General features: G+C 38.3%; 1 protein-coding gene across 1 annotated transcript; it reads left to right on the forward strand.

Annotated features, from left to right (window-relative positions):
- Positions 1-5,869: 5,869 nt before the first annotated feature.
- Positions 5,870-207,881, forward strand: TRHDE (thyrotropin releasing hormone degrading enzyme; the record flags this gene model as incomplete). The annotated part of the gene is made up of 19 exons (XM_084206037.1): positions 5,870-6,684; positions 12,127-12,400; positions 44,576-44,702; positions 85,078-85,232; positions 91,113-91,226; positions 102,291-102,428; positions 118,444-118,509; positions 135,656-135,721; positions 138,062-138,249; positions 158,056-158,144; positions 167,386-167,519; positions 167,618-167,673; positions 184,299-184,446; positions 186,561-186,658; positions 187,151-187,258; positions 198,459-198,626; positions 199,134-199,274; positions 205,666-205,747; positions 207,562-207,881. The coding sequence occupies 19 exons, from the start codon at positions 5,870-5,872 to the stop codon at positions 207,703-207,705; spliced, it is 3,111 nt and encodes a 1,036-aa protein (XP_084062163.1). The 3' UTR covers positions 207,706-207,881.
- Between the last annotated feature and the right edge of the window lie 80,477 nt (positions 207,882-288,358).

Below are 288,358 nucleotides of genomic sequence, written 5' to 3' on the forward strand. Positions count from 1 at the left end.
ACAAACACTATTATATCTATGCTCTACATTCCACTACTAAAACCATGGCATTATTGAATTTGTGGAGTTGCAATGGTTCATGCATGGAAAAAAGGTATCTTCAAGAAACTGTGTTTAAAAACACTGAGGAAAAAAACCCTTGTAAATAAGTTGGAATATACTTTAACTAAAACCTGCTTGTGGAGAATGAGGACACTTGTTTTCCTTCCTAAATTACTACTGTAATGAAGAAAAAGAAATGTAAGGAAGAAAAAGAAAAATCAGTTGCTGATTAGATGTGGATAAATATGAAAACAGAACATCGGGGGAAAAGAATACATTTCAGACACCCAAATTGAAAATTTAAAATATTTAGGTCTCCTATGAAAGTAGATACTCTAATCCTAAAACTTGAGAAAGAAAACTTTGAGAAAGACTTTTGAAAAATTAAAAAGTATTACGACTTTGTAGGACAGTACTGAGTAGTTTAAAAGGACTGGAATATAAAGGAAGAAGATTCCCCAACAAAGGATGGTGATGGTGTGATTTCAAGGCACAAGGCAAATGGAAAGCAGCAGGTGGTCACTGGGGCCTGGTGGTGCCCAGACAATGCTCTACTGATGCCTCCTCTGATGCTCCTTCCAACTCCAGAGGTGACAGGAAAGCAAGAGGTGATGATAAGAGAAAAAAGAAGGAGGGGAAGAGAAGGATCAAGGTTACTACTGAGCCTCTCTGTCCTGCGGCAAACTTCTATCTTCTCATTCTATAGGACTTTACCCACAGCACCAAGCCCCTTCCTCATGTATTTGTTCCTTTAAAAAAGGAAACGCAAAACTTGTCTAAGATAAAGCTGTACCTAGACATCTGGACATCTCTAGTTAAAAACTAAACATAAATAGTGCTTACTGCCAATGAACTCAAATAAGAAAGGTCATTTATACAGATGACATGAGGGTGAAGGAGCAGAAAACAATGGAAAGCATGTTCCTTTTCTTGGGATGTTTAAGCCAGCACAAATCACCATGTGTCAGCTTGTTTTACAATCCAATGTTTTCACTTTTAATTAGAAAGTCTTTCCCTTAGCATTTTTCTTAGCAGCAATTTTTAAACTAAACAGAAGGTGTATTCCCCAGTGCCATATGTTAAACCTGACATGTTACTGAAAATGTCTTTTGGAAAAAACAAAGCAAAAGAAAACCAACTAAAAAACCACTAAATATAAGACCACTGTCCCACTCCACTGTCTTTGGCCTCCTTGTAAGCTTCAAGAGCACACAGCTGTCCCATCAGGCAGTATCAATTCTTTGAGGAATTAGTCATAACTGAAAAGCCAATGGATGAGAGACTGATAGATTCCTCTTTTGCTTCACTGGCAACCTGTGTGGCTGGAAACAGTCATCCCCCACTTGGTCTCGTAAGTAACAGCTAGATGGAAGCTGTGTCTGTGGGGAGTGAGTAGTTAATAATACTCAGAGAGGTCACCTTGTTGATGTTTTTTAACCAATATATTAGTAGGCTATGAAATGTAGTCCATTTTAGGACTTAAACAGGAGGGATTAAGACCTATGGGTATCCTTGACTTTAAAGTACGCAAGGAGAATCCAGCTATGACCAGAAAAATGCCTGACTGAGGCTGAAAGGGTCAGTGGAGCACTGACTGATGGCGGCTGATGCAGTCTTTTTTCCCCTGTAATTTTTCCCAATATAAATTGTTGGTTTTGGGCTTTGCATAGAAGTACACTTTCTGATTTTTTTTTTTTTTAAATAGTGTCAGTTTGATAAAGTCTGTCTGTAAACCTCTATTATATACAGATGAATGAAGGATGGATCACTTGGATTAAAAAACAGCCATAGTTAGGCAGACTCAGAAAAATATAATGTGCCAATCTCTGGGCTGGATGAACTGTACCCAGCTGCATGATATACAATGAAGTTACTCATTTATAGTGCTTCTCTTCCAAGACTGCAAAGCACCAGGGTGAATACTGAGAGGTGTTGTGTGCAATCTTAACATAACATAAACTACAGCTTTATGTGGGTCCCTCATCAGCTCTCTGGGAGCCATGCTATAAGCTGGTATAGAATTGGAAACTGTGCTTTCTGAAGTTTATCCATGTTTCTTCTGATACTTGTCAAGGTAGGGCCATCTCCATAGAAATTCAGTTAAGGTGAGACACAGTCTTTTATTTTGTATGAGTACCTCAAATCCTAGGCTATAAGCTCATAAAATGAGATTGCATACAAGATGTTGATGGCCTAGGGGAAGTTTTGAACAACAAGAAGTCAATATCAGGATTTTGCTGAAAAAATGATCCATGATCTGGTATATTTTCAAACAGTCTTTGCACAAAGACCAAAGGAGTTGCAAGCTTCAGAGGCAAAACCCATGAAATCCACGTCTATGTTTATAACTGTGGATAAATGAAAAAACAAGAATTTTTCCCAGAACTTGTACACACAAAAAACTTGTACACACAAGTTTTTTGGGAGCTGCAGGCCTTTGTATTTTCTTCAGCAAAATATATATAACAGTCTGTATATATATATACAGTCTATATATAACAGTCTGTACACTAAACTACTTGCAGAGAATAGCATTTGAGAACAAATTGCCAAGTTAATACCTTCTTTGACCTGTATCTGGTCAAGCTATATTTTAGAAACCTGTCATTACTAATATGAAGAAGAGGTTAATCTGGTAATGTGAAGTTTCAGAATGATGGATGAATCAAGGCTCACGAGCTATTTAACACAATACCTAGCTGCACCTTCTTATTGTAAGTCTCCAGACTGACAAGCCCAAAGAGGAGGGGTCGCAAACCTCTCAATACTTTGTTTCTGCAACGATGAAATTTGGAGGTGAATTTAGACAGCCTTAATTCCCACCACTCATGCCTTGTGCCAGTTTTTGGAGTGCTATTCCAACTTGGCTTAAAAGGAATCAGCCTCATGGCCCCTCATAAGCATGCAACTCAAACCTTTTACATACCCTCTCTCATACTGACCCTTCAATTTATAGACTATTATTGTTGAAGCTTAATTGTGTGACCAACTCCCTTGGCAGGGCTTGGAAGATTTCAGCCTGTAGAGTTATGTATTTGTTATCTGTACTCAAGATGGCCAGAATGATGCTCCTGTGCTCTCTCACACACACTTGTATCTCCCTCTTAAAAGTGGCAGAGCTGGTTAGCCCAACTGCCTGCTACTTCTCACTTTTCTAAGAAGGCTTCACAAAAACCTTAACCTGTGAAAGTTATCCAAGTGCATTTAATTAAAATTATTAAAAGTTAGAAATGTTTATAAATGGGGACATAATATACCACTTTATTCCAGGTTACTTCTACTCTTGAATTACATCTTTACCTGAACATCTCCCTGCATTGCTGACAGGAACAAGCATAACTGAAAGTGCAGCTCAGAGAGCGACAGAGGAAAACACTGCCTATTTTACTAATGCCTGATACTGACAGCCTGTACACAAAATCTTAAAAGCACTCAGGCACTTCCTTTTGTGCCCACTTTTAAAGGGTTTAATGAAACATATAGAAACTGACATTTTAAACCTGTAGCTTTGGATGTTATTTTGCAATGTCAGTTTCTTTTTTTTTTTTTTCCAAATCACATAGCAATAGTTTTCTACCTTTCTGCATCAAACTTCAGTCAACAAATAATGAAGGCTGTTTTCGGATAATAAAATGTTTCTGTTCTTTGACCTGTTCTAAACACGTGGGCAGCCAAATATCACCACAGGAAATATGTGGCAATGCTAATTATTAAGCAAAATCTTAGTCCTCCTAGGACATACAAACACAATTAGCAACACACCTCTAATTAAAAATTGTTAAGATTAAAAACCTTTTTTAGATTGTGCTGCAAGATAAAAGTAAAGGCTCATTTCTTTCCAGAGACAGTAGATCTGAATACAATCCTTCTATAGGAATATATAAGGAAGCTAGCAAACTCCTTATGCTGAAACTGGTAATCCTTAATCTGGTTAAAGTGTCAATAAATGATCATTTGTATTCTGCAACAGTATGCAAAGTGATGTAACACTTCTTGAAGATGTCGAAGATTCAGGACAAAGAAAGATTAGGCATTTCCTCTTGAAATAAAATGGCTAATACATCACATTTAATGAAACTCTTTAGATTTGCTTTGCTTATGAAAGAAGTGCAAGACTTGATTTTTATTTTTTGTTCTTTTCTCTTCACTATGGAAAGCAAGGCCTTTATCCTGTGAATTGTTATGTATGCATTTAACTTGATGTACAGCATATATTCCCATAGATTCCACAGGACTGAGTGCCAAAGATAGACACATCTGTGACTGCTTACAAGATTGGAGCTGAAGAGCTTCAAAAGAGAAAATGAACAGAGATAGTTTTTGAAGTATGCAAGCAAAATAAAGGGAACAGAGATGCTTTCAGACATTGATCTAGATCCTTGCTGTATATATTCTGTGTGTTTGCAGATCCTACGTAGAAAAGTTTGGGTGCAGGTGGAAAAAGTAGGCTGATTTGGTTTTCCAGACAGGGGTTCATTCCTAGGCGTACTCAAGCCAAGTTGCTGTATTATCGGAGGCAGCATTTAACACATCTTTAAATCCCTCCAGCCGAGGGGTGGGGGTTCAGGAAGGAGAGTAAGAGAGAAAGTCATGGGGCCGCGGAGTAACGGCAGGGGGATTTCTGAAAGTACCAGCCAACGCTTTTTTTCTGGGCATATTAATCCTATCGATTTAAGTAGGAGTATTTATCCTTTTCTGAGCTCCATCTTCACGTTAGTATGACAGCACTATTGTCGTTCAAACACGTAGTCGGCGGCTCTTTATTAAGTCTCTATAAATATGACACAGTAAGGGCATTCAATATTTATGTGGAGAGCACACGCATTTGTGTGTAATCCCGGGCAGTCCTGCGGCTCGGAGGCTTTGCAGCCTCCCCACTCCCGGCGCAGCCTGGCCCTCGCCCTCCGCCCGCCCCGGCCGGGGCTCCCTCCGCCGCCTCAGCGACCTCCCCCGGAGCCGCCGCGTGTGACACACCGGAGAAAAGCCTCCCTCGTCCCCGCGTCGCCCCCGCCTCCCGCCCCCGCCCGCTCCCCCGGGGCGCCGCCGTCACCGCCGGCAGCCGGAGCAGCCGCTGAAGCCGAGGGGCGGCGGGGCTTGCCCGCCTCTTCCCCCCTTCCCATCCTTTCCCTTCCCTTCCCTCGCCTCTCCCCGGTGCCTATATATAGCCGCCTCTGCTCGAGCCAGCCGGGAGATTGCTCTGTACCTGCAGGAGACAGGAAAGAGAAAATAAGAGGAGCGACTCTCAGGAGCCTGACCCGCTATCAGGAAGAGGAGGACGGGCCCGGCCCGCGCCGCTGTCCGGTGCCACCGCCCCCGGTGCCGGGCGAGCCCCGCGGGGACGGGCCGACCTGCGCGGCGGCGCCCCGGGGGCGCGCATGGCTCGGGCGCTGCCGGGGCCGGGCGAGGAGCCCGACCCCGGCCTCGGCGGCTCGGGACGCGGGGGAAAGAGAGCTCCCTGCGGACGGCGGCGCTAGCGGGGGGGCCGGGGCGGCAGAGCCCTCCCCCCTGGCGCCGAGGTGCGCTCGGCGGCATGTGCTGAAGTGCCCCGCAGAAGCCGCACAAGTTGCCTGCGCGCCGTGGCCCGGCGGCCGGACGGCGGGGAGCGCCCGCCACCTCTTGCCTGACCCGACCCGACCTCGTCCCGTTCCCCTCCCCGAGGGCTGCTCCCCCGCGGGGCTCCCGGCGGCCAGGGTGATGCGGCTCGTTAGGAAGTGAGAGACCGTGCGTCCCACGCGGGCCGAGGGCCCCCTGCCTCGGAGTCTCCCATGCTTTCGAGGCCCCCTCGGGTGGCGGCGGCCCCGCGGGAGGCGGGGGCGGCGCTGCCGTGATGGCCCTGGAGGAGAAGCGGGAGAAGCGGCCGCCCGTCACCCCCATGATGATCGAGGAGGAGGCCGCCTTGCGGAACGGCAGCCGGGGGCTGCCGCCGGGACCCTGGGCCGAGGCGGCGGGGCCAAGACCCCGCACCACGGAGCGGCACATCGCCGTACACAAGCGCCTGGTGCTGGGCTTCGCTGTTTCCATCCTAGCGCTGCTGGCGGTGACCATGATCGCCGTGCTGCTCAGCGTCCGCTTCGAGGAGTGCGGCGCCGCCGCCGACGGTCCGCCGCGGGCCGGCGGCAACGGGAGCCTCTCGGGGGCAGCCCGGCAGCCGCCCGGTGCGGGGCAACCTCCCGGCCGGCCGGAGGAGGAGGCGCGGGGCGGGGAAGCGGCGGAGGAAGAGGAGGAGGAGGAGGAGGAGGAGTGGCAGCGGCGGCGGGAGCTGCCGCCCTGGGCCCGGCCGCGGCTGCCGCGGCACCTGCGGCCGCTGCACTACAACCTGATGCTGAGCGCCTTCATGGAGAACTTCACCTTCAGCGGGGAGGTGAACGTGCAGCTGGAGGTGCGTAACGCCAGCCGCTACATCGTGCTGCACGCCCACCGCATGCACATCGAGGCGGTCCGCGTGGCCGAGGACAAGCTGGCCGGCGGTGTGCAGGTGGCCCGCACCTTCTTCTACCCCCAGACTCAGGTGTTCGTCGTGGTCCTCAACCGCAGCCTGGAGGTGCAGAAAAGTTACAACCTTAAGATCATCTACAACGCCCTCATCGAGAACGAGCTGCTGGGCTTCTTCCGCAGCTCCTACGTCCTCCACGGCGAGCGAAGGTAGCGGACGGGCCGCGTCGCCTCAAACCCAACTAGGTCCGAAGTTGGCGGCCCCCGCGCCAACTTCGGGTAGGGCGGCGCTAGGACCCGGCAGCTGCGGCGCCTCCAGGCGGGTGATGCCGCTGGCTCCGCGCTGCTCGGCCCCGGCGGTCCCGCCGAAGGGTGCGGGGCTCGGCCGGCTGCCCGGGGAGGGGGCTACGGCGAGGGGAACGGCCGCCAAGGCCGGCCGGCTGGTGAGCGCAGGACAGGCCTCGCGGGTCCCCGCCACCTCTCTCTGGTCATCTCCGTAGGGCTCGGCTGTCAGAGCAGAGATGCGGAGGTTCTCGGGGACCGCGAGCGTTTGCCCGCTCCAAGCCACCGGCCGGTGTCGTGAGGCAGCCGTGAGAGCGGCTGGAGCGCGGCCGAGGCTGCGGGACTGCGCGGGAGCGAGCGGGGGCGGGCGGAGCTGTCTCGGGCTGCGGGGCGGTGCGGGCCGGGGCCGTGCGGAGGCCGGGCCGGGGTTAGCCGGGGCCGCCGGCAGGTGAGCGGAGCGCTCCGCCTGCACGCCCCGCCTGCGCGGGGAGGGCTGCGGGGAGCGGCCGCCGGGTCAGGAGATGCTCCGGCGCAGCTTGGGGACGGACGGTGGCAAGGAGCAAACTTGCAAGGATGCTACCAGTGAAGCAGACCGTCCGCTAGGTGCTTGTCGGGGCAGAGGCTCTGGGTCTGTTTCACACAAAGACTCTGTGTTCGGCTGCCGTGTGCCCTCGTATGACGGAGCCTTGCCAGGTTACAAATAGCAGCGTGGAGGGCAGCGAGACTTCTGTTTTGCCTTTATTCTGTTCGGTAAAGCAAAAAGTGTGGTGGGATGCGTTTTCACATAAGGTGAATACGTTTACAGTGCAGCTGGATCGCGGCAGATTTACACCCTGTGACCCGAGAAACCTGATTCATTTGCGGGCAGAGCAAGATTCAGTCTTGATCTGTATTTACTCATGTAGTTAAAGCCCCCTGGGTCCTTGTCTAGGCCCTTGTTGCAGTAGGCAGGGTTACTGTGGAGGGCCCCGTTTAGCCAGTTACAGAGGCTTTCTTTAAAGAAGGTGTTTTCTAACCACATTGAGGCTTTATAATAGAAAAGAAAGGCAAGGGTGGACTTCTTGATAGTTCTGGCATGGTTTATAATTTTAGAATTGGATTCTTTTTAAGCTGTCCTTTCTTGAAATATCTATGCAGTGACAGAATCTTACTGTTTTAGATTGAGGAAACAATTGAAGTGAAACAAAGATTTTATAGTTGGAAGAACTGGGCAAAAATATTAAGACATGAAAAGCATCCTCACCAATTCAATTAAGTCAAAAGCCCTTTTATTAAAACATATTTCCATTGCTATGATTACTGACAATTTTCAAAAGCCTGATATTAGAACCGCAAGCAGGATCGAAATTAAGTTTTTGCAGTTTATCATCAGAGTGAAATAAAAAGGAAATTTGAAAAAGCACAGTTGTAAGAAAAGATGCGGATAAAATGCCTTTTGTCACGGTTGACTGAATGGTTGGGGTAATAGGGAGTTCTTACAGACCTGTATTGAAATGGGCAAATGAGAAAACAAAATACTGTTAACAGCAGGGGGTATAATTCACTTTACAAATCTGAGAAGTTATTTAAGCAGTTATTATTCTCATGTACTTTGACTTTGTGTAGGAATAATTGAACTGTCAAATAGGTGTGGCAGTGACATTTCTCCAGAGCTGCTGTACTACATTTCAATACTGATCCCCTAGTTGAGATTTAGAAACCATCACCAACAAAAAAAGATCTATTCACTGTTTCAGTCATCAGGATAGTTTAGAACAGAGGGTGGAAGGCAATGGTAAAATGTTTTTCACAGTGCTCTGTGTGTAACTTTTCAGATATAAATTACTTTGTTTTTAATACACTTTAGTTGTGGGCAAAATACTTTCCTTACATAAGGTAGAATTGCTATATTGAAATCAGTGGCATATTTTTTCCTTTACACCAGCTCACTTATATTTCTTTCAGTAAAACATTTTTACAACTGTAGTCATTGCATGGTTGTAGTTTCAGGTGTTCAATAGAGAAAGTGTTTTTCCTTTTCAACTGTCACAGGCTTAATGACTCACTATAGTATAAAGTGAATAATACCTCTTCTAAACCAGGGAACCTTTTTGATCAGAGAGTGCTCTTACAGTAACAATTTACATTCTGATTAATAACTCATTTTTTAATGTGATACATATAACCATTTTTAGTCCTCAAATACGGACAGCTTCTGTTATGATAGACAGACAGACTTGCATGCTCTGGGAGACCTTGCTGTTCTAGCAGGGCTTTGATTTTTTGACATCTTTATATTCAATTAAAGTACATCAGCCTCATTGGAGTAGTACTTGCTGTAAAAGGGTCCAAACCATCATTTTTCATTTTATTGTGCATGAGGAGCAAATAACTCTGCTGTGAGGCATCACAAACACACTAATGCCTTCACTTTATGATTTTTTCCCCTAAAGTTAGTTTCTCTGGCCTTCACAGGTGAACTTTTTAAACCAGCCTGAAATGTAAAAACTACATTAAAATATTTATTTTCTGACTGAAATCTTTCCTACTGTACTTGAAATGTAAAATGCAAGTGATATGCTACAAATTTACTTTGCATTATGTGCTAGAATTTACTGGCAGTAATCAACAGAAATATAATCCAGAGCTACTGTAGGAATATGCAGGCATAATATAAATGAACATCAAAGTTTGGTATAAGTGAAAAGGAAAAAAAAATTCTTACATCACACAGAGAAAACAAAGACATATTCTTTAATCTTGTGGCAACTAAGATGTTAAAATAGGTTATTGAGGAAACACATCTTCCTTTAGACAAGATGGAATTAAAACACCTGCAAGTTACTGCCATGGGTGTTGTGAGAAGATAGACTGTGAGCCCGTCATTCCCTCAAGTACACCCTTTTGTGGTGATATTTTTGGGAAAAGGAGGTAAAAGTGTTGGTACCGAAAGAGGTGTGTAAAGGGAAGGATGAAATAGTCAAACTGCCCTTCACTTTTGGCATGCTGTAGAAGTCTGCTTGTTAACTTGAACACAGAGCAAAATAGATAAACAATGCTTTGGGTTTAGCTTGTTTGTTTTCTTTAAATGGTTAGGGTTTTTTTAAGCAGTTTTAAGGTTTTGTTTGTTTTGCTTTATGGCACCACAAGCAAATCAATATTTGATAGTAATGCACATGTTATAGATATCACTATTAATGGTAGTTGGTGTATTTTTAGTATGAAATATTGACTGCCCTGTGTTTCCCCAGTTATGTCTATGTGGATATATCTGTCTATCTGTGAAAACACAGAAGATGAAGAGTTTACCAGGGTTTATTAGCCTGGTGAAGGGATTGTTTCAGTGGCCTAATATGTATTAAAAGATGACTGATAAGATCTCTGAGAAGTGGGGTGAAGACGTGGAGAGGGGACAAGGGAAAACTTCCTTATTTAGAGGGTATCACAGTATGACCAGTATTCCTAAGTATGCATTTACGTGTGTGTTGGAGCTCAATAAAATTGTTAATTGCAGACGAAAGTTTATCATTCTTGCTTTAGTAATAACAGGCCAGTACAGTTTTCCATGCTCACTTGAGGCTTCTGTTGGATGTCTGTAGCTGTTTAGAGTGTGCCTAGAATGCAGAATCAGGTCCACTTGAAATACTTTGCATATAAATTAAGTTGCTTTGCTTCATTTAATTGGCTGATTTGGCTTTGTTGCAGTAGTGCAAATCCACTGATATGAGAGTTTTTTGGATTAACACGGGATATTGGGTACCAACTTTTTACCTTTGATTTAGCAATCTTACCCAAAATGCTGGTTTTAGTAATCCGTGTTTTGTAATGAGGCAAGAAAAATATGAATTCCTTCAATAATTATTAGCCAAAAAAGGCTTTTTATTTTAGAAAGAAGACCAATGATAACTGCTTCAGTGGTGGAAAATTTTTTCAAGTTTTAAAAATACTATCCTTATTGAAAACATATATCTAGTTCTGTCAGATGCTATAGCAAGAATAAGGTGTAATGTTTCAATAAAATTATTTCTTCATTGCCTCCAAAATATGTGTAAAATCCAAAAAGTTTTAGAAAAAGTTAATTAGATACTTTTATTTCCCTATGGGATACCTATGTTTTTGCTCTGCCAGTGTTAGAGTATCATATTGCAGATTAATGGTTAATACTGATTAATAATAGGTGCCACCATATTCATTACATCAATGCTATCCACCCATCCTTTTCCCTCAGAGGAATAACAGATGATTAGTCAGCCTCTAAAATGTTGATAAATGTTTACCTGGTATCTAAAATTGCACAGTTATTTCCACAGATGAAACCTTGGAAGGTGAGACATGAATCAAAAAGCCTACGTACATGCTACCTTCACATTTACATGGCTAGCCCATGGTAATTTTCTTATTCTACATGCCTCCAGAAAATACTGTTACCAGACTCCATAATTCAGCCTTTTAAGTTTAGCTTCTTGTTTCTGCAAAGAGATTGTGAGTTTTTTCCAATGTGTAAATACATGTCTCCATCCAGAAAGTTTCCTATTCTGTATCTGGATCAAAATTTATTCAGTTGCAAAGAAAACAGTTACAGGTTTTATTATCAAGCTGAAGCCTTCTCATTCTTCCCAGGCATGCTTAATAAATACCTTTACCTCTTTCAGAGATCTTTCCAAAATTTGACCCATTAACTGAGAACATGGATTTGCTTTTTATAAAATACACCAGAAATGAAAAGCACGTGTAGAAGAATGGTGTAGAAATACTTTGTGCTGGTTTAATAATTTGCTTGCATTTGTGATTCTGCAAAGCTCACAGAATGGTTTTTTTGGGGCTGCACAGACACAGCAGTGCTATATAGTACTGTGTCTCAGACCTGCATGCAGCTGGTTGAGAAGTAATCAGCTGTGGAAAGCAATGACCCTCCTGAGTGCGCTGAGTGACCGTAAGTTCTCATGCCCAAAGAAAGGTAAAGCGCCCTGTCAGTGTCTCAGGGCACAGTGAATTCCCTGAAGGCTCCTAAATCCTGGTTTGAGCTGAATGTGCTTGTTTTGCATTTGTGTAACTAACAGTGGCCCGCTTTTCTTCCCCACATATTGATGAACAATACTGTGAGAAACTGAAGTTTGATGCAAGGCAAGGGTTGATTTCTTTAGTGTCAGTGTGGTGTCTACAAATTTGTAGGAAATTTGTAGACCATTAATTTGTATCTATTGCATTGCAGTAGAGATAGTAAGAAAATGATCAAGCAGTGTTCAAACACCATATATTTTGTGTATTACAGTTTTAATTACTTCTTGCTTTAAACCACAATGGTCAAGCAGTGTCTGATTTGGAATATCTGTGAATCAAGTGCTAGGCACAGTTAGTAATCAAATTTTGGGTTTTTTTCTGTTTTTCTAGGTTTCTTGGTGTTACGCAGTTTTCTCCTACTCATGCCAGAAAAGCCTTTCCTTGCTTTGACGAGCCTATCTACAAGGCCACCTTCAAAATCAGCATCAGACATCAAGCGACTTACTTATCTTTGTCCAACATGCCAGTTGAAACTTCTGTTTTTGAAGAAGATGGATGGGTTACAGATCACTTTTCACAGACCCCTCTCATGTCCACCTACTACCTGGCTTGGGCAGTGTGCAATTTTACATACCGGGAAACTGTCACCAAGAGTGGAGTAGTTGTAAGTATTTCTAATGTACCAAAACCATTTCATTACTTTGAAAACCCTCAGTTTTTGTAAAGGGATTGTACCAGCAAATATTGAAAATATTTTCTTGATTTATATTTTTAAAATTTGCTGGTCTATTTAATGATTGTGTGTATTGTTTGGGACCTTTCCTGGAGGTTTGTCTAACATTTTTAGTTTGTCTTGTGCCTTTTGTAAATGGTTAGCTTAGCAGGTGTGGTTATCTGATGAAATTTTAAACTTTTAAATATGCTGTTAAACTACACTTTGTTTTTCTTGGGAAGTCTTTTCTTGTTTTTCCTGTAGCATTTTCATTACCAGTGTTCATGAGATTATTAAAGTGGTAATACTGGTAAGGTTTCCAGTCGCCTTCCTTCAGTACTGACATGTCCCTTGGTGTGCTCTATGCTAGCTCAGGAGGCTGATATAGTAATTTCTCTCTTAGATCTTTTGCCCAGGAGCAGGACTTTGCAACCTATCCACTTCCTGAGGTTGATGGAAGCCCTAAGTTTCTGAAGGTGTTTTTTGCAAATATGGCATGATTCCAGGAGTTACGCCTTGGAAAAAAAAACAAGAGAGAAAATCCTTTATTTATTTATGTCAGTTTTGGTTTTGTGTACAAATATCAAACTCAGAATTGTATAACAAGCCAAAACATACATGAGAAATGCTGTCAGCTTAATAGAATATTTTACAGCGCTGTCATCTTGATTTTTCAGGTGAATATACAGAGAAAGCCTTCCTACTTAGTTGCTGTGAGCAACAAAACAGAGCCAGTTCTGGAAGTAGAGGACCAGACAACAGTTTGAGCTGTGAGCCTGAGCAAAGGAATGTTCACCTTATACTTTGGCAAATGCTGTATGACTTTGTGCTGTAGCCTGGGGGCTTTAGGAAGGGCTGCAGACTGTTCATATCAGGAAATATCATCTTAAATACTTTGAGCCAGCCTGAGCATTGTGCTGCAATGGAGGGAGCTGATCCACCTTCTCTGAGCCAAAGGTGTTCTTGGCCTTCCTTGTGCCAGCCAACAGCTCTGTACAGCCATATGATCTGGCTGAAAGCTGACCTGAAAAAAACTAAAAATGTGGCGAGTTTTTGGCCAAAACAGTTCACTGATCAAGCTTTTTGTGCTGCTACCAGAGTCCTAGCATGGATTCGAGGCTGTGCTGATGGAAGGTAGACCCAGGAAGCACTGGCATGTCTCATTTAGGCTGGCCTGAAGGGATCAACAAATAAGTCTTGTTTTTGTTATTGGAACAATTGGGTAGGATACTAGGGGCCTTTCTTCAGCCCTTTTCTGCCATGACCAGCAGACTGTGACAGTACTCTCTGGCACCACACAAGGAGGAATTATGACTAGGAAGTGGTTCTTTTGAGGTACTTCAACCTATAATGATGTGGGAACTGCTGAGACTTATATAATAGTCATAGGATCATAGAACAGTTTGGGTTGGAAGGGACCATAAAGACCATCTAGTTCTGAGCCCTCCTGCTACCGGCAAGCACACCTTCCACTAGACCAGGTTGCTCAAAAAACACATCCAACTTAGTCTTGAGAACTTCCAGGGATAGGTCATTCACAGCTTTTCTGAGCAACCTGTTCCAGTATTTTACCACCCTCAGAGTAAAGAATTTCTTCATAATCTAAACCTAATCTAAACCTGCTCCTTTTGTTTTGAAACTGTTACTCCTTGTCCTATCATTGCTATTGGCATAACCATATATTTGAAAGGTTGGGGATGGAACTTAGGACCATCAATTTGAAACATGCAACCTACTTCCTCTGTAACTCATTTTATTGTAGTATTGTTTAGAGCTCATATCCTGTAGGCTTTTGCAGCTTGAATATATTTGATGCCTTGAAAACAGAGGCCCACTTATGTCTTGTAGACAACAGTTGATAGCTTTCTGCTGTTCTTGTGTTTTTTTTCAAAACTGTTCTCAAGACTTTCGATTTACCTGGAATCTGAACAGAAAATCCAAGTATTCTTTTGTTAGGAATTTTTGATTACTAGAGCCTTATAGTTATGCTTGAGTCTATTGGTTCAGCACATGTAGGAGATATGCATGTGTATCCAACCAGCTTGTACCACTGGACAGAACTTTGCCAACAATTACGAAAATTAGTAGGTTAATCTTTGTGAAAATTTGGAGACCAAAATCCTACATAAATTGAGATAGTCTGTTATCCTATAAAATCATTTGGTTAAGACTACACTTTTAGTTCTTGTTTTTTTATAAAGCCCTTATCACAGAGGTGTATTAATGCCCGGGACTACTGAAGTAGTTTGGGCTGGGTTATTGGTTAAATATATCTTGCTATTTTTCAGTTCCATTTGAGATCTGATCATCTTTTATCATGGTTCAGTTTTGTTGAAAGAGCATGTTTTAAGGTATGAACTCACGGCAAGTACTTCAGTTCAGAGCTGCATTCTTTCAGATGAATTGCTGAGGTAATCCATCTTTTTGAGTCTTTAATATTGCAATGCCAGGAGTTCGTGGAGGCTACTGAGTGAATTTGAAATCATTGGAATCCTTGCACATGGAACTTCAAATTTCTTGGTTTCCTTCAAAGCCACTTTTTTACTAAAATACAGTTACTCCCATACCTATGGCAGTTAAGTTAAATGTATAATAAAAGTAAATTTGCTTCTAAAAATGAATGGATTTTCATGAAAATTACCAAAACCTTTGGCTGAAGCATCTTGATAAGCTATTTCTTATATTGGTGAATCTTCATTTTAATTAATGCAGTGTGTATTATATTTGTTAGTAGACACCTGAAAGACTCCAGACTGCTTTTCTTTTGGAAGTTCTATGAACCTCATTTTGGTTTACAAAATATTTTGGGGGGAGTGAGCTGTCCTTTCAAATTTTGACAGCATGCTAATGATTATAATCTCACTTCCAGCTGACCAGTATTAATAAAGAATTGTGGTCAAAGGAAGATAAACTCTGAGGAATAGAACTAGCTGTGAGATGAAAAGCAGATTTTTTTGTCAAAATTGCTTAAATGTCAACTTTTCATTTTTTCTCGAAGAATGTGACTGACCTCCAAATTAGTTTAAAGCATGACATTCAATACAAGTCCAGTTTTAAATAAAAACTGCCTTATGGAAAGCTTAGGTAGCCAATCAAAATACTTATGTGGCTATAGCATATATAATTCTTGCATGAAGATGTTTTGTATTTCATACACTAAAATTAATTGGAGAAAGGCAATTAACACAAGCAGGGTTTTTTAGGAGCATCCTTTCCTATAGTGGATGTAAATCATTATCACAAGCATAACTCTTTAGTCCATATGGGTCTGGTGCAAATCCCTTCCAGATTAGGTAATTTAAAAGCAGACCTGACTTTTTATATGTATTACAGGTATATAATATGTTGCTCAGATTCCTCTGGGATTACAGGAAACCTCTGCAACTGCCTTTGTCTTTAGGCAGGGACTTCATTCCTGTTTAAAGGACAGTGGTGCAGTCATCTGTGCTGCTATGTACTAGGGAGCAGTGTAGTTCTACCAGGGTGATGCCTGAGGTAATGTTGTTTTGAGGGAGGAGGGGTGCCCTTGCAAGCAGGCTTAGCTGATCAGTGTATCGCTCTAGCAGTTGTACTAGCTGCAGCTGGGGAAAATCATGGGGTCTGTATACTGTCATCTTTGCACAGTACAATAATCCAAAAAACTCTACTTACCTCCACATGCTTGCTGTCTTATTTTGCATTTCCTAATCATGCCTCGTATGTTCTTTGTTAAAGAACTTATTCTTAAAAGCAAAATATTGCTGGTTGGATTGTATTGTCTGTCACATTATCTCTGTGTCTCTTTCCCTCATTGGTGTCTTTATTTGTGCTTTCAATCCACCAGGCCTTTTCCAACTATTGTTGCTTTATTTTTTCCTCTTGGATTAGTGCTTCTATTCTCCAAACCCTCTGTTTCTCATTTCTTTGTCAGGTGAACATGGAAAATTCATTATTTCCTGCATGGCTTTTCAGTGTCTCATAAGTTAATTCATTTTTCCCCCCTGTAAATTCTTTCTCTTTTTGAATTAGTGGAAGGAGGGAGCACATAATGTATCAGTGGAGATGGATGTATGGCTGGCAAAGATGTTTCCGGGAGATTAATCTTCTTCTATTCTTCTTTTTTGCTGTGGATGGGGTGTGGAGATAGGTATAGAAATAAAATGCCAACTGGCAGCACTAACGTGTTTCTCTTGTCAGGGGGAGTATCTGCTAAAAACAGAAAAAGAAAGTGTATGGAAAGAAGTGAAGTCAGGAGCAATTGTGGGTGCAGGGGCTAAAGAGACAAGTGCAGACAGTACCAGAGCAGATGGGAATGAGCAGCTGTGAAAGAAAGTGGCTATCTAGCTGGGTGGTGGTGAGTGGGAGGAGAAATGCTGAAGGAAGACAGTACCCGAAGAAGAATTTTGCATGGTTTCACTTTTCCTACCCCTGCTTCTATTCCAAAGTGGTGGCAGCACATTTTGCAGGACTGGTAGTGTGTGCCTGACCACAGCTGGGTCAGCTGCTCAGGGTAGGACCTCCACTGTCTGAACCCATGCACGTTCCTTTTTAGAGACCTTTGTGACCAGGTGCATCTTGGTTTCAGCTGTATTGTGTTATTGTAGTGCCATCAATGCTGAGTACTTTGTCATGATACAAAGATCTTTAGGCTAAGAAAGTTCTTACGATTAGAATTACACCAGAATAAAGTCAACCTTTATTGCATTGCTTTTGTTTTGATATTGCTTTATCTAAGATGTAATTAATGTTCACAAGCTGTACAGTACATTTACCCTGGCCAATGAGGAGGAGCTCTAATAATCTGGCTGAAGGAAAGTAAGATAATTAGTGTTTCTGTAGTGCTTTCTGCCTTGCAGAGAGCCTGTATAGAGGTACTGGCATTGAATTCTCTCAGGCATGTACCTGGGAGGCTCACTCAGTTTGTCTCAATATAACTAAAAAAGATCTAGTGGTCTCAAGAATGGGATCTGTGGAGTAATAATTGCTTGATTCTGCAAAAGTGAAAAATTATTTTTTCTAGGAAGAGCCAGTGAACAGAGTCACATAAGCAGATTTCGGTCAGGATGAGTACATGTCCCGCAGCTCATGTTCATTTAGTTCCAGCATGGGACCATGGCTTTATTCATGCCCTTAAGACAAGATGACTGGATATAGTGCAGTGCTTCCAGCTGGACAGCTGTGTTGGGCATTCCCTTACCTGAAGTGTGGTGATCAGTCTGAGGAGATTAAGAGCTGACTTTCAGGAATAGTCTAAGAAAAAGAAAAAAAACCCCATGTTGATCAGCAGAATAAATTTTTTCCCAGTGAGTTTTGTCATTTACTAGTCGCTAGAAAAAACTGAAAATATCAGTCTTCTCTAAGATAACTATGCACTTACTATGCAATTTGGTCAGCAGTGTTTATAAAATTATTTTGTATTTGAAAAATGTAGCAATACTTTTGTCTAATAGCAAGAATGACCTCAAGACCAGACAATTTCTGTCAGCTAATGACTACCTGGGTTAAAGGCCTGAGGCTCTTCCTTAGGCCCTCTCTCCAGCTGATGATAGTAATTGCCAGCAAAGTCTCTTCATCAGTTATTATTTATTCATCGGTATTGAAACAATTATTTGTGAGATAATTGTTTGTGGGTGAGCATATTGGTTACAGCAGAATGGTTATGCTATCAAAAGTAGAACTTGTCTTCAATTAAAATTTTCTTCCTCTGCAGCCTGAATTTAAGTCCAGCTCCAGAGTTATGCTCTACTTTTGAAGCTCTGCAAAGTAACTTTTGTTAGCCCATCACTTACCACTGGGAGGCCACACGTTTATCTGATAAACAGGTAACAGCTAACACAGGAAACACCAGACATATTTCTGAAGTCTGGTACAATGCAGATTTATAATATTTAATCTTTATATGTCTGTGAATCCTACAGTGATGCACATTCATTTTTTCTTCCTACTAATGTCCCACACTTGCTGTTTTCAGAACAGCTTTCATCAAACAGTTAAAAATAAAATGCATGTTGGAGTGTATTGGGAAGTATGCAATTACATTGAGCTAGAGAAGCACACATGGATACAGATAGGTGTGTTTGTGCTTTCTTTTGTGAGTGTGAAATTTTCTCTGTAGTAACAACAGGCTGATTCTGCAAGTACCTTTTACTCAGTTCAGTGCTTACTAGTGTGAATTACTTTAAGTGGGAAGCTGTATTATAGTACAACAGGAATCCAAAGAAATTTTAGTTTTTTCACATTCACTGCATCAATATTTATTTACCCATTCTGTTTCAGATTTGTATATTGAAAATAACTTCCAGTTTATTAATTTTTAAATAGTTTAGCTACAAAACATGCTACAAACAAACAAAAGCATGATCAGCATCCATTCTAAACTGAATATGCCAGGGAATTTGTTAAAAACTTAAATTGCAAACTTGCAATCCATTGTTATTGATTTCTGGTTGAATTTGCAAGTCGAATGCACTAGGAAAACACTGTACATTTATTGTGCTTACTCCTTTAAAAATTGCTCTCTGTCAGCACTTGTAGTACATGCTGTATTTAAATGTGATATTTGTTTTACTAATGTCAGTGCCCAGGTGCACTCTGCAAAAAAATGCTATTAAATTGAAGGACTCGAGTTTGGAAGCATTGTTTTGTTTTGTTTTAGTCTAGGAAGATCACCTGTCAGTATCTGGGGGCAGTGGTGTACTTTGTATATAGTAGCAAGAAGACTGTCAAAAAGCACAAATCAGTTTCTTAATTTGTGGCTATTTTGTAGGTGTATGGCTTGCTTGCAATTACAGTGAGGAGGGAGAGACAGCACATGATTCCTGGCCTGATGGTTGTCAGAACAGCTTCCTAATTGTAATTCTGTGCATTCAAGAGCAGTTCAGCCTGTACTGCTTCATCTGGGGTCTCTGTTGGCTAATGAAAGAAAAGAAAGGTCTGAGACTTAGTATTTCCACTCCTTCCTTGCCATTTGCCTAGAGGAGAGTAAAGTGAAGTGCCTGCAGCTCCTCCTACTTCCCACATTACAAGCAAGGAAAGGAGGGAGATGTAAGAGAAGACTTCCCTTTCATGTGGTAATGAACATATGCTTAGTAGTATGTGCTATGACAATGCAACTCATAGTCAAGACTGAACGCTCAAGCTGCACTCTGCTTTCTGTACTGTGTTGTTTCATGTCTTCTTATGCTTCTTATGTTGTGCTGTCATATTTATTTCATTAACTTACTCGTCTGTCCTTGGCATCAGCATGAATACTGCTCTCTGACATCCAAGGAAGTAGCAAGAGTCTATTAGCATCTTTCTGTAAGAGTCATGCTCTTGCTATAAAAGCAAAAGTGATGTGCCAAATAATCTGTAGGAGGTATCTCACTCCAGAACAATGTAAAGGTGAACGCCTTGCTGCACCAGTCTGAACATCTGTCAGTCAAGCCAGTGCTTTCCTGTGTACCTGCTGTAGTAACTGGGCTCTATGCAGTGAAAATGGATTACAGACTTAGCTGACATCTAGTTGAGTGACAGTATTTGTTGATGGAGGAGAGTGATGTGTGCTTTTATTTATTTATAGATCAGTGTCTCCTCCAGTGTTTAGGTAAATTCTAATTGTATTTTTCTTACAGGAACGAGAAACTTATCCTGTTTGTTCCTAGTTTTTATAGCCAGTGGTGAGACAGTAACCTCTTATTTTGGAGACTCATGCCTGTTGCTGGTCCAAGCCTCCTTTTTGAGGACAGACAGTCAGGTGTCTGTAATGTTCACCTTTTAGGCTTGCCTTGACCTGTTGTTTTTGTGTTGGAAAACCTGCACAAATGCCATCTTATATTTTGCCTTTGTTTCTTTTGCTACCTGAAGGTTTATGGTGTTTACCCCCATTTTTACTAGTAGAATACCTAGTCAATTTGATTTTCTTCTAAGGTATTGTAGGGTTGACAGAACTTTGCTCTTATGGTGGGGTGCCTTCACGCTTTGGGTACCTTTTGTGCAAGCTTTTTTTAAATCAGGTGCTGGAATGGAATGAGGTGCTGGAGAGCAGTGCTACAGAAAGTGACTTCGGGATCCTGGTTGATGGCAAGTTGAACATAAGTCAGCAGTGCCCTGGCAGCCAGGAGAGGCCAACCTTGTCCTGGGGGCCATCAGGCCCAGCATTACCAGCAGGACAGGGAGGGGATTGCCCCGCTGTGCTCTGCACTGGGCCAGCCTCACCTCAAGTGCTGGGGGCAGGTTTGGGTGCCACAATATAAAAAAGATATTAAAGTATTAGAGAGTGTCCAAAGAGAGCCATGAGTTTGGTGAAGAGCCTTGAGGAGAAGCCTGGTGAGGAGCGGCTGAGGTCACTTGGTCTGTTCAGCCTGAAGAGGAGACTGAGGAGGTACCTCATTGTGTCTTCAACATTCTCATGAGGGGAAGCAGAAGAGCAGGTGTTGATCTCTTCACTCTTGTGACCAGTGACAGGACTTGAGCATGAAGCTGAGTCTGGGAGATTTTGGCTGGATATCAGGAAAAGGTTTGTTTTCCAGAGTGTGCTTGAACACTGGAACAGGCTCCCCAGGGAAGTGCTCATAGCACCAAACCTGTCAAGAGTTCAAGAAGCATTTGGACAGTGCTTTCAGGTACATGGAGTGATTCTTTGAGATGGTGCTGCACAGGACCAGGAGTTGGACTTGATCCTGATGGATCCCTTCCAACTCAGCATATTCTGTGAATCTGTAAATGTGCTTTTCCAGGGTCTAGCCTCCATCACTTCACATGTCCTTTCCTGCTATTCTCCAGGGGTGCTGTTTGCACAGGGCAAACTGCTGCAGTGGAAATAGTGAGGCTGATTGACTGCCTTGTAGGCAATGCTCTCATTCTCAAGTTATTCCAGCTCATAGTGGTTGCTGTGGCTGTCCAACTGCTCGGGCTCGGCACGTGGCCCCATCCCCTGGTACGCCTCTCATGCACTTGGGTGGGGACAGGTGCCAGAGAACCTGCTCTGTTGGCCTGTTTCCACTGAATGGTACCCCTAGGAGATCCTCTGCTGCTCCTGCCTGGCAGCTTTCTGGCAGCTGCACGCTGTTGGGACCTAGCAAGAGCAGTTAGAAATGAGAACTGAGCATGTTACCTTTGTATTTGGAACAGCATAATTTGAAAGCAGATTATGTTTCTCTTTGAAGGATAAATGACCTAAAGTTTATTAAAAAGTTATCCCACAGTGGATTATCATGAAAAATGTTTAGCAATGCATTTTGTTTCACAGCATGCAGTGGTGCTGTGTGGCAATGTGGGATAGAACAGGAAGTCTAATATTTTTATTTATTTGAAATGACTGGGTGGGGGAGAGGATAAGAAGCAAAAAGTGGTTATTAGCATTTACCTCTGGGGGTATCCACACTTTTTTCCCCTCTCACCTCCCTTTTCACAAGTGTGGTGATAGTTTGGTAGTCACAGCAGCTTGGAACCTCAATTAAGAGTTCATATCCTCAGGATGGCAAGTTGTACCTCAGTTAATAAAGGTAAAAGGAAATAAAAGGTGGAGGAAATAAAAGGTGGAGGAGGAAGAGGGGAAATGGATTCCTATAGAATAATTTCAAAGAAAGTACACCTACTGAATCATTTGCATACCACATGCGTTTCTTGTAGCTCTTCAATCCCCTGGCTAAATAAATCACAGACCATTGTTGAACAATAAATAACATCATGCTGTGTTTTGTTTTACTGAAAAGTGTTCCTATATGTTTGAAATTTGATAATGTTGTTGTAAGTTCATTGCTGCACTTTAAATACCATGAGGAAAAAGGAAACTGATTAATACTTGATGAGAAAGTTTGATAGTTTTAGTTTTTTTGTCTGGTAGTTGGATGTCTGTTTTTCAGGTAGAAGCCCAAATCTGCATGTGGGAATGTCAGTGAGCAGTAAGATGTACTGCTTCATTCAAAGTCAATACATGAATGTGTATGCATTCATAAATAGATTTTTGGCTACTGCTGCATCAGAGATGACATACATTGGGGTTTTTTTACCTCTCACAAGACTAAATGAATAATTCTTCTCATTCTTCTCTCAATTTCTTGCTGAAATTCTACTAACAGGATTTGGGGGGGTGAAAAGTCAGGTGGGGGTCCGTCTCTTTCTCCAGGCAACAACTGTCAGAACGAGAGGACACTGTCTCAGGCTGCATCAGGGGAAATACAGGTTGGATATTAGGAAGAAGTTTTTCACAGAAAGAGTGATAAAATATTGGAATGGCCTCTTGGGGAGGTGGTGGAGCCACTAGCCCTGGATGTGTTCAAAAAAAAGACTGGATATAGCACTTGGTGCCATGGTTTAGTTAAGGTATTTAGGGCATGGGTTGGACTTGATGATCTTGAAGGCCTCTCCAGCCTAGTCATTCTGTGTGATTCTTTGTGATTCTGTGTGTGAAAGGGAATGATGCCCAAACTTGCTTTTCTTCTCATAATAAACCTTTGCTTTTTATTCCTTAGCAGATCTGTATGTTTAAAATGTTAAATATGCAGCTCTTAAGTAAAAGAACAGAGTGATCATAGGGAATATCTGATTTATTTCAGTCCACAATACTTTTACTGCACAATTTTTCTGCAGTAAGCACCAGCAGAGGTAGTAGTAGCATTCTGCCTGTCTTTGGAAGTCTCCTATCATGCCATGCTCAGGTTGTATTCGATCTTTATTGTGATCTCTTGTTATAACTGTAGAATGTGGAGTGGTGGTTTGTACTTGTGTTCTATTTAACTTCCTCTGGGGCTGTTGAATGTTTATTCTTGAGCCAAGACCATTAGGTCTCAAGTGGAAATTTAGACAGTTAGTATGAGCCATTCTAAAATAGCTTTGCAGTCACCTGTTGGCCCTGATGATCACTTTAAAAAAAAAAGCTTTAACAGGAGGAGAATTAGGAAATAGACTGTATTAACTTTCCTGCTTAAAAATATTACATCTCTTGTGGATAGAGATGAGTATACAATGAGTATATTAAAGTTAATAGGCCCCAAGAGAGCAGAAGGATGAATCCCTTGGGAATATGTATCTTTATGTAGAAAAAGGAGGGTTGAAACTTTTCCTCGTGTCTCTGTGTTGCTTGGCTTGCGATGATCCACAGAAGACCTGTCATTCACAGTTGCTGAGGGAAGTACTGTGTCGTTTGTCTGCCAAGTGAGCTTACATAGCTTCTGTCCAGAGGAAATGTGTGAGGCATACAGAGGAGGTTGGGAGATAGCTTAGAGTTAAGATCCTTGTGCAAACCTCTTCAAAACAGTGATGTGTAAAGCATAAAGAGGCTTGAGAAGGTGAAAGGGGATGAAGAAGGCCACCTCTCAGAGAACTTGGGACTTCTTGCTATGAAACAACTTTGAAATGCTGAATTAGCTTGGAACATGAGAGCTGCTTGAGCAGCAGAAAAAGTTCAGTGAAAGCATAATTTCGGTATGGAAATGAGCATCAGTAATTTGCATGGTTACAATAGGGCGTATTATAACATTTGTCTTTACTACAAAATACTTTGATGAATCACACATGACTAGGAATGATTATACTACCATGAAGTATTGTGAGGATAAAAAGGGTCTCTGAATCATAGTGCAGCTGGTAGTGTAGAGTTGCCTGGCTTCACAGTTCTGTTATTCAGGGTTGATGGCTAAGAAGAAATATCCTGAGTGCTGTTTTGTATGTACATTTGTGCTTTAGCAGCATTTGAAGTATTTAAATACATTTAATTATACATTCTGTTCCGTAACTGATCTCACCAGTACAGTTACACCTTGCAGTACCTACATGAGGAAGTCCGGAAAAGAACAAAACCGATTTCCCAGCAGAATCTATCTCCTCTGAAAGATACTTCCTCTCAAATGCAGACATGATTTTCTGATCCTGGGATGTTTTCATTAAGTGGAGCTGTTGTTGCAATTACAATTACAAGTTGAAGTGCTTTTCCATATTTTTAGAGTTCTGTCACCTGAACTTGGACAAGCTCTGCTTTATCTAACATCTTCTAACCACAGATTTTAATGTCCTTTCCTTGATTTTTTGATGACTGCTTTGTGGCTTCTAGTCACTTCAGGCTCACCATCTTTCAGGTCCAAGGAATTGTGTGCTTCCCATTCAGCAGACTAAGTTCAAATAGTGCTGCTGAACTACAGTGCTGCTTTTTGGTTTCTTTTCTCTACCTCTGTTGAGGTTGGGATAGAACCTCTTTCACGTTCAGGCTTAGATGTTTATTTTTTCTTATATATGTTACAGTCTCGCGGGCAGTGAATTCTGCAGTTTTTCATTAACAAAGTACAAAATGGCTACCTGTCTTTCATTACAAGGTCTTTTAAGGCTAAAATATCCAGTTAAGAAATGACACCTAAATTATTTTCACTTTTAACCCAATAACTAATCACCCGAAGTCTGTGATGTGGACTTTTCTGTCCAATTACAAAACACCACCCAAACCCACGAAGAAGGAAGAAGAAGGTAAAAAAGAAGGACCAGCTCCGCCCTAAAACATCCATCTTGCTCAAATGTATTACTATATACAAACCTTAAACTCTTAAGTTTTCCACCCTGTGATATTACACGCTTCTAATCAAACTATGCACTGGTAGTCCCAGTGCTATCAATCAATTTTGGAAGCCTTCTCCACACCCTCAGGTCAAATGCAGTTCCCTCCTGGGAGTCAGAGTCTGTCAGCACAGTGAGTCTCAAATTCTCAGCATCCAGGACTGCAACACCAGAGACTGCATTTCACCATTGTGAGTGAAGCAGCGTAGCTGGAAGTTACTACTGAACACACTTCTGTTGTTCCTTCCTGTCCATTGCCTGTACACTTTGCTGTATCATTTCTATCAAATCTGGTGATCTGTGGTTGGACAGTGAGCCTGCAATTGTCTAATGGGAAACTAAAAGAAAAAAATTAATGATCTTTTGACTGAGCCATCTCATCCAATATGTAGATAGTCTGTGAATATAACTTGAGAGGAGAAGGAAATGCACAACTGTCCTTTTTAGTGATATGCTGTCATAAATGTGGAGAAAGAACAATATAAAACTCTATGAAGATATTTTGACACTCTTGATGACTCGTGGTGGTGTCATTGAGAAATATGACTAACCCTAACTCTCTAACTTTGTGAAGCATCCCTCTAACCATGAGGGATGACAACCAAGCTGTTGTCATTATTGCTCAGGTGGAGAAGTTAATGCCAGTGTTTGGCATTAGAAGCAAGCTCATTCTGAAGAGTGAGATATTGCCTCACCTTCCTGATTATTAAGAACCCGTTATCATTTATTTTCTGGAATTTAGCTGTGTTGGTCACTATATTGAAGGAAAAAGTCCTGTTGTCCACAAGAAAGTGGCCTGTTTAAAAGGACCCACAGCCAGAGCTGGTGTTTGAGTCATGTTAGTTTACACTGAGACATTTTTTTCCCCAGTATTTATTAAAAAACACAACACAACTAATGTAAAAACAGACACAGAGGAAAATATTTTCCTATGCTGTCTATGGAGACCAGTTTAGAGAAGACTAATACTCAGTGGAGTATTACTCCTAAACTCTAATTTGTCAGTGACCCTGACCTGGAGTTGTACATGGGCCACTGGCTTAATAGCTGCCAAAGGACTTGCTCTCTGTGAATGTGCATTATCTGGATTGGGAGCTGTTGCATTTCACACTCTGACAATCGGTGGCAACAAGATCTGTATTTTACTTACATGTCTCATTTACTTAAATGCATTTATTCCACATTTTCATTGACTTCTCTCTCTTTTTTCTGTGATGATCAGTGACTGATTGTTTTCCATTTGCTGTGTACCAGTTCTGAGTCTATAGATAGTTTAGCTGTCCTTTTTCACAACTCAGAAGTACTTAATCTCTCTTTGCATGGGATCCACTTCCCATCTCTTTCTATTCTTTTCACCTTTCTCTGTGCATTTTAAGTTCTATCGTGTCTGTTTGAAACACTGAACAAGAGAGAGGGGTGGTATCACAACTGCCTATAATGCTCAAAGTTGATATGCTTGTGTTTGTTCTGTGGCATAATAATTTTTTTGGGGTTTTTTTCTGTCCTTAATCAGTTGTAACTTTGTGTTTGCCTGCTGAATATCTGTTGAGCACTGAGCTGACATTTTCAGAGAGCTGGCCACAGAGATTCCCAAGAATTCTTCCCTGAGCTATAGCTAATGTAGACTACTAATGTGTGTGCATAGTCAAGGTTATGTTTTTCTGTTTACATTTCTTTGTGCTTACTGATGTTAAATTTCTTCCACTGTTTTTCCAACCAGCCACTTGCTGTCATGAGATTCACCTGCAGCATTTTGTACATATGACTGTTCTGAATAATTCTGTATAGACTGAACGCTTTTCTTATTTGTTCACATCGGTTCTGAACACATTCCTTATTGCTTATCTTTGCTGGTGTGGCAGGGTTCATGACACTCAGAAGGGTTCATGACTGACAAGAAGATGGCAGTTGCGTGTTCTGTTTTGTGGCAGGGAACTTGTATGGAAGGTGACTAAAAAGTCTTGCTGAAAAAGATGCAGATAGTGTGATAATAGATATGCCTGATCAGGTGAATAGAGAATATAAAGGTGGTTGTTAGAAGTCTTGGGTAGTTATGGTTCAGGTCACTGCTATGTGAGAAGTCTGATAACATTAGCAGTGGCAGTTGTGCTGAGATTGACCAAAATCTTCAACTCTTCTGAGTGCATTTTAGCCTGTGTATCTGTTCAGGAGTATTCTGAATCCTTCTTTAGGTTCTATTAACTCTGTTGAACAGACTGCCACTGCCTGACAGCAGAGGTACAGATACCATCTTGTGTACAGACATGAACAGCATAGAGACCTTTGGGATCTGAAATGCAACTGAAGTGTCTGCTTTGTCAAGCATCAGCTATAGAGTTTCAACTGTAATTCTGTTTGAACAAATTTTCATTCCACTTTATTTCAAGAGGGATGTATTGTCTCTCATGACATTAAACACTTAGGTTTTGTTTTGGTGAGAAACAGGATTACAGCAGTCCTGATTCAGTACTAACAAATCAATAATGACAAGTTCACCTGGTGAGTTGATAGTTGTCAGTTGTATGCACATCGCCAGTGAGATGCTAACACATGAAGGATAAGTACCATAAGGCTAGGAAGATACTTTTCTTTATATTGCCATTTTTCCTGATTTTTATGGAATGCTAGTAATCTGAAAATATAACAAGTTGAATGGAAAAAAAAAGTTAAAAAATCATTGCTCTGGTATGTGGAAAACTCTTTTTATTTTCTTTCTTTTTTTTTTAAATTATTTGTTTCATTATTTGTTTAAATATCCAAGGCTACAGTGACAGGAATAAAATTTCTGTTTTTAATGGGGAAGATATTAGAACTATGAGTGAAACATCATTCATTGTTTGAAAGTCTGTCTGTTCTAGAGAATGACCGCCAGTGAAGTATTTAACTGATCTTTATATATCCGGACAATGCCAGATATACAGCTTCTTTGGAAATCCCAAAATGGAAAAAGTTGGACCTTCCATACCTGAACTTTTAATCTGAAAGAAGCTGTCTGTGGCTTTGTACCATTTTCTGCTCATCAGCATTCAGCAACCCTGCAGGATAGAGGAAAAGTACAGAAGCATACGGGAAAGATAAAAGGAGACTGGGAGCAGAAAAGATAAATGACTTTGCCGTCAGTGCAGTATAATGAAAATCAAATCAGTGCTTGGCAATGCACAATTGCCTGGTATGGCTAACCCCAGACCGTGTTTTAAAGTACATGCCTTTTGTATTTTATTCTTGTATTTATGTAAAGAAAAATTACTTCATTATTAGTTGATTGCAGGGGAAATAGATGTCCTGATTCTGTGAAATCCTGAGAATGAGTATGACTTACATGTTTAGTGCCTCTTTAGTTACTGGCTTTACCTTGGCAACAACAAAATTCCATTACTGGCAAAGCCTGTTTTCAGCCACTCTTACATTGTTTTGGCAGACTAAAAAAGGATTCTGCATGTAGGATACATTCATCTTAAAAGTGTAAAGGAATTATTTGTTTGATAATGCATAAAAAAGATATCTAGGAGTTAATGAGCTGCTAGGTTCTGTTTTACTATGCTCCCCACTGCTCACAATCCTTGCTGGCCTGGAAGGCACTGGCTAGATAGGATTGTCCAATGTGGCTCCTTTCCATAGACTCAGTGTTGCTGAGCTGCTGCCTTCCACCATCTCTGTCAACACTGTTGGTTGTGATGACTGAAGTTCATGATTCCCAGAGGGACCAGCTAACCATGCTATGATTTTATACCTTTCTGTGGGTACTTCCTTCTTGAATCCTTGACCTAATGGTGGTGTCTCAATAATCTTGAAGTCTGTAACTTTTTGTACTGACAGCAGTCTGTAACTGTTATCTTCTCCCAGACATTCAACTCTCTTTCAGTAGATATACAGCTAGGCAATACCAGAAATGGACCTGAGTGTGAAGGCAGCTGAACCTCTGGGTGGTGAGCTACCACTTAGGGTTATAGACTGTAGTGGTGACATCTACATGACCAAGTTACATTGCAATTGAATGTAGTAGTAGTGGTAAAATAATTGATTTTTGAAAACTTACCAATTTAATTTTTCAAAAGAAATAATAAAAGTGCATTTTCTGTTTTATTTCCAAATAAAATGTTTCAAGTTCTTATGCATTAGCACAGTGCAGTACTGTTTGTGGTAAACTCACAATGGAAACAGAATTCATTTGGGAATATGCCTACACTGGAATCAAAACACAAAAAGGAATCCACAACAACTCTGAAAGACTTCTGCAAACTTGCATTTTGTTCCCGATTGGGTCTGACAATGTATTTTTAATGAAGTCTTGAACATCTGCAAACTGTTTGCAAGCTAGAATTTTCTTCTTGAATTCCACAGCTGACTGTGGAATCACAGGCTCTGTAATCATGGATGCTGTGTCTCCACAGTACCTATTTGCAGCACAGTAATATAATAATCATAATAATAGCAACAATGAAATCTCTTTCCTCCCAGTTAAAATTCAACATTGTGGATAGCATTTCATAGTAGTGTAATGTGCTATTGGCTGTTTTTGATGACTCAAAATTACTGCAAGTGCCCTCTAAACATTTTGTACAGCTGAAAATACATTTGTTTTCTGGGTTGTTCTTTTCCAACTTCTTAATTTCAGTAAATGAATTTTGGAATCCACAAGTGTACAGGATACTTCTGAACCAGAGTTCTCTTTCTTTTCAGATTAGATTGCAATATACAAACCTATTGGGAACTCTAGTTTTATGGCCACAGAATGATCTTAATTTTTTGCTAACGCTTATCACAGGAGTTAAATGAGTCAGAAATGTTCACAGGGTATTATTGTTTCATCCATTCCTTAACTTTCTAAATATTTGTGTTGATATTGATTGCTGTGAGTTTTAAATCCTGAATATGTTCATATGAGTGCAGAGCAATGTACTGCTAGGAAAGCTGCTGTTATATAAACTAGCAGGGCTAGGTAACATACTGACTAAGGTCATGTCTAGGAATTTAATTGGAGAGACTGGATAATTGTGACGATGCTGTGTAATGTGGGACTAAATGCACTGCAGATCAGTTCCTAAAACATTGCCGTGTTCCATGTAGACAAACCCTTACATTTGTATTTGCTCTCTTATCTCAGTTTTCTTCTGAAGCTGCAGGACCAAAATGGCAGGAAGTGTTATCATATTTTTTCCTTACTGTGCTTATTGGCTTTCTTATGTGAGCAACCTTGTAAATTGATCTTTTTCCATAATTCCTGAGCCTTGGGTGACCTAGGAGTTTGTTCCAAAATATCTGCACTTCTGTGAGTGTGATGAAGATGCTTTGGTTTTTATGAGCTCAGAGGCCACCACCTATTAAACTGGGTTTTTTTTAGTATTCATAGAGCTTTCAGGATGCCTATTGCTCAAGAGTCTGAAAGGCCTTTAGCCATCTCAGCACAAATGGCAGTAAAAATCAACATTCGAAAAAGAATAATTTCTCAGTCTTGAGTGTGCTTTGCAGAATGTGCATCAATGAAACTTGGGTCAGAGAAGATCATTGGAGTAGCCTTGGCTGCTGCTTAAGGGTCTGTGTTACAGTGTCCAGATACAGAAAATAATGGAGGAGAGTGTGGAGAATGATGGCTGTTCAGTTGACTTACAGCTATTTCACAGCCCATACATGACCCCATTCCTGTGTTGGCGTAAAATGAATGAAGCTCATCTGCTCTTTTTAGGGAGAGATGAGTAATTCTCAGTGGAGTGCAGTGCAAGTATACTGTGCAAGTACAAGCATGAGGATCTCTTAATGGGATCTAGAATGGAAAGTGGGACAGCATTGTCAGCAGAGCAGCGTGTCCCAGGTCATTTGCTGTGTTGCAAGTCAAGATTTATTAGCTCAGACACGGCTCTGCCTCTGCCATGCGTGTCTTTGAGTGGTGCTGGATTGTAATGCATGGCAATGCTGGTGTGCCTGCCAGCTCCTTTGTGCCATGCTCTGCTCTTGAGAGGGCCTCTCCTCACGAACAAGGTCAGTTGAAGTTGCTGAAGTTGCTCTCATCTCTGTGCGTCTTCTCCTTCAGAAATGTACCATTTCATGAGCTCACCATTTAGAGGCCTGCAGTGATCTTGTGGTTAGTTTAGGTTTCTTTTTTTTGTGAGTGAATCAGACCCTTTCATTTTATTAGGGAAAAAACAGAGGTGAAGTTTTCTAATAACTGTTTAACATAATCTGTGACTACTGACCTTTCTTATTTTTTTTTTCATGAACAAGCTGGGCAATGGTAAAATGCAGTAAAAGTCAGGAGACGTGTATGGGTTTGTAGATGTAATGCGTGGAGGTGAATGGGCTGGGTAGCATTTGGGAGGCACAGAAGTACAGCAGCTAAAGTTGGCTGTCTCATAGCCTTAATCCCTTGGGTTGGGTTAATGAGATTGACTGGTCCTTGAACCAGGGAACATTTTAAGCTTTGGCCTTCCATTTAAGAATGAGTCAGTCAGCACTGTGAGCAGGCAATCCAGCAGCAATACTTCTCCCTGGGATTTCTTTCTTATTCCCTCATCTTTTTTTTCCCCCTTGCTCTGCCTAATAGAAAATGGCAGCTTTGAATACTCTCATGGGACAAGTATAGTAGATATTTTAGAGGCAGTAGCCTCTGCTTGAGAGCTTTAGGCAAAACTGGCAGCAGAATATTAGTCAATGATATTTATACAAATGTTTTTCATAGAAGCTTCTGGTAGCAGTTTCCTTCACTTTGTAGACTGATCTGAAGACTCTCAAATTTTTATTAGTTTAATTTTCTCAGCCTAGGTCCTTTGGTCTGCTTTTTTTCTTAATAGTACTTTACATTTGGTGTTAGTGACAGTTTGTTTCTTGTGGAAATCAAATTTTCAAGCTCAGGGATTCCAGTCCTCACCGATACTTTGTTGCATATATTAAGAGTACATGAACTGCAGAACAGGTTTTGTCTTTCATTGTCCTGCCAACAACACTCAAGCACTAGAAACTTTGGGGAAAAGGGCTATTTGACGTGCTGTTCTGATGTATAAAACTTAGAGGAGCCTTCCTTGCAAGGTCCCATTTTATTCTTTCTGGTGCTTTTATCCTATGGAAGCTTCCAAAAAAGTTTGCATTTTTTGGTGTCTACTTGCTTAAGTGCACAAATGCTGTTTTTGCCTATGCACTGTTGATATTGCTGCAGTAATTGTTTGTAATGATTGCTAATCTGCAGATCCTCCAGTTGTAGACGCAGTTTATGCTGTCAGTAGAGATACGAGAGGAGCAAATAAAGGCTGCCATTTTAAAGGTTTACCTTGCACTGTGCAGTCAGGGTATGTCTCATGAGAGGAGATGCTATCTTGGGCTCTAAGAAAGTGTTAAAAAGAGAGAGTCTAATGAAGCTGTTATATTGATGTGAATGTCAGATGGAAGCTAAGCAAGGGAATAGCATTCTTCATCAGCTGGAAAAAAGAGAAGGAAGGACTGTTCAAACAACAGCGATCTGCTCCACTGTCAGCAAAGAAACATATTTGTGCTGTCCATTTTATTATGCTAGGAACTGAAGTAATGATGATGGTAAATAATGTTTTTGTATTCCTATTTCCCTAATTGACATGCTATTTAAAACTTAAGCCTTTAGTGCAAATTCAATTTTGCCTGAGATATGATCACTGTGCTTGATACCAGGTGGCAGAAAATTTTCTCTTCTTTCCATCTTCTCATAATCCGTTAGGCCATGTTGTTGCTTTGTGCTAGTTACCTTCCTGGGAAAGGAGTTGCCTTGACTTTTTTGTAAGGAAGGGCTTCTTCTTATAATTGATCCTATCTTAAGCACTTCATTTTAATCTAATGCTAACCAGCACATTGATAGGAATAAAGAGGTCAGCTCTCAGCAAATTGTTTTGTTTTAGGAAACTTCTGTAATAGTCACCCAGACCTAGTTTAACCTCAGCTGCTTAGCTGACTGGCTGGCTGTTTGGATGTAAACCAGATGTGGTGTTTGAGCTGTGACTGATGAGAAAGCATTAGCAAATTGACCTTTTCCATAGGCATGCAGAGGACATTGCTGATTAACTCACATCTTCCTGATAGGAAATATGTCCTGAGTTGTGCAATTTCTAAGGTGAGGAAAGTAATTTTAATGATAAAGCGTGCAAAAATATTTTTCATAATCATCTGAGCATTTCATATATTGGAAGGGATTTGATTAATAACCCTGTGGTTAAACATTTTATAGTAATTTAATTTAAACAATTCATGTTACATTAATGTGTATTTTGTAGACTAAAACCAGCATACTTCAGACTCATATTTACTTGCTTAAGTTTGTATGTGTCAGAGTACCTAAATATTTCATCTTCTTTTGCCTTTAGGTGAAAAAACTTCAGTCAGTTTGGTACTTATCTGTGTGTCCTGGCCAGTGGTCAGATGGTGAACCACTTTCTTTCCTGTCTGTGGCCTTCTTTCTCAGATGGGAGTCCTGACACAGGAATAATGTTCTAATTGATTCAGCCCTCTATTTATAATTGTAATTTGCCTTTGAAGTTTTTTTCCTCTGTTGGTTTTTGTGTTTTACACTGAGATTAGTGTTCTCAGAAGGGGGCTGAAATCCTTCCAGTTGGAGATGTTAATGACAGATAACTATCTCTCTCCTAATTTGCCCCTAGTTTTGTCAGAGGCTAGTTGAGCAAAAGTGTTGGAATATTATTAGTGCATTTAGCTTTTATTTTATTTTTATATTGTTCTGTCTGTTTGGAGATTTAAAAAAATATTTGAAACATTAATTGAGAGTGAGAACCAGAGCTCTTATTGAAGCTTTTTAGTGGATTTTAGTGTGTCTTTATACAAAAAGTTTGATTTCTTGATTCCCTATTTCATGGTTTATGGTTTTTGTTTTCATTGGCCTAATTGCTTGTCTCTTTGCTCCTTTTAGCCTGAAGGAGCTTTCACTGTTAATATGGTTGCTGCTCTTATTGGTGCTGCTCTTATGGTTGTGTTGTGGCTTCTGTACCAGTCAAAGTACAAAATTTCCCATGTGCATATTTTTCTCCCTCCTAAGGGCTAGGTACAATTTTTCACAAAATCTCCAGCTCAATCCAGCACAGTGCAGACTTGTCTACAAAGTACTGTGTTTCCTAAATGCCAACAAATTCTAAAGGATACTTTAAAATTTAGCACCTTGCAGCTCTGATCTGTTTACCTTGCAAACAGTTTTTCTATTAAGTTTACATGTAGCTTACAAGATACTTTGCTGTGTTCCTCTATCTTATTGCTGCTGTTACAAAGCAATGCATTGAGTAAATGCTCTTGAGGCCACAGGTGAGCTGCGCTTCTGCTTTGCTTTTCTCACAGTTGTATTTTGTCAGTGCTTCCCTTTATTTTCCACACCTTATTTTTTTTTTCCTAATATGTTTGCAGTAATCCTAATCAGGATTACTGCAAACATATGATGAGTAGGGTGAAATATATATATACACCAGACCTGGATTTCCACTGTGGTTGTATGGAATTTATGTGGAACAGGAGAGTATTGACATGTCCTTGCATTCATCTTTGGTTTGTCATGGACAGTCTGTCTCTATCTCCTCCCATCTTTTTTTGTTATGCTCTGGACAAGTATATGACTTCACTCAGTGGCCATTTTGTAGGGGACCCCTCTTGAAGTAATTACTTTTAAGTGAATAATAAAATAACCTTTGCCTATAAACAAACCTGAATAAGTCTCAGCATGGTAGCCACTTGACAAAAGGTGTTATGGGATTGGGATGGTTACACTTAGACATCAGTTAATGTGGGAAACTTCAGAATGCTTCTAAGTTAAGCAATTTCAGGGATACAGGTCTACAGTTTGGAATGAAGTTTAGGTTTGGGCTTTGAAAAACATGTTGTGATTGAGGAACCTAAAAACAGGGTTTAATTTTTTTTTAATTTGTGATGGAAAAGGTGATGTTTTTCAGAAAATGTATTTTGGGAATAGTAATTTATTGATTTATGGTGAAAAGATGATTCATCAGTTTGGGGAAGTGATGTTCAAATTCTATTTCTGGCTCTTTTTTAGACTTTCTTCTTGATATTAAGCTCATCTTTCTGTAACTTTCATTTATAAAGTGAAAATGATAACAGTTCATTTTCCCCATGTTTTGCTTTTTACTCTTTAGGCAGAAAGACTGACAATAACAAACATCTCTTACTTCTATTTATGTAGTTGACTAAGCACTAAGTTGACTAAGGGATTGTGCTGTCATGTTGACAGTCTCTAGGCAATGCCAAAATATAAATAAGCAGTTATGGTTTTCATATTATCGTTTCAAATGGAATTACTCTAAGGTAACATCTGTGTGCTTGTGACAGAGCAGTCTCTAGCCAGGTGAAATTGGGCATGCTGTAGGGCTGCTGAACATTGTAGGCCCCTTGTTAGCACTTTCTTTAAACTTGTGTACTTCTTAAACCCTTCTTATTTTACCAAGAGTAGGTGAAATATTATTTATGAATGATGTGTGGTATGAATGCTTTGACTATGAAATAGGGAATAAATAATAGTTGAAATAAGACAATTCTGTCCAATCCCTGGCCAACCAAAGGAAATCAAAATAGGTGTTAACTGTTGGGATACATCTACCGCAAATATTTTTTTCTGAAGGAAAAAGCGATTCTCAAATCATCTTAGCACTGGGGTTGTGATACAGAACTTTGTGTAATAGGTAAAAAATGTAAATCTTGGTGCTTTGTTAACTTGAAGCTATGTCGATTTTTCACCAGCTACAAAGGACTGGAAGGAGCTTTAACCAACAGTTTAGACACTGAATTCCCTACAGTAGCACTTCGGAACAACTTGAACCTTGTTTGTAGGTTGAAGTTTTGTAATAACTTAAATTTATCTGTAAGCAATCTGTCATGGTCCTCTCTTCTCTCCACAAATGCTTTCTCCTGCTTTTTCTAGCACTGAACTCGTGGTGGCCAGGTGAGTAAGCTGGGCTACCTGGACACTACCCACCTGGCATAGTTGCTGTGAGAGAGATGGAGTCCAGTGCTGATGTAGTAGAAGAGCTGAGCCCAAATGACTGAGTATGTGGTGGTGAGATTGTGGCAGTCTTAGTTGGCTGAAATGGCTATGAAATGGTGTCTGTAATTACATTTGTTCTTCATTAGTTGTTAACATGTTCACTTTCTGTCCCTGAGCCATTTCAGCGAGATGATAGAGATTCTAAGTGCTCTAAATTAATCTTAATGGCACTGTGGTCAGTGACATAGCCAGTGTTTTATTGTATGCCAGGTGAGCGCTGGTTGGATTTATATGTGAGTGCAGCTCATTAACTTTCCAAAGTATTTTATGATCTCAAGTTAGAAATTGCAGCATGTCTGCATGACAGTTTTGCCTCCTGGTGGAATATATTGTTCCACCTGTGGCTGGAGCAGTTGCATTTGTTTTGGTTCAGATGAGGAATTGATGAGGCAACTAGATGCTTGTCTGTGCAATCATGTTTACATAGAAAGGGGCTGCATGAAACTATTCCCCCTCTTTCACAACTCTGAAAATACCTGGCAGTCTTTTTGCTTAATATTCCTCATTTGCCCACTCTCAGCTGGAACTCCTGAAGTTTCTCTCACTTCTTTCTCCTTCAGGGTCATGCTACAAGTTTTTGTCCAGGAATATAAGCTATTTCTGTTCAAAGCCTCTTTCCCTTGCCCTCCAACAATGTTCTGGCCCCCCTAATGCTTGCCTGTAGTTCCCTGAGACATCTCTCTACCACTGTAATTCCCTCCGTGACCATTTCTTTAATTTACACTTTGTCTTTAGTAATGGCTTCTCTTATTTTAATTGGTCTCTTAACTGAGTCTTGAATGAGGATTCCCAGACAATGTTTGCTTACTATAAAAAGGAGTTCCATCCAATCTCTAGCAAAGGTGTTTCCTAAGAAGGTATGAGATCATTGAATGCTTATTGATTTCAGCTAACTCGAAGACAATTCTTCAAATACTTAAGCATGCTTTGTTTTATTTGTATTCAAAAAGGCTCGGTGCAGTGCTCTGTGTGACTGCTCAGTTTGGAGTAAAATCATCTTCTAAAGGTGAGCTGTTCCTTGGTGTTCAGTAAGCACATTTCATTATAATGCAGTTCTTTTGAGTGCTGCCCATGATGAATAATGAATAGGAGATTGAAACGGCATTCTTCTGTAATTTCTTCCCATTATCACATCTAACTATGTTCACTACAGCAGAATTGATATTTCAATACAGCTACCTCTATCTCTCTTCTTTACTTATCAGTGTTGTAAAATTTATTGCATTTGCACCACGCAAAACTTGTGGAGGTATGTGCACGCACATGTGAAACAATTCATACACATTCTTAGTGGAACCTGGCCTGTAGCTTGTTTGTGTGTCGTGAACTGTTATTTATTTTGAATTTATCACATTTGAAATGCCATTTGAGATGCAATGCTTTGGTTGCAGAAGTGATCCATGGAGTTCACAGCTGAGGCTGTTGGATCCAGACATATGTCTGCTGTATTATATGTGTGATGTGACCATATCTTTATCTCTGTAACAGTAGTAAAAACAATACCTGTGCCTAAAATAGTCAGTGAGGAAAATAACTATAAAAGATTTCAGATTATCAAGTAAATTGAAGCATTTAAGTACAGGGGCAATGCATGCGTTTTTTAGCTGAGAGTGTCACTGCTGAAGTTGCTGCAGATGAAAGAAAGAGTAAAACACTATTAATCTACCTTTATAAAATCTGTAAATGCTGCTCTGTTGAAATGTTAGGGCCTTCTGTATCTATAACATGTAAAGCTATGTTTAAGGTTAAACACATATTAAAATTAAACTGATGCATAAGCCCTTTCTGAACTGAGATTTTTAAGTCATTTTAAGATCCCAAATGTACCAGTGCTAGACTAAGCCTGGGGGTATAGTCCCACAGAGAACTGGAGCTTGTCTGGAGGGGCCTCCCAAGAGCAGTGCTTTATGTGGAGTCTGCTGGCTTTGAGGAAGGGATTAAAGAAGAGACATTATTCCCAGGGTGGCTTTGCTGACACCACTTGATAAGCAGAAACATCTGTTTCATAATGGGAAAGCACTCCAAGCTCCTTTAAAACACCTGACAAAGTTACTTTTAATTCTGTGGGAAGTAGGTGGGAGGGATAACTATCCTTAATTGTGAAGTGGATTCCTGTGTTGATACATGGTTACCTAATCTCTGCTTGCCTGAGAAAACAAGATTTGTGGTTGTCACCAGACTTAGGCTCAGTTTCCATACTCTCATTTGCTCTGTCTGTTCAGACTTAAGTACATGTAGCAAAATGGATCAAAGACAGGAGAAAGGAGAAGGGGACACCTAGACATTAGCAAAACAGGTATATGCCAGCCATGGAACATTAGAAGATGTGTTTGCTTGGAGAGATGCTGTAATAGCAGGAAGCTAAATGAGAGCAAGGCTCAAGTCTCTTTTGCTTCCACATGCCTATGTGATGTGACAGCAATCAGGGACGGGAAAAGGCTCTCCATGTGGGTACCTTTGGGAGTGGTTTTGTGTGGTGAGATGGTTGGCAATATCTGTGGTATCAGATGGTGTCATCCAAGGGATAGGATTATACATGGCTTTTCTCCCCTTGTCAGCCTCAAAGCTGACTTGATTCTGTGACAGAGATATAGCAGTAGTTACCCCTGTGTAAATCCTGCATCAGGCTGTTTTAGAGATTCAGAGAGCTATTTTCTTTATAGCACATGGTATAGAAGTGTGAGATCCAGTCCTGCTTCTCATGATCTGAACTGTAAGTGGCCATCACCAAAGCACAGCCCTTTATTTAAAGAACTATTTTTTTTCTTTTTTTTTTCTTGCTGTGTGACTGACTAATAAGGACTGTTTGGGTGGTAATCTAAAAACAGGGACTGTACACATGGCAGATGCTGTTGGTGAAGATTGCCTTGGTAGCAGTGTCCCTAGCCCAGAGGCTGGACCATTCATGCCTCCAGAATGTCTGAAAACCCCTTTAGTAAACAGGAGTCATTCAGTTGAAATCAGCAGATGTTGTTTTAGGCCTTCAGAACCGATGATCCATCTGCTTTCACAAGCCTCTTCTTACTAAAATAGAGGTCCACTTTATTTCCTTGGAGCAGGATTTTTCATCCAGTGAGCTGTGATTCCCCCCAAGGCATAGGGGAAGACAGTGATGGCAATTGGAAAGGTCTTAAGGCATGGAAAAGATGGCTAAGCATTTAAATAAAAGACGCCTTGCAGAATGAATGCAAACTATTACAGAGGATTTTTGTGATCAGTAAACTTTACTATAACAATAAATAAAAGAATACAAATATCTTGATATGAAGCAAGGTGATGCTCCCCTAAAAACATAGCACCACTGCAAGAACAAAGGTGTCAAAGGTGCTGCACATGTGAAATAAAAGGTAATGTAGAAAACAATGTCTTCAAAAGCAGGCTTCAAATGTAGATGTGCATATTTAATTCTACAGGAAGAGGTGGGCTCTGGTGTATGGTGTGCTTCAGGCCTGCAAACTTCTTACTGTAACATCCTGATTTCTGCCTGGTTGTCAAGTTCCTTAATTCCCTGGGAAAGCAGGTTGGCAGGCTTGTGGCAAAGGTTTTTAGTATCTTCTAGTGCCAGGGGAAGAACATTGTGTAGTTCTCACTGTTCTCACTCCTTTATCTTCAGTTAATTCATGTAGAGGAGAAAGTTGGAACACAGTCTTTTTGCAATTAGACACATGTAAATAATGGATTTTTCCTTTTTGTTGCTGTGGTCAAAATGCTGAATGTATTCCATATTCTTCCTACCTACAGAACTGTACAAACCCTTTGGTTTGACTCAAAGTATTTCACATAGTGTGAAAAAAATTACTGCAGGTTTTTCCTTACCATTTGCCATCCGTTTAATCCGCTGCTCCTTTTCGCTTAACTTTTAATGCAAAAAAAAGAGAAAAGTAGTGATTTTAAAATTTCAAAATAGAACAGTTCTACTTCTTTTTATTCTGTTCCTCTGGGTTTTTTTTTTTACGTGGTAAAATTATCACTAGTCTTTGGTACAATGGAAACAATTTTGGTGAACATAGTATTCTCTAGAAATTAAGTTGTGAGTTGCTGTCTAGAGTTGTACTTGTCAGATTTTTACCCAGTGTAGATAGTTACTAGTTCACATTTTTTGGAAGCACTCTGCAGTAATAGGACAAGAAAAGCTCTCTCTTCTTTTCAAGTGTTAGCTTTCTTTTTGATGGATAATTTTTACCCGCTGTAGATAGGAAGATTTTCTCATGCTCTGTAGTTAATAACCTGACTTCAGTTAGATGAGATTTGTTTTAAGTATGTTGCACATTTCTTAGCATATATCAAGACTCTCAGTGGGAAACAGTTCTTATTTTACAACCACATTTATCTGTTCTGGCAACCTGGTATTACAAATATTTTAAAAATTTCTTTCACTTATTTTATGTAACAGATGCTGAAATAGTAAGACAGACTAGAGAAAATGTTGCAATATTTACAAATTGTTTGTAAAAGTATGCTGTTTTATAGCAAATACTTTTGACTAACTATAGAGGAGTAGGCTGTTGATCACTTACAACAAATACATGGAATTTACCATACAAGTTTCAGGAATATTTTAGTATTTTTTCTGATAATGCTGCCAAAATAATTCTAAAAACCTGAGTAAGGTTATTAATATTTTAAAAATAATACTTCACAATGATTTTTTTTGGGAAATATTATCTGAGTGTGGCTGAGTTTATTTATTTATTTTGAGTTTATTTAAAGTTCTTATGAAACTACTCCGAGCCTCTAGAAGGCAAACAAGGAGAAACAACTCACATTTTTGCCCCCTTTAGAAAAGAATGAGAAAATATATGTTGCAGAGATTTCATTTAAAATGTCTAATAACTTTCAGAGTTACTAACAAGTATCTTATAAAGAAGAGGTCTGGGTTGTAGGGCTGCAGGCACAAACCCAGTTGCTCAAACTTGTGATAGGAAGGAGACAGTTTGGTTCCATTTGAGGGAGAAATGAGAGGGCTGGATTTTTCTTCTTTGTAGTCAAAACTCCTGTTGAAAAATTGGTAGTGGTTGCAAATGTAGATGTAAGGGAGCTAAGAAAAACCCTCAGAATTTAGGTTAACTGTGTAAACTTTGTTATATTTGTAGGTATTATTTCAGTGTCATTATGAATATGATTCCTCATAACATTTTTCTGATATTTTTCAATGGACTGTTCTGCATCAGAACACCAGCAGTGTTCTGTTGTCCAAACAGAACCTACCCTATTAATTCCCAGATCTGGAAGGTGCTTGTGCAGGTTGTTAAGTGGTCACAAGGATGAATGCCTGCTTTGAATTCCCTCCCTGCCTCTGCCACCAGAGTTGCTGTGGGATGCCAAGTAAATCACATAAACTGACAGAGTCTCATTTAGTCATTAATCATGTATTACTGATTTCATGAATGCCCAAACTAAGGCACCTGTGGCCAAAACTTTGATAAAATGTTCACCTCTGCAGTAAGATATCATGGGAGCAGTGCTTTAAGTATGTGCAGTAAAAGTGTTGAATAGACTTGACATTGAGAGGTGTCAAGATAGGCCCCCAGAACTACTCTTAGTCTCTCTTTGGTCTCCACTTTCTTACCTGAAAATAATAGTCTAACCTAATCTTGCAAAGATTATGAAGAAGAGCATTTATAATATTTGCAGGGCAGTAGGGGCCATTGCAGTGACTGATTAATTATGCACTTACACTGTTTGTCTTCTGTAGGAGAACATGTACTGCTTTTCGTTATATATTTAGGCTGACCTTGCAGAAAACTTTTGTTTTTTTCTCTTATTTAAATTACTGTAAAATCAAATTCTTAGGACAGTGGTCAAACAGCCTGTGGGAAAGTATATAATAATTGGGCATTGTTGTTCAGTCTAATGCAGTTTTAAAGTAACACTACCTGCCTGCCTTTTGAAATGAAAGTATGAAGCAAACAAATGATTCTAAACAAATCGCATGTCTTAATTGTCATTCTGTTTTACTTAAGTTCCTCTTTGGAGCAGAATATAAAAACTTTATTACTTTTCACTGAGAATCTTCTTATAAACTAAGGAAATAATATAGTCCCCATTTGATGGCTTTGGAAGTAAGATATGGTCAAAATATGCCCAAACCATGATTAAAGAACCATCAGTGTGTGGAAGTTAGGGGCTTCAGTTTCAAACTTATAGGTGCCAGCCTTTAGACTGAGCTCTGGGCCAAGCTCCTCACGTTGTGAGTGGCACCTAATGTGACCAGAATGTGTTACCCAAAGCAGCTAGTCAGGTAGGCAGAGTGTCACAGACTGTCACCTGCAGCAGCCCTCTGCTAACCAGGAGGGAATTTCTGAGGCCGGGGTAGGTCTGTAGTGGTGTGTCCAAGGTTCTCCATACATTTCATGCTCAGTGGTTGCTGGGTGAAAGGCAGAAGCAAGACCCAGTGTTTGGAGATGATTGACTGCTTTGACACCTCAAAGCCCCTGAGAGACCTGGGCAAAGGTGTGGGTAGTTTCTGAACTCTGTTCCAGCTTACGAGTGACCTTGGTGTGAGCCATGGAGGTCTGGCAGTCCAGAGCTGTTCTGGGCAGGCAGAGGGGCACACAGGGAGACTTTATGGGCAAAATAAAACTACATTCAGGAGACAACAGGCAGGAGACAAATGAGAGTTTGCAGCATTGCAGCTTTTGTACCTTGGCTTCATCTCAGACGCCATTAAATGCCTTTTCTATATTTTCCAGGAGACATTCATTGTAATGCAGTAAGTTGAACCTTGATTTTTCTTCTTTTTGCTTATCATTTTCTTTCTCTTCTGTTGTCCTCTTCCTTATTATGGACAGATTTGGCCACTGTCAAATTGAATGATTTTTTGCATACTTCGTTGACTCTTTTTTCCCCTAATTTGCTGATACAGTCAACTGTGCCAGTAAAGCAATTATGCAAAATTGTGTATAAAGGTTTAATGATACAAAACAGTGTTCATCACAAATCTAATTGTGATTCTTAGCATCCTTCCATAAACTCTGTGGTTAATACGTGTTTTGTTTTAAAACCTGTATTTAATTTAGTAGATAAGGGAACGTTTTAACGTACACATTACTGTTAACTTCGAAAGGAAGCAATAAATAAAAATAGTGATTTGGAGGAGTTCAGATGATGATCTGTGTGCTTTCAGGTACTGATTATAAGTCTGCTTTATTACATATCTCATGAGGTTACACCATTATCTGTTTTACATTATGAATGATAATTATGTATGGTTGATTGTACATTGAGTCTAATACAACACAAAAATTAAATATGAAGATGGACATTGTAATGAAGCCAATAATGTGTCTCCATACTGAAACTCAAGAGACAGTGGGTTAAAAGAGAATTGACAGGTACACTGTGCTTAGGCTTGATATCTGGTTTCCACTTGGATAGCTGAACTGCTTCAGGAAAAGAGCAGTAAAGCAATACTTGGTAATACTTTCACTGAAGCCAAAAATCCCATTGGCTTTTCTTAATCCAGAATAGAGCATTTAGAAACATTCCAAAGCTGATATTTCTCCTTCAAGTTTGCATTGATACTTTCTGATTTCTGCGTTACTGCTTTCCTTGGAACCCTGGCTGGGATTTAATCCTGCCACAGAAAGTACTGGCGAGTCAGATATTGTTTTATTAGGGTTGACATTTAGGAGAGTCTCATTTACATCAGATCATTATGAACTGCAGGGAGAGACCTTCTGCCACAGTCACCAGGGACAAAGCACACACTGCTTCCATCAGGCAGGGTATGAGGAGAGAGAATGAAAAGCGGTTCTCCTTTCTATCCCCTTCTTGATTAGCAATTGTAGGCTCTGTGTCATCTTTGCATGAAGGAATTGCTACAGACTGTTAGGACAGGGAAGAGGTAATAACCTGGCAGTAATTTCTGCTACCTCCCTGATCAGGGTCACACTTGAATGCTGAATTATGGAGGTGAGTTCTGTTCACTCGGTTCACTCCAGGTATTGAAATGTGTGAGCTGTGTTATACTGAACAGAGCAGTCTGTGGCTTATACAAACAGCTTTAATTTACTGCTTTCTGGAAACAGAGGCCTGAAGCAGTCATGGAAGTTTCAGGAATGTTAATTGTTTGTGTACATGAATAAGCTTAGAAATGGTTGTTTTGCAGTCTTCCCATAGCTCATCCAGGGTAATGGTGTCACTGCTGGAGAAGAGAAAAGAGAACGATTGTTTTTTTTTCTTCACAGTCTACTGATATTTTCAGGGCTTGATATAATGTGTCTTTAACAAACCATGAACATCTCTCCTACTGAGTCATTGCATCCTGCCTACATTCAGTGTAGGCAGAGAACCATTATACTAATCCACTCTTCCATCATATCTCTAACAAACACATGTATTTTCTTCAAATACTTATTTTGATATAAGGAGTGCAAGTTTTTTACTTGGCAATACAAATAAGTAGGAGATTGTGACTTCTGAACTTTTTAACTTTAAGTAGTTCTGATTTTCAACTATGATATGACTTGACAAATGTATGACAATCATATTTGGCTTTAAGGGAACAATCCTGCCACCTCATAGCAACCTTAGAGTAATTCATTCACTTCTTCTGGTAGGATAGGTTTAAAAGGCAGATGCTGAAATTGGACTTTTGCTTTGTTTTTTAACAGGTACGGTTATATGCAAGGCCTGATGCAATCCGAAGAGGATCAGGGGACTATGCTCTAAATATTACAAGGAGACTCATTGAGTTTTATGAAGATTATTTTAAAGTGCCCTATTCCCTGCCAAAATTGGGTAAGATTTCCCAGAGAATGTGAAGTTAACCCAGAAATGAGGGATTAAGTCAGCTAAAGGAATGTAATGTATTGGCTTTCAAGTTACATGTTTGGGTTAATTTAAGAGGATCAGTAAGTAAGAAATTTTTCCCTGTGGAGGAAGGGAAACCAAACTATGATTTCTCTAGCCTGGAAATGAAAGGAGCAGGAAGCAGTCAGTAGTTACATTTGTTAGACAATGGGTAGAGAACCTGAGACCTTTCACTGATAAGTGGGCTGGGTTTTTATTTGTTTTTTTGTTGTTGTCAGTTTTGGTCCTTACTCCTATGAGATAGCCACTGGAAGATGTTTGTTCTGTAATACTTGTACTTTGGTGCCTCAGCCTTATGGGGAACAGAAGCGAAAATATTTATGGAAACTGGCAACCTGTAGCAGTGCAAGACTGTGTGCTTGTTTTTTTATTTTTTGATTTTATGGCTCATATGGCTTATTAATGATGATTAGTAGAGAAGCTTATTGTCTTGTTGTTGGTTGAAAAAATTGCAGTGATTTTGTTTTACTGTGACCTTTTAAATGCAAACCCCATAAATGTCTGTAATTTAAAAAAAATAACTTCTTCTCATCCTCCCTTTCACCACAATCAGTTGGTCTCCTACTCATTTAAATACTTTCCACAGTATTACGCCCTCCCTCCTTTGGAGCATGTTTGATAAAGATTCAGAAAAGCCTATTGCTCAGCAGCAGGAAGGGAGCATGTATTTGATCAGAGGTATTAGAGTTGGAACCACAGGTGATCCTCCCAGGAAGTCAGGGTTTATTTCATTAAATCCCTTGCCTGCTGAGTATGTTTATTGGACTTACAGCTAATGGTGTAGGAGATAGATAATGTAATTGATGCTTCTAGATGAGGTTATTGCATGAATATTTTTATAGGTATGTTGTGGCATTTATTTCTTGGTGTCCTTTAATAACAGGTTACAGGCAGTGTTCTCCTAGAGAAATATGCAGATGTGTTAAACAAGCATATGGGCTATTTAAGTGTAGACAAACTTTCTACGTATACTTTCATTTATGTCTTCAAGCATGTTACTAATGCTTTGTAAAGGAAGTACTAGGCTTACAGGGGCCAAAAATTTAGAGGGAGAAAATATAATCAAGAACTTGTTGAATAGAAAAGATGAACATCGAATGGTTTCAGTTGAAAGGGATCTTAAAGATCATCTAAACATCCCTTGTTACTTCAGGTAGTTTATTGAGAATGCCAGCTGGCAGCAGTGCTAGTAACTGTATCTGCTTCAGAGTTTCTTTCGGAACTTGAACATATGGTCTTTAAAACCAACATGCTATATCCATTGTCACTGTGCTGTGGCATATCTTTAAAAAAATATCTCATTGTAAGTTAATATATTCCAGTTTGGATCTTTTTGGAACAGAACGGGAAGAATAGTCACAAGTAAAGTTGTATTTTTTCATCAAATATTTGCAGTAAAATTGTTAATAGGAAATACTATGTGCAGACTTTAGCCATTCAGTAGTGGTACAAGAAAATAATTACTATAGAGAATAATTTTTTATAATATAGTAAGGTTGAATTTATTTAATGCAAATATAGGACGAAAAATTTTTAAACTCAGTTATGTAAATATTTTTAAGAATTTTATTTGCATATTAATACAGGTGTATTTGTTACAGTTCAACCAAGCACTGATTGCTAAGTTTAAGCATGTGCTCGTGTCTTTAACCTGAAAAAATGCTGAATTTTTATTTTTGCTTTAAACTTGTAAAAAAATTCAAAGTTTAGAAGGTTAGGGACAGTAATCTGATGGGTGAATAGAGAAGGACTAAAAATGGTAATAATGTAATCTGTCTATGATAGGGATATTGCAGTAGTATTGAAGAATTTCCCAACTGAAAAGACAAAAGAGCATTAACAACAGCAGTGGAAAAAGCATGTAGATGTGTTGATACTAAAAATGCACCTGGGCTCTCCAAAAGCTTAAGACGCATCTGATTTACTGCTGTCAGCACTGCAAAGGATTGAGTACTTTATTATGGTTTTAAGAAAAATGAGCATGTTTTCTTCAGCAGGGCATTTCAGAAGTCTTTAATTTCACTTCTAAATGTGAAAGTGGGAGTGAAAAATGAAGAATGTACTTTGGAAAGCTTTTTAATGTCAACAGTTTTATGGAAAATGTTCTGTTTCAAACAGATTTTTTTTTTCAAATTGTTTCACATACTTTTCAGTTCTAACAAGAAGAAACAAGAAGAAACCCAGTGTAATTATTTTTTTGAAAGCAAGTTTATGTTTACAAAATAATTTTGTTGAAATACTGACCAGTTGACTATGGAGGTGCTGTACCGGCTATTGAGTGAGACATTTTTAGTGTCAGTGGTGTCTGTGGGGCTGTCTGTGTGTGTTAGGTTTGGAACTACAGGTGATCTCCCTGGACAAAGGGCCTGCCACCCTTGGCAAAGCACTTTGTCATCTATGTGGTTATCCATTTGAGCTCTCTATGTGGTAGGAGTATCTGAGGACATTTAGCCCTTTAGATGTATCAGAAAGATCTTTGTTCATTTTTTCACTTCTGAGTCATTGAGGTCCATTTCCAAGGTATTTGTAACCAGCTCTCCTTACTTGAGTTTATAATGCATCAGCCAGTGTTCTCTACAGGAACCAGTTCCTCCTGTTGCTCCTGACTACCTGACTGGTGGTGGCCAGGCTTTCTTGCTGTGCTTGCATGCAATCATATGGCTGTGGCTAAGGTTTTTTACATCTTATATGGTTTGTACTGCCTTCTGAATGCACTGGAGAAGTAAATTTGTTTTCCAATTGATGTGAATTCTGATAATGAATGTTAATTGGGAATTTCTCTAACTGGAATTAACAATTTCCACAGTTAAAATTTCTACTTAGCATGTAGCTTTTTTTTCCTACTGTCCAGTTCATATTCTGAAATGGAAAGTGCTTGTGTAATGTTTCAAAACAATAATTTTTATATGAATTTATGAAAAATAAATCATGTCTTTTAAACAAAACCTAGATTTTTCCAAGACTATAATACTATCATTGTAAACATTGATTAAAGTGGTGCGTAGATAAACTATGGAATTTTATGAAATCTAAAAAGATATGCAGAAGGCTTTTTAATTATATTCTTATGGCTACTGAATACAAAATATTAATGTATTTATATCATATAGTTATTTTTAATCCTGTTGTTGCATTGCACAAAAAACTGCTTTGTATGCATACAGCTTTTTCTTATGAGGGTCTTTGAGAATCGAAAGGTCTTGAATTTTTCCCCCTGAAGCCCTGACCAGTTGCTGTTTTGATGTGCACAGAGCTTAGAAATTTAAAAAGAAAAAAACAAAACTGAAAAACCACCTTAAAAGAGAGGCTTCAAAGGTGAGAGTCACACTATGGGGAATGAAAATGTAATCAAGCCCTCTTGCCATGTGGACAGCTGTGATTCTTTAGTTGTAAATGGTTTGAGGTGGAGGGGCTGACTGGCTTTTCCAACCAAGACTCCACTTCATGTGGGGTCACATGAGAGTGGAGTAGAGTGACAGAATCCTGTCCCTCACCCTGCTGGTCGCACCGCTTTTGATACAGCCCAGATAGGCTCATGTCCAGCCTCTCCTCCACCAGCACCCCTAAGGGAAATATATTTTCCGACTTCAGAAAGTCCTTTTCTCTAGATTTGCTGTATAGTAAACTTTGGAGTTCCATCTGATATATTTTATGTGGTTATTGTTTGGTGGGATTTTTTTCCTTTACAGTTGTAGTTGGGGTACTAATTACCTGCTTCATACAAAAATTTTATGGTTTTGTTTTCATTATGCTGCATAAAACACTTTGAAATTGTGAATGCAAGGTCTCAGAAAATGATTTTCCGAGGGATTTAGTGAACATGCTGCACAATGGAAGACAAGACTTGACCATTAACATTTGCTCATGCAGTATTTTTGGATGATTCGCTTTTTAAAGTATGTCAGTGAAGAATTTAAACTCTTTCTTATGAGGTAGATAATAACTCGCGCATTAGAATGAAGAAGTTTAGCAGGGAATGTTTCCATTCTGATTTTTAAGAGAAACTCATGTAACCTTGTTCCATTCCCTCATGGTTGACAGTGAACATTTTGGTGAGAGAGAACTGCTGCTGCTGCCTCATGCAGTGTGAGTCATTGCAGACCCAGAGAAAAAGTGCAGAGATGTTGTTGTTGTGTTAGCCAGCTGGCTTGCTGTGAGCGCTAGTGATTGACTGTTCCTTTTGATTTAAGTGCTTTACTATTAGCTTGACTCTTGGACATGCTCCTAACCTATTCATTGCAATGAATGTTGCCTTCTGCCCTGCTTGTCATCTCCATCAGCATTTTTGTTCTACTACTTTCTTCCCCTTTGTTCCTTCCTCCTGTTTCTGCTGCTCCTTGTAGGGTGAGCCTCCACGTTGTTGCCTGCATTCTCTGCTGAAGTTATGCTGCAAGTTTCACAGTTCTACCCTTTGCTTTCTCTCTAGCAGGGTGAGGCTTCCTGCCACCTGACCAGCTCTGAACTGAAATTACTGTACACCAAGCAAGATAGCTTGTTTTTTCTTCTCTGTCTATAAAATTAAAGCATTAATTAGTACTTCTGGAATGGAGAAGGGTGGGAGAGCAGGCACTAAAAACGTGATTCATGTGCCTAAACAGAATTAACTGATACTATTAAATGCCATGGTGTATCGTGAGAACTCTTAGCTACTGTCCTGCTAGCTTTCAGATGAGATTCTGCTGGGACATGGCTGGCCCATGCCTGACTGTTTCACATGGATTTCTTGCTTTCTGATAGCTTTGAGCATCTCAGTTGGGGCTATCACCCATTTTAGGCAGCACAGTTGAAGCCTGCTATTTTTTTTGACCAACTACTTGAAGAAAACATAATGCTTCTGGACATAATGGAGGACTATTTGTTGATACAGATCATTCCTACGCAGAGAAACTGTGTCACTTCTTCCCTTTGGGTGTGCTTTTGGCATGCGAGGGCTTTTTTTTTTTTTTCTTTTTTTTTTAATTTCTAAGCTGTGAGCACTTCAAAACAGAAACTGGTCAGGACACCAGAAGAAAAAATTGCAGCTCCAACCATAGGGAAAAGCAATGTATTTTCTCAGAACAATGCTTTGATATAGAAAAGGAACTGTGAATTACTAAACTGAAACAAACCACATAGGAAATCAATCCATAGTATAATGTTAACAAAGAAGGGAAAAAACAGTCATCACTTAGGACTTGCTATATTGCTCTAAACGATTTCAAATGATAAACCAATTATTTCCATTATTAAGTTTAATATGGCTCACAGTGGGCATTCTAACAGGTTCTGGAAGTTTGTTCAAGGGTACCTGATCTCTCTCTGTTGCATTAGCATAGCAAGTCTGATATTGTTTGCAGAAGATGGGAAAAGTTATGCATGGGAATAAAGTAGCCTTATATAGAATAAAGATGAATGGGCCCTGGTGGAAATAATCCTGTTCTGAATGGAATGTTTTCATTATGTTGTGATTTCCCTTCCCTCTTAACTGTGACACGAATAGAAGCCATACCTCTCAGATAAAGAAAGTGTCCAGGAGTATTATTGCCAGTAGCAATTCAGTCAGTCCATAGTAAAAAGAAGGTGACCAAGTCTGACAGTGTCCCCCCTGGCTACTTGGGTAAATCAGCTTGGCTTTTAAATGAGTAATTAAAAACAAAAAAGAAAAGAAGAAAAAAGTAAAAAAGAAACCAGCTGAGAGTGATACTATGATGAGAGGGTAATAGGATCTGGGATTGTGGGAGATTCCCTGGAAATGTCAGGGCTGCTTTTGAGCCAGGAGAATCCTTTATCTGAATGTAAATAGATTCTTCCCAAGCTGCTCTTCAGTATATGTAATTTGAACAGTTAGTACCAGTGTAGAAGTGGGTGCACTGAATTTCAGCAATGTCTATTCTTAGTTCTCTACCTTGTGAGAAACACAGATGCCTTCAGAAAATGATTCATTTTATCGTGAGTTAGGAGAAATCTTGGCTGAGAAGGTACCAGTAAAGGTATCTCTTTTGGCTATGCCGAGAGGAAACTAATCTGGATAGTTTAAATTTGATCTCTGATTTTTAGATTAATAAAAGATGAAGTGAATACTTCTGTAGGATTTATGAAATGGGATAAGATCTTTGACACACAGAAACCCCATAGAAATTATGGGAATCATCAGAAAACTGTGAACTTCTACCTGGTATGAGATGGTTAAATGCCTAAAAGCAAATGAATCAAAAATACTTTTCACATAGCTGTGACAGAAGTAGTTTTCATTATAGTTCCTTTCACTTGCCTGAGCAGAGCTCTCATACCTGGTTGACCATGTCCAGCTTTTGAACTAATTTTATTTTTAATAGAGACTACAGAACAGTTTTAATAACCTGTTAGAGAGTCAAGAGGGTTCATCAGAGACTGACCAGAAGCTGAGATCTTTTATACCAGTAACTGTAGCTTTAGTTTAAAGGAGCATGTCTAGGAAAAGCTTTGGTCTTTGGTCCACAATGAACTTCATGTTTGTATAGGCAGCATGGATGGTAGTTTTTATTATAGGACAGGGTCTATATGTCATTAGGATACTGTGAGGGTTACTTTCTGTGCATGATGTGAGACTATGAAAGTTACCATGCAAAGCTCAGAGCTGCATGGCAGGAAAACAAATACAAAAGGGTTTGGATAAAAGATAAATGATATCACTGAGGATACTGTGGTAGATTTAGATGCTGCTCAAGAAGAGGGATGTGTAAATCCTTGGGCAATGTTCAGGAAGATTGTATTGCAGTAGAATCTGCTAAACCATGAATTTTTTTCTTTTGAAAATTGTACCTATAGCATTTAGTTTGAATGAAGTAGGTAATGCTGTTCATCTACATCAATTAAGTACCAAGGAGAAAGTAATGGCCTTTTCTCTGAGAATTGAGGTAGAAACCTGATACCATGTATATCTAAAATAGGACAGAAGTGTTGCACAATCTACTCAAGTATGTTGTCCTGTGGTAGAAAAGGAAATGGCTGTTGTTGACTTAGTGGGATGGTAGTCCCCCTATGTAGTCTTATACACTGGGCATTATTTAAACAGCACCTTCAAAAGAACTGTATATTTACAAACAGAGCTAATGGAATAATATGTAATGGACTAATGTGTTCATAATGACAGTATTTGAGTAAATAGGAAAGTTTACTGCTGACTTGCCTATGTGTAATTTTGATTCATAGTCTTATGAAAAACTTGAAATAACTTCAAGTTCAATTCATAAAGGTTCCAGTTTTCATTTGACCTTACAGTTTCAAATGGAAGGAGGGTAAACAAGGATACTATGGTGACTTCTGTTTTTTCTATCTTAACGTGTGAAGTAGAGGATGTCCTGAAGAGCGAAACTCAGAAAAATCAAAGTGATTTGGTGAGAAAAAAAAAAGAAAAGACAGATTATAGGACTGTTCACATCAAACACTGACACAGTTCACTCAGACTTTTTGTTTAACATGTGCAGTTTGAGTACAGGTCAATTCTATTATTTTTTTAAGAATTTTTAGTGTGAATTGATTGAGAAGTTTTACATACTTCACTAGCAGCAGCAGCAGCAATAACTTCCACTAGTATTTTCTTCTCATTCAGGATTGTGTTTTTTGGCTTCCCACATTTGATTTGAAAAGTGAAGACAGCTCAGTTTCTGGCCAGACTCAGAAACAAGTTCAAATGAGTCTAAGAGGAAATAAAAATCAATGCAATGGAATCTGTTTTTCCATTCCTGTCTGAAAATGTGTTCTGTACCAGTTTTTGCCCTGCCTGGTGTTTTGCTTGCTGACCCCTATAGTTGCTGTATTGGATCTCCAGCCCTGGAAGAGGTAATGTTATGACAATGTTCATAGTCTTATTTCAGAAGTCTGTTCAGAGTCATGTTTCAGAAGCACAATTTTATTCAGCCTGAAAGTCATACTGTAGCCTATTTCCTTGGTCAAGACAGGCAAGAAAGCCTTAAAAGGCTATATTTCTCCTGCATCTCTCCCTCACTGGAGGCACTTAGAGCTGTTAGGGTTTGCATAACTCCTTGCCTTCCTCCTCTTAGGGGGTAAGCCTGCTGTTTGAAGAGTTAGCAGACTGATTTAGGATGTTTAGTTTCAGAGCTAATCTGTACCTTATGTCACTTATTCAAAGTCTCTGAATGGCTGGCATGAAAACTTCCATGCAGAAAGACTAAAAAGAGATTTTAACAAAAAATACTTGCATTGTGTTGTTCCTTTTGCATAGGTAGCAACTGTTTTCATAGCAATTTCAAAAATCCTACCATCAGTTTCATGCTCATTATTGGGACCTTTAGGAGTGTGTGAATTTATTATTTATTTTTCATATCAATATCATTGCTAAAAGTGAGTGAGAAGAAGAACAATTGGGTTTTGGTTTTTTGTTTTCTTTTCTTCCCCTCCTGCAGCACTGAAGAAGTGTTCCTGTTAACTCTCCATGTTTTCAGTTTTAGAAGCATTATGCTCCTTTGGGGTAGTTCGTTACGCTCTCCAGATGGTATTGTGACTAAGTTCATTTTCCATTAGATGCTGATTTGAGGGCAGCAAATATATTACATTGAGAAACAGAAGTTTCACTAGGCAAAACTGATGATAAAGCACTTTGCCCACTGCCTCACTGAAACCGATTTGTATTTGGCTTTGCTTATTTTCTTTTGCTTGTTTTGAAATAAGAATATATGTACTCTAAAATGTTACCTATTCACACATAATGTAATGCCAACATCATGAAAACTCCATAATTGTCCCTACTAAGAGCATTCTTCTTCACTATGAACCTTGTGCCATAAAGAAAATAGATGAGGGAAGTACACACACACACACATTCACTCAAAATAATCTAATTAATGTTCTTCCTAGTAAATCTAAAAGGTGTGCATTACTGGTGCAGTCAGAGTTAGAAAAAAGTTACTGCTTACTGAAAATATCCTGAGTATTAGAAGCAGCTAAAAATCTTTATGTAGATGTTTAAAAATGAGCTTTCACATCTTATTTATGAACTGTAAAAAAACCCCTATAGATACAGATGTAAAGAAGATACATTTTCATGTATCAGCACAGAGCACACAAAGTTTCTTTCAAGAGATTATTACAGTGCCTTGAAAAGATTGTAACACATTAAAGTGGGACTTAAGTAGGCCAGAGATTTCTGTTCATACAAAAGATGTGAGAAGATGTATAGCTACTGAGCTGAATAAACCTATTGCTGCTGGCTAGATTCTGCTGGCTTAGTTATAAACCTTCCACCTGTACTAGCTAGTTTCTGTAAGCTACTGAAATTCAAAGGGATGTATGTGCTCACCTTTTATTGCTTTTGCTAAGGATATTGTAACTGAAAAATATCCTAACACAATGAATTATGCTACGTTTGCAGTTTCATGCCTGAAGCAACTTCATTTTTACATTATGGAAACCCATGATTTTCAGTGTAACGATGAAAATATTAAGATGGCTGAGCAACTTTAATTTAAACAAGTGAATTACCATTGTGCATTTCCCCCTTGCCCCACCTTGCTTTCTGGGTGCTAGCAAGCTTCTTAAAATGGTATATGGACATTGAAAGAATCGCTTAATTAAAATTTGGTGGAGATCTTTGGTAGGTACTGCTAAACTTGCTTTCTCTGTTCTCTCTTGTTGTATGTGAATTCTCCTTTTCTTCTAATTTATTTAATTGCCATCTGCTTATGTATTTAAACCATAACATTTCCAGATTCAGGATCAGCTCTGTGAAGACTGCAATTTCTGTCACTCTGTCTGATTCTTATCAGTAACACTTCTAACAAAGCTGTCCTCGTGAAGATGCATATTTGTCATAGTGATAGCACACTTCAGGAAGTGTATTAAGCTAAAACAACTCCCACTGTTCGACTAAAAAATATGTTCCTTGTCATATGCTACTGCTTACTGAAATTAAACTTGGGCAACCTTTTAGTTTAGAAAAATCCAGTTGCTTTTTCTTCTTGGAGTGTTTGGCGCTGCTGCACGTTGTTCTGCTTTTGTGAGTAATGGCCAGTTCAGTCCTGAAGTGGGAGCAGGAGGGATGGGACAAGTGCACAAAAGAACTTAGAAGTGCACTCTGGAGACCCTTGTCTAAAGTTTCTGCAGCTATTGCTGTCTCTCTGGGGAGCTTAGATAAATCTTGAGAAACTGTTTCCAAATAGTGTGTGAGTTTGGGCCTTTGTAATTGATCCTGAGTTCTGCAACAAGAGGGAACTTAACAGTGGAAGGGATCATGCCAAAAGAGGTCCTGATATGTTTTTTATTCAGTAGGGGCTATGGTCTGTCACCACCACTATGACACTAGGTTTCTTTTTGAAGTCATGTTGTAACAGGTAATGCTGCACCGGTAATTTGACAGATCTTTAATTACACGTGGCTCTTTATGATGTGACTCTCAAACAGTAACAGAGGTCAGTGGTTGAATTGCTCATAAGAAATTATGTGAGATGTTTCCATGGTTGTTACAGTACCTAAGCACTTGGTAATCCCTGTTTACATGTACTGTATTGGTAAATGGAGAAACACCACAGTTCTGTTGTCCTATTTAGATGCTTAGCTGAAAGCCAAAGAGTGAGGGCAGGTAGATGTTTTGCTGGTCAGATGTGTATAAAAGGTTCAGTTGCGAGATAGAATTTGAGTATGCATTGAGACAAGCAGCTGGAGCTTGCATCCTTTCATGGTTAAGTATTGATGATTTATGTGAGGGACATACAAGTGACTGCAATATTTCCTGCTTTAAAGTTGGTCTGAGAGGTGCTCTTCCTAGGGTGCTAATTCTCAGGAAATTTATAAAGCTTCACAAAACTGTCAACCCTATCTTAGATACATAGAAAAATGCATTATATGACTTTTCAGTGGTAATGTAAAAATTAATTCCTAGGCATCTTTTCTCCATCTTCTTGAAATGTTTTAAGCTTTGCTTATAAGATAATCACAGAGAACTGAATTTTACTGTTTATTTGGCTGTTACTCAGTAACAAACAGATGCATTAGAAATGCAGTTTTATGCTTCATGCCATATCTCCAGGATTTTCTGTAGAAACCATACAACAGTTTCCAACTGATTAAAAGGGTCTCTGAATTGTACAAGTTACGATTGATAACACAGTGATCTTATGTAGCTCTTAATAAAACCTGCCAAAGAAAGAATGTTGACAAGTGATACTGAAGGGTATTTGTAATTGCTCTAAGTCATTCAGAGTAATAGTGAACAGACAGCTTTCTGTAATGCTTATATTGTATTTGGGGACAGCTGGATGGAAGTCCGGCCCAGAAAAATTCACTGTTTTATCTTTGTCAGTCTGTTTCTTGGGAAAAAAAAAAAGAGCTTGCTCTTTGCAATCAAAATACAATTGCTGTGTGACAGCTTTGATGTGGAGTATAAAATGGTCAAATCTAAGTAGACAGCTGAAGGATAATTTAATGTTTCAATAGTGAAGTGCAGAAAAATAACATTACAAGTGAGTAAAATGTAATTTTAAATGTTAAAAACAAATCTTCCCACTAGTACTTCTAACCTCTTGAAATTTTACATATACTTGTCTGTGAATATTCCTTTAATATTACTCTGTCTGTCCAACCATATATCCTGGCTGTACTTTACAATGGTAGGCCTATAAAGATTGTAAGAACACATATATGTAGACAAAATTTCAGTCAGCAGATGCCAGACTTTTATAGAGGCTCTCCCAAACTATAGTTCCCACCTTTCTGCTGCCATATGTAACAGGAGTAAGTCTGATCATGGAACAAAGTGTGCACATGGGATAAGGAATCTGGGAACAGGCAGTCTTACAAGCATGTAATAACTTTGGAGATGTGGATAATGAGGAGATTGGGTGTGCTGGTTTTTGTTGGTGTAGAGGCTTTTGGTGGCTGGTGTGGGGCTGTGTTTTGGATTTGTGCTGAACACAGTGTTCAGAACAGAGAGATGTTTGTGTTGTTGATGGGCAGGGCTCACACAGAGCCAAGGCCTTTGCTGCTTTTCATGCTCCACACTGGTGAGGGTGCCTGGGGGGCTGGGAGGAGACACAGCCAGAACATGTCACCCAAACTGGCCAAAGGGGTGCTCCAGACCATCTGACATCATGCTCAGCGCATCAAGAGGGGGAAAGAAGGAGGAAGGGGGTGACATTTGGAGTGGTGGTGTTTGTCATTCCAAGTCCTGATGGGGCTCTCCTGGAGATGGCTGAACACCTGCCTGCCCATGGAATGTGATGAGTTCATTCCTTGTTGTGCTTTGTTTGTGTGCACAGCTCCTGCTTTACCTATTAAAGTGCTTTTATCTCAACACACAAGTTTTCCAGCTTTTATTTTTCTAATTCTCTCCCTGGTACCACTGGTGAGGGAGTGAGCTACTCTGTGGTGCTTGGCTGCTGCTTGGGCATGACATTGTGGCAGTTTTCAGGCTTTTATCTTGTGGGTTCCATGGAGAAGATGGGTCCTGTTTAATGGTTTTGAACTAGTTGTCCCTCATTTCAGAAGTCTCCTGACCTTTTTTCCAGTTGCCTCCTCCACTTACAAATCATCACTGCAGTTCTTTTTCATCAGACCCAAGAAGGATCAGGCAAGCAGACTGTCCTACATGCAGTTTTATAAGACATCAACTTCAGTGGTGTGAAGTAGTTTTCTTCTCTTTGATTTTTTGGAGGTTAATTTTTCACCAGCTCTTTCCAGAGAACTGTTTTTCAGGCTGGTCCCACAGTTCAGTTGCAGTGCTGAGAATCTGCTGCTGGCTGGGCTATCCAGAACTTCTTAAGTCAGGTCTGCTGCCAGTATGCATGAATCTATAACCCTGGAAGATTATAGTCACAGATGGTACAGCAGCGTAAAGCTAAGTGTAATTCCAAAGTAGCTTGTAACATTCTAGTGTATGTTGTGTGTGTTATCAAAATCAGGGACCTCAGCATCAGAAAGCCCCCGATTTCTGTCAGCAAAGTGAAGGTGGCAGAGTCAACCCACATAGAGAGAAAGAACTGTTTTATACTCTACCACTAGCAGCCTATTTCCATTATTCAAGTGGTCTATAAGTAAAAGTTGGCAGACAGAGAAGCTGTAAATTGCTTACCTTCAATATTCATATTTAGGAGTGGTGCTCCTATAGAGAGGTAATAAGACTAGAGATAATATAGATGTCTTTCTTCATATCAAAACTTTTGACTTGACAAGCAAGCTGTTTAATATTTTGGAAGGTAATTCCATGCAAAACTAGTCTTTTGACAGCATATTCTTTGATCTCTTAGACTGGTAAGCTTCACTGAAACTCATTTTAAAACTCCCAGCTGAGATTTTGCCTTCCCTGCACATCTCGGATCCAGGCATTTTGACCTAGGGATTATGAACAAATCGAGGCGGCACAGTGTTATTCTATGTTTGTGTGAAGATGGAAAATTCCTGATAATGTTGCTATTGGTTCATGGTATTAAAATGCAGAACCACTCAGGTATCTTTAAAAGCTTTTTTGAATGTCTTTATCCATCTATCATCACCTGCAAGGGATAATGCCTTTCTTCAAATTGCAAAAACCTCATTTGTGATGCAGATCTGTATAGAACGGGATTTAGATAAACACCCACATGTGGATGGGGTCTCTTCAGTAAGACGTCTTTCCTTTATCCTAATAGTCTAGCATGTTGTTCTTCCTTAAATTAAACATGTTAGTGAAAGATGTGTTGTAAAAAGGTAGTAAATTTTCATTTGTTGTTGTTATTCCCTCAATACATGTTTATGATTTTTTTGTCAGTAGCTCTGTGTCTCATGCTCTGATGGAGAAATTGCATGAGTGCATTCATCTCATATACAGTTCCTTCTTTTCCAATGACCGACACTTTTCTAGAGGTGTGTGTCAAGTACCCCAGGAAAGGAAAGGCATCTTCATCCTCTCACAAACCTGTTATAGGGGGCACATTCTCAAAACCATAGACCATGTTGCATTTCTTTCAGCATGAATAAGTTGCATTTTTGGTATAATCCATATTAAAAAGTTGCACCAATAAAGATTCTTTCTTTCTTGTCTCAGCAGATGTAGTGAAAAATGGATGAGCAGATGCACACATTGGATTTTATAATAAAGAAATATTAGGACCTTTGGCTTACACTTTTCTTTATGCTGATCACTGACTTTTACTTCAAAATCTAATAATAATATTTTCTCATTTTTGCTGTCTTGGGGAGGATTGACTGTATAGACTGAGTGCTGAGTGTCATTATTATAGTGCTAATTGCCTTTGTTATCCTTTTCTGGTCTTTCTGTGTGTGCCATTTTCAATGGCAGTGGCCTCTGAGTGGTCAAACTGTTTTCTTATTTGTATGCCATACTTCTCTGTGGCGTATTGTGTTTTCCAGACTCAGTCAGCAAGAAGGTGAAGCTGAATCCTGTAGCTGATTGTTTAAAACTACCATCTGAGATTTACTTCAGGTTTAAAAATTAAATGCGCTCAAAATTTAATGAAACTGTGATGGGTTTTAGCAGCATAGTAAGGTCTGTATTCTTTAAAAAGAATTCTTTCTGTATCAGTTAAAATAGAGATGAAAAAGAATTTTTTCCCCTTCTTTATTTCTCTCGCCTGAAGTCACATGTTATGACATTTGAGATTATGGATTTACTTGGACTTTATCTGGAAAGTTTGGTTTGTGAGGTGGACTGGGCAGTTGAATCTGTGCATACTAGCTTCTCTACACTACTGTGTTAACTTCTGCATCCCTGCCAGCATGATTGTGAAGGCAGTGTAGTTGTAGTACTTAACAGCATATAAATAACCTTTTGTTTACCTTCTCTGCTCTTGACATTATTTTTATGTCCACTGGAGCTGTTCTAACATTGAACCCATCTCTCCATCTTTAAACTCTATTACAGCAATCTTTGCTTGACATCTTCCTTTCATGTTTTTATACATTGTGATGAGCACTGAGATGGGGAATCCCAGGTGCAGTTAGACTAGAAATTCAGTATACGGTTGGAGAGCTGCCAGGAGCTGGGATGAGTTGCAGATTTAAGAATCAATATGAACTGCCTGACTTTACATGTGGGCTACCAACTGGTTGTCCTTGCTACTCGGTATGCGTACTTAAGTTATGTTCTAAATGGGATGGCACCAAAACATATACTTTAAGAAGATTATTTCAGACATAAAGATAATGTTCTGTATGCTTATTCTTAAAAGGTGATGACTCATTTAGGCCTTGAGTTTATCATAAATCTGATTTAGAATGTTTTTTAGTCAAGACGTTTTATTCGATTGGATCAGCCTTTATCGTCTTCCTTTATACTTCTTTTAGATGTTGATGTAATTAACAAAAGTTGATTTCTTTTCCTTTCTTGTTTCTGTCCAAAGCGAAAATATAGTACAATTTTTGAAGATAAGATTGGGGAGCTTTTGTAGGCTGTATTTATGTAGTCAAAAAACCTTTTAAAACAGGAGTTTTGAACCTGCAATTAAGGTATAGTGTATGATCAGTGCATATGGGTTTGTGCTTAAGTTTCCCATTACTGCATATAAAGACTAAGTAAAACATATTGAGATCAGAGGACTTCAAATTTTTTTTGTATTCATCACTATTGATTAATGTACAGTACTACTAATAGCACATTTGTGTATTGTGGGCTGCCTCAGCTAGAATGTAATCCCATCAGCTATCATCAATCAAACATGGCTAGGCACAACCAGAGTTTGTATAGAGGCTGTCTCGTTGGGAATACAGTCTTTTAATTCAGTTGATGTTCTGCTTCTGACCAAGTCAATTCTTCTTTTGCAATAGGATGAAATAAACCCAAAGAAATCCTTCACCGTGTCAATGCCTTAAAATAGTTTCCCATTTGGTGTGGTATACATATGGATAGTTACATCTGGTAAAATTTCTCCAGAGTGTAAATTGTGTTTTTGTGTCCATGATTCTCTCACAACTAAAACCCCATTAAACCAAAACCACTTTGGAATAATAAGTGAAGTGATTAAGTCAACATTGAAGTGCTATAAAATCTGTCATCACTCATTATCCAAACTAAATTCTACAGTTCAGATAAGATAGAATTTGTAGTCTTACTTTTTCTTCAATGAAATATTATTGTCAGATGCCTGGAATTCCTGTATGTTGTCTCTTGAATATATATAGCATAGAGTATGAAATGAAAGTCTTGTGTTGTACTATAAATGTCAGAATAAATTACATGCTGTATATATTTTCATATGGTGATGGGTAAGGATGGAAGAATATTTTTGTGACCAGAAATATTTGACATTATAAAGTACAATGGCTGTGAGATTGCAGATTTTATAAGGGCTTGAAAATTAGATTTATAAAAAGATTAACAGTGTTGCTAAAGGGATTTTTTGGAATAGGCAACATTTGAGTGTAGAGTGATATCCAAACACATTAAAAACATTCCCACCGAATAATAATTGGAAAAAAATGATTGTATTTTGTGGTTAAAAATAATGCTAGTGATTTTTGTTTTTCAAATAGCAATAGACGTTTTTGGAAGAAAGGTGGTTTTAAAAGGTATCTGGCTTTTAGGCCTGTTAACTGGCATGCCCTCAATGGACATAGAAAATAGCTATTTTTTTCAGTAAGAACATAATAGAAGAGGAAGAGTTGTGCAGCCCTATAGATTCAAATGAATAATTTGTCGATGGAGATTTCAGTCCAGGAGCTATTTTAACAAGTCATTTTTGAATTTAAGTACATGATTTTTTTTTTTGCCGACTCAAACCTAACACGTTTAAGTACCTCACTGCCCTGAACTTTTCAATACATAACAGGGGGATGCTAACAGGTGATTTGTATCTGTAGTGGTATTAAATGTACAGAATGTTTGGTAGTTAACAGATGTCAATATCAATGTGCTAACAGAATAAATGTTTAAGATTCATATAATAAAATATAAATAAAGAAAAAGCTGAACTAGATGCAATGCATATTTTTTACTTGGAAGAGATTTTACTTTTGAACGAACATGTAAACTGACCTTTTCAGCATTGAGTGTGCTGAGGTTTATAATTCATAGGTATGGGAAAAACCTCAGATGGTAAGTAATGGTTTGCAATTGGCCACAGTAAGCTTTCATGGCAAAAACATGACCTGTGCTTAGAACAAATTTTCAAACACCATTTTCCTGATACCTGGTTGCAGGAGAAACCATTTTTCAAATTCCTCCAATAGGAAAGAAGAATTTTGTAGAATATTTCAGTTAATGGAAGGTGCTTCAGACAAAGTTTGCTTTCATTTGGGTTTGATTGAAGTTTTGCTATGGATTTTCAGTCCTCAATTTTCAGTTGTAAGTAATCCTTTCCTCTCAAATTTGTAGCTGATTTCCTGCATTGCCTGCATGACAAGTAAACTGCAAATTATATTAAAGTGGATGTACAGTTCATAAAAAGGTGTTCTTCTTATTGATATATTATATTGTTAGATTTCCAGGAGTACAAACGTTCGTGCTGGCACATGGTGCAACTGTTTGGGGTCACCTTCTCACCCATCATCTGCCTGAGGAATCTCTGGCTCATTTGGGCAGCACTTCAATGTAGTTTGGCTCCCTACAACACTCTGCATCAGGATTTTCCCATCCTGGAAATACAAATATCAGTAGCAAGAGTAACAGAGCAGTAAGCCTTTTCATTGCTACTTGGATTTCCTTGAAATTATTGCCTTAAGGACCAAATCTTAGGTTACTCAAATGTAAATTCAAATTAAAGAAGAATCAGTTTGCTTTCCAGAAGTACTCTTCACTTGTGCTTTTGAATCCATGGTCTCTTTTTGTGTCCACAAAACTGGGAAGTTTTCCTTGTTGGGTCTTCTCAGGTTTTATTTTGGGGTGTAATTATATCATACATTGACAGCTGTCAGAAAAGTCTGGATTATGAAGCAGCTCTGCCTGTTAGGGCTTGTTCACACTTTATCCACTCATGGGCCATTAAAATGGTTATTAAATATTGCTATCAATTAGCCTGTTGAAATGAATCAAGTGAAAATAAGCTGCTAGGAAGGATTCTTCTGGTCCCTGGGATCTTTTAAAAAGATAAACATTCAGTTTTTAAAAGACACATGAAAGGACACTTTACATCTAATAATTAATACCTACCCTTCCCAGTATCTTGTATATTAATATGAGGGAATATCTCATGAAAGAGTGCCCAGAATCACTTATTCAAAATGCAAAAACAATGGGCAGAAGTCAGCATTTCTCTAAACCAGATTTATAATCGTTGTGTGGTTCTTTTTCAGACCCAATTCTAAGAGTCATATTTTTCCTGTGATTGATTTGTTTAGTTTTGGTTTCTGCCAACAAGCTGATATTTTATTAGCTTTCAAATGTTTTTCTGTGGTTTTCATAAGTCGTTTGAGCAGCTAAAAATTTCTTTTTGCCTTTGCAAATGAGGCTGAATAGAGTCACCGGTTGTCAGTGTCTCTGGGATCATGTTAAAAGTAGCTGGAGAGGTTTCTGGCCAATTGTTCCTGTTGCTAAAAAGTTGTTAATCGGGTAAGAATTGCTCTCCCTCTGTTTTTGTTTCCCTTTCTTTCTCTGAGATCTTTTGTCAAGCTCGTGTTGACAAGACAGCAGTGAAAAAGGTTGTTGAGAAGAACAGGGCTGTAGTCCCTTGAAGAGCTAGTATAGGGGGCCCTGTACGCTGACATTTTAAGATGCTATAAGCCAAGTAAATTATGTAAAAAGAGACAGAATCATTTGCATTGACTTGTTACTGGCTGACAAAGCAAATTGTCTTTACTGTCATGTTGTGGACAATTTACATTATTTGTTAAATTATTTCTATAATAGAATAAAAGCATCTGGAGGAAATAGTCACAGAGAAAAGCCCAAGGGATAATCTTCAGATACAGCAAAATAATTGGAGCCTTAGCTATACAGGTTGTTTGAAGCATAATTCCATGCCCAGAGGAGCCAAGGGGAGAAGCCTGGAATGGTTTCCACAGATATTGATTCAAAGCTTTGAGCTGGCAGAAACAGCAAGCCAATTTCTTGCCCCTCATTTCTTGTCCCTCTTCTCTATGTAAAGAGCTATATTGTGCTTTTATCAAGCAATTTTATAAACTCAGGATTTCTTCACAAGCTCTAATCCATCTCTTAATTCTAGGCATTGGACCAAAGAATGTTGCCTGACCTTTCTTGCTTTCTTTTATGGCTAGAAAGAATCTTTATTGCAAGGAAACACTACATAAATCCCTAGAAAGAAGCTGTCTCTTTATATAGATTGTTTCCTCCTGTGTCAAAACCATGAGGCAAGATTCTCAAGACAGCAGAGTCTCTGTGCAGTAGCAGACTGAATATATGTCTTTTTCTGAGAGTAGATAGACACTGGTGGGATGCTCTGGTGGATAGGCTTCCTAAGCCAGTGATGTTGTTGATATGAAAGAGGTTTGTTGCACCTTTTTGTTTTAGACAGGCTTGCAGCATTGCAAAAGTGAGGTGCCTAGTGGGCTACTGAGAGAGGGACTGATATTTTGCTTTCGATGTTAAAGACAGAATTTGAAATGTGGGAAGAGCATGTGGCACATGGCAGAAAGCTTCTTCAAATTTCACTGAATCCCTGTTCACTAAAAATCTACTCCAGATTAAAGGAGTAGGTTGGTAGCTGTGAATTTGTATTCCCTTCTGGACTGGAAAAGAAGCTTGCAGATTTCTGCACGGCCTAAAGTGAATACATAGAAATCTGTCTGCAGCATAGATCTTTTGCTGATCATATGCCCCAGTCAAGTTGTTGTGTTGCAAACAGGTAAGACTCTACTCACTGCTTCAAGGCAAGGGGCTGAATTTACACCTGATTTCTGTAGGTGACTGGCAGCAAGGCTTCCCTTGGTTTCAGATAGATAGGCATCGCTGCTTTTTCTTTCATGGCATCATCTGCATGTTCTGGCTACAGGCTGATCTGAGGAAATGGGAACAAGAATGACACTACAGCATGATTCTTGGTAGCCTTTTGTTTCTTGAACGGTGGGAGACAAAGCCCATGACATGTGTGCATCACTGCTGTTGTTGCTCAGTTATCCCACTCATTAGTGAATCAGCGTTTCTAGAAGGAGATTCTTTGGTCAAATGTTGTGTTATCTGGGGAAGTGGTGAGTGAGTGAGTAAGTTCTTCCTCCTAGCTAACACTTCATTCTGAACACCAAGGAGTGTATTTCCTCCAGTGTAGTGTCCTTTTGGAAGACAGCAAAGAAAAGAATTGAAAAAAAGGCAAAAGTAGAGTTTACTTTGGCTATTGATATTTCACTTCGGAGGTGCTTGCATAAGCATCCCAAGCTCTCTCTCAGGGATGAGGGGACTTATTTTTTCTTCATCTTCATTGTGGAAAACGTCAAGTGATAGAAACATGTTTTAGTCATATTTCTGTCTGCTTTCCACATGTTCTTCCATAGCATACATGTGCTATAGGTATGCTGGTTGTTTTGTGGATCCGACTCTTCAGAATCAAAGCTGTTACTGTTTGTACTGTACCTTAAAAGAAACATACAGAACTGTTCTTTTGGTGTCAGGTTTCTGAAAGGGCTAAAAATGTCTTCAAATTACTCTTGCTTGGCACTCAAGTGGTAATGGCATCCTTCAAGTAAGTGGCCAAGGAACAAGCACAGGCAAACTGAAATAGTTACATATCTCTGAGTGCCACTAGTCGCTATTTTTCTTTGCCCACTCTGAGATTTCTTCTGAAATGCTGTTGGACAACAGCCCCAGAAAGATAACTTGTAGACTCACTATAAATATTTTCACAGTAGTAAAAATGTCTTGTGATGGGACTACCCTGAAGAGGAGAAAATGCAGGGTTTGTTAGAGCCAAGTTAAGGGAATGCATTGTGTAGTTGGGGACACAGCCTGGAAAGGGACCTCCTGAGTTGCTGCACCCAGTCCTGCTTCTGTGTTTGACAACCAGCTATATCAGCAACTCATCAAACTCCAGTTTAAATATGTTTAGAGGCTTCTGATTCCAATATTCCTACCAGAAAATGTTCTAGATTCAGAATTTCTTGAAAGAAATGCATATAGTTATGTCTGAATTCTGGTTGTGGTGGCCAAATGCTTCATTTTACACTACTTTTTGGAAGAAAATGAAAACATTGATTTTAAAGCCTGCCATATAGAACATTAAATATTTAGTTTCTTGTTTCTTCCACAGTAAATGTATTCTGACTTGGTAAAGGAAGGAGTGAGCTGTCTTTTAACAAATAGATGTGTCCTTGGACTTGTTGGATTTCATTGGTCTATAAAGAGTATGCAGTAAGGAAAATGTGCAAGTAGGAAAGACTGAATCTAGATCTTATGTGTAGTTCACTGCTTTGAAAGAAAACATTTTGACTTTTTTGTCATACCTTAGGCCTGGAGCAGAAAGGAGAAACAAGTCTGAGAAAAAGGGCTCATTGTAATTAAGGGAAGGTCTGACAATTTAGGCATGACATGGTACCCTGTTTCTCCTCTTAGGACCCCTAGCTACCTCACAAAACATGAAGGATGGAAAATCTGGGTGCCCTGGGTTTAGCCCTGATGTTATATGCCACTACTGAGGTCCAGAGTTAACAGTAGCTGGATCATTTATGTTGTTTCTATTTTGTGGGATACTATCATATGGCTATTATTTCTCTTTTTCAAGCTGTCACTTCTACATCTTTCCTAAATCCATTCAGTTTCTTTCTGTTTCATGTATTGATAAAGGGCCATGCCTAGCTTTACTACAGACAGTTCTTTCCCGGAGCTGGAAAATCCACACTGTTTCTGGGGAGGCAGATTAATTTGTAAAACCTGATGTTTCCAGTTCTCATCAAGGCCAGAACCTTGCGGGTCTTGTGAAAAGGAAGAGTCAGATGAATAAAAGCATTAATTTACAGTAGATTATCTGAGACTTTTTGAGACACCTAAACCCTCTTGCTCTAGCACATAATACACCTGCTGATTGACAGAGATGGAAGGGCAGAAGGGAGAGAGAGGCTAACAAATGAGAAAAAGGATCAGGTTGTGCTGTAGGCTTTTTACAGCTCTTCATTCTCAGTGGCGCTACTTACTAAAGCATTTGGGTTAATTAAGATGCAAAAGTTACGTGGTTACTGGAGAGGATGAGGGACTGTATTTTCTAATTCTGGGTACAAAGTCAGTTTAAGATATTTTTTAGGCTATCAATGTACTCTTCCAGATGGGATTAAGATCAGCTCATCTCAAAATTATTATCATCCCAAAGAGACTTGTTGCCACCATAGTAGCTCTCAGTAAAAAGACTATGTTGCCTTTTGTGTGGGTCACACATGTGCTCTGTGTGCCTCTCTATAAAATAAGAGACTAATGTGTTTCAATCAGTGTCAGGCTATTAATATGGAATTGTTTAGTCTTCAGTGGAATGAATCTCATGCCTTGTAGAAAATAACTTGTTGAAAGTTCACTTGTTGTCAGTCCAGGCACTGTTGTCACCTCTCACATTAGCAGTACCAAAGCAGAATATGCCAGTAAGATAGGTGAAGATACTAAATCTCTTCCTGCCTGGATTGAGGCATACAAATAAGAGTTTTTCTAGCAGAAGATGTGAAAGTGAAAGAGACTGAAAAGTGAAGAATTGCGATTACAGATCTGGGTCATAGGAGAAAAAATTTCTTGTTTTTTGGACTCATTTATGGTCGGGGTAGGTGAAGGAGATAGGGTAAAAATAACAGTTCTTAGTTGCCAAAACTACTGGTTTACTAATTAAATAATACAGTGTGGTAGAAACTTCTAAGCTGGTTGAAGTTCAAAGCTCTTCCTTCTCTTCAAATTACCATACTTTTTTTTTAACTACAGGCTGCTGTTTGTGTTTAGGACATGAGTATGTTTGCTTCCCTTGAACTCAATTTAGGGCTGATTTAAAAATAACTAGTTCATTTTACTGTGCTTCCCATTGCTTGTAATGCTCCTTAAAAATGGACTATTGGAGTACTGTATTAACTAAATATCCTGCTTCTAAATTCCAGGGCATGAAAAGAAGCTATTTCTCCCCTTCAATGGCATTGAATAGTTTCTAATTTGTTTATTTGGAGTAGTGTCCTCCAGTGATAATGTAGGAAAGTCTTTGCCATGTGGTTGGTAATGTGTGTTAAGGGAATGTCTGCACACCGGAGCATACAGAGTCATTGTCTGTGATTTCTGTGAGATAAATACAAGAATAAGTATAATATAATAGATTGTGGATGTGTAGGAGAGTGAGACAGAGAAAGACAGATCTGCAGTGCTGGAAGAGAGCCGGAACTCATATTGTGGAATGCCCTAGGGACCCAGTTGTATCAGTTTGCATTTCCTAGGCCTGTTTTGCAGAGAAAACAACTATTTTCTATTTTTTTAAAGTGTAAATGGAAGCCTTTTTTCTTTGGCTTATGGATTAGTATTGTTGACAAAGTACTCATGAGTTGCCTCCAGGTTGTTGCTGTAAGTTGAAAGCCACTGGCAATTTTGTTTGTTAGAGGATGAAACTGTTTAGGAGAAAAAAAAGAAGAAAGGAAGGGATAGAGGGAAAAAGATAGGGTTTCCTAGGGGGTTGTGTTAAAACTCTATCTCCTTGCTTTGCACCTGCTGAGAAATTAGAATTTAAGCTCGCCTGGGTTCCCTATGGCTACTTGCTGTCAGTGCCTGTTTTGGCATCCTCTGAGCAAAAAGCATGAAACAGCTTTGATTCTCTTTCTTCTCCCCTCCTTCCCATCTGTTGCTTCACTCTGGATCATGAGGTGTGCCAGCCTCCTTGTGCTGGCAGTGAGATCAAGCAGAGGCTGTACTATAAATGCTGACAGTGTCCGAGACCCCTATAATTGGCATTATCTGCAGTGTTCCAGATATCAGCCAAGGATCAATGCAAACAGAGCATGGAGCAGCACCTGTAGTCTTTGCACTGGTATCAGTGAGTTTCTGAAAAAAGAAGCCTAGTCTTGCAAGCAAGGCAGTAAGAGCATTAGTGTTCTTTGAGGCTGGTACCTCTCTGAAATCAGTTTTAGGGTTAAAGTTATGCAACCAGTGCTATGTAATGTTTTCCAGTATATACCACTCTTGGACTAATGTCAACTAAAGGCAAAAATGTCTAGAAAAGGCTGGTACATGTACACTTCAAACTGAAGGCAGAGGAAGTATTTGATCTTTTATATTTTATTAACTAACCCTTTTTTCACCAAAGCCGAGGTGGAACAGGTGTGGTCAATTCAAGGATTCTGCCTTTCCTGGATGCAGTGCCAAGTATGAGTGACTTGAGAGTATGGGAGATATGACACTTCCTTTGTAGCTGCATCCTCATTATTTTGAAGTGTGATTATGAAATTCTTCCTGGAACACATGAATTTAAAGGTTTTATTTCATTCTAACTGCCATTGTTGCAGAAGTGAAGGTTCCTGTCCTGGTTATAGGGGTATCGAAAGCTAGCTGATAGGCTACCTTTTAAAAGTTTATAAAGCTATGTTACGTGAAGACAGCTCTCCAAATTTGGCTGTATGTTTCAGTAATGAAGGCTGATTTTTTTCCCCTGTTGTAACATTTCATCCTGATTTTTCTTTCTAAAGTGGGCAAAAACAGTAACGTAGTTTTTTATTTCCTTGTTTTCAGGCAAAAAGGAGGTTAACAGCAAATAAAAGTATATTTCACAATATTGAAATTATTTTGATGAGAATTATTTTGAGAGGTGGAATTTAAAATTAAAAATTTCTCTCTTTCTTCCTTCTTTCTAGTCTCTCCTATTTTTATCCAAAACAGTTTGACTTTGAGAGTAAAAAATACATTATTAAGAGGGTTTTTCACAGAGTGTTTATTAAAGAGAAGGATAAAACTGTAAATGAATTCATGCAGAACTGCAGTTCATCAGGTTCTGCAAGGGACACTACTACCTCTGATGCTCATCAAAAGTGGTAGGAGATTGGTTTGAAATAGGTAGAAGAAAATGCTTTTTAAGAGTCTTTAGTGAAGCGCAGATGGGAATTTTTGATTAATTTGCTCTGGTAAGGGATTGGATGGAAGTTGCTGCCTTTTTATCAGTTTCTGAAACTGATACTGTGGTTACTAAAAGTTCAATTTTTAGTATTTTCAGGGTACACTAGCATCTTCTGTCACTGCCTTTGCTGCTTCCTGGATGTTGAAATGTCACTTTTTACATATTTGTTTATCTCTGACTGTAACTGCTGGATATACTTGTGAAATAAAAAGGAAATGAACAGCTCTTGCGGTTTCCAAAACTGTCATGCTAAAATAAATCATAAGCATAATTTGGGAAACTTGTCAGACTGTAATTAGGATTAGTTTTATTGAGGACTGTGTTGTGGTGGTTACTAAGCAAAAGATAGAACATAATTAATGACAGCCACTTCAAGTCACCTTGTATTATATGCCTTTTAACTGTTGATTTATTGGTGCAAAATTACAGTGAGGTGGCAGTGTGTGCCACTTCAGCATATTTGGGTGAGCCGTTCAATCACCTCGAGCATATTTCCTATTTGGGCTGGCCGACACAGCTTTGCATCAAGTGGCAAGGGAAGATAGATGTAGTCTGGAACTGTGCAGAAGAATGCTGCTTCAGGTATGTTCTAAGTTGGGTCTTCCTCTTGCATTCTGTTGCAGGCAAGAGGATCAGTGGTCCTGCTTCAACCAAAGTAATAGACTCCTGCAAATTCAGTCAGTAGCGTGCTGAAAACAACGTGGACCTGAACAGAGTATAAAGTCTAGGAAGTACCAGGTTACTACAATTTTATGTCGACATTATGTTACCTTCAACCTCATGTTACCTTCAACCTCATATATGATCACAGAGATGTACAGGTGTGGTTTTCTGATGTACTGTGCTGGTGGGAGAGGGAGGGATAGAAAATTACCAGACCTGCAAGAAAACAATTGAGAAAAAATATCTGGTCACCTTCAATTGCAGGTGCCTACTTAATAGTCATTTAGTTCAGAAGAAGACACAAAATACTTCCCAACTGCTTGCAGCATCCTTAAAACCTTTAGTACAAAAGTTAAAAGCCTCAAATTTGGAAAGAAAGCAGGGGAGACCAAGAGGTCTAAATTTTCATTGTACTTGGAAATACCTTAAACAGAATTTCCTATATGAGCTTGGTAAGCTGATGAAGTATCACTGCACAGACTAGACCAGCATAAGTATGGACCTGTACCACTGTGATGCGTGGGAAATTTTCTGGCATGTCAGTGTGAGGCACTAACAGGCTGTCAAAAAGATAGAATTGCTGATTCTGCATAAGAAAGGCTGGTGAAGAGATTCTTTCTGGTCTTTGATTACATGTACTCAAAGAATTTCAAGGATTCATGACACAACTACTTTTCTTTCTTGGGGGTCACACGAGACTCAGGTCTCTCTTCAGTTTTTCTTGCTCCTTTCCAGAATCCAAACTCAGAAAATTGCAAATGTACCTTAAGATGTGAAAGGCAGTAATCTAATATAGTCAGAAAGTAGATAAAGAGTTTTGATCAAGGGGAAGGGAGACATCATTTCAGTACTAGGAGACAAGTTAACAAATATAATGAGACAGAAGAGGTATGCTGAATTGAGTGTGAGAATTATGTGGAGGCCAAAATGCCTGGAGTTTCATCAGGCCAAGTCATTACTGGAATTCATGTGCCTGGAGACGTGCTCTCTTTAGATGTGATTCAACAGTACTTTTGTAAATCAGATGGCATGCTGATGCAAGTCAATTCTCTGACTATGGAAAAACACTTCAAAAGCTGAAATCTCTAGGAATGACACTTTGCTAATGCCAGAAGGACTAATACTCTATAGACTAAGTAGCAGAATTCTGTGATAACTTTTGTCATCAGGGTTCCTTGTCTTTCTTTGTTAGTTGCTAAAATATATTTCTATAATTATGCATTTCTCTGTATTGCATACAATTGCATATAATTAATTGATTGTGTTTGGGCATTTGTTTTCAACTGAAGCTGTTTTATTACAAAAAAATTTTTTTATTACAAAAATAAATAAAATAGCTTAGTATTTTATAAAAAATATTTATTATGAAATGATGAGACAGTGTCTGTGGAAAAAGCTGAGGATCTAGAATGTTAATACCTAATGGAAGGATGTGCTCCTCTAGATCCTAAAGTGATGGTTGGGATTTTTTAGCTTTTTATCTGATGCTTCTAAAGTTTTCCATTGCTTACTTCAAGTACTGAAGTTTGAAAGGACAGGTAATAATCTTGTATCTCATCACTTTGTCAAGCATAGCACTACATTCACTGAAATTTTCATTGTCACTGCAACACTGAATCTTCACTTGTAAATGAAATAGCAGTTCCTTGTGCAGCATATATCTGTGACAAGAGACAAAAGTGGTTTTTAATAAATATGTGTTTCATTTTTTCTTGCTGGCAGGATAGCTGGTATTCTTGAAGCCCCTAGTAATTTGTCTCTGTAGATGACTGTCTTTGGCCATCACTGCCATACCTTCAAGCTGACATCAAGCTGAACTTCCAGTCAGCACAGACAGCAAGGAATGTACTGAGATTATGTATGGTAATACAAAATGCAGTACCATTCCTGTTACCTTTGAAGAAGAATGCACTGGACTTACGACTTACTTTAAACAGTTTTTGATGCTTTAAAGAAGAAATTTGGATTGGAATATCCATAAAGAACTAGTTACAGATTTGGAGTTTTATTCCACCTAGCCAGAGGAGGTTCAGCACCTTTGAAGGTGTTTAACAAAACCACCCTTGCTTGTTTTAGCTCTACTTGAAATGCAGACGGGGGAAAAAAATCAGTGTTTACTAAAAGAGAGAGAACAAAACTGGCCTAAGGAGTAAAAGATCTTGAGAAGTATCAAAATACTGATGTGAAAAAGCAAACCAAATTGGCATCTTATTGAAATACCTGTAATGTGCCTTCCATGAAGTAAAGTCATGAGATAAGGAGAGGATTCCTCCACTGATATAATTGTTACTGTTTAATTTAAACTGGTAGATTTTTAATGCTTGCACCAAGAAAGAATTCCTCCGTTCTCCTTTGTTTGTCTTCAGCCTCGTCTGCATCTCTCATTTGCATTCTCAGATGCCAGTAGAGCGCTAGACTTTGATCTTTCACATACTTAATAATTTGCTTTAAGCAAGTCCTTAGTCCTTTAGCATCTGTTTTACATTTGAACTAGCATCTGATTTATATTGTTCCAGCCTTGAAAAGGGACCAGGATCCACTTAAAAGCAGCGTTTCATTCAGGCTGCTTTATAGCCTGTCTTTTAGGAGGAAAAGATCATGTCTTCAGTGTGAAGGAGAACTTGGTTCAAAGTCTTCTGTGTGAATTTCGCATACTTCCAGCGCAGATAATTTGATGACTTGGTGTCCTGGCTTGCTAGGTTCACTACAGAACTGCAATGGTCCTCTGCATAGTATTACAAAGATCTTTAAGAATGCTTCTATGATGCACATTGAATTAGCTGTGTACTCTGTGTGGATAGGAGTCAGAACAAAAAGACTTCCTAAATTTAGGGACTATTAAATTCTCATTCCATACTAGACATTCTTTTGTGCCTTTCATTATATTGAAGATCTAGCAATCTGTTTATTCTCTTTCTTCTAGTAGACATTACAATACTTGTTTTGTGCAAGTTATTCTTACATTTTCTGAAAAGAAAAGCTGGTATGCTCAGTCAAACATCAAACATCACTGATGCAGCAAAATCTTTAATTGGATTTTTGCTTTTAAGAGGAATGATCAGAAATTGCTTTTTCTGTAAATAATAATGAAGCAGGATGGTTTGGGAAAATTATGATTCTAACAGAGAAAAGTCATAATAGAAACATTTTAAAATGAGACCTGTATTATCTTAATGTAAATTATTCATCAGTTATCAAGTTGTGATGAGGTTTGTGAACCTAACTTTGTTATGATTCTTTAATATAACTTTAATATAACTTTAATGTTTAAATCTGTGATGCAGAGAATGGAATTCTACTCAGGGAAACCATTCTGATTTCTGTATAATTGAAAAAGTTTATGTATTCATTGGGCTAGTAGTACTGGGAGCAGACATCTATCTCCATGACTTCGTAATGTCATGGTATAACATGGGGCATGAACAAGGACAAATTGTACTTGGACAAATAGTGCTATTTCAGGAGAAGAACATGCTACATCTGTTTGGGTATCTTTCTTGTTCCCAGGGGCTGATCAGGAAGGTTCTTGGCATCTGTACCTAACAGACGCAACTGATTGAACTGAAGTTTTGTCTGCTTTATGTTCCCTTTATTCAAACTTCTTTTTATGGCTTCTTTTACTTGTTCAGTTTAACTGCTATTTTTCCTTCAACATCTTTGATACTCATGTGGTCATTCAATTCTCCATGTCACTGCATTTTGTGTATATAGTTTGCTCTCAAATACAACTGCACCATGTAAAGCTGTTTCATAGCTGTTTCATAGAATTCTTAAGGTCATTACCCTGCAATTCGTGAAATGCAAAATATGTGGAGAAAAAGTAGATATGCTTCTTTGTCTGCAGTTCTTCTGGCTCTTGAGTACTGAAAACAGTTATTTCATTTGGCCATGACAAGAGTTCTCTGTTTACACAGAGTAGTATTCTAAGTAAAACATGGACACTAACAGAAAAATATTTTATGGGAAATAAATTAGTAAAAGTGTGCAAAATGCTGTTATTTAAAACATATTTTTAATCAGACTTTAGTATAAAATATTCTCTTTCGAACTAAGATTGTAAATTGTAGTAGATTTGTGGAGGCCTGATTGATATTTGTTCTATTCTGCTAATTTAAATTTGAGGTAATATTTGAACTGTTTGATGAAGTCTTAAAGAATGACGACTACTAAACTTGGAAAGGTAATCTGCTAAACCCCAGAGAGCACAGAGATTGGGGTGTCTCAATCCTCAGAAATACTCAAAAGCCATCTGGATATAGTCTTAGGTACCCTGGGTCTTGATGGCCATCCTTGAGCAGCAGAATTGGACAAGATAGCCTCTGGAGGTTCCTTCCAGTCCCAACCATTGTGTAAATCTGTTAGAGGACTGCCCTGATGATGTGTTAAAGGTACTTCAAAAATTTAGCTTTATGTTTTCTGTCATCTCTGAACTGGCTGTGGGATTGATGACAGAGAGATCTCTTTATCTCAGTTCTTGTTGCCTTTTCAGACTTCTATGATGTCTGTAAGCAGGATTTCTCAGTAATGTTTACAGTGATTGCTGATTAAAACCCCCCCTACATCTGGCACAAATTTGGTCATATAATCCAGTATTCCAATGAATCTCAGTATCTCTTCTGTTGACTGGACATGATGATAATGCTTTTGTACTCTGCCTGCATATCTCTTGCACTAACAGCTGTCTGTACTTCCAATACAATACTTCCAATGTACGTCCATTGTGCTTTTTTTTTATTTTGTGTGTTTGGTTTTAGCTTGGCCTTTTCCTAATCTTTCCAAAGTTGTTGAATGCCTCTTGCTGCTCTCTCTTCCTGTTTTTCCCATAGGAAATGTTACTCTGTAAAACTTGATACCCTGTCTGTGCCATCATAAGATGAATGCATAACCTTTTCAAATGGCATCTGCCTGAATTTTGCACATTCATCTAACACAGGAATACCTGATATCAGTGGCCTCTCAAATTACTTCCTTTTGTCGGCAGTAAAAAAAGTTCCAATTTTAAACAGATTCTTCCTTGTGCAAAAGCAAGGGAAGACGTAGCTACGTTATGGTTTCTTATTTGTTATATTCTGCAGTTGTCTTACTCTGCTGTAACTTTGAGAACAGTGAGGCTGCAGTGGGATTCAGTTGCTGCAAGCCCACTGTTATCCCATAGTGGTTTGTTACTAGTGGGTTGGGTCTCAGTCAGCAATGAGCTGTGTACGTTGTATTTCTTTAGATCTTTGGATAATGCAAATAAAGATTGGTACAGAATGTAAACTCCGGTGGAGGTCACATTAGACACTGAAAAAATGCAAATGAATTACTAAAGTGAGAGGAAAATGTTGTTATCCTCCACTGAAGTAAGAAGCTGCTTACCAGCCAGTTTAGCAGGGAAGATGTTTTTTAGTCTAATAAACAGATATTTGCATATCTAAGGAAGTGAACAAGCACTATTAAGAAAAATGGACAGACTGTCTCAAAAATGGAGGAAACAGAAGGAGTCAGGATGAAAGATGTAAATCCGTTTAGATCCCAGGAACATTTCAAAGCCTGTTGTGATTTAACTGATGGAGTATGAAGATCTCAGAGGGAATGGAGGAGTGCACCTGAAGGTACTCAGTGAGGCATTCATCTATTGCAGATGAATTCTCAGACCGGAACTTGTGAATAATTTTTTGATGGTAGGGAAAATGTGAAACATAAGGTGTGCACAAGGACTTGAGCTGTGATTACCTCCTTGTCAGTGCCAGCTCAATATGGATGTAGGTACAGATCAGTGTAACTACATTAAACATAGATTTTGTCTGTTTGGTGGTAACTTTAGTAAGCATTCAGCAGTGTTGTCAGTTTTGAAAGTTATTGATAAAATGTATGACTGATTTTTTACCTGAATTTGGCTTAAATGTGATTTAAGGGAATGAACAAGGCATACTTAATATAAAAAACATAGCAATGCCATACCCTAGGGCATTTGTGTATCATAAAAGTAAAAAGGAAATACTAATAGGAGTAAGTGTTGCTGTCATCATCCCCCTTGTCAGTATAGTCACTCTGTTGGTGGAATGGAGGGCTGTAATCCATCACCTTTTCACAATTTCTTCCCCCACTCTGATGAGGACTGTTGCTTGTCCAAACTGTCAGTGTGTGTGCAGCTCCACATGTTCTCTGAGCTCTGGATGATTTTCTATCTTGCATTTATTTTCTGGTGGGATATTGGATTATCAATCTTACTCTCTGTGTCAGAGATCTGACTGATCTCTGTAAACTTTGTTCTGGACTAGATGGCTCCTGTTGTTTGCCAGGCTCTGCTTTTCCTTTTTTTCTCAGGAAATCAGGAGTCTGTTCCTGAAATACTTGTCCCAGGTCTGTCCCTATCTCTTTTGTTGTCAACTCTGGTTAGCTCCTTGCCAAACTTAAGGAGCACAATTCATTTGGTATTGGTCACCAGCCTCTCTTTAGCGTGTCACTATTCTTTTGTAATTTCAGATAACAAATATGTCTTTCTAGGGCATTTTATTTTTGCAGTTTGCAGTATTCCTTTTTTGTGACAGATTTTCATGTTTGTGTTCTACTCTCTGAGTTAATTGAAACTATTAAACATTTGCAGTATGTCTGGAACCACAACTGTTAGAAATAAGGCTACTTTCTAATTGCTGTCTTTATTGTCACTAGTATCAGTTACTTCCAGGTGCAGAATGAAGCACCATTTTCATCTCTTTCCATCGTTTTTCATACTCAGAGAGCTTTTCAGCTGCGGTGAAGGTTTCAGCTATTCTGCTTTTCCATCTTGCTAATTTCTTTGATTTCTTTTAATTATTTTCCCCCTGCCCCCTCAGATAACCATATGGGGTTAAGTCTGGGCCCAGATGTGTAAGAAAAGACCCTCTTTATTTGGAGACATGTTTCTGCCTGCCTCTGCATAACAGGGTGAGTACAGGGTGGAGCCCACCCCTCAGATCTCCAGCAGCAAGAAAGTGAAGCTTCTTGATGGTTCAGATCTTGGTGCTGCATTTTGTTGGGGGAAATACAGGGTATCTGTGCAGAGGCATGATTTTTCTTCTGTCACAGTCTTGCATATGTGCTTTTTAACTGTGATTTTTTTTACCTGTCATGAGTAGCTGCACAGCACATGGTTGGCAGGCTCTGCCAATGCTGATAGGTAACAGAGTGAAGTACTAAATTCACTTAGCTAAACCTCTCTAGGAAATCTAAATGCATCAAGAAGTTCACCTTGGACTTCTGTATTCTGATCCATCAGGGTGTAATTTGAGCCTCTTGTGAATAGGGATTCTGTGACAAGACTTTATATGGTTGCATCCTTAGGTATGAGTGGGAAGGAGAGAGTTTGGACTTGGATGAGGACAAAGTGAGTCCTCTGTTACTTGTGTTCCTTTAAAATTAAAGATGATGAGGTTTTATTGTGATATGTCGTAGAAAGATACTAATTCTTTTATTAAAATAATTTAATTAACAAAGTGATGAATGGATTACTACTTTTAGTGTTGAGATAATAAAGTTTTATCCTGATCTATTATATCGAAAGGATTTGCATAAGAATGTAAGATAAACTCTATTCTAGGACTTAGGGTACACAGCAAGATCTAAAAACAGTATCTCAGGAGCTATCCAGCGCAGTCCATTTGCATTTCTTCATCTTACTCTGGAACAGAAAATAAATAGATACAGTCCTCACAAAAACATTGCCTTCAGATGTACTGAACATTGTAATTTTATCTCCAGGTGAAATGTAAGATATTGTTAATGCTAAATAACTGCCTGTCTTTGCCAAATTCCTATTTCCACTTTCCGTGTTAAACTGTGCCCATCACCTGTGAATGTGATCTCACTCAAAAGCAAACATAAAAGAGGCAAATCTTGGTATATGGAGTGTTGTACATATGCAGACAGTCATCTCTTTATTACTGTGGTGCAAATCAGTTGAATGTATACCAGACAAAAAAAAAAAATCTCATTACTACTCTTAAGTAGAATGGAGTTCTGGAGTTTTCTGTGTACCTGCACCTTGATTTTGCAGCAAAGAGAAGGAATATGGCAGTGTCACTTGATCATTTTCTTTGCAGCAGCATTCATACTGATAGTGCTCAGTAATCAGTGTCGTGTTGTTTTCAACCATAGAATCCTCATGCTCTATTAACTCTGGCGGTAGGAAAATGGCTTTTGGCAATTTTCCATCATGTCAGTGCTCTTAGTATTTATGTTAGAAACAGTATTTATGAAGGCAACAAAAGTATTTCTTGTTTTTTCCTCTCTCTGGATATTTTGGTGTTGAGAGTGGGAATGTATTTTCTCTGTTTGTCTGTTGTTTATATCCTGTAGAGGATGCATATACAGTACTACTACCCCTGTTACCTGGAGTAACTGAAACCTGAGCTCATTTCAGCCTGTGTCCTGGTTTGAGCCATACAACTCCCTGTTTGAATTCCCACATAAGGCTGAAACTAAGAAAAAGAGTTTATATTTATAAAGAAACTTTGTGAAAGGATTTTTTTACTTGTTTAATACTGAGCAGAAATTCATAATGATCTGTCCAGGTATTATTTTAAAAGAAAGGCATTGCTCCTGTGCAGATCGATACAAACTAGATGATGCACAATTCATCCTCAGTGGGTGATTGCATTCATTTTTCATTTTAACATTGAATCATTTGATATACTTTGAACAAAGCAATGATCTATGGACTAGGGGTATCAAAATGGAAAGAAATTTAATGATATGCATGTCAAATAAAATCAACAGATTTCTATTTTATTTTCTTAAACTATAAGCTAGCTATCACCCAGTGTCAAGGCTCAGTTGCTTGAAAACATATCAGTTCTTCTTTCTGTGTTTCTTCATATTCTCTCTCTTTACCCTCCCCAGCTTTCTCTCCCACATTTTTTTTCCCTCTTGGATCCTTTAATATTCACATTGCATTAAGCATCTGCTATACAGATCAAATACTCTGAGAATCCATCCATCGTTTATGTCAGTTAATGTTAAGTAATACTTTGTACAGCAATAAGAAGCAATAAAAACCCCAGCAATAAAAAGCTGTGTGGTAGTGATTTCTCCTCAGGGTCTGCAGCAAGCCATTTGATTTGACCAGAATAACAGCAAACAGTTTTAGACCTTTGCATTAACTCTGCAGGCCAGTGTCCGTGTGGGTTGTTAAGTGTCAAGCTTACAGAAGGGTGGTGATGGTATAGTCCTGGAGATAAAAACTGATGGGTGCCAGAATAAGCATTTGGCCGAACAGAAACATTCATTGAAGCTTTCCTGTGGGGGTGTCATCCAGGTTATTTGTGGCTTCTGTGCGTTTGAATATTTAGTGTGTGCTGGGATAAGACAGAACAGTGCTATTAAGTTTAAAGACAGATAATATAAGGTATTTAGGTCCTAGCTGCCAAAAGTGAAATACTGAATTGATTTAGTTTTCAGGAAACATACACTTCGTATTTTCTGAAAATAGGGTGTTTCAAAGTGTCTCAAGGTAAACATGGGCTTGAGAGAGATTTTACCAACCCTAGGATGTTTGGGTTTTTTGATTTGTCATCCCATTGTATCATTCCCTGGCCTGCCTCCTCCCTCCCCCACATATTTTAAGGGGATGAAAGTATATAATGAAGTCACTTGGTTTTCCAGAACAAACTTCTTTGACATATGCTAATCAAACAGTGCAGAAAAAAAAAATCAGCAGCTAATTTAGATATTTCTTATAAGTACCATTATCAGTAGAAAATTTGAATATTTTGTACAATAACTACTGTTTGACTTCATGTTTTTTAATGAGATCTGTCACTTTTTATATTTGGCTTGTTCCTTAAAATCTGTATAAATCATGAAATGGTATTGTGCTACAGAAAAGCATCTTCTACTAAGTAAAACAAATTACTTTGATTAAGGAATCTGAGTGGCAGAAATATACACCCTTCTGGTAAACAGTTCTTTTTTTTTTTTTCCTATTGGTACAGTAGCATTCATTTAGGAAATTGCACAAGGCCTTTAGAGAGATTTAATAAAGCTATTGATTACATTATGCAGTACTAGGAAAGGGCAAAAAACATACTTATGGCATGACTTAAATAAACTGATACTAGTCCATGCTTCCTCTTAACTTGTTAAATTTGCTGTCAAAAAAGTGGAAATCCTGGGAGCAAGATACCTGCACCAATATCCTGAAGAAAGTTTCTGAAGAAATGAATGAAAATAACCTTGTGAGAGGCACATAGATAAATTCAAATTATTTTTGTAGTGTCATTTTTTGTAATAAAAGTAGGGATTATAAGGAAAACCCATGGAGTTCATGGAGTGAACAGTTTATCCCTTCATGCCTCCTGGGTTTATTAAGGAAAATGTATGTGTAAAGATGCTTGACAGAAAATTCTTGTCTCTCACTCTGTTCTCATTTACAATTTGCAGTGTTTCAAGGATCTCAGATATTTATATGGGAGACTTTTCCTGTATGCTAAAAGAAAATGTGCAGAAACAATTCATACATCTAGTTTTTTCTCCCCCCGTAGTGCTTTTAAGTTTCATCGTGAGTATTAGAAATTTAATGCTGTCATATGTTCTGGAGTATCTAGCCCTTGGTTACATTACAACCACCAGCTAAAACAAGTAAGATTGCAGTGCATACTGTTAGTAAATGTGAATGTCTCTTGGTGTTTATTCATGTGCTCATATTTATATGTATAGTGAGGATGTGTGCATGTGTGCAATATCCTTGTCCAGCTTCAAATGGAGGTGGTTAAATGTAGTAGAATCACCGTGATGAAGAAGATGCTTTGATGTTTGCGAGAGAGTAGGATGGTAAAGGGTGGGGGGGAAAGGCCCCAAAGATCCATGGCACTCTGCATGAGAGAGCTGGATCTTTTTGCATTTAATCCTTTTCTGTTCTAACCTTGCTGACATTTAATGTTAGAGTGATGTTCCCAGCTTGTGCTTTGGGGAATATAATGGTTTTTAACAGAACCTAGAAGATAACATGACTGAGTGGCAAAGATTGAAACAGTATCATTTGAGAAAATTGCGCAGATACTAAGTTCGCAGATAAAAAAAACCTATCAAATGTGTATTTTCTTTGTGGCCAACTTAGGTGTGAAATTGCTAATTTCTATTTTGCACTATGATGCTAATTTGCTGATAATGTCAGAGGATTATATTTTGATGTAAGCTCATATAGTTATGATGCCTTAATTAAATGTTTGGAAATAAGCTGTTGAGCTATGTACAGTTTTTGTAACTTAATTTCTTATTCCTGAAAGTCACACAGAAATAGATTTAAAAAATCTATTAAATCTTTTAATCTAATCCAAATGCTGTCCTTCTATTGAAATAATTGTACCAGTATAGCATGTTAGTGTGAAGCTCCGACACATTTTTGTCTTGTGATTTTATTTTAGATGTATAATTTTTACTTGTTGGTCATGAATTTAATTTCTGTGAAGGCCAGGAGGTAGAAACCCTTTATTATTCCAGCACTACATGGGACTCTGCACTGCTGTATCAGGAAATCTCAAGTAACAGTTTTATGACGCATGAGGATATTATTCTCTGCAAGCAATAGCACACATTTCTATTTCCCCAGCAATATCCACATAATCAAACATTCACAAGTGCTTTACAAAGAATTTAATTAAATAGTGTGCAGAGTGACTGGATGCAGCATGTACACAAACTGTTAGGTATTCAGTAGTTCCCATTTTGCAGTTAGTGCAGAACACTTCGTGCAGTAATATGTGTGAATGATATTTCCATCAAAATGTGCATTATCACTCCTCCCTTTGTACCTCACTCCTTAAAAATGACACTAAAACCTTAACAGATGTCACCTCCAGAATCACAGGATACCTTGCTCAGGGCTCTAATGGTGTGATAAACAGGGAAATACAAATTCTCATGTTAAGACTTGAACATCACACATTGTTCCTCTGAAACCAAGTGTTTATTACTCCTCAGAGAAAGATATAGATTATTGTGTCTTTTACCACAAACCTAGACGTGTTTGGAATTTTATTTAAAGGTAGTAGAAATTTTTGAAGCTATTCAAAGACCAGCCACTGAAAAATTAACATTGAGACTTGGGTATTCAGAATTTAGATGTGGACAATAAGAAAGAAAAAATTGGTGACAGTGAGTATTTTCAGAGACCATTCTGTCAGTCAGTGAAGATTAAGAAAGTCTCTTTGGCATTAAAGTGTATTGTATCAGTCCCTGTACTAGGAAATGGTAGTGTGCTCATATTCACTCAACATTATTGGTATGCTCATGTCACCTGCAGGGATTACCATTCTGGAAACTGACAGGGTTATCTAATATGTTTTGTTTTCTCTCTTCAGAAGAGCCCTTTCAGCAGTAGCCGGTGCGTGAAAGGACTTTTCAGGCTTGCAGAGAAATGAGGCTGTGTTGGATGAAAGTGATTTAAAATATCCCTCTGTGGCTGCCTTCCTGCAAGGCACTTATCTGTCCATCAGATTGGAAGGTTTTGTTGGTGTGTCAGTGCTGTAAAGTATCAGTCCAAACCAGAAAAGCAATAACAATGACACAAATAGTGAAAGACAGTCTGTAATTAGCCTATAAATGTGTTTAGTATGAGACCTCACCCTTGTTTCCCAGTTCCGCAAGAGTTATTCCAGTTTATTACTGGATGACACTGACAAAATCTCTGCATTTCGGCTGGAAAGAAAGACCAAAAACTACAAATCAACCCAAAGGAGAGTAAAGAGATGAAAGGACCAGTGAAAAATAGGGACCTGGTTTCACTTTTGTGCTTGTTCTGTTCTGTGTTTGAAAGGAAGCGCTGGAGACTTAATTGGGGTAGATAAGAACAGTATTCATCTTCCAAAGACGCCTTTTGGTGGAAAGTTTAATTGGTGTAAGAGAAGTTATGGCTTTCTTTACAGAGTTGAGAATGGGAGAGATCCCTGTTTAATGTTAATGAAAACTTGCCATTAACTTCACTGATTCTACCTGGTAATTTTTGTGTCTTTTCTTTTTTCCCCATCTCTATTCCTTCTTTGTATAGCAGACAGGAGCTTTTCATTTTGCATGTCATTTATAAAAAATGCAGTTATTCTAAAAAAATTGTATAGTACAAGCTTCAACTGAAGGAGAAAAGGAAAGCATGTAGTTTTGGATTTACTCACATGCCTGATTTTGAACGCCATGTTTTGGATTTTTCCTTATTTTCTTTAATTAGGCTTGTGTTCTTGTGTTTGCTTTTCTATAAAATATTTATTCTTTAGCATTTGAAGTGTGTCTCTGTGATTCGGATATTTTCTGGATGTATTTGAAAGTAGCTGCTAGACTTGCCTTGAATTCACTAGAAGGCTGGTATTTTATGCTTCTTAAAGCAGGTCCTTTTTAGGAATGCCAGAATATACCCAAATTCTCATTTCTCAGTATTTCAGTGGCAACTTCCTTTGAATCTTGGAGCAGGGCTTCTGCAGTCTGTTTGTTCTCCAAGCCAATTCCAGCACACACATCGGCAAGCCAAAACAGACAAACCTAGGAGGTGTCAGTGCTGTAATACAATTTATAGTATTATTTAGAATAATTAGATCAGAATTTCTCTTGTTCATGTTGGGAAGTCACCCAGTGAAGGACCACCTAGATAGACTTGTGATAACTGCCAATGAACTAGCTTTGGAAGCTGAAGTAGTAGAGGCAAATGAGAGAGAAGTGTGGCAGCCAGGCTAATTAATTGAGAAGTCAGGCTAATTAGTTTGACTGGAGGGAGCACCATGCTGATGTCACATTGCAGCTTCCAAAATGCTGTCTGATTTGCACACAGGTTGTACTGGGCTTCAAATAGACAAGCAAGTTGTTTCTGGGCTCTTTCAGAATTTGTTTGCCATGAAGCAGAATCGTGTATTGGTTCGTTTATGAACCTATATTGAAATAATGGAAATTTACTGTAATTTTAGATTTCTTTCCAGACTGGTAGTCAATTTAGTTCCTTTTCAATCTTCTGCAGTAAGATTTTTCTAAGACATGTATTGTAGTATTGAGTTGTTCAACCTCATGGCACTGGGACAGATTCCTTGGTGCTTTTTTTTTACTCAATGAAAGACTGTCCCATCTTGTTCCTAATATTTCTCAGTTAGTAAATACAAAACTAGTAAAGTTCCTTAAGTTGCATATGGTTCCATTGTTCCAGCTGGCAGGACTGAGAGGTGGCTGCCAGCAGTCTTGCTCACAGAGGATGCATGCTGGCAACAGGGCACGCTGGAAAATGCCTTATTCCGTAAGAACTGGGGATTCTGAACAGTTTGCCATTTTTCTTGATGTTATGAAACAAAATTTATTTTCTGCACCCCTAAATGTCAGTCATTAAATACATTTTCATGTGTAAGATGTTCATAAAGGAGTTGCTTTAATGAAAAGATAAAAAATACTTGTAGTAAGAGTCTGTGTTACTGTGCTGATATGGTATAGTAAACATTTGAAGCAGTATCAAACCCAGAAGTAAATCAACAAGGTGTTGTAAATAAGCTGGATTCTGTATAAAAAGCTTCATTAGAAATACTATGTACTGTATTACGTCAATAACATGGTTATCATTTGTGAACAGATAGTGGCATAAGATAAAAATGAATATTTTATTAATGTTTCCTAAGAAATATTACTACAAGCTCTTTTTTTTTCCATGTATGTTATTTAAAATGCTTTTAGTGATGATTTATGGTCCTTCTTACAATAGTTCTTCAGCATAGTAGCTCTCACAAGGAGTTAACATACATCTTTTCTATTTCTAGATCTGTTGGCTGTGCCTAAGCATCCATATGCTGCTATGGAAAACTGGGGACTGAGTGTTTTTGTGGAGCAAAGGATACTGCTGGATCCAAGCATTTCTTCTATTTTATACCTACTGGATGTCACCATGGTCATTGTACATGAGCTATGTCATCAGGTATTAAAGGTGTTCACGTATTTGATCTTCATGTCAGAAAACATGTGCTCCTTTTTAGAACTGAATATGAATTTGTATGGTACATATGGATGGTTATGATTTCTATTGTAGCTGGAATCCATGTAGCATGGAGGTCTGTAAGACACATCCCTCTAATACAGAAACTGTGAAGACTCAAAATGGGGATAAAAGAGTAAATTGGTAGCAATGAACAGTTCCCCTGTCTTCTGTAGCAGTATATTCTGCGTATTTGTATGTCAGTGTGTTTGTTACTGGTATGTAGAATAAAATTGTTGATAGCAGATTTATGCTAAGTTTCATATTCATGTCAAAAAAGATTTTGGCTAAAGTCAATTTGGTAGTAGTCTTGGTCTTCTATTTTATATACATATATCCATTTTCTTTTTCTTCTCAGTTTTTTCTCCAGTTTGGTATTGACCCTCCATGTTCACCAATGGTGGATAAGCAAGTCTTTATGTATACAGAAACTATTGTGTCAATAAGAAAACTTAAAATAATAAACCCATATTACAATTTATTTTACGTTTTTCCCATCTTCTTATCTCAAACTAAACACATTACAAGTGTTAGTAATATAGAATTGAATGCAAATGTTATTGAAGAAATTTGCTACAGGGGCAGGAAATGCTTTCTTACACTCATAAGAGGCATAATCATAGCCTTCAGGTTAAAATGAATGAAATCCTACTGTGTAATCACCATGGCTTACATCTGTGAATTTACACAGTATTCTTGAAAGGCAATGCAAATTCTTAACACTTTCTGCAAATAAAAAGTACCATGTAAAAGGAAGCCATTGAAATGGCGTTTTGGGAGATGAACCTGAAAGTAATGTTTGGTTCATGTTTGTATTTCACATTAAATTGGTCCATGAATATGAAGTCCTCAACTAAAACATGAAATTTTTGTTGAAAGTTACTGCTGGTTTGATCTTGATACTATCATCTGATTTTGCTATAAGCTCTTCACTGTGCAGTGCAATAGAGTACACAGTTCAGCTAGAAAAATTACAGTGCCTTAGGAACCATGTGTGGAAAACATACATTAGGTCATCAAGTCCCAGCCCCTGTGTGTATTAGATTTTTCCACGTGATGTGTTTGTAGTGCTGGGTTCTGTGCTCCTGATTACAGGGTTATATGGCTTCCCTTAAAACCTTTTGATTAAATCTGATAGTAACTTTTTCCAAGTGTTCAGCTTAAGTCTTGGTTTTTCTGAAGTAGTTTCATGACTTCCATTTATTCTTTGCACTGCTTTGATAATTTCCTCTGCTTCCAGAGCAATCTGTACTTCAGATACAGGCAATTATCACATCAGTAACTGGCCAAGTTTGTTTATTTTATTCTTATAGACACTGAAGCCTTTTTACATTGTTCTGGGAGTTTTAGAGGATCATGAAGTGGGTAAAAACTATAGTTGAATTTATTTTAAGGTAGAAATATGATCATAAAGTGCATTTAAGTGACCTTAAAATTGCAGAGGAAGAGGTTTACTTGATGTCCATGTTGATATTACTTCCAGTGCTACTTTGCTTAATTAAAAGTAACTTCCTCTATTCCTGTTGCTGCTGTTTCTGTTTCAGTACCATGCAGATTAGGTATTTGCTCAGCTACTTCACTGGATAGCTAGACAAGATAGAAAAAATTGAAGTTAAAGGAGCATTGTTTTCTACTTTTTGGATGCAGAATTGAGTCACACAGAATAGGGATTATTCACCTGCAAGTAAAGTTTAAAGGGAGAAACACTCAAAAAATATAACACAAAAACTACTGTCTGGCATCTCCACCACATTGTCTTTATTTAGCCCTTTTTTCTGTCTTTATCTTACTATACTCAGAAGCCCCTCAGGAACTCTAAACAATAGTATCTTAGCTGAAAATGTACTGAGCCGAGACCAGGTTGGGTCCAGGAACTCTTGCCTCTGCTGTTTAATTGTTATTTATTCACTGCATTTTTCATTGTCTTTGGCTGTGCATCATATCACCTGTTAGCTTGTGGTGACACATGAATATTCTTCTCCTTCACTCATTTTTACACATAGAATAACAAAAGTTAACCAAATTCTCTCTGGTGCCAGCAAAACTGGAATCCACATCATCAGTTTTGGTTTTTATTTATTGTTTTTTTTTTTTTTTTAGATTTCAGGGAAGGGGAAATGAAACTCTTCTAAAATATATGTGGGGTTTTGGGGTTTTGGTTTTCTTTTTGGTTTTGTTTGTTTGTTTGTTTTGTTGTTGTTTTGTTTTGTTTTTTAAGAATTGTGTCATTGTCCAGTTTCCCTGACTTTACACCCATGACTTCAAGATTTATGGAACATATCTGAGCATGTAGTAAACTGATCTGTATGAGAGCCCTGTTACTTAGAGTAACACAGCAATTTCTTTGCTAATGTTTCCAAGATTAGAGAAATCAGATTAATATTAAAAATTCAGATTATTGCCTTTAGATTTGACTTTTTAAAAATTGTAATTACCAAATCTGCTCTGTATTAATGCTTCAGCACAGTGCTCAGGACAGATAGAAAATGAGACAGTGCTGCAAAAGGAAAAATTCAGTGGTTGCTAAAATACAAGTAAAAAGTGTGTAAGAAAGGATTTCATGTCCAGTTTCTTCATAGCTGACTTTTCATGTTTGACCAGGTATTTTAGGTACATGTTTTGGGAGAGATGCATTAAAGTTATTTCAGTAGTTTTGGTTCAATAATTTGGTAGGGTGCTATTTTTTGCTGTTTCAGCTTGAGTATTCTTTCAGAATATTTGTTTGTTTAATTAAAAAGAAAATTGGTCATATCAGTGTTTTGGCATAAAATCTTGTCCTCTGAGCTCCAAAACATGAATTGGTCAAAACACATGTATTTCTACCAGCTTAATTTGATAGCTTTAAATAATTACCATAATTTATTAAAATAATTCTTTTAAGGTACTAATCAGTGTTATTTGCATATCATAGATCAGTTCCACCTATAGCCTTTGAAGAAATAGTAATTTGAATTTATGCATCATGATTTTTTGGTGATAGTTTTCCCACCTGAGCATAAAACTTGGTGTGACAGATTGAGTTACAGAAGCATGAAAGCAGAAAGAAAATTAAAAACTTTTAAATCAACATTTTTTTGATAATCTGTAAAAAAAAAAAATATAGTAAAGAGTCTCCTTTCAGTGTATCTGCAAATTAAGTACTTTCTGCATATCAGGTTGAACATAATACCTGAGGGAGAAGAGAAATTTATGTGATCAGTCCATTTCAAAATGAAGTGATGGTCTTCACTCCAGGCAGATGGAGCCTATAGTCAAATACACAAATAAATAAATAATTACTTAAAGAAATTAAATGCTTTAATTACAGTGTTCCTTTGAGACATGTAACAGCTAGGAAGATAATAGCACCTTTCTGCTGGAAAATTTGGCTTTCTTGCTTACAGCCTCTGGGTACTGCTCTGTCTCTGACATCCATAACTCTCTCTGATACTGTTCAAAAGTAGTTAAGCAAATTCCCTACATTGTCATATTGATATCACATACTGGTTTAATGCCTTTAAAACAATTCTTCCTTTAGGTGGATAATTAATGAATAATTTTAATTGTATCATTAACAAATGAACCCAGAAAACTCACAAAGGAGTAGAAGAAATTCTCTTTTGTAGCACCATAAATTCATGTTATTAATTCAAATTACAGGATGAGGTATTATGAAGGTCATAGTTCAAAATGACAGTTGTACCACTAGTTTCATATTTGTTCAGTAGTACTCCTGTAATTCATGAAATAAACTCTATGCTGTTATGTTTAGTCATTAGAAATCATTTAAGCAACCTACTCTAGTATGAATTTAGCTTCCATACTTCTTAGTGTATGAAAGTTATATTCATTTTATTGTTTAAAATTCTGAAATGCATAAGCTATATAAATATATTTCCAGCATTTCTTTGTCTTTTCAGTTAAATGTTCTTAAGATCAGGATCTAGGTTTAGTGGCCTTGTAGGGAGTTAATTTACTGATAGCCTTCAACTACATTATGCATACTGAGTGTGCATTAAGTTTAGCTTCACATAGTGTATGAATATGACTTCTAGCAACCTCATCTTTTCTCTCTAAATTCTTAAGGTGATCTTCAGTGACATTCATTGCCATGTTTTTCTTCATTGTTTTCATCTGAATTCTGTTTGCTGAGCCTTATGTGGCTGTCTGGTAATCTTCCAGCTGGTCTGGTCTTTACTGCTCGTCTGTTCTTTGAAGCTCTAGTGTTCACATCACTACGGATCCTCATTGCAGCATTGATCCTTCTCTGGTGTCATTCTCACTCCACAAAGACATGCACAGAAGTGACATCTTTCATTCAGGTCCCAGACAAAGCCTTCAAACAAGGCAGCTGTCATGAAATCAGTTTGCTTAGGGGCCATCTCTGCTTTCACTCTTTCCTCACTCTCATTACAGTTCAGCATCAGTTCCTCTGCTCTGACCTGAGTCTTTCCCTCTAGAATACTTGCTGCTCCCTCTCTGTATTTTTAGAGCTTTCTTACACATGAAAACTCAAAATTATCTCTGTTGATTATAACTAATTTTTATAAATATTAAGAGAAAACTGGAAGATAATGTTACTTAAACAAGGTTTTGGTATTTTTTTGGCTGAAGAGACGCTACAGAGAGTATGAAATAGGTTTTCATAATACTGTCGACATTTCTGTTCTTACCACTGGTGTGACATTATTCAGGTTACACATTACAAGCATTTAAATCATTTAAATAATCGTTTAAACAGGGTCATCCATCAGCAGATGAATATATGACATCTGGTTTCCTATGAATTCCTGTCCTCATCTGTCTTCCAATGATCATTCCAGCTCTGTGTAAAATCCCTCTGACACCTACATGTCCTGTTCTATGAGATTTGTGTCTGTTGAGGTATACTCTGTGAACAAAGTGTGTAGTGGTTGTGTTCTTGCCTTGCCCTCAGCTCACACCCTTCTCCTCTTTTCAGCTGATGATCTTTATTTACTTGTGGAGTTTATGGAGTTTAGTTATCCTTGAGATTTCTGTCCTTGATAAATTAGATTGAAGCCAGTGGGGATGTTGAAGGATCGTCTGGAGGAAATGGGAAAGGCAGGCAGCTCAAGTAGGGTTCCTTTGAATATACACAGGTGGGCTGTGCTGTTTCAGATACCTCTGCTTCTGGTTGCTGTTTGTGAAGGCTGCACATGGCCTTTAAGTCATGTATGAAATTTCCTGGGCCTTTGTGGGTATCTCACATACCCTAGTATCTTCTCTAAATCGCATCTACTTCTTGCTTTTAGGCTTCTGAGTCCTACCCACAGAGAGCTGGCATTGTTGTGTAAAGCTGCTTTCTCTAAGAAACCTGCGAAGGAGAGGAGCATCAGTAGTGTTGTAGATCTTAGTAGTCAGAGGGTGGGGAGAAAGAAATGCTAAAATTTAGGTCTGGGGTGGAGAATGTGTTCCCATTCTCATATATATGTTTTTCATTATTCACACTATGCATCATGAAATTTCCATGTAATGGATCAGATTACTTGAGTTAGAAGCCTTTTTCTGTCCAGTGTGTATGTTAGTCTGTTAAGCCTAGGTGAGCATCTACTTCAGAGAACTAAAGCTGACACGGTGAATGCTATCCCCAATGCTTCTTTCGCCTTGCTTGTTCTTTTCTAATGTTTTACTTCATTAACTTGTGCATCCTGTAATGTTGAATTAATTAGCAGAGGAAAAATACAGTTAGTGAATTTCAGTGTATGGTAAATAGTACTGTTTTATTAATACAAGTGGAGAATGTGTTTGTCTAGGTGAAATACATGCAAGCATGGTTTCCTAAAGGTCGTTAAAGTTGTTCATGTGAACTTTTTGTTTTTCCAGTGGTTTGGTGACCTTGTGACTCCAGTTTGGTGGGAGGATGTGTGGTTGAAAGAAGGTTTTGCTCACTATTTTGAGTTTGTTGGGACAGACTACCTCTACCCAGGGTGGAACATGGTAAGTCAGTTCTATTTTGTTAATGTGGAGACTCCACAGAAAAATTGCTCTGCTGTTAGACTTCTGCTTCTGTTATAGACAGGGACTGCTGAAAAATACCAAATGATGCATGCGAGTATCAGATGTCGAATGGAACAAAATCGCTAGGTGTGAAATAATTTTACAGTATTGCAAAAGTGTAATCTGCAATTTATTGCAAAGGAAATAATGTCATGTCTATTATAACCCAGCATTAAAATAGCTACTGTCTCTCTGCTTAGAAATATTTTTGATTAAAGAAGTTATGATTTAACGTGGACTATTTTTTAAAACATTGAGAACATTGAATTTTATCCACAAGATAAGTTGGAAACAAACGTTTGGCAAAAACATTCTATAAAACTGAGCATATTTTTTCTTACAGTATTCTATTCTCCTCTCCCTAAGTATATTCTTTTTATTTTCCTGGTATTGTTAGGATATGTGGAGTAAATGCTAAATTAACATGGGTTACATAATTTGAGAATATATGTTTTGGTATGGTTTCTAGCCGTACACAGTGGGACATGTTTTTTCAACCAGTGTGCAAATACAGGAGCTCTCTGAGGGAACTGGGAATTCCATGCTGGGACATTATTTTGGAGTCCTTCTGTAATGTCATATTGTACCTAGACAGATCCCAATTTATAGGAATTGCTGTAATCTAGCTATATTATATGTATAAGAAAAATAAGAGATATGAGACCTCAATACAAGGAAATCATAGATGAGACCATCTTGAAGATTCCTGTAGAAATTTTATTGTCCTTTGGAGGCATGCTTATGTTTGCTAACCTTTTGTGCTTATGTATGTTTGATTATGTGGCAAAATATTTATTATAGGTCCTGATTGTCTGAAAAAGATTTATTGGAGCTTGAATGTTTTACTTAAGCTCTTAAAAACTAATGTCTGAATATTTTTTGCCATTTCTATGTGCTTTCATGAGTATACTTATCCCATTAACTTATGGCACCATAAAATGAAGATGCTATAATTATGAGTTAAAGCTAATTTTTTAAAAAATAGTTGTATACAGGTTACCCTTGAGTTCGTTATGCTTCTTGTGAAATTTGAATTCTTTGTAGTATTTTAATTTTTTCTTTCAGGTGTCAATTTTGGTTTATAATTGAATTATGAAAAGGAAAACAAACCTTTTTTTGAACTGACAGCTGTCTTGCATAGGTAGGATTGTTGGGTTTCCCTGGGTTTGGCTATATTAAAACTCATTCTATTCATCTTTATAAAGAACACAACCTGAATTACAATGTAATGATTCTAATTATGAATGCAATGAAATCTGGCAGGCCTTTGTGATTTTAGCATAGTGAACTGTCATAGATGACAACATTTATACACTGAATTTTATCTTCAAATCATCAGTCATTTGTTCTTCACATAATCAGTCTAACAAATTCAGAATAACTATGCTTAAGAAGTCATTTGAAATATAGTATATTTGCTTGAAATTTCTGTGGAATGAATATTATGTTCACTGTTATGCAAATAACATGCCCATCATGTGAAATCTTGGCATTTTAGCAGATACAAGCAAGAAGAGGGGATTGAACAGGGGATGGCAGTTAAACTGGGAAATCAGAAATGTGCTGCATAAATTAGAATTAACTACAGTAATATTGCTTGCCTGAAAAAGTATTAATCTGCCAAATTTTTCCTTAAATTAAAAAAAAAGACATATATTATTCATAAGGCTTTGAATATCTTTGGCCTTTAATATAAAAATGAATGTATTGACATATTTAAATGGTGACAAAATGAGATGAAACTCATAATGGCTTAAACATACTTCATTCTTTTGCAGACTACTGGACTAGGAATCAATACTGTCATGTTTCAGCATGTTGATTACATAGATTGTAGGAAGAAGAAGCAAAAGTTACAGTTACTGAAATTTGGCTTGCTGAAAATTTTGTTATTGCTATAAAGTGCAGTTGCTGTTTAAACATATTGGCTGACATTTGTAAACTTGAAAAAATTAAAGCGATCATGTATAAAAAGAAAAACTGTTCCAAGCAACTTACTGTTTTTCAGAGGAGAAGGATGAAGTGCAAGTTGCAAAAACGTGAACTACAAGCCTTATTTTCTGTCACAATGGCCAAACAGTGCAATATTCCAGCATTCTGTTTGGTGTTTTGTCAGTAGTAATTCATACCTATGAATTATAAATAAAAAAAAGTATGATGTTACCATAGCTCTTTGTGACAGGAAAATAGTGATAAACTAAAATCCTCTTTATTTCTACGGAATTGGGAAAGTTAGATAGCTAACTTCTTTCTCTTCTAGTTTTGAAATGTTAACCCTGAAGGTTTGTTCAAGACACCCATGGATTAAAATGTCAAAATCAGCTTATTTTTAGCTTACTAAAGACTTTTTGTCACATTATTTTTTGGATAAATGTAGAAGCAGAAGACTGGTAGTCCATTCCAGAAAAAGGACTTTTGTCTGGAAATGCAGCTTGGGCAATTGATACACCTGAAAAAACAGGACCTATCCGCAGCTTCCTCTCTAAGTTGTTGATATTTATAGGCTACAGGCATGTAAGCTTTCACCATTAAGGCTTATAAACCACTAAAGTTTTGATATGACTTGTCTGAAAATGCTTCTTTCTTCGCAGAGCTGAGCATTTTTCAGTGTCCATCTTACCGGCATTCACAGCCTTGGTGTGGCTGAACCTGAGACTCTTGAGAAGAGCTGTCTTTTAGGCATGTTCATACCAATACTACTTAAACCAAAAGCACCAAGTTCTGTCCAAAACAGGGATCCATGATTTTTGTCTGAAACTCATGTCTTGGCTTTTCCTTCTTCTCTAGGCTTTTCTTTCTCTTCTTTAGCTTTCTTAAATATTTCTTCCCCCTGCCATTTTTCATTTTATCAGTTTTTCTTTAATTGTCTCATAGACTATTTTACAATAGGAAAGATGAATGGATAACAGTGCCAACTAACATGGAGCTGCAACACTTTATTGAGCATTCCAACATGTCAGGAATTTCTTGTGTTGTCCAGAAGGCGTTTACTGCCATAGTTCATCATGCTTGCATAATCTTAATGAGAAAGGAAATCCAGTCTTTATTAAACCCTTGCTATCCTTATGTCCTGGATCCTCTAGCTGAGGTCACTTGGTCTGTTCTGCCCAGAGGAGAGCAGACTGAGGGGGGACCTCATGGCAATCTACCACTTCCTCGTGAGGGGAAGAGGAGGAGCAGGCACTGATCTGTGATGCCCAGTGACCTGAGGGAATGGCCTGAAGTTGTCAGGGGAGGTTGAGGTTAGCCATTAGGAAAAGGTTCTTCACCCAGAGGGTGGCTGGGCACTGGAACAGGCTCCCCAGGGCAGTGGTCACAGCACCAAGCCCGTCTGAGTTGAAGTAGTGTTTGGACAGAGCTCTTGGACAGATGGTGTGACTCTTAGTGATGGTCCTGTCCAGAGCCAGGACTTGAACTCAATGGTCCTTGTGGGTCCCTTCCAACTCAGATTATTCTGTGATTAAAATTTTGGGTGAATAAGAGAATGAAGAGGCATTCTGATGGAGGTATCTGTAATCCATTGCAATTAATGTAAAATACATCAGAACTTTCCGAAGGAAGGGAATGAAATTTTCTTGGTTTTAAAACAGGAGGATGAGTTTTCTGTGCTGAGATCCTTAATGATTATCCCAGTGTCTTAATATCCTTTTCCAAAGCTAAGTCGCTTCAGATTAAAGCTAGAATTTCTCATTTCCTTCCTTTAGCTAAAAAAAGAAGTCCCTGCTTGTTACTTTTTACCTTGTGAAGGTGAAGCTATGTTTAATTTTGCAGCAAAGCTCTCTCTGCTATACAGTGATTAGACATTTGCCATGGGAAGGAATTCACCATTCTTCCCATTTTAGCCTCTTGCCTTGCCTGTCCCCCAAATTAAGAGTTTTTTGAAATTCTTATTCTGAAATGCCTCAAATTCTTACTGCTAGATCTCATTTTTAAAGGTCTGGGAAGTTTAAGCAGTTGTTTCTGTGTTGTCAGGATGATTTTAAAAAGAAAGCTGTCTTTGCAAAGTGCTCCTCTGAGATCTGAGAATTTTGCTTGATCATGTGTGCTCAGAATAGTCATCTGCATGTGAATTCCCTGGCTGTTGCTATTTCATGACTTAGAAAAAGGTGAGATTTCTGTATTAGAGGCTTCCCATACGGTTGTCTCTCCATGCCATCAAAATACAACCGTAGCTGGATGTGAGTTCTTGGGCTGTAAGATCTTATATCCAATATGAGGTAATCTCACCTCTGTGGAAGGGGCCTTTGCTGGTTTTAGAATCAGAGAAAATTACAGCGGAAAACTCCATGCTGGTAATTTCACTTCAGAGCTCTGTCTTTTCTCATCTACCGTGCTCACCTTTCTCCTTTCAGGGGCCTGTTTGCAGCTGTATATTCCACCTTCCTCTTGGCTTGTTTCTCTCATATCCTGAAGTCCTTTGCATGTGGCTTTGTAAAGGAAGGAATTCAGCTGAGGCTTGCAGATCCAGGAATTTATTGGCTGATCTTTTCCCTCCATATTTTCTGGTAGAAGGAACCATCATGTTTGTCCTTGAATGTCTCTGGTACTGGGGTAGATTTTGAGGACTATGACAGCAGGAATTACTGGCATGTAATTTGCCCTTACATCCATCAAATGAGCATCAAATACTTTAGCAGTCAGTACCTGGCTTGGTGCTGAGAAAGCATTTCACAGAGCTCAGCTGCCTTCTCCCTTTTCTTTATTATATCAAAGTTAGCTTTGCTGACAGCTTCAATGGCTGAGTCAAGGTGTAGCACACCAGCAATAGCTTTGAATCCTATGTCTTCTTGATCCATTAGTGCCTTGGGATAGAATTTCCTACTTTCTTATTTGCTTACTACTTTTATAATTACAGATGGTCATATCTGCTAGAATTTTCCTTAAAAAATGAATTTTTAAATTAATTTTTCTTATTAAATTGAAAACTTTGTACCTGTATAGATGGGTATCTTTCCTCCTTCCTTAAGTGAGCCGTGCTTCCTTTACACTATTAGGCTCCACAGTCTGGACAATCCTGCTATTACTACAGACAGTTGAAAGTAATAATGAGGATGTGCATCAACATTTCTGTATCATAATAAGTAAGAAATAGATAAATTATCTTAGTTGCCCATCTTTCTCATTGACTTGGTTGGAATTATGAGTGAACTCAGCCACTAGACACATGCATATCTTTAATGTGCCTTGTCTCACATGCCTCCTAATGCGTTTGCCCCCATCAGTAAAAATTTCTAAGGCATTGTTTGACTCATAGAAAACCCAGAAAATCTTTACAAGTTTTGAAGTAGACTTAAGATATGGACCTTTTTGATTTATTTCATTATTATTTTGGCATTTCAGACCTGAGCTATAACCTGCTTGATCCTTCTAAACCAACATAAATATCATGCTGGCTCAGCATTAAGGGAGAGAGATTCAGCCTCTCGTTTTTTAAAACTACTTTCATCTTTTCTTTTTTTTTGGTTAAAGGCTCCCCATGCTGGTGTAAAGTAAGCCTTTAATTAATACCACATGGAGTGTTTTTCCTCCAGTAACTGCTCAGTGAAGTCAATCCTTGTATGATTTTTTGTTTTTACTTGACTATGGGGGAAGGTTTCAGTGTAAAATTAACTAGAATCTCATGTATAATTGACTTTGGCAAGAAAAAAAGAGATTGTAAAGGTAAGGTGCAAGATCTTCTGATTCCTAATTACTAGCCCTTTTTAAGTATACCAGGTAAAAAATCCTTATACTTATAACTGGGTTTTTTGCTTATAACTGAGAAAAGAATTTCCATTCCATGTTTTCTTCCTAAAGACAGGTTTGCATTTTTTTATTGCTCTGGCAAAGTAGATTAATATGGGGAATTCTTTACTTTAAGTAGTTAACGCTTAACAGTTAGAGATCAGACTTAAGTGAATATCAACATTTAGGTGAAACATTTATTCAAGAGATTAAGTAGGGGTTTAGAGAATGCCAGTCTCTCTTTTAGCTTCGTGTCGTTTTCTGCTCATCTTGAGACAGCAGTTTAAATGACATTATGATGGGAACTTTGGAGTAATGTGAGTTCAAACCTTCTGAGTTCAGGGTTTAGATGAAGCTTTAGTTTCAGAAAAAAGCTTCACTCAGCTGTCTGAATTTCCCATAATTTTGAATCAGTAGACACTTCATCTTCAGTAATGATGAGACAGAAACTTTGCAGCAACTTTTTGCCTCAAAGCAAGGACTCATTACAGGGTTTCCCTGCTGAAACAAGAATATGCATTTCATCAGGAATATGGTTGATATGGGAAATTCAGTAGAAAAGTTTAGTTGTATTTTTGAGGGCATTCTTAACTGAAAGACCGCTTCCCAAATTTTCAGCAATCCTGAATGTGCTACCACTTTATTTTAAAGTTGTGGCACTGTGCGGTTACTTGGAGCACAAACTGGTAATTAATTTTTGGTGTGTCTGCAAAACATCTTTGCTTCCTTCAGGACTTAACTTGCTGAATCTCATCACTTTCAGATTGAAGCACAGTCTAGGTGTGCAATACCTGAAAAGTATTTTCATGAATGGTAGCCTCTGACAGTAGTTGCTGGAAGTTGACTCAGTATGTCAACCACATCATAAGGACACTTTTCATCTAAGTATTATTTACTGTTTCTTCAGTGGAGGTGATTTTCCCTTACAGATTTCCTCTATGGTGTTTGAATTAGAGGATAAGCTTCATACTTTGTTGCCTAGTATTTTAAAATGCTCTGAAGACAAATGCATGAGGAAAACTCTCTGTTCATCTGTTTGCTTAATGACTCTATTTCAGTGAAGGCTACTACATGTGTGGTGGCAAAACATGATCTTGGAGAATGAAATCGGCCTTGTTGTCAGGCAGTGTGAAAATATCTCAATAAATTTTGCAAGATCTTTGAGAGAAAATGCAGAAAAGAGGGTTATGAAGGTAGATATGGAACTGTGACATGTTTACAGCTGATCAATGTAGAATGTGTTGCAGGCCTCCTTCAGCAAATTATACACATAATTGAGGCACACATCAGAGATATAAACTAAAAAAAAAAAAAAAAGCAATTTTTAAATTGCTCAAGGTATTTACAAAAGGTTACTATTGGAAAGCAGGAAAGAAACATTGCTGTCGTTTGCAAGTACTCAGGAGACTTCCTGTGCTGTGACAACTTAGGATTTGTAAGCTTCTAGACAGAAAGAACTTGATTTTGGCTCTCAGTGGATCTTATCTGTCCCTAATGTATTTTACCAAACCTTAGATTTCCTCATAGATTATATTCCTCTGTTTTTTTAAGCTTCATCCTGTAATATATTTTGTTAGAACTCAACTGCTGGTATGTATATGCTGGTGTTCTTTGGTTGCTTTAAATATTTGCCTCTATTTCTTTTTCCCTAGGGTGTACTTTCCCTGTAAACCCAAATATTTGTGTCTTGCAAATGCTTGTTCTTTTAGGCATGAAAGATCACTTATCTTCTTTGTATTCTTGATGCTACTAAAGCTCTTGTGGAGATGATATTTTCAGAAAATTTGTCAGGAAAGTAATTTTCAGATTTGCACACCAATGTTAAGCTTTATTCATGTAGATTTCGCAGTCCATAAAGTGTTCAAATGGCTGTCCCAGAACAAAGGCAATGCCTTTAATACTGAGGCCTTTGATCTCTTTTGCGTACTAATTATCAGTTTGGGCTTTCATCATGGTGCTTCTTTAATTCCTTTTTTTTTTCTTTCGTTTTAGTTCTTTTCCCTGGTATTTCATATTAATTTTTAGAAATTATTTTTATATGACTGTCCTTAAGTATTACATTATTGTCATGCTTTTACATTATACCTCAATATGATATTGGAAAATCACCAGCAGCAATCTCTCTCCATTACATCATTGTAATCCTGTTATACACGATACATTTTTCTTGAAGGTACAGGAGATTTATACATGAAGAGTGGCCACTATCTCTCTTTATCCCAAGAATGAGGTGAATTTGAGTGCTGGCTAGGGAGGAGACAGTGCAGAAAAAGGACAAGTCTTTCAGAAAAATCTTGTGCAAAGCAGAGAAGGTCTTACTGTTGAAGATTGAAAGAAATCATTCCTATGAAGAGACGAATACTTGAATCTAGTGACCACAGATGTTTGGGAATAATAAGAAAATGTAGATCTTTTAAAGACATGTTCATCTGATAACAGCACTGTCCTTATTTCAGGCTCGCTTGTGCTGCTGCGATAGCCTTCCTGCTCAGAGCCCTGGCCCTGTGTTAGCGTTGCACTTGCGTGTGGCTACTGACACTTTCCAAGCAAGGCTGCAAGACTCACCTGAAGCTCTCTTTTCTCACAGGTGGATCTCAGTCTTCGCCTTTTTTCTTGCAGTTGAACTCCCTCAGGAAAGGTCATCTTTAACAGCATTTTGTCATTGTTTCAATGTGTAGCTGCAAACCTGACACCTATCATGTTGCTGGCTTGCTGGTCTCATTAAACACATTCCAAGATTGATTTCCTTTACAATGTCTGTCGTGAGTGTTTCTTTACTCCTGTAGGTGTCAGTTAAAACAGATCAATTCCACTGTATGCACAGGGTAAAATAACAAGGGAATAGAAAGCCCTTCTTCCATCCGTATAAGCAGTTTGGTCGCACATATTGACCTTTTCCCCTTAATGTGATATTAGGACTTCAAGAGCTGAGGTAGTGTTTTGTCAACATAATTAAAGCAGTTTCAGTTTCTTTCTGCAGGTCTGCTTCTTGTGGCCTCTTCAAGGTGTAGGCCTCTTGTCCATCAGCAGACTATCTGTGCCTCCCATGAGTTATATTTGAGTCTGCTTCTCCAATCTGCTCTCAGGGGCTTTATACTAAAGGGAAAGGCTGGGAATGTTATGGAAATTATTTTAGTTCAAGAAATTTAGCTTTATAGATCAAAAGCCTTCTTAATTCTGACCAGACTGTAGGTTTGCATTCTTGGAGGCACACTAACTATTCCATTTGTATCCCAGTGTGACAGTCCACTGTAAATTTCAAGGAAGTTTTTTCAGCTATGGTAACTTGAATGAATGATCTTGAATCTGAAGTTCTCCTTTTCAGTCCTTCAAGACATAACCAAAGAAACAAACAGAAAACCAAAATATAGCCTGTTCTTTTCATATGTTTCTTAGTTTTCTTCTTGCATCTTCACTTTGCCATGTGCTGATTTTCTTGATTCTGGTGCTGTATTTAAGGTATTAATTTGTGATTATCCAAGGTCCTTTTAATAAGTTAATTCCAAACAGTAACAATCCACTCACACAACTGTTTGTCTTCTGGGATCCAAACCTGAATTTGGAGACAGGTCTGTGTGTTCGCACCTGTATGTGTTACATATCATACATTTGATGAAACTGGGGCTTTGTTACTGACTGATAAAGAATGTGAGTGAAGTGTAACAAAAATATCTACAATTTTTACACCCCAGCAGTTTGCTCCTGAGTAGGACTGTCATTATAATTGTTTCTCTACACATTTTTTCCCCATTAAAAAAGGACAGTTACTAACTGCTTATGCCTAAGAAAATTAACAATGATACGAAAAAGACATTATTTTTTGTTTTACAAACCTTACCTCATGCAGCCAGATGAGAATACTAAGAGTGTGTAGGTAATTGGCTTTCCTGCACCCTGTGTTTTTAATTGCCTGGATATGCAGTCAGCTCAAAGTACATTTCTTGTGCTCTAATGAATTTTAACATAAAGGTTTATTTCTAGGTAGATCAGCGTTGGGAGAACTTTTCAGCTGTCTTATAAAAATAATTTAAAGTAACACATTGATACGGAAACCTTGCCACCCAAGAAATTAAGCAGAGAATTTATTTTGTAATTGTGTGTGTATTTTACCTAATGAAATCAAGGTGGCTTTTGAAAAAAATGCAGATTCCCCAGAAATTCTTTATATCATGGCAGTAGGTTGACATTGATTCAGGAATTGTTATAATTTAGATAAAGTTTGAGATATGTCATTGCAGGTGAAAAAGCTTATTTAATCCTTATGTATTTTTTAATTCACTCTTTGCATTTATTTGTAATTTGAAAAAGCAAGTAAATAAAGCTCTTCTTTCCTGAAAAAGTGTTTTGGATAAAAGACATCTACATGAATGCAATATGAGGAAGGCATGTCATTTTTCAGCTGAAAAAGCCCCATCTAGTTGTACTGTACAAATGACTGCAGCACAATGCATAGAGTACACATGAACATTTCATTAGTGTTGCTGCCAGAGTAAATAGGCAGCCGTTTTGAAATACCTCTGCTATCCATATTTACAGAAGGTATTCAAACAAATGCTTATGTTGGACGTTGTTTGGTTTTGTACCTGCCTCTGATGTAGCTGTGACTTTGACTATGTCATTTAACTCCATGCAGCTCTTTTCCCACTTGTGAAGAGAGATGATAATGGTTTTCTTCAGATGGAAGTTGCGAAGTCTGTAGGTGGCTCAAGCTCTTGAGGAGGAAAGATTACTAGCGTTATGAAAGACAGTGCAAGCATCTGCTGTGACACTGCTGTGAGCTCTCTTAATTGTCCTGTCCCACACTGATCTGCAAAGTGAACTTGTCACTAAGAGCCAAGTAACTTAAACTTCACTAAATAAAAATTAGTAATTGTATTTACCCATCTGTGTCAAAAATTTTTGTACCTGCATAGGCAATGAGCTTGAGGACACCTATTTTTGTGATTGGAGATTTTGCTAGTTTGCCTCTCTCCCCACCCCGTGTAGGTGTGTATGAATACTCATAATCAGAATTCCAGTCTGCACATATGGATGCATTTTGATTCATTTAATGCTCTTTAATATCAGTCAAGTTTCATTGCAGCAAAGGATCTCAAGCCTGAGTCTATTCCAAATACCTGCTCAAGATTGTAGGGGGTCACTGTGGCTTACATTCAAAGCAAAAGGTCTGATTTTAGTCAACTGTAATAGTAGCCAGCTGCCTCTGGTAACTGTGCATCATTTCTGTATTTCTGTAAATATGTATTTGTCTGTGATACTACTGCATATGCTGTATTTCAGGAAAAGCAGAGATTTCTGACAGATGTCCTACATGAAGTGATGTTGCTGGATGGGTTGGCCAGTTCACATCCAGTGTCCCAGGAAGTGCAGCAAGCCTCAGACATCGACAGGGTGTTTGACTGGATTGCCTATAAAAAGGTGAGACTAACTAGGCTTGTCCATATGATACAGATATGTCAGCAGCTATAAGAAGATCATGTTCCATCTGCAAAAAACCCCTACATTGTTAAACCATGTATGAGAAACTAATCTGTGTGGAATGCATTTGGAATATTCTACAGTGATTATAGCCAATTACTTCAACGTATCAAGTGTTAGTAAATGTTACAAATAAACTTGGGAGGCTGTCAAATTTCACTAAGAAGATTTAGGGCTTTTTATTACTTTTTATTTTGTGACAGGGTCTGAATTGTGTTAGATGCTTTAGCAAAAGGATATGTAGTTTATTTCCTATTGAAACTCTCTAGAAGACTTACTAAGGGCTAAGAGTAAATGTAAAGTTTTTTCTATGCATGAGAGTTTTACTGTCAGTTAGTGAAAACTCTGAAGTCATTGCTGAACACTGGGAGTGGAGAAACTGCCTTCTGGTCTGGTGAAGGAATATGTAATAAATGCAATAAATTTTAAATTTCATTTCAATGATTTGAAAGTCTTTTGGCCAGTTTTTGGATTCAGCAGCTTCTGTGCAGGGGTGAGACGGTTTCCCCTCATCCATAAAATGGCTGGGCTTGCTGTTAGCACATGGCCTGAAAGCTGGTGTTTCCCACCATACCATATTGCTTATTCTCTGCTACAGGCTATGACATATAAAACTGTGTATCATGGCCAGATATGTTTGCTGCGTGACACAGTGGCTGCTGCCTGCAGCCTTGGTGTACAGGAGCTCTCTGGTGATGATTCAGTTGCAAGAGTCTTTTGACTGTGGCCTTTGTGTCTAATAATCTTCTCTTCTGCATCATTTTCTGCCTAACATCAGCAAAGCAGCATAGAACTGACTTGGTGACTGAACCTGCTCATTCTGGGCTGAAAAGGAGGTGTTATCCTCTCTTGTAGTCATAAGCTATTCCTAGACTGCAATAACTTCACCTTGATCTTCTTCCATAGAGGGATCATATGCCTGTATGGATGGGCAAATGAGAATGTGTGGGTATATGTGTGGGTATATGTGACTGTGTAATAGGTACCTATGATGGAATATAAAACCACAAAATACTTATGGCAAGATTTTAAAATGCTGTTGCTCAAGAGCCCAAGTAACATTTTCGAAAATCCCTGGCTGTCTTGGAAAATACTGCTCTAGGTCAATTAAGCTGTAACAGCCAGCAGCTTTTAGCATACTGAATATTCCCATTGTTTAAATCTTTGAATCATATGCTTTCTGGTGATAGCTAGACCTTGGCAGGTTCAGAGGCTTATCTCACATGAGTATCTTCATATTTCAATCTAATTATTTTTCTAATTTCTACAGTAATTGTACTGTCTTATAGTTAGCTGCAGTACATGACAGTTTTATGAACACTGCAACCATCGAGTAATTTTCATTTACATTGAAATGGCAAATAGGACAATAGGACGCATCTGTATGCTGATAGCTATTTTATGCAGGCTATTTGGATCAGTCTGTTTTTTGTGGAGGTTACAGTACAAAATTTTTCTTGTATCTATCTGTGTAAATGTTCCTTTTTCAGTGTAACAGTGGCCATGCCCAGTGGATACAGTAGCATCTCTCCACTTAGCTGCTCTGTTGGCCAGCTCTCCTGGGTGTTAGGTGACATTGGGTGTGTTCGTATCAGGGCATGATCCTGTAAATTTTGAGCCCAGTTATCAGATCTAGCAAACTGCCTTAGGGAATGGCAATAGCAGAATTTACTTACACGCTTTCATAGGTGAGGAGATTAAAAGAACCACTCTTCCCCCTATGAAGCCTTTTTTTTCCTGTCTGGTAATTTGTCTGTCTGCCATTCTCTGTAGCTGTTTATCCTTCTGGTTTAAGATACAAGCTTTATTATATAATAGGAAGCATAAAAGTTTAATTAACAGCATGCAAGCCTATTGTTTAATAGAAAGAAACTTTCCTGACTTTGTAGCTGCTCTTTTCAGCACCTTCCTTGAAACCCCTGACACTGTTCCTTCTGAGGATAAATTAGAGCAAATTTAACATATCTTACATTGTTTCTTTTCTAGAAAATCTTGTATATATGCATGTATTGCTTACACTGAAAATCAGCTATGGAAATAAGTTTATTTATTAGATATTCAGAATAGAGCCTATTCCTATAGCTCTCCAGTGTCTGCTAGTATAAATACTGTGGTGAATAGTATGTTGGTAAAATCCAAACTGTAAAATTACACTGAAGCCTTTCACCTGGTCAGGTGTGGGCTCAAATATTTTTGGGTGCCACAAAGCCCTTGACACACAATGAGCCCTGCTGGAGGTGTTTCTGGGATGACTTTTTGGTTGCCTTTGGTTGAGTGACTTTTTAAATTGCTGTAAAACATTAGCGGTCAGGAATTTTTTTCTCTTGACTGTACTAAACTTTGGGACAGGACCATCAGTGAGGACTTTCCTACTGTCTTAAATAAAATATTTTTAAGCAGTTTACTGCTATGTGCAGTATCTGTTCCCTACACTTTCATTGTCTTTTAACTTTTTTTAAAATGTCTGTCTTGTGCTCCCTGAGTGCTTGGATTGCCCGTGTGATCTCTTTTCTCTCTTCACAATTTTCTACACCATATTGAAATGATGAAACATTCTCTGATATAAGTGTTGTTCAGTAAAATGACAGTCACAGAATGTCCTTTTTATTTCATTGTCTTTACTGTCATCAATACGGTATAAATCAGATACCATTAAAGTACCCATCTCTGCTAGACACTCAGTATCATTCTAAAGTCATGCCTTTTTCTACACACTTCAGAAATGACCATTGAAAATGTGCTATTTAGTTGCCTCAGAGTTGAATATATTTTTCATTTCTACTTCTCATCCTTGGTGATTGCATGTGTGAAGAAATCCATGACATAAACCCCATGGCATTCAGGTAATCCCACAAGCAGAGTGAAACAGACACTACAGCCTGGCAGCACACAATGTTTTTCCACTTAAATGGTTGAGGGTAAAGCTTGCCTCTTTGAAAAGCATCATGCTAGTCATTCTTCAGATAGAAGCATGTCATCCTCCACTAGGGCCACAAATAAGTAGAGAAAAATGAGAAGTCGTGATAGTTCATTAATAAACAGTACTGGTAGATGATTCAAGGCTCTCAAGTTGCATCAGAGAGTGCATATGTCTTCCTAGTGCAGCTGGAAGTGAGATAGTGTCCTCCCACGATGACGGGAAAAGTGGTTATATCCCAAGTGCAGTAGAAAATATAGCCTGTTGAACACAAGAGAAGAACTGAGAATTGTTAAATCAAAGCAAAAAGCGTGACAGCCTTTCCACACCAGAAATAACTGACAGCAGGAATCATAGCCCTGGAGAGCTGCAGCATCAGAGGAGGAGAGAGTACAGCAAGCAAGAATAACATGAGGAGCAACAATCAGCATGGAACAACCGACTCTAATAAATGGAGAAACAAGGCAGCTGCATCTCAAAGGCAACAGCCAGACCCAGAGCAACCTGAGGGAGAGCCATCTCAGACAGAACTAAAGGAGTCCTAGCCCTAGATGAGCAGCCACAGGCAGATAAGATATGAAGGGACATCTAGGGAGCCAGATATCTAAAGTCAGTTCAGTCAGCCTGCTGCATGCTTTGAAGTATGGTGGTTGGAGATTGTGGCAGCAATCAGTGCAGGCAAGACCATTATGATGGACTGTAGCTATAAAAATATCCCCAAAAGAATATGCCTTGGTAAGTGGCAAACAATAATGAAAACAAGGAAGAGGGTGACTGGAATAGGGAAGAATATCCATTTTTTCCTTCCATGTAAGCTAAATTAACCTCAGCACTGAGCTCAGTTACTGACCCTGACTTGGTAATGCAAACAATTATTTCCCAAACCCTTCTATGCATAACTTCCATTTCCTTTTTAACTCTATGCCACATCTTTAAAATTTCCTTTTTCTTCTTTCAGTGTCAAGTGATGGAAGGAAGATTTATTTCTGATAGTAATAAAGGGAAACCATGCTTCCTGCTTCCCCTCAAAAGCAACATTCTGCATTAGGAGATCTGTTCAACTAAAACTTTCCACAAAGAATAATGCACAGTTTCCCTGCATTCTGGCAAAGAAGAATTTAAGAAATTGAAAGCAGTGGCTCGCTCACCCTTTTGGGTGTAATTCTCTTTGAAAATTTGCAATGTAGCATGTTCTGTAAGAATGTGGAAGAACAGGAGGGCTAATGCAGTCGCTGTAAAGGCTCTCTAAAAATTTCATTTTTTTACTTCTGTTCCTCAGGAACTGGGAAGCACATTCACACTGAAATAACAAAATAAAATCAAACCAAAACAAAAACCCCAAACCACCACCCCATATTGTATTCAGGAATAGTAGTTCATAAGAAAGCCAGTTCATGAGTGCAATGAAATTGTGATGTGCATCTATGAAGTGACAAAAGAGTGAGAGTAGCTCATTAACAATGAAAGAAATGCTAGATAAATCCTTAAAAATTGTACAATAAGTTTTGTTTTTAATTTTTCTTTAGTTGAATTGATAGCATAAGGTGGTATCAGACTAGTTGAAAGTCTTACAATACAATAGAGATGGCATTGGAACCCATTCGCTTGCCATGGTATAAAGGGAGAGCTTTTTGTTTTCCCTAATTTAGCTGTGCTGTTGTCTGTGGGTGCCATTAAGTCCAAAGGGGGCACATTTGTGTGATGCTGATTTTTCTTCCATGACTTGTGAGTGCAACAGGTCAGTGCCCAGACTGCAGAAGGTGCTTTCAGGAGCCATTTGTTCCTAATGCATTGTAACAGAGGAGGTATCTTGTAATGAAAATAATGTCTTTCTGTTCAGATAAAAAGGCTGTAGGTTGTTACTGCTTCCTGTATGAAAGTCTTTGAAATGCAGTCAGTGATACCAACAGGTTCAAGTTCAGAGCAGCTCCAAGAGTGCTTGTCCTAAAGTATGGAGGCTGTCACAGTTTAGCTGGTGGGTGTCAATACTTAAAGCTAGACAGGTGCTTCAAGATACTTAAAACACTTCTCTTAACTCATCTTCCTACCATCCTGAATCAAGCAGGAGCAAATGGTCTTTAACCCTTTACGCTAGTTAGTGTATGCTAGTTACTATTTTCTGAAGAAAAAACAGGGAAACTACAGCATGTGGTATATAAGCAGCTACACATGGACAGTGCTTCAGGAGTATTGTGTGTTCCACATGCCAGGGGCAATTGCATATTGGTTTGACTGGAAATAATAAAGATGGAGCACAAATATTAATGAAAGCATTTTATTTTAAAGAAGAGCTCATTAGACTAGACCACTCCATGAAGGTAGAGTTGTTGGGAGGACACAACCTGTCGTGGTACAAATTTGCTGCCTGTTTCCCATGGAAAAGCAATGGCAAATGGCAGTGGCAAATGGCAGCTCCTAAGGGCTGGAGGAGATGATCAAAGCAGAAATAGCAACAGTGGGTCTAGACACCGTGTCTTACCATCTTTCCTTCCCTAGAAGGAAGCCAGTAGAAGAAGCAAAATAGTGCATTTGTGTCTCAGGTATTTTCATGACTTAAAACAGTGTTCATAAAGACAGGTGTACATGGAGATAGTTGCACGTGCACTTGACATGCGCTTGCCTCTCTGTTTCTGCTTTGTAATGATCATTTTCAGCAAAGGGCAAAGCAGAAAGTTACAGGTATTTTCTTTTTTTTTCCCTGAAGGAGTCCAAAAAGAAATGCCAGTGTACAGGCAAGGGCTGATTTTGCTGATACACATCCTGGTTTAGATCAAAAAGAGCAACAATTACAAGTGCTAAAGTAACTTGGAAGAAATGGTAAGAATTAGAAATAGAAAATAAATATAAGTTAGTGAAATATTGCAAAAGGAACAAAAAACTTGACATAAGAATATGGTCAATATTTTGATCAAAATATGATCCTGTAAGATTTCTATTCAATAGGGGACTCTTTAGAAAAACCTTTGGTGCACGGTGTTGTTGTTGTTGCTGTTCTTTTTAAAGATACGTTTTAGTACTGGATAACTTACGAAGCTTAAAGGAGGTATAAAAAAGAGAAATTGGAATGGCAGGTTTAGTTATAGATAGTTGCAAATCAGTCTTAGGCAAATGAATTGAGATTCTTATGTGGTATTTAGTGAACTAAAAAAGGATATTAATTTTTCTTGAAGATTTTCATATAAAGGCAGGTATTAAAAAAGTGTAATGTTCCTTTGTCCTTGTCACTGGTGTCAGAATATGTAAGAGGGATTTTGGTGGTGAGGCCAAGTAAAACTCCTGTTGCAAGTTGAGTCACGATAGCATTTTATCTGGGCAATGGATAATATTTTATTATTCAAGGAAAATGATATGACAACATCCAGCTGAAGAATATGATTAGTTATGGTCATATACCCCTGAATTTTCTTCTTTGTGTCATGTTCCTAAAATTTGCGATGGAATTTATGAGTAAGACAAGTATTTTGCCAAAGCCATCTTACTGTCTGACCATTTTGGTATTACCCAGCCCTAGAACAGCTCTGTTTGTCAGAATAGAAAATGATTATGATTTCCAAGTGAAAAGCTCTCCTTGAATATAATGTTGCTTTTTCAGTGATGTTTTCGTATCAGATAAATGGCCTTTCATTCTGTAAAAACAACATAAGGTGCCTTTATGCATCTTTGAGGATTTAATAAATACATTACAGGTTTGTAGGTATGTATTTGCCGGTTTGAAAAATACTGGTTTACCCATGCTATTAATAAAGTTTTAACAAACATGTAAGTTTATTTTTTTTATTAAACATACCCTGTTTTTATTGCTGAATATTAACAGCATGATAATTTGTGAATGTGCACTGCCTGATAAGCAAATATCTATTGGAAATTCTGTTGCTTTAAAAAGTAAAGAAGATTAATTAAATGAGTGATTTTTTTTTTGTAGTCTATATCATTAAAATCAAGTAGGGATGGTTTTGTTTGGGCTTCTGTTAATGAATATAGTCCCTTAATGTTTAACAATTGTTGCCAAGTGCAGGGAAACCAGTGAGAGCCACAATCAGCCAAGTACATAGATGTTCAACTTTATGTGTATTGGGCTCTGGAACTTATTTGGGTTGCTTGTGTGCTTAAGGTGCTTCAGTGCATCACTGAATGATTGCCTGGGCGAAGACCCTCAGGGTAGTCTCATATAGTGACATTTGGTACCAGTATGCTGCGTGATTTGCATATACCTATCTCCTTCCGTACTTCCTCCCTTGGCTTTTATGTGGGTTATCCAGAGACAAAGGCTCTAGGAATTAATTCAAACATTTTACATTTCTGTCACAGGGAGGAAATCATTGGCACGTGTTTACTCATTTAAACAAGTATGTTCTGTTACCCTAACCAAATAAGGAGGAATTTGCACTTATCGAATTCACTTGCATTAAGCTTCATTTTTTCGTGTAATATTTGGAGGTGCCATTGGAGAATACAGAAAATAGCTACGCTGTTGTATTACAGTGCTCAGTTTCTGAAAATGAAAGAGGAATTTAGTGTTGGTGACTCATGATACAATCTAATTAATTCCCTGAAAAGAATTTCTCAGTGGGTACTTATGCAGTTCTCAGAGATGAGATAGTTTTGATAGAGACAGCTGAAGAATTCCAGAGAAGCCTTTGCAATTATCTCTGCTGTTACAGCTTGATAAAAGTGCTTTAGCAAAGATCTCTCTGGAGCCTGCAACAGGATCTTGTTGGAACTGATGTCGTGAATAGGACACTCTTGTTCCATAATTGTCAGAGTAAGGCCACATAAGATAAAAGACTGTTCAGATGATAAAGGTAGGAAAGTAAAATACATTTCAGCATAACCTTCTGAGCGGGAGCTGAGGAATGGCTGAACTTCTCCCTTTGTGGGAAAATGAAAAAAGGGAGAGCATACCCTGAATATGTTTGCTTATGGAGTGCAGCTGAAATGCAGTACCTGTGTTTGAAAGTGGTTACCCCGTGTTCAGCTGTTCATACAGGAGAATTCAGTAAATTCAGTGCACTGCATGTAATGTAACACACGCTACAACTACTTACATCAGTTAACCAAGTTTTTAAATAATTCATTTACGTACATATACATCTGTGTTTGAGCAAATTCCGCAGATGTGACTTAGTCAAAACATATTTCTTTTCTCTTAAATATATCATGGATGCAGCATATTTAATTTTGGGTTTTTTAAAAAAAATTATGTAATTCTTTTTTTAAATGTCACAGTTTTGCTATGTGTTTGATGTATATTATTCTCATGCTTTAATTCATGCTGTGTTTTTTCCCAATAAGCTAAATTTCATGGGGTATCCAGCTGTGGTTGCTCAGTGCCAACAAAGAATGATTGTTTTGAAAAACGTGACTTGGATATTACTTGTTGGCTAGTGTTCACATTGCAAAATTAAAGTGCAAATGTGCATTCTTTTTATATGTGCTTGGTGACGTGCTCTTCTAATATTTTAAATGAACTTAGACTCACAGAAGATTTTGAGATTACCCAAGATTTTGAGAACTAAAGAATAATGTATGAATTCAAGAAATTTAAGCTGAAATTAAATGATACTCACTCACTTAAAAGCTGATTTGATTGTGGATATCTTTAGGCTTCTATTTGACAGAGAACTGTAAAAATATGTTCAACATTTAAAAGAAAAAACCACAACCTGTATGCTGCTTTTATTACATTCACAGTTCTAAAAGAAAATCCTTCTTTGTGTGTTTCATGAAGAAAAGATATAATTCAACCTGTAAACAAATTAGCCAAAAATTGGAAGTGTTTCTGTGTTCTGAGGTGATGCTGGTGAGCTAGTGTAGGCCTGACTTGACTGTATGCAACAGGTTTATAAGCTGTTTATAAGCTCTGGCTTATGTAGTGAGGGACCATATCATGGTCAAAGTGTAAAATGGGGACTGAGATTTTTAAGGATCTACTAGGGGAGTGTAAAGAATTTTTTGTGTTGGACGTTCCTGCTGAATTCCCATGCTCAGTTTATTCTTTGTAACAGGTTGCAGAAACCATCGATTTGAGGTTAGGTGTGTGGGAAACACTAGGTAAAAGACATGTTAGTTAGAAAGTCTGCAGATCTGAGTGGCATCCACTGGCACCTTCTGAGAGTAACCAGATATGGAGCCACAGAAATTCTGGCTGTGGGATGTAGACCATCCTAACAAATATTTGCCGTGCCAGAGGATAGCTTGGGAGCTATAGGCTGGTGAGTTTGTCTTCCTTCTCCAATGAGATGGGGACTCTATAGGGTGTAAAGGGTAAGACAAGTGAGCACATGGATTAATATGTTGATCTTGACTGGTCATCACTGCTGCAAAAGAGAATTTGTTCTTACTATCCAGCTGGATTTCTTGAGGGGAGAGAGAGACGACAACGGATTTAAAAAAAGTTTTTGACAAGTCACACCACCTACAGCTCAGGAGAACTATTTAAAGTGTGTGTACTGTGGCTGATTAATTAAAAACCACCAATACTAGTATATACATCAGGTATATACTACTAGCCATGAAATGTTGTATATCAATTCTCATCTTAGCTCAGAAGTCTTTATGAAAGAATGATGCCTTTGTATGTGCCTGTGTGTGGTCTGAGTCTTGTTTTAATCAGTGAAAAGGAAGCTGATTATAAGAACTTACTATTGATAACAATAGCTGTAACAGTATGAAAAAATTTATTGTAATTGAGGCAGAGAATAGAGTAATTCTCTGTAGTTATAGAGAATTAGTTATAGTTATTTCTAGTGATTTCTCTTAGCTAGAGAGCAGGTAACCTTAATCCTGAATTGCAGGTTTATCAGCAAACAGAAAAATAACTGTAGGTCTTCTGTTTGTGTCCCACTGAATTTGAAAAACAGATGGTGTTATTACAAATTAATCTAGACTGATTTTGAATTGACTACTGCACAATAGAGGAAAGTTAATAAATCACCTGTATTTAGTTTTTGGTTTTGTTTATTTAATGAGAAGAAAAAGCAAAATGGATGGGTGGAGAATTTGTGGAAAATTGATGTATTAAATTTCTGTTTTAGAACCTCAGTTATGTAGTTTTTTCTGGTAGTCCAGTGTTCCCCTCCTCAACACCTCACTCCCTGCTTACACCTTGGATACCATGGGGATGTTTTACTGACCAGGATCCTTCCTGATTTTAGTTTTTGTGTCATAAAATTATGAACTAAATCAAACGGCTTTAATTCCTAAAGAAGTGTGGCAAAGTGGACATTCAGTGAAGAAGAGATAAATTGAGATCTGTGTAATTACTATGATCGATACTTGGTGTTACATGAGATAAATTGATAGGTAAGCCTGCAAGATGCTGCCTTTGCAAATTTGAGGAGGTGTTTTCCCACTGTTAACTTTTTCATAATTTTTAATGTTGTTTTGTTATTTACAGGGTAAAATATCTTCAGAGAGATTGATATCATCTCACTTGAGATGATTACCATGTAGTTACCTATAACTGAGTAGCCCCCCAGCTCCCTGTATCATCAGCGAAGATAAACAGGCATCTTTAGGGTGAAATTCATCTGTCCTATTTTAGATGCATGTATTTGGATGAACTGAAGTGCTGGTTTCCCTCTCCTTTGCCTTTAAAGGAGGTCTAGGCAGCTGCCTCAGCTGTGTACAACTGAGTAAGCATCACTTAGCTACAATGTAGGTATTTGCAGTCAGATGAATCTCAATCCTATGGTTAAAACAATACAAAAACAATGAAGCACAGAAAAGCACAACTAAAAAGAAAAAGAAGTTGATATTGAAGGAAAAAATGAAAAATTTTGTGGGAAGGAGGATGGAAAAGCTGTGTGTTTTCCAGGTCATCCTATTATGATCTCTTTTCCTTCCCCCACTCTAATGCATTTTCAGAACAATCAATTATTTTGCCCTTACAAAGTAAATCAGCTGTAGTTCATGGTTTCTGGTTTGTGTTGTTGACATTTTTCTCGCATGAGAACTTTTTAGAATAATGACAATTTTTGGTTCTTCAAAGAATAATGCTGAAGGAATTTCTAGCTTATTTGTATCTCTTCACATATGACCTCTTGTCCCTGCCTCTTGCCTTCTGCATAACCCTATGTGCTGGTTTGCTGATTTTTATATTGTTCCCATTCCCTGCAACTGCTTCACCAGTTCTTTATTTCAAGTGCTCTTCTTTGCTTTCTGTTCAGTCGAGAGCATCTGCCTTCAGCTAGCAGGCACTCTGCCCTCTCTTCAGGGCCTTCTGTTGAGTACCTACCCTTGCTAGTCTTCTTATGTAAAAGCATGGTGTGTAGAATAAAGTGAGATACGATTTTTGTTATTTGACTGTATATATGAAAGGATCACACCAGTTTTGTACCCCCACAATTCAGGAGTTCCCCCAGAATGGGGAATCAATCTCTGTATGGTCTTTTTGGACAGTGCAGTGGAATGAATCTCACTGCACTTTAGATGTCTGCAGCACAGATGTGTACATGTGAGCTAGTCACTCAAGCCTGCTTTTGGAGTGAATTACAAGAGATGGGTGCTTTTAGAGTACAATTCCCCCCATCTGAGGTTTACTTTAGGATTAGATAAAGTGCATCCAGAGGTGACTCATAAAGCCCAAGGACTGTAAGGAAAATCTAAACATCTAAAGTGATTATAGTCACAGGTGCTACAAATACCTGCATTGAATCAAGTGTATCACTTCTTGTGTGGCTCTGTCGCAGTACTGTATTGTAGTAGTAATGTTTTTGTGGGTTCATACATAAGACTTAGTTTGTTTCCTGTTAAATAAAATTCCGTTTAGTACTGATCTTTTGTATTAAAAAACTTTTACAAGATGCAAGTTGCAAGTAAAACAATTAATTAAGGAATTTCAAGTATAATAAAATTGAGATATTCAATAAGTCATAGAATTAAATTGACTTACAGTAATTATGATCTGTAATGGCGTAAGAGGATCAAGATGTAGGAGTGGATCTTTAAAAATTAGTTAAAACTAATCTGGGATCAAGGATGCAATCACATTATTTTATGTTGGCATGGAGAGAATTAGACTACATGGAATTAGACTGAATACCTTAGCTTGGCTCTGCATTTTGTAGATTTCAAAGACATGTTCAGTTTGCATACAAAGGAATTCTTCTCCTAAGTTTGGTTATGGATTGTCTTTACCATGTTGTGAGTATACAAGTTTCTTCAGGGGAAGAAAGCGCATAAACTTCCATATCTTCAGGTGGTGCTGGCTAGCTGTCCATGAGCCTTTTCCCAAGAGCATTTTGCCAAAAAGAGCTGTATCTACCTAATTTCCATGAAGTAGCCAACATATTCTACTTTCCTTTTATATAGCAGTGGAATATCAATGCTGAAGCTGAGAAAGCTTCAGCTGTATCATAGGTTATACGAGGAGCGTATAGGTTATACGAGGATCTGGGTGATCTTTGGCAAGTGATTTCACTAGGGTGTGCCACGTTTTCCTTTTAATTTGCAGAATACTGGCATTAATCTTAGTGAGCACTTGTGAGATCTGCTAATGAGCAGTGCTTCACCAGACCTAGGTAGTGCCATTAATCATTGGATGAATAACTAGTGTATTTGTCTGGGTAGACAAATTAAGATAGTGTACAATGGCTTAAGGCAAGTCAGATTTTACACTGACAGGAACTAGATATGTTTTTTGAATAGGAAAGAATTGCTTTCCACTAGATCTCTTAAACCCATGTGCTTTACCCCTTGACAAGGTACTGAGTCATCCACTGCCTGGAGGAAAGCACTTAAATCATCAATAAACAGTCATTCTGCCCAGTAGGAGAGGCAGGTTCGCTTGTCAAGACATCCTGTGTTGTTCCTCTGTTGGGCAAAGGTTGCGGAACAGAAGTGGCTCTGAGAGTGAAGTGAGGAGCAGGCTCCTTGCATGTCAGGATGTTCAGAGAGTGAGAGGCTGATAGGTTCCAAAGGGCATCTCCTGCAGCAGGACAGATTTGTTGGGATTTTTTTGTTGGTTTAGGTCTAGGTCAAGAAGCTTTTGGAGGGTATGGCAGCATAAGTCCTCTGGACTCCATGTATGTATTCTGTTTTTCCTATAACAGAATTTACTGCACATACCTTCTGCACCTCCCACGACCCTCTGTTTAGGGTCATCTTCCAAGCTTCTCCTTTTAGTGAGCCACTCTTTATGCCAGTTACTCTCTATACCTCTTGCTTTTTATCGTTCTGCCTGCAAACCTGTTTTGCTTCCTCCCTAGTCAGAGTCCCAGTGTTTGCTGCCTTATCCTGCTCTGCTTTCCAGAAGCTGTGAACGTTGGGAGAGCTTCTGTGATTCTTATGAATGTATCATTATTCTCTGTTCTGCCTACTCTCAGGAAAGGTGAAATGAAGGGTTTCCTCCCATTTCTTTTCCCTCCACACCAAGGGCTTTATTTATCCTTGTTTCTTCTCCCATCTCTCGAAGACACTTTTCCCCTGTTAAGGTTCTCTTGCTTTTTTGAATCCATTCCCTTCCTGAAGCACCTCAAGAAAGCATTTGCTTTCCCTGAGAGGGGAAGGTGGCAGACCTGTGACAAGCCTATTCTTCTGCAAGCTCTAAGTAGGGTTTCTGAGTTACCTGAAGGTAATTAATTGATAGAAACTACTTCTAAAGTAGCTGTGAAAAGAGATCTGTCTTGAGAGAGTAGTCCTGCCTTTGCGCCTTGGCTCTCCATTCAGTTTTTGCTTGCTGTTTTCTTTTGTTTGCTGTATAATGGCCAGCCATCCAACATGTGCCTAAATGATACCTGTGAGGGGAGTTCTATACTTTCGTTACATGTACATGATAGTTCTTAGTCTCTGGATAGAAAAAAAGACTCTATGGGCAAGATTATATGGAACTATTAGCTGGCTTACTTTTTACAGAAGTCAGTAGCGTCAAGGTGCTTATATAAATATATGTCTTTTGTTACTATATGAAGTTTAAACTGTGAGGAAGAAATCAGGGCATCCTAGAATGCTAAATAGTGAGTAGGAAAAAGGATGTGTGATGAATGGAAAAATATCATCTTGTTGAGGATTTTGTCTGATATATTTTATGGATTTTTTGTTTCTGCTACAGATGTTTTGGATTGCCCAAGTTACTTACAGAATAAGTAGGATTTACCTATTTATGACAGTTTAAAAAAATCTTCTGTTTATCTGCTTAAACAGATTTATCTGCTGTTTATCTGCTTAAATGTTCCTGAGAAGTACACTCAATCTGTTTCTCTAGTAATTTAAGGGCAATAATGCCTTTTGACCTGTGGTATTGTCTGCTCAGGTAATTATCTGTGTTCACAGGTGTTACTTCCTATTCTGCAATGTGTTCCAGACATGATTTGTCTTCCAGTAAGATTATATACCACCATAACAACATATCCTAGTGTTAATAATGCAAAAATCATATTTTGGTTTATTCACTATTCAATTCCTAAAAGCAGCTCAGTTACTCTGCAACCTATGTTATGTTTGTTTTTGCTGCCTATATGAAGGACTTGTCTTTTCTTACAACTTACTAATAATTTACAAATATTTTGTATTTATGTCATTATTTCATGTGTTGTTTATTACAGATCTATTCAGTACTTAAAAATAGTCACTGTATAAAAAAATCAGTGGAACATGCGTAAAATGATCTAAAAATTGGACAACAGTTAAATTTCCAAACTATCCTGAACTTTAATTTAGCAGGAAAAGACATAAAGTTTCGTTTTGAATGCTGAAGCTAGATAAATTCAAGTAAGTGAAACTAGATATCTTCCAATGATTAAAAAGGTGTGTAGTTTCACTGTGAGAGTAAATATTAGTTGTGAAACATTATATAGTACTCTGAAACATTATTCTGATCTTGAATTTTCTAAAATAAAAAGAAATAAGGGTTTTTGCCTAAATTACTAAATTAATGCAGAAGAAATGTTATAAAAGTCTTTTTGGCTTTAGAATCTGTAAATTTTTGAACCTGTGTAATGTTCACTTTTTTTTTTATTATTGTCTGATTGAGTGTTAACCTAATTCCTGGACCTTCATCTCTAGATGAGATAGTTGAGTTCTAGCATCATGTTTTCTTAAAGCCTTTAATGAATGGATTTGCAATCACAAGTGTCCTCCCTTTGGTATCATGATCAGTACTAAGTATAGCATTTAGATATTGGGACTGGAAGACTGGTTGTCTTGAAATTATATTGTAAAATGGGATATTATAGCTAAATGGTCACATCAGATCTGCAAAGATATTTCTGCTTGAAATAGAGCCCTTGTGCAAAGGGAAAATACACAGCAACTGTGTTTCTGAGAATGTGTGAGAAAACACAAAAAGGATGCTTAAAAAAAGCTGCTCTTGCAAGTATCTGTTTCTTGCAGTAAGTACTGGGATTTAGAATCACTTGTCTTTTAGATCTCTATGCTTTGCCTGAAGAGGAAGAGGCTAAGAACTGCTATAAGTAGAGAAAGAGTGCTGTACAAGTACTTAACTCTTTGCATGATAGTCTGGAAAATAACCTGACTATTAATAAGTCAAATATATATATCCACATCTTATAAAATTGTAATGAAAATTACTTGCTTTTAGTAGCCAGATCTTGAAGGCTGTTATAAAGGGAAGTAGTATCACTGAATCCTGATGTACAATAGTGTAATGGAGATAAAAGTATTATGAATAATCACTGAGGTAGAATTTGCAGCTGACACTATTTCTTTGCTCTCAATTAAAACTGGGCCTTTCTGTTGAGTGCATAGAAGGGTTGGGGTCAGTCACCTGTGGAACTGACACATGCATGCTTCAGCAGTGGGGAGAGTTGTTTGACCTGCGCCTTACTCAACACATGGGGCAGGATATTAACACTTATTATCACTTATTAACACTTATTATGCCTTTGCCTTCTCGCTTTTCTTAGTAAGCCTTTGCATTATCTTCTCTCTCTCTCTCTCATTCGAGCACAAATAAAGATTGTATAAGTTACAGGTTTCAGGCATATTAGTGTTGGGTGGAAATGCCTGCTTCTGAGTGTATTTATTGTGTTATATTGGAATTCAAAACTGGTAACTTTGTTTCTCTATTATTTCCCATAGGGTGCAGCTCTGATTCGAATGTTGGCTAGCTTTATGGGTCACTCTGTGTTTCAAATGGGCTTACAAGTAAGTAAAGGCATTTCCATCTTTGTGTAGATGTGTATTTCTAGCAGTTTATTTTGCTCTGTCTTTTTTCTTTTGAAGCTATATTTGCATCAATTTCTGGAAATGTTTCTTTACTTTAGGACCTGAGGTACCACTATGTCCCTGAAGCTGAATTTGATTGAAGATCCAGTTTCACCTATATTTCTTGATGTATGAAATGATTGTACTTTAACAGGCATACAGTTTTTTGTAGAGTGCCACATAAAAGCCACTTTATCCATGTGACAAATATGTGAAGGACTAGCTGAGGATGTAGCTACTTCTCTTCACCTGCGTTTGACTGCTGGTCTAACAAATAATAACAGTATAAGCCAGCTGGAAAATAAACAGCCCTAAAATGAATAATGCTTTTCAGATAAATATTTTGCCATGCCTTCCTCCATAGCAAAATCCTTGAGCTTTATTTTTACCTTTAATAAGCGTGGAGTGCTCTCTGCCTTAACGATGTTTTGAAAACTCACTCTGTCTTTTAAAAGAAATTTAAAGAGGTAACATTTCTGTAGAAAGAGAAAGAAATTCAATGTGCTGATTACCACGGATGAACTCCTTTCAGCAATAATTCAGGACAAATGAGTGTTTCGTAAACTATTTAAAAACAAACAAGCCAAAGCATAAAAAACAATGCAATTCCCTCTATTCTATTGAAATCTGCTTGAGTAAATCATGTTACAGGCAGCTGTGATTGATGAATTATGTATGATACAGCCTGCTACTTAGAAGTGTCCTTTAAAGTAAATTGATGTTCACCTGAAATACAATTATGCTAAGTTAGAAGGAGTAATCAATCTTATCTGTTCTTAGTAAGCTTTTCATTTTGAAATTTAAATAAACTACGTCTAGGATCAGGTCATTTTTTAACAGAATAATTCTACCTCTAACCAAAATAAATTGGAAGATAAAATATAAACCAAAAATTAAATGAATGCATTGGTCATGTCAGAGAGGTATTTTCCATGCAAAGGCAATGAAAGGAAACTTGCTGAGGAAATGCAGCTTTTTGGAGAATTTACAGTACAATCAGGGTTTGTGGCATAACTTACTCATGCGACCAGCTTGATCATTTGCTTAGTTGCAACACCAGGTCAGATCAATTAGATAAATTTCTCATCCAGATGAGAACTCTTTAAATCAGAAGTTTCCTTCATATAATCTTTTGTATGTCAAGGGTAAAACCACCATGTCATTTAAGACAGTAAGGCTTCCTGTCCTTAGTCCAGCAAACTCCATATTCCAGCCAGAAACTTCTGTTTGGACAGATCATTCATAGCAGATTTCAGTAGCACCTTTTCCCAATGGAGTATGTCACTCAGGGTTTTAGAAAGGAAAAGTTTTAGTGTGTACATCTTAAACCCTGTTTTTCTGTTTTCTTCTACGTTTGCCTGAGAAATAACAGTGTGTGAGTTGTCTTGAAATAGATTGAGAAAAAAGCTCAGATCAAAGAATAGCTATGCAGGGATTAATCATAATTACCATAAAGTTGTAATGGAGCTTTGGTTTTTGATTTGAGTGGTTTCCTATTATTTCTGCTTTTCACTGGTTTGGCTCTAAATAGAAACCATTCTGTTTGCTAATGAAAGTCTATGAAAAATCTAACTGTGAAAATCTGACTAGTACGAGTCTTGGCATCAGTTCAGTAGGAAGATGATGATTTTAACTAAAACCAGTTTGGAATCCAGATAGAGATTTTCCATGTATATGTTTTCAGGCTGAACAAAATAAAACATAAAGTTCATAAGTTTTTAATAAGCTACAAATTATACAATTGGAACTCTCTGTCAATCATTTAATTTTTTGTATTTTGCAAATCTAACAAAATACTGTTCCTGCACTGTACATTTGGGGGGCTATAGCTTTGCTAATGATAAGGGGAACTGGAGGACTAATTTACCCTTTCTGTCATGCACTGGTTTAGGCATTTAAGGTCTTTAGCTTGGTACCATCACTTGGGTTTTTGAATTGTGTTGCCTTGAATCCTGTTTTAATGTGGAATTCTAATATTCAACTAAATGTCCTTTCTGTAGAATAGCAAAATTGAATATTACTACTATTTATAAATCTCTTCAAATAACAAATATTCTGAAAATGCACTTGATGGTTCATTCCTCCTGTGTCATTCGAATGGCTTTCTGAGTAACTGAGTTCTAAAAGACCTCTACAGCCAGTTTTTCCAGGAGAATGCTGTGGGAAAAGGTGTCAAAGGCTTTAGTAAGTCTTTAGTAAATTCACAGCCTTTCCCTCATTCACAAAGTAGGTCACAGAAGGGGGTCAGGTTGGTCAAACAGGACCTTTCTTACAGCATGCTGGCTGGGCCTGACGCCCTGGTTGTCTTGCATCTGTGGTGTGGTGGCACTCCAGACAATCTGCTCCGTGACCTTCCCTGGCACAGAGGTCAGGCTGACAGGCCTGTCATTCCTCAGATCACCCCTCCAGCCCTTCTTGTAAATGGGTGTCACATTGCTAACCTCTGGTTGTCTGGGACTTACCCAGTGAGCCAGAACTACTGGGAAATGATGGAAAGTGACTTGGTGAGCACTGCTGCCAACTCCCTCAGGACCCTTGGATGGATCCTGTCCTTTCCAATACATTTCTGTGTATCTAAGTGGTGTAAAAGACTGCTGACCATTTTCCCTCAGATGTTTGGTGCTTCAATTCCACTCTCTGTCTCTGTTGTCTAGCTCAGGGGGCTGGGTACCCAAAGAACAATTAATTGGTCTTACTATGAAAGACTGAGACCCAGAAGGCATTAAGTACCTCAGCCTTTTCCTTGTTCTTTGTCACCATGTTATTCCTCATATTCTGCCAAGAATGGAGATTCTCAGCCCTCCTGTCCTGTTGCTAATATATTTATAGAACCATTTTTTCATGTGTTTTACAGCAGTGTATAGATAAAGTTCTACTTTGGCTTTGACTCTTCAAGTTTTCTGCCTGCATAACCTTGCAATGCCCTTGTAGTTCTCCTGAGCTCTTGCCCCTTCTTCCACAGGTCATAAACTTGTTTTTGTTATCTGAGCTCCAGACAAAGGTCTCTGTGCAGCCAGGCTGGTGGTCTTCCCCACTGGCTTCTCTTTCAGCAAATGAAAGCTGGGATGGCCAGCTCCAGCACCTTTAGGATTTCTTAAATATGTTCAGCATTCCTGGACTCAATTGCTCTTCAGGCAAAAGCCCAAGGGGCTCTCTCAACAAGTGTCATAAACAGACCAAGGTAGCAGTTCTACTCACCCCTCTGCTAATTTCTCCAGGAATTGAAACTCTATCATTTCGTAATTGCTGAGCCCAAGATGCCCTCCAATCATCACATCACCCACCTATCTTTGTTCACAAACAAGAGGTCCTGCAGGACAGCTTTTTTAGTTGTTTTGCTCAGCAACTGTGTCTAGAACTTAACTTCCACACACTCCAGGAACCTTCTATATTGTTACCTCTCCACTCTATTATATTTCCAGTATAATTTCAATTCTTTTTAGTGTATTAGCTATGTCCTTAAGTGCTTAACAGACGATAAAAAAGAGTAATTCTGAGGTCTTATTAAAGTAGCATAAACAAAAATGAGTAGTTCTTTATTTGTGTTTGCATTGTTTGTGGTTTCATCCAAATCAAGGCATGATTCATCGTCCTATTAAGAGGTAAAGAATTAGAGCTTTAATATAAGAGACACTACAATAGATAGGGTGTAACTTAACTTTGGGTTAAGGAGAGGAGAAAAAAAGGTTTAGAACAAGAAGCAAATAGGATTGCTACCTTATTTGTTAGTTGCTTGTTTTTTCTTATTCATTGATGTGGACTTCCTGAAGAGCAGGTGGAGACAGGCTGGGGGTGAAAAATCCCTTATTTGTGAAAGAAAACAGTCAATTGTATTAAAAAGAAGAGAAAAGTTGGTGGAGGAGAATGAGGTTCTTTGGTGGATATTTTTTACCAATAAATAGGATCTGAAGGAAATGTACAAATGTGCATGTGATCTGTAACAGTTCAGCAAACTGTTCTGTTAAGGGGTCTGCAAGGAAGTAAAATTCTGGTAGAAGTGCTCATTTTTACAGTGTAGATGTCTTTGTAGAGATTCATATCTGTCAAGAATAACTGGACTGTTCCTATGATGGTAAATATACTTGAAAGGACATTTGATTATAGTGTGGCAGTTCCACACTAAAGCTGCATCCAAGACTCTAGTGAAGGTAGGATATTTGAAAAGCCCTTCAAAGATATGATGTCTTGAGTCATATGGCATTTCAGACAGGAGATTTAGTTACAGACAGAACATTCTCACTGTAGCACTCTGTAGACAAAAGCAAAAGAGAATGTATTTCTATTGGCTGTAATGAATAATTGAATAATGATAGTAGTAGCCACAGCTGGTAACACTTGCATATGAGAAAGTTACAGCGATTATTTTTGTAGAAAATATCTAATAAATCCTTCATTCTCACAGCAGGTGATTTATGTCTTTGTAAAAGTTCTGGTGTCTTTCCTGATGTGCAGTTTCTTATGCTCCAGGAAAATTCAAGAAGTGCACATTACTGAATGCCAGTACTCTTCATACAAAATGGTGTTGCTTTTCAGTCAAAAAGCTATTAATCAGGTAAGAAGGTGGTTAGAATATGAAGAGGCTTGGTCAGCACCACTTGCTCTGATTATGTTTCTGAACTGCACAGATTGATAGAGGTAGAAGCCATAAGTTGGCTTTATCATTCAGTCATCTCTCAGGGTGGTAATATGCAATACGATGTCTGTGTGAGATTTTCTTCTGTAGAATGTTGTTCCAACTCTGTTCTTGATGGTTTCTTCCATGTCTGGTGTCACTGGATTGCATTTTTGGGAAGATGTTACTGCGTTATGACAATGCATCTCTTAAGTAATCAGTGCTTCATTTTTATTTTTTTCAAATTAAATAGAGAGAGAAGTATCAGTGATTTGAATGTCTGGTAGATGTGTTTTAAAAGGCACCTCCAGTGCTGTAATGAGATATTTCTGCACTGGTTTATTTTCTTATATTTGGTTTGATTATTTTGGAGCTTCATCTCTATTACTGTACGTTTGTCAACACTGCATTTCATTTGCTGTGTGACAGCTCATTGATCACATAGATCTGTATCCTTTTGAACTTCACTTGCTGCTATGTATGTGTTCATCACTCACTCTGATTTAGTGCATCATCAGCAGTTTGAATTAGTTACCGTAGGAATCTCTGCTTCTGTGATAAATTAACTACTTTCTAGGCTTCACATTGTACATTTGGAAGAATTTTCATACAGTGCTTTGGATAGATACTCTCTCTTTTGGTGCTGTGGAATGGCCACTGTATTGAAACAAATTAGTCAGCCTTTCACAGGAACTGTGTGGGGAAGTGTGGTGTTCAGGCTATTAAATACAGCAAGGTTCAGATTTCAGTCACCTCCTAGTATCATATTGCTGGCTGTTTAAACTTCCTTTCATCTGCGCTGCATTTTCCTGTTTTTTAGACACCTATCATGTGCATGAAATAGTAATGCATGAAATATTTTCATCTATTTCCATGGTATTATATGATAATCTATTTTTTACATAGTGTATTAAACAGTGTACCCATTTAATACCTATTTATTGTGTCTTTATTACCAATTCATAATATTTAGTTGTTTGCTGTCTTTAATGAGACATCATTAGAGACTTCTTTTCAAGAGTTTTCTGTAAAAATGTAAAAAATCTGCAAAGACAAACAAAAAACAGGCGACTTAGGAGCAAGGTCAGTGAAGCAGTAAACTGCAGCATTGCCTGCAGATCAGCAATGCACATGGAACTACTTGGAGTCTTCTTTTGCTCAGTCAAAGGATGTAACTTTTGCCACCCAGGAGGAGCATCTTCACATCTACAGTACCTCTGGTGTTGCAGCTGGTGCATTTACTAGATGTTGAGTGAAGTACTTTTCAGCTGATTCTGCACCCACCTCCTCTGGTTTAGAAAAGCAGAGTGTATGACCTTAGTGAACATCAAAGTATCACCATGGATGTTCTGGCAATTAACTGTCTGAGGTAGTTGCTACCAATAACTTTATCTGAGAATTGTCAACTGGAGAACTTGAGCATGTTAAAGGGAGGACTTCAGAAATCATAGGAAATCTCACAGGAGCTGACATCTGTTTTCTACAGTGCATTTCATATGAGATTGTTAGCATCTTTCACCTTTTTTACCCCCTCAGCATTTCTTCTGCTTCTAATTTACATCACTCTGCATTTTAGTTTACATTTGTTAAATGAATTCATTGTTATGGACTGAATTCCTATAGCTTTTTCCACTTTGACTTACACAGGTCAGTAAAAGACAGTAGGTCAGTTTCTTGCATAAGAAACTTCCATAAGTTGTTGTGTCACAATATTTTTTTCCTTTGAAAATTTTAAAGACTTATAGCATAGTAAGGGCCAGACTTGGGTATCACTCCAAAAATGGAAATTCTTCCTCTAACTCCAAGAGTATTTGAGCATACTGTGTGTAGCAAAATGCTAATGCTTAAAGGAAAATTGTGTTTGAAGCTGCATAATTTAAATGTAAAGCTTTTGAGAAATGCTAAAGTTATTTTTATTTTCCATTCTTTTTTTTTTCCTCTGTGTGCACCTTTACCAGGTTTTTTAATTATGCAAGTACCCAGTGTTTCTACACAGGACAATGCCTGATTCTGTTGACAAGGTGGACCATGTTAACTGAATTGTTCTTCTGTTCAATAGTTTCATATCCTTCTCATTTGCTTTGTAGCCCAGTTCCTAGTTGCTACATTCAGTTTTCTTAAATGTCATCCAGTGTGGTATCAGAGTGCATCGCCAAAAGTTAATACAGAGGACAGAAACCTCATAGGGAAGAAAGGCATGGTGCTAGGGTAGAGATCTAGGCACAGAGAAATTGAAGTTAAAATTTACATAGGTGTGAAGGATGCTCCCAAGTCTTAGCACTTAGGGATCAGAAGAGTATATGTGTTCAAAGCACAGCTTCCACTGGCATCATTGTCAACTGTGTGGCTGCTGCTCTGCCTGTGAAAACACCAACATGGGCCTCCAGAAAATGTTGATCATTTAACTAATATTTCTTTAAAGAGATTGATGAGAGTGGAGTGCCTGTACATCTGAAGGGAAATTGGACCAATGTGAGTAAAATGAAAAAGAGCCATGAAATTTGGATAGCTATTTTGAAACCCAAGAAGATATTCTGTTAAAATATTTAGCATTATAAACCACTTCAGATATTCAGAACAGATATCACATCAGGTTCAGTCGCAGAGTCCAGCTCTGCTACAAATGAGACCACAGTGCTGTCCTGGTGTGCAACAAGCTGATCCACAGACACAGTGAGGGTATTTGGTTTATCTACAGTTCTCCAGTTTACCTATTACCTTTTTGAAAGAAGAACATGGGCAAGGCTGAACATAATGCACCCACAATTTTAGCAGCCACACATCATGTGTGCTGGTGGTTTTTGCCCCATATAACATTGGTGCTCTGCAAAGGGGGCTTCTTCCTGAAATGGTGCATTAGCAGAGTATTCCTGTTTGGTTATATTATCTCCTTTCCATCTTTCTGCTCTGCTTTGTGTTCCTGGAGCATTTGGATCAGACAGTTGTCTTCCCCAGTTGTTGGGGGTTGCCAGGAGAAGGGAGACATGGGCTCTTTGCTTTCTGCTTCTGGGCCTGAGCCTCCCTCTGAGCATAAGCAGCTGTGAGCTGTTGGTGCAGGGAGAGAGAGGGTCTCTATTGCTGCTGGGATATCTAAAAGTGATCAGGGCTAGGAAAAAGCATTTTCCTGAAACAAGATCATTTTCCTTCTGACCTTTAGAGCTGAGCTCCAGTGCATGGGGACAGCAGAGGAAAGGACACACTGATATAAAAAAAGTAAAATGTGATATATTTCAGTACTTTCTGGTGTTGACTAAAATTTTGGAGAAGAATTCAGTCTAAGGTGGACTCTTTGAAGACAGGATTTCAGTTCACACAGCTACACTTTGCCCACATTGGAGGTTGCAGCAAGGAACATAAAATGTGGTGAGAGTAGCTGCTGCTGATCCTCAAAAGCCAGCAGTGTCCTCAGTGCCTGGCTTCAGAGCAAGGTTATGGATGGTATTGCCTTCATTAGGAGGAAGTCATGGTGTTCTTCAGCTAGGACAAAATGTTACTTTACTCTGCTGATAAAGCTTTTACAAAAAGAAAAACAATTAGTATACACACTGTGTATAAACCAGGTTTGTTTTCTCGGAGCAGCATTGCCCTTTATGGCAATGTTAGAGTCAGTCATGTTACAGGTACTGCCTAGCTATTCACTTGGTGTGCCTTCAGTGGGCTTCTTTTTGTTGCATATGAAATTCAGTTATGGCTGTTTTCTCCTTCTGTTTTATTATAAGAATTATTAAGAGAAAGAGTGATAGGTATGAATTTCCAGATAATGTCAGTAGGCTCAGCAGCTATTTACAAAAATGCTTTCTTTTGGAATAGAATTACACTGTTTTCCTGATAGCAGCTCAGTGCCAGCCTTACCACTGTTGCTACGAGGCAGCTCAGTGGATTTTACAGTGTACTGGAAGGGAAGCATTTTGTGCATGATTTTGCTGCTCTTATGCAATCAGAATTTCCATTAGCTCTTTAGAAGTCAGTGGGGATATTTTCAGAACAAATACTGCAGGATTGAACTCCTAGTTAACACATTATATATATTGTAAATTAAATAAATAGATCAATCTACTTCAGTCTAGTGGAGGACATTCAGAAAAAAATATCCTGAATGTGTGCTGGACAAAACATGCTGTTGTGGAAACTTTCTCCTCTCTTTTATAATCTCTTTCTTCTCTTCCTCCTCCCTTTTTCTCTTCTTCTTCCTCTTCCTTTTCCTTTCCCTACATGTATTTAAAATTAAGTTACTCTGGCTAGGTTAACACACATATCACCAAGATGTAAGGGCTAATGATTTTTAAGATGTCTTCACTGTGGAAGAAAAAGGTGCAACTCTAGGGACTGAATTGTGTAAAGCTGTTTTGCACAATGAGAAACATTTGCTCATTGCTTCTCTATCTGTTACTCACTGTTAATGTACAAGTGTTTCAGGTCCTTATGATCTAGACACGGTGACATGCTTGCAGTAAGTTTGCTTGATTGGTTTATGGACACCTTTTCATAATAAGTAGCAATAACTTTTTTCCAAGTCTGGTGTTTACATAGAGTAAATTGTTACAGAAAAGTACAGCAGAGTTCTTTTGCCTGGGTTAGCAATTCTTGGGCATAGTTCAAGTTAATGCCGAGGAATGAGCAGCCAACCTGTCATAATTAGCAGGTGCCATCTAAATATTTCTGGAAAACTTTCCATCTTCTTTTTTTTTGAGCGCACTAGGAATATATTTTTGAGCAATGTGTGATTTTTGGTTAAAGGGTATTATATGACCAGAAAAGACAGAATTAAATGAATGTACAAATTCAGTCAAATATATGCAGTTCGATTTCAGAGAGTGCTTTATTTCTCTAGGATTTGTCCTTAGCTCAGTATTTTAGTACTGCTACCAAATAATACATCGAACACATTTTTCTTTAAAGCCAAGCTTCATATACAAGCAGGTTTCTCACTGCACAGCAGATACCATCAGACTCTGCCATGCACTAACTTTGCAATCCTTCTAACTGTTCCCTTTAGACTTTGCTTACAAACTGCTTTGCCACCACACTGCAACTGCTGCTGCTTGTTTCAAAATGGAACTGCCCTCCTCTTAATATTCATAGCTAAAAGGTGAAGTTGAGTTTTACAAAGGAAATAAACCTCTCAGTTTAATATTTCTAATATTTTATCAAGGATTCTCAGCAAAGCAGGATATATTTTAAAGTAGCTGGAAATTTGCCGGAATACGGATTTTTAATCGGTTTTAGATGCCCCATTTACATTGGGTTCACAGAGTTGCACTACAGAAGATTATTAATTGAAAAATTGAATTCCTTACAGGCACTTCTGTAAGGAATTTTTCTTCTTGTGTTGGAATGAAAGCAAAGGGTCATGTTCATTTTAGTTGGCTTATTTCTAATGTATCGTACTTGTTTCTTATCAACAAGCAGTGGGTAGAGCAGAGAAAGCAATCCCACTGACATGACGATGGCTCTTGCCTGCTTTCTTTTACTGGTTTCTCCTGTATCTCAGCCTGCATGTAACAAGGCACAGGTACTGTCTGGATCTTCTAAAGGAATGTTATACTTCTAATACCATGGATGAGATGCTCTCAACATTGCCCTAATTTTTCTCACGCAAAATCAATGCTAAAACTCCCATTGGCCCTTATAATGCCAGAAGTGTCAGTTCTGCTGATCTGATTATTGTTAGCCTCAATGGGGGCATCATGAATTACAAAGGAGAAAGGACAAAGTAAAATGCTATAATTATGTGGCCCATTCAGCATCATTGGCTCCAGAGAGAATTAAGATTTATTTCCATGTGTGGTTCCAGTTTCACTCTTTCTGATTAGTAGTTATAGCTTGCTGTTTAGACATAATGATTTAATTGTAGATATTACATGTTGACTGGATATTTTCCAGTTGCTGCTGGTTTGTCAGCATTATATCGCTGTTCATGAAAAAAGTATAATGCACCTTTTGGAAATTAAGGGCTGGAATTTCAGCTGGTGTACAGTGATAGGATTCCACTGAGTTTCTTCCCTAGGATTTTATGTGTTGACTGAAATAGTGACCCAAAGAGAAGGCAAAACACAACTGAAGTGAATTTTTGTATGATGGCTTTGAAGTATGTTGTGCACCATTTGGGCTTTTTTTTAACTTCTTTTTACCTATTTGTGAGTTTTAACTAGAAGCTAGCTAAGAAGCTCCTGGTAGTAGACGTTATAAGCAGGGTAACAGAAGTTCATTCAAAGCTGCAGAAAGTGGGAATTATAGTTGGATTAGTTAAACCTCATGGTAGCCCCATGTGGACACTTTAAAAACTGAAGTTAAATGTTACTTCCTTTCTTTGATTTATGATAGTGTTTTATTATTATTTTAAGCTTCTGAGTTTAGTCTACTTCAGTTTTCAATGCAGCATCCATACACCATTTCTAACAAAGGTTAACTAATTTACTATAAAAATTAGCTTATTGATGAGAAATGACACAACCAACTGTTACTTAAACATTTGAAAAGAACATTTGAGCATCGTTTTTAGAGAAATACACTTCAGAATGAAATTTTGTTCCCCTTAAATGTGATGCACTGATAATCTTTCTCTTAGCTATATTCTGAAATCACCACTGTGTATCTTTCTGTCCAGTCTCTTTCATAATTCTTGGCACATACTCGGACAGGCCACTAGCTTAGGAAATCACTGTTCTATTTTCCTCAATTCTGTCTCCAGCTGCTTGTTCTCCTCCATCATAGCCACCCAACACCACTTCATTTATACCAGTGGAAGATTTTGGAGTCCTCCTTGGTGAACTGTAACAGATGTGATAATTTTAATACTAGATAAGGACTGTCCACATAGTCAGGCCTGCTATCTGCAGGCATTACCTTATATTCCTTATGTGCTTGCTATGTGCTTGCTATGTGCAACTATGATGAAAATATATTCTATTACTCTAGTATATGCTATATCTTGGCAGTTTCTTACTAGACTGCCTGAAAGCAGTTTTGGGCACTATTAGTAAAATAATGTAGAAAGTGAAGCAGTTCTTTGGCTTACTTGTCCAGGAAAAACCTGTTTTCCAGTTTTTTTCTTAGCTGGCATTACAGTAGTGCTTTGACAACTGGTCTGATAACAGCTGTTCTTTCAGTTTGGAGGTAGCTCTGCAGCTTGACTCACTGGTACAAATTAATTCTTGACACAAATAGAGTTAACCCCCAACTAATTTGCCTTACACAGTGTTGATGATGACCAGTAAGGTGAATTTACCTACTCCTTTGTTGCTTGGCTGACTGCCCAGCCGGGAGGTTGATTGCTTCTCTTCCTTATGGCTGTTTCTTCAGGATTAGTCTGTTGTAAAGCTGAAAAATACTGCAAAAGTAGATGGCTATTTTCCTTTTCTATTCAGTGGTCTTCGTCTCTTATTGGAATCTTCAGAATTTTGCAGCTTGCTGGTAGTCCTTTACCACTGGTTCACACTCCCTCTTGTTTATTGCTCACCTTTGCGACCATGTTCACTGCTCCCTGACCCTTGCCCAAGCTTTTCTATTTGAATGTTAGACAATGTTAAGATAATGAGTGACAGCAGATTTGATGTTAGCAGTGTGAAGGAAGGGAGGAAAAAGGGGCGTGTTTTACTCAGAGTCAGCATCTGTCAGATGGCGTCTGTTGGTTTAAGATTAGGTATATAAATTTCTAGGAAAACAAACACACTGGGTTATATACCTGGAGCCTTAGAGCCTGATTTCTACCTGAAGTAAATGTTTTTATTTGTAGCATTAAATCTTCAGTGATATACAGCAGTCATGTATAAAACCACTGAACAAGAACATACTGGAGGCCAAAGGGAGGAGGATGTGTACTGAGGAGTAGGAATGAAATACAAAAAAGGGAGATAGAAGCAGGCCTGCTTTACCTGAGCCTTGAGAGAGGAGAAACATAGCCACAAGAATTGGAGATGAAAATAGTTTGCTACATTTCCTCCCTCATACAGTGGAATTTTCCAGTTATCTTTAGGAGAAAAATGAAGTTACTCAATCTCAATCTGTTTCAGATCTCAGCATCACTCATGTAAGTCTGGAGCTGTTCCTTCAGCTGAGCAGTCAACTTCATACAGATTAACTGAGAAAAGAATTTAGTCCTAAATTTGATATTTCGGTTTCTCTTTATAGATGTAAAACCTCCCCTGAAAGTAAGGCACATGTTTGGAGACTTACTCCTCCTTTACACTTGCTTAACTTTTTGGTATTAACGTTTTGGTATTTATCAGTCACTACCTTTGTGAGCATTATTATGTTTGGATAGTGGGGTAGTTCATTTATTTTGTGACCAAGAGACTTTGTTAATAGGCAATATTGCAAAGAAATGAAAGACTTTTCCCTCTTAAATAATCTCCTTTTCTTAAAAATATCTAATACAATAAAAGGTCTGAAAGCTGAATCAGTACAGCATTACTGAAACAATCTTTCAAAATCTTTTAGTGTTTTTCACTGTTCATACCACTGTTCAATCTATCATCTTCAGTTTACAAGAAGCAATTTCAAAGCATTGAGCTTTTTAATTCTTTTTTTTTTTTTTGGGGAGGATTAAGATTACTGTTTGATAACACATTATACTGTAGTCTAAATCTCTTGGGATTTTTGGAAGGATCTTATGTTTTGGTTGTGCAATGATTGGACTTTGTTCTCATGGTAAAGAAAGAGTCAGGATATTTAGTTGTTTATTTATTTATTTATTTACTAAATGTTAAGACTTGCTAAAACATGTTAGAAAACTGCATTGTCTGATTAATTTTTTATTGATAGAGGTGAATGGATCACATTCCATTATTCTTTCTGGCAAAGAGTGGCTTCATGTTTTAAAGTGAAACTATTAGGAAGAATATTACAAGAGGATGCATGCTGAAAATGTAAACTCAACTGATTACTTTTGGGTGTGTGTTTTTGATTAATTTTCATGTTGTGTCGCAGTGCCCTAGGTCTGTGAACTCTTCCTCCTCTCTTCATGACAATGAAAAACTTGAGAGGCGGCATTACAATGATGGAGAATGGAAGAGTTGTAGAAGAGCACTCTTGAGTCTTGAGTTGTTAAAGAGATTTGCATGCCATCTTTTGTGCTCATATACACTGTAGGGCTGTAGCTGACAGGAAGGTGTCTAATGCATATCTTCATGCTCCAGCATACTCCAGTCGATGGAACAGCTTTTGTCAGTGATAGACTTGCAAGTTTATGATGGGAAGCAGCCTTGCAGCCAGATGGTTTTGGGCATATGTGTTTATGAATAAGTGGCTTTAAGTCACTTTGCCTCCTTTGGAGCTGTGCTGAGCACAGCTTAGATTCCAACAGCTGTGTTTTCAGTGTCGTCCTCCTTTTCTGTTCTGGGGCTTGCATCTCTGTTCTGTTTGCTCTGGTTGTTCTACTAAATGTACAGGCAAAGGGGTAGCTAATACTCCAGCCCTGGAGAATTACAGTGAATGAGAGCATGTATTCTGCCCCTCTGCAAGCTGCTTAAGACTTAGATATGAGTCCTCAGGAGGAAAAATGGATTATATTCCTGCTTGTTCCATCCTTAGCATAGACAAGCAGGGTATGTATAGATCTTTGGCTCCTATTTTAAATTTCCTGATATATATTTGATGCTGATATGTCTTTTCCTTTTTAAGCTGAATGCCTGTCAATGGAAGAAGAAGTGAGGCTCATCATCTGGTAATGAAAGTTGAAACTATCCAAACTACCTTTGGAGTCAGCAGCTGGGGTGGCAGTATAACTTTGCAGCAGAGCTGGGAGTGCTTGGGTCTGTCAGAGTTCTCAGTATAAAAGCTGTACACATTCCATAAAGATCTGTAAAAACATGAGTGGCTTGGGGAGAGTGGAGTGGGGAACAGTAGTGCGCTGTGTCTTCTAATGCTAGGAGTAGGAAGCAGCAGATGAAACGAGCAGACAGGCAGGTATTTGGAACAGATATCACACAACAGATCACTGAAGTGAGAAATGCTTTTGTGTAAGGTGTTGCAAATGCCTATTTGTTCAGAAAGCAATCAGCTGAATTCACAGAAGATAACTTAAATGCAAGGATACTAATCTGCTTAGGATTTCTGGTGCCGTGAAGTGCTGGATGATGGAAGAGCAGTTGTGGGTGCTCTTCCAGTAGCAAACCAGTAGCAAACACCTGGAAACAGTATAAAACTAGAAAAGCATACAGTGCTTTTTTAGTTTTATTCTATTTCCAGGTGTTTGCTACTGGTTATTGTTGAAAAAAAAATGCTGAGGATAGGAAGGATAAGAGGATATTTGATGGGACCTGTTTCAGAAGCCTTTTGCTCTTGTGCCTCTGGAAAGCACACTCAGATTTGAGATTGCAGTGTCAGTTTACCACTGAACGCCTAGGTTGATACACACTGTCACTTAGGACTGCTTTTTGTGCATGTGTTTGATAACACTCCTAGTTTTATGTTGTGTTTATGCTCTTGATGCAACTTTCATGAAGTAATGACAAAAGTGATGATTAGGCTGTATGGTACAAGGATCATTCCAAGACATTGTGTTTCTTATTGTATATTCTTATTTCATGGTAAAGGTTAGGATTGCTTTTGTTCTTCTTTGTGAGCTAAACATGTTAGATTGGAGGATAATAAATTTTTAACTGAGTGACAAGCCACATTTAAACCTCCCAATCTATGTGTTGAGAGGAAAGAAACCAAACAAAACCAAACCCAAAGAAAAGGCAGAAGCATTTAATCTCTGCAGTCTTTCTGAAGACAAAATGTAAAAGTCAAATATAATGTCTAATGGTAGATTAGTAAACAGGATTATTGCCTGGATGAAGTCCTCAAGTGTTCCACCCATTTTCTTTTGCTCTGTAATGATTCTAACAGCATTTTTCAGAAGGACCAATATATGCAGCATTTTCTTGTATTGCTTAAAATGTGGATTGTATATCTGTTGTTATTTATTTACCTGGTCCCACTTTTGTTTATTCCTATTTTAGCTTTCTAATTTGCAATTCAGCTTCTTTAGCCTTGGAAGCTATTGAATATTTCACTGTGCCTTAAATGATTCTGTATTTTTAGACAAAATGGAAGCACAGTGTGCTATATGGGCAGCCTGTATAATACTGTCTTTTTTCTGAGTTAGTCTCATGACATTGTTAAGACTCAGCACTGCATTTAAAGAGTCAGTGTTCTCATTTAGCCTTCTTAGTCTGTGATTAAATGGGAGTTGTTGTTTGTTTCACTATAAGTTGGCTGACAAAAGCTAAATCTTTCACAGGTGCTACAATTTGTGTATCAGAAAATTTGCTTTCCAAATACTAATTATTCCCAAAGTATCTCACTTCACACAAAGCACAGATAACACAGTCAGCAAATTTGTCCTAGCTTTATCATTGTGCAGTAAATTAGGGTTTGTCTTCTACCATTGTGTAAAGTGAAGATGGTAGAAATTCAATTGTAGGAGAACCAGTTGATGTACAACTGTGGTCTGATCTGTGTTTTTCACTTAATTCTCCCAATCAAATGCTTGAAATGTATGTTATTCAAATAATCACTGCTGAATGTCACTTTTGTAACTCAACAAACTGTTGTCAAGGGCCATGGGATAGTGGGTAACAACAGTGTTGTCTCTCCAGAAGTCATTTTAAAAAGCAAGTATTTTATGTGTGAAAGACCTAGACCCCAGCTGGTAATATGCTTAAACTATTAATTTTGGAAGTTATTGTAATGTGACGGAAGCTTTTTGGGAATTGTCTTTCTGGTTGTTATGGGAGAAGAATGGACCTTCCATTATTGAAAATGTGGTGAAATAAGTGAAAGTGTTCAGTTTAGAACCTCCTCAAGACTCTGAGTCGCAGGTGGCTTGAAAACACACATGTAGGTAGGTTCATGTGCACAAGCATGGAGTTGGATTCCTGTCACATGTCCTCCACTGCTCCCTGTTGTGGAGAGCCTTTGTGGCCTGTGACCTGTGACTTTGTGACCTGTCGCAACCCTAGTTGCCAGCAGGATGTGTTTTGACACTGGAGGGCCAGGATCTCCCTAGATAAGAGTTTGGAGTTCAGTTAAATTGCTCAGTTAAATCTTCTGTAATAAATCCAACTGTCATCCAAGTGCACAAATTTTTGACGCTAGACAAAGCAAAATGACCTGCTAAAATAGCAACTGGAACTGTGTTTCAGCAGCTTCTCCTTTCATTGCCAAGAATTACCTAGGAGCCTTTCCCAAGATTAGACGTGTATTCTAAATAAATATATTAAAGATATTTAACTTATAGAATGACTTACACAGAAAAGGAAGAGCATTTAATGTTGTAAATGAAATTTTTAGCAACACTTTTTGCATTGCAAAGTAGCTTAAGAAACTGTTTATTTATTCCCTTAGGATTAACATGTTGTAAATTTCTAGGTTTCTAACGAACGCAAACATTGATGTGATTTAACTCCCAATAGCTGTGATACACAGCTCTAGTTGTTTGGCCTATGTATTTTAATACTGATTTTTATTTTTATTTCATTTCTGTAGGACTATTTAACCATTCACAAGTATGGCAATGCAGCCAGAAATGATCTCTGGAACACATTGTCAAAGGTAAAATGCTTTAATCTGTTGCACTGAGGGAGAAATAGGAATTTGCTATGGTGTTTTTCTTGGTGAGATCAGGAGTGAATTGTGCATATTGAGATTTTCAAACCACAGAGCAAATATCAGAACTGATGCAAAGAAATTCCATTTGAGTTAACCTAGTGGCAAACTAGGCAACCATATTAAAAATATGAGTTCTGCAGCATTTCTATTCTTTGTTATATTTGAATATATGAAACACATGAAAGTGCTGAGCTTTGGAATTTCCATCACATGTGTCTGTGATTTTGTATGGAGTTAAGATTTTTGTGAAGGACAAAAATATTAAATCTTCAAAGTATGATATAAACAGAGAACTATTTACTGCAATATTTGGCATGCTGCAGAGACTTATATGTCCAGGCTTGGCTTGAGTTCTAGAACCTGGTCTAGTGCTCCACAGTGGCTCATCATTTCTAAAATGAGCAAAGTGTCCCTGAATTTCTCCCCTATGGCACTAATCTGAGCTAGTCTGAGTCTTCCCCCGAAACAGAATGAGTGGAGGGCAATGTGGAGTACAGTCAGAGAGTTTTGGCACAGGTACCAGTTCAAGCCATATAAAACATGACAATCTACTTTAAACTACTGACACCAAAACTAGGATTTAGCTGGAGGTCAAGACATCTAGACAAGCAGGTATATACATGTAAACTAGGTGTCCAAGATTCTGTTCTTCTCACTGAGTTCTCAGTTGCTGATTCACAGACTTCTGACAGCTTTTACCTTAATTTATCCAGCTTCCAGCTGCCACCTGAGAAGCATGTCTGTGGTAGATACAAGGGTTCTGAAAGAATGTGTTGAATATTTTAGGACATGTCATTTGACACTAGTGAACAGGAACAACTGGAGTCCCAGAAATCTCGTCATTATACTCAGCAGAGCTTAGAGGGTAATTTGGTTGGCTAGCCACTACATGATTATTTTATAATAAGCCTGAACCACTGACTGTTGACTAGAGACTTGAGATGATTGTTCAAATATAGGCAACTAGTGCCAGATTAGGTGCAGTAGGATGTTTAAGACATTTATGTGTGTCTAACCAATTTAGCATAAGGATATATGGGGAAATCTCTGCTCTTCTGGAGTGGCTGGTAAAGGTCAAATGTCATTATTCACCTACATGTGGGCAACTGAACCAAGTCCTGTGTCTCTACTGACTGCTAAAGAGAGTTGAGACAAGTAGCATACAGTCAGGCTTTTAAATCTGTGTCTTAATCTGTAGCTGAATGTCACTGCAAGAAATCTTTCTTTCCTTCCTCTGTTAAAGCCTCTGTGACAGTTCTGGGCGATGGGAGGTCAGAGGAATGAATGTTGTCTTGAAAGAACAGCAGAATCTGCAGCTAATGAAGTGGAACAAAAATGAGACTGTATTCTGGTCCATAACCACTATAGCTATACTGTATGCTCATATCTACTGTTGCAGCTAATAATTTTGTTTGCCTCAGTTGTAAATGTATTTGTTGCCAGCCCCTTTGTTCCTAGGGCAGTGCAACTGCTGCTTCAGTTCTGAAGACATCTTCTGCTTGTATTCATCAGAGATTGCTCTGTCTGTGATCTTGGACTGTTCGACAGCTAGGAGCATGTCTGTTGCTGAAGAACAAATGATGCCTCTTTCTCCTCATATGCAGTCTCATCTCCCACGATGCTATAGTGTCTCTTTGTGTTTCAAATGAAAATCCACTTGTAAAACAGCATTTTTATTGACATATGGAATCAAATATGAGCACATTAATCCTCCATGTGTTCTAGCAGGTGCAGTTTATGGAGCAGCAGGGGATATATTGGTATACATAGCCTCACTTTGGACATAAGGGACAGTATTTTCAAATAACTAGTCATTTTGATTTTCAGAACAGAGAAGCCCTATATTTTTAGAAATTAAGGCCCTTCAAATATGCCTTATTATAAGTGCCTAGATCAACTAACACTGTGTCTTTTTTAAACTTAGCTGGTTAAGAACAGCTACCCCGTATTTCTATGGCTCTTGTTAAAATCCTGTAAAGCAGGTCATTTCTTCTGTTTCAGCAGAAGCACTTGAATGATGTGGAAAACATGACTTTCTGACTGTCATTCTCCTCTCTTGTTAAGATTACTCAACATTTATTTTCAAGATACACAGAGCCTTAAGTTCTGTTATGTAGTGTGTGTGTGTGTTGGGTGTAAGTGTGTGTGTGTGTTTATCTGCATACATGTGTGATGGTTATTTTACCCTCCAAAGCCAGTTTTGATACTGGGGACAAAAAAAAAAAAAAAAGTGTTACATATTGATACTGCTTCAGTGTATTGAAACTTTTCTTTTTTTTCAAGGCTTTAAAAAGGGTTGGAAAATCTGTAAATATCCAAGAGGTAATGGATCAGTGGACACTACAGATGGGTTATCCTGTTATCACTATCTTGGGAAATGAAACTACAGACAACATCATAGTCATCTCCCAAGAGCGTTTTGTTTATGATAGTGATACTAAACCCAAGGATCCTGCCCGTGGGGACAACAGGTACTTGTATTTCTCAATTACTATCTTTCAAGATGCTGTAGTTGTTTAAGTAAGTACTTTATATGTGTACTTTTATGCAAATTTTTTTTTTAGAAATCTGAGCTTTGCTTGGGATCAATAGCATGTGGTGATATTTTAATTTGAACTGTAGTAAAGTTGAGGCTAATTAAAAGAATTGGAAAAAAATGCCTGATTGCATCCTGACAATTCTCTGTGGCAGTGCCTTGCATCACTCATCTATTTCCTCCCCTTTTCTTTTGAGTTTGTCACATTCCATGAAGTAATTTGGAATGTGATTGGAAGGTCTGCTAGTTCTTAAGAAATTCTTTGGGGTGGACCTCTGGACACTCATACACTGAGTAGGCAGATGTAAATATATGTCAGCTACAGACCTTGCTTGACTTGGGAAGGAGCAGGAGCTGAACTGGACCTCTGTAGAAGGCAGGGGGTTCCAGCTCTTTCATTTTTGGAGGCAGCTGAATTGGTCCTATAGGAACTGTTACACTGGCTGAAGTCAGCATCTCTCTCTCTACCCCTTTTCCATTTATTAGATTGTTTTGTTCCTGCTCCCATCTGACTCTATATGCTTCCTTCATCCCAAAGACAAGCTAACATTCCTGTCTGATCCTGGGGAATCCTCATTGTTTTGTGCAGTTTTGGCATCATATTTTAAGGCCAAGAATAGTAGCTGATGCTAGAGAATTTTAAGATGGCCTTTGAAGTTTCAGTGTTGACCTGCTCATGCTCGGTGTGAAAGAGGGCACACTGTTAACCTGGAATATTCTGTGTTTGTCCAGTAGATTTAAGTTGTTGAAAAGCAAAATTTAATACAAAATTTAGGTTGACAAATCTGGAGCTTGTAGAATATTCCTGGTGAGGAAGGCCTAAAACAATAGTAACATTTACTGGAAAGTGTTTAGAAGTTCATTATCTTTTTTTAGAACATGAATACTATGGAACTCAAACATGACACAGAGTAAATAGTTGTTTTTCTGGCTGTATTGGAACAACCTAACAGGGCATTAAGCATCTGTCTAAATTCTGGGCTGAAATTAGTTCCTTTGTGAAAAAGAGATTAAACAAGTGAATGTGGACTATTGGAAGTGTTCATGACTCACAGCTCTGCAGCAGGAGAAAAATTCTCCCTTCCTCTCTTGAAAATTTCTTTTGTGCAAGTTTGTATATGCATAATGTAATGTGAGTGGATTTTACCACTCAGAACAGCAATTATTATTTTTTTTTATTTACTAAGATATGTTAAGCCTTCTAAGTATTGTAGAGACTTTTAAAAATAGATTTTCTAGGTATTCAATATTGATTGAAGTAACTGTTACTGTAATGTATAAGTAAAGACTACTGGGTGTGTAAATGATAGCGGGTGATATGGTGGGTTGACCCTGGCTGGATGCCAGGTGCCCACCAAAGCTGCTCTGTCACTGCTTGCCTCAGCTGAGCTGGGGAGAGAAAATACGATGAAAGACTCATGAGTTGAGATAAAGACAGGGAGAGATCACTCACCAGGTACCATCACAGGAAAAACAGACTCAAGTTGGAGGGGGTGGGCAGGGGGGAAATTATTACCAATCAAATCAGAGAAAGGTACTGCATAAGTAAACAAAAATCTTAAAACACTTCCCCTGTACCTCTCCCTCTTTGCAGGCTTAACTTCACTCCAGATTTTCTCTACCTTCTTCCCCCCAGCAGTGCAGGGGAACAAAAATGGAGCCTGTGGTCAGTTCATCACACGTCTCTGCCACTCCTTCCTCCTCAGGTGGAGGGCTTTTGCTACAGTGTGGGGTCCCTCCAACAGGAGACAGTCCTCCACAAACTGCTCCATCATGAGTCTTCCCCCTGGTTGCAGTTCTTCACAAACTACTGTGGGTCCCTCCCTCAGGGTGCAGTCCTTCAGGAACAGGTTGTTCCAGTGTGGGGTCCTCCAGAGGCTGCAGGTGATCTCTGTCCCTCCATGGCCCTCCCTGGACTGCAGGGTCACATCCTGCCCCACCATGGGCTGCACCACGGGCTGCAGGGGAATCTCTCCTCCAGTGCCTGGAGCGCTTCCTCCCATCCTTTCTACCCTGACCTTGGTGTCTGCAGGGCTGTTTCTCTTGCATATTCTCCTTCCTCCAGCTGCTCTTTTCCAGCAGTTTTTTCCCCATGTTACCTCAGAAGTCCTACCACAGTGACTGATGGGGCTTGGCGTTGGCCAGCGCTGGGTCTCTCCTGGGGCTGGCATTGGCTTTGCTGAATATGGGGGAAGCTTCTGTTGGCTTCTCACAGAAGCTACCCCTGTAACACACCAAAACCTTACCATGCAAACCCAATAAAGGTGAGAATTAGACTTAGTTTTATTTTCATACATGACATTAATTTCTAATTCAAACTGTATGTTGCCATATGTGGAATGGCCAGGGCAATACCACTAGGGCAAATTCTGCTGGGTTTCTTATGAGATTTTGTTCACAGATTTTATTACAATTCTTGTTTCTAAACATTGGAAATAAGATTTAGTGCTAGAGAGAGCACAGGGAAAGATATCCATGTGAGCCCTGCCAGGAATTTAGTATCCTAACAGTCAGCAGAATACATATATGTATCTCCTTTAGCAGGTCTCTTCCCCCATTGGATTGTTTTTTTCTATGCTTCCATTTCCTTTTAAGCACAAACAGAAAAGAAACCCCTTGCTCAAGGAAGGCTTTACAGATGGGTTGTTTACTCCAGCCAGTTAGCAGACAGAGCTAATTTGCTGCTTCCCAGTTAAGTTACTTGAAAGTCATGTTACGTAAGTATAAATAGCAAAGAACATGAACCATATATATTTAGCAAAAGGGGAAACTTACCTCTGCCATTCACCTTTCAGAAATCGTCCATCAACTTACACAGAAGTCCTATGGCTTAGTTATAAATTGGTGTCTGAGGGTTATAACACTGACCATGCACTTTGTTCATGACTGCCCACAGGCACACGTGGCTGGGTATGCTCAACGGCCATGTGTCAATAATGTCCTTTCATTCAATTAACTTAACTAAAAAACAAGGTTGAGATGCTGAGAATAAAGTTAATATTTTAGTCAGTAGTGACCTAGATATTTTCAGTTGTTTGGTTTTTTATCTTTTTTATTTCTTTTTTTCCTCACTCCTGAACTGACTGTTGCTTCAGTTATTGTGAAAGCAGTAGACAGGGAAAATCACATTAATGTGTGGTCATTTGATAATTTGAGATGCATTACTCTACCTTGGTTTCTAATATTGAAAGGGCTGAATTTGTACGACATGACACAGTTTTTCTACAGATTCACCAAGGGGAGTGGTAGGACTGTTGTGCAGTGCAGTGTTCTGGTTTGTTCTGTGGGTGGCTTTGGTCAGGAAAGTTGGCAAGGGTTTACTGATGTCTGCTGATGAAATATCTGTCTCTATATATATATATAGAGATAGATATCTCATCAGCATGCAGGGTTTGTGGGTGTTACAGATCAGTGGCCTAATTCACAGTCTAATAAAGTTGGTGCTTACCTCCCCTGCATGACCCATGAATTTAGGCGTTGGACTCATGTCTCCCTGGGGAGCAATAATAGGCACTGTAAATAACGGAGAGCAAATGGTATTTATGCCACATCTGAGGCCGTGCTCTTGCAGGGCAGGCAACATTGGCTTCCTTAGGGTAGTTTATCTATGGATTAATCGTGATGATAATTCTAAACACCAAAAGAAGTAGATCTGCACAAAACACAGAAAAATGTTCAGGTCCAGGCATTTTCAGGAGTTTATCATCTAAACAGACAACACAGTACACACTGGAGGGCTCCAGGGAAGGCTCCTAAAGCATCCATCTACCCTGTAGTCTTTTGTATCTACCCTGTAGTCTTTTGTTATCCAGAGGTGGGGCTGTAGTTTGGTATGGCACAGCAATAAATGTCAATTCTATTACTTTCAAAATGATGAGGAGTTAAATTTTTTGGTTTAGATGCTGTCTAGGCAAATTTAACTTTACCATACTGTAGAAAGAGTCACTTCAGAGTAGGTCTTTCAAATGTATCTACTGCATAAGAAATGAAAATAAAGAGGCAACTGAATATTTTGGAACCATTCTGGTTTTATAAAATGTCTGTTCTTTGCTTTATGCTGTGTATTTATGCAGCAATTAACTGTTAAAAATGAAATGTGAAGCTGCATATTTAATTTTTAACTCTGAAATCATGTAGAGTAAGACGGAAGCAGCAAGCAGATTTTTCTAAGTGATAAACGATAAAAGTGAAAATTGTTGATACCTTTGGCAGTGGTTGATGCCTAGTCCATTACTGTAAGTGTTTTTAATTCTTCTACAGAAAAGAATGATTACACGTTTTCCAATCTCCTGTATATTTGTGCTCCTTATCATTGTACCTGAAGAAAAATGTGTTTCAAGAACCGTACATATACAAACTGTGATTTATTTCTGTGCATACAATTGACTGTATGGCTTGCTAAGCTCTAACATTTGGACTGAAATTATAAAAGGGACACAGTTTCGCTTCTTTGTAAACTGAGCATAGATTTTACTTGACACTTATGCCTTCACATGATCCATAGTTCTTATTTTATGAGAAAATAAAACTAACAATGGCAGACACTGTTTCTAGAAACATCATTCCTTAGAAGGGCTGAAATCACCAACTTTGATTTGAGTGCCAAAGCCTGTGGTTGGTATAATGTTTCAGTAGCAATTTCAGCTTATGCAAGCAAAACTTCAAAACTCCTATTATAACTGTATAATTCATATTCTATCCCTGTATAACAACCCTTTAGTTAACTGTAGTTGGGTCCTGGACTCCTGTATACTCATGTGAGAATAGATTATGCCCTTGGTCTATAAGGCTCCAGGGGAGAAGGTGATATTCCATCTGACAGGGTTCAGTGGGTTTCTCCGCTTACAGAAAATGATGATTTTAAGGCAGTAGTCTCATCCATCATTACAAAACAGCTCACAGATATGACAAAAATCTTATGAAAAATAATCTGTGGTCTAGACAATAAACTAACCAGTTTTGATGAAATCCATAAACCTTTTATATATTATATTGAAAAGCAGACCAAAGCTTTCTGGTTGTGTTTTGCCCTCTAAAAATATACAGAGCTTGTCTCTGTAAAAGTGGAGAAGTAACCTTTCCAATGTTATCAAAATAATTAAGTTAATGTTGCTGGAATAATATTCATTTATACGGTCTTCTTATCATGCATGCAGTTTCCATAGCTAATCTTTGCTTGTTCATGATAATATCCTGAAGGGGAATGTCTTGCTAGGCACTGAACCACAGCTAGGTGTAAGGAAAGAAAAAAACAGGAAGATGAACAGATTGGGATATGGACAGGATATGCATACATGCTGTAGTGTGATAATCCTGAGTGCCTTTCTCTGTGTGGCTGCACTTGGGAAAATTCAGTTGAACAGTACAAGCCATGGACATGACCAGCAAAACAAGAGCTGTGCAGACCCATGGGTCTAACACCCTGTAGTAAGTGCCACAGCTGAAAGGCTTTAGAGTGGGCTGCAGAGCTGCTCAGCAGACACTCCAAGATGAATGATTAACTGCAGAATTTATTTCCCTTCAAGTCTCTTCTGAATTTCATAGACAAAGCTCCTTTATTTATTCCGGCTTTGCAGAAAAAGGGCTGTGCTTGTCCCTTTACTGCTAATGATTTGCATAGTAAAAGCATTGCTGTGTTTGGATATTGCCATGTGCCTTCTTACATAGTTGTATAGCATTATTACTTGAGCAGTGATGGGGAACTTACTCTGTCCACTTACCAGCTAAGGAGCTGGTTAAACACAAACCAAAATGTTAAGAGCACAAGGGATCACAATGCTGATTAGTATCTTTGCTATGTTCTTAGAGCAATTGCAGATTAATGTAGCATACGTAGTATTAATTATGTAATAAAAAGGGATCATAATATGGACAAATATTGTTCCATAAACTGAGAAAAGAAGGCTAACAAAATATAAATAGAAAGCAAAGTGCTCGTTTACCTCCCTGTCTCTGAGAAATATCCTCTCATCTTCCATTTTCTCAGGTCCTTTGAGTGTTTTCTTGTTATGCCTTTCATCTTTACCTGAAACGTTGTGCCTGTATCAGTGTTTCTAAGAGAAACAACTATTGTGTTGTTACCGAGGGACTGGGTGTGGTACCCCTAGTTCGTCTGGAGTGACCTAAATGTCTCTGTATCTGCTGTAATAATGATGAAGGGAACAGGATCCAGGAGAGAGGTACCAGTGTATTAGGCACAGAGGAAATGAAATTAACAGGAAGGAGATGACAAAAAATCAAGAGTCCTCAGTGGATCACAAAACTGTGTGAACACTGCCAGATATTGATTCAACCATTTTTTTTTTAAGCTGGTCAAGCAGGGGCTTGAAAATACTTGTTCTTGCAGAAGAGTGGGAAAGCGTGGGGTGTTCCCTCTCTTGAAATGCACACTGGAATAGAGGCCAGCTCTGTGACACCAATAGATCTTGTCCTTTGATGAGCATAAGGACAGTCCTTAACCCCAGCAGCCTGAGAGAGGACAGTGCTGTGCTAAGTGCTGCTTCTCCATAGGAGCAGGCACAGGGGCTGCCTTTGTGAGTGACCTGGAGCAAGGCTGCTTGCCTTGGGCACATGATGGAACAGTGCCTTTGCTGTGTTTACTAGCCCAGCCCTTGTGCTGTGTGCTCCCTGTTGCAATAGGGTTTTTTCTTTCTGTAAAAGCCACTAGAACATCCAGGTTTTTTGTCCTGCTTTTTCATTTTTTGAGGCTTTTCTGATTATTGCATTAAAAAAAAAAAAAAGGAATAGAAAATACTCTTAAAATCTCTTCCAGTACATATCTGTGGTAGTGTCTCCAGCAAGATTATGCTGCTATCAAAGACAGCAGAAATGCCAATTATAATTTAACACTTCATTTCCAAAACCATTTCACAGCTTCTATTTGCAAGAAGCTCTTCTCACTGGGAAACTTCCAGGACACTCTGGTGTGCAGTATATAGGCAACTTTCAGTGTTAGAATTTGTAGAATGCTAAAGAAGACAAAATCAGTGTATTGTGTCATTGCTTCCTGTGTGGTGGCAGCACTTGTATTCTGATAGAAATTAGGCTGACAGAGAAAAGCTGCTGTTGTATTTTATTGTCACTGCAGAATGTGCCACTTTCCTCATCTTATTTGCTAGCATTAACTCGCAGGAATTGCTAGATACCCAATCTAGTTAATTGACTCACATTAATTAAATCAATTTCATGCTGAGGAAAGGAGCATGTACTGGAGGGCAGTGCTGTGTTTTAGTATAGAGTGAAGTCTTTGGGAGATGAAGAGGAGAATAAGGGGAGCTGCTTAACATGCAGGGGGTAGGAGAGGTAACATGGCATGGAAGGGTGCAAGCGTGAGCCAAAGTTGGAGCATTAAAGTTGTGTAGCTGGAATAGGCAAATATGGAGTAGGGAAATGGAAAAGGGGTTTAAAGTGAGGGCTTTAGGTAGGGAAAGATCAGATTGGGGAAGGCCCAGACAGCATTTGACTGAGACAAATTTTATAGGAGGGATGAGGGTGGATAAATGGTGTATTTTGTTGGCCTTGGAAAAATCTGAGATGTGAGTTCCCCATTGTAGATCAGAGGATAAAACTTCTAACATGCTCCATTTTCTATGTCTTCTTCCTCCTGTTTTTTAAAGTTACTGATAATGGCTTTCTTTTCTTATCCCTTTGCATGAGCCTTTACACAGACTTTACACTTTACATATTAGAATCTTGGGTTTTATCAAGGAGATACTTTGTTAGGGGGCTCTTAGGAAGTTTGCTGAGGAAAGAGAAACTGTCATAGGAATTATATTTTAATCTTGCTTAAATTCCCAGTATTCAAAGGAAAAATCAGAACTGAGCGCAACTAAATATGTTGAAAAATATTTAGTACTAAGTCTCTGAGAACATACTGGAGGACTGTAAACATAGCTGAAGTACTCTCTTACTCCTGTGGATCCTTCTCAGTCCATAACACATCCTTGTGCTCTGCTCAGAGAAATCTCAGGTCTGTGCTCTAGTTAAGGGGTTATGCTTATGGGCAAAGGATGACACAGACATGGGGTTTGCATGATCAGCACCTTGTGTGCAATTCTGCAAGGGTGTTTTGCACTGGTTAAACAGAGGATGTTGGAGAGATTAAGAGCCTTCATTCCAGGGTAAAGCAGCTGCTGTTGGGACAGACACTTAACACTGCTAAAGCTTCTTTATGTCCATCTTTGATTCAGTGCCCAGAGTTGCTTGTCACTTCTGAAAATGAAGCCTTTTGTGTTTTAGTGTAAAAGGTACTGTTAGGCAGGGAGGCAGCAGTGTGTGCTAACAAAGAATTTGTAGTATTGGTTCTTTGCCCACATCATTTTTCTAAATTTGGTAAGGTATGCTGCCAGAACTGGCACTGAAATGAGTCAGTTTTAGATGGCTTCACATTATTAATAACTGCCTCATTTATAACTTATTTTTGGATGAAATATTTAGCTAATATTACCCAAAATTTTATAGAAGGTTTAGTAATCAGATAATTATATTAGCTATGCTATGTTATGTTATTATCAGACAATGCATTTTTTTCCCCTCAAATTTGGTAATTTAATTCAAATTTACTCATTTAAATTACCTTGTGTCTACCCTTATAAAAAAAAAGGATAATGAAATTTAGACAGGATGGCTGAAGACATACAGCTATTTTCTAATAGAATATGCAGGCTGTCATCTTAAGACAGACCCACAGTGCAGAGCTACACAGGCACTCTTTCATGCTAGGGCTGCTGCTACAGCAATGGATTTTTCTTTATGTCTGAAACTTTGTGTTATTGTTACATTGGTAAGGACATTGTATTTTGCATAAGACTCCTGGAAAATGTAAATTCTTTCCCTTTTCCTGCTCTAGGATTTACTTATTGCCAAAAATTATTCCAAAGACTCTTGCAAAATCCAGAAGGAATTATAGCAGAGTAAAGGAAAACCACAAAATCTGCATATTTAATACATTGCTATTAAACATGTTAATCACTGTTATGACAACAGATGAATTATAGTGTCAATTATTATTTTAAAATACATGCTTCTAAAATTCATTCCTCTAAAATACATTCCAGCAAACCTGTACTGACATTGAACATATTTTCTTTATATATATTTCTGTTTTGGTCCAAATACAGAGAAAACCCCAAACAATCCATGATCTGTCATATAAATAGTTGCTCTTGGAAGCAGCTGTCAACCTTTCCTTCAGAGTATACTAATATGATTGCCTTTTTTTAATATGTTTCTGAATGAAAGCATATATAATAGACAAATATATAAAATTAATAGCTGTATTGAGGCAGACCTGCAAATAAAGAAGCTTAAAATCAGGAGCAAGTCATCCTAGATGTTCTAGCCTCTTTTGAGACTAGAATATAATCTTTCTAGTCACTCTCATGCAATTTTAAATATTTCTCCAAACTATAAAGATTATTCATAGTTTCCTTCATGTGTGCAGCTAAGTATAATTTGTGTTGAAAATTATAATAGGTTCACAATTCCAAATACCTTCCAAATCCCAGAAATATGCTTCCCTCTGAAATATATATTAGCTGTATTCAAGTGCCCTTCCAATCAAAGCCTGAGACAAAGTAGCTAAATCTTAGTAGTTAAGAGGCAATACTGCTCTACAAATTTATTACTTTTCATCCATAACACATTTTCTAAGTTCACTTCTATTAAAAAGTTGAAATACTCTTCAAAATCTGACGCCTCAGTTGCGAAGCCCATTCAGAGCCACCAGGTGGTGAAGCCATTATGTGCCTGGCAGCACCTATCACGACCTGACCCTGTTGAGTTGTTCTGGATGGTGCATTGATCTGACTGAAAAATTTAATCACCTCCACAGCTGGGGCATTAGGGAGAAAGAAGAGAAGAACTGATACAGAAAGCTCAGGTGGGTTTCCACAGTGTTTGGCTTAGATGGTAAGAAGACCAGTAATTTCTGAGTAAGGATGTGTGCCTCACTTGGAATTTTGTTACCTGCTTACAAAATAACGTGTGCGTATTATATTGCACTCTACATTCACTCTACCTTGACTCTTGACTGAAAAAAATTACTGTCTGTATTACAGCCAGATAGAGCTCCTTAAGGACAATGCTGGAACACTGGCTTCAATTCCGAGTCTGTCAAAGTCCACCAAAATTTTGTAGAGGAGCACAAAACTCCTGACCAGTATCGTGTAGAATAATCTTAGAATAAGCATTTCCACAACCTTTTTCTTCCAGTCTTTTCCTGGTTGCTCATGTAGTCAGTGTTGTTAATTTCTCTCCTTTTTTTTTTTTTTTTTTTTTTTTTTTTTTTTTTTTTGCCTTAGCTGAGCTTTTCATTGTGGACCAGTCTGTTAGTCTTGGGTGAGGGCAGAACCGCTGTAACCCCAGAATCCTGATGTCAGCACCATTTCCTTTCCTCATTTTACTTAAACCCAGCAAACTGTGGATCCTACAGTTAATGTGGTGTGTGTCACACTTACTGTGCCCTGCTGTTTCATTTCTGCACTTCACACAGTGTTGCTGTCAGAAATTGTCTGTCTACAGGATTTGTGAAATTCCTGTCTGTTTCAGACATCAGGAGGCCTTCTCCTGTTTATACAACTAAAGTACTGTCCTTTCTGGTTTCAAGTTAGCTGACTGCAACTTCTTCCTTGATGAAAAAGTCTGGTGTTGTCTGCTTTTTCATCCCCTTTGTAGGGGAATTCAGCTTAGTCAGTTGCCTTTACCAGTTTTTCTCATGTGTTTCTCACTGTTCTTTGTATTAAACTCCTTGTTCTCAATTTGAACTCAGGAGTTAAGGTTACACTGGACATATGCATATGACCAGTGAACACCTCAAGCTGTGTTCAGGGCATCTCAGTTATTTCAAATTGTTCTTTTTTATCCATTTTTCATTTCTATTTGTCTTTGCTACAAAGTTAGTGAAATATTCCCTTCCTATCTGCCATCTTCCATGCTCACAGGATACAAGGAATCCCTTGACACCCTGTCTCAGTGTAGGAAGTGTAATAATTGTGAAAGAGGGAATAACATCATCTTCTGTTGTGTAATGCCTCTGGGCACAGCCTGCAATCACTTTACTGGCATATTTTAAATAGAATGAAATCTCTGTGTTCTTCAGTCTTCTGAGAATGATACTCACAACATGAATATATTGTCAGCTCCTTATCCATTAAACAGAACTAACACTCTTGTAGCATTGCACTTAATAAAAATGTGTGATTTCCTGTGATCCTCACATGAGCTTCCCCTGGAACCTGAATTACTCCTTACTGAATGAGATACTATACTATATAATAACCTGGGAAAATCTCTATGATACTTTTAAATTATCTTTCCCAACACAATCTTTCAACAAAGTGTGGCTTACAAAATTGTATCCTACTGAGTTCTGCTTCTTGTATAATCTTTTTCTGTAGTAGGAAGCTCTGAAGCTGTTCTGCTGTTCAACAGCTTTCACTCATTTTCCACTGACCACCTTACATGTGCTTGTACTCTCAGCCTAGGATGAAAGGCTTCCAGGTATCACTGCAACAAGGCTCATGACTTTATAAATTAGTTGAATACGCTTTAAGGTTTTCTGTTAACAATTTATCTTTCAACTTTCACTGTCTTAACAGTGAAAAACAAAGGCTTTCTTTTGGTTTGTGTTGTAGTTTGACCTCAGCCAGCATCTAAGCCTTACACAGCCACTCGCTCACTCCCCACGTTGGGATGGGGGAGAGACTTGGAGAAGTGACAAAACTCCATGCTTGAGACAAAATCACCTTAAAAGAGAAAGCAAAAAATGTGTGCACAAGCAAAGCAAAACAAGGATTTTAGTCACTGCTTGTTCCCTTGGGCAAGGAGGTTTTCAGCAATTCCCAGGAAAGCCAGGCTGCATCATGCTTGACAGTTGCTTGGGAAGACAAATGCTGTGATGTTCCCTCTTCCTCCTTCTTCCCCCAGCTTTATATACTGAGCATGAAGTCACAAAGTATGGAGCATTCCTTGGGTCACTTGGGGTCTGTTGTCCTGGCTGTGCCTCCTCCCAGCTTCTCTGCACCCCAAACCTCCTTGCTGGTAGGGTGGGGTGAGAGACAGGAGAGGCCTTGGTGCTGTGTAAGTACTTCTCAGCAATAGCTAAAACATCCCTTTGTTATCAAAACTGTTTTCAGTAACAGTCAAAAAAATAGCCCCATAATAGCTACTAGGAAGTAGTAGCCCAAACCTTGCTAATCTTGCTAATAGAAACTGTACTTTTCTTGGCAAGAAAAGTGAGAGATCTCTACTGTCTGTTTTTTGTACTGATTTAATATCCAAATATCATACAATCCTTTCTTTAGTTCATTACCAACTTTCTGTGCCTTTTATTTTGTAATAGGCATTAAGGTCATTAGCCAGAAACATCTGCAGCCATCCATCTAAATGCTTCTATTACTTGTCACTATTTGTATATGTCTCAGATATACAAATATATCTGCCAGGATCAGCCAGGTATTTAACTGAAGTAAAAATACAAACCTTTAAATCTTAGTTTTTGTTCTAAAGATTTACCTTTCAAAAGGTCAGATTTTCTCATTACTTTGCTTTTGTTGCTTTTTTGTGTCTGAAATCCAAGCACATGAGTTCATGCGGATGACTCATAGCAATATATTCCCTTGATAAGAAATGCTAATGTCAGCATCCTAACCTGTTCAGGGAATCACCACTGTTTGCAAGGACCACACTGGGAATGTATTCCCTTCTTAGACTCAGTGCTGCTCAGCTGAGCATATGTGTTTATGTACGAGACTTCAGGATTTCCATCTGGAGAGAGCTGAGAACAGGAAACATGCCAAGGAGTCCTTGCTCCCAGTTTCTCATCTTCAGCCACTCTCGATGTACCACATTGTTATCTTTAACTAAAGAGGCAGAGTTAGCATTTTGGGTATTAAGTTCTGGTGGTTAAAATAAGGAGATCAGTGTCTTAACCAGTCAGTTTTACTCTTGGATTTTCTTTTTTATGGTTTTTACTCTTAAACTATTTTTATGCCTCACTTCATCTCTGTGTTAAATAGCTTTAATCATATCCCTCAATGATATGAGGTCTCAGATTGTTACACTCTCAAAATACTTCACAAAGATTAGTAAGTGTTACCAATGAACAAGAAATGGATTCCCATCCCACAGAAATTTTCAACATATCAAAACATTTCCCTGCACTGAATCAGGACAAAAATCAAAGCAAAAATATGGGAAAAATTGGTTTAGAACATTCATTTCAATTCTGTAATTTAACTACCTTACATTTCAGTTTCAGTCATTTCAACTTCTCCCTGCAATTTTTTGAATCAGCAAACTGAAAGTTCTTATTTAAAACAGTAGTTATAAAATGTTGCAGCAGTGCCTTTTTAAAATACTGTGTTCAAAAATCTGTGCTGAAGCCTTCTTTTTCTTACAAGCACCTTGGTTTTGAAAATTTGCCTTTTTCACTTAGAAATGAAAAAAATTCATAGGGAAGCTCAGGTTTAGTTATGGAATGTCTCTTTGTCAACACTGAGTGGATGGAAAGGCCCATTTAGTTGCTTGCATGTGTGACTGGTGCCATTCAAGATGCCATCAGGTGTCTTTACCTTGTGCTACCAGCCTGTGAGAGCATCCTTATTGTCTTACAGACCATAGCAGAGGTCTCAAATACCCTACCCCATCATTTGCCATCACCTTGAACAATTGAATTTATCCCAGAGAAACTGAGTCATGGAAGAGTGATGGTTGGGATTTCACCCGTGCCAGCTGATGGGTACATGACTGCTGTTCTTGCAGCCCAAGATAACTCACAATTTTATTTCTCAGCCTACTGAGGTATTTGAAAATACATACAGCTTTTGGTGTTAAGCTTTCCTGAAAGTAATTCTGTAGCAGCTTTGCAGTGGGAGAGATTAGGAAAAAAGCAGATGGCAAATCATTTGCCTCAATTGACTTGATTGATTTTGTGTGATGCCACTGAATGTACAGCCCGTATATCTTCCTTTGATATCATGTTCTACCTACAGTGAAACTTGGTTTCCTGTGCTCTGATACCATTAGAGCAGAAGGCTTTATCTCTAAAGTCTCTTCCCACCTAAATCATTTTATGATTCAAGTTTATGATTGCCACTACACTTTAAATTAATTATCCTTATTATATCCTGCTAAGAGGCAAACCACTTGATTTGCTTTTGTGCAAAGCTTTTTAATTTTGCCCCTAATTTTTCTGTTGTTAGATGTACTAAAAAAAAGTATTTTTTTTCCTTAAATCTGTGCATTGTTCTGTTCTTCTGCCTTGCCATAGTTCTCCTCCTTTGATTTCCTGGCTAAGTATATAATCAAAGACTATTAATAGATATCTTTTAAATCTAGATGTATGTAGCTTCTTGTAATTTAAATGGGGTTTTATGTGGTTTTTGAGGTCCAGCTTCCTTCTTAAATATTCCTAAAGAAATTAATCTGTACCAGGATAAGAGAGAAGAACTTTTTAGAAATATAAGCAAAAAGTGAAAAATTAGATGGTTGAATTTCTTAGTGGACAGTCATAGCCCATGAAATTCTGGAAAAACCTGCACTGAATTTTTTTCTTATTCAGCTGTGTGATAAAGGGTGTGGATGAGTTAGGTTTCAAGAGTTTTCTGGTAATAGGAGTTTTGTGAGTGTAATAAAAACAAGTATTACTTACCAAGATGACAGAAGTATTCCTTAGTGCTAGTTGACATGGTAATAAAAAGGCAGATGGAGCTTAATGTTGATAATGAGGTGATACATGTGGGGAAAGCAGTTCTAACTCTGATACTCAGTGGTGGGTTCTGAAGAAACTATTTTCTCTCAGGAAAGATATCTTGGACCTGTGGTAGGTAATATTCTGTAAATATCAGCTCACTGTCCAGACATGGTCAAGCAAGTATATAGGACAGTAGGGATTAGTAGAAAAGGAGCCTTTTAAAAAGTATAAAGAGTGTAGAAGAGAAAAGAATTATGCCACTTTTAATCCCTGGTAGATATGCCTTCGAAGCACTGAAGCAAGGCTTGGTTTTCTAACCTGAAATAATAGGTAGAAAAAAATAGAGAGGTGGACAATAAGAAGGATTAAATACAGTTTCTGTGTAAAGAACAGCAGGATAGATTAGAAATCTTTAAGCCAGAGGTCTGTAAAAGCAGAATAAAAGAGGACTGTGGTTGTTCACTTCCTCTGCCATTCAAATGTAGGTAAGCTGAATTCTACAGTGGTACTTTAGTTACAGATGTTCTGTCACTTTATGTGAAGCAGTCACATTGCTTGTATACTCCTTATAATGCAGGATAATAAGCCTCTGAGTATTGAGCAGATACCTTCATTGTTCTTTGAGTAATGACTAGGAATAAAGCAACTTCTATGTTTAGTTTTGAATTCAGGGGAGAAGGGAGAAATGCCATTGGAAGAATGTGGTATTCACTGCTGGCAGTGTGTGGAAGCATGGTACATTATGGCTACTGGGAAGATGAATCTTGAAAATGTATGGATTTACATCCCAGCAAAAACATTTCACATTTTATTAATATGAAAAAGTAGTTGAAAAGGTGTGCAAAATCTGAAATGCTAGGAACCTTTCCTTTTTGTTTTTAATTACCTGAGATCTTTATTTTGTAAGCAGAAGAAATAAACTACTGCCCTTTTTCTGGCTTTGCAAAGAATCCACTGAATCTCTTTGCAAAGAATCCACTGAAAACCCAATGTTACTACAATAATATTACTATTCATCAGAGGCAATAGTGTGAGGCATCACGATTGTTTAATGTTTTATGGTCTCAGGATTTGCCCACAAAGGGATCTTAGTTCTTTTTTGCTGAAAATTGTTACCAAGTAATCATCACAAATACGATAATTTTCCAAGTGAGATAAAGTATACTAATACTGCCTACCTAGTAATTATGTAATGCTTTAGATAAAAAGAAAAAAAATCTATATAATCCACACAGAGCATAATTACTTTGCTTCTAGTATTGCATGTACTTTAACTGATGCAAGATTCTGATACTTTGTGAAACAAGTCCTTCTGATGAATTTTTAAGCTGAATGAATGAATACTCTTCAGTATTTTGCATTTGATATAGTGCTAAAAAAAGTCCATCAATGCATTCCCTCATGCATTGTCCTGTCAACCTAAGTTTAATTATTTCACATGAGCTGTTTCTCACTTGTAGATCAGCAAAAAAAGGTTTATTTATACTACCTTTCAACAAGATTCCCCTTTCCTTACATTTCTTGAAGAACAATGTTATGTTCAGCACAGTTCATATTAACATGTCTGTTCTAGTTTTAGGTGTCTCTTCTCCTCAGCTCCAGAGATGTTTTTTTTCAAATTCCTGAAATAGCCCTTAGTTTTTCCACAATAAGAGGTTTGCCTTTAGCTCCCCGTCGAAGTGATCAGGTTTGATTGTGGAGGGACATAATGTGGGACACCTCTGCAGCTGAGCAGCATCTCAGGCAGACTGAACACAGAGTTCATTAGCACCATTTCATCCAGGGACTGAGTGGGCTATCTGTACAGGCATCTGAGTCCTGCAGACATAATTGTGACAGTAAGAAGACTAAATGGGTTGTTTCAAGCCTTGCTGCCCTGGTCACTGGGCCCTCAAGGCTAGATTCTTATTGTCACTGACAACTGGTTTGTCAGGTGGAATGGGATGCTTTTTTCCCCAGTTCCATACATACTGAGAGCATGCTGGTCGTGCTCTCAACATATAAAGAATAAATAAAGGGTCTGCACACTCTGAGACAAAGCAGGAGGAAAGCAGGAGAGCGGGCCCCCTTTTTCCTCTTTGCTCGGTAAAGTGGAAGACTCCTGACAGAACAGCACAAGAAAAGTTTGCTTCTTTCTAGTCATCCCTGGAGAACACAGTCCATACAGATCATTCCCAGGCAATGAATGGAAGACGCCTTTTTGGAAGGTGAGCCAGATGCATCTCCTGAACATACACAGAAGTTAGCTACAACTTCTTCTGCAACAGCAGCAGAAGTTTCTCTGAGAATGAAGAAAAATAGAAGGAGAAAACAAATAAACAAACAGAAGGAGAAAACAGTAACAGTTAAATAGGAAAAATGTTTATTTTTCTAGATGTCTACTAAAAGGATACCTGTGGTTCCTCTGGGAAACCACTAACCAAGAGGGTGAGTTTTGAAGGTTCTGGAAAGCACTAAGAATGTCAGGAGGTCTCTTGTATTGGGTAGATAAAAGTTAAATTTGCCAGTACTAAGATTCCCAACTAAATCCAACATGTTTTCTGGTGCGTAGATTTTGTGAAACTTATTCTGCAGCTAGATCACCTTTCAGAGAAGGATCTGTCTTTACTTCAGTAAGATTTACCTCAGTTGGAGGCAATATAAAATATTATAAGGAAGTATAAAATTCTTCTCTGTATAGATATTACAATGTACAGAATACCATTCTGTGAAGTTCCTTCTTGATATAACAGGTGTCCATGAATATGTTCATACATGAATAATTGTGGGTGTGTATATATATGTGCTTTATTCAGCTACATAGGCAGCTCACAGTATCTTTTATTTTGCAGTTTAGCTTTTTCAGGAGGAGTTCAGGTGTCATTAAAATTCCATGCAAATGCAGTTTTAATTTTTTTTTCACATACCAATGTTCCTGTTCTTTCCCATAGTGTAGAAACTCCATGCTAAATTTTGCCTTATTTTTCTCAGTCATAGTTTGCGAGTATCTTTTTAATTCTGGAGAGACAAGTATTTAGAACTGGGTATGTTTCTAAAGGCAGTGCATTTACTAGAAGGTTTTTATGAACAGGCCCGAAAACACTGGTGTGTATCAAGTAAGGTATAAGGTATTTAGGGCAGTAGTGAATATAATTCAGTGTATCACTTCACGGCATTTGCTGACTGCCCTCACCTGTTGAACCCAGGAGTTACTGCTGCTGTAGCTAAAGCAGCAGGACACAGTACACACTGTATCTCATGAATCCAGTTCACAGTCCAGAATATTAGTTAGCCAAAAATGAAGGTAACATCCCCAGACTGGGAATTGGAGAAGCTAATGCACTAATGGACATCCTCTTCTGCTGGCTGTGCACTCTGTGGAGTGTGATAATATCCAGCACAAGAAGTGGGCAGACTGATAAAGCCAAGAGAATCTTCAAATGACACAGCTTAATTATCCAAAAAGTGTCTGCCAGAGCATGTGCTTATGTGGAGCTTCTCTTCAGGGCAGGAGTAGAGCTAATTATTTTCCTAGTGTGTCATAGTACTAACATTCAGAGAACCTAAAATCACATGGAAACTTTTTTCTTCTTTCATATGGCAGTAAATGCCATGTTTTATTTCTTGTGTCACTCACAGCTCTTTCAGCTGTACGGTTGTCCAAGTATCTCCCATCTTTGCTGAATCTCTGCTGTATGGACGAGTGTTTCCCTGCACACAATTCTGTTCTAAGCAGTGCCTATTCCTGTGTGTCCTGGGAGCTCTTTGCAAATGGGTGGGAGCTATGAGCCAAGTGTGGTGGCAGGGTTGGGCTCTGTCCCTCCCCCAGCCTCCAAGTCATGCCAGCAAGGCAGCCCTTGGAAGCCAGCCCATGTTGACTGTGGCTGTGGAACATTTGGGTGGTGTTTGTAGTTAAATGGAGGAAGCTTCTGGGTAAGTGGAGAGGAACAAACCTAATATTTTCTTCAGTACAGTGGGCTAGTTTTGCAATGCTGTGTACTAGCAGGAGAGAACTGGCCTGCAATTGTCTTTAAACCATTTTAATGCAATCAGTCTAAAATGATATTCTTGGTATCAAAGTGGTGCTATATGGTGATATCTGAGTCGGGTCCAGTCTCTTGCCATGCTGCCTTGCTTAACTGCACACATACTACCACTGACCACCTACCAAGGGACCATCTGTACAGCACCTAAGGCAAAGGGACCACCTGTACCATGCTGAGGGCTTCCCCTTTACTGATTTACAAAATGACATGGCAGGCCTATGAGGGAAATGTCTACTTTTTCACTGACTGGTGAAATGCTGCTTTTGAGAGTTAAGAAGTAGAGATGATGATAAAGACAGGAAGGAAATAATCCTTTCCATCTGTCCCTAAAAATATTCCCTTCACACAGTCAATTTCTGTTTATTCAGATAAAGATGTTATTTATAACATTTACTTCAAACGAGAAACAATTTGTAATACCCTATGGGGAAGATGGGGTCTGATTATACCAGTGTATCACCAAACCCACATATGGTATGTTTTGTCCAGTTTGCATATGCACAGGTGGTCATAAATGGTGCCAAGAAGGGAAGATCTCTCCCATTCATTTTGCTTTTCTAAACCAGCAGCAGTAAAAGCCCATTGTAGCTTTTTAAGAAGTTGCTAGAAGTGTATGGTATTTTTCAACTTTGAAGTCCCTATAAATCAGAGCATGTCTTATGTGGAGGTTTTTTCTAAGTAAATGTAAAAAAGCGTTCTTCTTTTTATGAGTAATCATTATTTCCTCTTTTGTAAAGCATTTTTTTAAACTAGGAAAAGCTTTGTTAAAAAGTCCTTCTATGATGATAGTGTGTGAAAAAACGGGAAATATAATTTAGGTTGGGGTTTTTTTAAAAAAAATTATTTTTCTTTGTTTTATTGCTAATGCAAATGCATTTCAAAATCAAAGTAACTTGTTAGAATACACAGATCTTTACACTGCTACTGAGATTGTGTTTTGATTTCTTTGACATGATCCCTGATTGCTGTAAGAAGAATCAGTTCAGTATTTTTGTTCTTAGATTCCCCCTCCTTTGTCTTGCAGCTACTTGTGGCAGATTCCATTAACAATTGCAGTAGGAAATACGAGCCACATCTCATCAGAGGCAATTATATGGGTGTCTAACAAATCAGGTAAAAATAAACTTTCCTCCCAGTGGAATCTCATAAAGCATACTTTTGTTTTCCTCAAATGTATCTTTGGAATTGATCCTAGATAATTGTTTAGTTGCTCTGCACCCAGTTTTAACTGCTTAAAATGAATTGTGAAAAAAGCAGAGCTGGGAAGGGAGGGAGGAGGATGAAGGATGAGCAACAATCTAGATTTATAGTATTGCAGAACTTAGACAGTATAATGTAAAGCTTTTGCAAAGAAATGTAAAATGCTAAGTACTTTATATTTGGCAAAACATATCAAATAATTGATGAATGCAATTCACTTTATTAATGGGTCAAAATTAAATGTAATATTGTATAACGAAGCCGATATGATGAGTATTGTTTAGTAAACTTAGAATTCTAGCATTTTTAACTCGATCCATAGTCTCAACGAGGCCTAAGAAATGGTTGCTGTCATTAAAATTTTCCTTATTGATCTATAAAAAGTATTTGTTCTCTCTATTAGATAACCATATGCTGGACCTCGAAAGTGCATTGTTCTGCTTACTACATATTTTCTTTCTCCTCAGTTCCTGCATGATCATAACGGTTTTAGTTACTGTCTGGAGGAGAGTGAGTGCTAGATGCCAGTGGTTTTTTATCATCTAAGAAAGGAAGCCCACCAAAGAAATTTCATGAAATATTTATCTATTTCCTTAGCACTTCATGCTACATTGTCTGAGAGTTTTCAACTAGAATTAAAAAGAGTGAGGGAAGACATGTGGGGACTTGCATGGAATTATTATATAGATGGCAGAAGAAGAATGGATGCATCCCCTTTATATGTGGACTGTAGAGGGAGAACTGACCATTTCTTGTATAATTAGAAAGTATGGAGATTTCCCTCTACTAGAAAATTAATGGGAGAGAGGGGAGCCAAACCTGTGTGAGATGTTTTTTCTCTTTTCTAAGTTACTAAAATATATTAGTCACATAGAGCTTAGCAGCCAGAAGGACCGGAAATGAATGGTGTATGGTCAGCAGAAATCTGAGTACCCCAGCCTTCTGGTGGTACAAGGTATGTGTTGTTACCCAGGTCATTTGCAGCCTATGAAAAAGTAACATGTCTTATGCTGCTCCCATGATAGAATGATCTAGAAGTGTGCCTGCAATGAGAGCAATTTTCATACCTGGGGAGCATACTCTCACCAAAGTGTACAGGTTCTGCCTCACTTTTCAGAAACTTAGTATTTTGGCCATACTTTTTAACATTTACATTCCAGAAAACTTCAAGACCTGTTTGCACTTTCAGAGTCTGCCTTAATGACCTGTTCTACTTTTGTCCTTTAGGGCTTGATTGAACTCTCATTGAAGTTATTAGAAAGATTCTCACTAACTTCAGAGCGAGTTGATCATCCCATCTCATTAGGTTGCACATGCATGCCTCCCTCCCTTCACTCCCTCCTTCAAAGTTCACTGTATGACTATTATCTACATAGATGCTTCCTCATTGCCTTTTACTTGCAGAGTGCTGTGGAGGAACAAGTCCATAAAACTGCTACCCACTCTTTTAAGATCTACTGCTTCTGTTGGAATACCTTCAAGAAATCAACAAATTAATGATGGCCAGTGCGAGCAATTATTTTAGGCTGGCTACTATATAGAAATTAAAGAAGAACCTTTCCGAGTCATCAGTCTCCTGTGTAGCAAATCAATGACACTGTGATCTATTGTCATTATTATTGTTCTTCCTCATTACTTTCACTCACTTATTCACTTGCTGTGCCTCATTGAAAATGAGACTGTAAACTTGTGACTACAGCAAGAATGTCCTCTTGCTTCTACTTATTGTGGTCTAGGCTGCTATGTATTGAGGCTAGTATACATGATTCCTGGGAGTATTTTTGCAGCTGGTATGTTTGTTTTATGGGAATGAGGGAGGAATTCTGAGACTCCAAAGGAAAATTTCCAGGTTTGATTCTTGTGGACTGGAAGAATCTTGAAGACTTTCTGTTGTACAGAGGACAGTTTAAGTATAGTCCCAGTGGGTAGTGTTGGAAAAAGTCTGCAAGCTGGAGGTGAAACAAACTGCTGCAGAGGGTATTTGGAAGATTGGAAGAGGTCACATTGTTCTTCAAGTGCGTGTAATTAAATGCAGCTACGCAAATCAGCTTTGGAGTAAACGCTGTTCGTGAGGATGTTTTCTGTGCCCTTTTTAGGAAGGAGTAGGCAATTCCTGCTTGTTGACTAAACTGTTGTGCTGAAGGAGCTTCCAGTGTGACTGAAAGAGTAGACAGGAGCTAATGAACAGCTCTCTGTTGTTATTGTGGTCTGTTGACCCTGGCTGGACACCAGGTGTCCACCAAACTCAATTTATCACTCCCCACTGAAGCTGGACAGGGGAGAAAGAATATAAAAAAGTGTTCATGGATCTTGGATAAGGTCTGAGTTAGAGATCCCTCACCAAGTACTGTCTCAGCAAAACAGACTCAAAATAGGAGCAGGATAATAAGAAGTAAAAACAGGCCTTAAAATGCCTTTCCCCCCCTCTCCAACCCTCCCTGTTTCCTAGCTCTGCCTCCACTCCCCCAGCATGGATAAGGGAATGGGGCTTATGGCCAGTTCGTCACACGTCATTTCTCCCACTGTCCCTCCCTCAAAGTCACAGCCTCCTCTCAGGCACACCTTGTCTGGTGTGGGTCTCCTCCATGGGCTGCAGGTGGATCTCTGCATCCCTGTGGATCTCCACGGGCTGCAGGGGCACGGCTGCCCCACCATGGGCTGCACCGTGGGCTGCAGAGGAATCTCAGCTCTGGGGCCTGGAGCACCCCCTGTGCCTCCTTCTCCACTGACCTTGGTGTCTGCAGGGTTGTTCTCTCACATGTTCTCACCCTGTTCTTCTCTGCCCACAATTACATCTGAGCAATAACTTTTTTTCTCCTTCTTCTTCTTCTTATGATATAATTTGTCACAGAGGCATCTCTACCAATTCTGGTTGGCCCAGCTTTGGCCAGCAGCATGTCCGTCTTGGACCCAGATGGTATTGCCTCTGCTGGACATGGGAAAAGCTTCTGGCAGCTTCTCACAGAAGCCTCTGGAAGCTTCTCTCTAGCCTCCCCTCTGCTACCAAACCTGGCCATGCAAACACAACATAGTCATTACTACTGATCACACACCTAATTTCAGCTGCCAATAGGGAAAAGGGTTCGAGTTGATGACTGCCACTGTGATATCCTGGCATATCATTTAAATCTTCCAATAAAATTAACCTTGTCTGTAGGTTATCTGATAGAAATGAAACCACTGCAGTTTTGAAAAAGCTACATATAGAAATACATCAAAACAGGTTCCTTTTTTTTGGTGGTATTTCAAATAACAATATCCATCAGGAGTTAACCCTGTGCCTTGCCCTCACCAAGAATGGTTATTTGCTGATGTAAGAGGCTTTTCTTCATGTACATCCAGAAAGACAAAAGAAAGAATTGTTGATTTTTACATCCTCTCTGCCAGTCTGTGACCTCATCAAGATGCTGTAGGATACCAGTTGGTATTTTCATGAACAAAAGGATATGAGGCTGCTCTCCAGCTCTGAGAACGACATGAATTTAGGATGATTGAGTTGCTGCTCTGTCCTCATCTTGTCTGTCTCTGGCTACATGCCAGAGGTAGTGAGCATGCAGATCACTGATGGTTCAATATGCTGAGCAGGATCAGTTCAGATAACTGTGTCTCACCACAATTGCTGGCAACAACACTAGATCTGTCCATTCTACACAGCACTAAAGTGAAGGAACACACTGGAAATTACATCTACACAGTGTCTTTTTGAGTTGTAGTTCATTGTCCTTTGCAGGAAATCCTGTAGGGAGGACAGTGCCAGGCCTTGGCAACTTGTTTGACAAGGTGCATTGTTGCTGTTGGGTAAGAAACAACCCAGACTTACTAGAAGGCTGGTTTGCACAGCATAGTTGTTTTACTTTGGATTCTCTTTTTTTATACATTGTTCTAATACAGATAGACTAGATTGGTCAATTAATTAATACCTTTCACTTGATTGGTTAATTAACAAAACACTTTTCTTATAAACCATCTTTGAAAAAATTGGAAAACAGAGAGTAGGAAAACAACACTTGCAGGTTGTTTATAATAATAAGCTATCATTGTTTATCTTCAACTCCCTAAAGTCTCACAAGCCGATTCTGGGAAAACTAAATCTAAAAAAGCTCTTCCCACCTGTTTGTGGAAGGTATGTAGGCATAGGTTTGAAAGCTTTTAATTTTGCAAGTGTTTCTCCCAGTCTCTCTTCTCCTTACCCAGTAAACCATAACATCTATGTAACTGTATTTCTACTCATCAGTTCATATACCAGCCATCAGATGAAGGTCCTTTTACTGGGTTCAGTTTGTCTGGTGTGTGAAGTGGATCTGTCTCATTTGCTCTCAGAGTGCTGCCCCAAGGTCACCACCACCTTTTCTGTGTTCACTCCTCACAGCCATAGATGAGGCTGTTCTGCTTCAAGTAACTGTAAGCCAGTCACAAAGGAAACATCTTGTGCTAGACCTTCTTTTCCATGCTAGGTCAGAAACATCATGCTAAGATGGCTGCAGTGCTCTTTGTGCCTCAGTCTTGCCGGTCTGCTGAATGGTAAATTTTGTTGGCACTGTGGAAATCATTGCTGTTACAAACTTCTGCTCTGTCATATTCCAGGTCTTGTTTCTGTCGCCTGGATAAGTTGCCTCTTTTGTGGTTGCTGTAATAATCTGTGAACATGTATCCATAGCATTTTGGGATCAGCCCAAAATCAGTAGTGGGTAGAAAGCCAGGAACCAGCTTTGGACCCATTCCATCCCTATGACTACTAAGCAGGGCTTGTGGGAATGTGTTGGTCATTTCTGATGAAGGTGTACTAGGTGTGGAAGCACAGGCTTACCTGTGCATGTTTCTGCAAATCTAGAACTGACCTTAACCTCAAGTGAGGAAGTTTAGCTAGCATCCATTTCCAATAGGTGAGCAAGGCTTTGGAAAAAGGCCTACTTGCTGTTCCCTGGGAATCATTTTTCTGGTGCTCGGTCTCCAAGTAGGAAACATCTCCATGCAACTCAGCAAGTGCTGCTGAACTGGCTGACACAGCTTTGGTCCCTGCCCTTTCCATCCCCACCTCCTGTTTATTAACTGATTTGTTATGTTCCAAGGAAATACTCCTTGGATAGACCTCTCTATCTCAGTTAAAGTATCTGCTGTTCAGATTTGCTTCTAATATCTCCTCAAAATTGCCATGAGATGGGGGAAAGAAAGTTCAACAAGACAATTCCCTTCCAACAGCAAGTCCCAATTTACTTTGCCACATCCTACAAGATAATCTCTACTTTAAGCCACTGAACAGTCAGATTCTCCTCCAGGAAGTGTTTTGTAGAAGATATGCTTCTCAGCTGGGGTTTGCTGGCTGCCTGCTGGGGAGCAGAGCATTAGCTGCAGCTTTAGAAAAATACCCTTTCTTTTCTTTTCTGAAACTCAGCTGCTGAGTTTTACCTGTGTTGACTCCACTCCTTCATCTTTCAAAAGTAGGAAGAAGGGAAGCACTGTGAAAAAAGATGAACATACAGGTGCTGTGTTGTGCCTCAGCCAGCCATAGTGAGGACGAGGGATACAGGACTTGGAATCCTGTATAATTTTGACAGAATGAGTCAGAATCATTCCCCTTATTCTAACAGCTTAAGATCCTAGCAGAAGACTGCTGCTTACATTGTTTATCACCTTAGTCATCAGCAGTTCCATCATGTAGGAATATTAATGGATGGAAGAGTAATTTAAAGAAAGAGTTTTCTGAGATGGAACATGATCATATTTCCTGACGTGCTCCATTTATTGTGCTCATCTCTATACCAGAATATTTTCTTTCAGCACAGAGCTGTGTCAACATGGCAAGAGAGATAGATAGAATTTTTTCTTCTGGTTTGCCTTCGCCCTGTATGAAAACTTCTTGCAAGAAGATATGCAGAATTTAATAAAGCCAGTATAAATTATTATGAAATTCCTCACAGAACACTTTTTTGCCAGAAAAATTTTGCTTGCTGGTGTGGTCACAAAATTGTGCTACACTTGTGCAGTTGTTTTTGCAGCAGAATGGAGTCAATTGCCCCAGTAGGGATTCTACTAGCTTAAAACAATTTCTTAGTATGCTAGGGGTTGTATAAAGTAAAGAATTAAAATAACAACCGTGAGTTGAAATACGTGAAATGGTACTGGAGCTGTGTTTAGCCCATACTTTTGGCAGTACTCTCTTGCAGAAGGGTGCCCTTCTCCCACACCTGCCTTACATGCTGGTTTTGATGCAGTTGAAGTTGTTGGGAGAGCTCAGAAATTCAAGCCATGTGCACCAGCTGGAGGAACTATCTCACACTTTGAGAGCAGACAAACTGGGGAGAAAAATGAGACCCTAACTGATTTTTTTACTTCAAAACAAATGTCGGAGTTTAAACGTTTCCTCCTAAATATTTCCTATATGTATGCTGCAGAACTAGAAGTTTTAGAGCACTGTTATTTTCTGAGGCATCCAGACAAATCATGACCATGGAAAAACACTTTCTGATGGAAGAAGATCAAAAAAATTCCCTTGAATCTCACATATAACGGGATATGTATTTTCAATTGACTTTTGAGAGGTAAACTAAAACCTTCAAAGATGGATTTCATTCCAAATGAAATCTTGTTTGTTGTTTAGAAAGTCATGAATGGTTTAATGTAGGGCTTAACAGTGAGTTATTACCTTTTTGCTAACTATAATATATTTAACAGAAAACTAATAAATGTGTTTGTGGTAAGTGGAAACATTACCCAGGTACAGAAATGTTTAGTGCCTGTAATTACCAAAAGCATGATAACTGACAGACACAAATATCAAATTCTAGTGAATTATATAGAACTATATGAAGCACATGTATCAGGCAGTCCCATAAAACAGCCACCTCTTTATGTAAGTTGGAAGGTGTGAAAGATTTCTGTCCTTTATTTCAGGAGAAGGTCAATACATGAGTGGTCTTATTGAAAAATAATAGCAGAAGGTTATGGTTGCATTTAAACTGACTGCTGTTTCTTTCACGAAACAGCAATAATGCCATCGTGATTTGGAAGGATGCTCTCCTTCTTTATAGTGATACATATTGGGGGTGTTGCACAGCTGTTACATGTGAAATAGCTTATTCTGAACTTGTCATATTTGACTGGGAAGTATCATTCAATACTCTGTTGAAGCATAAGTAATTTCTTCACTTTGGAGGTGAAAATGTAATAAAAATGCCCAAAGGAGAAAAGGTGCATGTATTTTTAAATTACATACAAGTTTGGAAATTTCCATTTAATGTATTTATTTACCCAGATATTGTTTAATGTGTGCTGATAGCCGATTTGGTGTGCTTTTAGGTAGCATTGTAGAGGTGCAAAGATTAACTAGTTTCAAGTAGCTGCTTTCAGGACTGGTGGCATTTGAAGGTTAGTTTGCGACCAAAGAGCATGGGCAGAAAGCTGTACTGCATTAAGGTGTACAAGGTCACCAAGGAACAGGATTTAAGTCTTCTCTAAATAGGATGGAGCAATGGGCTGGATCTGACTTGGACCCAAGGAAAAAAGGATTTAAACAGAGGAGCAAGTCTGAGAGAATTTGCTTAGGACTGATTGGTACAGCCCCTTGTGGAGAAAAGGACACACAAGCGTTACAGCCTTGTTCCAAATCAGATTGTGTGGCAGAAGCATCTTAGGTGCTTTGACAGCATGGACACCTGGGAAGTCCACAGAGTTGTAGGACTCAAGTCAAATTTTCTCAGTTCTATTTCTGCAGGGTATATTGGATCCTAAAGAACGTGTCTGCTTGATGCCTTACCACAGATAAAAGAGCAATAACAGCTGAATTGAACAGGCAACAACAGAATTATTCTGCGCTTAATATTTTTAATAAGTGTATTTTTCAGAGATTTTAATGGTTTCAGAACTACCTAGGAGAAAAGAGGACCATCTATTTTAATTCTGCAGTTTTTTATCTGAATCCATGTGCATAATGAAGGTCCTTGAATTTAAACATATAATTACGTGTTTTTAAGATTTGGATCTTGCTGATCTTTATACTTATTGCACTTCAAACTAGTAGTTATTTGTGGGCTTGCTGTTAGTCAAGGGAGAAGCACAACTTTTATCTGTAGCCCTAGTTAACTAAAATTTCCTCAGAAATTACTTTTTTATAAGAAGGACTAAAACAAATCAATTTCTTTAGGAAGCCTATGTATGAGTGAATTGTAAAGACCATACTGCTAACTTTTCTCCCATTCGTTGCCTTCAAGGAGTTCAAGGACACAAAAAAATTCTCTAATGGAACCACATTTATAACAAATTTTATGCATTTATTTATTTATTGGTTTTTTTTAATTATTAACAAGACTACTCCTTCAACAGTGTAAAAACTACTGGTTGAAAAAAGTGTTTCTGAATTTTTAGTGTGTTCTTGTTCATGGCTAGTTTTGTCAAAATAATTTACTAGATTGAAGACCTTCTTCCAGGGGTGTTGAAGCCTGGTGCTTTGTGCTGTGATAAAAAAGAAGCGCATGTTGTGAGTTCAGGGCATTTCTGTTGTTGAAATTTTGAAATCCCTATTTCTGCAAATTGTTGTGGAGTGCCTGACTGCACAAAAACATAATAAATTTAGACTTTCAGCCCTAAAGTGATTACTTAAAACAAGGGGGAAGATGAAGAACAGGTTAGGTGGTATAAGGTTAATTGGTCTAGCTCTAAAGAGGAAGCTCTCAGTGCTTAGTAGGTAGAAGCTGTTCAACTGTAAGTACTTTAATTTAAAATCCTGTGTAAAAACTTAATCAAATACATTCAGAAACACTTAAGAATCAATTTTTTTAATCACAGGTTTACTCTACTCTCTACAGCACATTCATTGAATTTTTTGAGTTACCATTGTAGAAAACTATTTAAGCATGGCCAGAATATGGCTACCAGACTTAAAGTGGGTACCTCTCATAAAAAGAATACTTCCCAGGAAAGAAGAAGCACACTTGAAGTTCTGTGTGGGTAAAAGGTCCCCATGGGAATGACAGTTGGCATCTCTCTACATCAGAACAGATGAAGGAAATTATTAATCAAATACAGTATTTTTGTTGGTCTTTGAATTAATTTTACTGCCTTCACGTATATTTAAAGAAGGAGAAAATGTAAGAGATGCACCTTTAGAATGTTTAAATTTAAAACCAAGACCCCTTCCCTTCTTCTTCTTTGTTTCCAGAACACCACAGAATTCCTGCTTTGGAAGAGGCAAGTTGGTTGCTGGGGAACATCAACCAGACTGGCTACTTCAGAGTTAATTATGATATTAGGAATTGGAAGCTGCTAATTAATCAGCTAACAAGGAACCATGAGGTAAGATCCTCTTGTCATCCCTAAAATCTGCTTTCATAGATGAGCCTTCACTGTTTCATCACCTTAAATGGTTCAATTTTTGTGCTTGCCCCTCACAGGTTATCTCTGTCAGTAATCGAGCAGGCTTGATTGATGATGCATTCAATCTAGCCAGGTATGTTTCCTGAAGATCATCTATCCTCATACACATTGCTGCAATAACTCATGCAACCATTAACTCAGCAGTTGAGTGTGTTTCAAAGTTAAGTGTGTTTTAAGCACACTTTAGTTTCCCTCCCCTGCTTTTTTTTTGGTATAGCGCATAAAAATGGTCTGTAGCACATTCACTACTCTTGATCAATAATTGCCGTAGGGTATTTCCGAGTCTGAAGAGATTTGATCAATTTTGCAGCAAGTTCAATCTAACACTTTGCAGATAAATAATCTCTTTCCTCTTTCTCTAATGACTGAGGGTTTTTTCTTCCATTTCTCCCAGTTGTCCCACCTCTCCTTTCTTTTACCACTGATCCTTGTGCTGTATTTAATTTGAGATGGAAGGCACCTTCAAGCTTCAGTAATTTTTTTGCCCTAACTTGTAATATTATATCATTTTCCCAGTACCTTTCTTTTCTTATAATCTCCTAGAACAGACTCTTTCTTCCTCTGTGGTGCTTTTCAAACATAATGGAAAAGTAGTTCCATTGAGCATTTCTGGAATTTATGCAACATTTTGTGTTTTATTATGATTAGAGTTAATAATTAACACATACAGTGCTGGTTAGGTAGTGCCTTCTTTACAAATGGGGACAATGGATTGGTCCCCATTTTGAAATCCATTATGTTGGTAGTGAAAGTGTAAAATGAGAGGAAAATAGGGGAACACTTGTAGCTTTTTGATTCTGAGGTACCTGGGAACATAGCATTAGTATAGGGTTTTGATTGCATAATTACAGATTTAATTGCAAAATTGCAAATAATGTGATTTTACCTGCACTGTCATGTCAAAGGGAGCATGAAAATAATTCCTGATACTAGCTAGTGTCTTTAAGTACCATTTAAGTACAAATGGTCACTGGAGGTGTTTGGGCTTGACAGTGTCACAGCTCAGATGATATTCTAGCATCACTGTGGTAAAACACAGTTGTGTGCCCTACCACTCTGTTCCTGCTGCTGACATAAAGTAGTGATTAGCCCTTACTTAACAGCCCAGAGATGTATTTGGGAAGGAGGTATCATGGGGAGAGGTGTATCCATTTGCTTTTGGCATGCCCCTTCATTCTTGCTTTGTGACATCTTCCCATTGTAAACAGTAAAAACTAGAAATAGGTCATTATTTGACCTATTCAGCAGGTCATGATTTGTCTACTCTCTAACTAGAAGAATATTGCAGATTATTCTGAAATATCTAGACTATTAGAACTACCAGATGTTGAGTAAAGTCATAATCTGTTCCAATTTTATTTGATTTTGACACCTCAGAGAAGTAGTGTGCAGTTACAGAGAGCCAGCACGTCACCTTCTTTTTCCATGCACGGAATGCAGTCAGATGTGTCTAGAGTTCCCTGAAAGTCTAGATCCTGAAACAAAGCTGTTTCTTAAGCCATTTTTTGTAGGTGAGTGTTTTTCTTCTGAGTCAGTATTGAGCCAGCCCTCTAGGATGTCTTGTTCATGGAGTACTAAGGTGAGGTCTTGATTAAAGATCCAACCTGAATTGTCTGGCCAAATTTCATCTACCTAATAACCACTCCAAAGATTAGATGACTAATGCATTCCCCACTAATTTTCTGAAGTAATTTTATGGGGAAACTTGGGAATACTGGAGCTGGCACCTTTTTCAGAGGCAACTACACTGGAACCTTATGAAGTCTTTCACAAGATTTCACATTAAAAAAATCTTGACTTTGTTTTGTTACTGATGGTCTGCAGCAGACTGCTGCTCCATTTGGTCTTCATGCACTATGTAAAAAAGAAGTGGAGCTATAAATGCATGTCTAGACACGTGCATACATGGATATCACTTAAGAGGAAATATTCTTCCAGTAGGGATATGCAGCTAGACTCCTGTTTCCAGAGTCCTGTCAATAGTGTTACCTTGAGTGTGTGCCTTACAAGCCAGTTTGGAGAAGGATCTGTTTGCAAACAGTAGATTTATAGTCTGTAGTTCAAGAGTAGCAGTAAGATATGTGGACCTGGCTAAACTTGCCAGGTAGGGTATACTTCTTGTTGATCTTTATTACTTTGTTAATCTCTCTTGTTTTGAAAAGACAAGTGTCTGTTAAGGAAGGCAAATTATTGCGTTTTTGAAATTAGGAAGCTCTCAGGCAATGGTATGGGAATAGGAATAACAGTTCTTTACTAGGAAAACTAAAAAACCCCAAATGCAATAACACAAATGAAAAAAACCACGGATAGAGTCAAAATACAAGCTGACACCCTGTTGGTCAGGGTGCTGGTAGCAGTCCAGTTGGATGGTGGCTGCTGTCCTCCTGCAGTGACAGATGTGGTTCTGTTTAAGCAGGGATGCTGTAGAAGAGTGCAGGTTTCCTCAGAAGGTCCAGTGGTGATGTAGATGGGGCTGGTCTTCCTCTGGGAATCCAGTGGAGAAGAAAGCTGCTTCTCTGGGAATCCGGTGGGAAAAGGCTGCCTGTGGTGTTCCAAATCTCAAATTATATGTTAGGCAGCAATGTTTGGCTCCTCCCCCTGGGTGGAGCATCTCCCAATTGGATGATGCAATTTTATCATGCAGTGACGCTCAGTGGTCCATTAATAGAAGGTATTTCCCAGAGGGAGGATTGGTTTGTGGAAAAGACAAAGAAAACTGGCCAATTAACAGAAGATAAGTGCCCCACCCCTAACAGATGGCAAATAGAATACACACTTCCAGCTACATCTTTCAACCTAGAGACAATCTATCATCTTCCTGTTAAAAAAAAACCCAAAAACAATTATAGTGATGCTGAAGTTATTATGATTGGCTGGCTGACAGTATGGTAAGTTTTTAGGAAAAGCTTGGTATTTTTTATTTTCATTGCCCTTCCCCCAGACAAAAAAAAAGACCAGGATTTGGCCTAATACGTGCTACGTTCCTCTATGATGAAGGAAGGCATTAAGAGACTCTCAGCAGTATGTTGAAGGCTGGCCTTGGTGTCGAAGCATCAGAACTTCTTGCAGTAAAAAAGCAGTTGGAAAAGCTCTTGCTAGGACAGGCAGTGGGAATTGAACCATGATGCTGTAGTGTAGTGCAGCTTTTCCTGCACATCTGGGGATTTCACTGACACAGCAGAGTTCCTAAAACAAGCTCCGAGGGCTGTCAGAACAACACTGACTCTTTCAATTGTCTGAAAAAGTCACTGTTCAAAAGGCCACCATCAGCCTAAAAGCAGCTTAGCTTTCCCTCCCTTAGCTGCAGGGCGCAGTGCAGAAAGTTGCCCCACTTTATTTTGGAGCAGTACCACAGTTAGATGTCCTGTGCCTCATGGGTGCTGTGCTGGTTCAGTGTTGTATCCGACGCACGGCGAGCATTTCTCCCTGCCCGTATGACATTACGTGATGGGGAGATTAAACACGCACACTTGTCTCTGGCTGTGACCTGAGGGAAGGTCAGTAACCTTATTGACCAGACATAGACATACTTGGTAGTTCAGATCTGATTTCTGAGAAGACTGGCTGTTTTTAACAGTAATTCAGTCCTCAGTTGTGGTCCCTAGTTGCAATGATGTGTTATCTTGTTGTCTAAGCATGTATGTTTTGAGAGAGGGAAGAGAACTGTGGAATACATACTTTAATTCTAATCCCTAGCTATTATTTTTAAGGCTAAAATAATGCAAACATTGAAAATAATTTCTTAAATTCATGCTGGTCCTTTGAAAAATGACTTCTAATATAAACAGTTTTTTTTACTGTACTCTAGAGACTGTATTTCTTCGAAATACCCTGTCCTTCTTAGAAACTTCTGAAGTACTTCCTAGTGTGCTCTTGAACTTGATACAGATAATACCAAAAGGTTTTGACTCAATTTTTCCACTATTATAATGTTGTCTGTCCTAATATGATTATTTCTGTGTCATTATATTGCTAATTGATTTGTTTGGGGAATGAATACAGCTCTTCTCTTGAGTAAAATTTAATAATATTTAGAGCTAGAGAAAAATGAAAGAAAGTGTTCATAGAAGTTGTTTTGCAATGGCACATTTTATTTTTTTTAAAGGTGTGTTTGATTTCATTCCTCTGAAATGTTTATTATCCTTCTACTGACCAGCATAGTGATTTCTTGAAAATCAACAACATGAATGAATTGATACTACCAAGAAATATTTTAAGCTCTATAGCTTTTAACTGAATTTTTGTGTTCCATTTTATATGGAAATGCATTCATTCATCTTCCTTCTCGCTGTATTTTGGTTTATATAAAATTCATCAAGGAGAGTTGAGTGGAATAATAGCAACAAAAAAAAGTTGCAACTTTTTTGTTTTTCAGATTTTTAAGCATAATTCTTGGCTGTAGTGCATGCCCATACCCTTAAGATATAAAAAGCTGTAGCCTTGGCAGAACATAGCTTATGGCAATTCATGTCCCATGTTCTTCAGCAAGAATAGCACCTTGACACTCCCTCTTCCCTTCTTGAAGATTCTTTATCTTTTTGTTTGTATGAGGTTTCAGTAGAATTTAAAAATATGTTGATTCTAGTAAATGACACTAATAAATGTTGACTGAGAAAGCCCAGAAGCCACAAGAAGACAAACAGAACTGTGGTTCTCATCTAAGCTTAAACAGAGCTGAGGGCAGATCAGAGGGTAGCTCCAATAAGCAGTGTCGCAATAATTAACAAAGGTTGCACTGTTCCATAAGAGTGTTAGTAACATTGTCAACTTCTCACATCTTTCTCCTTCCTTAGGATAAGGGTCAGTTAGTGAGTATGTGAGGTGGGATGCCTCCCAATTTACTTTAGACATCCCAAAGGTAGACCTGTAAATCTGACATTCTCACCTTGTAGTGCACTAACAGTTAATGGAGAGAAACATACACCTGACCTCTCAAAACCATTTAACCACATAAGATAAATTACTCACTTAATGTTAGGAGTGTCGTGTCACCCCTGGTTCTTCCTTGATGGGCTCTAAATCTTCATAAAAGATTTCCCTCATTAAACTGGTTGACTTGATCAAGTATTATGTGAAAGAAATAGGTCTGGTTTATGTTTAATGTTAATCAGTGTTGAATCAGATGTGACTGTGAATATCTCTTTTACTGTCATCTAAAATCGCTATTGTTGTTTCCAGTTCTGTAAGCACTGAATGAGAAAGCATGAAGCGGTGTCATTGGTAATTGTTCTTGGGCTCCAAGGATGGATGACTTTGTTGGAGTGCTGTCCATTTCCATGCACAGATTAAGGGCAGGTTAAGCTATAGTCTCTTCAAAGGAAGCTTGCCCCTGTAGGCTTCACAAGTATAGAGAGCTGTAGCAGAAATGAGCAACAAGAAAAAAATGTACCTTCAAGATTTTCTGTGAATTAAGTGACTTCCATGCTGTAGATGGCCTTCATAAATGTTCCTTTCTGTCAGAATTTCCTACATCAGACCAAAACTAGGATCCTGGTGCAAAATGATGTATTATGATGATTGTTTACCTGCTGTAAAACAATTCTTTGTGGCTTGTTTCTTTCCAAGTTGTGAGTTTTACTGACTCTATAAAACCCAAGTCTGAGGGCAAGGGAAAAGACAGTATCAACCTAGTTTTCAAAATATAAATCCAAATTATCTCCCTTGACGTAAATTTATTTTTAACAGCTGGTGCATTTGACTTCAAGATTGATTCCAGAAGTAGAATACTGAAGTAAGCTAATGTTGACTCCAGATCACTTTCTCACCAACTTTTAGAGAGAAATTAATTTAAAAAGTAAGTCTTCCTTAATCAAGTATAGCCTTTTGGATCTGGAAAATTGTGTCTATAGAACCCCCTATTTTATTGTTTCTTAAAAATTTGATTCCTGGCTGTGGAGTCTTGACACTTAGGAAAAAAAAATTATCCATTGAGCTACCTGGGGCATCACCAACCCACATAATGATTTAGCTGTTCTTATTTCTGGAAACTGACAGATAACTTGTAACTGAGACTATAGTTCATATACTTCCATATAAAATCCAGAATAATTCTTGAAATGTCTGGTGGAAATACATGTATTGCAAAACTAAAATGTGGAATTGAAGTGATCTTCATTGCAATTTTCCTTCACAGAGATTTAAGATTTCATTTCTTGTAGCATTACAAGTCTTCCAACGTATGTGGGCTAATGGGTTCCATGTTACACTTGTTTGCGTTACTCCAAGTCCTGTTCAGTGTGATGTCGGGAGAAGTCAAGGCATTTGATGGTCCATGTGAAATTCTGGGTCAGGATAATAAGTAGGTGACAAAAATAGAAATTCTCAGTGCAATGAATGTACTTCAAAATGCTTCAACAGCCACATTCAGGGTTGTTGACTTTGTTTTGTTGGGCTATTCAGAAATAGTCATATAGGATCCATTTAAATTAGTAAACTGCAGTTCTACTCTAGCCTTCGTCTTTACTCCTGATTGCATTTTCTAATAGTTCAACTCTGAGGAAAACAAGATGTGTTATGCAGCTCCCTTAATTAGTGCCTCTGAGTACCAGCTAAGGGAGTATTAGATCAATACTTTGTATCACGCTTGATTAATAGTGCTATAGATTTACTGTTTTAATAAATGAGGCCTCATCTGAATTATTTCAGCAGATGCCATAGTAACTCCAATTCACTGTCAGGCAGATTTTGGTGATCGTTCACTAGCAATTGATTTAGATATGGTTTCCAACAGAAGTTGTTTGGTTTCTTTTGACATAAATACTCTCTCAATGGGCCGAAGTATATGTGCTTTTTTTAGAGAAAATAGAAAGTTTCAATTATTTTAAGGTAGCCATCATTTATTCCATATGCATGTCAGTCCCTATGTTCTGTGACATATCTCAGCATTGATACCCGCTTTCTGTGGACATACATATTTCTGCTAACATTTGCATGTGTTTGTAACAAGAGGAATCAAAGCAATCCCTGCAACTAAGCCCACTAAAAGCCAATTCTGCTTTTGTGGTATGTGTGTCATTTGTGCATCTGATCCTGTTACACAGCTAAAGGCAGTAAAGCAAATTGTACAGCACAATCCAGGAAAGCATTGGTGCTTTGAGAATGTCTTGAAAGATAGAAATACCTGCCAAGAGTCAGGGAAGAAGTTGAAGACTCTTCAGCATGTACTAAAAACCAATCCTGTAGATCTGACTGCAGAGTGTTCAGTGCAGAGGGAAGGTCTTGGTCTAGTCATATCCTAGCAAAATTTGTCTAAATTATTTCTGGTACTTCTCACTAATTATAGCAGTAATTGTTTTATCCTGTAAACTACATTAACTGTATTCTTAGCCAAACCCAGAATAAACTGTCAGGAAGGCTTGACTGTGGTTTCAAGGGAGTGACAGAGTTATTTTTAGCTAATGGTTGTTAACTCATTCTGTTTTTACCATGTAGTCTCAGAGTTCAAGCTGGTCTCTGGAGTCAGCTTGGTATGGATGTATCCTTGTTGCTGCACAGCTGCCAGGGGCTGCTGTGTAGTGAGAGGGGAAGGGAACAGTCTCTGAAATTTGTTTTGGGACTATTTATTGAACCAGGTCTGAATTATGCTTCAGAAAACACTGGAATCTGAGGTTAAACAAGAAAAGGAGTTAATGAGTGGAGCTTGCTGAAGGCTTCTTTGTAGCTTCAAGTATTGGAAACAGAGCTAAGAGCTGCAAATATGGCTTGGCTTGAGGAATATATGTTGGTGGGGCAGGAGGAAGGATTTGTACAGCCTCAAAACCTGTGGCATTCTTTGGGAGCCCTATCTTCTCATAGCAGGTTTACATCCATTCTCTGGGACTTCATGTCATTGACATAGCCCTTTTTCTTCCCCACAGCTGCCTGATCAGCCCTAGTCTCTACCTCCCTCAGCTGTCCCCTCAAAACAAGCAGCTTTTTTGACCCCTTACCCCAGAACCTGATTGATTTCTTTTCTGTGGGTCTGACAGAACTAATGTGGAGAGCAAAAGATCCTTCTGCTCCATTGGTTAAGGTAGCAAAATCGAGGCACTCTGAGAAGCTGGAGGTGCTGATCTGAACACCTTGACTTTCCTAGAACCAGCAACGGGTATATGAAGGAAGGCATAAACCAACTTTTCTAGCTGGAAAAGACAAGACTGATGCCTCACTAGCATAAAGAAAGAAGTCTGCTGTCACAGGCTAGTCACTGCATTGCCTGCTGTTTTGACCTGACTGCACCATTGCTTCTCAGAAATGATCCTACTTTTTGAGCTTATCCGATTGCTGTTGACCAGGATTGTTGTCTAGAGGAGGTCTGGTCTTTGTCCACGTTTGCTCTGTCTGCTGGAATGTTGTAATAGATTAGCTCTTTCCTATCTGGCTAGGAGTGTGTTTTCCTCTACCCAGAAATCAAGCAGTAAATGACAGGAAGGACTGTGTTATGACTAAGGCGCAGGGACTGAAGAAACCTGGGATGCTGTTTCTGCTGTAGTCTTCCCAGGTGATCTTAGTAAAATAACATAAATTGTTTGTGTCTTTTTCCTCTCTGCAAAGTGGAGATAAGAGAATAGGTGAGGGTTTAAGAGAATTTCAGAGAATCTTTTATTACAAATATGTTTATTGGGAATTGCCTTTAGAAAAGTAAGAGCCAATTCTGTAGATATTCTGGCAAACAAAATTTGGATTGTATGTCTGTGTTCTCCATATTGGAATTCTGTGCTGTCCATATGAAGTTTCTAGCTTTTAAACACATATTTCACTTGGGTGACTGATATGCAAATTATAAACATTAGACCAGGCAAACAGGGAGTGATGAAATAGTATTGTGCATAGCAATAAGCTAACTCAATTTTGATTCTGCTCAAACATGCTCTCACAGATATCATCACCTGTTGACAACTTAATGAATAGAAGAGCTGTTTCTTTCTACCCTTCCCAACAAAAATCACCAAGAAAGAAAATAAATAATACTTATAATGATTGAGTCATCTGAAATCGATGTCTATTAGCCCCTGAAATGCATTGAAATTTCTTTACTTAATGTAACTCTGTGAATCGCATACTTCTCAAAAATCATGGTTTCATGATAATGAAAAACATGACATACCTTACTGCATAGCCTTAATTTTTAGCAGTAAGATTATTCCTTTTTTCTTGTATTGATCCTTTTTAATTCATTTTCTTTCATATGGGGAAGAAGAGGAAAGGAGAGATTGTGAACTACAATTTGAAGGAGTTTTTTTTTTTTTTACAAGCATAGAGGGATTTAGATTTGAGGTTTTCTTCTGTTTTCAAGAGGTGAGTAATTCAAATTAATATTAGTCTTTGCTTATGTGGCAACTCTAAAACTGTGCAGGATAATTTAAGCCACATAATACTCTGATAATTGCATTAAATTTGAACTATTCTTTGTAGGATGCTTCAAATGCACTTGTGTGGAGTTGAATGTCACTTGAAGAGTCCTTAAATATTTTGCATGTGAGAAAACATAATAAGAAGCAGGCTTCATTTCAAACTGTCTTACTCTCTGAATCTTTTAATGTTAGAGGCATTGAATGCTAATTAAATGTAGTTCTTAAAATGATGTAGTTCTTGTAAGCCAAAACTTACTGTTGTATTTATCAAAGTGCAGATATGCATTCCTCTTCCGTTTATGTGGAGGTCCATAGCTGGTACAGATCATAATGTCTCCATCAAATCACTTTGGCATCTTAGAAAAATAAAGTCCTTACATGGTCCTTACATAAAGTCAGCTCAGTCCTGGGAGGGTAGGATGATGCAGATTATTCCTTTATACTGGAGATCATGGGGCCTTTTTTACAGATTGTCCATTAGCTTTCTATTATGAAACGTTCTTTCTGCAGCTTCTGTGGTTGAACATGGATGCCAGTCATCCTAAGTTTTTTAAATTATTGACTTCTAGCCCTGCAGGAGTTGATGGGGAAATCTGTGACAAGAGTTAATTTCCCAGTTCTATGAGTCGCCTTGCCCAAAGCTTTTTTGACATGTCAAGGTTCAATATATATGTTTTTACTCAGCTATCAAGGAATTGCTATTAAAATACTGTGGACAAGAATATCCTGAATATATTGGTAGAGACACCAGTGCTTGATAGGTCCTGAAAAAATGAAGAAGGCAGCTGCAGTTGTATGTGGATGTTCATTGGTGCCAGGTTTCTCTGTGAGTTATTCTATTCCACACACTTGACTGTTAAGATAAAAGAATGAATCAACTGTTAAGAATCCTACTTACTTTAAACTGTCTCTAGGAGTTAATGAGTATAGTCTAATTATTCATATATTGCACATGCACAAACAGAACTGATGTTTATCTGAATTGCCCATCTGTGTTCTGAAGAGCTGCGTTTTACCCCTTCAAAATTACCCAGACAAAAAGCTAGTCATGTTTTACACATTTATAAGAAACAGGCAAGGGAGGGTGAGTTTTAAACCGGCAGCAAGTAAATCACCTCATTTCCATTGTTTCTGTAATGCAGACCAGTTTGCTGCCAGCTTGGATTTTCTAATTTTGATTTAAACACATGACTTATAATGTCTTTGTTGGGTGGTGGGACTAAAGGATTTATGGTGCCCTTGTATGTGGGACTCTCATCACTGTACGGCAACCCTGTCGTTTTTGTGACAGAGTCTGTTTGACTGCTGCTGGATTTATGATAGAAATAATTCAGAACAGAGTAATAATTTTCCCTTGGCAATTACACTACCATTTGGTACTTTGTCCCTAAGGGGAAAATGAATGTGCTGGGATCTGTCCATAAGTTCAGTGGCTCAGTCTAAAGAACAAATCAAGGTCAGAATGCAGTTGAATACACACTGATGTTTCATAATATAATCTAGATCTTCTGCTTTTATCTGAATCATTAAAACCTCATGTAATTTAAAGATTATTTTTGATTGCCATGGGATTTTTATTGGGAATTATTCGTGAGGGGTATTTCATTACCGTGTTCTGTACTTTCTTTTTCTGTTCATAGCCACTTTTCTCTTTAGCAATGGCCACTCTAGCGACTTCTTCAGTGTAAGCAGGATAGTACCTTGCTAAGCAGTGGTACTTATGATATTATATGGTATGATATCATAAACCACATAATACTTATATATAACTTCTGGAAAATCTTTTCCACCTCTGTCTTTCCATAAAAATGATAGATCACGTTTTCAATGCAGTTCGTCAGCAGTTTCCTTCAGCATGAAAAACCTGCTGAACCAGGATGTTTATATAGAGGTAATTTGTCTAATAACTAAATCAGATCTTTTTGCCAGTCTACATTCCTGTTCTCCTCTTCAGTTTGGCAGGCAACTGTGAAATCAGGAACATAGATAGTAAGACAAAACTCATGTGGTGCTGTGTTTCTAACACATGTTCTCGTGTGTTGTGCTGGCTACAGAATGATTGACATGGTGGTAAACTGATGGGTTAGGACAGTTACATAAAAATTGATAAAGCAATGAAGCATCTCAAATGTGATCTTTTTGGTTAAATTTTGCTCTTGTAGTCAGGTGTTTCAAATGACTCAATATGGGGAAAGTTGGCTTAGAGAGGGCTTGTAGAGGCTGTCTTAAGTCTAGGCTGCTTTCTGTATGACCCATGATGTCCGAGTGAAACTCTTTAGTCTGAAAAACTATAAAGAGGGATGTCTGCTTTTCATAGTTTATACTGAAGATGTGTAAACAACAGATCATTTTATATTTAGCATGAAATAAATCTGTTGGTACTCTTCTATGAATATTTACAGGGCAAAAGATCAGAGCCATGATAGTCTTATCTCCTCTTGGCAGAGCAGTACTGAAATAGTAGTGTTCCTAGGATATCCATTGGTAGAGGTCTATATAAACAAAATAAATTTCTGTCTGGAATGGCACTGGTGTGAATCTGCTTTGGGTAGGGAGACACTAGATAAGTTCTTAAGGCTCTTTTAGTTCCAGGTTCTATGGTTGAAGTTTTGAAAACTCTTTAACCTTGCCCTTGAGAAATGTTTTTACCTGAACATCAGTATGCTTTCAGCTACTGTTTATGTGTCAACACTGTTTGATTTAACTAATTTTTCTGTTAAAATACTTGCCAAAACTATCCCAGGTTCCTATGTGTAATTTTTTATGGAAGAGATGCATGCTTGCTAAGATTCCCAGTTGACTACTGTAGACATACCTAGAAAAAACTGCACCCATTTCAGACTAGGCAAAAGATTGGACATCACAGTATCTCTGTGGCATTTATGCTTGTCACCTGGTTTCAGTGTAGCTCATAATCAGTTCTTCCCCTAATGACAGACAATATTTCTATTTTCCTCCAAGATGTCTAGGCTAGAAAAGAACCTTCTCTCTTAGCCCTGTCTCTTTTGCATTTGGACTTTGACAGGCAATATCTGATAGTAATTTTCCTGGACTTAAAGATAGCAATATGATTGATGGCTAAAATGACACAAGAAAAATAAGGATTTCTGTTACTGACCTTCCAGCGATTTTCTTGAAAGACAGAGTAATAAGTCAAGCTGCATGTGTACAGTATGTACTAAAGTTACACTGTGTAGTACCTTTGAGTGAATAGGCAATTATGTGACAGGGAAATTATTTTACAGTTTTGCTTTTGATGGGAAGGTTGCTAGTGTTGGTTTCCTTATTATTGCTATAATGATTGTGAAACATTTCTGTTTAACATTTCCACACATCTGTGTTTTTCCAACAGAGTTCACAGAGATACATGACTTGTTTCCTCATTTTGGTTATTGTTGTACTCCATAAATGCTTTTGCTGACCAGATCCTATATAAACATCTTTGAACCTAGTTGTTCCAGGCTAGTGAGGGAGACTCCTAGAATCATGCCAGCATCCTTTGTCTGGTTTGCCACTGTTCAAGTGAGCCCAGTGCATCTTGCTGAATACAGTATTCCCTGGGAGAGAGGAGTATTGAAGTCACTCTTAGCACTGGACAAACTTTTAGTGTAAACTAAAAGAGTGTGACTGTACCAAAATACAGAAATTAAGAAACCAGTTGTTATGCTTTGTGAAGATGCAGAATATTAGAGCATAGGTCACCACACCGTCACACTGCTTTATCGAGGTGCTGTCTTCTGCTGACGTGGTTGTCATGGTAGTCATAGTAGTCATGCTACCTCCTGGGACTCTTCACCCAGGTCCTAAATCTGTGATCTGGATTTTAGAACTTCTTATACATTTTATGGTACATGGTTTATCTCTTTTATGGTTTAGGGTGCGTGTTACATCCTATTTTCTCAGCTATGAATGTAAAGATAAGCAGCCTAAGCAGCCTTAGTGTTTGGCCTTACCCTTACTAAAATATGTCCTTTTTGTTCTTTTTTTTTTTTTTTCTGAATGAAAATACTCCTCAAGGTATTAAAACTTTAGTATATAGTTAATAATTTATAACATACACATTATATGACACTTTATATGCAAAAGGTGAAACAATAAATGTACTTACTACCTCTTGACAGAAGCTATTTAATGCCAAATAGTCTAGGAGTGCAGTGTATTTGGAGTAAAAAGTTCATAAACATGGCTTAGTGACTAGGGTAAAAGGATAGGACTATCATGGTTTTCTGTGGGCATCCATGAAATAAAATAGTGTAAAATATAAATAACATTCTGCCAAGGTAATGTTCCTGAAGCACTTACGTTTTCTTCAGGAAAGTTGCTGTCTTAACTGCCACTGTAAGGGGATTTGAGATATGTCTCTGCTTAAGTTCTCTCAGAGGTTCATCTTAGCATCTGGACTGCCCAGCATGTGCTAACAGAAGAGTTTAACATCATTTGTAGCAGCCATAACCACTTTTCCTCCAAACCATTATCTGAAGTGATGAATTTGTTGTCATTTATATAATAATGACAAGAATCTCCCTTCATCCCCAAGAATCCTTCATCTCCCTTCATCCCCAAGAATCTCCCTTCATCCCCATCCCTTCTCCTGGGATCAATTGGTTAATGTGTGGTTGAGGGTGTGATTCTGATGACACTGGGCAGAAGCTCTTCTGGGGTCATACCCAGAAAGGAAAGGAGGGACAGGAGTAAACAGGAAAAGTCTAACTTTGCCACAATCTGTTCATGTAAGTTGCGCAATACTCTTAGGGAAACAGTCAGAAAAGTGAGAGTCAGGGGGTGAGAAAGGCATAATTGAATACTCTGATAAATTTGGAAGTTAGAAGAAGTGAGTGAGTGATGAGAGTAACAGCTGTTGTGAAGAGGATGAGTGAGTATCATCGTCCAAGAATCATAATTTTGAAACTCATCAGGAAGCTCTGAGCTCAGGAGTAAGAGATCAGTCTTTGAGTTCACTTAGGTGTCTTTATGGAGAAGTTAAGCTTAAAAAGAAATAATCTGTTTTGCACTGTTGATTTCATTTCTGCATTTAGTATAGGTAGATTTCATTTCAAAACATGAACTTAAATGTTCATTAGTGCAGCTATAATAAACATTAATCTGTTTATTCCTTAAGCAGCATGTTTCCTAGAGCTATTCCTCTTGTTCCTTACTCCACACTTTTTAATGTCAATCAAATAATCAGTAAAAATAATCACAAATTCTGTTAGAAACTAATGATGTATATGCAACTTTAGGTTAGTGTACCTCTTTGCTAACATTGTCTCCAAGATTTTTAAATGCAGTCAGTCCAGCATGCTTCTGGTCCATTAATTATGTTTAGAAATCTTTACAAAGTACTAAGACATAGAACTCAATGATACTCTGCTGCTTCAGAAACAAGACCTATAAAATGGAGTAGCCTTCTGTCTCCAGATGCATTGGACTTTGTCCTCTGCCCACTCTAAATGCTTCACAATTTTCATTTCATATCTGCTCAGTTCCTCAGTTGGCACAGTGGGTGCCTGAAGTGATCTTGTTTTTCATGCTTGAGTATGTGCTGGAACCAGAGTTGAAAACAGAGCTGATAAAATGTGGACAAAAATGACATGAAGCAGACTGGAGGGTGGGATAGATACTTTTGAAATCTGTTACATGAACTCATTTCTTTCCTGAGAACATGAAGGGAACAGAGTGTAATTCTTCCAACAGAGAGTGTAAAAAATGAAGGCCTGCAAGATGTGGTGAATGTTGCAAGGAAACAAACTATTTCAAGCAGTGAGGCAGTTTTTACATGTTTTTACAGCAGAGATAAAAATTTATATTAACATGTGTGATGGTGTTCACAGGGGTTCTAGGATGAGGGGAGAGATGGACTCTATGTTTCAGAAGCCTTGATTTATTATTTTATGATATATATTATATTAAAACTATACTAAAAGAATAGAAGAAAGGCTAGCTAAGAATAGAAAAAGAATGATCACAAATGCTTGTGTCTGACTGAGACAGTCCGGACAGCTGGACTGTGATTGGCCATTAATTAGAAACAACCACATGAGACCAATCACAGATCCACCTGTTGCATTCTACAGCAGCAGATAATAATTGTTTACATTTTTTTCCTGAGGCTTCTCAGCTTCTCAGGAGAAAAAATCCTAAGGAAATGATTTTTCAGAAAATATCATAGCTACAAAGATGTATGCAATGGTTAATTTCTGTACTAATGTGTGTAATTTTATTTGTTTGCTATATGTTTGCATTTCTTCCACATTGATGGAAATTAAAGGGACATGTGCAATGGAGGAGAAAAATTAGCCTATGAAGCTATATCATACTGTAGCCTAATAAATTGAACTTTGTGGAATCTACCTTGCTGAAAAGAGAATCAGTATCTCCTCTCTAGGCAGATAGTTAACTCGTTTTGGATTTAAACACCTGCATTAGGAGAAGAGTAGACAATTTGTTTCTGGAAAGTTCACACCCACAGGGTTGCACTTTGTTTCTGCAGTCTGCATGGTTAAGAAAAAAGTGCTGTTCTGAAAAAGAAAGTGAGAGCAAAAGCTAAAACTAGGCGTTTTCTGTATTTGCTTTTTAAAGTAACTTTCAAATGCTTGTGTTTGTATTGCTTTTTATATGTAATACTGTTATTTCAGAACCCTTCCTGTATTCCCCCATACACTTTCCCATGCTGGGGGAGGTCTTTTATGATTGCTAAAATGGGACAAAATTTTTGCTGGTTGATTTATAAACACCTGAAAAAAGTCCGTAATTTGTGTGCCAAGTGCTGGAATGTCCTGAACCAAAGTGATGTCATTGGTTAAGTCCTTCCAAAGTGACTTATGGTGGATAGAAGACAAAGAAGTTCTAAAGGAGAGAGAAAAGAGTGAGGAGAATAACTGTAAAACTAAAGCTTTTTCTTCTGCACTAGTTATTTTCAGTTGCTGACGGCCAGTACAAATGTTTTCTCAAGCAAAATGCCTTTGGTTGTTGATTTTATGCAGACAGCTTTCTATCTTACAAATCAATAATGTAGCACCTTCCTTTTGTTTTGGATATTTTTTGATTTTTTTTCTTTAAAGGCAATTACTTCTTCATTCATGTCTTTCATAGCCACAGGAATCCATTCAAAGTAGGGATAGCTTGTCTGGTTTTCTTTCATGTGTGTTCATGCCCTACTTCATCAAGTCAGTCTGCTTCTCTGTGTTGGGAGAGACTGCAAGTTGCTGGTTTTTTATAAGGTTGATTTTTATGTCATTAAAGTGTGACGACTTTATTATATTTTTCTGCATTTTAATTTCATTTGAGAAAGAAAAAGAAGTTGTTTATGTGCCATCATGAATATCTTTGGAAATCTAGTTTAATACTAACCTCTTTTGTTGTGCAGAGCTGGTTATTTGCCTCAGAATATTCCTTTGGAGATTATGAGGTACCTTTCAGAGGAAAAGGATTTTCTGCCTTGGCATGCTGCCAGCCGAGCTCTTTATCCTCTAGATAAATTGCTGGACCGTACAGAAAACTACAATATCTTCAATGTAAGAGATACAGTCTTCCTTTTTTTCTTCCTCTAGTTCTTCCTTCCTTTCTTCCACTTACTCTCTGCATCTGTCTGTCCTTCCTGCCTTTCTTCCTTTCACCTCTTACTCTCTCATTGCCAAGATTTGAACTGTTTCCCAGGCAGATAACTGTTAATGACCTAGGGATATTAACTTTCTTTCTAATTACTCTTTATTTAAACATAGCAATTATCAAGCTTTGTTTCATTTGCAATTGAACAGTGATAATTTTGTTTGAGGCATATATGACTAGAAGAAGGAAACATAATTATCCCTCATGTAAAATGTTATGACAAATAAAGTATTTCACTTTAAAGAGTCAAAGTATTCTATTGCCAGATTTTCTCTTTTGAGGAGCCCCATGGTGATATTTAGGTGGATGTCCAAGATCAGCAAGAGCAGCAAATACAGGCACAACTGAACAGAATACATGCACCTGAAGTAAAGATTTGTAGTCATTATTTCATCCCCAAATCCGTGGTGAATTCAATGGAGTTACCTTAATTAACAAGAATTAGATCACCGTTGAGTCAAAAGCCCATTCATAATTGTGTCCAAAGGGACAGCAGTAACAGCTCACAGTAGATAATTAAGATAGACATGGCAAATATTTTAACATTTAGCTGTAGCTACACTGAAGCATGGTTTATGAAGTACACAGGATTTGACTGCAGCCAGTGACAATTACGAACTCTTGGGATTTTTATTCACTATGAATTTTATGTACTCTACATATTTTCAACAGCCAGCATACGGTAACTTCATGTAATCTTATAAAGCCTTCAAATGAAGGAGCTTTTTAAAGCCTGAAATGCCTAAGGATGCTTTTTTCTTCATAAATGTATATTTGTGTGTATGTGACCATACACACAAACAAATGCTCAGAGAGAAGAAAGTTAGAAGTGACTGTATGTATATATGAAGATGTTAATACATATGCAGATATATAGATAAACACAAACACACACACACCCCATACATATACACAGAGTTATCTGATGACAGGGAAGATTATTTTTGTAAAACATACACTAAGGCCTGCATATAAACCAGAGCTGTAATGTAAAATGCAGTTGAAATAATTTGCATATTTAGTCTGCTGTTAACTGTAAAGAAAAGTTCTTAGGAGTCTGCCATTGCTATTTCACTTTTAAACATGTTTGTATAAAGAAAACAGAATTTTAATAAATAAAACCAGTAAAATTCACAGCTGGGTTATGTTTTATCACTACTGATGGGAGTTTTGAAAGCCGAGGTGATAGCAGAGAAAATAAAAAGTCTTTTTAGTCACAGAATAACATATCTGCTAGAGAAAGCTGTAGTATGAATCTTCTTTTGTGTTGACATGTATACATGCCTATGCATCTGTAATAATAAAATAGATGCTCTTCTATGCAGCTCTGTATATCTTAGTTCTCTTTTTCAAATTGGTGAATTCCACTGGAAAAAGATTACGCTGAATACACAGACAGTGGTTTTCTTCAAAACTGGTCAAAATATGTAAATATGTTTCTGTGTAAAAAGTAGAAGTTGCTAAAATATATCTTGTGCTTGCTTTGTTCCTTAAGCACACCAGGAGCCTAAAGTTAAAGCATAGTGTCATTAAGTACAGAGCTTATTTGCAGCCACATTGTTATGTATTCTGAAGTCAATTGACTGTCCCCACATAATGTTTTGACCATGGCTATGGATATTAAAACAGTGTTCTTTTAAAAGTGAGCATGCACGGTGTAGTCGAGATTGGCCACAAAGAAGAAATTAAGCTATTGGCACTCTTGTAATTTTTCAGCTGTACATTGTGAGTTCAAAGTAGCAAACTTTTGATATTCATGGATTTTATAACAATAAAATAACAATAACAATAAATTGTCTTATCCTAGGCATCTAATCAAGTAGCTTGTCTAGAGACTGCTTCTTACTATAGCAGTGAAGAAAGATTTTAAGTGGACAAGTAGCTTTGCTTTGCAAGTCTTTGGAGTTGGACATTATTTGAGGGTACAAAGAGAGACCAAACCTCACTAGTCAGCAGTACTTCAGTTTCAAGTATAAGAAATTCTTTTTAACATAAAATATACTTTTCTTTTTCTCCTCAGGAGTATATTTTGAGACAAGTGGCATCAATGTATCTGAAGCTTGGATGGCCAACAAACAATTTAAACAAATCACTTGTTCAAGCATCATACCAGCATGAGTACTGTTATATTTACTTTTCTATTGATTGTTTGTGAAATATAAATATAGAAATGCACCCTCCTAAAAATTAGTAATGTTTACCATAAATCAATCATAATTCCTTAGCTCTGTCATCCTTCTGTTTTTTTCATTCTGGGTTGCAGGGAAAGCAGAAACATGCTGTGAGATGAATTCTTCTTTCTTAAGTTGGGGGAACATGATTTCCTAAGCCCTAACTTAATATCTGATTACTGTGGATTTCTAAGAACTTGTACTCATATGTCCACAGAGGTCGGGAAGAGTGCCTAAGTGTAAATGGGGGCTGGTTTTGATCCATGACCTTTCTTTAGTTGTTGCAGGCATTAAACTGACTCTGAGATTTGTAAAGCCACATTGTCTTTGATATGTTGCCCAACTACTGGTTGCTATCCCTTGTTATAAGTAGTATTTTTTTGTAAACATTCAAGCACGTTTGTTAAAGCAGCCTTATTGCTTTCTTCAATTTGGACAGAGAGCTGCGTCGGGAAGTCATCATGTTGGCCTGCAGCTTCGGGAACAAACACTGTCACCAGCAGGCTGCTACCTTAATCTCAGACTGGATTTCTAGCAATAGGAACCGGTAAGTGGAGCTGAAATGTGTGTCTCACATCTCTCCTACTGAAAGGAGTCCAGCTCTTCCTTTCCTGCCTGCCCTGTCTGCTGTGCCCTCTTTTGCTAGGTTTTTTTTACAGGAGGAAGATGAGGTTACTGGCTGTCATTTAAAAATGTCTGTGGGGTTTCAGAATGAATTATTTGACTTTGCATATTTGAGCAGGTGGAGGGGATTCTGCCCACTCCTGGTAAATTACTGTTAGATAATTCTATGCTAGAAGATGAGAAGGCAGGTTTTAAGGATGGATTTAAAGGAAGAAAGATGAGTGAACACCATGTTGTCAGACAAACATGAAACCTGTGTTGAGGTAAGAGAGCAGAAGGTGCTAAACATTTAAAGAAGTGATGGGGGTTAGAGACAAGAAGGACTGAGAAGTAAGGGAGGAGATGTGTTGGAGGGAAATGTTACAAGGTATTTAAGGGTGAAGACTTGAAAATTAATGTGATTCAGAAACACATGGAAAAGCTCGTGTAAGGTTTCAGAGGGCAGATACTATTAGAGCTGATGCCTTGAGCATAAGCAGCACTGTAGTGGTTTGACAGAAAATATGTAAGTTAGGCTGTCTAGACACAGGTTTATTCAGCTGAGGCAAAGGAACATGGACCATGGATTGTGTATGAAGTTTATCTTTTAAAGGCAAGCATCTAAGAAATATGTAATAACTGAAATTTCAAATATTTAAGTAAGTAGTGATCTATGAACAATGAGATCAGTGTAGAGTATAGGTTAAGACCAGAACTTCTTTAGAAAGAATACTGGATTTTCTGATTAGGTGAAATATTTACACTGTATACATTTGTACATGACATAATATTTTGGTTTAAAAGTGGATATTTTACTTTCAAATACAAAAGAACAAGATAAGAGAAGAAGTCTCGCATTTTTAGTCACAGTCTTGTATTAGCTTGGCAAAAGGATTAGATCTCTCTAGCCATACAAGCAAGCAGGATTTTTCAGAGATTTCTTGGACTTATCACTGTTTGTTTGTAATTAATTTATCTCTGCCTGTCTTTGTAATCTTTAAAAATCCTGTATGGGCATACCCAGTTACATAAGTGTCCAAGTGTTTTTTAAAACCAGCCATGAAAGGAAATTACTTTCCTATATGACTTTGAAACTCCTAGAAAAAAAAAATAGCTTGAAACTGTTACTATGTATCTTTAAGTAAGATGTGTGTGAGGTGGAGGGTTTTCTTGTGTAAGGTGACACCAGATATATTTACCATGAAATATATGTCCCAGGGTTTTATATGAATTCTTACCATAAGCAGCAACAATCAGTATGAAGCTATTTAAAGAGGCAATTATAGAGAAAGAATCATTGGAAACAGTCTGCAGAAGTAATTTACTTAGATATTCATTTGCAAAATTAGTTAATCAAACCTAGCATTACCTATTAGCATGCACAGCAGTAGATTATTCACTGTTAAAAAAGCTGTCACCCTGCAAAGCTACCTGCCTGTGTCTTTCCAATAGGATTAAGAAAGGAGGCATCAGGAAAGAAAAATATAACAAAACACAAGCTTATAGCTTTACTAACAGTAGCAAGAGAGAAAAGGAATAAATTTAAGGAGCTGTCTGAAGATTCATCTTAGCCTTTCAATGGGGCCATTTTTGGTAGCAGAAGATTGTGGTTGCCAGCATATGATGAGTATTATGATAAAAGCACCACAGCAGGGCAGAGGAGAATAGCTACTAAGTTAAAGCAATGTGTTTCTCAAAGGAACTGCACAGTTTTGAAAAATGGCTGCAGCAAATAATGTAATTACAGAATAGAGATTGACAGTCAGCTGATAAATAGGAGCACAACTGGCAAAGAAGATAGAGACACACTTTTATTTATTTTTTAAGATTGTAGGATTTGTTCCATCCTGTTCTCCAGAATTTCCCTGTTTTCTCAGAACAGTCTCACATCCTGAATGTAACTAATATATGAGCAAAACTCATTTCCTATCTACTTACATTGAAACAACTTTACAAAAACCTCTAGTAATAGCAGCTCAGTAAACACAAAATCAACTTGTGTTTCACAATAACAGCATTCATAGGGTATGTCTGTGTTCTCTCGGGAATATTCAGATCCTGTTGAATCAGAACAGTTAAAGCTAACTCAGATTGAAACCTGAAAGTACAGCAAGGGCTCTTTTCCCTGCTTTTTTACTAAGAAACTGATGAATCCACAATCAGAATTTAATTAGCATGGTGTTTGAGTCATGCTTCTGCCTCTTTTAGCACTTTAGAGGCAATAACTAGCTCAAGTGCAAAGGGCAAGCCGATAAGTACAAGATATGTGCAGAGAGCACATCTAAGAGGTACCCGTTTGTATTCTTTGTCATCAATCAAGTGTTTTGCTCAGTTTGATACCCTGAACAGCTGTTTGTGAATTTGCTGCAAACAGCCTCGTCAGAACCTCTAAGATTCCCTCAGATCTTGTTTCCTCACAAAGAAGGGGAAACTCAGGCTCCTCTTTCTCCAGACTTTTATGACAACTGGTGAGAAAAGTTGGTGACAGATACAGAAACTGTATGTATCCTTGCCTGTTCCATTCCTTATCAGCAATTACTGTAAGTGTTCTTGGGTTTGCCATTCCCTCTTCTGAAACAAAACCAAGTAATTGACTGATGATTGCAGAAAGCCTGGGTTTGGTGGGTTTGCATAGCCAGAGCACAAAAACAGAGTTCCAGAGAGCTCAGAGATATTTTATGTATAGATATAATTTAAGTGTCAATGTGACAATAAAAATAAAGGTTCATTTGCAACATTACCACCCATCTTCCCCCAGAAACTTTATTCTGGACGATGACACAATTTTTTCAAAGCAGTAGAGACAATAGAATTAGGTTTGTGTCTCAAGATTTTAATCAAGTGAAAATTAAGTCAGTATCAAATGAAAATGTGATATTAAATACCACATAAATGCACTGTCTGTAAATCATATAAAGGAGGTTTTTGATTCCCTGATAGTTACTGCAGTTAAAGCTGAAATAACTATAATAGAGAATGTGCTATTAATAATACTGAAGAAATACTAACATTCATAACATTTTTAGCCACATTATTAATCTATGACTTTTTATATGTTCTTTTGATTTTTTTTTCCTGTTTAACTTATAATATTTAATTTTGGATAAAGTGTCAGGTAGTATAAAAACATCTAACTGGGTTTAACTGGCATATATTTGCTGTGGTTTTTAGTAATTACATTCAATCTGGTAGGTCCAGAAATGAATTACCATTTACTCTTCACAATAAGAAAATGAAATAATCATTACATGATATCAGATACTGTTTGCATTTTGTAATGATATACTCTTCACTGTGCAAAGAATTTGCCACTGTTCACCAAGTAAAATAATGGTTATTCTTGGCACAAGATCAGAGGTCCTCTTGTCTTTTCAGTACTGTTTGAAAAAGCCCTTAGATTCCCAACTATAGTTGCTGCATATTTTCTTCTGGAATTAGGGAAAAAACCCAATTTGTATGTGATCTACAACACTAGCCTCTATGCATGAAAGTGGAAGTCAGCAGCTGGGAGGCTGTGAAGACTCGAATTTCTTAAGTGACTTAGGTATTGCATCGTTTTTGGATGCTTGGCTCATAGAGCAGAATCAGACACTCAGAGTTATGCTTCCTACTGGGGGATTTAGGGACCTCTGAAATGCAGCTGGCAGCAGCCACTGTGCTGTGAAGAGCCTCTTAACATGAGATTCTCAAGTGTGAGTGGGCCCTCTTAGGGTCCAGCGCTACAGGTAGTAGGAAGGATACCTATATCAAATGAATACATAAATGGCAATCGTAGAGTATGAGGTCCTTGCAAAAGATGCCTTTCAATATTGTCACTAAAGCAGAAAAATGACTGCTCCTTTTCTTTTCTAGCACAGCTGCTCTTCAGCACCATTTCAAACAGTAGTGCTGAGATTCCAGCAGTTTGCTGTGCTTTGGTTTAGTACCTCAGCCCTGTATCTGCCAATGCAGAAAGCAAGCCTGATGACCTGTCTCTGAGGTGTTTGGGACAGTATTAAGATGCTGCAACACACTTTCCTCTTCTAGCTTCAGCTCAGCCTCTGGAATTTATTTCATTAGCAAGAGAAATGATACAGCTCTCCAGTCTAAAGATGAGAGAGCATTCATCTCAGGGAAAAGGGGCCTGGTACCTGAAATACCAGAAATACTTAGTGTGTGAGGGGCTTTAGGTGGTATTGCTCATGACCCATTAGTTAATCAAACCTAGGGCAAAATGCAATGGAAAGAAAAGGACCATAACTGAGAAAGAAATTTGTTTGTGCAAGGAGCAAACCAAACACATAGCATCAGAAGCAGAAAAGATTGTAAGGAGACATCTTGTTTTGCTGGTTTAGGAATTGGTATATTCTAATCCTTGCAGTTGTTAAAAAACAGTCATTGTTTCTTTCTACTGAAGATCTGAAGTTAGACCTCAAAATAGGTCTTGCAGTGTTGTAATCATTGAATTTAAGTAATTTTACTATTTTTTAAAATGACTGGTTGCTTGAAGGGCTGTATTTACTTCTGACTTGATGGTGATATTGGAACAATCATTTTCACTCTCTTAAATTGGGATATATGCAGCTCCTGTATGGGAACAATGCAAACCCTTGAAACTTTCATGTTGATGTTCAGAAGAATACAGAGTAGAAAATATATAACCATGTTGAAATTTCCCTTGTAGTTTGAGAATGTAAAGTCACTGGGATTCAGTCAAGAGCAAAATGTTGTACAAGAGAAGCTACTGTTGGCTGAAAATAAAGATGTTTGCTTCTACCTTCATTTAACTGAGCTCATCCCGGTGGAGCTTTCATGTGTGAAGAAATACATTATTCACACTCCTTAGATATAACAGCATTGTGGTTCAGCCTAAAAAATTAACAAAATTACCATTCAATGCCTGCCTGAGCTTAATAATCAGCCTTGTTAACCCCTTTAACCTTCACTGCATCTATTCTGAAAGAAAAACATCTTTCTAAGAGGATTAGCATTTTCAGACTTCTTGCCTTGGATAGGTTGAGTAAACATGTATTTCTGAAATTCAGCGAAGAATGCATGGAGCTGCAATATGTAAACTCCTGACAGGTGATAACAGGGGTTAATATTCAAATACACACCATGATGGCTCAAAGCATAACTTATCCATAGACATGAGCATGTTTTTACAAACATCTCTGTGGGTGCAGGCACAGTTATCTTCCAGCTACTCATACCGTACATCAGCTACAGCTATATACATTTCTGCTGGCAAAGTTGCCTGTGGATGTATGCTTGCTTGGAGCAAAGTTAAACAGGATGATGTAAACATGAATATATGAGAGAATTGCTTCGATTTGAGGCAGCTGATTTTGCCTTCAGCAGAAAAAGGAGTTCTGATTCTGTTAGTAGGGTTCTTCTGCTGACATGCAGCACTGAACAGTGGGAGATGGTAGTATTGCATCAGACACAGTTATGTGCACATGTTCTGTGAGATGTTACTGGACCTGTTGGAAGGCCCCAGCTAGTCATAACCACTTTCCTTTGCTCTGATTATAAACTTCTTTAGAAACTTAACCATTGCTATTTATTGCTGTCTTTTACATGGAAACAGAGTACCTTAATTAATTGCCTTAATACTCCTAGAAAACTTAGGGTAAATGCATTTCACTGATGCTGATGTCATATCACTTTGGGGTGATTTTAGCTTTAATGCATTTTTTACTATTTGTACTAATAATCTTCTGTCACAGTCACTCTGATCAGTTCTGATGATGTTTCAGTGAGGAGTGCAGGCTGTTGCACTGAATTAGGCTAAGCCAGCATCCATTCTGTAACCCAGGGGTTAATGAAGTTTGCATTTGTCTGTCTTTGTGAATGAGGAGAAGTAGGGGCTGATGGACAATTCTGAATGCAAACGCAGATATTTTAAAGCTGTTGTGGTCTAATCATCCAGATTGTTCTGAGAAATCTGGGAGTGCTGAGGTGGGACCATGTCACAGGACCAGTGGGAGCTTCAGACAAGTCCTGTCTTAGCCTCAGATTTTGGCAACAGTTTCAATTTAAGGAATGATTCTGGCCCGCAAGTACTAAGGACGGCAGATCAGGTCTGTTTTAATGAAATTAATTATTTTTTGAACAGACAGGAGATAAAAGACGAAAGATCTTAATCAGAGTTACTTACTACACAGTATAAAACTAGAAGGAACTACTAATAGATTACAGCATGACATGAGCCAGTGCACGACATCAAGGTACCTATATTAAAGCTAGAAAAAGATCTAGTATTGCTTAGGAGTCAAATGTAACTTACAACTGAAATAATGACAATGTACACAGATTCCTTCTCTCAGTCTTAGTGGGAGTAATGGGGAACCAAGCATCCCTACTCATGGGAAAAACTCCACACATTCCTATGGAATATGTAGAGGATTTCTGCCTTGTGAGAGTTTGGTGTAGTTTTTATAGTTTGTAAAGTGAGGTGTCTGTAAGTGAGAAATCCAACTTATCTTCTGGATCTCACATCAACACTAAGCTGTTTATTGGCAATTGTGAGTTGCCAGACCTGTGTTAACCCTGTGGTGCCAAATGAGCTCACTACAAGACAGCTATTCCTGTTTCAGTTACCTGACTGCTCAACAAGCAACAGATGAGATCTTGTAGGCCAAGGTGCCCTGCTACAGGCCAGAGAGCCCTGAAAAGATAAGAGATGAACTTCCCTGTTCTCTCTGTGGGTTTCAACCCATGGAGCACATCTGTGTTCTTTTGCATTAAAAATGAATCACTTTTGGTTACTAAGTAATGGAATCAGGATCTTACATCTCTGCCCACTAATACTAAACAACCTCATTTTATCTTTTAAAGTGTAATAATGTAGTTATGGACTTTTTCAGTGGCTACTGTTCTCCGTTTCACTTCTGTCATGCTGCTGTGATGGTTAGGAATGCTGGTTAATTCTTTATCATCTTAAGAAAGGTGTAAATAATGAAGTAAATATTTTCCATCACATAATCTGAAGGACAGTGATAACCAATAAGCCAAATTTGTGCATAGTGAACCTCCACACTTGTTCATGCAGATTTTGTGTTTCCTCTACAAGGAATAACAGATTCATGTCCATCCACCTGCCTGAGCTGGGAGTGTTCTTAATTGCCTGCACCTTTAGCAACTCAGTGGAAATGCCACCAGAAAAACAATTGCAGGCATATATAGGAGTGTGTTGCACATCTATAAAAAAAACTCCCCATAGATCTGAGGGAGTAGTAAATTACCAGTCATTAATTGAAGTAATTTCAATGAATTCTGGCTTAGGTGATAGAAAATCAAAAGTTTTTCCAAACAAGCATTTTGTCTTTCCTTTTCTTCCTCCTTTATTTCTCTATCTAATTACATGTGGTAGATAATTTTTTTTCTGTGTTTCACATGGACACAGTAGTGCTACTGTCTTGCAACAACTTAGAAATGTACTTGAGTTTAACCGCCTACATAAGTATTTGTGAGAACATGGCCAACAGGTTAATTACTTTTGTTATTTTCTTGGAAGAGGCACTGGGTTCTTTCAAGGGATTGATGCCTAGCAGCTATTTTTGGAAGTTGTTAGCAGCAAACATGAAAAAATGAGAGTTATTTTTATTTTTTTCACACATGAGTGTCTGATAAATGTAAAAAAATAAAGTGAATCCCTTCTTCTCTGTTTGCAACCCCTAGAAGCTTTAATTACTGAAAAAAATCAGGCATAGCTATTCATGCATTATGAAATGTTTCTGGAGCTTTGCCAGCTAATGTGAGCCAATGTTGCTGAAGTGATTTACTAATTAATAGGTTGTTACAACATTTGAGTAGAATCTTGCACTCAAGTCAATAAAACTTAAGGAGGAAAAACTCACTGTGGAGTGCATGAGTTAATCAAGGACTTAGCACTCTGAAAGACCATCTGGGTCTAAATAGAGAGAGGACTTCATCTTGTAAAAGGTGAAACGGGGGCAGCTGGTTCAAGCAGTGTTTTTGTCTTCTGACTTCTTTGTGTCACCACATTGAAATGACCCTGTATGTCGTGATTATCGATTAGCAGTAATTGATTTGAAATCCTTAAAATTTAGATAGATTAGCCTCCAATTTTCTCATTCAGGGATGATCTCTCCACAACTTTGCTAAACAATTGATCAGAAACAACCATATTTTTGTTGCAAAAGACATATCTACGAGGACATATCTACTCAGGGATTGGTGCCAAAAAGAAGTACTTAACTCATCACTCAGTTATTAAAAGGAGTGTTGAAGAGTTTGACTGTGCTGGTTGCATGTTCACGTGTGGGGGATCTGCAATAGGAATGGGAAGGAGCAATAGCAGTAACCATCACTTGAGGGATGATGTATTCTCTGCCTGCCTCTGCCAGACTGCTGTGATACCTGAAACGGGGACTGTGCATAGCTTTGCCCCAGACACCTTGAGTAGCCACATCCTCAATTAATGTCCCCTGAATTCGAGGTGGGACAGGAGCCTGAATGTCAAGCCCATCGCAGCTCTGTACCTCAGTTTTCAAGGGAAAGTTCTGCCCTCTCTCTTTTTAGACTGGGTATGTGCTATGGCAGAGGATCATCTCCTCCTCTTTCTGCACAATGGTGGCAGCAGCATGACTCCTGGAGTTTGTAGTAGAGAATGGGAGTATAAGATTTAGGATTGAAGTTTTTAAAAATAAGCTCTATGGTGCTCTTTTTTATAATAGAATCTGTATTAGAGATCTTCCAACAAAGTATTAATACTTCATTCTTGTTTCTTATCTGAGCCTTGTAACCTATTAAACAAGATTATAAATACAGTCATCGAGAAAAATAGGCTTAAGTTAGATGTTAAATTGTTGCAAAAATAAGAATAATGTTCCTGATTAATTTTCTTTGTCAAATAGAACCCTAAATGGTGTTGAAACTTGTTACTTAATCAAAGAACTGTCTAATCTGTGTGCATTTACATTTAAAAAAATTAGAACACAATTTCCCCAGAAGATAAATAATTATGGGCCAATTTTATAAGCGTATCTTCAATTGTTAGAACATACTTTAAATAGGAGCAAATATGTACCAATTAATTATGACTTAGAACATTATTCTTAGCTCATTGTAGAGCTTTATAATTCACTCATGAAAAAAGGAAATCCCTGTAAAGGCATAGCACGATTTTAATTCATTTTTTTCTAACTGTTTAATTTTTTACTTTTTCTCCCAAAGTGTTTAATTTTTAAACGCGCTCAACTAGCTACACATTTCCTTCTCATCATCATCTCTCTAATGCAAGAAAAAGAAAGTTTAATAAATTGGATCAGTATTCAAATTAAAGCCATTTAAAGTGATGCTCTTAAATGTTTATTTTTATTCATCTGAAGTATCCATCAATCATATTAGCTCTTTAAAAATGAGAGCAGCCTTGAATGCACAGATGAGGTTTCACTAACAGCAGGATGTGTTCTGCAGTGTTACAACCCAAGCAGTACCAAAATAATGGTAATTTTATCCACTTGATTCGGTTAATACAAGGGGCAAACATCCACATGCTGATCTAGTGCCTTGGAACTGCAATTTTCCAGGAACCTATAATACTGAAAAACCTGTAGGCTGGAGGGATTTCAGATATTTAGATAATGATAGAGTACACTCCCAAAATGACTGGACAAGTGAGAAAGCAAAAATCCCCACAAATGGACAAAATTCAATTAGAGGACTCTCTATAGGGGCTAAAGAGCAATTACTTTGGGGACATTTGCATTTTCATAAGCAATTTTCATTTCCACAAAAGGAGCCCCCCTGTCTACAGTGGTGAGTACAAGCCTCTGACAAGAGTAGTCTGTAGTGTTTCGTAGCTGTACATTTTGTAGTTTCTGAAGGTAAGCCTTTTAAAAGCAGTATTTGTGTTCCATGTCTTGGTTTGTAAGGACTAAATTTTTTCACATTGTCTTAATTAGCTTTTAGGTGCAGACCTAAAACTTTCCCTGGAGCAGTTGATTGGATGATTTTGATTAGATCTGCTGCAGCACTGCAAGTATTCTACTACTGATTTGGTGGCAGTAGAGTTTTCTTAGCAAGGAAAATGGTGACATCTAGGCTATGATCATGGGATCAGCTCCATCCCTTGTTTTAAGGTCTCCTTCCTTCCCAGAGGTGCAAATGATCCTGTGCTTACTGACTACACTGTTGCTAAAAATTGCTGGTGTTGACCCTTAAGCATGTAAAAAATGGCTAGGTGGAAAAGCCCATTGAATTGATGTGTTTTGCTGTAAATTTTGAAAGTGAGAAGTGGTGTCTATTAGATATACACTTAGGGGTTAGACATACACTTCTAGGTGCATCTGCTGCTGTGTCTGTAGTAGCCAAACACAGAGTGACAGTCCTTCCAGCTCACAGTTCCTACCTGAATTAATGGGACAATGCTATAAATGTTTCAACTTCCATGCTGTGTAAGAAACATAAGCAAGGTAGGAAATTGAAAGCCCAGATGAGACCTTTTTACAAGAACACTGTGCACATGCACATACTGTATATACACTAGGTCTGAATTTGGTAATTTAACTGTAGTTTGAGTTGATATTAATTTAGCAGTAATTACAGTTCTCTGTGGCACACCTGGTTTTGTACTGGTATTATATGCTAAAAAAAAAAAAAACAACAGATCTTTCTGTTTTCTTCACTCCTGACAATATCATGTTTAAGTATCATTATCACAGCACATCTTTTCTTACTTGTATGTTACTAATGAAGATGAAGCACTTTCCAGCCCAGGCAAGGGGGAGTTTCTGGCTGCTCAGGTCCTGTTGCAAAACAGTGCAAAAAGACAAGAAGAGCAGATTTGGCACAGAGCCCAGCAACAGTGATAAGATCCCCTACTAATTTGGAGAGCTTATGTTACCTGTAGGTTATGTGGCACATTGTGAGTTGATGAACTACATGAACATATTTTATAGTCTTCTGACTGTGTGACGGTGTTATGAAGAAAATGGCAAGCATGTGCTACCCTTTAAAAAGCCCATTAGGATGGCCTGGAAAATGTTGGTAGCAGTAAAGAGAAGCAAATGTAATTTTCAAAAAAAAACCCATTACTGTTGGACAATAATTTGGAAGTCTCAGAAATGGTCCTCCTTTGTATCCAATATCAGGAGGCTGCTTGTTTACCAAAATGCTAATACTGATTTCTCTTGTAGAATCCCTCTCAATGTGAGAGACATTGTCTACTGTACAGGAGTTTCACTGATGGATGAAGATGTATGGGAGTTCATTTGGATGAAATTTCATTCTACCACAGCAGTGTCTGAGAAGAAAATACTATTAGAAGCCTTAACTTGCAGTGATGACAGAAACTTGCTCAACAGGTAAAAAATATTCAATATTTGAATCTGTTACTAGTAATCACTTCAACGGTTATGGATCATCACTTGAGCTTTCATCTAAAGGACAGAAGGTTGCTTTCAAAGTACAGGCTTACTGTCTGTTTAAACCATCTTACCCTTTTTCATTAAAGCATATGAAAAATGACACATATTATATTTTCACTTTCAGATTTCCCTTTATTCATTGGAAAGGTTTGAAGTCCTGTAATAATTATTGGTATTTTTTTGTTACCATGTCCTTTATTTACCATGTCTTGACCAATCTGATCTTACAGATTTTATAAAAGTGCACATGTAAAGTTGTGCTCAGCTTTTACTGATATCAAGATTTTTCTGATTCTTAAATGTGTCCAGTCTTTGGAATCATAGAAATAAACTGAACTTACTTGGAGACTTAAGCAGTGATCTTTTTTTTTTCCAAGAGTTTTTTGATGGACTGATGTTAGACAATGTGTTTGTGAAACTAAATGTTCTTATTTCTCCCACTAGACTTTTGAATTTGTCTCTCAATTCTGAAGTTGTCCTGGATCAGGATGCAATTGATGTGATAATCCACGTAGCTCGAAATCCACATGGAAGGGATCTTGCTTGGAAGTTTTTTAGAGAAAAATGGAAAATACTGAATGCTAGGTAAAGATAAAAAGTCTTAATTTATTTTCATTTTCTTTTCTTGATATAATTTGTGTAAGTATTGTATAGGTGTGTATTTATGTAAGTTCCTGAATCTAGTTCGTTCTCTTTTAATCCATGAATTGAGATGTCTCTAAATATGAAATAGCTACATATGAGTCATAAATGCATTTATTCATGGATTATCACACACACGCATAGAGACATTTGTCTCTTACCAATCATCTGTATATATATTAGTGTATTGTGTCTGTGCTTATGATAACGAATTTTATCTATTTGTCAAGTGCTGCAGTCCTATTTTTACACAGAGAAAAAACGACAGTTCCCAATGGAATTTTTCTGATTTAAAGTCGAATAGAAAAAAATGCTCTTTTCAAAAATATAATTTCAGCTGTGGAAAAAATGCACATTTTGACACATTTCCATTTTCAAAAGGATGTTAATATAGTGTCAACCCCTTTCTTTCCACTCTGTGTTTCAGGTGAGTTTCAAGTAACAGAGGAGCGACATTTTGAATTAAAAATAGATGAACAGAGAGGAGACAAGGTTACTCCTTACACCTGCTTCTCCTTCTCTTTGAACAAATGCTACATGCTCCTACTCTGAAGCCCAGTCAACATTTTAAAATCCTTTTTGATGAAGATTTTGATATTAATTCAATGAATCACAATTTCTGTAGTTCTTTAGGGACAGCCTGAGGGCCTGAAAGATTGCACAGCAGCTCATCTGATACTGACAGATTAAAAAGGACCACAACTTGAATGAGATTCAGATTCTCAAAGGCAGGTGTCCAAGATTTTAAGGCATCCCATGCCAGGTCACACCTTTGGTGTTGGCAGGAAAGGCATTGCAGATCTGTTCCATTTTGGACTTGTGAGGAGCCAACTATTGTACCACAGAATATTTGTTATATTTAAAGTGCTGTATTTAAGCAACTAAATCCCGATGCCTGATTAATACAGGTGCAAATTTCCTATAGGCTTCACAGCATCAAAGTAAGACTCAAAGAAACTCAGACACTGAGTTTAGTTTTCCTAAAAATTCAGAAAATTGTTCATGCTGTTTTGGATAATACTTAGTAGTATAGCGAGATTTTAGAAGAAGTTCATCTGGAAAATAGATTTGAGCTGGAATTGGTTTTGGAAATATTGCAGGAGCATACTTCTTGAAAGCCATTTCCAGAAAAGCTCTAAGAGTGCTGAAGAGTTTAAAAATTAAGAATTCTCTGCTTTTGGTGTGATTATTCCAGGAACTGGACTTTTAGACAGAAAGTGGATGGCAGATGTATTACTATTACGCAAGCCAGTTCAGATAGCAAATAATTTTTCAGGTTCCTCTAGGGATTTATCCAGAGTTTAGGCACAAAGCCATCACAATCTGTATTGCTACAAACACATATGCTGTAGTTGTGTCCTGCCTTAGTAAGTATATTTATCTGACAACCTGGCTAACACCTGTGATTTTAGATGTGGACAATGTTAAGCAGTGTAGACAAATAGAAAATCTTTAACAAACTGTGCCACATGCCAAATCTTTTGGGTTATAATTTAAAATAGCTTAACTTCACCTAGAATTTGAATTGTACTTATTTCACTTGCTTAGGATGCATCCCTGTGTAACCTGAATTCATAACAATCAGTAAGGCCTCATCAAAGACCTGTTAATGTCCTTTTCTAAATGAAAATAACAGCAAATTAGTCTTTTTGCTCGACACTCTCTTTGTGTTACCTGCATTCAGTTTGATCTCCAAACACAAGTCAGAACCACCAAAAAGATTGTAGCAGTTGCTTTTTCTAAACGTGACATTCAGTTGACTTTCTTTTGATCACCAAAAGATTCAGTGCAGTGAAATGAAATAGTTAATGCAAACTGTACATACATGTTATATATCAAAAGTAATGTAGTTTTGTAATCATAGATTAGAACCTTTTAGAAGAGACTTGGAGGGAGTAGGATCAGTCTAATTAATACCTTCCACTTAAGTGTTCAGTGAAACAGTGACACGATAGCATGCAAGGTCCTGCCCCTCGGTCACACCAATCCCAGGCACGCCCACACCAGGGTGGGCAGAGAAGTGATTCAAGAGCAGCCCTGAAGAGAAGGACTTGGGGGTGATGGTTGAGGAGAAACCGCAGCATGACCTGGCCATGTCCATTCCCAGCCCAGAAAGCCAGCCCTGGGCTGCATCCAAAGCAGTGTGGTCAGCAGGGCAAGACAGGGGATTCTGCCCCTCTGCTCTGCTCTGGTGAGAGCCCACCTGGAGAGCTGAGTACTGTTCAAGTGTTCCCAGAGTATGGAGGACATGGAGCTGTTGCAGCAAGTTTAGAGGAAGGCCATAAAGTTGGTAAGAAGACTGGAGCACCTCTCCTACAAAGACAGGCTGAGGAGCTTGGGGCTGTTCAGTCCAGAGGAGAGAAGGTTGTATGGAGACCTAATAGCAACTTTCCAGTATTTGAAGGGGGCCTACCACGAAGCCAGAGGGGGAGGCTTCATCAGGAATTGTAGTGATAGGACAGGGAGGAATAGGTACAAATAGAAGAAATAAATTAGATATTAACGAGAAATTTTTTACTGTGAGGGTGGTGAGTCACTGGAACTGGTTGTCCAGGGAGGCTGTGAATATCCCATCCCTTGGCAGGGTTCAAAGCCATGATAAGTCCTTGAGCAACCTGGTCTAGCAGGAGGTGTCCCTGCACATGAAGGGGTAGGGGTTGGAACTGGATGATTGTTAAGGTTCATCCTAATCCCTTAATGTTCTGTGATTCCATGATCAGGTTTCTGACTTGAGCTCACCACAGTACTGCATTTTAAAAATACAAGCTTTATTGTGGAATTATGGTTGAGGAAGAACATGCACTTCTTGGAGCAAGTGCCAAGGACAGTCACAAAGGTGATATGGCGCCTGGTGTATCTGACCTATGAAGACAGGTTGAGAGAGTTGGGAATCTACAGCCTGGGGAAGAGAAGGCTCTGGGGAGACTTTATAGCACCTTCCAGTTCCTAAAGGGTCTTTACAGGAAAGCCGAAGAGGGATTTTTACAAGGGCATGTGGTGATAAGGCAAGGGGGAAAAGCTACAAACTGAAAGAGGGCAGGTTTAGATTAGATAGTAGGAAGAATTCTTTCACTGTGGGGGTGATGAGGTGTTGTTGGATAGGACTTTTGGCAACCTGGCCTAGTGAAAGGTGTCCCTGTCCATAGCAGGGGGATTGGAACTGGATGATATTTCCAACCCCACCCATTCTAGGATTCTGTGATTCAAGAAGACTTTGTCCCAAGGCATCCTTTTACTACAATTATAATTTGTTATTTAATTTGATTCAAATTTAAAATACTTTGTGTGAAGCAATAATTTAATAAGGTGATATCTCAGTGGTATTTTCCATTTAATTTAGTATAAAAAGTGTTGATGTTTCAGATAGTAAAGTGAAATAGCCAAGGGGGATTAAATTACAACTCTATTTCCTCTGACTTTTAAACATAGCATGTCAAGGAGTTAGAATTGCCACAAAATATTGCTAATCCTTCATATTTTACAGTATGCTTGTATTCACACTGTCCAGAGCATATTGATGATGTATAACGTCTTCAAAGTCACTTGTATAGTTTACACAAGTGACTTAAAAATTGAGGTGCCTAACAAGTCTTTAATTAGAAATCTGTGAGACTAATCTGTGCTACAACTCCAAAAAAGGGAACTGAAAATACTATGCTTGACTTCATGTTACCTGAGCATGCAGTGCCTTGTCTCCTAAAGCATTTTCATCCTGCGAGCACGTGTCAGTGTGTGAAAATTTAATACATCAGATGCCCATAAGAATTCCTTCATTCTCAAGTGCTGAATCATTTGTCAGCATTTGGGAACTTGACACTATTTGGAAAGGCATTTATATCTGTCCAAAGTAAATGGACTATGCTGCCTCTAGAGATTGCACGAGTGCAAAGCCTGTACAAACGTGGGGCACTGGAGGGTTTACATGTGCAGAAGGAAAGGTGCAATGGAGAGTCTGTGTCTCCAGAATGTTTCCCTGAAGTTCAGGCATGTAAGGCCCTGGTTCTCTTGTGCTGTTGTCTTGCCTGTGAAGGGTGAGAAGACTGACGCTTGTAAGACCAAACTCTTCTCTTACTTATTCTTATGTTTCACACCTGCAAAATACTGTTTGGGAGGTTACTTTTCTAGCTTTTTTATCAGCAGAGTTTCTGTAGAAATTGCTGCAAATGGCTGACTTCTTACCAAGTATACATAATGGGCAGTAATCAGCACAGGTGTGCATGAGGGTATCATTTTTGGTGGAAGGAATTCTGCTACTTCTTGTTTGCACTGTGGTGGATACAGTAGACGGTAAGAAAAAGAAAATCCCTGCAGCTGTTTTTATGAAGTTGCTTGTCTAAAGTAGATTTATAACCTTGTCAAAATACCCCATCAAGAGGAGCTTCCAGCTTTCCAAACAGTCAAATATGTCTGAGACTGTAATAATAAAGGGCTTTGTTAGAAAGCCTAAATGTACTTAAAGTACCATGAAATCCCTGCTTCCCGTAGTTTGCTTCTGGATGTCTGTATATGCCAGTGTGACTGAAATTTTGGGAAAAGATATGTACTTGCTGAAATAGCCATTAATAATTCATTTATTAGTAGTCAGGGAGTAGGAGTCTTGGTACCTCTAACAGTGTTTCTCCTCAGAAGAGCTCAAGATAACAAGCAATATAGCGTAAACATTCCCTAAAACAGAATCTTCGCAAAGAGATCCTAGTTCTCTTCCCTCCTCATTTTTCTATACCTATTGCTTTGGCTCTCCTTCTCTTTCTTTCTCCCCTTTGAAAGAACTGTGGCTTAGAGTACCTAAGCATTTGAGGGTAATCAATTTGGGATTAACAGAAGCAGAACAGAAAGCTGTGACTGTGCTGGTTCGTTTCACTTTGAATTTTGAACTCTTTCTATAAATCAGTCTGGAAAAATGGACGATGAATTGAATTGTTCCCCCAGATGAACATCATTTCAGTAAAGTCTATTGGTAATACTTACACATGTCTGACAGGAGATCTGGATTCCCTATCTTAAAAACAGTCATGTTTAGATTAGCTAGATACTGCTTTGGACATACGGGCAGATATAGATAAGGGTAACTATTTGTCAAGTGCCTTTTACTCTGCTGAATGGCATCTAACTTGACTTCTGAATTCCAGTGGAATTGTACTCTTCATGCTGGAGACTGAAAAGACCCCAAGCCCCGAAACAACAAACCTCACAAACTATTCCAACATGAACTGTAAAACTTAAGGAATGATCACTAGGTCAGTAGTGATATAGTGCTTCATTTGGAGGATTGAAAAAACTTGTGGAAAAACAAGTGAATAGGAGGATTTGAACAGCCAGTTTCAAAGCAACTGCCTGCCAAATGTCATTCCTGATTGCTTCTGCATATTCTTCAAATATTCCTTGCCCAGGCTTTCAAATTTTCATTGCAGGTTGGTTCTTTGAAATGCTGCATTGTGGCCCAGGGGATTATTTTAGTAGTATTATTCCTATCAGCATTATTTATTTTAATTATCAGGTAGTGGAACAAGAAAATTTGATGCAGTTCTGTTTTTGAGAGGCTATTTGTAATGTAGATGAGATGGATGAATACAAAATGCAGAGAAGGCTGCAGCACATCAAAAAGTCTCATTTAATGGTACAGCTTGAAGGGTTCCTCAGAATAATTCTCCATAGTTGCTGCCATGCTCCTTTATTGGCACCTGTATTTTGAGCTTTATTTCACAGAATCACAGAATAAGCTGAGTTGGGAGGGATCACAAGGATCATTGAGTCCAGCCCCTAGCCCTGCACAGCACTATTCCCAACGTGTGCCCAAGAGCATTGTCCAAACACTGCTTTAACTCAGACAGGTTTGGTACTGTGAGCACTTCCCTGAGGAGCCTGTTCTGGTGCCCAACCACACTCTGGGTGAAGAAACTTTTCCTGATATCCAGCCTAAACCTCCCCAGACACTACTTCAGGCCATTCCCTCGGGTCCTGTCACTGGGCAGCCCAGAGAAGAGAGCAGTGCCTCCTTCATGAGGAGGTTGTAGCCTGCCATGAAGTCCTCCCTCTGTTCCATTTAGTGGGAGGTGTTTGGTCCTCTCCTCCTCTGGAGCACTCATCTGTGCCTGTAGTTATACCCATTCTGCTTAATAGCATCTGACTGAATAATTACAAACGTTTCAGCCTAGAAGAAGGTCTCAGTCTAGGTTTTCAGCCTGAAATACCAGTACCCAGTTCCAGTGCTATTCCCTTGATCCCCCAAAATCTGTCCTATGTCTTATCCCTTAATTACAGAAGATTACTTCCTAGTTTTCAGTTTATCTGGCTCTTGCAGTAACTCTCTGTGCATCTTCTTTTGCCCTTGCAGGTATGGAGAAGCATTATTTATGAATTCAAAGCTTGTCAGTGGGGTCACGGAATTCCTCAATACTGAAGGAGAACTAAGAGAGGTAACTTTTAAATTACTTCTGTCTTGTGAGGCTGTGTTCACTGCAAGCAGGGAGCAGGGCTGGAACAAAAACAAGTTGTCCAGGAGCTCTGTTCTCTCTGCTGCAGTTGAAGGCCCAACTGTGTGTGCAGCAGCAACCTGTTGGGCAGCACAAGGATGAGGAGCAGATCACAAAAACACACAAGTGTGTAGAGTTGGTGTCAGGAGGGGGACTGTGCAGGCAGTTCTTTGTGCTTGGCTGGAGGTGAAGGTTTGTCTTTTTCTCTTCACTATTGGTTGAGAAACTGAAGATGAGATGTTTCTATTTTCATTATCTTATGCTGCAGAGGGCAGTCCTTGAAAACATCAGTGTTGAAAGCAGAAGCTGCCAATGTGCTCTGTTTTTCTCACAGTATTTTCCATGTGAGAAAATCTGCTAACCAAATATGCTGGCCAAATGACACCACAATCATTTGTGCTTCTTATTTAGATGGGAAAGATTTCTCATTTTAACTTCACACCGGTTCTGACTGAGGTGGTTGGGCAGTTGTGCTACGCCCTGTTTGGCACCTACTCAATGCTGCTCCAAATGGATACAGTGATTCTTACGCAGAACAACGACCATTACTTTAACTCTGATTGTGCTTTGATGTTTTACATCCAACCATTTGTCTGCACTCAAGTCTAGTGGCCTCAGTAGCTTAGGGAGAGGCCACAGGTGGTTTCCTCCCCTCAGGTGGGAATGACACTGTTGGTCAGGTTTGAGTTACTGCACTGCACAAGGAAGCGTTCTGTACTCTTAGTTTCCACCTTCATGATAGGATTGGTAATCTGCCTGGTTACATTTCCCTAAAAGAATCTGGTATTGTAAACATTTTGGTATAAAAAGTACAGAGATCAGGTAAAGTCTGATTTTGATAGTTTCCAGGTCCCTTTCATGCTTTTAACTGTGATGGAAATGAGACAGTTGCAGAATCAAAATTTTCAGTTTTGAGCCGAGGCGCAGAGATGTTACTGGAAGTCAGAGTTTAGAAACCGGGATGAATTTGCTGTCATCAGGAAAAAAATTAACTAGTTATTCATAAGTGGTGCTAAAACCATCTAATTTTGTACTGCAAAATATTGTACAGATCAGCCTTGCAATTCTCACTTGAAAAAAACAACAATAATTGAGAACCTGCCAGTGCCATTGGTTACAATAATCCAAGTGCTGGTGTTATACTTTGAGTATACAGAAGAAGAGAGCAAGAGCCTTTTCAGTTTGCAGAAAAAAAGGTCAAAGTTTTTGTATAAGGGAAGGAGTATGTTTTGGGCATTCAAAGATTATCAAATGCATGCCCACTTGCTATTTTGCTGTTCTCTTCTCACTGTAACCATCCCTTCCTTTTTTCAGCAACTGACTGTATTATATAACCGAAAGGGATCTGCACATCAACATAAAATTAATATGGCATCAGTACTGCTTTCTACTGATATGTGCATATAAATCTTAATTAGAAGCAATTCCAGTGCTCCCAGTTCGGTTTCTTAGGTACAAATAAAGGTTTAGAGCAGCCATCTATGCAGTGCAGCAGTTGAGCTGCAGGAGGGAAGGAGGTAATTATATTAATGTGATCCAGCACTGACATATCTATATCTTCCAGTACAATGTGAAGCAATTGCATCACATCTAATTGACAGTTTGCTGTCTAAATATATTTTCTATTAAATCTTTCTACCTGATACTGCATTTACTTCTATATTGATTGTGGAATTTTTTCCTAAATGACTGACTTATTTGTATGCACTTGCTTTCTTTAGTTGCTGCAAATGTAACCTGTTAACTTGTATTTCCAGCTAAAGAACTTTATAAAGAGCTACGAAGGGGGAGCTGCTGTCTCTTTCTCTCGCGCTGTGGAAACAGTGGAAGCCAATGTGCGGTGGCAAAGGCTTTATAAGGAAGAACTGTTCCAGTGGCTAAGAAAATCCTTGACACAGTAATCTGTCTTTTTATCCAGTCATTTGACGTGACTCACTGCAAGAGGAAGAGGAGACATTTTAAAAGTGTTCAACATGAAAATCATGAAGACAAGATCTGATTGCAGGGATAAGTTTTTTTGGTTTATTTTTTTTTTCATTGTGGATTTTTCTTTTTACACTGAAATCTTGTGAAATTGTCAAGAAGACTTTCAGAAGAGAAGATCATGAATGCTTGTGAAACCCAGTCCTCAATGTACACAACCAAACATGGTATTAAGTGGTGCATGTAAATGTCGGGGAAAAACCAAACAAAAAATCCTTCAAAGACTATTTTGTGCATGCTTGTACTGTCTCTGCCTGTATTTTAGCATGCTTATGTATAACAGCCACATTTTGTATGTGAGTTCCGGTTACATCAAAGTTGGGCATTATACAAAGCACAAAGACTCTACGACAATCACTATTTCAATGGACAAAAGGAAAGCGAGGAACAGGAAATGCAGAAGGCTTCCAGCTTGGGGCGGTATGAGATGTAAAACTTCCAACTTTCCCACTTGCTGCCAGTTTGTCTACCACTCAGATTGTCTCTTAATGATTACAAAGATGCCAGCTCATTTTTTGAGTTCCAAGTTGTATCTGCAGTCTCCATATTCCTTTATTTAAATAAGCAGAATAGTGAAAGAGGAGAAAGAGAAAAGGGGCAGGAGCAGGGTTAGAGAGAGAAAAGGAGAAGGACATCATCATTACATTATAATCATACACATTTGTTCACTGCTGATCAGTGAAACAGTGTAGTTTCAACTGTGATCGTGTACTGGGGCAGGAGCTTTGTATTGATTTCACAGAATCCATGAACCACCTCTTCTCAGCTACTTTACAAGGCACTGAAACCCTCTGTGGATCACCTAGGTCACCCAGCCTGTGCAGTAGTAAGTTTTTTAGCTCATAGTGGACAAGTAATATAAATAAACATAAGATTCAAATGAAAATATGGAAAAAGGGAGAATATCTTGCATGCAAAGACTTAAAATTACCTAAGAGGGCTGTCTTTCATGTGGTAGACCAGTCTCTGTAGTGATTTGGTATGATAGACAGGTCAGATTCTCTATATGGGCAATACTTTTGCAAATATGGAATGTACTATTTATGCCATCATTGAAAAGTGAAATATGGAGAAAGTGAGGGGGGTGTGTGTTTATTTGTACTGACTAATACTAAGAACATGGTTTTCTTTCTGTTCCCTTGTACTTCACATAGACTATTGTTCATGAATGACATTTTTCTTAATCATATTTGTTTCTTCTCAATCCTTAATCTGAAAGATCAGTGACACAGTGGAATTGTACAATGACTGTCTGCACTCTGGAGCTAAATGCTGAGGATAAAACTGGTGGGGGGCAAATACTCTCTCATGTCTACACTGTGGAGGAAAAACCCACAAGAATACACTTTTCAGGAGTCAGATTGCAGTGGCTTCAGAGGTAGAATGTAGATGTGGGGCAGTGTTTCTTTGTCCCGTCCCAAGCTATCCCAACCATCTGACCACATCATGTCTGTGTACTTTGGGAGCACATGGCCCACCAAAGCAGAGAGCAGCCATTCTATCTGGTTGTTGCGCTCACAAGGCATGGAAATTAACCAACATGCTTTACACTTGCTGTTGCTTATCCCCAGAAAGTTGTGAATTGAAACATTAGTGTGAAAACAACCAAACCCAACCATCTTCAGATATTTTCAGAGTTATGTGGAGACAGTATTGTTTTCTGGGCTCTCATTCCCAAGGTATTCTGCTCCTTAAAAACTAGCAGACCCATCCCATAACAGAGCTGTTGTACCGATCCTGCACCTGTCATTGTGTGCCCTTTACTTTCGGAGGCTGTTGTTTGTGGATTGGGTGCATGAAATCCTTGTGTGGGCATTTGTTCAGCTGTTCAGTGCTGTGTAGCACGTTAGCTTGACTCACATATAACCAAAAGAAGAGGGAATCTTGTGCTCTAGTACTGTTAACTCTTTGCCTTATAGTAGTAAGCCCTAAACCTTTGTGCTGTGTTGCAGTGCTAGTGAACCTGCTGCCCAGAAACATTATCATGTCAGAGCTGAGTGAAATCCTCCTCCTCCTTTGTATTTTACCTACCTCACAGGGGTGTTGTGAGGCTTGACTAATGTTAGCAAAGCACTTGAATATCTTCTTATGAAAGGCATTTAAAAGTGAAAAGTATTATTTTATGCGGTTGACCAAACTTGACCTTAATGCCAGTATGTAGCATCACATTTTTAATTTCTACTGAGAACAATCGCATGCAGACTTTTTTTTAATAACAAAAACGCAAGCCAAATACTATTTAATATAACCTCTACCCTGTAATGAAGGCCAAAATTGTGATATCCAAAGAGTGTGCGGAAAGCCAAGCCCCCAAATAAGAATTGCTTGGAGGATTTCAGAGAACAGGAGTGTGAAAGGGTCTGTACCTTTACAATTTTAATCAGTATTGTCTTTGGCAACTTTTCTTTTCCAGAACCATAGATTGAACGACATACCTTGCAAGTTGCACATAGAAGTTTCTGGTTTTCCCACTGATAAGAGTATGTTCCAAAGTCAAGTTCATTACAGCCTGTGTGTTCTGCACAGTGCACAGAAATTTCCACTCTTGCTCATTTGGATTGAAGTTCTTGCACATTTAGCTGGTGTTGGATGTAAGTTGATATTTTAGTGGCCTTGAGCAACTGGTCTACCACAGATATCAAGTCCTAAGTGTATACATTATACATACCTGTTGATGTGTTGTTTATAATGGCTGTATTCTTATAATGTTAATATTATTGCTCTAAGGTCGAACTGGCCGTTCCATTATAATTCTCTACTATTTTATTTTTTATGTTTTGTATTTTGCTGTTTCACACTGAATCAGGATTAAATTTAAATGGATTAAATCTAAAAAATCCCATAACTGTTTTCTGCAATATTCAGGCATCCTGTATTTTATTACACATCTTTAGAAACCTTTTTTAAAGAAGTTTCACACAGCTGTGTGTTAAAGAATAGTTGATGCCTCACGGAAGGTTCTAATACAACCTGCTTAGAAAAATCTAATTATCATATTGATTTTCTTTCTCTTTTATCAGTCCTTTTCTTCCCTTCTCCATGTCTAAAGATGGTCCTTATTTTTTTATGATTTGGACTGTGATTAGGAAACCAAGTACTCCATACTTTTCAGCATTTTCTAATCCAGTGTTTAACTTTGTCCTTTCTAGTGAGAGGAGATTGTGCAAAATATGAATTCTGTGTGGACATGGACGTGGGTGTCATTTTGTAGAGATTTGATGAGGGTAGAATCTCTAATCAGCCTTTGTATGACTCAGGATCCTTTGTAGTTATTAATTGACATGGTTTCCTAAATCATATAGGAAGACAAGTGAATAGACATTATTCTATGCCAGCATAACAAAATAGCAATTGTATTTTTATAAAATTGTCCACTACAAGTATATGGCCCATTACTTTGTAGCTGGAAGAATTATTCATGTATCCACTGCTAATAGCTGTTAAAATGGTAGTAGCTACTAATTGTGACAAGGGCAGCACACTGTGAAAGCATTCTTATGAAATAACATGTCATTTCTACTATTACTGGGAGTACTTGGACATCAATTATGATAAAAAAAACTTCATGTGTTCTCAAGTGCATCTAAATTTGTGACCTTTGATTATCTTTTCAATGAACATAGCAAGAATTCTGATATTACATTGGAAACTGAAGGTGAATTTTGTGTCGTTTTTGGTCAGTTGCAGATATTCCACTAATCTTTAGAGTGCCAAAGGAAATATGCCCTGATGCAGAAGGGTGCTTTCACAGCAAAGATCCTGAACCATACAATTAAGTTATTATTAGTAAGTAATAAAAAATGAAAAGTGTGTGTGTGGTGTGGGGGTATATGTATCTGTGTGTGTGTATGTAAATTCCTCCATAGAGATACTTTTCCCATAAAAATCTAATTTGGATAGAATAAAGCAAAGCTAATATTTGCAGGAGAGGGTGCCTTTATTTAGATACTTGCATAATAAGGTTTTGGTTTTCCACATGATCATAAGTGATAGTGAAAATAGACTATGAGGAAAATGTGCAACTTTCTCTTTGAGGAAAATGGATGTGGGTTTGAAAACTGCTAATGTATATAATCAGCTTATACTCACTCTTGCTATGAGTACTCACCATATCAGGCTGCCTGCCCTAAGCAGGATATATATCCACAGTGTCAGTATACGTATGAGGGAGTAAAAGGACCATCCAGCTGTGGAGCAGCCTGAAGAGAGTCTGTTTGCCCAGCTGTGGCTGGAGCAGTCAGACAGCTGCTGGCTGTATTACCTGCCACTGCTGCCAGACCACCTGGGTTAGTAAGGCAGCTGGGAACTGCTGAAATGCAGAATGGCTCCATCCAACTTTTTTCAGCTGTATGGAACAGACAGAAGGTCCCTTGGCTGAGTATGGGTTGTGGGTGATCTTCAGAGATGAATGGCATTATCTTGTGCTAGCAGAAAGCAAAGGTCCAGCTAATGAACCTGCACTGCTCAGAAAAAGCATAAGCCCTGAGCTCTGGCCACCCCAGCTGAAAAGTGCTGACCAAAATGTTTGTAAAGGTCTAGAATATTATAGTGTCCCTTCTTCAGTAGTTTTTTCAACAGCCAAATAAGTAATTATCTAGTATGAATAGGAGCACAGACACTCTTTTTCTTTATGATGTTTTTGTTAATATTTAAAAGTGTAACAGGAATTTTTTGGGCTTTTTTATAACAGATGGGTTGGAAGGATGTACTAAAAATTACTTGTGGTAATAATTTTAGTAATAGTAGTAACTGTACTCATACCATTAAAAAACCCCAAAAAGCAAAACAAAGCCAAGGAAAATAAAAAAGCAAACAAAAAACCAAAAAGCCACCAATCAGATGCCTGTGTAAGCCTGTATGGCACCAGTGATGGTGCAGCAACCCTTTTGCATACAAAAATGTAAAAAAAAGGCCACTTTGTTTCTCATACGATTCTGCAAATTTCTGCCAGTCTTAATACCAGTTCTGAAACTCAGTAAAACCACTCTGACTTGAGCAAGTAGTCCATGCTGACATGAGTAATTTTGTTTTCAGTAGGCAGAAGGGGAAGAAAGGATTTTTCACCAAAGTAAGGCCGCATGCCCTCTGGGCAGAATTTTAAAATCAAGTGTATTTTGAAGAATCTGGTTAAACTTAGCTCTGTCTTGTGTCCGTGGTGAGAGTAGAGGGGGATTCTGAGCTTGATCTCAGAATATGGTAACGCAGTTGAGGCTGGAATTTAAAAGACATATGGAGCCAGAAGTGCTGTGAGTCAGACCAAATGTAATTTCTCAGAAGAAAAGGCATTTATATTTGACTGATTTGTAACTAGTGAAGTAAATATGACCTTGCCAAACAGAATTTCAGAATGCTTTGCTTATTTCATGTGTACCATTTTCTAAGAGCATCAAAGCAGTGCTGGTAGAGAACACAGGTGAGCAGCTTTGTGAGAGCAGAGGGGCCGTACTGCAGCAGGCAGTCATGAGCCAGGAGGCTCTTGCCAGAGCATCCCAGTGTTCTCTGGACAGCGTCACTTGGATTTGCTTGATCAGGATAGCCGTGGAACAATGGACCCGGCCAGGAGCCAAGATACAGTCTCAGTTCTTTGTGATACATTTCACTCCACTTAATATGTTGGTTTCTGTAATTTCAAAATAATTTGCAGCCAGACTGGTGGAGCATGTGTGGCTGCAGAGCCTCTGTTGGTGCCCAGTGAGGTAGATCCATTGAAGTGACTGATGTGAATTCCAGCTGAGGATCTTCCCCATTGCTCCCAAAACAGCCCTGGAGGTGGCGCCTTGGCTGCTGTACAGGATGTTCCACATATTTGTATCTAGGTTTCAGTAGCACATATTGGATGACAAATGTTTCTCATTTTCCTTTGTCTTTTCATTAGAATAATACTTTGTGATTAGCTCCAATATGATAAAGCTTTATAATATTTTTGGAGAACTGTAGAATATTGTACTGTGAAGACTGTGGCTACTACCCTCCATTTTTCCTGCAAACAGTAGATTTCAGCAGAGATGGACTTTCCTGGACTTAGACACTCAGTGAAGAAAAAACAAACTCTGACCATTTCTAATGGAAAAATCATTGTAATTACTGTATAACTACCCTGTATAAAGACAGCTTTATTATTTGTGTAAATGTAATTTTGCTATGTCATTGTTATGTTTGAGAGACATTAGGCTTTGGTGTGGGTGAAACATACAGCCTTATAAAAACAGAGATTGTATCTCCCTGTCTGATGTTTTACGGAAAGGTGTTCAGTTGCTGTATTTTTGCAGAAGATAAATATAAACCAGTTCCCTGAAAGCTGATTAAACACACATCAATGACATAAATGAATCATATTATTGAAAATAAAGGATTGATGATAAATTTCATTATTTTTCCAAAAGACTCCACATGTAAGATCTTTCTGACACCTTAAGAAGAAAGAAGTCATCCTGCAGCTGTTAATGCTGGTTATAATGGATGAGTCCCTCTGTTAATTCTGTCTCAACCTTAGATTGATTCTGAATACCAAAATTAGAAGAACATATTTTTCCATCAGTTCTCAAATCTGTTCTCTTTGGAGTTCAGGTTTTTGTCATGTAAGAGGTGTCATGTAAACTGACTCTGTTTAGATGGAGTTCACCAGTGTTTTCACATAAATGTCTGTTTGCCAGATCCAAATCCATTTACATATAGAGGAAATACAGATGATTGCATAATACCACAATTCTCTTTCTATGTACCATGTGTGCATGCGTGTACAGCTTTTAGTTCTGGACATTTTGCTCTGAAAAATTATTCATTGGTTATTTGTATTTATAGATCTTACCCAAACAGTTTTGACTCAGAAAAACAGTTGGATGTCAAGCAGGATGTGAGGCTGTGTTGACCAAGATTCCACCATATATATATATAAATCTGTAGGCAGTTCCACTGATTTCTGTGGGATTAATCATGCACTTCAAATTAATGTATATTCACATACACTCCTGCATATGACTGAACTAGTATTTCTGGAATGTGATTTAGGTTGAAATCTGTTTCTGCACAGGTTTCAGGTGCAGTATATGGTGATATGTTTTTGCTGAATTTAAAATCACGGCTTTTTATAGAGCCAACTACTCTCTCTTGTTTTTCTTTTTTTCATGGAGAAGGATATATTTTGCATATAGAAGGGAGATGTTTACTGATTCTCAGTATATCTAAAATGCCACACTGAACAAAGTTTTTCATTTATCAGAGCCTTTTAGGCTTTTTGAATAAAAGCGGAATTATTCTTACAATGCTAATTAGTGAATATAGAAGTAATCAGAAATTTAAACCATTAACCAAATAAAATATATGAATTTCTGAGAACAGTGTTTTTTGTTACATGCCTTTAACAGTGATTACATAAATATGGGACTGCTGTGTGCTCAACATAGAGTTTTTATTCCTCTCTAAGGACCGACTAAATGGAATTTCTTTTTAAGAGAAACTTGATCTTCTGTATTTTAAGCAAAACAGATTTGAATTTTGTCTCTGGTAATAAAATTTTGTATAGTAATGTGTAATTCATCACTGTCTTAATTTTCTGATGTGGAGACATAGCTATGATAAATAATGCCCAACCTTTTGATTGTGTTCCCATTTCATTGAGATAACAGTTTAATAACAGTAGGTACGCTTGTGTTTTACAATGAAAACCATGCAAGAGAAGGGATTTTTTTACATGAGGAATTTCTCAAAACATATTAAAATTCTGGGACTAGTAGAAAGCAGAGAACCAAAGAAAAATACAAAGTCTGGGCTTGGAGATACTCTTAAGCACTTCAAGACTGTCAGGACTAAGACTGGAGAAAAAGGCAAAGTCTCTTGTGCTTTTCTAATTATGGAAATTTTGAGTAAACAAAAATATCTTTTCATTGGTAAAAGTGATTTCAATAGAATGCAGTTCAAATGACTTTTTAATAGAGTCCTTGAATCCAGGCTATTATTTTCCTTTTTTGAAGAGCAGTTTTCAGTAACAATGAGATGTGAAATATGTGTAATTATTTACCCATTGGATACAATCATGTTCCCACTGAAGTCAATTGGAGCTTTGACATTGACATCACTGGGAGTAAAAGCCAGCCCTGTATTTTTCAAAATACAGCTTTCAATGCCAGAATGCCTTTTTTCCTAAGCAATAAAGATGTTTTTTTCTGTATTGCACATCTTAGTCTGCTGAAAAGCTGAAGGGGATTTTTAAGGTTCTGATTTTGCAAAGCACAATAGGCAGCTTTGATGCTTGGAACTGAGGTTAGCAGAGCTGAGGCCTAAATTAGTATGTTTAAAGTATCCCCCCTTTAAACACTTCACTGTATTGTACTGGAGCTAGAATTTCAAACATCCAATATGTCAGCAGAGTATGTAAACGTAACTTTCATGCCCCTTTTTTTCCCTGTGTTAAGGTCTGGATCAGGAGTTCAGTGGGCCTAAGGAGTTGGCTTGGGGGCCAGCAGAGAGCTTTCACATTAAGAGGAGGTAGTGGAATGTAAGATGAAATATGAGAGGCTAGGATGTACTGCCCAAGGAAAGGTCCTTGCCCCTCCCTTTTCTGCTGCATGTCTCTCCCCATGACTGTTGAATAAGCTGAGAAAAAGGGCATGACCACCTTGGCAGCGTCCCTGGAAGGATGTGAGGAGAGAGAAATGGCACTTCCCTCTGAAATCCCACTGGCAGCACATCTCCTAATCAAACATCAGAGAGAACATGCTTGTTTCTTCCCCAGTGTGGCCACTGCAATCAGCAGCACTTCAGTCTGGCTGAGCTGCTTTCAAGTTGAACATTTTCATACAAGACCAAATGAAGAGCTGTTTATTTGCTCTCAGCTCAGTGTCTTCAGTTAAAGCAGAACTTTAAAGGAACCCATTTTCTTTGAAAGCTCCTCAGCTGAGCTGCAGGGTGTAGGAGGAAAAGAAGCCTCGAGCCTTTGGCTTGTAAATTGACTTAGGAGTATTTGCTATTTTAATAACAGAAAATCAGCTTTTGCTGGCTAATTTGCTACTTCCTCCTATTTGTAGCAAAAATATATCTAGTTCCTTTAAGCAGCACCTTCAGCATGGAAGCCAGCACTCAGAGTCGCAGTGCTATCAGAGGCACTCTGCTGCATATTGCTAGGAAAGTGGAAAGAAGCAATTCAGTGAGCTGATGACAGTTCCATCTTTTCTGAGAATTGAGCACATAAACCTCATGTTAGGGGAACAGTATTGAGAGTGACATGACTGAGGCTGTCTCACAGATGGGATGGGAAAATGAGCGCAAAGATATTTGTAAGAAAACTGAATTGAAGGTAAGTTACATGAAGTAATGAGGGTGTGCTTGGGAAATTAATGCTTCATTATGCTGAAACTTAGTCTTTGAGTTAGCATCCACATTTACTGTGGCCAAAATTGAATGAAACTAAAATTTCCTGAAAGGTTAAAAGGAGATGTGCTGTACCCCACCAGTGGCTGTTTGCTTCGTGTGGCTGATGCCAAACTGTAGAAACTTCTCTGTATTGTTTGAAGCACCAAATTAGCTGGTACTCTCCTCTCTCTCTGTGTCAATTTGTTCAAAGCTAACAAAGAACATAGCATTAGAATCTGGACTAATGGTGCGAGGCTCAGTGAGAACTGCATCAGCAGGGTCATAGTGACCCTGGATCCTCATGGCACACATTCCATGTGTCACCTCCTGCCCTGTCTGGCATGGTCCTGTTGCTCTGCTTCTCAGGCCACAGCAACTTGTAGGAACAGCAGAGAGAGCCCAGGTGAGTTTTGTAAGGTTTTGGCTTTGTATCACCTTGCCTTTTAGCAGTAATAAGAGGGCTGAAGAGAGGAAACCAGGGCAGAAGGTTCCAAGGGGCCATCTTCCATGGTGCTAGCCTTCATTCCCAGATGCACCAAAGTGCCTCCCTCACTCCCTGCTGCGCTGCCAGGGCTGAGCAGCAGCCTTAGGGCTCAAGCCCTAGTATAGCATTTTCATTGTGCAGTGTATTGGACCTGGAGTTAATTACTCATTGTACTGCTAGAGCATTATTTTTAGCAGGCATCATTCTGCTTACTGAACTTTTTCAGGAGTCATTTTGTCTGTTCTACTTACGGTCATTTTTGACCTGCTTATTGCAGAAGGTTAGGAGAAAGAGGGAGAGGATAATAAGATGCTATTACATGACATGTCTATTACAGTAATTCATTTCATGTGGCACAGAGCTGTTGCCAATGATAAATGCATGTTCCTACTACAATTATGAGATGTACCTTGAATTTTTCAACAATAAAACTGTCAAAAGGTTGCAATAGGCACAAGCACAAATGTGAATCTGGCTCTTAAAAAGATGAAATAATGATTTTAAGAAATGTTATCATTTTCAGAGATGCACTTTTAGATCCATTAACTCTTAACAATCAATACCAAAAGTGTATATTGTTTCTGTTGTACAGTCATGTATGTAACACATCTTTCTCTCATCCCACTCATCTGCTTGGCTAATTGGTATGTTTCAAATACATTTTATGGAGGTTACAGTAATGATGTAATAATAGAAGTCTTACCACAAAATCAGCATATATTTCCATATGGAAATCAGAGCAGTTCTGTCCATTTAAAATGCCTATAAGGTTTTAGATGGTTGATATCAAAAGAAGATTAAACCTAGCAGGTAAGTAACCCTGAAGACAGATGCATTCCTCCAAAGGAGTCCATGTCAGTATGGAGACCAGAGGCAGTTTGAGGTGGGTTTCTTTCGTGATTTCTGAAGATCTGTGCATCTATTAAGGACAAGCAGAAGAAGATCCCAACCAAAAATGAGGACCAAAAAAAAAAAAAGTCAGGAAAAACAAAAAGCCAAGACAAAAAAAGCAAGAATGGGGACTGTGGCTCTAGAAAAGGCTTACAGAGAAGGCACTTAAAAATAAATTCTGAATGAAAAGACTAAAAGTTATCTACAGAGGGTTATTTCACATCAACAGGTCCAGTTAATGATGCTTTCCACTGGAACCACCATGATAGGAGATAGCTGAATATTTTCTCTGGACAAGATTAATGAAACATGCACTTTAAAAATAATCCTCCTTCAGTTACCATCAGCTGTAAAATGTTTTTTCTGCCTAAGAGAAATGCTGGTTGACAGTCACAGCTAAATGTGAAGGGTTTGAGAAGCAGTTAAAGGTCAAGACTTCCATAGTGCCTTATTGTGCCTGGGTTAGGCTGGTGAGCCAGAAGCCTTGGTTAGGATTTCACCCAGTGTACTCTGCAGCTGCAGATTTTTCCCTTTAGTTTTAAACCAAATTAAACCATAAACTGTACCATGTATCCAGAATGGTTGTACCATATTAAAATATGTTAACTGCTTAGGGGGAGCTCTTGCTTGAGCTAAGTTTGGTTCACACAATTCAATAGGAGGTAAATGGTTGACTCAGGAATTTTTTTGTTCTTTTTCAATCTCCTTATTGTAGAGCATAGTTTTCAGTAACTCTTAGTTCATCCTGGGAAAATAGTCAGATGAATAAAAACCTAATGACAAAATATCAGGATCATGGTTCACAAAAGCTCTTTCTGCATCTGTCTGTACATAATTCATTCTTCTGTGACCTTGTCTACTATAAAAACTTCAAAGGCATGGATGGGGGTTGCATTTTGCTATTTTTGTGTGCACAATAAATTAACATGGGTAAATATTTAGTTGATATAGCCGCATGGAATTTCCATGGAGGCTAAGTAATCAAAATTACACACATTCTAAGTGGGAAAATGAAAGTCATATTTTTAAAATTACGTGTGCAAATGCAATTGCAACTTTAAAAGCATTTCACTTGCATTCAGCAATTGTACTTTGTAATTGGGTATTAAATGGTGCTAAATATTTTAAGGGTCTAAATAATTTGTCTGGGCTTTTAAAAGGACAGAATTCTACTACTTCCCCTCTACATATGTTGAACTTGCATCTTCTGATACAGAAGCTACATTTCAGAAATTGGTGTAAACAATGAGATTTGCTAAAATGAAGGGATTAAAGGAAACACATTATGTTAATTTTCTCTACAAACTTGAGCAAACTAAGTGTAGGTATGTACAGACAAGGCTATAAGCTCAAATAAACAGAGCTCACTCACTTTCAGTTGGGCGAGATTGAGTGTGTATTCCTAATAAGTCAGTATATTCACTTCCTCTGAATTGTGCCAGGAACTTCTGATTTGTGTGGTGGGTGGTAGAAGACTCATATCCAGTGGTCTGAAAGCACAGCACAGCTGGGACTTCCATGTGTCCTCGAAGTAATGATTCAATTAATGTATCATCCAGTCCTATGCTGGCAGAGCTAGAGAGATTTGAACAGCTGAGACAATGCAGTGCAATCTACTACTTCCAAAGAGCCTGGTTCCCACAGTGTGTGTGTCAGACTTGCTAAGTTTGGTTGTCTACTAGACAGATCAGCCTGCATCTGAGCTGGTTGTTGAGGATCCCTTAGTCAACACGGTAAAAAAACCAATCAATCTCATCATAAAATATGCAACTAATGCAGTAAGGTGGATAGAAATGCTGAATATAATAAATTTTGGTAGTAGGGTAATGCACGTAGGAAATGTTAAGGCATAACCTGAAGTGAAAGATGAGCTTGTGGGAAAAACTTAACAGCATTTACTGTTAATTAAATTAATAATTGAAGCCAAATTCAGGGGGTTGGACAGAACCTCAATGTAAAAAAGTGAACCATCAAGCTAAGGGAGACTCAGCAGGAGTTTAGAATTTTTTTCATAGAGCTCTGCTGTGTCACTTGTGTTAGATAGGAAGCAATAAATCCCAATCAAAATATGTTTGAAGACAGACACTGTCTGTTCTGACAGATGACAATCCTCTGGAGTGGATAATTGCTGTGGAGTAGAAAAATTGATTCTTTGTTTTAATCTGATTTAAACACAGATTTTTTTTTAACCATTTTTATTATGTGATATACTTGCTTTTGTTCACTTGATTAGTATGTATTTAGTATTTGCCTGTTTATCAAGAACAGACTAGTGTAACTCCAAGAGTGCTCCAAGGGCAGAGAGCAGATGCAGTCACTGAGCAAGGCTCTGATTTGCTTCATTCATGAATAACATAATTTTTTCATTTGTCTTTGATGTCATGGTAGGGAAGATGTTGTTTGATATACAGAAAATCCTTTATATTGTGTTGTCTTTTCAGTTTGTAATGTCTTGTGTCATAAAAAGAGAAGTAGGTAGTATTTAAGCCCTATGTATGGCAAACATAATGATTTCTTTGTAGTGCAGCCACATGGCAATAAGTTAAGAACAAGGTAGCTGTAAAAAAAAAAGAAAGAAAAAAAAGAAAAAAAGAAAGAAAAAATAAAAGATTGTAGGAATATAAAACACGCAAAATAAATATTTATGATTGTGAATAAATACATTTGGCTTAAATAGATTAGCATGCAACTTTAATCTGATACAGGAAAAGGGCACCAGACAACTGAAGAAAGATAGTGAGAGAGAAGTATGGAAGTGGAAAAATGCAGTGTCAATAATCTGGAAATTATGTATAAATTATTGCCTTTGTCCAAGAAAAAAGCAGCTTTAGGCTGCAGAGCCTGTACAAACATTTCAAACCATTAAAACATGGTAGACAAGTGAAAGAATAGAAATGGAGCAATTATTACCTGCTACTGGGCTTCAGAAATTTGGGGGTGGCAATACACAACAATTATGTATACTTAAGTGGCCAGAGTGTTGCCCTTTAATAACTCTAATATTGATCCTTAAGTTGTTAAATCAAAAGTGTTGGGGAAAAAAGGCATTTCTGGAGTTGGGGAGGATAATGAACGCAAGAACATTAAGTAGTGTGAATTTACCAAGTACAGATCTTGCATGATAAACTGAAAGATTGTTCTTTTTTGATAAAATTGCAAGATTATTGGATGAATTCAGACCAGTAGCTATCAGTTATTTAGATTTTCATAAAGCATTTGACAGCAGCTTTCCAAATTAATTAAAATTGACCAGGAAGCAAACTTGTTCACACAGAGTGAAGTTGTCTGAAAAACACTTAACAAAAGATAAGGAGGAGTGTCAATCTGTAAGACTTGGGTGAGATATCTAGAGGATATCTGCATTTGCTCAAATTTTAATATCTTGTTAATGATTTTTCAGAAAGGAAGGAAAAAGCAGTCTCTTAACAAAATCTGCAGTGTGAGGGACTTGTTAACAACTGTGAGAATTGGGAAAATTTATGGGACCCTAGGTAACAAATTTTATAATGGACAGGAAATAAGATTCAGCTCTAATTTTAGGCTAATTCTCCTGGGAAGTCATTCACAAGCTCTGTTACTTAGTTATTCTGTAGAATGGAGAAACCTAAATGGTATCAGAGCAACACAGTCTAGAGGAACTGTCAGAGCAAAGCAAGTGCAAGTTCACAATGAGTTGTAGTGCCAAAATGAGAAGTACCATTATGGGATCACACTGTAAAGCATAATTTCACTGAGCAAGGAATCTTTGTCTACCAATTTTGGTTTGACTACAATTGGATATAGTTTTTCGTTGTCAGAAATAATTTTAGAAATGGATGAATTCAGGACGAGAAATACAACAAGATTTAAAGAGGTGGTAATTGATTCCTCCAATTGCATGTCTCAACTTGTTAATGAAATTCAGTCCTTGGCAAATAGATCATGAAAATAAAATGTGTGTAGGTATTTATCTGTAAGTATAAGAAAATTTAGAAAATTTTAAATGAAAGACCAGTCACTAAAACAGCCTATGAGTGCAGTAAAGTGGAGGAAGTTTCTATGATTATATCTGAAGACAAGAAGAATCCTAATGCCTATAGGAAGAATATTTGCAGTGTTATCTTGAAGTATGTTGATCATTTATGTGTTTGCTATTTGGATCCTTACATCTGCTATGATAACATGGGCCTTTAGAGGCAATAAGAAGGGCAGGGAAGAAGCGCCCATGGCTTAGCTGTCACAAATTTCATAGAATGGAAGGGGTGAATCTTCCAGGAAGAATAATGGGACGAAAGTAAAAAAAGGAATGCCAGACCCAGGTGAGTGGTTACCTGCTATTGCCTCTCCAGTCTAAAAAGCACTACAAAAGGTGAATCAAAATCAATAGTGGGTCAGATTTACTGCCCAGTCACATCTTTAAATTTCCCCATCTGCTGTCAGTTTGTGTCTCTAAAAGATGCTTGAAAAACATCAACCACATTCACTTGCTAGCTAAAAGCTGTGTAGATTGATATCTGCCACTGGAAATGGATTGTAGCTACCACTTCGAGCATCTTAAAAATGAGTTCATGATGCATAGATAAATCTGGTGACACACTACAATATTGCCTTCTGAAAGTGTGCAAGATATTCCTGGCTTGCTGCATATTACATAACATAGCCATTAAATGCAGATTATCTTTCAGAGGAGAGGCAGAGATTAATGAGTCAAACAAAAATGATTAATTAAATGAGCCTGATCAGACACACTTGCAAAATTAGCTAGCAAAGAGTTCTATAGAAAAAAAGAAATATTAGAGCTAGATTGCCCAAACACAATTTTAAGAAGAGTGGCAATGCATATAAACATATATTATCACATGTTAGTATTCTTATTATATTCTTTTAATTTTCCTGTCAAATGCATAATGCAAAGACATTGCAGGCTTTACTCCGCAAACAGAACTTTGGGCAAGAAAAAAGGTGACCACTGCCTCCTAAATTGAGTACTAAGACTCTGCTGGATTCTGATCCTGCACTGGTTCTATCTCCAGTGGGGCTGGAGTCTTCAGTGAGACTCTATGCAAATCCAGAAAAGTCTTCCCTTGCAGTCAGGACAGAGAAGAGCCATAAATCAAAGCCACTGATTTGCTCTTTGTCTTCAGGCAAATCATTTATCCCAGCAGAATGCAAGTAATTTAGCCTTTGCATAATAGTACTTTACCCCCAAGGGATATTGGGAGATCTGAGTGTTGAAAGGTGGGAAAGAGTTCAGAGAGTCTTTGGTAAAAGTTAGTTTGCAAATTCAAAATTTTCTTGTTTTAACATGCTGTGATGGGCAGGATGATTTGCTGTGTACCACTCTTAATAGCCATTTCCCACTCATTTCTGGTGAGATTTCCCTGTGTCTTGGCAAGACTGTCACTGATGCAGTTGTTATCCAGCTGTCACTGATACTGACCTTGAAACAGAAGGTTAACACCTCCCCAACCTCTTTATGTCCATGCAAAGCGTTCTCCAAAAGGATGCACTCAGTGCAACACGGACTGGTCCTTGAAGCATTTCATGGGATCCCCAGATTTCTGAGGCACATTTGCTGACACACTGCACTACTGTGCTCCCTCCAGTCCAGATCACAGCCTGACTCTGCCTGTTTTGTTTTTTTATCACTCCTCTATAATGAGTTTGTCAGCTTAAGGGCTGCCCTGTTCAAAAGGACTCAGTGGCTAGTACTGCTTTCTCTCCCAGAGGTACAAACTGCTCTATTGTCCCAGTCTCACTGATTGGCACAGTTAAGTTAAGCAGCAATTTAAACTTACCTCTAACTGTTCTGTTTCAAAACTAAAGAAGGGATTTTGTGCCAGAAATCTTAAGTACTTTCTCCAAATCCATCAGTAGGTTGAATAAGAATTATATTTCTGCCTACCAGCTTCGTACAGCCTTTTTGTGGATGTTCCTGTCTGCAGTAACAGAACCTCTGCAAAAATTTACAAACTCTACTCATTGAAGACTGCCAAGATGCCTTGCTGACACTACTTCAATTACCATATCATCTGATAAATGGCTGCATAGTTCAGTGAGATTCTTTTGGTAAGGGAAATCAAGACATTGGCTCCACCAGGCTGAATACAACCTCTTTATTTAATTTATGTAAATGTCTGAGATCAGTCAAATTCCCAGTGTAAGTTTCTGAAACTCCATCCGTCACCATCACAATGTCTTTATCAGTTGATGCTAATAGCACTGTTTCTAACTTGAAAGCTGAGAGAAGGTGTGAAAATTGATGGATAGATGAATAGCTGCTACCCTGGAGATTTCTTACTCATGATGGAGTTGGGGGTGACAGGTGTGTGGTGAGTGAACTCAGCACCATCCTGACTGCGTTTGTAATTATATTCTCTCTATTTATTTTTTGTATTAATTCAGTATTTAGCATTAACGTTTCAAAATATTGTTGTGAAAAATATGTGATCTTTTACACTCTATCCAGAGCTTGAGCCAAAGGTAATATATTTTTTGAGAATGGGCAATAGAAATCACTGGAGAAAATGAAAATAATTCACATGCTTGATCACTGGCAGACACATTAGCCTTGGAGAATGTAACTCTAGCAGAAAGAGGAACATACAAGATCTATGTGTGTCTGTGCTGACTGCAGCACGGTTTAATTGACTTGGATGGCTGACCTTCCCAGATACCTTCTGATGTGAAGGATTTTCATTGTGCCTTACAAGGAAGATGAGAAGGATACTAAGCAATGTCTCTGGAAGAGTCAAAGCAGGGAAAAAGTGCTGCCACTGCAGTTTTCATCTGCTGGAAGAGGCCTGAAAAAAAAAGTTTTAGCTGCAGGTAGGCTGCGAAGAGGGGGAGCTCATGCCTGGTATCGTCACAGAGGCACAGGGCACCAACCAGGCTGTGAGAGAAGATGGAACTAAAAAGCAGCTGCTTTAGTACCATTCTTCTCAAGGCTCTTCTTCCTGTCCCCTGCCAGCAGTACCCACCATCAGTTCCTGCTGGTGACTGGTGTGCAGCCTTTGGCTGTGTGCAGGCAGACAAGCTGATGTCTGTCATTGACACAGGGTGCTGCTGGGAGTTGGGCTCGCTCCTGGCTCTATGTCTGCACACTGGCTTCCTAGCCTTAGGGCTGGACACCCCTACAATTTGCCAAATAATTCAATAAAAAAGGTGGCAGAGGTATATTTCTGCAGTGGAAATAACAGTTAACCTTTTTTCTGGTTCACCTTAGCTAATAGTAATTTTTTGACACTTTCATCTGTTACTCACACAATTTTTGGCGCTGGTGATTCCCAGGAGTTAATTGGTCCCTACAGCAGAAGAGAAACCAGTACAATTTTGGGAGATACCTATAAAATCTGTATACATTTTCCCTTGGGAAAAATGGACCCTAAGAAATACAATGGCAAAGCACCTCTTCCAGAGTTGTGGTTCTCTTTTTCAAGCCAGACTGTCACGACAAAGCAGCAGTAATTTCTGTGGTTAGTGATCTCATGGGAAGAGCAGTGCCGCCTGATCAGAGAAACACTTCAAAGCACTATCAAAATTATGATAATTCCCTCATTTAAAAACTCTTTCTGGCTTCCTATCAAAGTGCATGCTTACACTGTAGCTACACAAGTGTTATTATAGATAGCTTTAAGCCAACTATGTCACTTTCACAGCAGAACAAATAAGTGGATACTTTTCTGCCTGCTGCCTTGGAACCAAGGACCTTCAGATTGCTCACAGGCAGTTCTCACGTGAAGTTTGCAATCTTTAGCTCATATTTCTAGAATAATCTAGTCTAGCTTCATACTACAGTAGTTTTCAAGTTCTTAATTGAATCCTTCTTGTTCCAGCCTCTGGGGAAGACTCATGGCTAGAAATTGCTCTCCTTGAGGACTCACGTGCAAATATTATCATTTGAATTAATGCCACTTCTGCTTCAGGGTAAATGAAAAGATATGTTTTTGGGCCTGGTCTTCAAGAAAGTTCATTCACCTTTTGTGAAGTGCAGAAAAGCCCTAGGCTACATTTTCTTTTTGAAAGACCAAGAGAGCCCATAGGATATTTATAGCCTACATCAACAAACACCTGGTGAAGCCCATGTGCTGCAGTCCAAACTTGCCAAAGTCGGTAGATGTCATTGTAGCTGATAACTTATTGCCTCTTCAGGTGAGGATGAGATTATGATATTATGTCTGCAGTCATTAAAACGTGATTGGCATTACCAGACAGAACCAATTCACCAAAAGAATATTATCTGCCTCCAGGAGTAATATTTTAGAATATTTAATCACAAGCAACACAGGAAGCAATTGTCTTTTAAGCCAAGATGGCGTAGTAAAAGTTAATATAGTCATTTTTCTCACATTGTAAGCAGGTACATTTAGCAAAGGAAGACTGTAATTTTCTATCAAATAACTTTGATCAAGAATAATGACTTTCCTTCCAACTCCCATGTTTCTTCAGATCTCCATACTTTCTGTAAAAACTAAGGTTTTAATTATATTCTTCTTCCCTAGAGAAGGACTTTTATGAAAAGAAATCTTGAGCCTTGCAGCACTTCAGCATTATACTCTTACTTCCTATTATAGGTGTAATTAAACAAGAGCCTATGGACATATTTTTTTATTATACATTGCAGGGACTCCCAGGAGCAGATCCTGCAGAATTCTTTCCACAGGATTCTCAATGTATTCTCTCTTCCTTCTTTGTCCATATAATGGGACTCTAAGAGAGCAGTTTTCCAAGGGAGTGCTCTACTTGCCTTTATGTTGGGCAAAACCATCATGATATTCAAAAGAAGTCGTTAAGCTTGTCCTACTTCTTTCCCAACGAAATTAATTGTAAATGTCTCTTTATTCTCTGGAAGCACGGTTATACAAAACTACGACCATCTAACTTGTGAATTCTGGGCAGCTTGCTCAATCAATATTTATGAAATGATCAGTCCTAACAATGAATTGTAGTCAAAATAAGTGGTAGGCCTAAAATGTAACATTTTTGAATACTAGACATTTAATCAATCAAAGAAAACAGTGAGGCAAAATAATGAGTGATTGAAGTACTGTACATGAATCCTTTTAGTAATCTAAGTCAAAAGTAATAGCAAAGTCTTTGTCAAGCTTGTCTGCAACAAAATGCTAAACCTCAAGAATCAAATTTCACATTCTCTATCACCAGGTGCAGAAGAAATCAAATGAGATAAATTACAACCTGAAGTGCCAAAGGAAGGCACCTGTGGGATAAACATACCTCCGTATTGTCAAAATACAGCACTGCACATTTTTTCCATCACATTAAAAATGCATAACATAGGAGAAAAGGGTGTCAGCTGGCAGAATTAGATTTCAGGGATCAACTTCTTTAAGGAGAGAAAATTTGTGCTTCAGTGTGCCACATTTTGAGTGATCTGAGTCCTGACAGCAGAGAATAAAAATGCAGTCAGCAGCAGTGGCAATATATTCCACTACTGGTACGATAACAGAGCAAGAAGAAGCAAAGTGTTTCAGAAGTTCAAGTAGAAGTGTGAATGCATTGCAAATATTTATCATCATGTTACAAAATGAGTTATGTTGGCATACAAGGGGGAAAAAATACCTAAAGAAAAATGAAGGTTCAATTCTGGCTTCTTGTCTCATAAAAGGATTGCTATCCTTTTATTTTGTCCATTCTGTGTTGTAGAAAATTACTTATGGTAAAGCAAAACTGAAGTACTGTCTCGTCAGGTTGAAATGCCAAAGAGTTGTTCATCACGGGGACATATACAAGGGACAACAATGATTTGGTTCAGAATTACACCACATGAAGTACAGAGTGTTAAAATGTGACACAGTGAGTCACTGGCTAAGGCTGACAAGTTGTCTGTGTGTGTGTGTGGGTGTGTGTTAGGAGCAGCAGCTCTACACAGAGAGACTGGACCTCTGCAGCAGGAAAGTTGTTTCTGAGCATCTTAGGTCTGCTCCCATGGAATGAATGCCTGTTGGCTGCTGAAGTGCATCTTCTGGCTCAGTTTCCTCCAGAAGGAATTCAGGGAAAGCTTTCCCATATAAATCCTTCATATGAATCAAAGAGCAATAAAGTTTAGGCAAATGTTGGGAAATTCTCTTGAAAGGACTCTCATCATAGGCTGCTTGCATATGCAACTGCTTTGAAAAATTAAAACCATAAAAGGCACAACATATTAGCATGATAATAAGAGCACAAAACCATTCTGTCAGTGATCTTATTCATAGTTACCAAAACAAGAATAACACAAATTAAAAGTTATTTTTAAATGTAAGGATCTAAATATTTATAGGCTAAGTAATCACATAAGCCCCCCTAAAACTGATGATAAAAAATGTCTTTAAAAGTCTTATTTTGATTTTATATAGAGAGAAAGTTTAATATCAAACTTTGATTTTTTGTTGTGACTGTGTGTTGTGAAGTTGCTTAGCACACTTAGAGTTTAATACTATGCAAACAGGACAATAATAAAAAAAAATTGAATTAATCATCCAGTCTTTTCATTGTTAAATGTGAAAAATTCAATGTTCATCTGATTGCAACGTGGATATCTAAATTAGGTCAGGTGCACATAAATGTTTATATGTTTCACCTGTGTAAAAAGACTAGATAATCAGGAAGGTACAGGACAGATGAATACAGGTATATGAGGGGAGATGAATATAAATTACAATATTCTAAGTGTTTAGAATATTATTGAATGAATCATAAATATGTTTTACATAGGCATTGCTTGGTGTAAATGTACTGGACCCTTTGATTTTTTTGTCTATGTCACCATTTATTTATACAACATCGTTTGACATCGGGTGGTATTAACCCAGTATGGAAGAATTATAGAGGGCAGAAAAATTTCATTTACGTTCAAACGACTGCAATATTGTTTTATTATTCAGTTTTAAAATTAAACCCCAAGATCCATTTTCCCTCAGTTAAGCACTTGAAATGAGAGGTGCAAAAATGTAAATGAGTAGTTTTTTAGCTGCTGGTCTTCTCAAGTAGTAACAAAAGTAGTATTTGTCTTTATTTTTATATGATTAGGAATGAGATTGTTCTGAATCTTCTAGTAATATACACACACACACTCTGGCATCACCTCCACAGTTCACTCTGGATTTGCTCTTTCACTCTCTCTGGGTCAGAAGGTGCTCTCAATTTACCACCAGGAACAATCTCCATGACTGATACCTCCCTGGAGGAGGGCATAGAGGAGATGAGGTCCTGAGTCCTTTTGGAGCTTTCTCATAAAGGATTCAGGAGGAAATAAATGATGTCAAGGTTAAAAGTGACTTTTCCATGACTGCTCTTAATTTTTCCAAAGATTTTACCTCTGAGGGTGACGACTCAGTTTCCGAAGCTGCTGGTGTTTGAGGGCCTTGCAGAAAATCCACACAGTCCTTCATGTGTGCCCTCTTCTGTGGTTGTTTTAAAATGCCTCTGTGAGAGATAACTCAGTCAGCAGTTCAACCTGGCTTCCAAGAAACCTTCACATCCTGGATGGTGGAGAATAGCCATCTTCTGTGTCTAGGCTGTGTCCACACTGGTAAAAGCATTTGCACCAGGGAATGGTTCCTAGCTTCCATGCCAAATCCCACTTACTTTTATAGTCATTTTTCTATAGACTGGGTTCATGTCTCCTATGGGCTCTGGGTAGCATGCTTATGGCTTCAGGAAATAACTGCTTGCTTGCTTGGTTCATTTTGTTCTGTTCAAGGAAAATATCTGGAATAATGCAGGGATTTTGTTCCAGCCTGCCAGGTTGCTCTCATTTTCTTTTCTGTCAGGCTCCCATTAGTGTGCTGTGGGCCCTAGGGCATGGCAGGGGGATGCAGGAGGAGTTTGAGGGGGTGCAAGGCGTTTTGAGCTGGTCTTTGAGGGCTGAGGAAGCCAAAGCTGGCCGATGGTGCTGATGAACTGCAGGCTGATGAACCTGGCTCCTGCTTCTGAGACACTTCACTTCAAAGAAAGAGTGACCTCAGGCACAGAGATACAGTTTGTGCAAGATCGGGGGGCCTAGGAAGGAGCTGGGGAGGTAAATTATCTGACAGCTCTATAACTTTTGGCAAGGAGAAAAATGCACAGAAAGGCTGATAATTGTGATAACAATTGAAGTGGGCGCTTCAGAAGGACAAGAGAGTTACAGCTGTAATGACAAATTATTTCATCAAAGTAAGGTGCATGGGAGGAATTTCTGCTTTGATTTTGAGCAGGAGGGCACAGCAAGAAGGTATGGTCTTTTATACAGCATTATAATTATGCAAAATCATGTTATAAAGACTCCATGCATTTACACTGGAAAAGGCTGACATAATACAGAAAAAATGCTGCAGGTTTTGGAAAGAGGTTCTTTCCAGTTTTTGGGTGGTTTTGTTTTTGTTTGTTTGTTTGTTTGTTTGTTTGTTTTGTGGGGGTTGGGTTTTGTGGTTTTTTAAAAATTTTTCGGTTATTTGTGTGGTTTGGGTTTGTTTGGTCATTTGTTTGTTATGTTTTGTTTCAGATTTTAAAATACAATATTATAATTGTATTTATTCTAGGAGTATGGGATGCAATTGCACCATGAAACATGAAAAAGCCCAGTGATGTGTTTGCTTAGTTATAGCACACATGCCAAGGGATGAGGGATAACTCTATTGTTTTTCTTCTGTATGATGCAATTAAATTTTCTTTTCTGTATTGTGCAAGCCACAATGGTTTGCCAGTCCTCACTGGACACTTTGGGAAATTATTAGAATGTCAATATTTACTTCTTTTCTACCAATATGTAGCAAAGCCAAGATCTCCTTGTGTATAAGTGTGTGCATGTGTGTATGTCAAGCAATTCTCTACAGTGTATGAGGGCTAATCAGCAACAGAGCTTAAATTTAATATAATTTCCTAAGAGAGCAAACACTGTAAATAAATTGCTTGTGCAGAAGATGAACTCAATCTCATCTTAAATAGAAAAAAAAACAACCTAGGATATAAAAATATATAGAATAAGACAGTGACTTTCCCAAAGGAGATGTGTAAGGGAAAGACAATAATACAGATTAGCCAATGTTTGTAATTGTATTAGTGTGAGTAAGTATTTCTTTGCCTGTTAATGAGAGGCTAAGAAGAATGCTCTTTGCGATGTGATCCTATTTCCCCTGTAGAATGAGAAATTACAACCACAGCTCTTTAATTTGATACCCTAAGGAGGTTTGAATTCGAGTCCTCTTAGATCAAAAAATCTTAGCATGAGTGGTGCTACACTGGTAGGAGCAAAGAGGAGGAGATAAAGCAGGGAGAGGAGGGCTATGTGGTTAATTTTAATGAAATTATACATGTTGCATTAGAAAAGGTAGACATGACAGGAAAGTCCAATGTAATTTTTAAATGCTTTCCAAATGCATTTGACATAGACTTTAATTTTTAATGAAAATATTATGCATACTACAGTTTTCTATTTTATGGATTCAGTATAGCTTTAGATAGAGTAGCACTCTTGAATAAAAGTTTCCATCTTAAAAGGAATCTAGATACCCTGTTTCTTTCTTTTATTTGCTTTTGTTTTCTTAATTGTGTCATCAAACATACAGATTTTGCATCTTTTCACTGCCTAGTCTTCAAACAGTATGATGGATGTCTTCAGCAATTTCTTTGCAAATATATCCTTTAAAGATCCTTTGCACTTATTGCCTGTTCCACACCTCACTGAATTAATTGCCAAAAGTCCCACTGATTTTGCTGGACTTTAGATTAGGTGCTGTATGATCTTGGGAGAGTGCTGTAGTATGAATGCTGTACAACTTATCTAACCTGCAGATATACAGCAGGATCACACAGACATACCATGGCAATTGAGGAGCAGTGGATTGGAGCAGAATAACCAATAAATCAAAGTGAAATGATCAGCTGAATGGTACACGTTGTCCTGAGTGAGAAGAAACTTTAAAAGTGCATGTATAAAAAGTGAGTTTTTAAAAATAATGTGAATATAATACTGTGCATATATATATGTATGGCTCTAATGATATGTGATTTGTACTTACATAATTCCCCATGCCTCCACAAATCCTATGCATATCAGATTGAAAGGTCCCTATAATTTTGAACGAATTCTTTTTTTCTTATAAAAGTATATTTTATTAAAACAATGTATTTTGAAATAGTGTCTGACGGCTTTGATGTGGAAGCTATGAAGCACAGATTAGTGACCCAAGCAGGGAGAGAGTAATATTTCATAGCCATGCCTCTTAAAATTGTGAAAGACTACTAAAAGAAGAAGTTTGGGCCCTAAGATGCTAATGGATCCGACAATCACTTTGTCTTTGAGCATAGAAGCATTTCGCAGTACAGCCGTGGCAAACCAGCTCCTTCAGTAGGTGCTCAGAAGCTCTCCTGTCCATATGATGATGTTTGCCCTCTTCTGTATTTCCCTTTGGCTAACAAAATCCATGTAGGAAGCTTTCACCAGCAACCAGTGTGTTATGAGTTAACCCCTTTCCTGTCCCCAATTCTGTGCAGCATTATTGGTCTGCAGTGCATCTACAAGGATGAGAGCTGTCTGAGGGGGTTTAGGAAGCTGCGGCTATCCCTGCCCTTGCTGTTCCAGCTCTTGTTCTTCCAACCACGGTAGCCTTGCAACTCTGTTAGGCATGCCTGCACCCTCCTCCCCCTGGGCTAGCTCAATTGCCCTACTCTTTCAACCACATAAGTGGCAGCACAAGCTCTGGTGGGCAGAAGCCAGGGAGCCAGAGAGCCATGAGTGCTGTTTTGCCCTTCCTTAGCCAAGTGGAAAGGCAGGAGTCCTGAACGGCTCTGTGTTTGATGAGAGCACAGCTGACGGTGATGCAGTGCCTTTGCCAAGCTGCTCTTGCCTGAAGCACCAGCTGACTTGCCAAACCTCATTTGGGTTTCTTCTGCATCCTACCTTTTCCTCTGCAGCAAGCTTATTTATAGGGGTGGCAATATAATTCGGAAATTGTAGTCCCCAGGGATAAGAAGTAATAATACAGAGGGGAGACAGAGAATATGTCTGTAGATTACAGACGGCTCAGCTATTCCCATCTTCAAACTGGATGCCACTTATGTCTCATACTTGAGCATTTTTCCAGACTGATCTGACCTGGGAATGAGGTCTGAAGAATAAAGATGGGGCCAGGCAGCACAAGCAAGATGTGTCCAGGATTTGGGTCTGGCAACGCTTTGGCAGAACGACTGTAAACACAGCTCTTCAGTGGTCACTGCAATATATAAATTGAGAAAAAGCAGAAAAGAGAGAGAATTAATTCATCGTACAGTGGAGCAGAAAACTCACATCTGTCCTTTATACAAGCCAGTACACCCCATTTATTAATGCTGTTCTCTGCACTGACGGGTCTAGGCAATTAACTTCCCTTGACTGGCTTCCCCAGTGTGAGGAAGGAGACAGTATGTTTATCTTGGGAACATATTGATTTCTTTTTTAAAATTCTCAACTAAATTGCGTAATTTTCAATACGTTAGAGACTGGAAGATAAATGCCTGGTCACTTGCAATAATTAAGGGATGAACTTAATCCTCTAAATTCTGGGCTTAAACCCTCTAAAATGGAAACAAGTGAAAGGCTATTCTGGGTAAATTCAGGTTTGGTTTTTTTAGTCTGCAAATTAAGGTCTAGTTTCTAAACTCCAGGCAGTTCTATACCCCAGAAAAATGTACAAAAATTAGCCCTTCACATGTGCAAGCATTAAGAGCATCAGATTTTCTGAGACAAGGCAGCCCACATGCAGCACTCATCCGAGATTAAAATCCACTAGCCCTAAGGCACCTATTTGAAAAAAAAAAATATTTAGGTTATTTCAGTGCCCATCCTTTGTGTTTTGATGTGGAAAAATATGTAACACTAGCTTTTATGTAAAGCTCATTTTTTCAACTTGTTAACTCTCCTTTCTCCCTCCTCATGTCCCTCAGTCTAACTAACGTCTGCTGTAGTCTGAGCTGAAAGGGCAGAAAGGGTTCAAAAATTAAGGACTGTCTAAAACTTCAAAGCAAATGGCTGCGCTCGATACAAGAAAACTGGATGGCTAAGATGCATTCTTACCTCCAACATTTTAGAAAGATTTGGTCTGTTTACTGTAAGCCTCCTTATCCAAATTTTATTTACCCTGATGTTTTCCACTTTGAACAGATGGTGAATCAACCTTCCAGCCCCAAGGCTAGCTGGGCTTTTTGAAAAAGATTTAAAATAATAAATAAAATAATGTGCATCCTCTTAGAGAGGCTGTACGAGCAAATGCGAGATGCAGAGCACAGCTAAGATTAAATGTGGGGAAGGGGAAGCTGCATCTGTCAGGAGCAAGGAGGCAGCCAAGGTGAAAGATGGCATGCTCTCAAGTACAGCATGCCCAGCTCTGCCGGCCATCCTGACACTGGTGGTGCCTTACCCTGTGGTTTGCCACTGGGAGTGGGAGTCAGAGGCTCTCCAGCAGCACTAAAGTGGCACGGCACTTCTGCCAAGCTGGGGGAGCCAGGCTGATCCAGGCAGGAACAGACACTTGTAGCATGCTTGTCTAACCCTTTTGGCTTTAATCAAACTCGGGTGGCCTTTCTTTTCTCAAGAATTACTCTGGGGCTTGCCGTATCAAGCTCAGGAAATCTGAATTCCAAATGGCATTTGAACGAGCTTCACATGAAAGAGGTAATTTAGGATGAAAGTCAAGAGGAAGTGTTGTTCTAGAGGTTGAGATCAGCAGCACAAAGAGTAAGGTCAGGCTGATGGAAAAGGCTATAACAGTAAAAAAATTGAGGCAATAGAAAAGAAATCATAAATCAACTGGAGACTCATAAAACAAATATTAGGCCAACAAATGAGAATGCCTGAATATAAAACATCAGGGAAAAATGACCTCTGAAGAAAATGTCCTGAAGATGTGAAGACATAGGAAAATTATCAGGAGGCAAGGACTGGCTAAAGCAAAGGCAGAATAGAAGCAGAAAACTCAGGCATGGAAATATCTTACCATAACTTGAAAAAGAGAAAAATGCAATTGGTGGGTGGCAGCTAAAACTAGGTTTGAATTTAAAAAGCTCATTATTGATGAGGGGATGCCCTGGCAGCTTCTGGGAACAGAGACCCCCTGCATGGTCCTGCTCTATGGTGCTACCAGCCACAACCCTTGCTGAACCCAGGGGATGCGCTGGCCCTAGACCCTGTGCATTATCCAGACAACTCCTGCTGGCCAAGCTCCATGGAATCTGGCTGGAGTTTAAAGCCAAAGTGCTGTTAGCAATCCACTGGAGTGAATGTTTCCACTGGCGGAGAACCACTGGCAACGAATCAAGCAGTCAGTGAATGAGAAATAAGTACAGCCAGACATTTGATAGCAAAAATATTGTCAGAGAGAATCTCCAGCTCATTTAGAGCTGTCTATTGATGTTCTCGAGGTGTCTCTGTGTTTCTGTAACTGGGCACAAGGCAGAAAACAAGGCACATTGCTTTGCCATAATACACCATGGATTTTGATCTATTTCAACAAAATGCTTTTTTTTCGGGAAAAGTTTCAATAGCCCCCAGGAAGTTCTAGTGACAACCAGAAGCGAATATTGTTGAACACAGTACACTTCTCAGAGCAAGGCAGGGGGTAAATATCTGTTCTGCTTAACTCTGGAGGTGATACAATTTGAGATTGACCTTCTTAGGTGGGAATCGTTACTATTGGGTCAAAAATTAATACTCGGTCAAAAACTTCCTGGTGGATCCAGCTCTGGCAGTTTAGGAAGCTGCTGTCCACAGCTGCCTGTTCTGTCTCTCTGCAAAAGGCTGCAGGCATTAAGACATCAAGCTATGAACTCCAGTGGCCAAGGTATGGGTTCAGTTTAATCAAGACTGATTTGTAATCTCCAGTGAAATGTCGAGTTAAGCAGTGATTAGGATGGTCTTAAAACACCTCAGCTATTAGCTTCATTGCAAGTGAGACAGAGCTTTCACATAGCTCTTGACCTAGTGCATATTTTAAATAATTTAAATCCATATAAAATGGAATAGAACCAACAGAAGATATTGAATAATCTTTGCAAATAGTTATCCTGAAAAAGATTAATATAAATATCTCATAGTAAGTGAACTATATTCATAGGGCACTCACATAAATATATGACAGCCTTGTACAAATCTCTGTGCAAAGTCACTAAAACCAAGAAGCCAAACACTAGATTTTCACACTGCGCATTGTAACAGTGGTTATTGACTGTACCAGTATTATTAGCAATTCGAAAAAAATAATTAAAAGGAAAGAAGATTTCTTAATTTCTTTCTGATTTGTGGCAGAAAAAAATGTTTAAAGAGACAGAAAAATCCTCTGGACGTAAATGCATGCATGACTGTTTCAGGACTGGGCTAGTATCCTTCTATAGATAGACATTCTACTGATAATCAAACTGGTTTTGTAGTGCATCTGGTTTGCTTTTCATTTTACAGACACATATTACAGAAAATCTTTTCTTCTGGTTGTTACTTTCCCTCCTTTGTTTTTTGTTCTTTGCTTCTCTTTAGTTCACATTTTCCTTCTTTTCTCCATCAGTTGTTTTCTTCTTTTCACTCATTTTTCTTCCTTCTGTTCTCCTTTCAGCACCATTTCTTTCTTCTTTGCAGTGATTCCCTTTTCATCACAAGAGAAATCTGGCAGAAAAATGGTTGAGGAGTATTTCCTCTGCCTCACCAGAGGAGACTTACGGACATAGTGAGCCATCTCTCAAAGGGACAGAACTGGGCTCCTGAGATGCACACACTGACTATGTACCTCTGCTTTTCTTTTGCTGTTATATGCTGTTATATTACAGCTTTTTTTTTTTCCAGGAAGCCTTGGTATTAAGATTTGGCTTTTCCCTTCCTGCTAATCTTCTTATAATTTTTTAAATCACTTTAAAATGCCTGTTCTTCACTTTGTCCCTCTACATCACTCTCTGGATCATCTTCCATGTGTGATGTGAGGGCCTCTTCCAGCCAGGAGCTATCCCCTCTAGTCTTGTATCTGGTGGTGTAGATGTCCAGAGAAGGCAGCTGATAGCTTGAACTGCTCAGTTCAAGCATGGATGAATCCACAGATGTACTATTTTTTCTGAGTGTGTGTTCTTTAAATAAATAAAAAATAAACTAAAAAATTGTTACATTAGAGCAAATCCAAATAAAAATACAGAGGATTCAGAATATGGAACTGGGATGAAAAAGGAAGAGAAATGCCTTCACTAGTGGATAAAATGGGAAATATCAGCCTTCTTGCACTTGTCCACACAAACATATCTAGAGGAATAGGTTGTTGTAAAGGCATAAAATTGGTTGAAAAATTGCAGAATACTGTTTTTGGGATTGCTTGAGTCAAACAACTTTCAAGGGATTGGTTTGTGTTGTCCTCTTTCCTTTTGTGTAAATTCGTTTAATTTCTCTTTCTCGTAATAGCAGCTGGAGGGAAGAAGAAAATATTCGGCATAGCAAATGTACAGGAGCTCGAATCAATTCAAGGGCAACTCGTTTTTATTTCTTTTTCTGGCTTTAAATATTTCAGCAATAATGCAATGTGTATGCAGTACTGTAGCTGCCCGTCTCAACTACATGTTCTTGCAAACACAGGACTGCGGAGCACAGATCAATATCACAGAGGGGCTATAATCAACATGCAGATTAATGGACAGAATTGTATGCACCAGGGAACAGTAGAAGAAAGACTTGCTGTGCAATTTAATTGCTGAGTTGTTACTAAATCTCTGCTTTCTATCAATTGCTCTTCATTATAGCTATTGATGCATAGCAGACGTAGTTATTCAGAGCTGCTGGGGTTCAAGGGAATTGCGGACCTTAATGAAAAAAGGTTGGGATTATTTTCTACCTCAGAGTCTGTGACAAGATCCAGGAGATTATTCCCATTTTTCTCCTTGAGTAGGATCTTTTGGTAATCCTTTTGCTCAGTAAAACCAGTAAAGCAAATTAATAGTTAAGCAGAAGCTTCCTGGAACAATTTTAAGTCTATGTGTTTCAATGTGCTTTTGAATGAAAGTTCCAACTTTTCATTAGTTCAATTAAGTGAAGTGCTATAGAAAATTAGTAGAGTGTAGTGGTGGAAATGACCTCTAGTTATGTATTATTTAGCTTAGCTACCTGTAATGAAAGCTTGTTAGCTCCATCAAACTGTCTTTTTAATGCTTTCTTTGGAGCTTTTTACAGACATATGGTTCAGCAGTTCCTGAAGAGGCTGTTTTTCACTTTCACAGGCTGCACTTGGGGGACACTTTCTCAAAATGCTCATCCTTAAATTTCCTGCTACTTCATATAACTTCTGCTCTTCCCCATTTTTATTCACATCCCTGAGTTTTTAAAATCTTGTTCCTTTGCAGTTATACCCTTTCATGTAGATATCTTATTTAAAACTGTCCCCTTCTCTTTTCTTTTCCTTTTATTTTTTTAAAATAAAACAGAGTACCTTGTTTTCTCCTATTGGCATTACAGTGCTATTAGTTAATTTGTTTCCATCCTTGTACCCTTTTTTTCTCTTCAGCTAATCCCTGTAGAAGCATGATTTTTAATTACACCTCTCTAAATTCTCTCCTAGCCCCTGGAGAAAAACTAAAGCCCCAGGATGTGATCCTTTAGTTTATTCAACAGAAAATTGCACTGAATTTTTGATGGCCTTTATTGCTTATTACAAACCCATCTCCAGTTGTATGTTTACATAGCAATTTCTCAGCTCTCATAGTTCGGGATTTTTTAACTCATTGTTTTCCAGTCCTCTTCTGTGTTGATTCTCAGGATTTTTATTAGTCTTTACCTGATTAAAGACAAAAATATCAACATAATTCCCCAAGTTCTCCATGACCCAACAGTAGAAATCTAAATGTGGAATCTTGGCTGAGTCATTGCCTGCTCTTTCCTTTCAGATTCATAGACAGCCAATCGAACACTCAGAGCTTTTGCTCATTGTTTGTTTTATCATGTTGTGAAGCATCTCCCTCTCATTTTTATAAAATTTACACTGAAAGTACAGGTTAATATAAAACTTTTATTGAATCTGTAAACAAAGTCATTTGCCATCTTTCCTTCTTTAATATTTGGTGTCTTAAGTCCTGGTTAAAGATGTTGCAAGAGGGTACTTATGTCTCTTCCCATAGGGTTCCTGACTGGCTTTCTTCCCGGCACTATTTCTGCATCAATAAATGGACTCTTATGTCTATTCCTTTGCTAGCAGGCTGAAGAGTAACCTAGAGACGACTGCCTGAGAAGATCCAGCTTTTTTTTTCCCATTCAAGGTCACTTGTGTCATCTGAGAGTCCCTCTTGCCTCTCTCCATCACAGGTTTGTGTACAAGTGGAAATTCCCCAGCGCTCTTCAGACCAGTCTTTGACCTTTCTGTCACAACTCCTGTCCTGGCACCCGCAAGGCAGCGGGCCATCCTGCTCTCTCTAACTGGGTCACAGATGGCTCAAGCCACACTCCTCCCTTACTCACTGAAGGAACATCCCTGAGATAAATTAGAACAGATGTACGGCAACTTCTTCTTTTGGCATTTACACCACTCTCTGGTCTAATTAATCCTGACATTGTGACCATTGTAATATGAACTGCATCGAAGGAATCAAATAGCAGATTGTCCTCTTGATGGCAAATATGCTTTTCCTTGCCAGTGAGACATGATTTTGTGTTCCTTTTTCTGAGACAAGTTCTTATTTTCTTCTGCTGTCTCTAAACATATAACAATGAGACAAAACACCACGAAGCCCTTAGAGTGATGTTTGTTTCATTTCCCATGAATGGAAAGCAGATGCATTTAAGAAAAAAAACCTGTTTACTTTCAGCCATCTCTTCTGGTGCAGTATTTCATATCAGAATTCTTATTTGTTTTTCTAGTAATAAGATAGTGTGCTAACAATTTTGGGTACCTGTTAATAATATATGCGGCAGTTATACATATTTTATACTAAAGGCTGTCTTAAAAGCTACATCCTTATAGGTAATAACCTGCTTATAAAAACACCTTCTTCAATTATTTATACTTATTTGGAACAACAAAATCAACTATCTTTTTATAAGGTCAGGCAAACAAGAACCATTAATAATGTAGTAACATGCCTTGGGACTAAGGAGCCTTAATATTTATTTTTTAATCACATAGTTAAGACAGTTTGCTGCAACATAACTAACCAAGCAAGACTTGTCTATAAAGCATTCTAATGTGACTACATAGGTTAATAGAAAATTGCTAAAAGGATAATGTCTGAGAATGTTTTCACATACAGGGATAATGGAAAAGATTTTTGTAAAAACCCATCTCTTTCTGTGAAAACTTTAAAAATAAGTAGCAGTAAAAGAAATGTTATGTTGAAAAATTTATAAAACTCTACTAAAATTATATGTCAATAGTGATAATGAATGTCATCCCACTGAAAAAAAAAGCAGAAACCTATCACAAACCAAGCCCTATACATCATCATACGTCTTGCCTAAATGGACATTACCTAATGTAATAACCCTGATTCTTCATTGTCTTAGACACTTTTCCATTTCCTGTAAAGACAGAGTAAATTTCTAAATTGAAATGATGGGATTTTCACATAGTGTCAGCCAAGCATTCTTTATTGATGTTTATATAATCCCACAAGAAGAGGGGGTCAGTCTGGAGCTGTTCTGTGTGACCAACCTGGTCTCCTAGAACTTTCAGGCCACTTGCAGAACCAAGGTCTCCAAGGTCTTTGCTTTTAGTCATATCTGGAATGGGCAGTACAATAAATTGCATCACTGGAAAAGTTCCATGGAAACCAGGTGGTCACAGCTTTGAATTAATTCAGACCTGTCCTTTCTCTAACTACTTTGGCTCTTCATTTTGAAGAACTCTGGAGAGGAACGGCCAAAAAGACAGCTGGCAATTTCTGTTTGAAAGAGAGAAGATGCTTTGAAGGGAACACTGACATTTAGCATCTTTTGTCAATAATAGTTTTACCTTATTACTGTACACCAGGAATAGGAAATAGCTGAGAGCTCTTTCTGTTACTTCACTGAGTGATTCCCAAATCCACAAATAGATTTCAATATCAATTCATAAATGCCTCCTGAGAAAATAGTCCCATGAAAACATATAAAAAAAAATTCTCAATTGGCTTCTAATTCAATGTTAAAGCCATGTGCCTTCTGGCATAAATTTAATCTTACTTCATTTATTTCACTGGAGATAACATACAAGGAAAAAAAAACGTTAAGAAAGGGATTTTAGAGAATGTGTTTATATTCAGAAAATAAGACTTGCAGTATCTTAATTTCCCTACCTGAGTGTTTTCTTTCTCTTTTTCATTTTCTGTAACTGTGCCTTACATCTAAGCCTCAGAAAGCTGTAAGGCCTGATGCACATTGCCATATATTAGGACTCTCATTTATTTGAAAATCTTGCATCCGAAGCTTCTGCTGTGAGTATTTGTGCGCATTGCTTTGAGAGGTTCATAAACATCTGTGAACCCAGTGTTCAAGAGAGTGGGGGCACGAAGAATATTGAATGAATTTCTGAGCATGCTTTCCTTCACGGTACTACCCATCTGTGCACATGAGATGCTGTCAGTTCTCAAGCAGTTCTGTTAGCATTTGTGCACTGTGTTTTTTCAGGACACGAGTGACCATACTAGGCTGATTGCATGCTTGGCTAGCTAATACTGTATTTCTTCCATTACCACTCGGTTTGTATTGGGATGAACTGATAGCAAGAAAAAAAATTGCTTCTGCTGTTCTCTTCCATTGTTAATGTAAAAAAAAAGGTATATTTATATATGGAGGAATATTCATGTGGATGGGTCTTCAGTGTTATTTCCTTTTCTGTTTGATTTTATTCTTGGCTGGGGTGGGTACAAGCTTTTAACCAGAGACAGGTATTAATGGAGCTACTGTTGCAGAGAAATCAGCAGTCTGTGAAGAAAACTGCTGTCTCCCAATCAGAGAAGGAAGCAAGCCCCAAATGCTCTGGTATTTTGGCTGCAACCTTGCAGAAATCTGTGTGGAAATAGATTGTTGCTGTCCTTCATATAAGAGCTGTGACAAAACTTTGATGTAGGACTTTGATTACACTAGAAGGCAAACTGGACCTGATCTAACCCTTACTAATGCTCATCAGATACTTCTAACCAACCCCTGCTGAGTCCTGCACAATGGTTTCTGATCTCTTTTCAGTCAATAATTTAAAGCTTTGTCAGGTATCTTCTGGCTGTTTTTAGTGACTGGAAATCCCAGCAGTAGTTTTTGTTGGATATCCTTAGGAGCAGAAACCTCTCTGTACTGACATTTTGAAATCAGCTAAGCCTTTTGAAAAATTCCTTGCAGTGGACCAAGTGGGTTAATTTGGGCTAACATCTGGGAAAAGGTGACACTTGGGAAAAAAAAGAAGCGGCTAACTAGAACCTCTAATTTTCTTTCTTCTATGTATAGTTTCACAATTTACAATTGCAATGCCAATCTCTATCATTCAACAATCACCATTGTTAAAATTGCTTAACCAGCTGACTGAGAACCCCATATCATGTGTTCCAGCAACTCTGCCATTGGATGGAATCCATTCTGTTTGAAGGCACTATTAGCATCCTGCACCAGCAATGTACAAGAATTCACATTTGCAGCCTTCACATTTCTTTGGTTTTTCTCTGCTGTGCTCCCTTTCAAGCTCTGTGATGCATCAAATGAATATTCTGTTTGTTCTCTTTACTTCACATATATCAGGGTGTGTGGAAAACTTAGAACTAGTGCTTGTAACTCTAGTGGTTTTGTGAGAGAAGCTTGTTAACATAGGAGTTTGGCAAAGACAAATGACCACACACATTAATGCTGGATAGTCCACACTTCAAATCAGGAAACACTTTAGGCTTTAAAAAATCCTTTTTTTTCCATAGCAGCTCAGATTTTTTACTACTAATATTGCACAGTTCTCCAAAAGTAATCTTTCCTTGTTATTTGACAGTGAGTGACCCATGAAATTGTAAGTGAAACACATTGAAAGATAAAGTGGGCTGTAAAGAAAATATTGGGCTTCCAGGTCAGCAGGAATGAAACCTCATTGCTATTGCTATGAGTGTTTGTAATGATGTCTATTGGCTACTTTAGATATTTAAGATCAATTCACCTCACAGTTCATCCTAAAAACAACACATAAGGGACCTCTATAAAATCTAGGACTATGATGATGCTGAAGAACTGAGGGTAGTACCTGAGACATAGCTCAGCCACAGTCTTGGGGTGTTCATGACTGAACATCTCACTGATTTGGGCAATAGTCCATTGTCCTGGGTTTTCTCCCAACCCCTTTCAGAGAAGCACAGCTAGTGCCTTTTCTAATGGTCTAATGAATCTTCAGTTTTGATGCCTTTTTTCCCCCTCATTCCTCTATCTTTTGATATTCCATTCAGCATGGTTGTGAGACTGTCCTGGAGAAAAGCTCTTACCATGTCTTCATAAAACTCCTACAGGAAATAGCAATAAATTAAGGGAGTGCCTTTCTTCCCTGATGTTTCTCTAGAATGTAACCCTCCTAATTTTTGGCTGGTTTAGCTCTGCAAGTAGTAGAAGAATCCTGTGTTCCTGTGGATTTATGTGTCTAATTCAGATTCTTGGGTGTTTAGTAGCATATCAGCTGTAATGGAAAATTTTCCTTAAATTTTGGGCATGGATAGCAGCCCTTCCAGTGGAGATTCATTAAATTCTGATGGGAACTGAGTGCATGTCTTTCTCATCTTGGAGAGAATCCACACAGCCTTCCTCTTCTAGTTGCTTTTCCTGCATCTTGCAGTGACTTAGTAATTTTTAAGGCAGTACTTCTGATATAATGAATCTTCCTATGTTCCAAATGTGGTGGCAATTTATCAAGAGACTCAAGCACAAACAGGTAGAGAGAGAGACAGACAAGACAGACACAATACAATTCCTTTCTTTTGGAAGGCAAATGACAAAATACATGTTGGATTTTTAGATGTTAATTTGTTTAGCTTGAGTCCCAAATTCTGTTTTTTGATGTACTTTTTCTGCAGATTATAAAGGTGTTTGTACTTATTTTCTTCCTGTCAAAGCAGTCCCATGCTATAATCAAATTCTAGCTCCCATTTCTTTTGACAGACTCAACAAATTGTATGGTCTAAATCTGTCAGTGCAAGGCATTTTTTTTATTCCAGACCTGAGATCAACCCTGTAGTCCTAAGCATTTTTTCACACTTTTTCCACAGCTTTTAGTATCTTTCAGCAAAAGCACTTACCAGACACATATACACTATTCTAATATCAGCCTTCCCTTGTTTTGTAAATTTATATTCTGCTTTGATCAAGAATAAAATCTCTTAGGGAAAAAAAAAAAAGAAAAAAGGGATCTGAATATTTAGTAGATTTTGCAAGATTTTTCAAATTTCTAGCATAGCCATAGCTCTGATACATTTGTTACAATTGCTGGTTTTACCAGCCACTGGAGGTTTCAATTGTCTGATGCCTCATAGAGCACTGTTTGTTGTGAATTGTTTAAAATGAACAAAATGTAATAACTTAATGGGGAGTAAAAAAAAAAAATTTAGAAGAATGTAATAAGTGCTCTGCTCCCTCCTTTACAAGACAACAACCCAACCCTCCTATTAGCTTAAATGAGATTACAAACCTGAGCTTTAGAGGTGCAACAACATGTTGCAAGCTTATTATGTGACTGTGGTGTGCCAGTGCCTGCCTACCAGCTGCTGAATGGTGACCCTGTTGTATACTACTATTTTCTGCACAAAGACCCTTTTAAGTGTTGGAAATGCTGCACCACATCTTTGGACATTTCTTTCACTATGCTTCAGAAGGATGTCCTCATTAAAATATAGTTCATATCTTGTTAATGTATGTATTTTATAGCTGTTTATAATCTCTTTATTTACCTCTGGGGATTAACTCTGAAGTTTTCCTCATCAGTTCTTCTCCTTGTAGGGTTTTTTTAATTGCAACACATCATATTTCAAACTTACTTTGTCCTTTTTCCTCTTGTTGAGTGACTACTACAGGATGCAAGCCTAATCAAAGCTTTGAGCAACTGTCAACACCAGCTGACCTCCCAATGTCCATTCAAATCTGTGACTATTTTTAGAAGAAAACAAAACCAATCCTGAAACACCCTGGAAAACAATTTATTAGAAAATGTATTATAAGTTTTCCTGTCAAATGTAAAATTTCTGGCAGAAAAACAAGCGGTAGCAGAAGGTTACTTCTTTTGTGATTTCAAATCTCAGTTGTCATTTTGGTATTTATGTGACCTTCTGTAGAAAGACCAGATGTAGTTTGATGAGGTAAAAGAAGCAAGGAACCTCCCTGTTCTAAAAATTGCAGTGCACAAAGGTGTATCAGTGTAAGCTCGTGGTCATCTCTGTTGAGGCCTTCAAGTACAGCTTCAGGTGGAGGGACAGAATTATGAAGACCAGAATTCTCAGCCTTCTTGGAGACAAGGTCTGACCTTCATTCAAAGTAGGGAGAAAAAAAGCTTTTAAAAAGAAGTTGCTAATTTCTTGCATAAGAAGCTACTGCTTTAATTTAAAACACTGAAAATATCAACATTTGGTTACTCTGTTTTTTCTTTAGAAAACAAAATAAATATTTCATTATCAATCAATATAGATTTGTGTTGGTCTTGTTGCTGCAGCAGCAGCTGTTCTTGTTGCTTTTGATTTATACCTGGGCAGTCTGAGAAACTGAGGAGACCACTCTTCCTTTTCTCTGAAAAGCATGCTTATGTAGCTGTGAATCATGACTTTTTATAGAGGGAAATGATGCACTCTAATTACTGTAAAAACTCTGATACCAGAGCTGGACTTTTGTGTACTGTCATGTCTCTCCTCACAGTTATTTCTACTGACATTGGCTTTTATGGTTCAGATTTAATGCAGCACTTTCATTAATAATTCTTAAATGTGATTCTTGGCTAGAACTTATGTAATTAAAAAAAAAAGCAACTACATTACTTATAGAGAAGATTTATTTTCCAACATCTAATTTATTTATTCATATGTAATTATCAAGCATTAATTGTATTTATAGTTTCCTTACTTTGAATGGCTCACACATGGAACTTGGAAAGACACTTTATCACACTGCATAGTACAAAACAGTGCAGCTGTCTTCTAAGTTCCATTCACAGCTACTTTTTCTAGTTTTTGTTTTTTTCTTTTATTTCCACCTGCTTCTTTACTGAAAGACTCCAAAGGCCAAATCATGTGCAAAGGCCAGCAATGCAATAGCAGGTGTAGACAGTAACAAAAATAATGCATTTCTTCTTGACTGTTCACTTTGGCCTCCTGTTCTTGACTTTGTATGCCAGGGTTTTTTGGTAACCACTACTGCTTTTTTTTCCAACATATTTTGTCTATTGTGGTGGTGCCATATATTACTTCATAGCTACTGAATTGCAATTAAATTAGGAATATTTTTGAGGTTGAGGACATGAAGGCCACCTTTGCACCAGAAATTGCTTTTGGAGTGATTATATCTGTCTCAGGCATTTTATATATTACAACAGGTTTGTTGATGTAGCTCGGCTGATGCAGTTCTAGTAGCAAATGCTTTTTCTGTGTAGACAGCCTGTGCCAGGAAAGGGAGGTGGTGTGATGTAATTTATATATTTTTTCCCGATAAAATAAACTATACTGGCAATAACATTTTTTTTTCCTTTCAAACACAACTGTATAAAGCACTGGCTCAGTGCTTTAATAATCCTCTGCAAGTTATTGTACCAGAACAGAATGATTATAGGTGCACTAGAGCTGACGGAGGATCAAATTCAGTGGCCATAGAAACCTAAGCTCCCAGCAGCATGGACTGACACTTTAGTGAAAAAAAATTCTTTTCTGTGACTGAGACTTTCATGCTAAGCAACCCCTTTTTTTTTTTTTTTTTTTTTTTTTTTCCCTGCATGGGCTGATGGCAACAGCTTCAACTGTGATGCATGAAAGCAGGCTTTATATTCTTATTCTGGACAGTATAACCCAGTGTCTCATCTCAGACTTTTTCCCACCCTAAATGAATGTGCTGTTTCAGATGTTCTGAATAAATCTCATTGTTTTGTGGCAATGGACATGTAAATTATAATGTAAAGACGAAAGCTACTGAAATAATAAAAAGATCTCAGCTCTGTGAAAGTATACTTTCCCATCAATTCTACTGATTGCTAATATTTCTTCTGTATGCTTCTCTCTACATAAATGTTGTGAAAAGGAACAGGGGAGCATATCGCAATCTCCAATAGCCTATCTCTTGAAGCTGTGAGGTAGAGATCTCTCTTATCTCTCATGGTCATGCAGCTCCTACAGAGCTGGATTTGAGAATGCTTATGTCCCATGGTGCAGCAGATGATGAAGAAAGGTTCTTGAAATCTTTTCTCTTTGGACTAAAGAAATTGTGTGCACTTTTTGGTCACTGCAATATAAGAAAGACAAACTATTAGAGAGTATCCAAAGGAGATCAACAAAGATGGTGAAGGGTCTTCAGGGGAAGCTGTATGAGGAGAGACTGAGGTAATTTGGTCTGTTCAGCCTGGAGAAGAGGAGATTGAGGAGAGACATCACTGCCACCTGCAACTTCCTCTTGGGGGGAGAAGGAGAGGCAGGCACTGATCTCTTCTCCGTGGTGACCAGTGGCAGGGACTGAGGGAATGGCCTGAAGTTGTGTCAAGGGAGGTTTAGGTTGGATACCAGGAAAAGTTTCTTCACCCAGAGAGTGGCTGGGCACTAGACCAGGCTCCCCAGGGCAGTGGTCACAGCACCAAGCCTGACAGAGATGAAGAAGAGTTAGGACAATGCTCCTGGGCACATGATGATACTTGGGAATGGTGCTGTGCAGGGCCAGGAGTTGGATTTGTGGGATCCTACCAACTCAGCTTATTCTGTGATTCTGTGAAATATTGTCATGCAATGAAATCTAGAAGATAAAAAAGAAGTAGTGATGCTGTGCAAAAAAAAAAAAAAAGGTTATTGCTATTGTGTAAGCTGTTGCAACAACGGTTGCAACAATATTAAAGCTCATACATTTCCCTGAAGAAATTTTTTGTAAGTGAAACATGAAGAAAATATAGTTTTATTCACTGGTCTGAGCTGCCTACATCACCTTTAGAAAAAAAATAGTATTCTATTGGTTACCAGATGTCTATGTTACAGTGGTTCTAGGAGTGAAAATGGGTTTCCCTTTACACCATTTTCCTTCATTTATGTGACTTTCATACCACTCTGATTTTTTGTTCTTTTTACGATCTTTTTGACAGAAGAGATTTTGTCTTATCCAAAATATTTAGTGTGAGCTAGCTTGAACCAAGTTGAAAAAACCTGGTTTATTTTTTACACTGTTTTCTCAGCTCTAGTTTTGGCTCCTTGCTGCTATTCTAGTCAGAGAGTAGAAAATCCCACTATTTTAATCTTTATTTTGCATGCATGTTAGCCTGCAACTCTTCTTTTTACTTTGTCAGCCACCTTTGTGAAACAGATCAGATTCTACGAGGAGTAACCAAGTATTTGCCGCTCCATATTGCACAGAGCCATATCAAGCACATCTGTACTCTGTTTAATCAAATGGAAGTTTCCTGTACATTTTTTGTTGTACTTTGTACTAGTGACGCCCTTTATAGGTCTAACACACTAAGAGAACGGGTGTAATCCTTCCTTCAGACGTGGTGAAGACCAGAATCATGTCAAGTTATCACAGGCATCTGGAGTGGTGCTTTGGAGAATTAGGTCATGGCAACAAGGTCAGAGTAAAAAACTCGTACCTAAGTGTATTGAGGAGGGGAAGTTATCACAGTGTATATTAATGTATCAATTCAGATGTTTATGTAATGCACTATTTATATATAACATGCTATAATATAATCAGAAATAATAATGTCCCTGCCATAATCATATTATAATTAATTGCTTCTATTACCCATCCTGTTTCCTTTTGCCTCTACTTTGCCTTTTTCTCTTGTTTTCATTTTGTCCATTTGTACTGTAGGAATAATTTAAATGTCTCATAAGTACTTCTCTCCTGAAATAGTTTCTGGAGATACAGAGGCTTTGAAGTTCAGACTTAAATTATTCATATACCCAACTAATATTTCTTGAGACATATCAGTCTGAAAACTTTCAAGTTGCAAACACCAAAATCTTCATACATGCTCAGACCTTGCGAGATCAATGAAAAGTTGTTGGAACTTATTAGTCTGGACAATTTCTATTTTTGTATGGAAATTGCTGATGAACTTCAGAAGAGTTTCCTATTTTCTTCCTTGGGTTATGGCCTTTTGAGAATTGGCAGGTGAGAAAGAATTGTGGACTTTGTTCCTGAGGAAGCTCCACAGTGACTTGAAGGAGACTTCAGACAGAGAAATGTTTCCTTGAGGTTTGAAAACTCTGTCAGAATTGGTGAGGAGTTTTTACTTGATCCTTCAGAAATCCAGATGGGTCAGAAGTGAGTGCAAGAAACCAGAGGAAAGCTGTCTCAAACTAAATGGACAGGCTGCCAGATGTCAGGAGTCTTAGCAAGAGTGGGATTTTTCTAGTGTTTGAGACTACATGACATCTAACAGGCTGTGGTGGCATTTGTCTCTGAGATAGTTTTCAAGGTTTTCACTCATACAAAAATAGAATTCCTAGATGATTTAAAAATATATATTAGCTTTATAGAGAGAAGTTTCCCAGGTTCTCCATCTTCTTCATATGTCCCAGTTTAAGTCAATGATTTTGGCAAATATAAAGGGGGATGTGCTTAGTGCTGTCCTCGGGGGAAAGAAAGAGAAATACAACGATAGCAGAGATCCACTCCAACTTCACACATAGACTTATGCTCAGACCTATGCTCAGACCTCTGTTTAAAGGTCTTCTACCCCAGATATACTGTTGTTAGATTAAACAGATCAATACTTGTCCTGTCTACCCCTGGCAGCACAGAGATCACCACAGATCTTCATGGAACACCATGGCAATGGGATCATTGCCTCTGTACTTTCACTGTATGTTCCACAGGTTTTAGATTCTAATCACCTACCAAACTACTGCCTCTAGATTTCTACTAGGATTTGATCCTAGTCCAAATCTTCAGCAGTGAAGTGGATCTTCCTTGCTGTCTGGAGAGTGCAGTGTAGCAGTTATTTAGTGATCTTTAATTTGCAAAACTGTTTTGTATCAATCTTTTGCACTGCAGCTGGAGATGGAGGTAACACCATCTTTCAGGTGCTTGTTTTGAGCAGCACTGATAAATTACAGTGCTTCACAAACAGAATCTTTGTCCAAACCCAACAGTTCATTCTGGCATACCTACTGAAATGCATTCTGGTTACTGGTGACATCTGTGAAGTGATGAGATGAAAAATATAACCTCAGTCTGAACTTCTATACAGTACTCTTTTTCTTCCATATTAACTAGATTTTTATAGCATTCCACATCTTTGCTATGATAATATGTGTATCTGAAATTATTCAAAGCTATTAAGTATAAATATGAATAAATATTATTTCTGTTATTTTGTCAGTGGTATTAATTATTAATATGATTTTTTTGAAGATCATAGCTGAAAATACAAGACAAATTGATGGAGTTAATTGTTAGTTCTAGTAATATTTCTGGTGATATGTTTGATTTAAACTATCAAGGGACAAAGAAGTCCTGAGCTGTACCAGGATGAGTGGGACCTTTTCAGACAGAGCTTGTCCAGACAGAGTTCCACCCAGAACAGATTTGGGGCAGATTATTCCAGAGGGTGAGAGGGATGTGCCTGTGAAAAGATGCACAGTCATGGTCCATGGGATATCCTTTCCCTAGACAGGGAGTATGAGAGCAGAGGAGGGCAGCACGTGTTACTGAGTCTTTCAAAACAAAGTTTTCCAAGCTGGTTCTAGGACAATGCCTAGAAAAGAGCAGGAAAAGAGGTCTAAAAACAGGAATCACAGAATCACAGAATGGATGAGGTTCAAAGGGACCACAGTGGGACATCTGGTCCAACCTTTCTTACTTAAGGAGGGTCAACCTGGATCACATTGGACAAGAATGAGTCTAGACTATTCTTGAATATTTCCAGTGAGGGACACTCCACAACCTCTCTGGGCAATCTGTTCCAAGGCTCACTCACTCACATGGTAAAGATGTTCTTCCTCATATTCAGGGGGAACTCTCTGTACTTCAGTTTCTGCCCATTGCCTCTTGTCCTATTGCTGGGCACCGCTGAGAAGAGCCTGAAACCGCCTCTTGACACCCTGCCTTTGGATACTGATGGACACTGATGAGGTTCCCTCTGAGTCATCTCTTCTTAAGGGTGATCTGGCCCAGTGCTGTAAAATGGATGAAGTTTCTAGGACATCTCTAAAACTCTCTTCCTGTGTGTCTCTGACTGAATAAATCCTTTTGTTCACCATACTGAAAGGATCATCTGTGCTGGTACCTCACCCAGAATAACTGATATTCTACCAATTATGAAATCTTTTGAGGGTATAGATTTATCTCCCACCAGGCTATGAAGGGACATTAGCCCAGATTCTCCTGTATTGCCGTAGATGATCTAAATACTCTTTTTTGGTGCCAATATACATCAATATGTCATCTGTTAATTGCTGCTTTCTTTGTAAAAATTATTTTGATTATTCGTAGCTTGAATAATACCTTTTAAGAAATACTGTTAGAGTTGACTATTTAGTGCTAGAATCATGAGGTGAATGAAATGGAGTTTCCAACACGGTGAAAAACCCTTTGTGTAGCCTAAAACTGCTTTTTGAATTGTGTCCTTTACTGGGCTACAAAATGTACTCTTCTGTTTAAGCACAGAAATCAGACATTTTTACCGTGCCAAATGTTGTAGTTATGTGGGCAAATATAAATGGGCAAAAGCACCCCAACAGAAGGGATCCAAAGCTTCTGACTTTTTTTTCAGAAGTGGAGTTCTTCCCAGACAGGGGAAGGCTGTGTAGTTACAGCCTCTCAGGCCTGAGTTTCTAGGGACCATTTCTTAGTTTCACAGTTTAAGGTACCTGGAATACAGAAATATGTGGATGGAAAATAAATGGTCATTTAAGAATCAGAGTAATGTACTTTCTCTGTGCAGAGAATAATTAATTTTCGTCACAAATACACTTGATTTTTACTGTTCCACACAAAGAAACATTTAGCATTCACTAGGATTTCAATATTTTCTCAGAGATGAATCTAATAGCAACATCCTTTTAAATCTAAAGATGATGTTACCAAATCCTGCTGTTGGCTATAGGATGCTGTATGTAGCAGAGAAAGGAAAGAGAGTGTGATCTTTTAATGACAGCTAAACTGTCTTTTTGACATCCTTCTGGTTTAATAGCATTTATTAGCTATTCATTATTCACTGTCAGAATACATTAGTCTGTATTTGTAATATTCATTTCCAGGGGACACACATTTTAATCATCAAAGTGCTTTAAAATCAAGCGCAGTAGCAAAATATTGGTGAAATTTAGGTACAAGCTGACAAGTTAATATTTGCCTAAGCATGGGGAAAAAAGAGTTTAAAAAGTCATTTGTGATTGAAGAATAAAAGGCCATGAAAAAAAATGTAAGGCAAAACAACTTGAAACATCTACTGCCTTACTCAGACTGCTAAATTCTGAACTAGATAAGAATACAGTGGTAAAGAGAGGTGCATAGAAACTGTGACACATCTAATGTTTGCCATTATATTTTTTGTCTGTAAGAGAATGATCACTAGCTTGTAAATACCAATTACAAGGCAGAATGAATACATTCACAAGGCATTGATATTTTATTTTCCATTAAGTTCATGACCAATAGACTATTTCATATGGAAAATCTATTACAAAAAGCCGTACAGCAGAAATATACAATCTATGTGTGACTAAAGGTGTGTAAAGGCATAATTGAAATTCCTAATAAATAAGTCCTGTCTGATTTACAACAGTAAGAAAATAGCAACTTTTTAATTTAATGTATATAGGCACAGGTAATCGCATGTAATTGCAAAATCGTGCTTTCTTTCAAATGTTTTACTACACTATCTGTATTTTCATCAAACTTCACTCTTTATCTTTTCTCATTTCCTTTTAATTTGATTTTTGTGTAATAGTTTCCTTCATATTTGAAACAGTCTATTGGCCATCAACAGCAACAGAAGAAATCAGTGCTTTATCAGTGTCTTTTCTGTTCATGATTTTTGGAACTGTTTCTTGCATTTCTGCTGCCAAAAAGAAACCCAAAAAAACTGCAGAATAGTTTGTGGAAGTCATGTGACCCAATGAGATACTTCTGTGTGGACATAATAAACAAGCAAAGAAACAGCATAAATCTAAGAGCCTCATTTCATGCATCTCTGTTCTATATGGAGAAGGAAGGAAATGGTGTATTTGAGAAGTTGATGCTCAGATCACATGAGAGTCTTGCCCAAAAATGTGGATATCATATGAGTTGCAGCATAGTTTTTTCACCTGAATATTATTTTAATATTTTATCAAGAAGCAAAATGCATCCATGCACAATCTTGATATGTACACAAAAATGCATTTCCTGTGTTAACCAAGTTTTTCTGCAGTGGGCAGCATGACTCTTATTTATATTTATCTACAGTTGTTTTGCTTTTAAAAAGTCCAGTAGAGAAATTTGAATCTGATTCAGGGAATGCAAGTTCTAGTCACAGGATTAGCACAATAATTTGTGAGAGGTTTCCAAAAATAAGTAAAGGACTTCTGGTGGAAACTCCATTATTAGCTCTGTCGCTGCCAAGACTCCAAGAGGAACAATTTTATGAAGTATTTCTATCCTGGTTTGAAGAATCAGTCTGATTTACTTCCTGGTGGAAGTTGAGAACAACTTCCAGTTTTTAAAGGGAAGTTAACCACCTCCAAATCTTGATGAAGATGGAAAACTTGTCAAAATATTCAGGTATAACTGCTTTGTAAACAAGATTTGTGTAGACTACATTTCTGTGTTTGGTAATATAAATATGTAAATTAATTTGTAATATAGGTCCTTCTGTGCTTTTACACATGAGTGCTGTACTCTTGTGATGTACATGCTGTGAACTAGCAAATGCTGGCAAGTGACACACTGCTTGTCATTTCATAAGCTTATTCATTTTTTTCTTCCATCTGACTACTGCTATTTTATAGAGCTTTTGGAATGACTGGCTACTTCCCTGGGACATGCTTGGTCAGAATTGGTGATAAGTAAATTTATAAAATCAGACACTATTTTTGGTTCTCAGTTTTTGGATATGTTCAGTTCTGTTTAATGGACACTCTTGTTTAGAATCTCTATTGCAAGTGTGTCTTTTTATTGAGATATTATTCAGTAAAATACTCTAACAAATCTTTGGCAGCTTGTGGAAAGTTGATAATTTCTACCATGGTGACACACCTATTTCCTGGTTAGCAAGTGCATTATTTTCATTGTCCTTTAAGATTTATTGCAAAATCTTCTGATAGCTATTTTAAATTCAGTAGCATGTAAAGATGTGGCAAGATTTGAAGAGAATTAATAGAAACTTGCCAGGAATATCATGTGAAAATTTTGAAATCAGTGTCATCACTGGCTTATTGGACTGTATGTGTACATACATAAAACTTTCTATTTCCATTTGGTTTGTATAGCTTAGTAATTTTCCAGTAGCACTGAAAGTACAACATCCTTGATCCTAGCCTGATTTGTGATAATCTCAGTACTTAAAGCTGGACATTCTCCTGATCAGTGTTTTTGACTTGTGAAGTACTAAATGGCCAAGGACTTGACCTCTGACTTGATAGCCTGAGCCATAAAAGCATTCAAAGTAACAGTTTGTGGTCTTAAAGGGGAAAGGATGGAAGCTCAGGTATCCAGAGTGTATTCCTGTACTTCATTCTGGCACAGGCAAAAGTCTTTGCAGCTTTCATTGTGGTTCTTCTGTCTCTCCAAGCATGTCAGGGAGGGTGGTGAACTCCTTGAGTTTTGGTGGGTGTGACATATTTTTAAAAGCAATTTTATTTTTTTAAAATTTTGCTCAAGAAGCAGCACTCTGTAAAGTGCATCTGAAGAATTTTTCCTTAAATGTTTATCTTCCCTTTTCAAGTATGACCAAAGCAGAGCTATCACAAATCAATGGGAGCTCAAGGTTTTTGAAATAATACTGACCTATATTTTTTGGAAGAAATTTCAAAAGAAGCTTCCTTCCACCTTTATGAAAATTTCTGTGACTAGCTATACACTCACTTAAACTTTTGCTTCCAAAATTTCTCTCTGTAATGAATTAAATAACTTTCAGAAATGCAAAATACTTTGCCCCAAACCCACAAAAAGCTACCAGCCTAAGATATTTCATATCCCAAATGATCTACTGCACTACTAATATTCAGTAATAAAACAATTTTTTGACAGAGGAAATGTTTCTGCAAAGAGGAATAAAGTATTGCTAGATCTTTTCCTGATTTGTACACATATCATACATACAGATCTTGGTTTTTGTGATGGGACATTCTGAGGAATGCTGATTAATGCATTTCTGTGGAACTACCTTCAGTAAAATGAATATCTCTCTGCTATGAATACGGACATCACATTTCTACTGGGTTGGAAATGGATCACTTTTCTGTGAGCATGAGGCAGCTGATGCAGAGATAGAAGAGAATGGGGTCTAGCTCACATCTGCTGGGTGTATGGACCTTGAACAATATGTCCTGTTAATAGGACTATCTATTTTTTTTTTTAGATCTCATCTTTAAATATATTTTATGGCAACAACACCAACACCTAAGATCTGGAAAATTGTCTGTGAAACTAACTGTCTCCTGGGAATTACTGGTGCAGTGGCTCAGCCCATGACCCACTCAGGCTGAGCTCTGGCCTCTGCTCCCCATGAGCATCACAGTCTTTTGTGGGTGAACTGTGTTCAGCCTGATGAGAATTGTGTGATGTATGGAGAAATGGGACATACAAGGATGTCTGAGAGTTTTCTGCTTTTAGAATTTTTTTTTGTTAAAAGTAATGCATTTCCGTGAAATCAAAGCCATTTGATGAAAATCAATAAGTCAAAAATACTGTTTATAATAAATAAATAATAAATATAATAAATTTAATTATAATAAATATAGTTTATAATAAATATAGTTTTGATATTTTTTACATAGTTGTAATTACCAATGCAGTGATGCAAATAGTACCTGCATGTTCAGGTTAGATATGAACACAGGCTTTGGAGAAGGTTAAAATTTCCAATGACTTTCATAATTTTCTTTCTTAGAAATGAGCAAACATATCAGGATACAGATATCAGGAGCCTTGTTAAAGCTTGATCTTGCTGTCACTTCAGTGGGAGTAAGACTGGACCCCAGGTAAACTTCTAAGATTACTGTTACTTAAATTAATTAACTATCTTCTACCTTCCAGCAGTAGCTGCTGTTAGCAATTTAATTTGATTTTCTAAATTGAAATTACAGTAATAGTAAAGCATTTAACTTTGCCTCTTTTATATGACACTATTTTTGCATCTAATAGGAATATGCTTCTGGCATTTACTATTCTTCCTTTATTGCAAATCTGTCTGCCTTTCATTACATTTTCATTTTTCTTATGGTGACTATTTTTCATATTTATCACAGTGGTTAAAATTGTATCTGTCACAATCAGCAATCATATGAATTCCTGAAGTGTTTATTGATCTGTAAGCAACAGGTACAATAAATTTAAAAAATGTTGTTTTTCAAAGGACAGGAATTAATTCAGGTATCTTGGACATAGGCAAAATACTCTTACTGTGGTAAGGATGTTAATTTATCATGCAGTAAATCTTTTGCTTAACTGGTCAATATTAATTATGTGCAATAGCTATGAAGGCAGTTGTAGGCAGTGGTACAACAGAAAAAAAAGGTCTTTGTTGAAGAACGGTTTTTAGTGTTATTCTAAAACAACAGTGTTAAATTACAATATTCTTACTACTAATGGGTTCCAATAATAAGAAGAGCATACATCCATAAACTACCTTATTTAGTAAAAATAAAACCTATTTCTTTGTTCAGACTGTTTCTTGTTTCAGATTTTATTTTTTAATCTTCTGTGTTTGAGATTTGTAGGAACAAATACAGCTTTTTACCCATTCTAAAATCAGTGTTTACAAATATCCATAGTCAATACAAATAGACTTGGTTTCACTTTCAAACTGTACTGAAAATTCATTTCCAGAAAAAAGTCAAGGTCAATTCTTCTTGGCAAATGTTCCATTAAGAGTCATGCAATTATCCTTCTGCCTTGCTTTCTTAGGAAAGCCTAATTATCCAAGGTCTGTAGATCCCACATAACCAGCCTATTAAGGCATATTTCAGTTTCCTCTAAACTCTGTCCCAATAAACCACTATATAGAGAGCTACATGGATGTGCAAACCTCGTGTGTTTGTGAGGAAGGAGGGGGCTGAAGGTGTGACTGACCTGGTGTGACTTTATTTGTCTTCATTGACCCAGCATCTCTCATTTCACCACCAATCCTTCCTTGTCTCAATAGCTGAGATTCCTGACAAAGCTGAGACCTCCATTTCCTCGCCACTGACTGCTTGGCAAGGGATGTTCACTGCTCCAGATCCTCACTCCTACATCCCTGAATGGCTGGGAAGTTCAGTGCTCTGTAACTGTTGAAGCAGAGGTAAGGCTGAGGAGAAGGCACACAGCTCAGTGCTTTGGGTGCTATTTCAGGACTTCAGAGACCTAGGGCAAGTCTCTGAGCATACACCAGCATGTACAGTTGGGTGACACTCTTGGAGATGCCTTTTACATCTCTCTGTTCCCCTGGCTGGTGACAAAATTGCTTGTGACAATTCACTGCTGCTCACAAAACAACAGAGAAAGAAATTTCCATCCTGAAGCATTTGAGGAGAGGAGCAAACAGCTCACTTCACCTGTGGAGAAGCAGCTGAGAAGGTGGCAGGGCAGTGACAAAATGAGCTATACCAAAGGAGCCCATGCAGAAGAGTTTCTGCTTATACTGCATATGGCTGCAGCAGCAGCATACAAGTGAGGTGTCACCCACTGCTCTGTGCTGCTCTATGAGAATTTGTTCTACCAGTTCTTCAAATGCTGCTTGATATTTTCATTCAAAGGGATAGCATGGAACAATTCCTGGATATGGGGTCACCTATGGTACAGGGCTGCACCATTGCTGTTTACTTTCTTATTTTTGTTAAGTAGAGGAGTGCATTGCTATGCTGTTGGAGTATCAAAAAAAAAAAAAATTCACTATTTAAATAGATATTTAAAAATGTCCATTTTACATAAATAATATAAAGCGTTGATTATTTTAACATGTGAAATGAAGTTTCCATGTTGTCATCATTTCTTATTTTTGCAAAACTGTCATCAGAGAGAAGGTGTCCTGGGGGGAAAGAGTAGAGCCTGTGAAAGCTGTTTGGGACTCCCTTACCTCATTGTTCAATGTCAACAGCTTCTCTTTTTTCTCAGGCTTTTCAGACAGTGACTGAGAAAACTGGTCCAGGACATTCTCCTGTGCCCTGAGTGAAAATGACATAACCAGTACCATGCTGATAACTCATTTTTCCTAAAGCAGGAGGATCTCATCCAAACTGCTTACTGGGAACAGTTTGGGGCTACTAATGTTTCTTGTCTGGGAAAGCACTGGTTTCAGGAAAGACTCATGAAAGCTGTGTCAAGAGGGCTCTTTAACAGAAAAATGGCACTGGCATTTGCAGGGCGATAACTGGGCCTGTGTCCTGGCCAGCTGGCTCACTAGAAGCACAGAAACATCACAGACTATTCTGAGCTGGAAGGGACCCTCATGGATCATCAAGTCCAGCTCTTAAGCAAATGGCCCATATGGGAATCAAACCCACAAGCTTGGCATTATCAGCACCATGCTCTGACCAACTGAGCTAGAACAGATCTTGATGTGCCCAAAGTGGGTGAAAGAGCAATTAGGAGGATGAAGGAGCAGATCAATAAACCTATGAGATACACATTACTATTTGGAGGCAGGCAATAGGTAGTTTTTTGCATCCTGCCTTGGAAGTAAACTACTTAAGACCTGTAGCTTAGACCACTAACCGCTCTTGGAGTCTTACAAATCACAGCATGTATGAAAATAATGTAAACTATAATGTAAATTTTCAAGTACTTAGAAAACCAGTAGTCAAACAATCAGGTAGTACCAACTACACTCCTGCACTCCTGCAATCTGTCTTTGTAACACAAAAGGCCCCTGTCATTTCTTCCTAGGGCCTTTTCTCCACACATCAATGGGTTTCTACCATACTTTTTACTTTTGCTCCTGAATGGGGTGTAACTCCAACAAAAAAAATCATAGTTTTATTACATTTTTGAACTGTCCTGGTTCTTACATATTTATTCAAATCGTAACCATTGTCCTTTTGTTTCCTCTTTTTCTACCAACTCTACTAAACCAGGCTCCTGGTTAGGCTGGATAGCTGACAGAATTTCCTCAGGCAGCCATGAAAAGAGAGTATCACAGGCAAGAAATAGCAACAGGGAGTGTAGGTGGCTGAAGGACGGAAAAAACTCTGACAAAAATAATTACAAAAAGTAAAATTATCCATCTGTCACTGCTGTGATATTGTTGCCCTGTAAACACACCTGAAATTTCAATCTTTGCTATTATAATATAAATACAATTATTTTAGGTACTGACCCCTATGTAAGAATTTTTCTTGAAGAAAACTATTTTCATCTAAGGGATTAATCATTTTGATGTGTCATGTTTTTATTTGAATCTAGGTAGCCAAATATAGAGTTTTACAATGCCAGTACAAGACGTAGACATGAACTATTTCTTTGCAGAAGTGAGGCAATAGCTCTGAAATGTTTCTGTTACATTATTCAATGAAAAATTGCTACCTTTTTTTCCAAAAGTGTAAATCAGGTATGGATGCTTATAGCAGCCAGAAAAATCTATGATAAAATGAAAAGATACATCATCAGAGTAACTAAGGAGAGTTAAGATGTAAGAGTAAGTAGAGATGCCCAGATCCATAGTGGTAGTTTGTGAAAAATGTCCATATTTGATGTTTGCATCTCAAATAAAGTTTTTATTTCAAAGCCCATAGCCACATGAGACTTGAGGTAATCAGGGCTCAGTAAGATTGAAATTTCAACTTTAATGTGTTCATATTAATGGCTCAGGAGCAGCTCCTGGTGTTGTTTTGTTTTCATCAGATTATCTCCATTTATCTGTTACCATGGAGACACTTTATTTACTGCCACTTTTCTTTTACTCCCAGAGGCTCTTCAAAGTAGAGCAATGAGTTGTGCGTCTTAGACCCATACCATAGAATCTCAGAATGGTTTGGGTTGGAAGGGACCATAAAGATTATCTAGTTTCAACCCTCCTGTCCTGACCAGTGATATCTTCCACTAGACCAGCTTGCTCAGTGTCTCATCCAACCTGTCCTTGAACACTGCCAGGGATGGGGCATCCACAACTTCTCTGGGCAGCCTGTTCCAGTGTCTCACTTCCTTCACAGGAAAGAATTTTTTCCTATACCAAACCCTAATCTTTCAATTTAAAGCCATTCCCCCTTGTCCTGTCACTACATGTCGCTGCAAAAAAGTCCCTCTCCAGCTCTCCTGTAGGTCCCCTGTAGGCACTGAAAGGCTGCTCTGAGCTCTCCCTAGAAGGCTCTTGTCTGAAGGTCTCATAAATCATCTCTTGCTCTATAGGAGCAAAATAGGTGTTAGCAAGGTTTTATTTATTTTGGAAAGTTATGTGAAAGGTTCATTTTTTTCTCCATTTTGGGAATGACAGCACATTTCATTCTGAGATGCAAAAAACAACTTTTTAAAAATATACCCATTTAGTTTTTTTGGAGCATGTTAAGGGCTATTTATATCAAAGCAAGATACTTTCCACTGGGTTTTAAAGTAAGACATCTGAAACACACTGTCAGGTACATGTATATATAATTTAATGAATTTGCTTGGATTTTTTGAACAGAGCAGAAGCGAGCTAACTGTTCCTTTGATGCTGTAAATGATGACAGTGAAGAAATCAGAGGCTGGGTATAGCTGTGAACATGGGCCATAAAAGGCTGAAGCCACTGCCAGGAGCTTACTTCAGGTACTAATTCCTTTTCCTTTGCAAATTACAGAATCAAAAGAGATCAAAAATGAGATGACAAGGTAATATCTCATTTTACACAGCTAATTGAGAGCTCAAGCATTAGTATCAAATACTTTGACAGAATACAATAAAGATGAAAGGTAAATTCTGAAAATATTTAGAACATACAAAAGAAATTTTATTTTTTCCTTGGGTATGTAAATACCCCATATAAATCAGTAGTCTCCACTGGGCTCCAGAGAATCTGTATTTCTCTAGTACCAACTTTCCTCTCCTGTCACCTTTCCAGTTTTCTTTAGAATAACCTTGTAATAAGACACTGTCAAAAAATGTCAAATGTTAACTAGTGCGTCCATGGAAACAGTAGGAGCTGATGGAGCCGTGTGTACAGTAAGACTGTTGTCTTTAACCCTCCTACAGGCAAGGCCTTTCTTTAAACCTTCAAGAAATGTAGAACCTTACAAAGAACATACAAAATAATGTTTCAAGAATTTCAAAAAGGTACAGGATCAACAGCTGGGCTGGAGAGTCTTTTGGTTCTGCCACAGACTTCCTAACTTCTGTGGGCATGGATAAGTCTCTCCAACATCTGTTTATCTGTCTACTCCTTATATTTTTCTTTCTTTTTTCTTTTTTCTTTTTTTTTTTCATGCCCCTACCTAGACTGCCATATGAGAAAAGGACTGTCTCCCATGGTGTATTTGTTACAATGCAGAGCACTTTGGGATTCTGACCTGTAATATCATCAGGTGCTACTGCAATGCTAAATCTAAATAATAAATATTATATAAGTGCCAAACCACACGTATTGTAAATAGTTTTGGAAAGATTCAAAGCTGTTTTGCTCTTGCTTTAGTAAGGTACAGCCAAGGATACTTTCTTTTTCTAAGGCCCTAGCCAGATGAGCAGGGGTAATGATTCACTGCTTCCCTAATCTTTTCCTTCATTAGACATTTTTAAAACTAAAATATGAAATTGATGAAGGGCTGAGAGTTGAATAGAAATATGAACTATTGCTATATCATATTTCTAATAGGTTACTGAATTTCAGTAACATCATTCGTCTACCACAAGAAGCCCACAGACCTCGCTGTCATTTTCTGCTGAGACCATAAATCCATGACAGAGCACATTAGTTTGAGCAGAGAACTCTGCTAAAGTGGGTGTTTGGCATTTAGGAAAGACCTGGCTTAAACTCACCCTGGTTAGTGTGAGTTTAGAACAAGTTTAGCTGCAGGTGAGCAAATTAAACAGGCAATCAGGTTACGAATGGGCTTTCTCTCAGGAATCCATCCCTTTGGTATCACCTTGGTTGCTTTCTGGCTTTAGGAGCAGTTCCTGGGAGTAGACCTCTCAAATAGAGTATTTCAAAATATAAGGCATAAAATGCTTTTCAAAAGGCAATGAATGCAGTTTGCACTGGAATGCTTGGTAGTTGGAAGTGGTTTCCATTTAAATGCAAAATCAGCCTTTCTGAAAAGAAAAAAACTCAAAACACTCCACCTGTTGTAAAACCCAAGCCAACAACAATGCCTCCCTTAATCTATACAAAGTAAATTTTGGAAGTCGTGATATGATCCAGACTACAAGTTCTCATTTATTTCCTTGATGAAATTGAGTTACATTTTATTATTGCTCCATGTGCTACTAGTATAAATTCAATATATGATACAATTTTTAATTAGCAGGAAATGAAATATAATCGCATTAGCAAACAAAACTCTAAAAGCAGCTCTAAAAATCCGTACCATATTTTTGTCCTCAGAAGAAAGCTGGATCAAGCATGTTTTCTTTTCTGCAAGTCTACTGCTTAATTTGGTGACATTTTCTAAGAAAAAAGTCTTCTCCTGCATTTTGTGCACTTATTTATCATATAATTTAAAACCAATGTGCTTTAGAACAGCTTTAAAACTTTTTAAAACTAATGTGCTTTAATTACTGATTTATACCACTGAGCTGCAGAATTATGTCTCTCAATTTCCTTACCTTTTATTTCAATGCAGTAAAGCAAATATGATCTATTAGAAATAGCTTAAAAAAATCCCAAACAAACAAACCCCTCAGGTTTTAAAAACACTACTACTTGAAAATAGTGGTTGTAAAAGGAAAGAAGAAGGAAAGGGGATATTTAATAAAGGAGACACAGTTTAGACTGAAGGAATGGACACAAAAAGCCTTCCACATTCTATTTGAGGTGTCTGTTTCAAGGAAAGAAGGAGGGTGATTATCAGGACTGTTCTTGCAGTCTGTAGTGTAATAGTTGCTGTCTTAAGAAACACAGCTTGGGATGATCAGCTGTGTTAAATCGTAGTAAGTGATGAAAGTGCTAACAAAACCCACAAAACAGCATGTGTCTCTCTTTTGACTGTATTCATGGCTCATGTTTCATTTATTTCACAGATTCAGGAGTGCTAGGAAAAATAAAAAGATACTGGGTATTAATTGTTAGCATTTCAGAGGAAATATCACAAAACATTAGGCAGAGTGATTGCCGCAAGGCAGGAAAACACCATTCACTGTTCTCTGCCAGATCCAAGACCCCTGTGGATGTTACCCAGCCAAATGCAAATGTGTGATTTTTGCACAGCTTATTCTAGATCCTCTCTACTTTTGTTTCAAGTTCATGATATTGAATATGAGGTCAATTTTAATTTAGCTTTTACAAATTTGAGGTCTCATCTTGCAAGGAGAGACCCCCAGAAAGGCGTGTGTCCCGCTGGCTGCCTTGAGTAAGAGCTGCTCACCTGGACCTGCTTCCTCCTGTGCATCCCAGATGGTGAAACACTGGAGAACCAGCTAAGGATGCCCTAAAACAAGAATGTTCTTTAAATGTCCTGCCCAATGAGCAGATGCACATCCATGTAGCACCAATACACATCTAATTTTGGGGGTAGTTTGGAGGGCGACAGGAAATGAGTGATAATGCCAGGCTCCTCTGTGATCCTCCTCATCTGGAGGACCAATCTGTACCATCCCAGAAAAGGAAGCCAGCATCAAAATGAGTCTGGGTCCATCCACCCTGGATAAGAGGCAGTAGGATTACTTTATAATGTCAAGTAATGGGTAAGCAGGTAAAATAATGATTTTAAAAATACTTCTCTCTCTTTTTTTTTTTCTTTCTATTTAATACATTTCTTTATTTTTACTTATTTTAATTATTCCCTTTTCTCTATTATTAAAATTCATTCAGCCATACTGATGTAAAAAATTTCCCATTTATCTGGAGTGTACTATTTCAAATCTCATCTGATTAAAGCTTTTGTCTTAACCTGCTCTTTGTCTTTACATGCTATGCATTTCTTAGGAAAATCTACACATTTCTGCTAGAGCACTGCAATATTTAACCTCTTTTGTTTGGTTGGTTTTTTGTTTAGACACAAAGAGTGAAGGAAAATGAAGGGATGTAATTGTCCTCTATATTTCATAGATAATTATTTTACTTAGGAAATCTAGAGTTTTGATATGGAAATTTAGCCTTACACTTCCAAATAAAACCATGGCAGGAGATTAATCTCCACAATTTAAGCAATATGATTAACTAATCCACTCTTTGAGTCTATGTTGGGTATTTTAGCCTAACAATTTGTAATGTAATCTATCATGATAATCAGTAAAATGTGTGTAGTTTGCATAATACTTTAATAAGTGTGTTTGTACACGAAATAAAACTTTAATTGCTGGTTTGAGAAGGTCAATTTTAGCAGTTCTCTGTCAGCCTTATTTTGATGAATCAAAGTAATTTATACATGTAGCTTATTTCTGTGTTGGAATTTATCTTGCATTTTCACTGGCTTTTATTGAAGGAAATCACAGGACAGTTTTCTGAGACTGGAGTCTCAGTATCTGCTAGGCAGAAGATGGTGAGCAGCCACAGTCTTCTTCCAGGTGGGGATGGGGCAGAGGGGGATGTGGCTGCAGATGGCAAGCACAGAGCCTGAAATTCATGTGGTGGGTCAGAACATTAAAGAAATTTATTCTCCAGGAGTTTTTTCTTGAGAATTTCGGCAGGGGGGAGGTGAGTGCATGAGTGTGGTGTTGTGTCTTATTGAGGATAACAGTAGAAACACCATTTCATTTCCCTGTATAAGAATCTTTCTTTTGTGATCAGGACTTTCTAAGCAAGGAGAGGTAGGTTGAACCTTTCTGTTCTGCTTTAGAGAATCCAAAGCTCTAACCATAAATGAGGGTCCAATCTGGCAAGCTCTGACACGTTCCTTTACACTCTTCTGCAGAAAAAGTTGTTCCTGGAATGGTCCCACTAAAACTACTTGGTACTGCTCTGTGAGTAAGCATATGTGTAAGTATCTGTGGCATGTCTGTGATGGCTAGTGAAGCACAATATAGAACTGAGAACTGATTAAAAATGTAAATTTTCTTTGGTAAAGAATAATTCTCCTGAAAAGAGAGAAACGAGTTAGTACACATACCTGTACCTTTCTTCGGCAGTCGCTCTGCCTTCTGCTATACCCAAGAAAAATTTTCCTTTGTACTGGTAAAACTGAAACAATTAATATATAGTGGTTTCAATTACCAATTCCCATGCTGACTAAAACACAGTATCAGGTCACTATATACACTAGGGAAATGGCTATTTTCTTTGAGTCCCTGTGGTATTCAGACAGCTGGTACAGGTTCATTAGGGAAATTTGAAAAAAAATGACCCCTCAAACAGAAAACAAAATGAGAAAATGAAGCCACACTATATTTATCTTGTTTTTGGGTGATAGCTGCCCTTCATTTTCAAGTCTACCAAGTCTTTCAATTCTGTTGCAGTGCAATTCAATCCATTTTGTATGTTTTAACAATAACTGTGAGGTATTGTAGGATAAAATCACTAGGAGAGACTGGAGCTATATAACCTGTAGCAGTTTCTCCAGTATGTAGACACCAGGTCAGAAAGCCAAAATGTAGGTCTCCGCTGCAAAGAGCTGCACCTCAAATTATAATGCTTTTCTGAGGAGATGATAAGGATCTTCTTGAAATAAAATAAACAGAATAGTTCCCTTATTTTATCATGTGTCCCCAAAGAGGTAAAAATCCCTGAAAGAAAGAAGAGTTGCAGGGATATTCACAGTTCCCACACTGAGGAAATGGATGGCTTTCTGGTGGCAGATCAGGCCCAGCTTATAGTGAGGACAAAGCATATAGAGCCTGCTTGGTTCCGGACGGTCCTGACCTGAGCAGAGACTTTGAAGAAGTTTGGGGAATGAAAGCACCTTGAAAATCTCTGAGGGAGAGAGCACTGTTCATTTCAGGAAGACAATGAGAAGATCTCAGTTTTGTCATGTCCCAGGGGATGTGGATGTGGATGTGGATGTGTCCACAGTGTGTGGATGTGGATAGAGTGACCCAATAGGACACTTCACAGGAAAAGCACAGATGAATTGTAAACATCTTGTCTTTCATTTTGACCTTTTCATGCAGCTTTTGGCCTGGGCTGTATATGGCTACAAACATACAGGCATTGTGAGGTCCTAGCAATTATGAGCTTCATTAGCTGAAATCCTAGGAGCTAAGATCCCTAGCTACACTGCAGTGAACAGCAGGAACTCTACTTATGGCTGTAAAAACAAAAAATTAAGTTGTTATGGCAGAGCTGATCGCAAAATTGATAAAAATTCTACAAAGGCTCCAATATAGCAAAGTCAAACATGATTGTTATTTTTTGTTTGCAAGAATGCCTTCGGCATTAAGGTGCTAAAATTCAGTGGAATTTAGAAAGTAATGAGTTTAAAGAAGGGTCCTTTTGAAAAATTATGAAAATCATTCTGTAGCAAACTTTGTGGTTTCCCTTCTCTTTTCTTGTAATGGGAAAATCACTACCCATCCTTAACATCCCTATAATTTACAAAGTTTCATAACACGGCTGTAGACATTGGCTCTGAGACTGAATTTATGCCAGATAACTTCTGAGCCTAGAAACAATTTGGTTTTGACATGTGAAATAGAGATACTCCAGGGACTTTATTCTTAGTGTGAAGAAAGCTTTTTAAAGTTTTCTGAAATGTCATGTAGGAAAACCATGTATATAGGGGCCAGATTATGACCCAATTATCACCTGTGCAAATCCAGAGTGATTACATTGAGTTCAGGGGAGATGCTCAGAATTTGAAATGACACCAGCTACAATCAGAATTTAGCTTGTTGTCTCCTGTGCTAACTTCAGATCTAAATATTCCACCAGAAGCATTGAAAGTTTAATTATATGGCCTTTTGTCCTACTTAGACTCAGGCGTTAGGAAAGTAAATCTTCCTTTTTTATGCATTGCTATTTCATAGTGGGTTTTTTTCTAACAGAAGTGATAGTGTGGAATATAATTTTCTGTTGGCAATTTGTTTTTAATAAGGTCTTTAACATTCCAGCTATTCAAAGCTCCATGAAGCAAAGTTACTGCTGGTTGCACTTTACTCTAAAAGGTAATGATGATTATCAGCTAGGCAGAGTGCTGTAAGATAATTCAGGTAAACTGAAATAGCTAATGCAGATTACAGAGAATTAATTATTTGGAGATGTTCAGCAAAGGATTGTTAAAGCTCTACTGTAAGTCCTGGCCAAGAACCAGGCTTTTATTCTACATTCACATCCCAGGACAACAGGACCTGTGACTGTGGCATCTGGGCACACATAGCGCAAATTATGAAAATATAACATCCCCAAGCAAATCAATAATGGGTGAATCTGATCTCAGAGTGGTGAAACTGTGTTGTCTTAACAGTGTTATACCCTATTTACTGCAGTGTAGCTGTGCCCCACTGTAGGTATTCCCCTATCCAGCACTTGAGTTTTATTACAGCAATAATGACTATAGCACAGGGCATTTCAGTGGATCTTTATTCTACTCTGTCACAGTTTCAGGGCTGCTGTGGGAGATGCAGTAGCATTTCTTTATAGTATCAGACCCAGCTCTCTTTTTTCTGGCACAGAGTGAAGCATCTGATAATGTGTCCTACCCTTGGACACACTATGCTAAACAGCATTCAAGTGGTTAAAATGATCAAGTGTTTTTAATAGCCTCTGGTTTCACCTCAGGCCATCACTTTCATTCCAGCTGGCCATTAATCCTCAGGAAATGCCCTACAGATAGATTGTTATTACTTACATACACAGTTAGGGATTTACAGTACACTGCTGTCTGCTGGAAAGTAACAGGGAAGGAGGTAAGAGTTAAAATCTAAGTTAGCTGTACCACTGACCTAGGTTCCCATGTACAAAGGGATGTAACTCTGTGAACATGCTGCAGCAGCCTCTTACAAGCTCCCTTCACTTTCTGCTTTTTTTTCCCCTTTGCTGCACACATAAGCTTCCCCATCACTTTCCAGATGTCGTTTGCCTTTCTCCCCAGGACTCAGTCAGTTCTCTGGGCACTGGACAAGATGTACCCACAAGCTGCCCATTGCTGATACTGGCCCAGACTCACGGTGGAGCCACAGGTGGAGCTGCATTGCCAGCACCTCCACGCCAGCTGCACTCTCTGTTGCTAGGGTGTCTCTTTCACAGAGGTTTTTCCTTTACATGGGAATAATAACTTCCCTCCACGAAAGCTTTGGCCCCATGTTTTTCCATCTGCAAATTGCAAATGAAGACTCTAATGCTGACTGGATTCTCTGTCTCTTGAGACACTGTCTTGCACAGAAATTTGCTCTGCTGCCACAGAACAAAGTGATATGATCAAGTGATAAGGGACAGAAGGGAGCTATGGGCAGAGCAAGTTCTAACTGTGTGATGGGGATTGGCATAGTAGGAGCAGCTTCTGACTGTTCTCACCTAAACTCCATAATGTTTTCCCCTGAACAAAGCTTGTGGTTTGGGCTCTTACAGTGGGTCTTTTAATCACCTGGTGAAAAGAAGGTGCCTAGTCTCAAGGCTGCATAAGGTGTCATACCCAACGTTTAAATAATACTGCTTTGGCATCTGACCAAAACCAAGTTAAATTTACTGGAAGATCAAAAACATCTCAGATTTCTCACATTTAATAAGAGATGAAAGAGATAAGATTTTTTTCCTCCAGTTAAATATATTTAAAAGCCAGAAGGGGAGAACACCTAAATTACTGTCACATACTGCAGGACCTACCAATCTCAACTGAGTGAATACAACTAAGTTGTGACTCAAATTCTCAATGAGAAGACTGAATATGGACAAATAAGTTATACCACTTGTCTGTAATGTATATTTTTTCTCTGAGAGCAAGGACACACAGATCTGTTTGAACAAGTATATTGAAAATTTGGATACCTCTAAAACTGCAGTTCAAAGTCTTCTGTTTGAATGTTGCTTTATGAAGACACTTTGGTGCTTTACTTTTTAACATGAAAGTTTGAATGGACTTTTACCTGTATCTGGCAAAACATTAAAGTCTCCTGTGTAGATCACACAGAAGGCTTTGTTTATGTTTGCTTTCCACAAGCACCCCATGGATTTAGACTTTACATGGAATGCACATTTCAAAACAAGGCCTTTTTATACAGAATAATTGTATTTTTACAATATTAAATGGGTTTCTTGACATCAAAGAGGGAAGAGATGGGGCCAGTCCTTCTCCTCCTAACGGGCCATAGATTTCTCCAGGGAGGGGCTAACCTGTATCTTGGATGCTATTGACTGTTTAGAGATGCCCACTTTTTTTCTAGTCTGTTCACTTTTCAGGAGTTAGGGGTTCTCTAGGTCACTGAACCAGAAGATGAAGCCTCTGAAGTACTCTAAGGAATGGGACTTTTATATGGGAGCTGAGAGACCTAACCTCTGTCCCTAGCCCAAGAACAGTATACACAGTTTAAAACAAATTATCCTTAGATAAAGTTGAGGCTCAAGTCCTCCCAAAGGATGCTGCTTAACACATCTGAAACAGTGAATCTCTGAGGTCAGCACAAGGTGCAAGTATTGCTGGGGAATTCAAATGAGCAGGAAGCACTGGAATGGTGTTGGCACAGTGCTTAAGATGTTCTCCTCAGAGATTTTGAAATTCTTCAGGCAGTAAAGTGAACAACCAAGCACACGGCTATTATGTCCTGAGTGACGGCGCTGTCAACTGCTCAATGCAAAGTGAGATTTGCTTCCCTCCGCACTGTGTTTTTCACAATCTTCATTTTTTGAAAGGAAGAACTTTATCTTTCAGTCTCAAGAGGTCAGAAGAGTGTGTATTAGCTCTGTAAGTTGCTCCTGGGTGTACCTGAGAAAAGTGCATGTCCTTAATGGACTGGAGGAGTGTTTTGTGTTTTGGGGATTTGGTAGCTCTCAAAATGCTGTTCAGCCTGGTATTTTCATGGGCACAGTTCTCAGGTGACTCTGCAAATTCATGAAGCTGGATGTAGGAGGTCTTATTCAGAGGGAGCCTAAATTGCGGATCACGTTTGCAAAAATTAAGGAAAAGCCATATACACGGTGGTTGCACCCATTTGAGAATGTGAGACAGAAAAAATACAATCTATTCCTCTGGTATTGAGCTTCATTGGACAAACAGTTTTGCATATTGGTAAATAGATTTGTGTTGTGCTAACAAAAGTATTAGCAATAATTAATATTTATGTTTCTTTAGAGAGGGAAAATGTCCAAAAACTGAACAAAACAAAATTGACTTTTCCCATGAAATAAGATTACAAAAAGCTTTGGCTTCACACAATGAGTTTCAGAAATGTTGAAACAGTTTCATTCAGAAACTAAATCAAGAAGTACTTCTGTATTTTTAACGTTCTTTTACATAAAACCAGTTTAATTTCCCAAAAGTAATTTTGAAGCAAAAGGTGAAACACTACATTAAACAAATGCAGATATTATTGAAAGGTTTTACTTTGATTTTTCTTTAAATAAAAAAGTTTCCAGAGTTGATATTTTCTTAAAATGTGAATTTCTGGAATGGTTGTGTAGTTCTTTTCCCACTGAAAATCTGTATTGACATGGCAGTTCAAATAGAACTTAATGCTCAGAATTTTATATGAAAATCTGTGTGGTTTTGAAACTGGAATTGAACTTGGATGCATAAGAAATAATTTGTAAAGAACTGTTTTGCATGCTCCTGCTGAAATTGTACAACTCCAGTAACATTCACACAAAGAAAATTTGGACCAAAGAAGTCTTGAAAGCACCAGAAACAAAAAGAAGCAATGTTGCCTACCTGTAGAATAACAGTTATTTTCTCAGAACATTTTTCAGAGAAGTCTCCTATTTTTTAATCTTCTGCATGAAAACCCAATGAGTGAATGGCTTTGCAGCTACTGTCCCAACTGAGACAGCTGTAGGGTTGAGCAACCACTGCAGTGCACAGAGTAGAGTCCACATGGGGCCCTAAAGGGATAAGCCCTACCTAAAGGGATAAGCCCTACCTAAAGGGATAAGCCCTTCCTAGCCCTCCCTGCAGGGTGAACATGGCCATAGGTTTGAACCCCCATGTGTAGATAACTGCCACATCATTTTCTACTGTTATTAAACTCTTAGTGTGTGATTCTCTGTGATCATGTCTGAGTTATTTTTAGTGCTCTGAGCTGCACCAAACACTTGTATGTGACAGGGCATTAAATCATCGAGAGACCACAAATCTTGAGTAGGCAGGAGTTGTCCTATACTTGAGATTTCTGCTGAAAAATTGAAACACCAGACCTAAATGAGAGTGTCTCACTGTGCATTCCAGGCAGTTGTTCTGACAGTGGTGGCTGAGATCTCCAGAGGTCCTACAGTGATGTATTTAGTTGTCAAGAATTAATGTTTTAAAGGTTTCCTAAGAATAATTCAAATATACAAAGTGCAGACGTAGAGGTCAATAGATATGTTTGAACCAGTTCATAAGCATGCAAGATCTATTAGAGTTTAATGGATCAATAATTCCCTTCAGAGCCCATACATATGCATTGACAAGACAGTGAGGGTGGTTATTATAGTCTCTCAAATCAATAGTCCACATTTAAGAACTGTATGAAAGGTAGTTTTAAATCTGCACCAGATAAGGCGTTACCCTGTTAGAGATCCAGGTATCAAGAAGTGAGCTGTAGCCAACTCCAAGGTGAGAAAACTCCAGGAAAGGCCTCATGTCTGATCTTAGGGGCTCCTTGAAACATTTTTTGGACCAAATGTTAAATTATATGACTAGCCTTATTGCAGTAGCACTGATATTTTTTTGACAGTCCCAGGTGGATTCTGAGCACTACCATTTCCTCATTCACATCAGCACTACGTGTTTTCTCAGCTCTCAAATACTAGGCAATGTCTAATATGCAATTAAGAAATTAGTTTAGAGCTGTCAACTTTCTCTTGTTAACAAGGTATATCTTATCTTTGAAATAAACAGACAATGCAAATAAAGCCAACCTTGTACCAAAGGTCCAGACAAATGAAATATTACTAGGACCAGATTGCTGTAGCTGAGAAACATGCTGAATTATTCTGATTCCAGTGGATTTCAGCTACAGAACTGTGAATGTCAGATAGAGGTCCAGCCCTGATATATTTAATTATAAATATTTTCCCCTGGGAAATCTGATTATTCTAGGCAATGCTCTCCCAGAAAGTTATTATCTTGATTTGATCTATTTAAGAAGGGATTTAATCTGTTTAAGAAAGAGGTTATGATGAGGCAAGTAGAGGAGGGTTTTGCTCCTTTTGTTGAAGCCTGATGTGTTTCTAATTAATTTGCAGAATACCAGATACTGTGGACATGCACGTAATGGTGCAATTACTGAAAATTCAATCATGATGGTGCCAACTGACTCCCACCAGGGCTCCTCTCTGGAGAGTGAGCCCAGGGGAAGGAAAATTCCATTTTTCTCCTGTTCAGTTTAACATTAACAGAACACACAATTACAGGGGTTGAAATGGCTTCACAATGGCTTAAAATGTGTGCTAAGCATGCAGGAGACTGAAGAATGTATGTTGTCCAAGGAGCAGTCAGCTGGGAAGTAGGAAAACCAGCAGGAAATGGTAGAGAGAAATCTGTGTCTTGGTAATGACTGACCCAGAAATAATCCTGGTCCAGTTCCTGCTTTTCAGGCAGTTATTGACATTAGTTCACATCTTCCCAAGATGATGGTGTCTAACCTGTGCCCCCAGCTGCCAGACATGAGCTCTTGTATTTATAATATTTCATGGGAGTACATCGTGTCCTCAGAAAGATAGTCAATGTATAAACTGTACTACCTGTGTTGGCAAGCTCAGACAGCCCACAGTAAACCTGCTTGACTTTTAAACCTGTCATGTAGAATGAAAGCCATGAACTCCATCCTGATCAAGAGCATGTTCCACTTTCATGAATAAAGTTAGTTTTTTACTGTACTGATAAATATTTCACCTATAAACACTCAAGTCCATCCTCATCCCAGAAAATAAGTCCTAAGGTTCTGGATATTTGTCTGGTAATCCCAGAATACTGCCATAATGCTGACTGATTTCTTCTGCATAGGTCTTCAGCCTAAGTGTGATCAGAGTCAAGTTTTGGATTACTCATTACTGGGAGTTAACTGTCAACTCTAAAATACAAAGAAAATTAGAACAGAACCTGACTTTTGAAAGCAGTGGTACATCCTGAAATGAGAAAAAAATACTAAAATAAAACATGCTGAAATGAAATTCCACATCTTAAAATTCAAGCATGCTTCTGATGATAAAAATGAATAGATTAAGTATAAAGTAATAAGAATTTTTCTAAAACCTTTTCCTGTCTTCTCTTTCTGAGTCTCCTTCTATTGCATTTAGAACTTATATTTACACAGTGTATTCTGACATACTGAAATAACAGTGAAAAAAAAAATTTGCGATTTCAACCTTAAGTGGAATTTTATTTACCTGAAATAAACAGCAATCTTCATTTCTCAATGGCAATTCACCAGAAAAAGTATGTAAAACCTTGCCACTGATAAACTGAACAAATAGCAAAAGAATAGTACTATCATAAAGCTTTAAAAAGCATAGATGAAGGGCTAATATGAGGGGTGGGATTTGATAGTTGAAAGGTATGGGCAGAACATAATAGGTCTACTTTCATTCTTATTAAGTTACTGGTAAAAATGCAAAGATAATAATTTTCATAAAGGAGATGTTGGCTGCAGTCAACCTTTTTTGTCTCAGAGGTGAAATATTAAACAGTCAAATGAGCATGAGAATAATATGGCCCCTATTAAAGTGATTTTACATTTAAGCATAATTTTTGCTAATACCACTGAGCAATGGGAATAGTTAGAATGGTTTGAGTAATGCTAAAGATTTTAATAATTAAAGATGCAAGATTAATTTGAGAAGAGGCATCATTAACCTAAATCAAATATTAGATTTGTTGTAAAGGAGAGGGGGTTTAGCCATAACCACATATTTCAGATGGGGAATCTCATTAAATACCATGGTTTGCCTTTTACTCTGCACCCACAGGATTTACTTGCATGAATATTAAGTCTCTGTGTATTGAATAAAAGCATTTAAATCCCATGATATGGACCAACATTTTTGTACTATGTGAAGTATTAATTGAATAATCTTGTTTTTACTTTGGATGACAATAGCTAGTTACCTAAAGGTTACCACATTTTTTTTTTCCCTGGAAAAGAATTGCACAAAGTTTAAGCCTGATGTGGTTGAAACCTTTTTTCTGCCTGAAAATACATCTCTCTCGGCTCCCTTTATTAATGTCACAGCTTCTTTTTTTTGGATAAACTAAGAAGTATTTTCATGAAAACCAAAGCAAATAGGAAATACAGGAGAGAACATATATGTGAAGCACTGGAAACTGCAGTTATCTCACAAGGAAGTGAATTCCTCAGAGAAATAACGAGTAATATCCTTTTGTTACTTGGTTGTTAACAAACATTGTGCATTTGTATTGATTAAAATGCAGAAGTTGATAATTAAACAAAGAACACATGCTAAAAAAGCAAAGTTTTTCTCCATTTATAGGAAAACAGTCCTTCATAAATATTGATCTGGGCTTTTTTTCCCCCCCATGTGGTGGTTTTCTATAAATATCAGTATCTGATAATGAGCACTTCCACCACTCATTATTTCTCTGCTTGCAGAATTTAATGAATAGAAATGCGTTCATTATATGGAAATCTATCTACCTGTTATGCCTTTGATGAAGCCAGCCCCTGAGCTGAAATTTTGTGCACCACTAACAATATGCAAAGAACTGTGTCTTATCTTTAATGTTATGCCTGAAGAATTTATCAATGGAATTTATTAGATGCTAATTCATCTTCCATGAATTACTTAGGCAGTGGCATCTCACTTCTCTATCACTGTTTGGAGCATTGTTCCTCTGTTGCTTTTGTTCCTTTGCCTTTCCCAAATATGATGGAACCATAACCTATTTCTAAACCAGGTTTGAGTTCATTGACTCATAAAAACATGTTCCTTGTCTTGAAAGCTCCTGGGAAATATTGGCTGATTGTGATGAATTTCCCAAGCCTGTGGGACAGCCAGCTCGAATTCTGACTCAATCAGAAGTTTTGATTGAATTTGTTTATTCACTGTTGCATTAGAAAATCAGCTTCTTCCACCTTCACTGCCACGAGGTGAAAGCTTACATTGAACTAGGCTGGACTGAACAAATGGTGACTCTGTACTGAGCCAGCACACAGTACTACATGCCACGTTGGGCACTTTTGATTCCTGAGCATCTCTGTCTTCACTGGGGCTGCTTTGGTGGCTGCAGCTCTACCTCTGTACTCTCTGCAGTCGGAACACCAATTGCTCAGTGAAGCTGGAGATCTGTGTCACTGCTGATTGTCTTGTGGTAAGCAAAATGCCTATAGTATTTTTGCCTGACTGCAAACTAGTCTTTGCAGTTCTCTATGCAGCTCTGTTGGACCTTGTATAACGGCCCTGCTTCTCTAATACCTGGAGGATGAGCCTTCAACAAGTCCAGGCAGAAAGAGCACAAGATGATTGTCTGCTTAGATACTGTAAACATTTTGCCTGATTATATATTCCTTGTGCTTTCTTTCTGCTTTTCTGAAGTACAGCTACATGCAAGCTGTTCTGCCTTTCCATGTCACTAACCTGTCAAGTCATGTCAGAAGGGAAGCTTATTACAAACATGAAAAGGACTACTCCAAAGAAAAACAAAAGAATCCATTTAATTTAAATCTGGCACAAGCAACTTCCTGTTCATGTGTGGCTGGATGAAAAATACTGGCTTTAAACTGTAGCTAGGACGTTCAGATTAGATATTAGTAATGGTCTGATCTGTTCCAAGAGTAGTGAAATATCGAAGTGTGCAGGTAAGTAATCTCCATCTACAAAATTTTTCAAAAGGACATAGATGTCTGTTGGAAATAGATCCTGCCTCAGAAAATGATTCTCTATCTTGTTTCCTGTTTGGTACGAGGGCAACTAGGTGTGTTGTAGTCATTCCTTGATAAGGCAGCCAACACCTAGCACCTCTCATATGGAAACGCCTCTTCAGATTTGGCTCTTTTCCATACTGCCTGCCTGCATGGGTACCTCCATCCATAGAGTCACTCTTGGAGAACACGGTGACTTTTCCTTCTCCCCTAAGAAGGTGAAAGCTCCATCTTGCTGAGGAAGGGAAATGGTTATATAGATCTCCCCTGCACGTACAATCTGGCTGGCAAGTCTCTGCTCTTGCAGCACATTCCTGTGCTTTAGCTGGTGAGGAACTGTGTCAACAGCTGTCCACCTTTCCTCCCTCTCTCCTCAACCAATATTTTTGCTTCTATCATGATCCTGACCCCTGAAACAAATACATGCTTTACACCCAAAAGAAAGGTTGAACTGTTTTTTGGCAGACTCTGACTGGATATTTTGCCTCACGCTGTGCAGCTCTCAATCTCATTCACTTCCAGTGTGAGTGTTTGGATCAATTAGCACTGATAATATATTCCCTGGAGTGACAGGCAAAGCAAGTACTTAGCATGTTCCCCTGGGCATTCTTATTTTTAGCCCTTCCTCAGTCACCTTCACTGTTACCAGCAACCACAAACCATCTGAAACAGCCTCAGCAGCAACTTTTTGGAAGAGACCACATGAGATAAGGCTAGAAAGCATCTTCCCTCCCTGCGGCATTTTCTCCCTGTCAATGTCTGAAGAGCAGGCAGATGCTGTAGCTCTCTTTTTTTCTGAGGTGGTGTTTTTTGTTTTTTGTTTTTTTTTTTTAAATATGTGGAAGCTGACATAGTTTCTGAAATTGCTTCTTCCAAATTTATTCAGGACAGCTCTCAGCTTCGAATCAGATCTGCCAAGTGAAGCCCTCTGTTAAATTCCCTATATGTATTCTAGGTTTGCTTGCTTGACTGACATGCACATGGCTTGGCTCGTTCCTCACACTACTATAAATTTTGTGAAAAATCATAGAATCACAGAATCATTGCAGTTGGAAAAAAACTTTAAGATCATCAAATCCAACCATAAATCTGTAACAGCCAAGTTCAAAACTAAGCCATGTCACCAATGACATTGCGGTGAATTTTGGAAAGGTTATGTTTCTAGAATGGGAAGCAAATTATTATGAATCAGGATTGCACCATTGAAATGAAAACTTAAGGAAGATCTGGGCTAATTTTTTTGACTTAAAGGGCTCACTTTCCCAAAGACTTCATCATTGCTCCAAATTTGTGGGGAGGTAGTTTTATTTCAGTCCTCCTGTTTCTTCTCCAAGGATCCAGTAGTTACATTTTCTTGAAAGGAATGGGATCACATAATTTTCCAGTTAATTCCTCAAACTGCTAATCCTTTAGGGTATCTACATAAATTATAATGGCTTAGTCCTGGACCCTGAAGATTTCAGATGTAAATCAGAGCGGAGCTTCAGCACTGCTTTTATAGGTCTCACTTGCACATGTGCGTGGAAGAGTTCCCCATGGAGTGCAGGGTGTTCTGTGGGCATTCCAGCTGGCAGGTCAGTGATGATTGAATTTGTGGCAGTGAGCCTTAGGGCAGCTGCTCTGACTCTGTCAACTGGCTGCAATCAACATGGGTTCCTGCACATCTTCCTGCACTGTGCACCCCATGCCAGCTGGGAGAACTCAGCACTGTGCTATGACTGGAGCTGGATGTCTCCTACAGCCTCCCCTGCAAGCTCAGGAAGCCAGGAAACTCTAGAGAGTGAAAAATCCAGAGCATAAACTCTCCATCAACATCTTTTACTCAAGATCACAGTTTTGGTGTAACCCGTGAGATCGGCCACAAGCAGGGAAATTGTGATGTTGTGCCTTGCCTAGAAATTTACTTTTCTCATAAGAACTCAGCCAGCTTTTCCTGCCCAAGAAATGTAGCAGACATTTCAGAAATCACAATGATTTCTGCTGTGGAATGAAGTATGTTTCAGGGATTGGTCACAAGCCCTCTGACAGAGCTCTCTGATTAGGTTCTCTGGTATACATGTCATTTAGGGTCCAGCTTCTAGATATGTATTTGGACCCAAACAAATAAATGTGTGTAGCGTCTGCTCTTCCCTACTCTGTTAACTAGATGCTTCAGGAAGAATTTTCAAAAGTATGTTGATGAGGAGATAAGGTCTAGCACTACAAGTCATTCAGACCTCTAGCTCTTACTAGGCTTAAATTAGGATTGTAATTATCTCTGTGGGGCTAAGAGCACATCTTTTGAGTATTTTATTTGAACACTTCATTAAATTCTGTGGCACTTTTATATCTGTTTATGCTTTTACACACATTTCTATTTATGTTGGAAAGATGACATAATATTTCACTTTATCAGAGAGAAAGACAGCCTCATAAACCAGGACTCTACTAGTGGACTAAAGATTGCACTGTGACTATACATTCTCTGTGCCCATCTTGGTTTTGGCCCATGTTTGCTAACTAATTCCCAAACACTTCCTGAGAGCTCTTGGAGCCATTTCTGACTGTGTCTATTACATATTGGCACCTTGATCTAAATCTGAGGAAACCTGTAGATATAGACACAGCCTATTCTATGCAGGTTGGCCTCAAAGGCAGGGAAAATTTTATTTACTGGTGGAAAACTATAGCCCTATTTCCCAGTGGTTGCCATTCCAGAAAAGCCTAACACCAAAATGCTGTGCATATGTATCACAAACTTCTGGCAATATTCAGGCATAAATGACATGCATTTTTCCCCAACATCTAATAAAAATGTCATGAAATTTCACAGTCCCATAGAGGCTTAAGTTTTCATGTCCAGTAAAACTTAGTCCTATTAAACGTGACGAGACCATCAGATTTCCTTGTCCTCGGTTGTTCTGGGTCAGTAATATGGCAAAGTAAGTACCTTCATACATTAAGAGCATGCTTTGCACAGAATGAGAGCTCATTTTTCAGTAAATTCAGATGGCAGGATGTGTTTGCCACCAAATCAAAGCTCCAGATATCAGTTCAAAGGAACTGAACCTTCAGGATGCTTTTATTTCTCCTCCCTACCCGCTGCAATAGGCAAACTTGGCAATCAGTTTTAAAAGAGTTTAACAACCCCAAAGCAACAATTATTACTAACCCAAACAACAGTAATAATATTTTTTATAATACTTCAAATAATTGTCTGAGAAAGACACATGCCTTAATTACAAAACCACTGCTGTTGTATAGAAAAAAACCCCATCTCATAGTAAATAGCACTTTGGAGATGACATTTCCTCTGTTTCAATCTATTTTACAGCATTGTGGTGACTTCTTTGCTATTTTGTTTGCTCATCTTCCCATTTGCCAGATGCTGAAGGCAAATTTACTGAAAGCTGTGTCAGTGTCTCTGTTAGTAAGTAATATCAACCTACAGACTGGATCTTTATGGCAAAGCAGTTTGATGCTGAGGACATGACACCTATATTACGCATGTCTCGAAGAAGCAGGAAGGAAGGAGTGGAGTAACTCTGGATTAGCTGTAGTCTGGTCCCTTGAAGTGGAAGGTTGTTAACTGCCAGAACCTCCTGGAGTGTATCTTCCAGTTCTGCAGGAGCCAGGCTGCATGCTCTGAGACTGTTCAGGCACGTCAGGACTCGACAGAGAAAGGGGAGATACTCAGGAATTTTTCTGTACAAATCTCTCCCCCTTCTGGGTTAAAGTACTAAGGTAGATACACCCTGTTTTCTTGCTGCTGTGAGATTAACACAAACTGAGCACTTCCCAAATGCTGCATATTACTTTGTAGATAAAAAAATGCAAGAAAACATTCTGGTTGCAAATTCCATTCATACTTCCATATATCACTGTTGCTTTCAAAGCTACTTGTGGTTGCTGGTGGTACACAAACAAAATAAAAAGAAAGCAATTCAAATAACCTTATTGGAAATGAATTTGGAAATGTCCAAGCTGAGTGACTCACTTGGTAGTGAACTGAGTGCTAATATTACAATTTTAGATTCATTCTTCCACTTGCTAACAGCTGAAGATTAGCAGAAAATGGAGGAGCAGTGTCTTTGTGCAAATCAGCTAAAATGATCTCCACTTCTAGTGGAGGAATGACCTTGTGAGTGTACCACATTCTCAGACTATGAATTTACTGTTCTAGAATGAGTGAATCTCCATGAGTTAGGAGCACAGGTCCCTTTTCAGCGGACAGATCAGTATGTACAATTAGATGGTAGGCGCTGGCTGGAGATGTGCACAGCAGTAAACAGAGTGCCCAGATGGCTTATTAGATCAGGTTAGCTGGTGTAATAGAAAAAACAACTTGTGATTACAAGCAGTTTTCCTAGGCCTGGGATTTTGTCCCAGTGTTAGTAAATCTGCCCAAATGCTGACATTTCCCTCACGTAGGTTGGTAGACTGTGGGCTTTACAGGTGTCATGACTGTAAGCTCAGTGATATCTCTGCCTGCTGTGTTTTCTGGCAAATCAGTTCTACTGAAAAAGAGAAAACAGAGAAAGTTGCTGAGAGAAAAAACTCAGATTTGACCCAAATCAACCCCTAAAATATTATTTCTTCCATTTATTATATTTTTAATGGACATGGAATTAAAGAATCATTAGAGTTGGAAAAGATGTTTAAGGACGCTGAAGCCAACCATTGACCAATACCCCCATGGTTTCTAGTCATTCTTCCCCAGATGTTGGTAGAACTGCATGGAGGTGTCATGACCCAAGTGCAGCCCCTGGATCTGCACCTTGTTGGATCCCATACAAGTGATCTCAGCCCATTGATCCTGCAGGTCCCTCTCCAAGACTCAAACCCACTGCCATTTGCTGATCTGCAACCATCTCATCATCCACCAGCACTTCTCTGTGTGCAAAAGCAGGTCCATCTGGGGGAAGCCTGGGCCTTCCCTGGCTGGCTCACTCCATCCTTCAGGCAGGTTGACAATGACACCCGATGACCTTGGTGTTGTCTGCAAACTGGCGAAAGGTGCACTTGATCCCCTTGCCTAGATTGCTGATAAAGATATTAGGCAGAAGTGGTCTCAATACTGAGCCCTGGAGAATATCACTTGTGACTGGCCACCAGCTGGCTGTAACTCTGTTCACCTGTGTGCTGAAAGATGAGCTGTTAGAGAGACAGCTGGCCTAGCTGACCAAATGTCCAGTAAGTCTCATAAGTGGAAGTTCTGAAGGAACTATTTTTTGGAAACACTTACACAATTGTTTCCGGCATGAAATAGCTCCCTGGAATCCGAAGTTGTCCAGTGAAATTGATCCTTGTCAAATTGGAGACTACTAACAGACATCTTTTCTCTGTAGTCAATCCTCCTGAAGCAGAAATTAAGTTCTTAGGGACAATTTATATCAGAAATATGAGCTCCTGCAGACCTTTAAGAACCTCTCGAAAGCAGCAATGTGAAGGTTTTCAGATAAGAATTTTGACAGTAGGTGTACAAATCAAATAGACACCTCACTAACACCTGTCTCCTGGTGAAGAAAAGACCGCATCAGAGATTTTTATTTTTAATGAAGAAAATAAGCCTGATCTTTGTGAACAAAAACATCATATCCAGACACTGAAAGATTTAGAAGATATATATAATTCTTTGAATTGGAGCCACATCTTGTTCCTTCCAAAAAATTCTACTTAAAATCACAATCTGGACTACGGCACATAAAGAAAACAGTAAGTCATTGTAAAACACAGTATTTCAAAAAGGCAAAAAGCAAAAATATTTCCAGAATTGAGATCTACCAGGTGTTTTTGTCTGACACTGCGTAGCCTGGTTGTCAAACGAAATAGAGACGTGGCTGTTTTCTCAGCACTGCTGTTTCTGATTTAAGGTTTGACATAGAGAGATGAAGTGACTGACAAAGTCCTGTCAAAGTCAGAGCTTCAGATGGTGTGAACTGGCATCATTTCATTGCCAGTAGCAGTGGTGCAACCTCAGACAAGTGCAAAGAATCTTTTCCAATCTGCAAATAAAATCAGATTTTCCCTGGTTTAATGGCTTCCAGTGCTCATGTTGGGGACTGCTCTGAACAACTATTTGAGTAATCTTTGGCTGCCTGAACAAACCTGAGAAAGTAGCCAGAATTGAAAAATGACACAGCATGAATTTTCTATCAGCTATAAGTGGTGTCACTTTGATTCATGTTTTGAGGGCAATCTTGGCCAGGGAGACATAAAAAGGGAACTCACTGGACATGAAGCAAAGCAGAGCAATCTCTGCTTGCTCAAAAAACCTGCTCAGCAAGGGACACAGGATCAGAAGATTTAAGCATCTTCAGCCTCCAATTCAGAAGAAGGTGAGATGTCAGGTGTGAAAAATATTTTAAAGTACTACAAAGGTTTGCCGATTCTGCTTAGAATACTTTACATATAAACTTTTTCCCCCCTTGGGTGACAAACATTTTTAGGATAAACAGTTTATAGTTTTCCTTACAGAGTAAACCTGACTGTGTTCCATGTTTGTATTATCTCTGATTTAAAGACAATTTTCCAGTATACATACATTTCCACTGATTCATAACACAGCTTTTAAAGAATCCTACCAGAGTCTGATGCACCTATTGCTCTAATTTAACAAACTTTCTCTCACTAAATTGCATTTCTTTATAGAGGAGATGAATGGAGTGTGTAGTAATTTAAAAAAGGTTCTTGCTATGAAGTCAGGGACTGTTGCCTTGGTGAAATCACGTATTTTAAAACCTGAAACATTGGAAATTGTTTTAGCAAGGAAGGTAATTGACTCAGCTGGTAGTGAATACGGCTGGAACCTGATGGTACTACGAGTATAATTCAAATAAAATACTGAAGGCAAGGTAAGATTGACTATGAGATTTCTGGTGCTCTTTAAAACAACTGTTCCCTGCTTTCATCCTGATGGCAATGTTATTGACATTTTCATATATTTTATCAAATCTGATATCTCTTCAAACTGAAAAATCCTAGTGTTTTCCAAACAAATACTCTTGCCGCGAAATCATTCAGGACTCAGACAATTTACAAAAAGTGGTGGGAGGAAAATGCTGCAGGCAGTAGATGCTAAAGGATGGGGCAAAGACTCAACACTGAAAAGACAGTAAAAAGGATCTTCACAAAATGGTGATTTCTTGCCTCCCAAACATTCTTTTCATGTCTACTAACTCATGCATTTTCAAAAATCAATTTCTCTTTTTCCAAAGGTAAACTTACTAAAAAAAAAAATAAATTGAACAAGTAAACAAAAGCAATAGGACAAACAAAGGAAACAACCAAACCTGTCCTCAAAAAGACTCCAACCAAACAAAGAATTAAAAAGAAGCAAGTAGTATTCCACAGCTGGGAGGTCCTTTCAGGACCCACAGGTTTCCAGCAGCATCCAAGTCATGTTTAGGTAGGTCTTAGTAGTGAGCTGGAGCTGTGTGAATGAGCTCTTTTTGGGCTGGCTGCACTCCATCACCACTGAAACAAGCAGGACTCCTGCCACCCATTTCCTTCTGCCCTTAGACTGGAGAGGATGCAGTTTGTATGGTTTCCCCACCTCCATTCTCTTCCATAAAAACAAACAAAAAAATCTTTTCAGAGCAAAGAGAGGCTGCAAACAATAGGAAAGAATAACTACTAAGAACTAAACAATAAGTAGAGGATATCTGGTGTGTTAAAAATAACTGCCAAGACTTCTACTTTTGGCAGGAGAATTATAATGTCTGCATCCCTGTGGGTAAGAAGGTTAAGCTTTGTTGTCTGTTTTCAGAATTCTGCAGTTCTATGTTCTTCTGGTCATGCAGAACCCACTTAAAGATAGGCTCACTTGATACCATTGGTGAATTCCTGTCAATATTTTCAGGCCTGTAAATATGGCAAAAATTGTATATAGACATCTGCATGCACTCTCATATCTTCTGTACTGTGATAAATTTCCACCCTATGAGATCACAGGAAAAGTGAAGAAACCAAAGTGTTTGGATAATAAAGATTGAATGGGGGTGAGAGGGTTGCTACCATCATCCTTGCAGAAATTTTGCTGCAATACTCCAGAAGGCAATGATGCCAGAATAAATTAACTGCTAAGTGCAAATTATCATAAAGTCTGTAAAACTTACTTATTTATTTCTTGACACGTGAATAATAAAACCTGAAGAAATGCCAGTCAGTCAAATGGTATATGAAGATAAGCACATCTCTGTTGGTTCTTTTTTTTTTGCTTGAAAACAAGTAATATTTGCATCCTACAAGGTAGGCAGTTTTAACTGACTGTTTTTTGTCTGTCCTTTAAAATATTCATCCTAAAAGGCAATCACTCTTGATAAGCTGTTCAATTAGGGAAGCTGATACACCAGTGTTATTGTTTGAGAAATTTAATAATCAACAGAAGTAACAATACTCATCAAGTAATATTGTGACAGAGTGTGTAGAAGAGAAGTATAGGTTGCATCAGCTTTTCAGTGAATAACAGGGTTTATAATCTTCTGAAGTACATAGCTCCTGTGGTTTTGAAGTAATTTATTCTGTCAAGTCTTTTAGGTGAATAAAGTTTTTTCATTTTTAAAAATAATCTAATAATCTGTTTTTATATACATTGCTATCTTAGCATAAGAGTTTAGAGTAATTTTTCTAGTAAAATTCTGCATATTTTCAAAATGACAACCCCATTTTTATTTTTTAAAGTATTTAAATGAGTGGAGCCTAAGTAATAACAACATTTATTTCAAGGTTTACTGGTGGAGAGAAATGATAGGCTCTATGTTGTAACCCAGCAGGGACTGTAGGAATGTCTAGAATGTATTTCATAGCTCTTAATGAAAGTAACTCCATTTTGCATACCTATGCACATGCTGAAATAATGTCATTCATGTGTTGGTAAGTCTTCTTTTTTTTCTTTTTGCCTTTTTTTTTTTGTTTGTTTGTTTTTTTTGGTGGAGAGAAGAAGCATTTGAGGTATGCTTCTTTCTGGATATACTTCCAGAAAGTATATCTAGTCATGTCCTTGCCCTGCTCTCAGAACTTATATGGGAAAGAACTTCCCTAAGTTTTGAACAAGTTAAAAAACCCAAAAACAACAACAAAAAACCCCAATCAAATTAATCAACTTATACTAAGGTTTCTTTTGTGGTGCTTTTGCAAAATAAACCATTTCCCCATGGAATAATCCCTCACTGCTCTGATATTAGAATTCATTGATTTTTTTATCATAGGAAAAGGAAGAGGAAAGCACAAAATAAAAAAGAAGAATTAACTGTGTTTCTTACAATGTAGGATTTTTTTTCTAGATTAACTGATGATTAAAATCCTATGTTATCATAATTCTCAAATTCAAAATCAGAACAGAATAGGAAATGGAGGAAAAAGAGGTTGCTGCAGATGGGGAGGAAATACTTAGAGAAGATTGCATATAGAATTCTCTTAAACTAGTCAAAAATCATTTACTGTAGTCCAGCTGTTCATTTCCTTATTTTTCTTTTAAATTTGGCATGAAAATGAGTTTATTATTTTTGCAGAGGGTTTTGCTTTTTTCTCTTTTGTTCCTACTGAGATGAGAATTATCAGATGCAGCTGGGGGATTGCTGTGCTTGGGAAACTGAGAACAGCAAACTTGGGAAAGAAGGAAACAGGATATGGGATGCCAAGAAAAGTACATTTCTGTGTAACTAATATGTAAATTTTCAACATGTTTTGTTCACTCTAGAAAAGAAAGAAAAGCAAATCAAAATGCTAAGCAAAGACAGATGTTAAATTCTGTATCAGAAAACTATATTTCATATACTTCAAATTGCCTCTGGGAATTTCATCCGAGTATGAAGTTATGCACCTTGAACCATGACCTATCAGATAATGGTGCTGTATATGGCTGAGTAACTGTCTTGTCCGTTTCAGAAGTGGTTTATTTTCAATGAAATGCAAAATGCTCTTCATGGTTGGGTCTTTTTACTGCTTAACTGTTAAGGCCAGCATTCAGGAAACCATTCCTCTCCAGGAAAATCTGCACATACTTATCGTCAAATATTTGTAGACAGCAAGATACAGGAGTAATGATGCTATGCACGTCTTGCAAAAATTTTCCTTTGAACATAGCTAGCCATTTAAAATTGTTGGACCTAAGATATGAATGATTTTTCTTTGGTACTGAAAAAATCAGGATTCAAACCAATATGTCGTCATCTTACTGCTCTTTATATATATCTACAAAGCAGATCCTAAAATCTAAACTAAAATTCTTGTCTCTCCTTATGATAACTGGAATAATATAGACTGAGGTTATCTGTCTAGTTTAGATATCCTTCTTCAGATTAGATGAGCCTTGCCAGGCTAAAAGCAAAGAGTGAGTGTGATATATGTCCAAAATTATGAATAAGATAAAGATGACAACCCAATGTTGGTGTATAAAATAAAGACAATAGCTGTGGAAATTACAAATGGAAAAGCTTTTTGAAAAATATGTTGAGAACCTCCTTAACATTTCACAGTGCAAGGCAGGTGAAGTGCAAGGCAGGACTAAATTGCTTTTATTACAGACCAACTTTCTGGTGCCAGTCCCTTCTGGATTGTTGCAGCTGGCAAGATTTAATTTAATTTCTCCCCACCTGTTTGTCTCCAAATCTTTGCCTTTTCCTGACTGCCTTGCTAGTCTCCTCTGCCCACATGAATAACTCAATTGCAAGGAATGATGCAAGCATTCTCCTAATACTTGCAAGAGAAGTCATCAAAGTGGTGTTTTGCACATGAGTTTTACACTTTTTTTAACTGCAAACTTAAATGTCTCTTAGCTAGATATCTAAACAATCAATTATAACCATGGTCAACAGCCATTTCTTGGCCACTCTCTTCTTCAAGGGACATGATGATAACATGAGAACATGCTAAACAGGAAACCGTGAATTTTTTTGTATTCACACAAGTTCAGAAGCCAAGCTGTGCTTTGGATTCAGATATATTCCCTGCATGGATTCATTTGAACAAATGCAGTGCAAGTGGTAACACCAAAGCTAGGAGCTCTTCCAAGGGTTTCCCTCTAAATCAAACTTACAGGACAGCATGCTTCCAGCATACAATTAATTTGATCTAAAATGTCATGTAAACTAGATGTGGCAGCTCCTGTCTCTAAAGTACCCATTTATGTCTGTGAAGTAGGGAGATTAGCACAGTTGTTGTCTAAACTGAGCTAGTTGAGATAAAAGTCACTTGAAGAATCAGTGAGAATTGTATTGGAGCTCTCTGCTGGTGAAGGCCTGGAAGCTGTTCTGTCTGGAGAATCAGGGTTACCCGTCACATGAGCTCTATTCACTTTCCCTCTTGGGTATGTGATGGAGCACAACAGAAATCTGTGCTACAGGTGAGCAGTATGGATGTGAGGTGGGACTGGGTTTGGGACACCAGCCCTAGCAGTAAGTCCATCCTGTTACTAATACCTTCTGATTTTGTATTATTTCTTCTCCTCTTCCTAGTCATCTCATTTCTTGATTTGTTCACATTTCACTTTCTTCCTCTTCTAAGAAAGTTTCAGAGGAAGAAGCATTCCCCTGTTTACCTGTGACTACACCTTGCAGTGGCTGAGAGATTTGAATGGGCTGGAGTGTTCAATCATTTGGGATTAGATCTTTCACATGGAAGAGGCTTGTTTCTGTGGTT

This window comes from Fringilla coelebs (assembly GCF_963513975.1).
Source record: "Fringilla coelebs genome assembly, chromosome: 5".
Taxonomy (NCBI): domain Eukaryota; kingdom Metazoa; phylum Chordata; class Aves; order Passeriformes; family Fringillidae; genus Fringilla; species Fringilla coelebs.